This window comes from Acartia tonsa, chromosome 10 (assembly GCF_053477335.1).
Source record: "Acartia tonsa isolate MP-2025a chromosome 10, ASM5347733v1, whole genome shotgun sequence".
NCBI classification, from domain to species: Eukaryota; Metazoa; Arthropoda; class Copepoda; order Calanoida; family Acartiidae; genus Acartia; species Acartia tonsa.
In genome coordinates, this window is record NC_137269.1 from 33,819,846 (window position 1) to 34,108,203 (window position 288,358).

General features: G+C 31.1%; 4 protein-coding genes across 6 annotated transcripts in view; all 4 read left to right on the plus strand.

Moving 5' to 3' along the window:
- Nucleotides 1-25,907: 25,907 nt before the first annotated feature.
- On the plus strand, nt 25,908-135,557 carry LOC145330885 (lachesin-like). Its single transcript, XM_080175555.1, has 8 exons — nt 25,908-25,974; nt 26,731-26,847; nt 65,947-66,013; nt 98,212-98,259; nt 115,913-116,014; nt 124,259-124,333; nt 127,125-127,353; nt 134,260-135,557. The coding sequence occupies exons 1-8, from the start codon at nt 25,916-25,918 to the stop codon at nt 134,334-134,336; spliced, it is 774 nt and encodes a 257-aa protein (XP_080031681.1). The 5' UTR covers nt 25,908-25,915; the 3' UTR covers nt 134,337-135,557.
- Nucleotides 135,558-186,500: 50,943 nt separating this feature from the next.
- Nucleotides 186,501-191,111, plus strand: LOC145329946 (uncharacterized). 2 transcript variants are annotated; one of them, XR_013883187.1, is made up of 4 exons: nt 186,501-186,543; nt 186,707-186,829; nt 189,366-189,457; nt 190,401-191,111. XR_013883187.1 is itself a non-coding variant. In XM_080174430.1 (3 exons), exons 1-3 carry the CDS (start codon nt 189,221-189,223, stop codon nt 190,834-190,836), a joined length of 312 nt encoding a protein of 103 aa, XP_080030556.1. In that variant the 5' UTR covers nt 189,038-189,220; the 3' UTR covers nt 190,837-191,111. The 2 variants fall into 2 exon arrangements, 1 of the variants encoding a protein (XP_080030556.1); XM_080174430.1 differs by lacking the exons at nt 186,501-186,543; nt 186,707-186,829 and having other exon boundaries at nt 189,038-189,457; nt 190,401-190,465; nt 190,827-191,111.
- Nucleotides 191,112-200,257: 9,146 nt separating this feature from the next.
- Nucleotides 200,258-211,533, plus strand: LOC145329947 (cocaine esterase-like). The gene is made up of 3 exons (XM_080174431.1): nt 200,258-200,352; nt 209,352-209,488; nt 209,592-211,533. The coding sequence occupies exons 1-3, from the start codon at nt 200,299-200,301 to the stop codon at nt 211,450-211,452; spliced, it is 2,052 nt and encodes a 683-aa protein (XP_080030557.1). The 5' UTR covers nt 200,258-200,298; the 3' UTR covers nt 211,453-211,533.
- A 6,476-nt stretch (nt 211,534-218,009) lies between these two features.
- LOC145329948 (sodium-independent sulfate anion transporter-like) overlaps nt 218,010-288,358 on the plus strand; it is a 161,094-nt gene continuing 90,745 nt past the window's right edge. The window contains exons 1-5 of one of the 2 annotated variants that reach the window (XM_080174433.1): nt 218,010-218,094; nt 262,981-263,006; nt 263,333-263,450; nt 264,318-264,384; nt 268,203-268,281. In XM_080174433.1, coding sequence (XP_080030559.1) covers nt 262,991-263,006; nt 263,333-263,450; nt 264,318-264,384; nt 268,203-268,281 — 280 coding nt within the window. In that variant the 5' untranslated portion in view covers nt 218,010-218,094; nt 262,981-262,990. Of the gene's footprint in view, nt 218,095-260,118; nt 260,197-262,980; nt 263,007-263,332; nt 263,451-264,317; nt 264,385-268,202; nt 268,282-288,358 lie in introns of those variants that run through there. The other variant, XM_080174432.1, reaches the window with a different exon arrangement.

Consider the following 288,358-nt stretch of genomic DNA (forward strand, 5'->3'; position numbering starts at 1 on the left):
TTTTTTAACAACAAATTTTCAAGTGTTCTAATTATCCGTTTGATCTGATTTTTGGTATATTGATTCCTGGGACAACAACGAACAATATTATAAGCGAAGCAACTCTATAATCAAGTCCAAAAGTGTAAGTATGTCCATAAACATTATCCTGCTTCAAGCGGTTTTTTTTCAACAAATCTACTTACAACTTTGCTTCGACTCTAATACCCTTTAAATTCTGATTATTCAGTTCAGATACCATACAAGTGTTAATGTCCGTTTGTCCTACCGTTTCAGTGCTTCGCTTTTATGGATGTTGTCATCCTTGTTTTATTAAGAAGCACTAATTACTAATGGTTCTTAAAAGATTTTATGATAATAGGCTTAATCAACTTTATGATGGCCTAAATATTGCAAGATTGTCTGCGTAAAAAGCACCAAGTCCAAACCCCGCCAAATTGTTTTTAAAAGCGAAGCTTTTCTATAATTAGGGTCGGTCCGTCCGTCTGTACGTCCGTCCGTCCGTACGTCCGTCCGTACGTCCGAGATAGATAGCTTTTATTCGTTAATTTAGGCATGTTAGAATTGTCCTATCGATTTCAAACTTTGCATGATGATTCCTGTAGTAGTTGGGTACGATTTAGAAAGCGTAGCAACTCTATAATCATTACCAGAATGTCCGTACGTCCGTTTTAAACATGTTGATTTTTCTACTTTTTTAACAACAAATTTTCAAGTGTTTTAATTATCCGTTTGATCTGATTTTTGGTATATTGATTTCTGGGACAACTAAGAACAATATTATAAGCGAAGCAACTCTATAATCAAGTCCAAAAATGTAAGTATGTCCATAAACATTATCCTGTTTTTAAGCAGTTTTTCAACAAATTTACCTACAATTTTGATTCGACATTTATACATTTATGTTCCGATTTTTCAGTTCAGATACTATATAAGTGTTAATGTCCGTTTGTCCTACCGTTTCAGTGCTTCGCTTTTATGGATGTTGTCATCCTTGTTACTACTATAAGTGATGTTTTTAACTTTAAAGAGGTTTGCCCAATTTACAACTTTATCCTAAAGGCTGTTTCCCTGAAAAAAACTTCAGTTTAAGTTTACATATGGCCTAATTTACTTTTAGTTATTTTGCTTCCCCCCCCCCCCCATAATCTCACAACCTACAAACTTTAGGGGGGGGGGGGGGTTGGGGTGGCAGAAGATCATTCCAATGTGTTTTAAGAAAATATTTGAGATACATATAAAGCTTTTGGATTTGTATTGTTGTGGGACCCAAAGCACTTTTACATATATTGCTGACCTCTTCCCCTCCCCTCATAAATCAAAAACATAAAATTTTGTAAAGAGAGAATCGTTGGGTTGCAGTTGAAAGGTTACTACTATGGTGTATTACTAAGAAACAATTAGAATTGAAGCAGCAAAGCAAATATGCTTTGGTAGGTCAAAAGTAATTTTAACAAATTTTTCTGAAACCTCCTTCCAAGCCCCCTTTCCCTCCCTATTGCTTTACAATCTCTCCCCCCCCCCCCTCCCTCCAAATAAGTAATAGAAGGGAGGATAGCAATACCCTTCTGATTTACTTTGAGATTACTCAAGATGTAGAGTACTTTTGGATTTAAACTTTAGTAGGTCCATAATTACTTCTTAATTGAACAAATATTGCTGACCTTTCCCCAACCTCAACCAACCCTATCCAGAAAAATTATATTGCTGTGCAATTTCCTCCACCCCATAAAAAAATGTTAAAATATTGCTTGCCCTCCCTCTACAGCTACTACCTCACCGCCTGTGTTTTACTCAGAAACCACTATAGCAATAAGGAGCAAACATTGGAATAAAACTTTTAGATGTCAAATTGCTTTATATGTATTATCTATTCAATGTTGACAATAATTTTTTTTTAAGTCCAATATAGCAAAATAATTGTACTAGATTAGGATGGTTGTAGTTGAAATAGATATTTATAAAATTAAATATAGCCTACATAAGTTAAAAGATTAACCCTGAATATCTCCAGAGGTTTCTAAATAATGTACAATATTATTTACCTATGCTACTAGCCACTACTTCCAACAGATGGTGAGGGGGGGGGGCGATTCAGCAATATTTGTAAAAGCTTAAATCCAAAGTTTGCTTAATATAATTTAGTGATTTCAAAGTAAAACAAGAATATTTTCCATATCCACTGCCCCCCTCCTAATAATTTGTGGTCTAAGAAGGAGGGAGTGGGTTGGTTGCAGCAATATTTGCAAGAGATTTTGATGCCTACTAAAGTTTAAGTACTAAAGCTTATATATATCTTTAGTGCTATCTAAAGAACTCTTCTGCCTCTTTACCCACTTCCAATTAGATTTTATTAGGGGGGGGGGGGGTTGAGGTGTAGTCAACAATATTTCCAGAAACTTTGGGCCTAAGAATCTTACATATATAATGTTTTCTTTCAATACTTCAGGTAGGTTGAGTAAAACATAATACTATTACTTTGCCCTCCCCCCTAAAATTTATGGGTTGCAAGAAGGGGTTGAAGGGGGGGGGGGGAGGTTGAGAATTAAATATTAACTTTAGCTATATGTAAACTAGAACTGAGGTTTTCTTTACTGGTTCCAGGGTAACAGCCTCTAGCTTAAAGTTGTAAACAGAACAATGTACCTTTTTCATTAATGCTAATGTTGTATGGGTGAGTTGCACCTGGACTGAACAGTCAACTTGTCAACTCAAGGCCAGACTCTTGGTCCTTTACCTCATACCCGTGGTACAGTACATTACAGACAACCAACTCTCTGTGATGCACGACCTTTGTCTGAGAAGTCCTAACTGTGCATGGTAACGAGTTGCGCCTGTTTTGGGCCAAGGCATTCCCCCCACTCTAACTATTTACGTCGTGCATCTGACATAGTAGCAGTGGGAACCATTTTTAACGTCTTTAGTTATGATGCGGTGTCGGACCGAGATTCGAACCTAACACCTTTTTCATTAAATAATTTCTTTAAAGAAACAAAATTTTCTAAATGGGGAGGGACTGTGTAGTTTACATATGCAGAGACATATAAACTCCTCAAATGTTAAACTCACCCTTTTTATTTGATGAATTAAGGTGTTTACTTATGCAAATATCCTTGGAATTCTTGTAATTGTAGGCATTTTTACCACAAAACTTCAAATTGCAATATCTGGCAAGAAGGAGCAGCTAAGATTTAATCTCCAACGGATTCTGACCACCACTGTACCCTATTTGAAGGCCCTGTTGTCCGTTTCTTTCGAGATTTTTTTTAATCCAAGGTTTTGTTAAGGAGACCTGTGTAACCTAAAAAGTTACTTTAGGAGCCTAGAAATACATGTACAAAATTTCAGCTCTCTATCTCTACTGGCAACCTAGCGCCAGGCATGTAAAATATCAACAGATAACGGTAGCACGGCGGTTTTAACAATATCTCAGCAATGTGCAGGTTTTAAGCTCTTCTGCATATTTCAATTTAAACACATAAGGGCAAAGATATATTATCCCAAAAATCTTTTGTCAAAGTCTACTCTACAACTAGCGCCAGTCAGTTTTCTAAAATCATGCATTTTATACCTGTGAAAATAGAAATCGCCAGCGCTAGGTGTAGAGTAGACTTTGACAAAAGATTTTTGGGATATTATATCTTTGGCCTTATGTGTTTAAATTGAAATATGCAGAACACCTAAATTCATCTTCCAAGCCATTCTCTAGGCATTTTAATTTTTTTTATAAAATAACGGGATTTCAAAACTGCCCTTTGAAAAGGCCTAAAAAATATCTTTTTTTGTCACTTTTTTCACTGCTTATAGTTACAACTTATTAAGATATTATGCCCAGTTAAAAAAAATCGGCGCCTCCAGCACCAAAACCGGCAAAAACTGGCAGTTAAACTTCTGTGCCCCTACTTGCCCCCCTCTTCAGTAAACAGTAGTTATCTCAAGAAGTAAAAGAGATATCAACACAGAGAAAGAAAGCTTTTTAAATAAAACTGAACTAAGTAACCATTACACATTTAATTTTGGGACTTTCCTTCTAGGCGCTTGTGGAGCAAAAGACCCACCAAAACACAATAATATGAATTCTGAGCTTATTTTAAAGATATCAACCTGATTTTTTTAAAAATCTTTTGTTACCAAAATTGAACTCAGTAACATTTACAGATTTCATTTTGGGACTTTCCTTCTAGGGGCTTGTTTGGCAAAAGACCCCCAAAAACTAAAATTGTGAGTTCTGGACTTATTTTTAAAGATATCAACCTAATTATTTTTGAGAAAACTTTTTTTACATAACCAAACTCAGCAACCTATACAGATTTCATTTTGGGACTTTCCTTCCAGGTGCTAGTGGAGCAAAAGACCCCCCAAAACACAAAAAAATATGAGTTCTTAGCTTATTTTTAAAGATATCAACCTGATTTTATTAAAGAAAATTTTTTAAATAAAACTGAACTCAGTAATGATTACACATTTCATTTTGGGACTTTTTTTTTGAGGGGCTTAAGGAGCAAATGACCCTCTAAAACACAAAAAATATGAGTTCTGAGCTGATATTTAAAGATATAAAACTGATTTTTTTTAAAGAAAACTTTTTTAACATAACCAAACTCAGCAGGGGCGTCCAAGCTTTTTTTTTTTTTTTGGGGGGGGGGTAAAATTTGCTTGGGGGGGAGGTAATTACCCCCCCCCTGAAACCTGTTGGCCGGGGCAAATTTTGTTTACCTTCCAAAAATTTACCCCAAATTTTTAAAATAAAACTGAACTCAGTAATGATTACACATTTCATTTTGGGACTTTCCTTTGAGGGGCTTGTGGAGCAAAAGACCCCCCAAAACACAAAAAGTATGATTTCTGAGCTAATATTTAAAGATATCAATCTGAATTTTTTATAGGAAACTTTTTTAACATAACCGAACTCAGCAGGTGCGTCCAAGCATTTTTTTTTTTTTGGGGGGGGGGGGGGTTGCACCCCAAAATTCGTTGGGGGGGGGGGGTAATCCCCACTTTACCCCCCCCCTCTTGGACGTCTATGAAACTCAGTAATGTTTACAGATTTCATTTTAGGACTTTCCTTCTAGGGGCTAGTTGGGCAAAAGACCCCCAAAAACTAAAAATATGAGTTCTGGACTTATTTTTAAAGATATCAACCATTTAGGAGGGGTAAACAATTTTGAATTTTAACATAACCAAACTCAGTAACATTTACAGATTTAATTTTGGGACTTTCCTTCTAGAGGCTTGTTTGGAAAAAGACCCCCAAAAACTAAAAATATGAGTTCTGGACTTATTTTTAAAGATATCAACCATTTAGGAGGGGTAAACAATTTTGAATACCCCCCCCCAAAAAAAAAATCTCTAACAAAAAAATATCAATATTTTATAAAATTTAAATTACCACCCCCCCCAAAAAACAAATTTTACCCTGGGGGCAAATTTTGTTTACCAACAGATTTACCCCCCCCCCCTCCAAGCAAATTTTACACCCCCCTCCAAAAAAAAAGCTTGGACGCCCCTGCTGAATTTGGTTATGTTAAAAAAGTTTTCTTTAAAAAAATCAGTTTGATATCTTTAAATATCAGCTCAGAACTCATATTTTTTGTGTTTTGGGGGGTCTTTTGCTCCACAAGCCCCTCAAAGTAAAGTCCCAAAATGAAATGTGTAATCATTACTGAGTTCAGTTTTATTTAAAAAATTTTCTTTAAAAAAATCAGGTTGATATCTTTAAAAATAAGCTCAGAACTCATATTTTTTGTGTTTTTGGGGGTCTTTTGCTCCACTAGCACCTGGAAGGAAAGTCCCAAAATGAAATCTGTATAGGTTGCTGAGTTTGGTTATGTGAAAAAAGTTTTCTAAAAAAAAATAGGTTGATATCTTTAAAAATAAGTCCAGAACTCATATTTTTAGTTTTTGGGGGTCTTTTGCTAAACAAGCCCCTAGAAGGAAAGTCCCAAAATGAAATCTGTAAATGTTACTGAGTTCAATTATGGGAACAAAAGATTTTAAAAAAATCCGGTTGATATCTTTAAAAATAAGCTCAGAATTCATATTATTAGTGTTTTGGTGGGTCTTTTGCTCCACAAGCCCCTAGAAGGAAAGTCCCAAAATTAAATGTGTAATAGTTACTTAGTTCAGTTTTATTTAAAAAGCTTTCTTGCTGTGTGTTGATATCTCTTTTACTTCTTGAGATAACTACTGTTTACCGAAGAGGGGGGCAAGTAGGGGCACAGAAGTTTAACTGCCAGTTTTTGCCGGTTTTGGTGCTGGAGGCGCCGATTTTTTTTAACTGGGCATAATATCTTAATAAGTTGTAACTATAAGCAGTGAAAAAAGTGACAAAAAAAGATATTTTTTAGGCCTTTTCAAAGGGCAGTTTTGAAATCCCGTTATCTCATAAAAAAAATTAAAATGCCTAGAGAATGGCTTGGAAGATGAATTTAGGTGTTCTGCATATTTCAATTTAAACACATAAGGCCAAAGATATAATATCCCAAAAATCTTTTGTCAAAGTAACTCTACACCTAGCGCTGGCGATTTCTATTTTCACAGGTATAAAATGCATGATTTTAGAAAACTGACTGGCGCTAGTTGTAGAGTAGACTTTGACAAAAGATTTTTGGGATAATATATCTTTGCCCTTATGTGTTTAAATTGAAATATGCAGAAGAGCTTAAAACCTGCACATTGCTGAGATATTGTTAAAACCGCCGTGCTACCGTTATCTGTTGATATTTTACATGCCTGGCGCTAGGTCGCCAGTAGAGATAGAGAGCTGAAATTTTGTACATGTATTTCTAGGCTTCTAAAGTAACTTTTTAGGTTAGCAGAAGACTAAAATTCGAAAAAGTGTATTTTCATGAAAAGATCTAATACTCACTTTGTCCGTCAGTTCTTTGGTAATAATATGGGTAACTAATGATATTTCAGAGATAAATGGATTATTATTTTCGCTAATTTTTTTCTTGTGAAAATAAGGGGTATAAGCTATTTTTTACTGCTAAGTAAGAATTTTTCCAAACGCCAAAATAATATTTTATCTGCGAATTGACTGTCTTTAACATCACGGGGAAATGTGATTGATTCTACAATTGTTCTTTGCATAAAAAATAAAGTTGGCATTTAAAGATGTTTATCGTAATTTAGAAGCTCGTGTCCAATCCCTCCCTACAAGGCAGACATATTTGCATTTTAATTTTTGCTTGAGGAAAATGGAAGCATATTGAAAATAATAGAGTTAAATATGTTCTTTTACAAAGTACACGAGCATGTTTTTAAACTCCCCCTTTAGACAAACAGCCAAGTTTAAATTGTATATGTAGTTAGAAATGCTCCTGTTTATGAGCTAATTTTAAGTTTTTGTGACTTACTGCCCCTCTTTTGAAAGTTGTTTTCCTTGTTTTTATACCATCTATAATATTTTTGTTTTGCTAATGAATTTTATTGCTATAAGATAATGCACGGACGAAGAAGAGAAGACGAAGAAAGTCCCGCAATGACTTCATAAAAGCTAGGGATGAGGAGAGGAGGAGTGGGACAGAAAATCCCTAAAAAGAAATGGATAATCCCCCGCTTTTATTACGTAACATGCTGTTTTTTTTTAGGGGCTTTCATCATCTTCTATATAAACATCATTATTTTCTAACCCATATCCGTGTTCCTGTAAACATGAATGTAATGTGAATCCAGGACAAAATTTTATTTAAATTTTCACATTTCAGCAAGTAAACAGTAAATAGAACATGATACCGTATACAGGACCCTACTGAATAGGATGTGGGTTTATGTGAGTCCCCTGAGTCATTAATAGCTAGAAAGAAAGTAGACATTAAGCTGTTTATTTTATTGATCCCCAAAGTTCTATAAAAACATTTTTTAATCGTTTGCTTAACAACTTTGAGGGCTTTTATTAAATTTTGATTGGTAGGTTAGATAAGTTGAATAAGTCCCTGCGTTTTTAACCACTAAACTTAATTGTATTCTAAAAAATGGCTGATACAAAAGACCAATGATATGCCAGTATAAATTGTAATTGACCAATGGCAAAATGTAAGAATAACAATCACATAATTAATTTAATCATTGCCATAAAGCCTAATTTAAAAAGAAGCAGTTGATAGTTTAAATAAAATGTGTAAAAAGTGGACAAATGTTAAAATGTTTGGCCGAACGAGGCATTGAATTTATATTCCCTTCTAATATGACGTCACTCAGGAAAGTTAATCGATGTAACATTTGTCCACTTTTTTTGAGACAATATAAGCTGCTTCATAAATAAATATTGAAACATATCAGCAGTAATTTTTTTGTGTGAATTTGCTGTTGCGTTTCTTATTTACACAGCTGCCCTTGTATTTGTTGCTAAGCTACCTAATCATACCTTTATATTAATTACAGAGTATGCCCCTGAAATGAATTTAGAATTTCACAACATATTTATCTTTTCATAAAAATTTACAGAATCAAGTTAGATTTATGAAGAAGGTCAACTTTTTTTGCAACTGAAAAACTAAAGAAAACGAGTGTAAATAATACTTTAGATAGAATTTTTTGGAAATGCAAGCACCTCTTATTGAGTTCTAGTGGCAGAGCCTCGAGTCTAATAATCTAGTTAATTTTACTGGATATAATATTTTTTAGGGCTATGGGGGATTTGTTTACTGTTTAATGTTCAACTCTCTTTGCAACTTGATCCAAATTTTCTATTGTGTTTATTATTCATGAAGTATTTAATGTTTTATGAGGCACAATATATTTAACAGCGCAACTACTCTATGTCTCTATGTTCGTAAACCATATACCCTATGTAAACAAAGTACATTATGGAACATAGTAATAGTGTCTGACTGCTTATGACGTAACAAAAAAATTAGCCAATGAGAGGCCACTATAAATTTTACCATTGGTCAATAGCGGCCTCTCATTGGCTAATTTTCTTTTGTTACGTCATAATCAGTCAGACACTATTACTGTGTTCGTTATATTAGTTACACTTTTGGGGACTTGGGATATAATTTGTTTAGAATATTTTTACTTATTAGTGTTTAACATTGAGAAAAATAATAAAACAATAGTAAATAATTAAGAGGACCTATGAAAAAAAAAAAATGAAAAAAAAGTGAACAGGCTACTTTAGCTGGTGTGAAAAATAAATTTTTGATTTGATAATTTAATGCTTGTTTGGAATAGAATGTACTACACAACACCAATATTTATATATAGAATGGTTGTAGTATATACGTGGATATCATAACACGTTGTTGTTAATTTAGATTGCTATTTCCCCTGTCATTTCTTGGTCAATTAGTTTATCCAGAAGGAGGAAAGAGGATGGGGTAATGGGATGAAGGGAGGGGATCGTTATCTTAACCAGCTATAATGTTCACTTTATTAGAGAACATAAAAATATGGGTTGAGATCCAAGTAATGATAAATCCATTCCATCCAGACATAATTACCATATTTGTGTCTCTCTCTGTCTAAGAATCTATGAAAACTTTCCCCCCGTATTTATATGATCAAAGATTAAGGTTTAAGTAAATTGGTTATCTTTACAATTTAAGCGAGGCTTTGATGCTTATAAATGTTGTCATCCTTGTTGTTTCATCGCAGTTATTCACTAAAGTAGGTAGGTTACGTTAGAGTAGGATAAGTAACTTTAAAATTATGTTTAATGAGAAGAGTTTGTAAAGTACATTACTCCCCATGTATTTTTGCAAATTGCACTGTCCCGGGACCTTTGCTAGCTTTTCTTTGGCTCTTTGAAAATCAACTAAAAGCGTCGGAAATATTAACACAGCCTAGCCTAATATGTTAATATTAGATAATAATATTATCCTATTTCTTTCTCGCTGATATTAAGTGATATAAGAAACACCCCATCTATCAAAAGCTCTGAAAGCGTGTCCTCAAGAAGTCCATTTGGTCATCATATAAAACAACATATCCTAACTAATTATATGAAGTATTAAGGTTTTTTTGTGTCTACCTTAAAACTAAAACTTTTGAACTAATTGAGTTCCCAAATTCATAAAAGCTCAACATAAGTCCTAGGGTGGTTTTTAGATTTACGTCTTAGGGTGGTTTTAGTCTATTTTTCTGTCGATCTCTGTCCCTCCTATTACAGAGTAACTATTGAAGTGTGGATGTATGCATGTATGTCTGAAATATGTCAATGCATTCATAGTAAGCTCAGTATTGGTTTAAGGCAGGTTTTTGGCTAGGTAAGAAGGGAGGAAGGGGGAGATAATTGGGGAGTAGTGCAGAAAATTATATCTGTTGGAATTATTTTTATTGTATGAACAACAGTCTAAAGAGCGGATACCAATGGGTAAGATTATTGTTATAGTTTCAGACTATGTCAATATTTATATATTTAACAAAGACAAGCATGACCATCATGGGAGGGTAGGGTTAAATTTAAAATGGGAGGGTAAAATGGAAAAAAATTCTTTTTTTTTGGGGGGGGGGTAATTTCCACTTTACCCCCCCCCCCTCCCCTTGGACGTCATTGGTACTGACCCTAATCATAGAAAAGCTTTGTTTTTAAAAAACAAACTTAAATTACGGCTTATCAGTCAACTTTCTGAAAAGTAAGCTACTATAAATTTAAAAAATATCAAATGTTACTATAAAGTCAAAGTGTCTTAAATATCCTTAAATTCTGTTAAAGATTCCGACTTTTTTTCTTCTTGCTTTTTATTTCTCTCTCACTATCTCACTCTCTGTCTCTCTTTCCTCTTTGTCCCTTTTTTGCTCAAAGTCTCTCCTTTCTTCTCTACTCGCTACCCATTTTTACTTCTCTATTTCATATTTTATCACCAATGTTCACTTGAAGAGACTGAAAATGTAATATTCCTAAAGTCAGTCAGACACATTTATTATACAGTACACTATTAATGTTATTCTAGCTCTGATATTACTGTAATTTCCAAGATTTTTAGAACAACAGGAACCATTTTAAAGAGTGTTTGTTTATGATATGACACGCACTCCCTTAGTTGTGTTAAGAAAATAAGATAGGATAGAGTAAGGCCAAGATCCAAGCCACTTTTTTAAATACAAAAAGTGTTTTTTCGATATCCTTATGATAAAGTAACAGGATGTGTGTTTGTCTGTTTGTCTGTCTGTTTGTTTGTACCGAAGGATCTCGCTAACCGCTGAACCGATCAGGTTCTCCTTGACCGGGTAGCTTCGCATAGGTCCCGAAAAGGTTTATAACTATTATGGAGGAGGGTACCACCACCCTCCCGAGATAAATCGCCCCTAGATAAAATTACCCCTTCAAAATTAAAAAAAAAAAAAAAAATTTTTTAAATCCAAAATAATAGATTGGGCTATTAAATTCGACTCTCCCCTCCTCAAGTACCCCTAGAGGCCACTAGGGGCATAGACACTAGTATTACATACACCAATGGAAAGAATTGGTATCTTAGAATCAGTATTCCAGCGATCAGATCAATCGGATAACTACATAACATACAAAGTTGATAAAAAAGTTAAAACGTACTAGCTACTACACGAATCACCATGCAAAGTTTAAAATCGATAGGACAATTCTTACATGTCTAAAATAACGGAAAAAAGATGTTCGTTTTGGACGTACGGACAGACCGACCCTAACTATAGAAAAGCTTCGCATTTATAAAGGAGGGTTTATACACTTTTATATGAGAGCTGCAACTAAATAGTTAGGTGATGTTAGTACGTCCGTTTATATAAACATAACAAGTTACAACTAGTAAATTAGAAATATATAAGTATGCTCATTACTCTAGGTAATCTTCACAAGACAATTCAAGCCGTCTTTTTGAAGCAGAGACAATCACTTTTAAACAAAAACCTAGCTTACAGACGGACAGGTGGACATTTTAAATTTTAGAGTAGCTACGCTACTTAAAAAAGAACACCAAATGTTATGGTATCAAATATTGGTATGTGTAATTAAATATAAAGATATTTTATCCTATATAAATGTTAGTTTAGTGTATGAATGAGCAGAGATGGCTTGCATGGATCGGCAACCACATGTTTTTTTTTGTTTTTTTTTACAAATAATAAATAATATCAAAATGATATCAAATAATGATACAGGAATCCAGTGAAAATATCTCATTTAAAAGTTAAAAAGTTTGCAAATATACTCATGAATCTAGCGATATTTTTTTTGTTTAATTGACCCGTTGGTCTGCTGGAAATTATCAAATCAAATAAAGTAAAATCTAAATTCATTGACCGTAAAAGCTATTTTGACGGCTGGGACATGATTTTACCATTTTTAAACCATGTATTATCTAAGATATATTAATACCAATTAAATAATGCGGTTAACTTTCATTACCAAGTTCCTGTTAAAGTTAGTCGTCTACAGGCGCATGTGGATGCCAATCCCTAGAGGTGTGTATGAGCCATAGCAAAAATCAGAATGATTATTTCCCCCCCCCCCAATCATGCCGGTAAAAATCATTCCTTCTGTCACTTTCTATGTAACCATCGCTACGGGGGACTCTGCAGTCCAGTACAAAACATACCGTGCCGGTACTTTAATAATTTGGCCCTGCCCTCTCAATGCGGGCCAAATACGTGCCAGTGCGGCATGAATATTGGGCCCCAGGGAGGGCGGGACGGTGCAGGCGTTTCTGTTGGACAATGAGCAGCCACGGGGGGAGGTGGATTCAATGGTTTTCGTTTTCGAGGATGGTTTTAAAAAGGACTGTACTCTACTTAAGACAAACAAAATTTTGAAAAAATATCTAATATTCGAAATTAACAGCATTTGAATTCTATTACAAATATTTTAGAATAATAAAATACCCTATGCGTATATATATAAAGTAACACAAATTTTTAAGTCAGACAGTCCTTTATTTAAAGTCCGAAGAGAACATTATGGAGAGGTGGGTACGGTATGAGACTCCAAACCTTCCCATCCATCCCCGCCCAACCAATGTGTGCGTGTGTGTGTATGTGTGTGTGTGTGTGTGTGAGTTTTGTATATTCTATTATCCCTCAGCCATTTAGTTAGCCCTGGTCGTGGGTTTAAAGTGATTCTGACTAGTATTGAGTACTTTTTTTATGATTTATAAAAAAACAACATTTTTCTAGGTATACGTAAAAAGGAAACCGTTTTATTATAATAACAATCATATATGTAAAAATAAATTGTGAATAATTAATATAATACATTGTCAAAAATATGAATAATGTTGTTTTTATAATTTTTTTTTTGTATGTGTAAGTGATTGAGTATTTTTATTTGTACTGCTGTCAACAACGAATTCACCAGAGGGTGCTCCACTATTTCTGCAAAAAAGACATGTTTTTCAAAAAGATGGAAGAACACACATTTTTCCACCAATGATTTTAAAACTGTTCCCTTTTTCTTTTATTTTACATAATCTAACGTATTTGCTATAGTCGTTTTTTGGTTATGTTTTTATTGGTTTTATTATTTTCTCATTTAAAGTTATCAAACTTTTGTTGGTTTTAATCGAACACCAATGCCTTATAAAAATTATACCTTGTACATTAAGACTCATAAACTTATTATTATGCTTATACATTATCATTTCAGTCATGTTAGAACAATCCTATTGATTTCAAACTTTCAATGCAGATTATAGTAAAATTCTATACAGTATTTTAAATATTTAATATTTATTCTTTTAATTATTTTACTATGAATTTTATTTTGGAGTGGTTTTCCTAGAACAACGATGTACAATATTGTAAAATCTCAATGTTAATTATGTCTTAAAATTTGTCTTCTATATATATATAGGTAATTAATTAATTAAGTATATAGGTAAATGTTAATTTTAGGCGTTTTTATTTATGTTGTCATCCATGTTACACGAAAAAGGCATGTTTAGCTATTAGAGTAAAACACTAGCGGGGAAAGGGTTTAAATATGTCCCCATCTCTCTATTGGGTATTTGAAAATCAAACAATAGTGTCGGTAACAATAACACAGCCACAAAACAAAACCAATTTGCTTGCAGACGAAAAAGGTCTTTAGAAAAGGGGGGCAGGTAGATATCTGTATATACATCTATACTATAGATCTGCCTATCAGTTTTATAGAAAAAACATGAGATTTGTAATCCTATATATTATCTAATTGTTATATAATATCTCTGCAACGTTTATAATAGTACAGGGTCTGCAATGTCATGGACATCTTTATACAGCTAATTGTCTGGTTTTTATACATTTTTCGAGGTAATCGTTAAGCAAAGATATAAAAGAATTTTTTATTGTATTTATGCATAATTTCAACGTATTCATATAACGATCAGATACTATGTTAAAAGAAAAGTAAAGTTATTAATTGCAGTCAGACACCGCCTCATAACAAATGATGTTAAAATGGTTCCCACTGCTGCTATGTCAAATTCGCGAATTTAATAGAGTAGGGGATTGCCTTGACCCAATACATGTTTATCGCATTACTAATATGCACAACAAAGGTGGTGATATAAAATAGTTGGTTGTCTATTGGGTGTTATCTACCTAATACCCTGGGCGATTGAGCATGTTAAACTGCAATTCAAACGCATAGTATGTTCAAGGTCGCGTGGAGAGAATTTGTCCCAAAGCGTTACCGAGCCCTCAAGAGGTCATGTGTGTTCTATGCATCATGTAAATGGATAATTCTATAGCTGATTTAATATCCCCAATGATGATAAACAAAACCACTTGGTTTGTAGAATACAATCATTGCTTTAAAGGTTCAACACTGCTATTTAAATATAACAATTTAATAAATATTTCCATACGTTTTAGCCAACGAATGGAAAACTGTAGGTACCAGTATCATTTACAGTCCAATGTCCCCTTCATTCCTGTTGTTTTTGTTTCGTGTGAGAGAAGAAAGGGAAAGAGGGTTTAGAACTGAGAAAATTCAATTTATAAAACTTTGCCAAAAAGGGTGTAGATTTTGTATATATTTGCTGTTCAAATATTATTTCAATCAGGGGCGGGCTGTAGAGGGGTTAGGAAGGGTATTGTTCATATCCACCTGGGAAAGAAAAAAAAAATATTCTCCTATGTCCACATTCTTCTAGGTCCACAGCCCCCTGGTATATTTCTGTTCACGCACCTAATTTTAAATATAAAAAAAACTAAGTATTTTAATTTCCAGTAGGGCTTCGAAACCGATAAATATCCACTGGATTATAACCGGTTTTTAGCAAAACTGAAAAAATATGTATAGCATCGTATTACAGACATTTTTTACTTATAGTAGAATAGAAAAATATTTGATCAAAACCAGTTTTGTTAGCTAAAAGCTGCCATTAACACTATGTAATAATATAACTATTGTCATTTTTTTTTTTCAAAGGCAAAGCTATTCTTCATATATTTTATTAATTTTTATAAATAAGGACTTGCACAATTGTAATTTAAGGGGGAGGGAGGGGACATTTGACTGCAAGTTTTACTGGTTCCCAAAGTAAACATTTTCTGCCATTTGTTGGATTAAAGACGTTGTTACAAATATTAATTAGGTGGTACAGACTAGCAGTGTTTAGTCTTTAAAAAAAAAAAATTTTATCCGCGGAAAGAGTGATTTCGTTAATCATCGTTTCTGATATGCATCAATTTATCAACAATTGTCTTATCCAAAATTATTAAACCTTGATTGTTTTGCTGATTTCTTATCCTTGAAGATCCCTGTATTTAATGTAATATTTGAATTATATAAGATTTGCTTTACATAATTTATTTACTTACATACATGTAAACTAAATATATATATTTTATTACAAATTAGTTCGTGGTTTTAGCCTAATAATATTAATATTAATATGAACAGTATACTATTAACCTGATCTTATTCATGTTAAATATGGAAACTTAGGCCCAATTTATCGCCATTTTAATAAAGATATTATTTCTAAACTTTTAAAACAACAAAAAATAAAAAGATTTCATTTTATTTAATTTTGAATAAAAGTAATTTATCGTATTTTTGTAATATTGGTCTTTATAGAATAGTTATTTCAAATATTCTGTTAATTTCTAATCACATGGCAAAACTTGAAATTGCCATAAGATCATTATATTGGCAGTATAATTTGGATGTTCTCGTATTACAAAATAAAACAAGAAAAGAGAACAAAAGGAGGATGGAAGAATAGACATTTAAAAAAAAATATTTTCTTTTGAAAAAAGATTGTTAGATATATGTAGAAAAAAGTGAGAAGAAAACTAAAGTTTAAATCCAGACTACACGTTGGAAATTTTTGGAATAATTAATGGCTGTTAATAATCAGTGTTAGTTTGACTTTAAACAAGGATGACAACATTACAGAAGCGCATTAACGATTCAAGAATTAAAATTACTTACATTTAATCATAAAAATGACAGTTTCAAAATGTTTTGCTACATTATTTTCAAGAACATACCTTTTGTTACAGACCACATAAAAGGTTTGAAATAGACAGGATGATTCTAACATGCTTAAATTACTGTTAGAACTTAGACGAAGGACGCAAAATACAATTTGAAAAGCATTTCTTTAATTTAGATATAACTAGAAATTTAAACTTAGCTCTCTTGCTTTTTATGATGTGATGTTGGTTTATTATTAACTAGCGGCTTCGCCCCTAGCCTCAAGGGGCTTTGCCCCAAGAGGTGATAAAAAAATGACCAGGGAAATGTTCTGCAAAAAAAAATGTAGGGTGGATTTTTTTTTTGGAGGGGGGGGGGTGGGGGTGTCCCTAAAAAGCCTAAAACCACAACAGGACCAGTATGTATATTCCCTAAAGAGTAGAATCCGATCGGTTCAGTGGTTACCGAGATCATAAGCTTCAGACGGACGGACGGACAGACAGACAGACATCAAGCTACTTTGTATTATTGATTATTGACGTAAAAGCTTGCTGTTAAATAGCATTGTTCATTGTGTTTCCCCTGCTTTTTATCTGTATAGAATTTTACTATTCTCAGTCATATACATTATGTATGACTGTGTTAATATTATTGCCATGTTTCTTATGGACCTTATTGTCTTAGTAATGCCTGGAAGTAATGGTTTTTCATGGATCTTAAGGGATAACACAATGTAGGGTATTTTGATTTACATTCCCAATGATGAAAAAATCTACTTACTTTTTCTGTAGATTAAAAGTATCTATTGAAAATAGGATACTTCACTTTTGTACCCCCCAATCAAGAGTTTTTAAGCCAACAATAAGTATGTTTCTCGTATTCATTCGAATCCGATGGATAGGAACCGGTTCTCATCCATACGAAAAAAAACTATGTCTAGCATCGTATTATATCCAACTTTTTACGAATATAGAAATGTACAATCATAAGATTAAAACCGGTTTTTTTAGCCGGTGCCTTCGGCACCTCGGGGCTAAAAAAACTAGGTTTTAATCTCATATTTGTACTTTTTATATCCGCGGAAAGCCGTTTATATTACGATAAGAGAAATAACTATTATAAAACTTTGGATATTGGAATAATTTGCAGTCCAACCTTCTTCCCTGGGTAAAGGTATGTTTTTAAACGTCCTTGCAATGAATTTAAAAATATAAAGTAAAAATGCTATAATTGTCCATAATAGACTTATATTATGTTAACTATTAATCTATTTCCTATTTTTGGCAATTTTTGACAATTAATGGCTGAAAATAACATTCATGGATATTTATCCAAATAAATTCTTACCAATCTATGATGCAGATTTTAAAATATGTCAAAAAAACAAAGGAAGTGTCAGTTACTAAAAAACAAACAACCTGATAAACAGTAATAAAATAAGATTCAATATCTTATTGGTAAAATGGGTTAAATAGGAACGTCATAAAATTGTTTATTAAAAATATGTTACCTAACATTTTTGTTGTTGTTTTGTATGAATATTATTTGTGTAGGAGAAGAAAAGATTTATCATGAAGAATAGAAATAATAGTTCCTTTAGATTTCCACCCATACTGGATTCCATCCACCTAAACCATGTGTGCTTCCTTCCTAGCTCTCTTCACCTACTGGCTACCTTACCAGTTTGATAAATCTTATTGTTTCAAAGATAGCAGTGTTGGGGTGCGTTAAATGTGCCCCCCCCCCTCTACTTGAATTGTAATTTTAAAGCCCTCAAGGATAGGGTTGAAATATCTTTGACTACATAAATGTTAATTCCTACTACTGCACCAAACTTCTTAGCCCTGTGGGGTAACTAACTCCTGTAAGAATCTAGACCTGACTTAAACAAACCTTAGGCAGCCAATATTTACTTATATCCTTAACAAAATTAGCAACTACAATTATCAAACTGTAAGCATTCTATTGCTATGCAATTTTAAAGGCTTGTTAGCCCGTTTGGATGAAATTCTTTGTTGTCTGAAAATGATAAAAATGAAATATTTTCACACTTTGAACCTAACCTAAACTAAAAGACTTAATCATTATTAAGTTAAACTTTAACTTACAATTCAACTGGTTATAAATATTATGTAAAAATATTCCAATCTTGCTAGGGTGCAATTTCATGTTGACGGTGAATAATATAAATCAAACACATTTACATTATTAATAACCATTATCAGGAAACTGAAGGGAAAGGAATAAACTACATCAGGGATAGTTCAAGTGAAGATTAATAAATGTTGTCTTTAAAAAAAGCCTTAACATGCAAGGACGTCGAAGCATTTCATTTCTTATTGTTTTTTTGGGTGGTGTGGGGGGGGGGGCGTTGATGGCTTAATTAAGGTAGGGGAATGGGAGGAGAGGCTAAACTAATGTACACCAAAAATTTTTACCCACAATTCCCCCCTCTTGGACGTACCTTTTAATACGATATAGTTTTAAAGATTAATCGCAGACTAACATGTCAGGGTATATAAAGTAGATTTCCCATCCTATTTATATACAAAGTAAACAGGATTTGGTCTGTGAAGCTTCTTATAGTTCCACTAAAGGTTTATAATTATTTTGGGGAAGGGTACCTCCACCCTTACCCAAAGAATCAAATACTAGTTCTTTCTCACTATTTTTTTTAAATAAAGGAAAAATTGAGGGTCGACTTACTTCCTTCATTTAGTGCCCGTAAAGGCCTATAGGGGTATTGACGCTAGTTTTATAAAAAGGTATACTAATAGCTTTTCTGTATTTATATCCTTTATTTCTGATTTATTAATCAAATATGTATGGGTGTGTTGGTGTGTGAGTAAGTGTGTGTGTGAGTGAGTGTGTGTGTGTAAAGGTCTGTACATTATTACGTTGTCACTAATGTTATTAAACAAAGATGGGGAATCTAAACAAAGAGTTATCCTTTATATAAAGTTATAGGATGTCACTTTGTTTACTCTTCAAGATAGCTCTAACCACTGATCCGATTGAATAAGTATAGTATACATCGAATTAAAACATTTTTATTTTTTAAAAATAAAATGGGGGTTTAAAAAAACAATTAAAACCATAGAGAAAAAAATAAAAGAGAGGAATCGAAGCAATTAGAAGACGAAAATAGGCATTGGGCCTAGAGGCCTACTTAGCGCTGTTGCCGCGCTAAAATTTATTGCTATTCCACTACTTTTCAAATAGGAGGATAAAAAATTATTTAAAAAAATATTTTTTTACTTTTTACTATTTCCATATTTAGGGCAAGAATATTAGATTAGATATTTTCGATTTAATGTTTTAATTAAAAATTACATAGAATTTATTTTTATTTAAAAAAATTTGTTCATGAAAGATGAATCCTTCTATTTCTAAAAAGGGAGAAAATTTTTTCATAATGAACATTCAGCTGATTCTGACCGCCCACGGCTGTTTGCTAAATATCGCTTTTCTTTTTATTCACATTATTATTTATGATTGACTTACAAAAAGCCCTGGGCGGTTTTTGATTTTCGTCTGCTTCTAAATTTAGGGATGGGGAAGTAGTATTTTACCATGAAAAAGGGGTGAGTATTCATCCTCTTATCCTTTTTCCTTATGATTAAAACTGTGCAAATAATATTTTATTGAATAAACAAAGTGATTCACGTTTTTTAATATTTATGAGTTTATATTTCAAGAAATATATAGTTTTCATGGTAGACTGTCAGTCGATCATTGAATCGTAGCATAGAGTAACTTTGATAATTAATGTGAGTTTGACTTCAGAAAAGCATTTAATTTAAATGTAATCTTGTGATATTAGAAACTATATGGTAAAAGTTATCAATTTCTAACAGATCAGTATATTATACCTCTTAATAAATTTACATAAATTGAATTTATATTACTTACGATCATTTATTACTCAATTTAATGATACTCTTATTTAATTTCTTTATTCAAACAATTAAACAATTATATAACAAGGATGAAAACATCCTTAATACCGATACTCAATAAATCAAACGGCTATTATTTAGGTCTGATAAAAGGACGTATGAATCTTTCCCTTAAATTCCTAATTTTTTAGAGTTGGTTATAGAGATGTTTCAAATTCAGCATTTTTCTTAATCTTCATTGGAATCGATTTTTCAAAAAACAATGGAATAGGATCATTATATGACAAATTATTATCAAAAACGCTAAAACTTTTCATGTTAAAGATGGACATATGGACTTTTAGTCAGTGATTACAAACAGACAGGCTACACAGTCTTTTGGAGCGAAATTTAACAAAAAATTTCAAATAATCAAAGAAGATAAAGTATAGAATAGAATCCAGGTAGAAGATTCTGCCTGACTAGCCTGAAATAAAATTGGATTTTTTGAAAGACCAAAAAGTAGTTCTGGCTTTTAGTAAAATCGCATGATTTCAGAAATTATCCAGATTTAATATTGAAATAAATGCCTTTTTTAATCGTTAACTAAAAGCCAGGTCGACTGGCTTTCAACCACCTTTCTCCAATACATAATGGATAAAAACTTTATATTATGTGCAAAACCATAAATCAAATTATAATAACGTGAATCAAGTGTAATATTTTTCGGTATATTTTCTTTTAAAAAATATCATTTCGGTTTTGTCCCAACCGGGACAACTGTACAATTTAAGTTTCAGATAATTTTTTGATTCTTGAATTTCCAAGACATATTTAAGGTTTTCAATTCTGGTATCCCTATTATATAAAAATGTCTTGTGTAAACTAATTATAAAGTTGTAAATTGGTATGTAATTGTATAAAGGTCGCATAAAACATAGCACCATGAAAGGGCCAAGTTTAAAGTTAAACTTCAGAAAAAAAGATAAGTAAAATTATGAAGTGTATAAAGTATTTAGTATAGCAACTACTATTTTATTATGTAAAAAAGGAAGTGTTTTTGTATGTCTGTTAAGATCTCGCAAACAATACCTCCATTTAATGGAAACTGGGATGTTTTTAGGACGTTTTTTCTAAATACAAATCTTTACATGATTTTTTTTTCTGTCTCCAACCATCCCCCCCCCCTTCAAATGCAGGTTCTCGAGATCTAGGGGTGAAGCCACTAGGGTGTATCTCTGCATATCTATAATACAAAGTAGTACGATGACTGTTTGTTTGTCTGTTTGTTTGTCTGTCTGTCTGTCTGTTTGTTTGTCTGTCTGTTTGTTTGTAGCGAAGGATCTCGCTAACCGCTGAACTTATCGGGTTCTCCTTTACAGGGTAGCTTCTCATAGGTCCCGGTAAGGTTTATGACTATTTTCTAGGGGGTTAGGACACCTCTAACCCCCCCCCCCCCAAAAAAAAAAAAATGAAATATTCCCCCCTCAATTTTTTAAACCAAAATTAAAATAGTGAGTCGACTAACCCCTCGACCCCCCCAATTTTTTTTTTCTTTAAAAACTAAAACACAAAAATTTGTTTGATCATACCTCTTGGGGCAAAGCCCCTAGAGGCTAGGGGCGAAGCCGCTAGTCTTTGTTAAAGTATAATTTTGAGATCGACTACATCTTTGTTGTTTATTGCGTTATTTTAAGTATTGATAGAGAATCAAGTATAATTGCTTAGTATTTTAGGTGTATGTCATATTTAATGATTTATTAACAGTTACTGACAAAAAAAATAAGAATTAACCGTTCAAAATTTTTCATCTTTTTTACAGTTTTAAAAGAATCAATAGCTTACTAATTTTACCTATTTTTTTACTTTCTTTAGAAATAGCCTAAAACTTGATCATACATTTGCTTTAGTTATTAATTTGATAACCCAAATTATTATTTTAGATTTGAAAAGAAAAAGTAAAAAAAAACATTTGGTGGGGATGATTTTTTTGCGATTTCTCTTGGGAGGGTGGAGGTACCCTCCCCCAAAATAGTTATAAACCTTCCCGGGACCTATAAGAAGCTAACCTGTTAAGGAGAACCCGAACACACAAACAGACAGATATCCTGCTAGTATAAGAATATCTTAATTAGCAGACAGACGGTCAAATTGACAAAATTACATGTTTTGTTTTAAATGACGTATACACTTGACCTTACTTATAGAGTAGCAGTGCTACTTATACATATAAATTTAAAGCTAGATTCTTATCCTTAAATTCTAGACCTAAATTTCAATGAATTATAAAAGTTTGTAAACAAGTACAATGTTTCTACATTTCACACCAACTTTCGAAGTTATAACTTTAACGTTTGACTGTCCAGTACTACTTTAAGACTGTTATGAAAACTGTTTTGAACACATTTCTTGTTGCTGCGCTTTTTATTATGAAATAGAACTTGATTAATGTTTAAGTACATATATCCAACATAATAGACGTCCAGGGGTATTTACCCCCCTTAAACTTTGACACCCCATATTTTACCCCCTCAACACAAAAAGCTTGGACGTCTTTGACCTACATTAATTATTATTCTTTAGATATATAATTAGCTATTAAAATATTATTATGTTGCATGATAACTAAAAAGATGCCTCTCCCATTCTGTATTTTCCCCTTACACTTTAGGTTTAAAACGATAGAAGAAATTAGTTAGATAATAAGATAAAATATTAACATTAGTTAATTTGACGATTTAATGAAAATACATGTATATAGAGGATAGTTGATTTATTATATCTTTACTTTTTAGCAATAATAAACAACAATGAATTAATGTGGTTACCTTAAAATTATTCTAAATTCCGTTTCAAATCTACTGTGTCAATCTAATTTAAATATCCCCCCTGCTTTAACACACCATTTAACCCTGTAAGTAAATTTTGAAACCTGTCAAGGTCTTTTGCGGGTGTGCATCCATTTTCGTAAAAAATCATATCCGTTCGTTTTATTTCAATTTACTATTACTATAGCAAACATGTAAAATAAGGTTTTATTTATAATCATTGTGAAGTAAGGGATTTTAAGAATAAGACAATTGACGATGAATTGATGTACACCCTAATATTGAAAAATATTTTTTTCTATTATAGATTTCAATATTTGTGAAAAGTTTGGACAATTGACACTACTAGTTTGAACCAACCAATCACGATTTAATTAAAGTACCCATAGTTTTTAGCCAACGAAAAACAAATCTTGCTTATATAACAAAGTTACTAGTAAAATTTAAAGCCAAATTTCCCCTTCCTCCCTGGAGTGAAGTAATTGGGAAGGCTCTGTTTGTGCTATTATAATAATATGATTATATAAAACATGTGCGTAAATCAATGCACACCCTTTCAAGCATCAAAGTTTTACTCCAACTTTAATAAGGAACCTTGTTATTTATATACAAATTTTGTCATAGTCTCTCATTTACAGGATCAATTATATTTACTAGCAGTAGCAGAGCAATAGAAAGTTGAAAAAAAATATATAAACCAACACAAAAATACCCTATCCCCATAGAGGGGAGGTTATAGCCCAACAGGCTATAGGCGAAGCCACAAGAGTTACTAAATGCAATATTGCTTACAAAGATTATTAGATAATGGAGATAAATTGTAAAGAAAGTTTGTCAATATTGGTTTTATACATACATTCAATATACATAGAGCTTTTTTCTTTTCTAAAGCTCAGCTTTTTTATAACTAGGGTATGACGTTATTATGTTACAATACGTTATTCCAACAATTAGAATCAAATAATTTTGCCAGGGGTTGGATAAAACCTAAACAGGGGCAAATCATTTTCAACCAGACAAAGAGTTGGTTATCTGTTGGATGTTGCTTAAACTAATACCCCGTTATCAACTTTTTGAGTTCAAAATTGGGTGGAAAATAAAAGTATTGTCCATAAACCTATCTGTGAAGTTATGAATATGTATTACTCTATTCATGTAAGAAAATCAGATAGGTAGATAGCCAAAGAGTGTACAAAAATATTCCAATGTGTAAATCATACAAATTAAAGTAATAGGATGTTTGTCTGTTGTCCCCTCCACCCTAAAAAAAAGTAAAATTTTCTATTCTAAACATTACAAATAAAAATGTGTTATTCATATGCCACGTATTCGACATTGGGACATTCTTTGCAAATCCACTATTAATTGAACTTTTAGAAACAGTATTTTAGTATTTATTTGGTTTATTAATTCTGAAGCAATTGTACAATATTGGTCTAATAGATCTCTGTAATCCACTTTATGTATATATTATGATTCTTTCTTTTTAGAGAATATTATATTATGTATTAAGGTATCTAGTCAAAAGGAAAAATAGATATTTAGTGCAATCAGGTTTCTAAGGGATTTATCTGTATTAAAAAATAAAATATTTTCCAGTAAGTCTGGTTTCGATTAATATTCGGTGGATTAGAACCGGTTCTAATCTTATAATTTTTCATTTTGATGACCGCGGAAAGCTGTTTAAAGTACGATGCGATGAAGAACTATTCCAGTATTGCTTTGAAACCGATTAATATCCGGTGGAGTAGAGCCGGTTCTCAGTCATACTGAACCATTATGTAAAGCAGTGAATTACAGACAAGTAAGCACGAATATTAAAATAAAAATCATAAAATTAATACCAGTTTGTAGTATATTTTTTAGCTTTTATAACCCCTGGAAAGCTTTCTACAATACGATGCGAGGAATAACTATCAATATCTATTTATTGTATGGTAAAATATACATTTGTCTTTGGATTGGGAAACACAAAATATTTTTTTGTGTGTTTGGCATTATGAAGTTTTTTTTATGGAACACGATATGACTCCTTGGCTTATGTGAAGATACATAGCAGGGAGTGAATATTAGACTGTTTACCACACTAGTCCCCAGAGTTATATAATAACGTTTTCTCATTCTTTCATGTGGCCTAAACGTGAATATACCTACTTTTGATTTAAAATTAACTTTTTTATGTAAATATTTTCCCTTCCTGTTTATGAATAGGTTATTATATCATCAAAGCAAATTTCAAAATATGTCAAACAATATTAAAATGGACTAGGAATTTGAATAAAAAATATTTTCTTTTAAGGATCCATGATGTGAAGGACTATTATGGTGTGGGGTATAAAAATCTTGATAGGATTCATAATTCAACTTAATGGTGGTACTATTAACTTTTCAACCCCCCCAACCCCCAAAAAATCTTTAGGCAAAATATACGTTTTAATCTATAGGCAAAATATTCGTTTTTTGTGGTAATTAACGCTTCTAAAATTATTTTGTATTTTATGAATATTAGAGTTTTATGGGTTTTTTTATCCAATAACTAATCCCTGTATTCCAACTATGCATTAATTACTAAATTGAAAAAGGGTTCAGTGACATAATCTGTAAACAAACAAGGTAATTGTGACCATCAGTAGCGCAGTAATAACAAAATACAAGTAATTTATCCTGTATAAATAACAATGATAAGATTTTACAATTAGTTTGGATGGAAATTAGTTTCTGTATAATTGAATGCTGTTCTTTTATCTTATTTTTACTGCGCTACTTAAAGACAAAATTTCTTCTGTTTTTTTTATAATACATATATACTTATATAATTCAATTTTGTAAAACATTGCAGGTAAACAAAAATGTGAAATATTTTGTATTTTCAGGTTTCTATAAAAATGGCAAAAATGTTGTTAGTTTGTGGTGTGTTTCTCTTACTTCCCCTTGTGAAATCCAGGTTAGATAAATTATATAAAACTGTACAAAGTTTTTTCGAAGAACAGCTCTTTATAAATATAGTATGCGGTGTACGTTTTTCTGACCAACTGTTTAGCATTTTAAAAATTTAACAAATATATATATACAGACTTTTTAAATAACACACATACCAAAACTGACATAGGAGCCAAAAAAATCCATGTTAATCCAGATACAGTTTTAAAGCTAACTTTAACCAGAAGTTTTAGGTATATATTCCTGGTAGTTTTAATTATCTGTACACACCATTTTTTTCTATTGAACACAGTAATAGTGTCTGACTGATTATGACGTAACAAAAAAAAATTAGCCAATGAGAGGCCACTATAAATTTTACCATTGGTCAATAACGGCCTCTCATTGGCTAATTTTTTTTGTTACGTCATAATCAGTCAGACACTATTACTGTGTTCTTTTCTATTGCTTGTATACGGCGTTTGTAACATGGTGCCAACATATCTTTAGAATGTTATCAGTAGTATTTTAATTGTTTTTTCATGAACGGCTGTGAAACCGATTAATATTCGCTGGATTAGAATCGGTACTCAGCCATACTAAAAAAAACATGTATATTATAGTATTTCAGACATGATTCCTCAAATATAAAAATAAATTTTTTTAAACTAATACCAGTTTTTGTTAACATTGTAACTATTTTTAATCTTATATTTTTCATTTCAATATCCGTGGAAACCTTGCTATAATTCGATGCGATAAATAACTATTTCTAATATAGGGAAGAGCTATGCAATGACAATGTACCGAAGTTTAAGAAAAGTGTTCCTACAGTGCAGACAGTGCAGTCAGGACAAATAGCATATCTTACTTGTCATATTCACTGTGTACAAAACAGGTTAGTGTCATCACAGTCTTTTATATAGTAATACCATTTTTGTAGGGTAGTAACTCAATAACTGTCAATACATTCAACTGTCATTTAGGTAAAAATCATTAAAAAACTGATCACATATTTTCCTTTTAAAACACTAACTATTTTATGAGCTACTATTTAATGTCATATTTTGCAGCAATTTATTTACAATAACTGTCAAAAAATGTTAATGTTGTAAAGTTGATATTTAATCTAAAAAGAAATTTTGCTTGTTAACTTTAGCTTCTTTCAGTTTTTTCGTGAATTTAATGATTTTTGTGATATGTCGAAAAAATATCAAAGTAGATTCAACAATCAATATAATCCGCATATGGATATCGAAAACAAAATCAGATGAACATATTGTCAATTTGGTCATTATATTAAAGTATCAGCAGGAATCGTTTAAAGTAGCAAAATACTAAAATTTACTTGAAAATAAGGGCAATTAAAAATAGTTAATACTACGATTACACTAATAAAACGTGTAATGAACAGTTTGTAAAGTAGAGTCGGTGCTAAAAACAATTATTAATGAAAATCCTTTCCAATAAATAATAAAGTAGACTAGAATAATGAAAACCAATACTAAAGTAATTCATAGTTTCGCCCCAGCTTCGACTTATACAGAAGTAAAATGTTTTTATAACCCTGCTAAGATTTGCAACTTTTGTTAAAAAATAATTTTTACAATTTTTCTATTTTTGTATTTAAAGGAAATGTTTATGTACATTCTTACGGTAATAAATAGAGCATTTCAAAATTAAATTAATTCTCTAGTATTGCTCTAAAACTGATTTAATTTCCGCTGGCTGAATAAATACCGAAAATGGATCATACCTAAATTAATCCATGCAGATAAAATTCAAAACTTACTTTACAAAAATTGGTTCTTTCCCTCGGAATGTTTAGCGAGCGCAGAATCCCCCCCCCCCCTACAAGTACACACGCACACTCTTTTCTTATTTTAATCAAAAGTTATGGAGAGGTTTTTTTTCTTTATGCATAACTCCTGTGCTCGACGAAAATGTTGTTTATTTAAGCAATGTTAAAAATGAATGTGGGAGAACCTTTGTCATGTCAAATCTAATTTATTGCTCGCTTTTTTTGTGTTTTCAAAATAATAGCCTGAAAAATTAGATTTAGTCCAAGTAAATTAACTGAAGTATGTATGCCTGTAAGATTTGCAGTTATTAATATTTTTTTTATTAGATCACTATTTAATATTAAGATTAACTTAACCTCTCTATGGAAATTAAGGTACAGTATAATAGTCAAAAAATATAGTTAAAGATCTATTGGCCTGATAAAACCTAGCTTTATAGTAGCTGTGCTACTTGGATTATTAATTGACAAACTTGATTGGCAACCTTGGTTGAAATATTAGCCTGATGGATGGCATAAGTAATTATGAGTAATTTGTACCCAGCGGGTCTTTGACAGTTAGCGAAGCATTTCTATAATTAGAGTTGGTTAGTCTGTCCTTCCGTGACGGTTAGCTCTCTTCGTTAATTTAGACATGTTAGAAATGTCCTATTGATTTTAAACTTTGCATGGTGATTCCTATAACAGTTAGTTACAATCTAGAAATCGTAGCAACACTAAACGTTGCCAGGATGTCCGTACCTCCATTTAAATCATGTTGATTTCAACTTTTTTATGTGATATAATTATCCTATCCATCTATTTTTTTAATACTGATACCTATTATACCAAGGTACAATGTTATAAGCGAAGAATCTCTATAATCAAGTCCTAATAATAAAAGTAAGGCCTTAAAAAATATCCTCTATTTAAGCTGTTTTTCCAACAAATTTACTTACAATTTTATTTCGATTTATACATTTTTATTCTGATTATTCAGTTAGACACTTTACAAGTAAACATGTTCGTTTGTCATGCCATTTATGGATGTTGTCATACTTGTCTTTAATATCAAGCGTAGGGTATAGATAGCAAATACCAATATGACACACGTCGATCCTAATTAATAGGATATTATTTTTTTTTTGACATTTATTCTGAAAAAGAAATACATTTAATTTTTATATTTATTTTAATATTATATTTATGAAATTCTAACGACAATGCATGTTTTGAATAGTCCTATGTAATCATAATTCTTTCTATTTACAATTTCCTAATACTTTTAAGGTACAAATATGGGTTCTATTTTCTTGGATGTTAAAACGATTATTCTAAAAGAACAGCCTTTTTTTTTCGTGTTTTGGTATCTGCTAGCTTTAAAAACTTTTATCTGCGGCTGGAAGTTATTATATATTATGCGGCTCATATTAGCTGTGGCTGTCAATCCCTACTAATTATAGATATCCATGTCAAATGTGTTTTAATCAATTATAATTATTTCAAAATGAGAATGGAAAACTATGTTTTTTTCCATTATTTATCAGGGATAGAGGGACAGTACAATGAAATTTTAATTGGTCTCCCCCCCCCCCCCCCCCTACCCTCAACACAAATAAATTTTAAACTCGATTTAAAAGAAAGAACAAATTAAATGATCTATAAATTATGTTTCAACGGAGGGCCCACAGAAAACATATACAATTAAATGGACTGACATATGGACATTTTAGAGTAGCTGCGTTACTTGAAATTCAAGCATTTAGCAAAGAAATTAAATTTAAGTGCATAAACGACACTAAAGCCTTTATTAGGAATATTTCTAGAATAAATATTAACATAAGCCGGGCAAATAAAATTATGTACAGTAAAAAATAATATATTGTTCTTGAGAGAGGGGAATAGATAGATAAATTATGTAAAAATGTAAATTATTTCACAAGAAAAAGAACGATTATCTAATATCTATAATACAAAGTAGAACGATGTCTGTCTGTTCGTCTGTATGTTTGTCTGTGTGTCTGTTTGTTTGTAGCGAAGGATCTCGCTAACCGCTGAACTGCTCGGGTTCTCCTTTACAGGGTAGCTTTTCATAGGTCCCGAGAAGGTTTATAACTATTTTCTTGGGGGGTGGGACACCCCGAACCCCCCAAAAAAATTAAAAATACCCCCCCCCCTTAAAATTTTTTTGTTCTTTTCAAAACTAAAATTAAAATAGTGGGGTCGACTACCCCCCCCCAAAAAAAAAAATTCTCCCCCCCCCCAAACATTTTTTAAAATTTTTTTCTTTAAATATAAAATATGAAAAATTGGTTTGATTAAACCTTTTGGGGCAAAGCCCCTAGAGGCTAGGGGCGAAGCCGCTAGTTATTTACAAAGAAAAAGAGGCAGCTCTTTGGAGTGGGAGTATATTGATACCCAGTGTCGTGCACAGGGTTTTACCAGGAGTTGGCCTACGGAATTTAGTGAGGTATAATAATTTTATTGTCAAGGGGTAGATAAACTCCTATAGATACACAACCAACATTATCAATTATCAAACTAGGATTATTTTACTAGTGAAATGACATTGGCATAAAGCTAAATTGCTTTCACACACCCCTTAAGGTTACCGGGGACTTTTTTACCTTGACACCCTCCCCCCCTTGGTTATTTCATGTGTTTGTTTCATGGGGGGGGGGGGGTGGGAGGTGTAGACTTTTTACTTTTTCCAGGAGGGTTGATACACTACCATTGTGCATGCCTATGGTTTTACCTTATCATGATAGTACATTTTTAAATGAAGAAAGAACAGTAAACTATAATCCAGTGGTAATGTAGAAAATTTTATGAAATAGTAAACTTCAGATTATAGAGAGACAGAACATATAGAAACTGTAGAGTTATATATATAAATCTTTATTTTTACAATACTTCACAAAAATACAGTTTTTTATCTATATCTATATTCCTGAACTTTTTGCAATTAAGAAATGAGTCTTATTTCTACAGGGAGGGAGATATCAATGCTGGTTAAAATAACGTCACTGTATCCTCCGAATAGTAGCTGGTATAGAAAATTTTTAGTTAATTCATATGCTGATTTTCCTATTTATACTGAGAGGCTGTGAAAGTTTGATTGTCAAATTCAAGAATTGGAGTAAGATTACCTTATTATCCATTTTCATATCCCTTTATTCCTGGCCTTTCTATGATTGTGCATTAGATCCTTTAATATATTTTACTATAATTGAAGAGAAAGGGATAGCAAGAGAAATTAATCTACCCTCAAAATTAAAATAATTATATAAGTGATATTTTGCTTATAGTATTTTGTAAATTCCCTCTCATTGCATTGGTTGGCTTAAATTTATATCTTGATTGATTGGTACAAACTAGGAGTGTTCAAACTTTTCCACCAAAACTTGTAAATAAAGAAGGATTGTTTTGTTTATCGTAATTGTCTTTTCCATTAAGATAGCATCACACACTGTAGAATATTTTTTTGTTGTAGTAGTTCAGCTTCTTTTCATTGTTTTAATAATCATACTATAATAATTTTGGTAGTTAATACTAACCCTAATTTCATATATTGCAATTATTATTAATTGTTTAAATTTTACATGCTATTTAAACCTTCTAACAATGCTAGATGCAATGAACTTTCGCATAAAGGCGAAAAATCTCCCAATGTTTTAATAAAAAATCTGTTTAAAAGATTTTTTTATTTATGAATGAGTTACAGAATAGATTTTGGATTCCTTTTATGAAAAATTTTTAAAATAGTTTAGTTACTTTTCTGTAAAATATCAATAAAATGCCTTTTTTTCATCTTTAAATTTACTTTCATAAACCCATATGTATATTTTTAAAAGTTAAGTTCGGTTAGGTTAAGTCAAAAATAAGCAAGGTGGGAGGGTCCAGTTGTGATATAAGGGATATTTTCTAGAATTATTACCCTTGGCAGATATTAATTATGACTAAACCAAAATTCATTTTGTTGTTGTCATATTTCTAGTAAATAAAATAGTACAAAATGTAAAGTCTAAAAAAAATTTGTTTATTAATATTATAACAAAATAAAATATCATAAAGGAAAGGAAAGAAGAGTTATTTTAGTGCAAATTGTATTTATTATGTTTAAGCGATAATGACACATAATTAAACTTATCGAATGTCTTTCCTTAAAAAAACACACTTTTTTGTCCATAAGTAGCGTAGTAAAAAAACTCAAAGCAATTTAAAAATAAAACTAATAAACAAGGTATAGATAAAAAGAAAAAACAAGGATAACAATATTGAGAAATCTTCAAATTTAAATAAAGACAGGTTAAATGAAATGAACAGTAAATTTTAACAAAAAAGACAAGAAAGAAAAGGATATTTTGTATGAATCATACACATTAATGTGCAAGTATATGTTACTAGTTAAACTATGTTTAACTAGTTAAAAAATTCGATAAAAGAGATAAAACTGAACTTCTGTTAGTTACGGAAAGGTAGCATTTTTACTTATGCTGAATATAGAGTAGCTGTGCAGCTAAAAATGCATGTTTGTGCCTCTGCTGATCACTTAAGTACTACTCCTAATTTGTATTCAAACTAAAATGGGTTTTCTATCTCCATTATTCCCAAGAATACAGGGTTCAGTCAATGAATAAAACTTTTTCAAACCCAAAAATTAAGCACAGTGCGTTTGAAGGTGCTTTGACTTTTGTGTCAGAACCTAAATTGGGACATTTCATTACCCTAGGTTAGGTAACTTCATATAATTTTTAAAAAAAATCTAAAATGCAGCCGTTTTTGAGAAAATTAGATTTGAAAATTTCAAGTTCAATTTTCATCCACTAGGAATTACCGCATAATCATGACAAGAAAAGCAAATATTATTTATTTAAAATTTTGAACAAGTTTGCTTTTATAAAGTTCTTCATAAAACCCCTCCTTAATTGAATTGATTCATGGCCATTTTTATCAGTTGCTTTGATAAGGTCACGGAAATTCAGCCTTAAATGAATCATATATTGAGAGGTTTTATGACAGACTTTATAAAAGCAAAGTTGTTCAAAATTTTAAATAAATAATATTTGCTTTTCTTGTCATTAGCTGCCACCCTTCCAAGAGAAATCGCCCCTAGAATAAATCTTAATTAAAAATTAAGTTAGCAAATTCATCTCCCTTCTCCTAAGGTGCCTCTAGAATCCTATAGAAGCGTAGCCACTAGTGTAAAATAAAGTACTAAGCTTTTTTGTCTGTAACGAAGAATCTTGCTAACCGCTGAAATTATTAGGCTCTCCATTGTAGAAAATGTTCCTGGGATGGTTTTAGGCTATTTTGTTTTCTCTTAACTACTAGTTCAAATACTAAGCCTTTAGAGTATTGGGTTGCAGCTGCTAGTATTTTACTATAGCAAAGCAACTCTATAAACTACAATTTCTATTTTTGTATTAAAAGATTTATGAATATCTCAGTTTTAAGTTAATATCTCACTTTGACCGCCTGATTGTTAATTATTTTTTTTCTGGCTATTTATTGATGTTGTCATCCTTGTTTACTTTCTATTTTACTTGAACACAAGAGTAATTACATAAACAGCTTAATCCTTAATAGTTGGGCCCATTTCGGAGGAAGAAGGTGGGGTGCTTCAATTTTAATGTATTATGTATACATGTAAGTTAATTCAAAGGTTGATGGAGACCTGGAGGGTCGGGTTCTGAAAATATTTGATAAATTGTCATTGTTCTAATATATATATACTAGATCTTATTATTATCTGTGTGGAGAGACAGATGGGCGAATTGATATGTATAGAATCTTTGCATAGTCAAAACATTTTTAGATGAAAATATACAAAAAAGATGTAACATTTCTATCTAAAAGAAGAAAATGTAATTGCATACAAAGTATCCAAAGCAACAATGTCTAAAATTGTAATACTGAGAGTAACAATTTCTTTGAATCATTTGGCCTTGTGAGGCCTCTTTTTGTTTACTTGTATATTCCCACAAGCTTTACACAATAGATGTAATAAACTAGACATTATAATTAGGGTAATATCAAGAATGAATTTTTAATACTATAGTTCATTGCAGAACATAAATTCAGATAATAAAAAAGCAAGCAAATTAAAAAAAAGAGACCAAAATGAATAAACTAACAAAATACCTTTATGTTGATTAGGTCGTTTAAATAATATATTATTACATTGGATTAAAAGAAAATCTATTACTTCGTTTTAGATTCTTTGTCACTATAAATATAAGAAGTTAAATAAGATTATTATGTAAGGTAAGTTGATATAGGGTCATTAAGATTTTGGTAATTGCAATGTAACTCTTTTCTATATTTTCTTAACAAAATTGTTGGGGAGGAAAAAGGTTTTGTTAGAAAAATGGGTGGACAGGCAGGCACTAAAAAAGATGTGCCATTACTTTCACACATTTTTCATTATTCACAATTTATTTTTCCACTAAAAATCATTGACTAGCTGCAAAATACTATTATAATCCTAAAAGTTAAGCTATTGCATTTTGATAATCAAAGTAACAATAAAAAAATAAAAGAAAGTGTCAAATGCAAAATGTCATTAAAGGTTTAATCAAACTCTTGGTAACTTAAATTTTACATTTCACATCGGATATTGTCTCTAACATTTAATTCTTGACCATTTGAGCTTTGTAGATGTAAAGAAATATGCAGAAATGATGGTACAGCACAAAAGTTTGGTATTGGAATGGCTGACATAATGGATTGATATAGAGTGAAAAGTGATATAGGTATGGAGCTCCTGCCCACTGCATTAAACAAACAAATAAAAACATTCTTTATTTGTTAAGGAATTTCTTAATATTGTCTTCTCAAATGTTAACTTTTTGTCTTTTGTCCCAAATATTGGTCAAAAAATACTTGTTTAGCTTATTTGAAAATTGCTTCGATAAAAAAAATTGACCAAAATCTTTATTAGAAATTAGCATAGAAATATAGAAACTAATATTTTCCAGCATGGCTTTAAAACCAACTAATATCCGCTGGATTAAAATTGGTTCTCAACCACTGAAAAGTCATGTATGGCACTGTATTGAAGACAATTTTCCTTAAATATTAAAAGATATCATAAAATTAATTCCAGTTTTGTTAGGCAGAGCCTTCGGCCCCTGGGGGCTTACAAAACTTGTTTTAATATTATAATTTTTCATTTCAACTCCCGCAGAAAGCTGTCTTTAACATACTGCAATATCAAACACTAAAAAAATCAACCATGATGCTAGTTTTAATTCTTCCTAAGTTCCAATCTAAAGTATGTTGATAAGACTGCAGATCATTTAAAAAGAATTTAGTTTAAGGACATCAGTTGACACACTAAATAACATTGTCTTTATTTTGTTTGCTTAGAGAATTCAGCCAAAAACCTCTGCCAATTTTAGTTTTAAAAGAAAAATTAAGTTTGGGGGCGTGGATCATTTATTTCTAGGGTTCTCCAACTTGGGAGGGTGGTGGTAACCTCCAAAAAATAGTTTTAAATTTTCCTGGGACCTATAAGAAACTACATTGTTCATACTGTTTTAGCAGTGGTAAAGACAAACATAAATAGAGACATCCTGTTACTTTAAAATACATGTACATATTGGATAGATAACATTAACTTTTATATGGTGAGATTTAGTTGTAAAGGAAGTAATATATTCCAGTTATATGGCATATTCTATGTATTATCCGTTTTCGCTATTTTAACTCTTGGCATTTGACTTCATGGGCTCTGTCTGCATGAAACAGGGCACTAATGACCTAAAGAAAAGGGGAAGTAATAAAAAAGAAGAAATAGTGAAGACATGAGGAGAGAGATTCAGGGACTTGGGAACATGACCCTATTACAATAAAAACTCAAGAGAAAAATGAAAATTGGATTGGAGCAATGGACATGATCTTGTTTATAATTACTGAGATAGGTGGTATTATAATTGATAGACCATTGTTTTAAACTTTTAAAGCTTGGTTTGCCTCAAATAAACTATATATATATTATATCCCTTTATCCCTGGTAGAAACCAGATATTGAGTATAGATAAAGTAATCATTCTTTCTTGCTGGAGTATAATGTGATACATAGCAGGGATTTACAAACAAAAGTACCATAGATTAAGGGTAGAATATCAATGTAATGACAGTTTATATTACATTTTGCTCAGTTTTGCTCTATAAAAACAAAAAATTAAGCCATATACATTACAGTTGTAGTATAGATACTCTGCATTCTGTCTTGACTCAGAAAATTTGGTTCATATATTGCATTATTAAATATGTAAGTTTTGAACAACAATATTCTTGTTATCAAGCTTTCTGTTAAGGAATAATGTAATTATACAAAAAGATTTACTTCTAGAATGAGTACAGAATAAATACAATAAGGTACCTAACACAGTGTACATTGAATGTGTTATATGTGTTGTATTATATTATATCAATATAGAACATAATATAAATCTAGAACTATAGCTGTATACAAATGTAATGTTGAGGCATATAACTAGATCTAATAATGAAGGATTTTGTCTTAATTGTAATTGTAATTTTGTAATTATAAATTAACCTTTCAAACTAATTTATTATGGAAATTGTATGGTTAAGGCACTTAAATTTCATTGTTGCTGAGTGCCTGAATTGAATGTGCTCTTTTGGTTAAACACAAAAGGGGGTAATATAAATAATACAGCAAGACAAGGAAAGCTTTAAGAACACCCAGATCCCCTTAGAAGGCTTAAGCCTTACATATGCCTAACCACTGCTTGGAACTAACTTAACCTAACCTAACTAATATTTTTTTATTTTGAAATAAATGTAATTTAATGTACACCAAAATTGTGACTGACAATTTCTCCATATATTTTTTTGTTATTGGGACACAGCATACATGTATGTGTAGTGTATACAAATCATGGTGGAGATTTACAGACACCATTTCTTTCAATTTACTCAATGTGGGTTTTGGCTTATGCTAGATATATACACTAGATGGATTCAAGATGGTTAATTTAGGCTTGCCATGCATACAACTTAGGATAGCCAAGGGAAGCATTATATAAGTATTTCTTGATACAAATTCATGGCTTATAAGGTAAAGTAACAATAACTTAACAACCAACTCTTTGATTGTAAATGTTTGTCCTAAAGTTTTTACTGTTTTAGAGAAAAAGCCTTCCCCCTTATCTAAGTTGGAAATGGGATGCCTTTCAATTTATAAACTTATATAAAAAAGGTTATTTTCATGTTTTTATACAAATTATTCTTTTAAAATAAGGTTTTATATTTTTAGTAACAGCCAACAATTAAATTGACAGAATTTTAAAAAGTCCATGATTTTTAAACACTCTAATGTTTAACACTATACAACTATATACGAAGATATTTATACAACATCATTCATTGTGGTAGGGCTGGCAAAATATGTATTTTCGTGGATTTTATTTGCACATCTAATCTTTGAATTAATACTTTGTATGCCTTTTAACGTGCTCAAAAACGAAGAATTCATTTATTTCAAATACTGTATTGATTAAAGTGGGACCGAAATTATATTTTAAAATAAGGTATTTTTGCAACTTTCAAATTTGCTTAGTATAGATTTTTAAAAAAACTGGTACAAAAGGTCAGATACAAATTTCGTACTGCCTAGACTTAATCATGCATAAGTAGTGCAAAATTCAAGTTTAAAATCATTAGTCAAAACGTGTTTTCTCAAGCTCTGGGTCACCTGTACTTTGTTTGTTCTTGGCTATGCTAGATTGTTAATATTCAAGGTTTTGCAGTTAAAGTGACATGCAAACCTACTTAGGTAAATGGATATATTAAAACTTGGATGTTATACCAGATTTTTATGTTATAAAGTGAAGCTCACAGCGGGCTAAAATAACGATATCCCCCTTTCCTCCCACTGGATGAACGAACTGAACAATAAATTAGTTCCATGCTAACAACCTAAATTGACGACAGTATTTCCCCTGACATAATATCCACGTATAATTCATATCTGTTCCTAGGTAGCAAAGTTCTGAAAAAAATTTCGATGAAGGTACCTTGTCCCTAAACTCTTTCTTTACCTGGATCTTAGCAGCCATAATGTTAGATATGAGATATCTCAATATGTATGTACACTCTTATCTTAAGTTATATCCTTTTTCTTTAAAATATTTTTTGCTTGTAAGTCAATAATATTCCTAATAACTATTGATGTAGTGTTTTAGAAAACAATTTTCTATGAATATACATGATTTTGTTTTTTTATACATGTTTAAAAAATGTCCCCCAAAAATTAAAGTTTATTGGAATTATGTAGCATAATATTTAATTGGATGAAAAAGGCATCTTCCAACCTTTAATACATAATTGTTTCAATTATACTATTAGAAACAAACTATTTACAAAGAATATTATGACGTTGAGATATTTACTTCAATAGAAATCTAATAATTTGATTATATTCTTAGAAAACATTTCTTTTTTTTGCTAAGATAACAAACATAAAAAGAATTTGTCACAACTAGGTAACTTCATAGCACGGAAATTAGAATTTATTTATTGGTTGGAAAATAAAAAGATCATGGATAAATTAATTGCTTAAAGGCGTTAAGAACTAATGTTTATTCAACTAATTTTGAGAACTCAAATTTTCAAATTTGAAAAAAAATTCTAATAGGATAATACCGAAAACACCACTTAGGAACCTAATCTAAAACCTAAAGTTTAAAATTCATGGATAGATTTTAACTTACATAATACAAAGTAGAATGATGTCTTTCCGTCCGTCCATCTGTCCGCCCGTCCGTGTGTCCGTCCGTATGTTTGAAGCTTAAGATCTCGGTAACCACTGAACCAATTAGATTATACTCTCCAGGGTATATTTTTTTCTTTTTAAATTTCTTTTTAAAAACATTAAAAAAGATAAAAAATTTAAAGGTTTTAACAAATATAAAAAGTTATAAAATGTTATAAAATACGGAAAAGATCTAAAAAAAATAGAAAATTTTTTAAAAAAATTTTCCCCTAAACCTTTAGGGAAAAAAGCCCCTAGAGGCTAGGGGCGAAGCTGCAAGTGTTGTTTAAATGAACAGACATGCATACTCTACGAGTCTACATATTGAGTAGCTTTGTTGCTAAAAAAAACCTCATTATTACTTATTGACATTGTTGATTAGAATATATATTGTGAGCCAAGGTGAGCAGAATATATTGAATTGACTTCTCTAATGGAAATGTCACTACCATTAGTCTAGTACTGTATCCAACTAGCATAGTGTGGCTACATAATAACTAATGTTTATTAGTCTAGTACTGTATCCAACTAGCATAGTGTGGCTACATAATAACCAATGTTTATTAGTCTAGTACTGTATCCAACTAGCATAGTGTGGCTACATAATAACTAATGTTTATTAGTCTAGTACTGTATCCAACTAGCATAGTGTGGCTACATAATAACCAATGTTTATTAGTCTAGTACTGTATCCAACTAGCATAGTGTGGCTACATAATAACCAATGTTTATTAGTCTAGTACTGTATCCATTTAGCATAGTGTGTCTACATAATAATCAATGTTTATTAGTCTAGTACTGTATCTATTTAGCATAGTGTGGCCACATAATAACCTATGTTTATTAGTTTAGTACTGTATCCAACTAGCATAGTGTGGCTACATAATAACCAATGTTTATTAGTCTAGTACTTTATCCAACTAGCATAGTGTGGCTACATAATAACCAATGTTCATTAGTCTGGTACTGTATCCAACTAGAATAGTGTGGCTACATAATAACCATTGTTTATTAGTCTAGTACTATATCCAACTAGCATAGTATGGCTACATAATAACCAATGTTTATTAGTCTAGTACTTTATCCAACTAGCATAGTGTGGCTACATAATAACCAATGTTTATTAGTCTAGTACTGTATCCAACTAGCATAGTGTGGCTACATAATAACCAATGTTTATTAGTCAAGTACTGTATCCAACTAGCATAATGTGGCTACATAATAACCAATGTTTATTAGTCTAGCACTGTATCCAACTAGCATAGTGTGGCTACATAATAACCAATGTTTATTAGTCTAGTACTACTGTATCCAACTAGCATAGTGTGGCTACATAATAACTAATGTTTATTAGTCTAGTACTGTATCCAACTAGCATAATGTGGCTACATAATAACCAATGTTTATTAGTCTAGCACTGTATCCAACTAGCGTAGTGTGGCTACATAATAACCAATGTTTATTAGTCTAGTACTACTGTATCCAACTAGCATAGTGTGGCTACATAATAACTAATGTTTATTAGTCTAGTACTGTATCCAACTAGCATAGTGTGGCTACATAATAACCTATGTTTATTAGTCAAGTACTGTATCCAACTAGCATAATGTGGCTACATAATAACCAATGTTTATTAGTCTAGCACTGTATCCAACTAGCATAGTGTGGCTACATATTAACCAATGCTTATTAGTCTACTACTGTTTAACTAGAGTATTGTGGCTTTATTTAAACCATTAATTGTGATATTTTGTAGTAAAGTATTGACATAGTTCGTTAAATGTACATTAACAGCTAAATTTTCTATTCACTATATTTGACAATTTCTTTACTAATCACATGTTATATATTCAAAAGAATTAAGGACTACTGTGTACCTAAGCAGCCAATGTATAAGTTTATAATAATAAAATAACAGGATTTTTTTGGGTGTGTGTCTGTTTGTACCAAAGTTTCTCGCTAAACCTTTATGATTCTCCTTTATAGGGAAGCTTCTCATAGGTCCTTGAAGATTTAAAACTGTTCTGGGAAGGGTACCATCACCAATCCAAAAGAACTCGCCCCTCGAAAAAAAATATTTTACTTTTTATCTTTAAAACTAAACTAAAAAATTGGGTTATCAATTTCAACTTGCCACTCCTCAGGTGTCCCTTGAGGCCTCTAGGGTAACTGCTAGTAGCTTATCAAACTAGGATCAATTGATATTTTTTTTAATGATTCATTACTGAAATATTCAGTAAATGCTATTTTATTGTCTAAGATTACCTAGTTATTTATCCTCAAAATTTACCTTGGTTTAGTGTCCATTGTCTCATCCTTTATTGCCTGAAGGATTAAGTCTTTAGTTTCGATAATGAAAAGAATATTGGTAATAGATGAATCAAAGTGGAAAACTGTCATAATATTTTACAGATTTGGGGGAGAATTATGAAAACAAGAACATTTATGTCCAAAAGCATACAGTAAGTTGGCAAAATTGTTAGGAAACTGTTATACTATTAAATAAAAAAAAGAATAATAGATTGTAATTACTAATAAATGCAAATTTTGATTTTGGCAGAGTAAATACCTGCCTTAAACTTACGTATTCATTTGTTTATGTACCAGTCTTGGTGCTGACTTATCACTTTAAATTGTTTTTTTTTTTATCTAAACCCTGTTATATATACTGGATTTATAGAGTGGCTGCACAACCAAAAAGTAAAAATAATCATATTTAAACTTTCTTTTTCTTGTTGAAATATTGTTGGTATGTCCTACTTAGAGTTTTTGTTTTCTTTCAAAGCAAACATAGTTGGGGAGTCAAGTGTCCAAGGCTCGGCAGTCACAACAGAATAGTCTAGACGCCGTTTTGTAACCAGCCGCTACCGGAGCAAACTGCTTATTCTTATTTGCTATAGCCAGTAAATGAGTAAAATGCAGCTGAAAAAAAGGCTGCCTGATATAGACTGAAAGCAGCATTTGCAACTCAGACTTTACAATAATTGTATTCGAGTTGGCTAGTTGCCGAGCCTTACAAGTGACCAATATTCCTAAGTGTTTTCAACCATTGCGCAAGATACATGCATGGTACATACCGGTACAGATATATATACATATATAAAAGTAGCAGGATGTGTGTCTGTAACGAAGGAACTCGAAAATCATAAGTGGGTTTCCTTTACAGTGAAGATTATTATAGTTTCAGATAAAGGTTAAAATTAGCTCCACCTTCCCAAGAGATATCACCACTTTATAAAAAGTCTCTGTATAAAACTTGAGAGACAAATCAATTACTGACTAATATGTAATATATCTGTAACTTTTTTTCTATAATAATGTTTGTTATCTAATTTTTCTCTTTAATTTTTTAAAGCAAAGCTTTTCTATAATTATTGTCGGTCCGTTCGTCCAAACTTCCCCTTGTAACGGATGTAACTTTTTTCGAAGTTTAGACATGATGATTCCTATAGCAGTTAGGTACAATTTACAAAGTACCAACTCTATACTTATTCCCAGAAAGTCCGTAAATCCATGTTGTCATCCTTGTTTTATATAGCAATATTATTATTATATAAAAGTACTCAAGTGCAATGCCTAGTGAAAAAGATATTGATCTAAATTTAGATGATTTTACGTAAATTGAAATAAATAGTTTATTTATAGGCTTCTAGTATATCCTCGTGTGTGCAAAAGGAGACCATTCATGAAATACGTTGATAGTATTAAACTTTAAGTAATAAATTGATTTTTCTTTTTCTTACAAAGAAAGTTATTTTCTTAAAGCAAATTATAGCCTTCCTTAATAATGTAACAAGGATGACAACATCCATAAAAACCAAAGCTGTGAAACGGTATGTCAGACGAACATTAACTCTTGTAAATTGTCAGAGCGTTCTGGAACTGAATATACAAAATATAAATATATATAAGTTTTGACAAAATTATATGTAAATTTGTTGCAAAACTTATTAAATACAAGATACTGTTTAAGGACATACTGACATTTTTAGGACTTGATTATAGAGATGCTTCGCTCAAAATATTGTACCTTATTGTAATAGGAATCAGTAATAAAGAAATCAGACCAATCGGATGATTTTATCGCATAAAAACTTTTTGTTAAAAAAGTTAAAAATCAATATGTTTAAAATGGGCGTACGGACTTTCTGGTGACGCTTATAGAGTTGCTACGCTTTCTAAATCGTACCTAACTACTACAGGAATCACCATGCAAAGTTTGAAATTAATAGGACAATTCTAACATGCCTAAATTAACGAATAAGAATATTTATCATAAAACAACTCCAATGTCCCATTCCTCCCTGAGATGTAGGAGTTTTATCATGATGTACAGTAAGATCTTGATAGCAGCTGAATTGATTTGTTAAAAATCTCTCAGAATGGTGTTGAAAATTTTTCCTTTTGGTTATCTTAGGAGGGATCAATTAGTCTCTTCCGAGGATAAGGTTCATAAGATTGTCTTATAACGAAACAATTCTCTATGAATTGTTCACTTTATATTGAATTATTCATACCCTTTACTAGATCAATAATTCTTAAAGCAGATTTCAATATCGAATAGCATCTGCATCCTGTAGTAAGATCCACGAATAAAAACTATTTAATGAGATGAATAGAAAATGCTTGAATATAAATGCCTTAATTGGAACGTAATATTGGTTTTAAAGGGTACACAGATTGGTACAAAAGGCCAGTTATTTTTTCATTTAAGTTATCTGATAGAATTATTAATTGTTAATAGTTGAATTTTTTTAGGATAAAGCCTGCCTTAAGAAATAATATATTCCAAAAATTTTAAAATATGTGACTAAACATGAACAAAAATCTTCGTATGTTAGAAATTTCTTTTTAATTTTTACAAATTATTGTAAATGACTGACCATTTGGATTGATGAATTAATCTAATAATGGTTCTTAGTCAAAATATCATTTCTTTAAATAAAACAACAAAAAAAGCTTCATTACTAAACAATACAACGTTTTTGTACCTAACTGTTCTATTAGTAGAGAGGAATTTCCACAACTTCTCACAAATAAATTCATATTTAAAGGGATCTAAAAGTCTTTGTAATACAGGATCTTTGTTTGGCAAGCGTAATTGAATTCATTTTATCTTTTAGTTTGATATTTAATATAATATATTCGATTTAGAGATATCTCGATTTTACTTTATCTGGAAAATAGAAGATATATCAAAGTAGAACAATGTGTATTTTAATGATATAGATAAATATTGCGTTGTTTAAATAAAAAAAAGGACAAATATGACTGTTAATTTTGCAGCAAAAAGTTAAATTAAGCCTAAAAGTAAAAAAAACGAATGTAATGTTCTGATTTATTTATATACTAGATTGCAATTTCATTTTAACCAACAAAATTTTTGAGAATGCAAATTTAACGCCAATTGTCATATCTCTGTATAGATACATGAATTTACACAATTCAATTTAAATAGCTTGGCGGTCAGAAGGACTGAATTTTGATTAAATAGAAACCGTGTACTTTTTGTAAAAGAACAGGACCTAAAAAACACAAATATGTGCAAATATGCAGGGATCGCAAGGGATAAGCCTACAAGAGTTGTAAACAAAATAAACCGTCCTGTAATTGTTTGTCGAAAAGTTTTTACACTACTAGATTAACCAACATTAAGATTAAATAAAATTACCCAAAGTAGAAACAATTGAATAACTCGTTTTTAAGACTTAAGAAACCAATACGATTCACAATTTTCTTTTCATATCAGACATTTATTTATGATGATATAAAGCATACTACAGATAAAGAGTGCCTATATGTGTAAATATATACCAGAATATCCTCATACAAGAATATATTTGGGTCCTAAGGATTTGTCCAGGTTTCAATATGAAAGATTTGGGTCTCTAATTCAATATATGTTTTGAGTTTAAAAAGAAAATAATTAACTTAAAAGTTTTTTTAAAACTGCTATTTTACACTAAAAATATTAGAATATTCAATAGTGCTTAAGAACTTGAAGTTGTACTATTTTTTTTTTAAATTTCATTGTTTTTGCACATATTCTTATCCATTTAGTAATATTTTTGCTTGAGGTCTAATCCTTTACAGAGTTTTTTTTTATGGAATTCTTCAAAGTATGCTTTCTGGTTTTTGTACACCAACATTTCAAAATCCTCATCATGCTATATACATACACAAACAGAAAAAGTATATTATTGCTTTCTTGAGAGGGACAGGATGAGAAATGTTTTTATTATACTTGCTATTTTTAGCAGCATAGCTAGTCCATAATTTAGACTGTCTGTCTGTAAAAGTATTAAATAAACATCTGAAATTTCTTTGTATATCTATGTTATGAGGAGCATTCAATTATGGAAGGGATTTCTTAGGTTTTATTTTTATCAAAGATAGATTTTTTACCAGATTTCTTGAACTGAGAAGGATCTATCTGTTAACCAACTTTGTCCATTTACCGTATGCCTGTTTGAAATAAATGTAATACTTATCTCCAACATTTTGTTTATTTGGTTTTTCTATGCTTATTTTGGTTGTATTCATCCTTGTTTCTCACTCTTATCTGATGGGAAAATATTTCTGTCTTTCCTCAGAATTTCTTAGCTCATTATCAATTTGGAGATATATAGTGACATCCTTTTATTTAGATACCTTTAATAAAAAGATTTTAGATTTAAACAAGAACAAGTCCATAAGTAGTGCAGCATTTCAAGGTTATCTATAATACAAAGTAGCTTGATGTCTGTCCATCTGTCCGTCTGTCTGTCTGTCTGTCTGTCTGTCCGTCCGTCCGTCCGTCCCTTAAGATCTTGGTAACCACTGAACCGATTGGGCTCTACTCTTCAGGTAACATATACCTACTGGTCCTGTGATGGTTTTAATCTATTTTCTGGGGGGTGGGACACCCCCAACCCCCCAAAAAACTAAAAAAATTAAATACTTTTTTTTATAAATTTTAATTTTTGTGTATGTGAACAACCAAGGTTTAATTTTACCACAGAGTATTTAAACTAAGAATAACTTTTTAAAATATTTCTATAATAATAAGAAAAAAATATTCACTTATGCTACAAAAGTATTTTTTAACTTGAATAATATAAGAAGAAGAATAAAAGAGAGTGTTGTATAATGTATTTATACAGGAATAGGTACAATCAATAATTAAAAATAAATATTTATTAATATTTATGATTTTAGATATTTTTGGGGGTTTTGACAACATTTTTATCTGACCCCCTAAATATTTATTTCTTTATGAATTCCCAATTTTAATCCCAAGACACAACAATTTTTATTCATATTTAGCTTTGATGTTAAATGTAAAAGAAGTAAAATTAATTCCTCTCTTTTTCAAATAGAATAGTAAATAAGAAATAATGCAGTAATTTTTTTGTGATACAAGATCTCTTGAACTTCTTTATCTTGAGTTTCCAGAAAAGCCTGACTTATAGTAGTCCATAGATATGTTGTCAATCTATCTCTATCAAAAAAGGCATCTATCGATTTTTTTTCAGTGAAGCTTCCAATATATTTATTTATGATACATCAATACCTAAAAAATGTCTTTTCATTGGAAAAATATAATAAGGAACCTTTACATCTTACTTGGTGGAAAAAATCTATTTTTTATGTGAGTCTGTGATTTGATTATATATATATAAAAAAAGCTAATTCATACCTTCTTATAATACTTTTCTTGTTATTTTGTAATTTATTTCTTATTTACATAGTAAAATATATATAATCATACCAATTGGCTGTACCAATAATTTATTCTTTTCAACAGTAATATCTTATATATACCGTAGGACAAGGTATAATCAATCTCAAGAAAAAATGTATGAACCAAGAATAGTTATTTAATGCATGGTATTATAACAGCTTTCCGTAGATCCTAAAATGAAAAGATTAAAACCAGTTTAGTCCGGGGCTTATTAATTTTATGATTTTTTTTGTATTCGTGGAAACTGTAATGCCATACTTTACATGATTTTCCGAGAACCGGTTCTACTCCAACGGATGTTAACCGGTTTCAGAGCCGTACTGGAAAAATTTAAAATCTTTATTATTACAAAAGTAGTGAAATTTTTATTTTTTTTAATTTGATATAGGTAAAATTTACTTTGTAAAGTTTTAAATTTGGGGTAAGATTGTCCCTATATTCTGTATGAAGCTATATATACTCAGGGAGGGAGGTAACATTGGGCTGTTTATTACACTAGTCCTCATTGTTTTCAAATGTTTTCTTATTCGTTGACTAAACAACTTTAGTGACTTTTATTGAATTTCGATTGGTTGATTTATCAAGTTTAGTGTCCAAACGTTTCAACAACTATTTGTAATCTATAGAAAGGGTATTTTTTTGTATCATCATTTGGAGTGTACATAAATTTATCGGCCGTTGTCTTATTCTTTTAGATCCCTGATATATACTGCAGCTATGGATTAGGTATGCAAATCTGTAGGATATTTTACAGTCTAGATAGAGAAAAATATATATATTTTTTTGTTAATTATATTAGTTCTTTACATACAAAATATAAAAAAATAAGAGGATTTTAGTTAATTTTGCTAAATTTAAAAAAAAGGAAAATGTCCAAATAGGGGATTAAACAGCCAAGCAGGGTTTAGGCTCAAGATACATTTTTTAAAATAGACTTATTTAAATAAATGTAATACCAATGATAGACATAAAAGATAAGTTTAATTTCACTAATACATGGCAAACTTAAGTTAAGTAATATCTGCGTTACTAATAAAATAATCTAATTCGTGGCTTGATTTACATAAATTTTAAGATTATTCCAAAGGAAAAAATGTTGCATTTTTGGTAGGGGGGAGGAAGCTTTTTCTCGATGTGATTTAGGGTCTAAAGTCCCGGGTTCAAAAAGTGATATTAATTTTACGATTTTTATTTTATTATTCGTGGAAAATTGTCTGTAAAAAGATGCTAGGCATGATTTTTTAGTATGGCTGAGAACTGGTTTTAAACAAGCAGATATCAATTGGTTTCAAATCAAAACTGAAAAAAAATAGTTTTTTTCTATTTTTCAGTACTAGTTATATCATTTGTTAAAGAATGATATACTAAAGATAGCCTAAGTACCTTAGACTAACTTGTCATAAATTACTACATTTTTTACTCAAGTTTTTACCTTAGGGTGGTCATTCACGTCCGCAAATATTCTACATTTTCCAAAAATAACAGTGCCTTAACAAAACTGCCTCCTTCTATTTCTCTTGGATGGGGGGGGGGGGGTGGTACACTCCCACAAAATAGGTATTAACCTTTCCAAGACCTATTATTAGACTATACTCTGTAAGCGAGATCCTTAGGTAGACAGACAGACATTTTGAAACTTTTATATAAGGATGGTGTCATTGTATTTGCGAATGTGATACATTAGGCATACATGTATGAATTGCATGCACACCTGTTCCTTCATTCTTACACCTACTTTGTCAGCCTGTACTTCTAGTTTTCTCAGGCATATACTTTTATCTTCAAATTGTTAGAAGTGCAGATAATATCAGGGATATTTTAAAAGCGAAGCTTTTCTATAATTAGGGTCGGTCCGTCCGTACGTCCGTACGTCCGTCACAGAGAGTTAGCTCTTTTCATTAATTTAGGCATGTTAGAATTTTCCTATCGATTTCAAACTCTGCATGGTGATTCCTGTAGTAGTTAGGTACGATATAGAAAGCGTAGCAACTCTATAATCAAGTCCTAAAAATGTAAGTATGTCCATAAACATTATCCTGTATGAAGCAGTTTTTCAACAAATTTACTTATAATTTTGCTTCGACTCTTATACATTTATATTCTGCTTATTCAGTTCTGACAAAATACAAGTGATAATGTCCGTTTGTCTTACCGTTTCAGTGCTTCGCTTTTATGGATGTTGTCATCCTTGTTTCCTTTACATTTTATTGCATCATGTTTTTTTACCTTTTGTAGTAATAAGATTTGTAAAAAATATTGCCTTTTTAATAATTTTTGCATTTAGCCTCGATAGGATCTTATTTTTTTTAGGGGTGATATCCATTTTGAAATCCTCTTATCAGCCTAAAACCTAAATAGGACCAATACTTGGACATTCAGAAGATCTTTTAAGACATTCAAATACTTATGCACTTTATATACTCTATTGCTTTAGGTTTTAGTTATTTCTTTTCATTTTTCTGTCTGTATTTAATTTATTTTGATGTTTATATAATGTGTATATGTGTGTGTCTGTGTATTTGTCCTTATAAAAATATTGCTAAATGATAATATTTTTCTAGCGGGCTTAGATGGTTTTTATATATTTTCAAAATATGTTCAAAACAAACTTTCTTGTTTCCTAAGCTTTTTCTATATTTTTTTTCATATTCAAATCGTAGTGATATAAAACATGGCCTACGAATTTACAGAACAACTTTGCTGTTTAGTTCCAATAAAGTAATACTTTGATATAGTTCCTCAAAGTTCATCAGTTATCAGAAAGTTTATACGTCCATTTCATTTTTTAGATAAATCAAAACACGTGTCTAAACAATATAGTTTTAAGGATTTTTGTTTCATACGATTGGACCTTATTGTCCCTGATTAATTCAAATTAAATTGAAATTTAAAAATGATATTTAAATTTTGTACTATGATCAATATAATATAACAAGGATGACAACATCCATAAAAGCGAAGCTCTGAAACGGTAGAACAAACGGACATTAACACTTGTATAATGTCAGAACTGAATAATCAGAATGCGAATGTATAAGAGTCAAAGCAAAATTGTAAGTAAATTTGTTGAAAAACTGCTTGATACAGGATAATGATTATGGACATACTTACATTTTTAAGTACTTGATTATAGAGTTGCTTCGCTTATATATTGTACTTTGTTGTCCCATGAATCAGTATACCAAAAATCAGACCAATCGGATAATTAGGTCACATACAAATTTGTTGTTAAAAATGTTAAAAAAATCAACATGTTTAAAATGGACGTACGGACATACTGGTAATGATTATAGAGTTGCTACGCTTTCTAGACCGTACTTAACTATTACAGAAATCACCATGCAAAATTTGAAATCGATAGGACAATTCTAACATGCCTAAATTAACGAAAAAAGCTGTTTAAAAAAGTAACAAAATCAACATGTTTAAAATGGACGTACGGACATTCTGGTAATGATTATAGAGTTGCTATGCTTTCTAAATCGTACCCAACTACTAAAGGAATCACCATGCAAAATTTGAAATCGATAGGACAATTCTAACATGTCTAAATTAACGAAAAAAGCTATCCGTGACGGACGGACGGACGGACCGACCCTAATTATAGAAAAGCTTCGCTTTTAATAAGGACGATAAAATGCTTAGAAGTGTAGATAAAGATTTTAACAATAAATCGCTAAGCTTGTAAAATATAGAATTATCTTGGAACAATTTATAATTCATTTAGAATTGCAACTAGAAATATATGAATAATATAGATGTATGCAAAGTTTTACATTGGAAGGACAGCTCTTACATGTCTAAATATTGATCAACAGTCCTTATTGCACTGACGTCATGACTCACAGAATAAAAGAAAATATTCTTGACATTTAAATGTTACGTTCATAAGAAATTATATTCAATTAGAATCATATTAAATTCAATACAAATGTCAATTTTATGTTTGGAAAAATAACATAAAAGATAATGTTAAATAAAACATGACTAGGATCATGGTAAGAAAACGAAGTAGCGGGTTACGTCATATTTCACAGTACCATTTTTCCTATTTCTACCCCCAACGAAGGGCTCTAACCTAAAACAAAATCAAAAGCTACTGTAAAAATACGTTGAAACCCACTACTTCGCTTTCTTTCCTTGATCCCATGAATTTTTAAAAAGTTTTTGAATACTTTTTTTATTCTGCCCCCCCCCCCCTCCCCGCCAAAAAAAGATGATTTAAACTATCTGTAAAAACTTCCCTTTAAGTCATATCATATGGTACAATGTCAAAAGCAAAAAAATCCCATAAAGTAAAAACTGGCTTCAATTAATTTTCCAGACTATGAAATGATGTTTTTAAACTATTCACCTGCGGATTGAGAACTTTTAATCTTGACAAACTAACCCTTTAATCTTGAATAATATGCGTCAGTCAAACTTGAACAAGACTGCAATCAAAATGCAGTTGGTTTAAAACATCAAAAGCCAAAAAATATAATTAAGCATATACCACTTATATAAACTCAAATAATATTGTAGTATTGTTGTTTTGAGCATATAAATATGATTTATATGGAAAGGAAATTAATGAGGTTTATCATTAATCACCTAACTAAAAGATTAGGAAATAATATTTCTGCTGGTTAGAACTTATCATCATATTACCCCCCCCCCCCATCTCCCACACAAAGAGAGGTTTTTGATTTTATATCAGCCAACTGTTTTCTAAGAAATACTGTTTCTGTTAAGATTATATTAACACTAATAATATACTCTTCTTTTTTCATTAAAAATATTATGATCAAAATTTTGTTAATTATGTTCATATATGTTTTTTTTGTTTTTGATAATTAAGTATGTACAAGAACTGAAACAAATAATTACTTACTAAGCAGAGGAAGTGGGGGGGGGGGGGGGATAAAAACAGTATCTATGTCAAAAATGATGGATAGTGCTAAATGATCTTTTTCTACAGCCCAACCTTTCAATTAGTGAAAATAAAAACATCATTAGCGGACAGGTATTGTTAGGCTAAAGTGTGACTTTCCCCGCATTTTATGATAATTTAGAAACAATGGAAGTTATGTCAATAAATATGAATACAATGGGAGGTTGTTTTTGTATAAATCTTGTAATCAAGGTTAATGGAAAATAAAAGCTTGCATGAAAAATGTGTTATTGGATTAAAATCGTTTTCTTAGCGCAGTCGCAAGTGATAGGTACTTTTTTTTATTTCCATGTCTTTGATGTGTCTTAAAATTATAAATTTTCGCTTTGTGTGCTATTTCTGAATTTTTTTTTATACTTTACAAGCTCTCTAAAATGTACTCCTCTTCCCTTTATTATAAAAAGGAAAACATTATCATATTTAATTGTAAATACTGTCTTTTAAAAAATATATTTCTTATTATTTATATTTTAGTATACCTACAGTTTATTTATTATAAATAAGAGCATTGGCACCCAAAAAATAATTATTTTTTTCTCTTATATTGTAACACATATATCTCCTTGACAAGCAGCAAAGATAAATATATTTTTGTAATACTCAACCTTTCTTTTATTGGTTTGCAATAAATGTACATTTAATCTTATTTATTGATAGGTGGATAGATAGATATGGATATTGACATAATTGTTATCATCTATAGATTTAAAAATGAATGAATATTACAATATTTTACATAATAAAAGTCTTTGGACCATGTTTCGGAACGCAATGCCTAGCCGTTCTCAAAATCTTATCTCGAAGCCCTCCGAATGACCAACATAGTGAAGTTTACGAATGTGTATTTATTACCATGAAAACAGTAAGTCTAAAACAAAAATATAAGAATTAATTACATAAAATTAATGGTTATTATTTTTGTAACATCGAGGTTGCGTGATTTCAATTTAATAAAAAATATGAATTTTCTAAAAAACTTTAAATTGGCACGAATCATATTAAATCGCATCAGAAATTGATAATTTTAGAATAAAATGATCAATAATATAAAAGTAAATATTTGTATATCAAAACTTAGCAGTTAAATGGTCTATTTGTTGAAAAATTAATGATTTAAATTTCTTCATAAAATTATACCATTCTACGCTTATTTTCAAGAATTAAAGATAAATTCTTACCACATATGATGTCAAACTAAGCAGGAAGGCTTATTTGAGATATTCCACACATCAGAGCGCATGTATATTCAAGCAATACATTATTTTCATTCACGTAGCTCCTCACGTGGGACTTATCAAAGGAAAAGTGCGCGTCTCTTTTGTTCGTTTACAAGCCACGCGCTGCGTGGAGATAGTTAGGAATGCCGCGTAACACACTCATTCTCTGGGGAATTCTGGTGTAAGGAAAAAGGGATTAATGGGTTCGAACTTGCCAGGGAATACAAGAAATACATACCGAAACACACCCGTCTATTCACTGGGAATCGAACACAATACCTCATCTTTGCAATATGCGTGCAGACAGTGTCCACGAAATCACAATCTCACAACACATAAACCACAAGAGTTTAAAATGTCATGGCCATAAGGCCTAAAATTGGTTATGGTAACTTACGAATACCACAATAACTCAAACCGCCTCAGCTACCACATAAGGACAGGAATAAGGAATGGGAAAAGCATTCAACATTCATGAATTGCACATTTACCACTCACACATCTCATTATATCATGGCCTCATAATCTCAATAAAATTAGAATTACAGACCATGTAATTGCGAATACATGAATTAATAATCAATAGTACCTAAACTTCAATTAGGTACCTACATAATAAAATAGGTAAATGATTTTTATACTAAAAATCGCATCGATAATTAAATAATCAACTCAAACTTTTTTCATCAAAAGAAAGAAAGATTAAATAATAACATTTTTTCTACTAAATCTTTTTGCTAGAAAAGAAAAGTAAAATTGCATAAAAACTTCTCAATAATTAGAATTTTTCTTCGACAGAAAAATAATTGTGCTTACATCTAAACATTTTTCAGATAAGATAAGTAAGATCCTTAAATCTAAACATGTTTTAATAAAATAGATACTTAAATCTAAATAAAATATGACTGTAAAAAAAATCATCAAACTTCGGAAAATTAAAATCTCATAATTTTAAATCTTCGTGAATCAAAATTGCGTAAAATTAAAATTGCAATTGAAATATGCAAATTAAATTTACCAAAATAAAACAAAAGCTCAATATAAGAAAAGAACTTCTCTAAAATGCTGAATCTGCAATTTCTCTCTGTTTTAAGAAGAAAGCAACATATACATATTCATACAGTCATAATTAAAGGCAATTTTGGCCTCAGTTAGAATGAATCCCTCAAGATACAAACTAACAATATCCCTCAAATATTAATAATTGCCATGTTCCAGCTATCCTGTTGGACGTTATGACTTTCCATCACAACTTTTGATACTGCATAATTTCTAACAGGATTTCTGGCGCAGGGCTGCATCAACTGAAACAAACATAATTAGTGATGTTTAATTCAAATCAAAAATAAAAAGAATCATGAAATAATTCAAAGAAACTTTAAAATCATCAATCAAAGCAAATCGAAATTAAATAAATTATCTTATGCTTTAGTTTTGCCGTTTTGCGTCATGCCTGGCCGAGGAAACAGAGCTTAGGTACGGCGTAAAGCGGTCTTATTAAGCTTAATTCTACGAATATCAAAGAATCTACTTAATTCATCGTGAAAAAAATCTGCATTTTTTCTTTAGATACATCAGTTCAAAGGTAAATAGTAATAATTTTAATATGCATGTAATATTAAATTATTTATGTGATTGTAATAAATCATAAAGAAATATTTAAATGATGTAAAAATCTCATTTTGTTAATTTCTTATCATATCAAATTTCAATCCAACAAGGATAAAAATGTTTATATCTGTACAGGTACCTAGGAAATTTTCCACGAAAAAAATCCCAGGTCTCGGAAAGACTTAAATCATTGAAAGAACTTGCGAAAACGTATAAAAACTTAAGTTTGCATTTCAAATGAAAAAAATCTTGCATCGATTTGAAAGTTTAAACGAAATTGTATCAAAAATTGCGTTACTTATAAATCTTAAGAAATGGGTAATTTCTTTTTTAAAAATACTGCTTCAATTTTAATATCTGCGATAAAAATGAAGGTAAAGTTAATTTAAAATATGCATAGTTTATCTTAAATTAATTCTGTGATATTCATATAAAATAATAAATATTTTAATAATACCATACATCGTGTTCATTATTATAAATGTTTAAACATGAACGAAAAATATATGTACCTAGGAAAATAATTGCTAAAAGTATTTTCTCAAGGTTTAAAATTGTCCGAAATCGCTAGGTACGTATATTACTACGAATCTCTGCTCTCGGAATGAAAAAAAATCTTTATGCGTGGATTAATAGGAATCCCAGCCAGCTTCCGGAGTGAAAGAAAAACTTTTGTACATGAATTGTTAAAAATCTCTGCCTCCGGAATGAAAGAAAATCTTTGATTTGCTTACAAATTTAAACAAATATCTTGATTTTTTGCAATAATCTTTTAAAATAATAACGAGGAATATTTTAAACATTATCATAATAATATTACATGTTGTGTTCTTTACTTTAATGCATTATTTCATATGAGAATCTGAGAAATAACATTTTTTAAGTAAACGTGAACCATAAAAAAATACTTTTTCGAGGTATTTTTATTCTGCAAAAATCATTTGGTAGTTAACACACGAACTTTTGCTTTTCAAAATCATACTTAAAGAAACAAAATCTTTTAAAATCTGCTTTAAAGTCTAAACAGTTTTGTAGAATTTTTGTGCTTAGGTATGAACAATAAAATTAGTTGAATAATGAATACTTATTCTTTACAGAACCGATTTAGGTTCCTTTCACAAGCTCAACATATAACTTGTAATATTTTTTCTTTAAAGATCATTTTCATACATAAATAGTTTATGTTGTGGATTAGACATGTGTGGTTTGAAAAATTTCAATGACTTTCTGGCGGCAACACCCGCCATATTTCCACCCGCCATTTGCAGGCCTCTTACCCTGTGTCGGGCTGCAAGCTTGGCAGCAGCCAAGTGTGGCTGTCATAAAACTTAGAATCATCTACCGGCTTTTGTCCGGCCGGAACCGAAACTCCTGTCGGCTCTTGTCCGGCCGGGACCGAATTTCTTATCGGCTCTTGCCCAGCTGGAACCGAAACTCCCGTCGGCTCTTGTCCAGCTGGAACCAAAACTCTGATCGGCTCTTGTCCAGCCGGAACCGAAACTCCCATCGGCTCTTGTCCGGCTGGAACCGAATCATTCAGCGGCTCAACACCCGCCGTAACTATGTTATCAACGGCTACAGTATCGTCACCAATATCATCAGGATTAACTGCAGCACAACTAACATCATTATCAGTAATAGCCACGGCAACACCCGCCGTAGCCATGTTGTCAACGGCTGCAGCACTAGCAGAACCAAAAGGTTCATCAGCAGCGTTACAAGCAGAACCAACAAGTTCAATAATAGCATCACAAGCAGCACCAACAGTCGGCTGCGGCTGAACATCTGAGCTTTCTGGTTTTAAAAACCCTATAGCTTCACTTTCCAACTCGAAATCTGAGCAGACAACATACCTACTCTTTGCTAATCCATTAGCACTAACAGCAAAATATCCAGATCCAAACAGGCTGGAGTAAAGCATGGTTTCTCCTACTGAGCGTTCAGAAGGGAAACATCGACGGGCAGAGGTGCCCAATGAGCAAATCCACCTGCCCATTAACCAAAGTAAAATCTTCGGGTTTCATATCAAATATAACAGCTGCCTCCACAGGATTCATGGAGCAGATCGCCTCTCTAGGACCAATGAGAGGCACTACCACAGGTTCTAACATGTGATAATTCTTGTGTCGATCAACTAAACATAGCTTGACCGTCGGGAGACATTTAACTTCACCATCAGCTAGAGAAATTCTTGCTGAACGTCCAGTAAAAGGTAACTGAAGTTTATTAACAAGTGACTGGGTTACCATTGTGATAGTTGAACCAGTGTCCCACATGGCGTTCACTGGGACCTTCTGGCGATTAATATTAACGACGTCTAATTGTTGTAACATTAACATTAGGTTCGCCTCAGGGGAAGTATGTACTTCATAGACGGCGGCAGCCATATCAACACTCTCATGTATAAGGTTGTTATGGGTTTGACCACAATTGTCCACTTTGCATCCGCCTATTACATCTGCCTTCGGGCAATCCACAGATTTATGCCCTTTCTGCAAACAAAGCCAACAGCATCCAGCACTCTCCACAATACTCTTCCTGTCTGGCACTGACAGGTCATGAAATTTTGGGCACTTGTAAAGTAAGTGCATATCATTACAGCCATTAACAACACATGACTGCTTCATCTTAGATTTACCAGGTTTACCTACGGCGGCAGCTGCTGTCGCAGGATTACCCTTCTTCTTAGAGGGGGTGTCCATATCAGTCGAACACCGCATTAAAATAGCGCCCCTCTGTTCCTCTATAATCTGCATCAACTTTGGCAAATTTGGGACGTCCATTGAGCCCAATGCCAAATTGAGCTTATCTTGAAAATCTCGGGGTAACTTCTTGGATAATATCTCCAGAAGTATCACGGTCAACCACTGGCTGGTGGTAACCTCATCATCTTCATCATCTTTAGTCATCTGCTCCAGCTGGCTAACTGCACCACCGAACTCTGCTAACACAGTCACAATCTGGTTGGAGTCCGACGGCTTAGACTTCTTCTCCCATTGGTTGAAAAGGCAGAGCATTTGACGTGTTTTAGACTTGAAACGCGCGTCAAGGTAAGCCCACTGAGATTCATGCGATTGAATCTGAATTAACTGGAGTCTCAGCTCTTTATTTTTACAGACCTTCTCACTGCTCAACAATAACTGTAAATATGACGGGTCCTGTCCTACAGTAAGCTTTTTAAAATTGTCTTTGAAACTTACGTAGGCTGCTTCCTGGCCGTCAAAGGAGGGAAGTAAACGTTCGTCGACACGATTCATATATCCTGGCGTGAACATAGAACCGGCGCCGAACTGTGGTGTGCCAAACGGTGACACAAATGGCGATGCTGTCGAGGCACCCGCCGTCGTCGTGGGTGGCTTCATAGGTTCAAGCTTAACCTCAGCCAATCGTTTCATCAAAGCAGACAAAGTGTTTATAATTGAATCAGGCAAGGGAAAATATGGCCCTTTAATAACTTTCACGATCTTCAAGCATCGATCATATAGTTCAGCCTGATGGTTAGGCAAATTATCACCAACTACATCAACAACACTTTGAATGTCACTAAGCTCTTCTATAGCATCAAGAGCATCCTTCAAAGCACTATAGTCTTTTTGCACAGTAACTATATCAGAATAAATGTCACTAAACTCATCAAGCTCTTGGATTCTCAAACCAAGCTTGCTAAAACCACCCATGATGCTGTCGAACGTTTCGAACTTGTCGTGGACAAGGATTGACTCCTTAGTGAGATGTCTAACATCAAGTTCTGAAGTATCACTGACCAACTTCATCACTCTACTTAGCTCACTGGTTAGGGCATCAACGGCTGGACGCAGCCGCTTACTCAATTGATCACCTTTATTCTTTTTAGGACCCATGATTGTCACTAAAGTTAACTGTACTGATTACGACTATAATAATGTGTGTTAAGGTATCACAACCAACACATTCACAAAACTTCACAGATTCTTCTTAGCTGCATCTGTTCTGTCTTGTTTTCATTGTTTCGGAACGCAATGCCTAGCCGTTCTCGAAATCTTATCTCGAAGCCCTCCGAATGACCAACATAGTGAAGTTTACGAATGTGTATTTATTACCATGAAAACAGTAAGTCTAAAACAAAAATATAAGAATTAATTACATAAAATTAATGGTTATTATTTTTGTAACATCGAGGTTGCGTGATTTCAATTTAATAAAAAATATGAATTTTCTAAAAAACTTTAAATTGGCACGAATCATATTAAATCGCATCAGAAATTGATAATTTTAGAATAAAATGGGACTTATCAAAGGAAAAGTGCGCGTCTCTTTTGTTCGTTTACAAGCCACGCGCCGCGCGGAGATAGTTAGGAATGCCGCGTAACACACTCATTCTCTGGGGAATTCTGGTGTAAGGAAAAAGGGATTAATGGGTTCGAACTTGCCAGGGAATACAAGAAATACATACCGAAACAGACCATCTTATCCTCTAATTAATAAATTAAAGTTTATTTCAAACCAATAAGAATCACTTATGGACAAATTATTAAAAATGTAAACTGATGTCTTTTTAAATGAAAAAAAGGATTACTGTCCCCAAATGAAGATACTTATAAAAGAATTAAAAATTATTTTGTAAAACTTTTTAATTGTTTATTAAAACAATAACTAATTATATGATTGTGCTTAGCAACCTGTGGATATATTTGTCCTTGTTTAAGTTGTTAGCATTCTGTGATCATCATCTCTTTAGCCTGTTGAATCAAGTTTGAAGATTACAACCAGGTTCCAGAGTCTTGTATTATGCCTAATCAGTTATAGATCCCTCTATATGTCCTACATGTCAAGGCTTTAGAGTAAGCTGTGATAATGTGTTGTTAATTGTCCTAGGAATCCTGATACTTTGAAATTTGTAAAGTGGTTGCATTACAAAGTATTTATGTACTAGGTGTGCAGTGCATTTAGACACTTTGGTAAACAAATACAGGGTGGTTCTCAAATTTTGTACCAGGTCTTTAAACCTTTATCATACAAATATGGGAAAAAAACATTCCTTTGGTAATAGAATAAAACAAATGCAGGGTTTTTGTGTGCCTTTTTTGCCCAATCAAAAAGCACAATAATAAACACTAGGTTTACAATGGGAGTTTTTAAAAATTCTGGAAAGTAAAATGATAAATTATGTTCCTGAGATCTTTTTCTGATAAAGCAAAAAATAATTTAAATTACAATGTATTATTTGTAAAATTTTTGGTCAGATTTCAATTTATTTTTAATACATTTATTTGCTACCATTCGTCTGTTCTATTCTAAATGTTAAATTGTGATAATTGAAAAAGTTTGGTAATGTATACATAAATAGACTCTTATGAAAAAAAAAACAGTTTATTAGACATTTATTATAATTTATTATGTATACTGACAGGAATTAACTTTGCTATATTTCTAAAAATCCACAAATAAACAAAACAAGGTGAAACTTTATATAGTAGTAGCATTACTTAAAAAGGAGGAAAATTAAAAATATTCTTCCAGCCTTTCTCAATATTTTATGCACAAAATTTATATTTTTCTGGATGCAAAATCTTTCCTTTGCACAAGAATGTTCTCACCCATGCACAGTAAGGCAAAGTTTATGAAAATGGATAATTTCTGATTGTCAGGTATTTATAGTGTTAAATATAGCATATTTAGATATCTAGAAACCTATATGGATTTTCCTATAAGACTTTAAATTATATTGTCATATGGAAACCATTTTTCACATAATATTTGACAAATCCACTGACAGAAATTAAAAAAAAATTCCCTGTGATATAATTGTATTAGAAAAAAGTGCCTAAATACGTGTGCATAAAGCGTCGCTGTGTGTGACGGTAAATGTTGAATAAAGTATATGTAACTTGTGTTATAAATACTTTACCAACATATTTTCTTTTACATAACAGTGAACAATGTTGAGCAATGAGTACAGATAAAGTTGGGCAAAAAATGATAACATTACTCTAATAATACTTTATTTGTGTGGTTTAATCACTCAATTAAACAAATCTAAGTAATGGGGGGCTGTTAAATAATTTTATTGGAGCTAGTATCCTATAAAAAAAAGTCACCATCACTAGGTTATGTATATTTGCATTTAGTATTGCCGTCAGTTTGGGACTACGTTTAATTTAAACTTTAATCCCTTATCACCTAATAATCAAAAATAATAAAAAAATAGAGGAATTTGACGATCATTTCATGTAACATGTTATGTAAAATAGAGGAAGCATAATATAACATAACTATTTTTATCAAAAGACCAAAAAAAAAATTATGACAAAAAATTTTAAGGTCAATATTTTTAGAATCTTCTATTTAATAATATTATTTGTAGGCATAACTGTATAGATTAATTAATTCAAAATGAGAAGAAGCTGCGCTAGAGAAAACTGTAAAATAAGTAAAAATAAAATGAAATAAGCTATTTTATGATGCAGAATTTTATAGTTTCAAGAGGTGTTTCTTTGCAGTAAAATTTTTTTTAAATATTCCTAGAAAATTTAAAGTTATACAAAATTTTTGTAGATAAGATAAAACAAGGATGACAACATCCATAAAAGCGAAGCTCTGAAATGGAAGGACAAACGGACATTAAGACTTGTATAATGTCAGAACTGAATAATCAGAATGCGAATGTATAAGAGTCAAAGCAAAATTGTAAGTAAATTTGTTGAAAAACTGCTTGATACAGGATAATGATTATGGACATACTTACATTTTTAGGACTTGATTATAGAGTTGCTTCGCTTTTAGTATTGTACTTTGTTGTCCTAGGAATCAGTATACCAAAAATCAGACCAATCAGATAATTAGGTCACATACAAATTTGTTGTTAAAAATGTAAAAAAAATCAACATGTTTAAAATGGACGTACGGACATTCTGGTAATGATTATAGAGTTGCTACGCTTTCTAACTCGTACCTCTAACTATTACAGGAATCACCATGCAAAATTTAAAATCGATAGGACAATTATAACATGCCTAAATTAACGAAAAAAGCTATTTAAAAAAGTAAAAAAATCAACATGTTTAAAATGGACGTACGGACATTTTGGTATTGATTATAGAGTTGCTACGCTTTCTAAATCGTACCTAACTATTACAGGAATCACCATGCAAAATTTGAAATCGATAGGACAATTTTAACATGCCTAAATTAACGAAAAAAGCTATTTCAAAAAGTAAAAAAATCAACATGTTTAAAATGGACGTACGGACATTTTGGTAATGATTATAGAGTTGCTACGCTTTCTAAATCGTACCTAACTACTAAAGGAATCACCATGCAAAATTTGAAATCGATAGGACAATTCTAACATGTCTAAATTAACGAAAAAAGCTATCCGTTACGGACGTACGGACGGACGGACGGACGGACGGACGGACGTACGGACGTACGGACGGACGGACGGACCGACCCTAATTATAGAAAAGCTTCGCTTTTAAAAAGCTCATTATAAGGTTAAAGCATGTGGAACGATTTTATCAAGACTTTATTAAATATCAAATTGTAATAGTATTGTATAAACAGAAGGAAACGGGCATTTTGATCAAAGTCACTTTTAGGGGGCAGAGGGGGGATAGTTGCAAAGCAATTTTAGTGGGAAATGGGAAAGGAAAAAGGTTTTTATCAAACTTTTCATTTTCCAATAAACAGAAATTGAAATTCTTTTTATTTTGGTGCTGGCTTTGGTTTCTGGTCAAGAAGTGTCAGAGAAATAGGGATTTTCAGATTAGCAATTTAATCATCAACAGAATAGGATTAGGAAATATTTTGACTTACCTTGTTTCCTAATTTTTCATTTATTTTTTGAAGCAAATAAATTAATTTGAACTACACATGATCTCCTCAAAAATGTCATATTTAGTAATTTATTTGTAATAACCTCTAAAACAATTAACAATTAAAATACATAAATTGCTTTTAGAACTTTACTTTTTTAAAAGTGTAAGCATTTTATTTTTTTTATTTTTTATACATATTTTTGTCTTGATTCCTGCTAAGATTTGGCGAGAATTGGAAGTATCGACTATTCACACCCAACCAAACACCATGTGACATAAATTCTGCATAAATATCAATAGCGATAATTTATATATCTTAGCCCAAAAATTATCATAAGAATCGACCCATTCTCAATAACAAATTAGCATTATAAAAATCAAAAACACAATCAAATAAAAATGAAAATTGGATATTTGAAGTTTTTTATGTTAGTGACCTTATATTTAGACAACTGAATTTTCATCCTTTGACTTTACTCTAATATTTACCCCCCTAGAGTCTTTAACTCTTTCGTGGAGAGAGGTCTAGTACCCAAAGCGACACCTAGCCCCCTAGAGTCTTTACTCTAATATTCAATTATTAGTGACAGAATTTAGAATTTAGGGCTCTATAAGTGGGGAGGAAAGAGATTAATAGCCTAAAAACATCCAAAAAATTTAAATAAGCTTCCTTGAAAGTAGTTTGCTGGATCCTAACTGACAAACAAAAACAAATAAACTTTATATATAAGGAATTTAAACATAATATTCTTCCGATTTTTGCGGTTCTATTTAATATGTTTTAGAGGAAATAATTGCACCACCTTACACGATCAACAAAAAATATTTTTTTCTCAACAATTTTGAGAAATTACAAAATCAAATTATTGAATATTGAATAAATAAATAATTCCTTTTTATACAAAAAAAATAGAATGAATAGAAAATCTTTAGTACCATTATCTATTCATAGAACAGCCAGACAAACTAAAAATACTTCTCGTATTCATTCGAATCCGGTGGATAGGAACCGGTTCTTATCCATACGAAGAAAAAACTATGTCTAGCATCATATTATATCCAGATTTCTACGAATATAAAAATGTACAATCATAAGATTAAAATCAGTTTTTTTTTAGCCCGTGCCTTCGGCACCTCGGTAAACCGCTTAACCGATATGGTTCTCCTTTACAATGTAGCTTCCCTTAGGTCCCGAAAAGTTTTATAACTATTTTGTAGAGGGCATGTCCATCATCCCAAGAAAAATCGCTCCTATAAAAAAGTACCTGCCTCCCACTTTAAAAAAAAAAAATTTCTCTTTAGAACTAAAATTTAAAACTACCCCTCCCCCCTTTAAAAATATTATTTTTCATGTTATGTCATCCAAATTTCAAAATAATAAATATTCTTCTACATATTTTGTATTAAATTTTGTGTGTATGAGTTGGTTGGAGAAAATATTGGCGGTTTTTTATTATTTGTTTTGCCACATTTGGTTCTAATAATTTTGGAAATATCCTCTACATTATAATTAGGGTATTTTCAACCCCCCCCCCCCTCTCCACTCCTGTCCTATTTGCCATTTACTTCAAACAACTATTAAAATCAGGAGGATTATGTAACCTAAAGGCTATTTATGGACCTTTTAATTTTTTTTTAACAATTCTTTAATAACTGCCAAACATTTTGTCAAACAATACCAGCCTTAGCCCCAAGGATGGGTTTGTTTAGTGGTCCACTGATAAAATCAGGGTTTTTGCTCATAATTCTTTCATATGAAATAGTATTTTATATTTGATACATTGGCAGGCTTGATGTTATTTTCTTGATAAAAACAAAACAATTTGTACGCTAATAGCGCAGTAACAACAAGCTATAATTTTTCAGTTGAACTATTTATTAATATCGGATACGCCCTTAGAGACCTCTAGGGGCACGTAAAATGTTTTTTTTTTATCAATTTATGCTAAGATCAGCTGTTTGCCAAAAGATATTTTTTTGCCGCTTGATTGGGTTAGTTATGTTTTTGTTACGAATTCTATTGGAAGGGTGTTGTTACCCCTACCCAAAATAGTTACAAACATTCCCAGGACCTATGGGAAGCTGCCCTGAAAAAGAGAACCATATAGATTCAGCTGTTAACAAGATTCTTTGGTATAGACAGACAGACATCATGTTACTTTATTAAAAGGATTATAAGTATTGCGGCTACAGTTTCAAAGATTAAGCAAACTGTAATACAAAAATTCTATTATTAGTTTCTGTGAACAAATATATTCTAGATACTTGTATGAATATCATGTTTTTCTTCTAAACAAGAAAGGAGATTAGATTTTGATATTTTATATATTATCTTTCCAAAACTATAAAATATTTATCAATAATCTATCGAGACACCCCTGTCCCCTTGAAGTAAGGCATCAACAGATAAATCTAAAGGCTTACTGTCTATTTCTCTCACATTCACTAGTAATTCAAGGGAGGTAAGGAATATTGGGTTGTTAATTACATATGTACAAGTCCCCAAAATTTTACAATATTGTTTTCTAATTTGTTAGCTGAACAACTTTTATTAAATTTTGATTAGTTGGTTCATTAAGTTAAGTGTCCAAGCGTTTTAATCACCAATTGTAATCTACAGAAGGAGTAATTTTGAGTATCACCATTAGGGAATTACATCTATTTATTGGCCATTGTGTTATCCCTTTAGATTACTGAGTAATTCTTTATCATACTGTGAGAATGTTTATAGACCCATGTTTATATTTTGTAATATAAGAGGCTGAAAAGTAAATTCTACCTACTACACAGATATTTAGTTTTTGACAATAATTTTTAATATCTAATTAATACTAATTTTCTTTACTAGTTGTAAACTCTTTTATATTTGGCTTATTTAGATCTGACTTTCTAAATACTTAATTGAACGGTGGAATACACTATTCAGCTCCTCAACTGTATAATATAATGCAATGTAGTTACCAATTTTGCTAACTTTTAATAGCATTGTCTCATTACTACTTTATCTTTGTTTCTTGTTGATACTTTGGAAAACAATTTTTAGATCGTTTACTTTTTATGTCCACTATCGGATGTGCCTCTTGCAGCAAGGGGTACTTTTTATAATGGCTGGGAGATATAATCTTAAGAATTCTTAAATAAAAAATATGATATAAACTTAAACCTGCCCAAGACCTAGGTAAATACAAACAAGAAAGATAAATTGTAGCAGAGCCTCTTTATAACTAAGATATAATTATCCATTTATATATGTATGTCCGTAAAATCGAATTTGATAAATGTAATTTGAAAACAGGTTTGGAAGTAGGACTATGAAGTGACTATGAATTGGGATCACTACTTAAAATTATGTGAAAAAGTACATAAAGATATGATTGCAGATTGTGAGTAAAAATAAATATGTATCCAAATGATCATTAGTTTTGTTCAATGATGGTATATCTTTTATTATTCTTTCATATTCTTTTGTTAGCCTACATTCCGCTAGTTCAATAAAGGTAGTGGATAGAGGGTTGTTTTGTATCAGTGTCATGTCATAATAATATGTTGAATGAATCAAATAAGTAATATAACAATGGCCTTATTGTGAAATGTGGTTGTAAGGCGATGTTTTGCTCGCAGATGCCGCGTCGAGACTGACTAGTACGCAACTTAATTTTACTTAACTTGATTTAACTTAACCAATCAATCAATATAGTATTTGTGTTAGTAATAAAAATCTATTCTTACATATATGTAGCACAAGTACATTGTGGTCAGATTGTAAGTCATTATTTACAATACGCATAATGAAAGTATGTATACATGGAGATTTTTTATAATATTGCAAATATTACACATTCATGGTTGTCCGTCAGTCTGTTATTCTGTATGCCCTTTCATCAATACACAACATTGACAATGCATATGATGAGGTCCCACTACAGTATTATGTTATTTTTTAAAATAAGGATTATTTTAATTTTTTTGCGGATTTCAAGGCAGATTTTTAATTTTTCGTTTTTTGGTCATTTTATTTCCTTTTTATTTTAGGATACCAAAATTAATATGACTCTTCTTAATTATATGTTGAATTTTGGTCCATTTTTGATGCCTATTTATGAATATAATTATCCTTGTTAATGTATTATTAATGTCTTTATTATGTTAAGGTCTGTGTCCTGGGTAAGACAGAGGGATGGTCACATTATCTCGGTAGATCAAGAAATATTTATACAGGTATAACAATATCTTTACAATTTATTTTATATTATTTATACTCAACTATAATAATGAATTTGAAACAAAAATGTAAATAGATATCACCTGACACTTGAAACACAATGTAGAACTATTTCAGAACGTCTTTTCTTGATTTATTTCTTTAGAGAACTTACATCAATTACGAAAATTTATTAAATCATTATCAGGAGGTGGGGTCTTTTTGAAAATATATTAATGTGATTGGTCCACTATTTCTTGGAAGATCTTGATTTCAAAATTTTTAGCTGACATTAATTCATATCTGACCTACAGATAGCTCTATATTAGATTAACATTATATTAAATTAAGGAAACTCTAATATATCAAGAAATACGTCAACAAAATCTTCAAATTATATTAGAAAAAAAGATAATAACATTTTTTTTGTTAATTAGAGAAAATAAAACATTTCTACAATTATTCTTTAGAATTTCTATTATTTTATAATACTTTGTATTATGCATATATTTTTTTGTTAAACTTTTGCAAAATTTAATGAATAATTAAATAATTTGTACGGATTTAATAAAATCTGTTGACAATAGAATCAGCTAATTAGTTAGTGTTCTTAACAATTACAATTTTTTTCATTTCATTATCATAATAAATATTTTTTAGTAGTAGAATAAATTTGGTGTTACAAATAGTAAATTTAACAGTTAACTTGCGTTGAGTTAGTCCTTTTGATATAGTACTTTTAAAAATTTAGCAGGCTAAGATCGTCCATTATTGTACAGATTATTTTAGTATTTGATTATTCATATACAATATAATTGTTGTATTAATTGATGGAAGTCGCAATTAATTTTTTTTATTATGTTAAAGACCTAACATTTATAAAAATTTATAAAGTTGCAATTAATGCATTTTAGACTATAGAAAAGCATTTGATCATCGCAACATATTAATCTGTTTCTTAATATTGAATGCATTCAAGATAAGTCTATCTCACAAATATTATGGAACGAAATTGTTGTAGATTTATTTAATAACAAATTTTTTTTTCCAATAATATAAAGTTCAAAATTTCTGAAAGGTTTTTACAAAATTACCGCGGGCTATGTTGCAAGCTGTACGGCTGGTAAAGTTTTATAATGGAATGACTTGAATATTTGGCCTTAATCCCCTTTCTGTATATGTTGCAATTCGGTCTTGAGGCTTCATCAGGGTGGAAAGGGATGGTGTGCTGAAAATTTACGAGTACCCTTTGTTTTTATATGCATTATCTCATTTGTTAGCTTTAAATCTTTGGGTACTTTTAAACTTTGACAGTTTGGTTCAAACAAGCAGTTTTCAGACTGTTTAACAAAGATTTATAGTTAACACTTTTTAAAATTATGTTTATCATAATTGGGGTGTGTTAATTTATCATCCATTGTCTTATCCCTTAAAATCACTAGACATATTAGATTACCTATAGTGTATTGTAAAGATTTATACATTTTATAATGGTCTGGTCAAACTTTTAGAATAAAGAATTGACAGATTTAAAAAATTAAATAAGGCATTTTGGTTAATTTTTGACATAATTAATCCAGCTATGACTGTCAGACAGGCGGAAGCACATATTTCCTCTATTTATATTGGAACTATTCAACTAAAAAGAAATTTTAATCTGTACAAAACGTTCACAATGTTGGTGCTATAAATGTATTGTTTAAGTCTAGAGCCTGGTTTTAGATTCAAGTCTCATCTAACTAATGTTCTTACATAAATGTAGAATAATTAAATCAGCAATATTTCCATTCAAAGATAATTTTGAGTTAAAAAATAGTTATCTATGATTGTTGATTACTATGACAATTAAACATAATTTTCGCTAAAAAGTCACAGAGAAATCGACGGTTTATAGCTTTAAAAATTATCTAAATGTCTATTCATATTTGGGCAATTTGTCTATTAAGTTCCTCGATGTTAAGTTTTAATTTATCCTTTTGCGCGCCGCTACGGCTTTCAAGTCCTGCTAAATTGTATTTATCTTGTCATGGGCCCAGTCATGTACATAGAGTAACTGCTCTACAAATATTTAGTACCTTTGTGACCACGCTGATGGAATGAATACACTGATCAATTATTCATCCGATTATGCTCAGGGAGTAGACAATAGACACTAATTCAATCTTCCATATAAAAATAAAGTTCTCATTTTTTACCTGAGTGTCTTGTGACAATGGGTAAAAAAATATTTGTAGACAAATTGTTCTGCAATTGCCTCCTCACTCCCTGGATTGTTCTAAATTTATTTAAATATCTATCTATACAAATATATATCACTAGCGGCTACGCTTCCTAGAAGCCTCTAGGGGCACTATCCCTCCCATTTTATTTTTAGTTTTACAAAGAAAAAGTATAAAATTTTTTTTTAGGGGTTTCCCTTTTTATTGGGTGGGTGGAGATACTTCCCCAAAAAGTTAAAAGCCTTCCCTGGACTTAAAAGAAGCTTTACAATAAAGGAGAACCAAATTGGTCCAGCGGTTAGCGAGATTCTTCGTTACAGTGAAAAAAAGCTTAATACTTTATCTAATAGGATAAATGTAAGAAAGTCGTTCGAAACTAGGGGCAAAGAAAAATTATTACATACAGTCTATATGTCCATCTGTCAGCGTTTTATTGAAGTTTCTTGATTGTTGTATGAAACATTGGTATGTTGAAATGAACTTGCACAATGCTGTTCTGAATATGATAACAATGAGGGAAGGGCCATTGGACTGAAAATTACAAATTTTTAACACCGCGTCCTCTTATTTGTTGGCCCAAAACTTTTGCTACTATTTTGCATATAAATCATTTATTTCTAAACTAGCGTCTGCGCCCCTAGCATCTAGGGGCTCTATATTCGAAGGGATATAGAAGGGAAGAAAAAATAGCTTAAAACCATACCCAGGCTTATTTATAAAAATAAAATAGCCTAAAACCATCTCAGGGCCTATAAGAAGCTTCCCTCTAAAGGAGAATCATATCAGTTTAGTGGTGAGCGAGATCCTTCGCTACTTAGTACTTTATATTATAGGATTAGTAGTGATTAAAATGTTAAACCAATAGACAAATGAATTCCTTATTCATTGTCTAGAAAATACTTTTTGTATACAGGATACTTCAAACACGATTAAGACTCGCTAAGACCAAAATGAACTAACTAGCAGCTACTCCCCTAGATGCCTTGTTGTAGAAAACGGGGAAGTCGACCTTCCTCCCACTTTCAATTATAGTTTTTTAAATAAAAAAGTTTCGGCATCTTTGTATGAAGGGAAGTTCAATAAGTCAATTAAATATTTTTTGGTATTTTCGACTATTTTTCATGTAAGGGATTGGAACACTTTTAGGAAATAGTTAAAACCTTCCCAGAACCTACGAGAAGCTACATTGCAAAGAAGATCCACATCGTTACAGCGGTTAGCGAGTTAATGGATATATTCTGTTATTTTTAAATATGGATAAAAAATGAGAGCTAACCGTTAAACATATAGACAGTATACATACATAGATCTAGAGCAGCTTCGCTTCTAAAAACACATTATTAGGTTCCATATAATTTATATCAATTAACAACACAATGTAAGTAATAACATGCATTATATTAAATCAGAACAACACTGGTATGGAGTGATAGTGGGAACGATAACGTCTAAAATCTTTTTTTTTTAAATCTATCAATGCAGTGATACATTAATCAAGGGACAAGACAATAGATGATTAATTGACATACATTGTCAAAGATGATAATAGTTATTTCTCGCATCATATTATAAACAGCTTTATAAAATGTACAATTATGAGATTGTTTTTTTTTTTTGTATGGATGAGAACCAGTGACTATCCACCGGATTCGAATGAATACGAGAAACATAATTACCTATTCTGTAAATCAATATATTTAGTCAACAAATTTTGAACATTGCTAGTTTCAAGCAAGCAATCAAGAGTTGACAAGAGTACCCAAAGTTTTTAAGCCACCAAATTAGAGAGGAAGATAGAATAATTTGGGTATTAATGATATTTAATATTTGCTAATCTATCTCTATTTCAAAATTAAAATTTTAAATTGTTCATTAAAATTTGAAATAAACAATTTATTATAACTTTTTCAATAGACAGAATCTAAACATCTTTTTAGAATGTAAAAAGTGCTGAGGAAATAATATCTACTAAGTACTAAACTACATATTATTTCACAGTAATTATTGTGTGTGTACTGTGTATTTGTACTAATTTGTGGTTAATTAGTTTGTCATTTGCTTATTTTTTTTAGCAGCATAACTTATATATAAAACGTTCTTCCGTCTAGCATTTGTACATTTGAGGGAATGACCAACTATGTAAAGTGGATTGGGTTTAAAATAATGCTACGGTCGTAGCGGTCATGCGTCTTTCGTCATATTGGAAGGGTGACGCAAATTTCAGATCTCAGTTATCGCTACTTGATTTACTATTTTTCTCTATAAGATAAAAGCGATGCTTGCTAGATTATCTTATTCGCTATAGTATAAAGATAAATTTTTCTCAAATCGCCAAATCTGTGGTCGTATCCTTTCCAACCTGACGCAAGACGCATAACCGCTACGATAGTGACATTGTTTTGTCCACTATCGTAAAGTGATACTTTTTGGAGAAGGGGGGGGGGGGGAGATGGGCTGGGAATAATTTTTAATCGTGTATTTTTTATGGACCTTGGAAGGCAAATATCCAGAACCTATAATGTTTCGTTGTAAAGGAGGGTCATATCGGTCCTGCATAGATGGTCAGACAAGTAAAGGAAGTATTACATTTTACTGTTTTTTCGTTTCACAGACTTCCAATGGTGGGGATACAGGGGTGTTTATCCCTTATCCCCTCAAACTTTGAAACTCCTAATTTTACCACCCCTCTAATAATTTTAAAATAAAATTAGATTACCTTCATCAAACCTTTGAAACCCCACATTCTACCCACTTCAAAATAAAAAGCTTTGACGTCTCTGCTTCGTTTGATATATTTTTTTTTGTTATCGCAGCGCGTTTAAATGATATAATTGAACTTGTTACATTCTAGCTAATAACATGAATAAACCAAACAAATGAATACATCTCAGCGTGAAGATTCTATTTGTAGAATTTTTAGTGCAGCGTGTTGTTTTACATGGACAATTAAAAAATTGGGTTAATTTTGGTGTTAATTCTTTTACCCTAAAATATAAGATTCTACTTATCTTACATTTTCAAGTTGGAGTTTTTTTTTTATATATGTATGCACGTAACTTATGCAATCGTCAAAATCAACGATTTTTAAGGAATCTTTTTATAGTTCTTTCTTGGTCAGGTTTTACTCTAATTTTTGAGGATTAGTTAAACCCCCTATTAATAAGATAATGTAAAACATCTTTCATTTTTATTCATATAAATATTTGAATTAAAACTACTTTATAAAAAAAGTTATTGGCAGTTTTGAAAAAATATTTTGTATTTAAAAAGACAAAAAGCCATGTAATAAAGTTTAAAGGATTATTTGTTATTTTGAGTAAACACTAACTACTAATTGGTAGATAAATCTCAATTTGATTTTGTGAACAAACATGTTAGAGGTGAATACTAAATACCAGGGCTTGGCAGCTGCTCTTTTAATAATAGCGGCATTTGCATATACAAATTAGTATCTATTTAATATATATAGAGGCTGCGCCATAGCAATTAAGGATAGAAGCATGAAAAATGCCTAGAACTATTTTTGAAAATAAAATAGCCTGAAACAATCATGGGACCTATGTTAAACTTTTCTGTAATGTAACTCAATCGGAGATCTCAATTGACAAACAAAACAAAACATTACGACTTTGAATAATAAGATATTAAATGTAGTAGATAAAACACTTAATTACCATATTGAAACAGTTCAGTATATTTAATACATAAAACAGCCGTGCACTAGCAGGTTTACGATTTTAAATGATTTTGCAGGCTGGAGTGGCTGCTGCATTATTTTTTTTCTCACAAAATCCGACTGCAACTACAACTACCAAGCCCTAGTAAATACAAAATCTTTTTCCTTTTTCACAAATTAAGTTTTACCAACAAAAAGTTGAAAATACGTGTTATGTTGCTTTTCTTTATTTAATTTATACTTTATAAATAACAAGCTTACTTTTTGTGTTTCTAAATAGAAATATATTTTATTGATATAAAATAAGATAACCAATAGAAAAATTTATGTTTTAAGTCATGTCTAATTCAATAAATTTTGTTCTGCATAAATTAAGCACTAGTAAACAGTTAGCAAATAACTTTCTTTTTAGAAGCGTCTAATTACAATATTTCCGTACGCTTTTAAGTCTGTCTACGTCAGATGTTAATGCAGAATCTACGCAGTTTTGAGTTGGTTTCTAATATTACCCTAATAATACGCACTTGTTAAACCGTTCAGAATAATGAACATTTTATAGACTTTTAATTATTACCATATTATTTGTTGCATTACATGATTGAAACTTGTTTGTGAAGCTCTTTATAGTGCCTATAAAAAAATGACGCCATACAATACAAATGACCAATAATAGGACAATATACAGACTAAATTACAAATGGCTGGCCAGTATACATTTTAATTAAACAATGGTAGCCTAGTATAACGTCATTTTAATAGACACCATAAAAGCTTCTTTGTTTGCCTGTTTTGCTGCGCTAATTATTGATAAAATTATTCTTGCCATCTAGAATACAAAGTAGAACGATGTCTGTCTGTCTGTTTGTTTGTACCGAAGGATCTCGCTAACCGCTTAACCAATCGGGTTCTCCTTTACAGGGTAGCTTCTCATAGGTTCTGGGAAGGTTTTTAGATATTTTCTTTGGGGGTGGGACAACCCCCCCCCCCCCCCACCAAAATGAAAAATACCTTCCCACTCAAAAAAATTTCTTTTAAAACTAAAATTTAAATAACGGGGTAAACTAACCCACCCCCCCCCCCCCAAACAAAAAAAAATAGTTTTCTTTTTAATCTAAAATACGAAAAATTAGGTTGATCAAATCTCTTGGGGCGAAGCCCCTAGAGGCTAGGGGCGAAACTGCTAGTTATGTTAATATGGTATGATATATTCATATTATCTGTGCTAATATTTTCGTTAGTAATGAATATTAATACCAGACCTCTTTTTTTCCCAATACAGATTAAAGAACTAGAGAGTCAATATATTATCACCATTAGTGGAAAAGCTACTCTTTAAATAGGGTATGACATCATGTTAATAACTCTTAATGTTTATTTGCCTGCAAATGTAAATGACTTATCTTGTGGTTCTTTATTATTCCAAACATGAGCCAATAATATGAATCATTATCAAAATGATAACCTATTATTAGACGTCCCCTAGTAATCTCAAAACGTGTAAGTAAGCAATTAACATTTTTTTTGGCTTACTTAAATGTGCCATTGTGCCATTTTTGTGGTAAATTACTGATAAGCCATAAAGAATACTAATTGCTTACTTATATCAGCATTCTACAACAATTTGGTCTTACTTGTGAGATAAAAGAGGGTGGAGTAAATAAATACTCAGTCATTTACAGTAAAAGTGGCTTATATAAGTTGAAGTGAAGAAAAAGAAGGAGGAGTAATAATTAATCCCTTCCTTCCTGTAAGCAGTTTATGAAAAAAAGAGAAGATTTGGCTGATATAAGCCAAATAAGCAACAAATGTGATTGATTGCTTATAAGTAATTTATCAAAAACTTGCATGATTTGGTATATAAGCCAAATAAGCCAAAACTTTCATTGATTACTTATAAGTAATTTATCAAAAAATAGCATCATTTGGTATATAAGCCAAGTAAGCCAAAACTTTCATTGATTACTTATAAGTAATTTATCAAAAAATAGCATGATTTGGTATATAAGCCAAATAAGCATTTAATGTGATTGATTGCTTATAAGTAATTTATCAAAAACTTGCATGATTTGGTATGTAAGCCAAATAAGCCAAAACTTTCATTGATTGCTTATAAGTAATTTATCAAAAAATAGCATGATTTGGTATATAAGCCAAATAAGCATTTATTGTGATTGATTGCTTATAAGTAATTTATCAAAAAATTGCATAATTTGGTATATAAGCCAAATAAGCCAAAACTTTCATTGATTACTTATAAGTAATTTATCAAAAAATAGCATGATTTGGTATATAAGCCAAATAAGCATTTATTGTGATTGATTGCTTATAAGTAATTTATCAAAAATTGCAAAATTTGGTATATAAGCCAAATAAGCCAAAACTTTCATTGATTACTTATAAGTAATTTATCAAACAATAGCATGATTTGGTATATAAGCCAAATAAGCATTTATTGTGAATGATTGCCTATAAGTAATTTACCAAAAAATTGCATGATTTGGCATATAAGCCAAATAAGCTAAAACTTTCATTGATTGCTTATAAATAATTTATCAAAAAATAGCATGATTTGGTATATAAGCCAAATAAGCATTTATTGTGATTGATTGCTTATAAGTAATTTATCAAAAACTTGCATGATTTGGTATATAAGCCAAATAAGCCAAAACTTTCATTGATTACTTATAAGTAATTTATCAAAAAATAGCATCATTTGGTATATAAGCCAAATAAGCCAAAACTTTCATTGATTACTTATAAGTAATTTATCAAAAAATAGCATGATTTGGTATATAAGCCAAATAAGCATTTAATGTGATTGATTGCTTATAAGTAATTTATCAAAAACTTGCATGATTTGGTATATAAGCCAAATAAGCCAAAACTTTCATTGATTACTTATAAGTAATTTATCAAAAAATAGCATCATTTGGTATATAAGCCAAATAAGCCAAAACTTTCATTGATTGCTTATAAGTAATTTATCAAAAAATAGCATGATTTGGTATATAAGCCAAATAAGCATTTAATGTGATTGATTGCTTATAAGTAATTTATCAAAAACTTGCATGATTTGGTATGTAAGCCAAATAAGCCAAAACTTTCATTGATTGCTTATAAGTAATTTATCAAAAAATAGCATGATTTGGTATATAAGCCAAATAACCATTTATTGTGATTGATTGCTTATAAGTAATTTATCAAAAAATTGCATAATTTGGTATATAAGCCAAAAAAGCCAAAACTTTCATTGATTACTTATAAGTAATTTATCAAAAAATAGCATGATTTGGTATATAAGCCAAATAAGCATTTATTGTGATTGATTGCTTATAAGTAATTTATCAAAAATTGCATAATTTGGTATATAAGCCAAATAAGCCAAAACTTTCATTGATTACTTATAAGTAATTTATCAAAAAATAGCATGATTTGGTATATAAGCCAAATAAGCATTTATTGTGATTGATTGCCTATAAGTAATTTACCAAAAAATTGCATGATTTGGCATATAAGCCAAATAAGCCAAAACTTTCATTGATTGCTTATAAATAATTTATCAAAAAATAGCATGATTTGGTATATAAGCCAAATAAGCATTTATTGTGATTGATTGCTTATAAGTAATTTATCAAAAACTTGCATGATTTGGTATATAAGCCAAATAAGCCAAAACTTTCATTGATTACTTATAAGTAATTTATCAAAAATTAGTATCATTTGGTATATAAGCCAAATAAGCCAAAACTTTCATTGATTACTTATAAGTAATTTATCAAAAAATAGCATGATTTAGTATATAAGCCAAATAAGCATTCCATTGCAAAAAACGCGATCTTTGGTTTGTTTAAATGTCCATTTTTTTGTTAGAAGATTTTTTTTCTAAAATATTTTTTAAAAATTAACTTTTTACAATAAAAAAATCTTTGAACTTAAATTGACCAATAATTCAAAGATTTTTTCTCTTTGATTTGGATGATTTTTATGATTTTTATTTTTAATGTCAAATAAAAACACAAAAAAACGTTTATGATTTTATTCAAGAAATTATTTGCTAACATCACCTTTTTGTTGCAATAGAATGTTATTTAAGCAAACAAAATTTAGCATAAATGGATATTTAAATCCCAAGGTATTAAATGATCGAGCGTTAGCTTATAAGTAATTTATCAAAAACTTGCATGATTTGGTATGTAAGCCAAATAAGCCAAAACTTTCATTGATTGCTTATAAGTAATTTATCAAAAAATAGCATGATTTGGTATATAAGCCAAATAAGCATTTATTGTGATTGATTGCTTATAAGTAATTTATCAAACAATTGCATAATTTGGTATATATGCCAAATAAGCCAAAACTTTCATTGATTACTTATAAGTAATTTATCAAAAAATAGCATGATTTGGTATATAAGCCAAATAAGCATTTATTGTGATTGATTGCTTATAAGTAATTTATCAAAAACTTGCATGATTTGGTATATAAGCCAAATAAGCCAAAACTTTCATTGATTACTTATAAGTAATTTATCAAAAAATAGCATCATTTGGTATATAAGCCAAATAAGCCAAAACTTTCATTGATTACTTATAAGTAATTTATCAAAAACTTGCATGATTTGGTATATAAGCCAAATAAGCATTTAATGTGATTGATTGCTTATAAGTAATTTATCAAAAACTTGCATGATTTGGTATATAAGCCAAATAAGCCAAAACTTTCATTGATTACTTATAAGTAATTTATCAAAAAATAGCATCATTTGGTATATAAGCCAAATAAGCCAAAACTTTCATTGATTACTTATAAGTAATTTATCAAAAAATAGCATGATTTGGTATATAAGCCAAATAAGCATTTAATGTGATTGATTGCTTATAAGTAATTTATCAAAAACTTGCATGATTTGGTATGTAAGCCAAATAAGCCAAAACTTTCATTAATTGCTTATAAGTAATTTATCAAAAAATAGCATGATTTGGTATATAAGCCAAATAACCATTTATTGTGATTGATTGCTTATAAGTAATTTATCAAAAAATTGCATAATTTGGTATATAAGCCAAAAAAGCCAAAACTTTCATTGATTACTTATAAGTAATTTATCAAAAAATAGCATGATTTGGTATATAAGCCAAATAAGCATTTATTGTGATTGATTGCTTATAAGTAATTTATCAAAAATTGCATAATTTGGTATATAAGCCAAATAAGCCAAAACTTTCATTGATTACTTATAAGTAATTTATCAAAAAATAGCATGATTTGGTATATAAGCCAAATAAGCATTTATTGTGATTGATTGCCTATAAGTAAATTAAATGATCGAGCGTTAGCTTATAAGTAATTTATCAAAAACTTGCATGATTTGGTATGTAAGCCAAATAAGCCAAAACTTTCATTGATTGCTTATAAGTAATTTATCAAAAAATAGCATGATTTGGTATATAAGCCAAATAAGCATTTATTGTGATTGATTGCTTATAAGTAATTTATCAAACAATTGCATAATTTGGTATATATGCCAAATAAGCCAAAACTTTCATTGATTACTTATAAGTAATTTATCAAAAAATAGCATGATTTGGTATATAAGCCAAATAAGCATTTATTGTGATTGATTGCTTATAAGTAATTTATCAAAAACTTGCATGATTTAGTATATAAGCCAAATAAGCCAAAACTTTCATTGATTGCTTATAAGTAATTTATCAAAAAATAGCATGATTTGGTATTTCAGCCAAATAAGCAAAATCTTTCATTGATTCCTTATATTTTATCTGTTGCATATCCCCTTTTCTGTCTAATTCCAATATGAACCTGCCCTATTATACATAATATATTTATGTTTTTTTTATTTAGATTTAAAAATTATATTGATTTTTTTTTTTTTTTAAATTATCAAATGATTTCATTTTTAACTGCTCTAAGAAGAAAATCTCCTTTAAAGGAAGCCTGCAAGAAATAACACGCTTTAACTGCTGAAAGACTGCCACAAGAAGACCCAATACCCCAAATTTAAAGCCTTAAGCTTCAATAACAAAAAAGTTCTAGGCATTTCAAAATAGCATTTTATGTACAATGGAATTTTTGAAAGATTTCCAATGCTCATAAAAGAAAAAACAATATTAAATTACGTCACCTAGACACAAAATTATAACCTTATCTTTGTCAGAAACTTAGATTGCCTGTAACCGATTACATTTTTACAATAAAAACACCACATTTCATAATCAAAATCTATGAAAAAAATTCGATTTAAATTGCATTTTTAAACGAAAATCATAGCAGAAACAAAGGGGTAAACTAATACAAGCTTAGCTGTGATTGGTTGTTAAGCTAATTCAGCCTTCTGATTGGCTACAGTACATTCGGTACAACACAAGTAAAACTTAATTTTTTTTAATGATTTTGACTATAAAAATGGGTATTTTTATTGTAAAAATATAATTAGTTACTGGAAACCTAAATTTATGACAAAAATAAGCTTATAATTTTGTTTCTAGGCCACGTAGTTTAATTTCAAAGTTTTCAACATGAGCATTGCAATTCTTTCAAAATTTTCATTGTACATAAAATGTCATTTTAAAATGCCTAGAACTTTTTTGTTATTGAAGCTGAAGGCTTCAAATTTGGGGTATTTGGTCTACTTGTGGCAGTCTTTCAGCAGTTAAAGCGTGGTATTTCTATGATCTATGATATGGATAATATGGATCAACCACGAAAAAAAAAGGTGCATTAATAACTTTTTTGTTGTTATAGTTAAGTTGCTGATTTTTTTTGTGAAATCTAATGTTTATTGACAAGTACATCTATTTGTGAATTCGTTTTATTCAAATTATTATTTTTTATATCATTTTTTTACGCCCTATTTGGACCCGGTTCGGCATGGCCATAAATACCCGGCAGTTTTAAAACCCGGCTCGGTTTTGGTTTTATTACCTGGTTTTAACTTTTCAACCATTAAATATTTTTTTATGATTTATTATTCTTGAGCCACCCTAATCAGTATACCCTAGTAATCTCTATATGTGTCCTCCAATAGTTTTATGCTCTTTTTCTGCTATGTATCATCCAATTTTTATATGTTCTTTTTTTGTGTATGCCAGGTTTTAAAACTTTGACAAACGGTTACGGCGGCTGAAACTGGCGGATCAGTAATATTTGACATAATATCATTTGACATAAATTCATTTCACATAAAACATTTGACATAAAATCACTTCACATAAAAACATTTGCCATAAAGGTACACTTCACATAAAAACGTTTCACATAAAGGTACATATGATATAAAGTTACATTTGACATAAAGGTACATTTGACATAAAGGTATGTTTGACATAAAGGTACACTTGACATAAAGGTACATTTGACATAAAGGTACACTTAGCATAAAACGTTTCACATAAAGATACATAAAGACACATAAAAATATTTTCATATAAATATGACTGTATAGACATGGGGACTTCAGTCGTGCGAGGCTTGTGGTGCAGAACTGAGATTCTGTTCACCGGTTGCCATGCAATGTACCTTTATGTCAAATGTACCTTTATGTCAAGTGTTCATTTATTTCAAGTGTACCTTTATGTGAAATGTACCTTTATGTGAAATGTACCTTTATGTGAAATGTACCTTTATGTCAAGTATACCTTTATGCCAAATGTACCTTTATGTCAAATGAGTTTATGTGAAACGTTTTTATGTCAAATGTACCTTTATGTCAAATGAGTTTATGTCAAATGATACTTTATGTGAAATATTTTATGTGAAATGAATTTATGTGAAGTGATTTTATGTCAAATATTACTGATCCAAACCGGCCGAAACACTTAATTTGAAATAAATCGCTTCTTATATTACTTGTAGCCCTATATATTAAATGAGGTTGTGTAGTTTTCAATTACGGATCGTATCAAAATTCAAAAAAGTGTTCATCTCACTTTGGGCGTTCAAAAATTACATTTTTCATTTTTTTGATGAAATAACCGGGTATTTAGGAAAAAGCGGCTTATAATGCAGGCAGAAAACCACCCAAAACGGGTTTAAATTAGGGTTGGGCCGGATATCCAGTGTGGCCGGATATCCGGCCATTTTCAATAACCGGCCGGATATTGAAACTATCCGGCCGGATATCCGGCAATATAATCTTTTAACAAAAATCTCTGTTATTTTAATCTTAAATGGCTGTAATTTTCTTATTATTGAAGCTAGAAGAACAATTTTTTCTGAATATGTTTATCTTTATATAAATTTTATATTAGAAATTTCAAAACATAAATTTTGGCGGTGGCAGCAGTACTTGGCAGCTGCTAGCCGCAAACCGACGGTTGGCATGTAACCGGCAACGGATTTTATGAAATTGTAATATGTCATGAAGATATATAAAAAAAGCCTAAGTTTTTAAAATTTGAAATCTTAAAGTAAAGATTTGCGGTCACAGGAACTGTTTAAAGATTTCTAGGGACCTAAAGGTTCAGAACTTGCAGAATTAAAGCTATAACCTGAAATCGACTTTACCACCTATATTACATATGAGGATGTTCGACTATAGGATATTTTAATATTAGATAACATGAAATGCTTTGTTTAAGTAAAACAATATTTTACTTTTTACCTGAATGACCTTACCAGATTTGCTGGCATCCTGTGCCCGCCAGGAAGGAGGTATTAAAAAAATTTCAACTCTCAGTTATGTGTCATACCCATATTTCAAAAGTTACTCAGTTATAGCCCTCTACCTTTTATACACAGAAAAAAAACAGAGGGGGGGGGGGGAAGGCATTCAACGCCACCTCACCGCCCATCCTCCAACCATTAGGGGTTAATATTACAGATTGAGGGAAGTAATAGTTAATTAGATTTATTTGCTAAGAAGAAAGATCATTTAATAGTTACTTCATTTTTAAGTTTTAACCCTAATTTTATCCTATTTTATAAAGTACTAAGCTTTTTTATGTCTGTAGCGAAGGATCTCGCTAACCGCTGAACCGATATGGTTCTCCTGTAGAGTGAAGCTTCTCATAGGTTCCAGGGTGGTTTTAGGCTGTTTAATTTTTATAAAAAAGTCGTTCTAAGGTTTTAAGTTATTTTTCTGCACTTTCATGTCCCTTCTAATATTCCTAGATACTAGGGACGCAGCCGCTAGTATAATACAAAACACCAGTTAAGGGTATATTCCCTTTCGTGGCTACGCCCCTTAAGGAGCAATTATTCGTACTTTCACAGTAGCTTTCCTCTTATTTCTAGCCCCTTGCGGGGGACTCTAACCTTGCAGGGCCAATTGCCTAACCCTGCGGGGCAATCACCTAACCAAATATAACCTAACCTAACCTAAAATAACATATTAAAAGCAATTTTTAAAAAACAACGAATTGCCCCTTAAGGTGCGTTGCCACAAAAGGTACTATATCCTTTTTTAATACTTTAATATGTAGTAATTTGGCCGGATATCCAGTAATTTGGCCGGATAACCGGATATTTGCCGGATATCCCGCTGTTCTCTTATTAATTTTGTTTTATTATCATAAGTGAAAAATTCAAAAAAAAAAACAAATGTGAAAATTAAAAAAATATCCCGAAAACTACTAAACATACAAATGGAGGGACTGACAAACACACAGACAGACATACCAAAGACAGACAGAGAGACGGAAAAATAGAAAGAAAGATGGACAGACAGAAAGACAGTTGGACAGACAGATGGACAGAGAGATGGACAGACAGACGACAGACAGACGACAGACAGACGGACAGACAGACGGACAGATAGACGGACAGACAGACAACAGATAGATGACAGACAGATGACAGACTGACAGGTAGACGGATGGACGGCCAGACAGAAAGACGTACAGAAGGGCTGAAGGATAGATGGACAGACGGACAAATATGAAGAGAGACAGACAGACGGAAAGACAGTTGGACAGACAGACAGACGGACAGACAGACAGACGGACAGACAGGCAGACGGACAGACAGACAGACATACGGACAGACAGACGGACAGACAGACAGACAGACGGACAGACAGACAGATGGATAGACAGACCGACAGACAGACGGACAGATGTACAGACAGACGGACAGAAAGGCGGACAGACAGACAAACGGACAAAAAACAAGACAGATAGATGGACGAACAGACAGGTGGACAATCAGATGGACAGACGGACATTCACAATTATACAGTAGCTCTGCTACTAAAAAGTATAAAAAATCGCTTTAAATTTAAATTCATCTAGACAAAAAAAAGTTATAGATATAGAAAATTTTACTTTACATTAAATTTATAAAATAAAATAAAACAATATTTTCCCGCTCTAGATGCTCTAGATCAAAACCACGGAAATTGCAAAAATCGTCAAAATCCCGCATTCGGAAGTAAATCATGGCAAAATTATACATAAAGGCAACTGATACATAATTAAGACAAGATACGCCTTTAACATTTGATTGGTAAATTAAAAAATTGTAGTGCCCAAAGCTTCAACCAATAATTTTTAATGTACAACAGGGGTAACTTAAGTTTCATTGTATATTTTAACGTTCATTGTCTTATCCCCTTAGATTCCTAAATTAAAATATGTACAAAGATTCTTAATCTTAACTACTTTACATTATTTGTTGACATAAAAGCTTTCAGTACGCTAATTGAAATTTTAACGACCAGGGATCATTAAAGGGATAAGGCAATAGTTAATAAATTGTCGTACATCCCCAATGACAATATACAAAAATGCCCTTTCTGTAGTTTGTCATTGGTAGTTGAAACGTTTGGACAATATACTTCAATTAATTAACCATTCAAAATTCAATAAAAGTCCCCAAAGTTGGTTAACCATCGATTAAGAATTCATAAGTATAAAACTTTGGGGACTAATGTAATAAACAGCCTAACTTCCAGATCTACCTAAAAACCATGCTCGCTCATTGGTCAGCTTAAAAGTTTGGGTACTTATGTTGAATTTTGATTGCTTTGTTCAAGAATATCAGTGTCCAAACTTTGTGACCCATAGTAAATAAACAAAATTAAAAGGTGGCAGGAGTTATCAGTGCTCAACAAGTACTTTGTGTGAAAGTATCAAACACAAATAATCATTAGCTACAAAATACAGAATTTGGTTCCTAAAAATTTTACATCGAATTATTTTGTCAATTGTCTTTTCCCTTCACATACCCAACCTAATTTTATATCCAAATTATAAAAAACGAAATCTGTGTATGATTGTGTTTGTGTGTGTGTGCGCGCGTGATCGCGCGTGTGTGCGTGTGTGTCGTGCCAGCGCAGCACACCTATTGGGTCAACACAGAAGCTACTCCGTCGCGTCAGTACTACTACTCAGTAAGCCAAAGTAATTCTTGGGTGAAAGATGTGTTTGTTACAAATCTGTGAAATTTAATTTCTACAGTGATTTGATAATTCATAAAACCTTCTCTGGTGAATTCTATATCTTTTTTAGCACTGCGTATTTTCAACAATTAAATATTCTAAATATTTCTTTTATGAATATTTCAATTGTAGTAAATCGTATTGTTAAATAAAACTACGCAGCAAAATGAACCAATCTATGTTTAAAAGAAACTATTATGAAGGTTAGAATATTTTTTCATATGAATCAGTATGGCTGTGAACCGGTTCTAATCCTGCGGATATGAATCTGTTTTGAAGCCTTCTTGAGATTGGTGTATACATTTTTACAGGCTAAGCTTTTCTATATTAGGAGTCGGTCCGTTCATTCGTAAGTCCATATCGGTTAGCTTTTTTCATTAATTTAGACATGATGGAATTTTCCTTTTGATTTCAAACTTTGAACTATAACAGTTATGACACACTTCAATAGTTAATGTTCTGTAGAGAGCTTCGATTTTATGAATGTTTCATCTTTATTTCTCTGATATTTATCAGGGATCTAAAGGAATACGACAATGGCCGATAAATTGATGTACATCTCAATTGATAATGCACATAACTACTACTTCTGTATAATTTCAATTAGTGGTTGAAACCTTCGGACACTCAACTTAATAAACTAACCAATTAAAATTCAATCAAAATCCCCAAAGTTATTAAGCCAACGAATAATAAAACTTTATCTAAAACTTTGGGGATCAGTGTAATATACAGCCCAATGACCGCTCCTTTCCTGGATATTTCAACTGTCCTTTTCTTATCTGTCCCATTTTATTATTGGCAGAATTTTGTTCATAATATTTTTCGTCAATTGTTCCATCCCTGTTTGTTTACATATACCAAGGGAGGGAGGGACATTGTAAAATAGAATTATAGGAAAAGAACGAGGACACAGGTACCCAAAGTTTTATAACTATGCACGTTTTATTAAAAAATAATTGGGGGATTTTGATTTGTTGATTTTGAACTTGTTGTGCCCAAACTTTATTAAATCCAATAAATAAATTTAATTCATCATCATTGTCTAATCTCTTAAGATCCCTGTATTATACCCTACCTCGTAAGGGCGAGATTACCCCTGAAGTATATACAATATTTAATAACATCAATAAAGGGATAAGACAATGGCCGATAAATTAATATACATCCACAATGATGGTAAATATAATTACCCTTTCTGAAGATTACAATAAGGGTTGGAAACGTTTGAACACTTAAGATAATATTGATTTTGATTAGTTAAGTCCTCAAAGTTGTTTGTAAATAGGGAATTTTCATCAATTTATCGTCCATTGTCTTATTCCTAGTAAAAACGAAAATTTAGCTTGAAGTAAAAACATGAAAAATAAATCCATAAATGCAATGCTCTAAAGTAAATTGGCACTTTCACTCGAAGTACCTTGATGAGCACTGATACCTACAATTTTGGGTCAGGTTAGGATAGGTTGTTTAAGGAGAAGGGGGTGGCATTTTACTTAAAACGTTTTTTTTATTTGAGGCACATCTTTGAACAAATAAAATTAAGTTTTTTGCGCATTATTTTTAAAATATTTTTACTCTTACAAATGTATATTTTAAAATACACGGAAAGCTGTTTAGGGTTTATTATACGGTGCTATAAATAACTACAAATCTAAGCTTTCCCTCTTGATTATATAGGTTATGAGTCATACTGAAAAAAATGTATTATATTGAAGACAAGGATGACAACATCCATAAGTAGCGAAGCACAAAAAAATCGTAGATGGGAATACGTACAGGTAGATTTAAAAGGTTTTTACTAAAATCAAGAATTGATTTATTGGATAAAATAAATATGAAACCTTGTTTTATTTTGTATGATGACGATGGTCAAAGTAAATTATATTAAAGATGCTCATAACAATGGGAAAAATTATTTTGATACTGATATCCCATAAAAGTTTAAAAATTGGATCAAAATAAACAAAGGAAATATGTAAAACATATAAAAATAGCCAAAAACCTGATAAAAGGCAGTCTGGCCGCCATGGTTGTTTTCTTAAAACAACAAAAAATTTAATTTTTAAATCCTTAAAAACTTTAAAAATTTGGAAAATCGGACCATATACACTGAAGATATGGAAAAAAGTGTTAAATATATTTATAAATAGCCTAAAACCTGCCAAAATGGCAGTCTGGCCGTCATGGTTACTTCCTTTAAATACGGGAAATTTAATTTTGATATCTACAACTGAAAAAATTTTGAAAATCGGACTATAAACACTGAAGATTTGGAGAAAAATGTTAAAAATATAAAAAAAAACAGCCTAAAACCTGCTGAAAAGGCAGTCTGGCCTTCATGATTGTTTCTTTAAACGACAGGAAATTTAATTTTGATATCTGTAACTAAAAAAATTTTGAAAATCGGACCATAAACACTGAAGATATGGAGAAAAATGTGAAAAATAGCCTAAAACCTGCTAAAAAGGCAGACTGGCCTTCATGATTGTTTCTTTAAACGACAGGAAATTTAATTTTGATATCTGTAACTAAAAAAAAATTGAAAATCGGACCATAAACACTGAAGATATGGAGAAAAATGTGAAAAATATAAAAATAGCATAAAACCTGCTAAAACTCGGTCCGACCGCAAATGATGTTTTATAGTCAATTGTGCTCCTTAATAATGGGAATGTTGTCAAAAAATTTCAGCATTCTATCTTTTATAGGAGCTGAGTAAATCCCATTTCCCCCATAGCGTTACGGACTGACGGACTGACGGACTGACGGACTGACTGACTGACGGACGGACAAAGTGAATTATAGAGTAGCTTCGCTACTAAAAAACATTGCCTGTGCGATAACTGTTTACAATATGCACAATTACAATTATAAAACGGGACCCCTTTTGTAGATTAAAATAATCGGTGGAAAAGTTTGGTCACTGACTTTTGCAGACACACCATACCCAGGGATGTAGGGATCATTGAGCAGTAAATTACATTTATATCCAAGGAGGGAGGGTACATTGGACTGTATTTACACAGGTACCCAAAGTTTTATTACCATTATCGCTTATATTTAGCTTAAAAACTTTAGGTACTTCTATTTTATTTTGATTGGTTCCAGGCCCAATCAATAATTTTAATCTACAACAGGGGTAATTTTATATTCAGTATGGCTTTGAAACCGATTAATATCCGCGAGATTAGAACCGGTTCAAAGCCATACTGGAAAAATGTGTAGTATTATGATCTAGACAATTTTATATAAATATTAAAATGAAAAAAAAAACATAATATCAATGCCAGATTTGTAAGCCCAGGACTTCGGCCCCTCAGGATTAACAAAACCGGAATTAATCTTTTAATTTATAAATTTACTACACGCAGAATACTGTCTATAATACGATGCAATGAATAACTATTATCATAATTGGGGATGTATTGCAATTAAACATTCATTTTCTTATAGCAATAAAAATTGGGTACTTTGTTGAGCAATGAAACCCTGAAACCTTTGAAAATCAAAGGACAACTTTAACATGCCTAAATTAACGAAAAGGTATTGACAGACATACAGACATGAACAGATGGTCAGAATTTTTCTATCAATTTCAAAATTTGTATGGTGATTCTTGTGGTAGATAGGTAGACTTTAGAAATCGTAAGAACTCTATAATTGTTACCTGAATGTCCGTACGTCCATTCTAAACAGCAAATTTTTGTGTTTTATAATTATTTGATTGATCTGATTTTTGGAATACTGATTCCTAGGACAACAAAGTACAATTTTGTAAGAGTAGCATCTATAAAAATGCAAGTATGTCCTTAAACATTATTCTGTATTTAAGCAGTTTTTCAACAAATTTACTAAAATTTTGTTTCAACTTTTAAATATTTATATTCTGATTATTTAGTTCTGACACTTTAAAAGTGTTAATGTTCATTTATCACACCTTTTCAGAGCTTCGCTTTTATGGATGTTGTCATCCTTGTTTACCTATTTTGACCCCACCCTTTTTAATTTTTTTTTTATGAGCAAATCATTTTGTTATTTAAATTTACTTGTTTTTAATTAGTAAATGGGTTAATGTTTGGCTTTATTTCTTAAAACGTTTTTATGATGCATTTGTTTGAGCAAACAAGGAGGGAGGTGCCATTGAACCGTAAATTACACTTGTACCCAAAGTTTTATAACCAGTTCAACTTGGTGAATTGATACAGGGTAGGGCTTTACATTATATTATTCAATATTAATATTAATTTAGTTGGAAAGCTGTTGATAATAAGATGCAATAAATAACTATTCCAGTATGGCATCGTATACTTTTAATTTCTGCAGGTTCTGAGCCATACTTATAAAATAATGTGTAGTGTCGTTTTATAGACAACTTTCAATATATATCCTATAATATAAAGTAATAAGCTTTTTTGTTGGTAGCGAAGGATCTCGCTAACCACCAAACCGATATGGTTCTCTTTTAGAGCGAAGCTTTGTACAGGCCCTGAGATGGTTTTAGGCTATTTTATTTTTTATAAATAAGGCTGGGTATAGTTTTAAGCTATTTTTCTGCCCTTATTTAGCCCTTCGAATATAGAGCCCCTAGATGCTAGGGGCGCAGCCGCTAGTTTAATTATAAAGTAAAAACAATTTACTTGTTTTGATAGCCTGGGCCTTCGGACCTTAAAGCCAACTATACTGGAATTAATCTCATAATAATTTTTTTTATTTTTATATCCCTAAAAAGTTGGTATTAACACGATCTGTTTTATTTTAACTGGATTAAAAGGATCATTTAGATATATACCCAGGAAGGGAGGGAACATTGGACTGTAAATTATATAAAAGGAGAGAGAAGACCATGCACGTTTTATAAAAATAACTTTAAATAATTTTAGAGATTTTGAATTTCGATTTTTTGGTTTCTAACTAGTTGTGCCCAAACTTCAATTAATTAAATTAAAAGTTTAAATCCACAATAGGGGTAACTTTATTTATCACCATTATCCTATCCCTTAGTTGTGCCTGATTATAGGTAAAAGCATTCCCCATACTCAAACTTTTTTTTGTCGCGCCTCTGACCTAACCCAACTTAACCTAGCTAACGTAACCTAATAAAACAAAAATCTAATATAACAAGGATGACAATATTCATAAAAGCAAAGCACTAAAATGGTAGGAAAAAACTGACATTAACACTTGTATAGGGTCAAAATTGTACTTTATTTTACTATTGTTCCAGGAATCAATATACAAAAATCAGATCAATCGGATAATTAGATCACATAAAAATTTGTTGTTAAAAAAGTAAAAAAAATCAACATGTTTAAAATGGCCTTTCGGACGTTCTGGTAATGATTATAGAGTTGCTGCGATAGAACAATTCTAACATGCCCAAATTAACAAAAAAGCTATCCGTACATACGGACCCTAAATATAGAGAGCTTCGCTTTGAAAATTCGACGAAACGCCACTTGCCACGAATGGGACCATACCCAAATTTTATTATCGCAGAAATCTAAAGGGATAAGACAATGGGAGATTGATTGATGTACATCCTCAATGATGGTAAACAAAATTACCCCTTCTATAGATTACAATTAGGGGTGCACGTTTGGACACTATCCATACAACGTAGAACGATGTTTGTTTGTTTATAACGAAGGATCTCGCTATCCGCTGAACTGATCGGGTTCTCCTTAACAGGGTAGCTTCTCATAGGTCCCGGGAAGGTTTATAACTATGTTCTTGAGGGGTGGGACACCTAAAGGCTAGGGGCGAAGCCCTCCTTGTAATATAATTAAATTATCAGGAACTAGCAGAGAATGAGGGGGGACAATGGGCTGTTTATTACACTAGTCTGCAAAGTTTTAAGATAACGTTTTCTTATTCGCTGACTAAACAACTTTGGGGACCTTTATTGGATTTTGAATGGTTCGGTTATTAAGTATAGCAGTTGTTAAACCAAAATTGAAAATTCATTAAAATTCCCCAAAGTTGTTAAGCCAACGAATAAGAAAACGTTATTATAGAACTTTGGGAACTAGCAGAGAGGGGGACAATGGGCTGTTTATTACACTATTCCCCAAAATTTTTATGATAATGTTTTCTTTTTCGCTGGCTTAAAAACTATGGGGACTTTTATTGGATTTTGAATGGTTAGGTTATAGCAGTGGTTAAACTAACCAATCAAAATTGAAAATCCCCAAAGTTGTTAAGCCAACGAATAAGAAAACGTTATTATAAGACTTTAGAAACTAGCATAGAGAGAGAGAGAGGACAGTTTGCTGTTTATTACACTAGTCCCCTCAAATTAAAATAGCGTTTTCTTGTGCGATGGCTTAACAACTTTGGGGACTACAGAAGGGGTAACTTTGTGTGTCATCATTGGAAATGTACATCAATTTATCAGTCATTGTCTATATATCCCTATATTTTGATATAACTTCGGTAGTTTGATTGATTGGTTCCAAACTAGCAATTCTTAACTTTTTGGCCAATAATTTAATTTCTCATATTGATTCGAATCCGGTTCTCATCCATACGAAAAAAAACTATGTCTAGCATCGTATTATATCCAGCTTTCTACGAATTTAAAAATGTACAATCATAAGATTAATACCAGTTTTTTTAGCAAGAAATAACTATTAATTTTTTGTATTGTAATATATTCATCTATTTATATTACATTTTCTAATTCCTTAAGATTCATGGTAAAAATGTAATTTAGTTTGAAGTGAAAACAAGAATCATGTAGAATCCATGAAAGCGATGCTATAAAAAATACTGGTGTTTTTCTCAGAGTACATTGTTGATCTCTGAAACATAATTTATGTAATAGTTATTTATCCAATCATATTATAGACAGATTTCCGAGTATAGAGAAATGTAACATTAAAATTATTGTTTCAAAGTACCCAAAGTTTTAAACCATCAAACACAACATTGTGGACCAGTGTAATTTACAGTCAAAGGTCCCCTCCCCTGATATTATTCAATTTTTCTTTCTGTGTTACAATTTATTAAAGCTTTGTATAAACAAAGGAGGGAGGGGACATTGGACTGGAAATTATACTTGTCCCAAAAACAAATCTGCTGTTTGTTGGCTTAAAAACTTGTATGTTTTTTTGAGTTGTACAAACCAACAGTGTCTAAACCTTTCTACTAAAAAAGTGTTACCTACAAAAAAGATTTATTGTAATTGTGGTGCTTACGTAAATTTATCGTCCATTGTCTTATCTCCTTAGATTCCTCGTAAGATCAAATATTTAGTCTATAATGAATGAAAAGAAGGATAGTTTAAGGGAGGGAGGGAACCATGGGCTGTTTTATACACTAGTCCCCATAGTTTTATAATTAGTTTTTCCTATTCGTTGGCCTAACAACTTTGGGGATTGGTTGATTGGTTGAGTGTCCAAAAGTTTCAACCACTAATTGTAATGGAAGATTTTTGTTTTATCATTGGGGATGTACATTAATTTATCGGCCTTTATCTTATCTCTGTAGATCCCTGCATTAAAGCAATAATAAATAAGAAACAATTTAGTTATTTTAATTTTGTCTAGTGTCACATCTCTTCACGATCCATACAATGCAATGCTTTACTCTGGTGGGCCTTCACGTCTGCATATTGTCATATTTAAAACAATTTTTTTTGCAAATTAGTAGAAGACCATACATATTTGAATAGAATTTTATTTGATGAAGGTAAATATAAATGGAAAGATTAAGTAATAAACTATGGTTCTGAATATTCTATCATTTTGACGAAGGTGATGTTGCACTATCCTATCATATAAAGTAGTAGCGTTTTTGTCTATCCCGAAGGATCTCGCTAACCACTGAACAGATATTAGTCTCCTTTACAGTGAAGCTTCTTATAGGTCCTGGGAAGGTTTTAAACTATTTTTGGGGAGGGTATCTTCACGCACCCCCAAACAAAAAATATTTTTTTACTCTTTTTAAACTCAAATTCAAATTCTATTCTGAGGTCGACTTTTCCACCTCCTACCCCTAGATGCTTCTAGGGGCGTAGCCGCTAGTTAATTATCATAAAGAAAGACAAAATAACCTTTGTTATATATTTCAAATACTAACATTTAAAAAATATGCAAACAAGAATAGTCCCCTAGTAATCTCTCCTCGTGGAGTAAGCATGAAAAAAAGTAAATTGCTTACTTAATTGTGCCATTTTTGTGGTAAATTACTGATTTTAACATTTCATAAGTGCATTTATATCCACAAGTTTGTCAGCAACATTATGATAATCTAAATTTAACCCTTACAGATCGTGCCCCAATTTTCACCTTAATAGATTGGGGGGGGGGGGGGTTCATATTGACCCCCCCCTCTATCTCGGCTCCTGTTACAGTTAGAGACATACAAATTTTTTCTGGTGGTTCATGTGTATTATTAGAGAAAATTACTTTTTCTAGTCATAGTGGTCAGACCACCCCTTAGCCGCTTTTTAGCGGCCAGCACCTAAATATTAAAACAGCTGTAGAAAGGCCAATTTTGCAGCTAGGATGACCAAATTTTAGGACGAACTTTTAATATTTCATAACAAAAAAAATACTTTTTTCTGATCATTGCCGAACAACGGCAAATAACGGAAACCGCCATTTTCGGCGGTTACGGCGGTAAAACGGTGGTTGGTGACGCCAATTAATATTTCTATCTGTTTATTGTTGCTCAAGGATTTACCAAAAAAATTTATAGGTAATATAGCTGTAATATAAGCCACGATATTCATGATATATGTCTGTAGTAAAAGCTGGACAAAAAACGGTAATAAAGTCGGTCAGGGAGCGGTCAAACGGTCATAACACCACTTTTCTCAGAAGGTCATTGATATCTAAGTATTCACCAAAAAAAATTTAGGTTTTCCTTATACACAAAAGTCATAATGTAGAAATTAAGATTTATTTAAAATTTTTTCTAAATTTGGTGCCACCTAACCAACTTTGACCGGACGCCACGACCGACACAGACCAGATATCCTTATAAGATCAACTCTTGCCGACGTATAATTACAAAACTTAAATGGTCATGAAGTCACAACTCTCTATCTTACCTACAAAAAAAATGACATTGAAATAACTAGAGGGGGGGGGTATATATGATTCACCCCCCCCCCCCCCCCCAATCTTTAAGGGTTAACAAGGACATTAGTAACGCAACATTATTCCTTCTAATGTTAACAAGGACAGTTATATACATATGTAAAACAACAACATTATACTATACTAATTTAAAACAAGGATAAGTATATCCATATGTAGGGCAGCAACATTAAACTATTTAACAAAGTATCCTCATTCCTCTCCCCCTCTGTTTAAAAACTTTCTGAATATAATTGGTTCTTACACAAATAATTTTTTTTTTATTACTCCCTTATCATTTCTATGGCATTGGGGTACCCAAAAATATAGGTACCCTAAAGTTTTTCTGTGTGTGTGTTTTTGTTATGCAGCAAATGCTACAATAATATTTATAATTCAGTACCAAATTTTGCCCTGGATTGTTGGGCTTGTTTTTATAGCTTGTAAGCTCATTTATTTGATTGGATCCACCTGTAAAACTGTAAAAATTGAATTTTGGGACTTTTCTTCTAGGGGCTAGTGGAACAAAAGATCCCCCAAAACACTAAAAATGTAAGTTCTGAGCTTATTTTTAAAGATATCAATCTGATTTTTTTAAAGAAAACTTTTTTAACATAACTTAACTAATTAACCATTACAGATTTCATTTTGGGACTTCCTTTCTAGTGGCACGTGGAGCAAAAGACCCCCTCTAAAACTATAAATATGAGTTCTGAGCTTATTTTTAGTAGCAAAGCTATTCTATAATTAGTAGTGAAGCTACTCTATTATTTGAAATGTCTATCTGTCTCTCCGTCCATCTGTCCATCTGTCAGAGACAGAAAGGGTGAAACATGATTTTTTCAACTCCTATAAAAGATACAGAGCTGAAATTTTTAGGGATAATTATGGTAATAATCTTCATATTTTCACCAAGTTTCATTAAGTTTTACCAATTGTTTGGGGTGCTAGATCGATTCTTACATTTTTATGGACTTTCAAGGACTTCCAAGATTTTTTTTGAAAGGAATGGTAATTTCCATTTCAGGTTGTAAATCTTTTTTATTCCCAAAACTTTTAACCTTGGAACTAAAATTTGTGGGTATAAATAATCCCCATAATAGAAAAATGCTTTTAACTTTAAAAACTTAATTTTTTCATCACAATGTGTATAATAAAGGATGAATTCCGACATTTATTTGGCCCCCTTTTTGACATATCTCTTTAGATCTCTGGTAAATTATGCTTTTGAAAATGAAAACTCATTTTGATGAAATTTTATTTTGTTGATATCTTTTTTGTTAAAAAAGTTAGGATCATGAAAATATCATTAACCTTACAAGACTCAAAAAAATGCTTTCAACTTAAAACTTATTTTAACTTTTTACTTAAAACTTATGTAAGTTACTTTTTCTTAAGTTACTTTTTCAAAATTTAGGCTCTTTCTAAATTTTTTTTCTTGTGTGGAAATGTTAAGAGATCAAGAACATATGCTACTTTTTTTGATACACTAAGTAATATGGTCTGTAAACCCTATAAAATACTTTTTGTGTGTCATGCTGTATTACATAGAAGCTCCACAATGATGTCTTAGTTCCTAAATGCCAAATTTCATTGGGGGTGGGAGTTATCATACCTGTACATCCCTCCCCCCTTAGACATCAGTGCACTTCATTGCTTGTTTTTATATATAATAGCTTTAAATTTTTTTTTGAATAAAAGTCTAATCCCAAATGACAAATACTATATTAGATATTTTACTATTATTTATTTATTCTAAATGTTAATAATAATTCATGAATATTTATTGTAAATATTAAAGAAACATATGTTAGAAAGAGTAGTTTTGTGTATTTCATATCAATATTAAATATATTTTATTTTTAGTAATTTTTTCTCAGGAGTTTACTTCATTGGAGAACAGAGTTGATAAATCAATCAAAATATCATTAGAGTACATTAGAATCACTTCAAAGGCAGATTGTCTCAGTCTGTGGTTAGAGTGGTTTTGCTGGAACTTTATAACACAACTTTAAATCAGAAACAGAAGATTGATTTATGCAGAAAACTAGTGAATTTGATTTAAACTGATTTGTATAAATTTAAAACAAACTTTCATCAGTCATTTTTTAAACATGAAAAGAATATAAAATTTTTGAATGTATTGTAATACTGTATAATATCATGTAGTTTAATATAATTTGACTTATAAAGTTTTTTTTTACATTAATTATAGGTTCAATTTTGCCAATTTTCATCATGAAAGTAGGAAATAAATCACAAAAAATGGCTTGTTTAAGTAAGGATTTTGTAGCAAAAATGGAAGATTTAAGTAAAAATTAATCTCAAAAATGGCTTGTTTAAGTAAGAATTTTGTAACAAAAATGGAATATATAAGTGGGAGATTAATCACAAAAATGGCTTGTTTGAGTAAGAATTTTGTAGCCAAAATGGAAGATATAAGTAGGAATTTAATCACAAAAATGGCTTGTTTAAGTAAGGATTTTGTAACAAAAATGGAAGATATAAGTAGGAAGTTAATCACAAAAATGGCTTATTTAAGTAAGGATTTTGCAACCAAAATGGATGATTTAAGTAAGTAATCAACCCCAAAAATGGCTTATTTAAGTAAGGGTTTTGCAACAAAAATGGATGATTTAAGTAAGCAATCAACCCCAAAAATGTCTTAATTAAGTAAGGATTTTGCAACAAAAATGGATGATTTAAGTAAGTACTCAATCCTAAAAATGGCTTATTTAAGTAAGGGTTTTGTAGCAAAAATGGATGATTTAAGTAAGCAATCAACCCCAAAAATGGCTTATTTTAGTAAGGATTTTGCAACAAAAATGGATGATTTAAGTAAGTAATCAACCCCAAAAATGGCTTAATTAAGTAAGCGTTTTGCAACAAAAATGGATGATTTAAGTAAGTAATCAACCCCAAAAATGGCTTATTTAAGTAAGGATTTTGTAGCAAAAATGGATGATTTAAGTAAGCAATCAACCCCAAAAATGGCTTATTTAAGTAAGGTTTTTGCAACAAAAATGGATGATTTAAGTAAGCAATGAACTCCAAAAATGGCTTATTTAAGTAAGGATTTTCCAACAAAAATGGATGATTTAAGTCAGTAATCAACCCCAAAAATGGCTTATTTAAGTAAGGATTTTGTAGCAAAAATGGAAGATATAAGTAGGACATTAATCACAAAAATGGCTTGTTTAAGTAAGGATTTTGTAGCAATAATGGAAGATATAAATAAGCAATCAACTACAAATATAGCCTAAATGGCTGAGAAGGGATTAAATTTTGAGGAAAAATAATCCGGATTAAAATCTTAATCTGTAAGACATTTACCTCAAAAGCGTCCGATTTTGCTGATTCTTATCAGCCACCCTTATTTTTGGGGTTTTTTAGGGGTTTATAGGGCAATAATAGTTCTTCAAGTAAGCAATTAACCTACGAAAATGGCTCGTTAGTCCGACATGTCCGATTTAAGTAAGCCACTTTTGTTGTAAAGTGCGGACTTTCCCGATGTGAGCACGTCCTACTTAAATCTGACAAAAATGCTTATATAAGCACAAAAAAAGGTAAATTGCTGAGACAGAGATTACTAGGGGTCTTTTGACAGGGAGATACATGATTGGTTAATTCTTTTAATTCCCCTATCCTGAAAATGTATGATAATCTATGCATTTTCTTATCTGTATTATATGATCAAGCTTATTTTTATTTATGAGGACTCCTCAATTTAGCCCAGTTGCCAAATCTGGATAACATTAACAGGGATTATCTACAAAAAAATAAAAAAATAAATATATACTATGTTCAATTCAGCTGTCACATGAATACATAACTTTATATTTTAAATTCAGATATCAATGAAAGAACATTTTAAATTCTTACGTCGATTGTCAATAAAGATTGTATTATCGACGTAGTAAAGACTATTGACTATTATAGAGCAGTATTGCAATGTTACCAAGGATAAAGTCACTGTCTAAAGTACTAGTACTTTATTAATTCACATGTAAATGCATGCACATAAATAACTATCAAATGATATAGTAAAGTTGTAAACTTTGCGTACTAAATATAGTGGATAATATAACAACTACAGGGTCCGCACCTAGGGACTAAAACCTGCAGCTACAAGGTGAACTCCGCAATATCAAGTTCTAAATTCAACTGACTCCCAACACATATTTTGCAAGGTTTTTTTGCAATAACAGCTTTTACTGGCTATCTCTCAGAGCAAGCCATGCACATCCTTTTTGCTTTGTTAGCTGTCTGTTTTGCTTAGTAAGAGTAAAGTCCCTCATAAACCCATACTACAAGATGTTTTTATAATCTGTATATATTTTTGGCTGAAACTATCAATTAACCCTTTATTATAACAATTCTGTTAGATCTATCTAGATCAAAAATTAAGTTCCAGCTGTGTAATTGATAACCTTTAGTATACACACCTTTTGATAGTAAAAAAAACATTTATCCAAGATTGATGTCAGATTATACATATTAGATAATGACAAAATGGAAATCTAATTAGATAGAATTGTCCTATCTATTTAACAATTTGACTGTTTACTTTGTTAATGTTTTGTATTTGAGAAACAAGTAATATTTCAAAGTCTAACTACTCTTTGCTTTTGCTGTGGATTGTGTTCTTTTCTCATGTCATATACTTGAAGGGCTAACGTTATTCATTTATGTTTTGTTTTATCTAGATTATATACATAACATTATTTTTTTACATTTAACGGAATAAAGTATAACATTAAAGACAAACAAAATAGTAGAGAAAAATAAATTATTTCTGTTCAATTCTTGTAAAGTGTAACTTTTTTTATAAATTAGTGTGTCTGTCTGTGTGTCTGTACCGAAGGATCTCGCTAACCGCTGAACCGATCGGGTTCTCCTTAACAGGGTAGCTTCTCATAAGTCCCGGGAAGGTTTATAACTATTTTGGGGGAGGGTACCACCACCCTCCCAAGAGAAATGACAAAAAAATCAAAAAAATTTCAAATTTAGAGGAGACTTCAACGTCAAATAAGGTGGTATCGTACATAAAAAATTAACTTTAACAAACAACAACATTTAAAGTGCCATTATAGGCCTCTAGGGGCGTAGCCGCTAGTAACGGAATAAAGTATAACATTAAAGACAAACAAAATAGTAGAGAAAAATAAATTATTTCTGTTCAATTCTTGTAAAGTGTAACTTTTTTTATAAATTAGGGTTGATTAATAAAAAAATTAACTATGTGTGCTTCTGTATCACTACATTATAATTTTATTAATATTTGGACAATAAAAACATTTTTTAAAAATCCCTTTAACTAATGAAGAAAAAAGGAAAACAATCAGACAAATTCTAACAATATATCCTTTATTAAACACGAAAATGAAATAAAAATTTTCTTCATACTTTTTTTTGTTGGTTCGGTAATGTATTATAACTATACTACGTACATTATTATCAAAACAATTAATTATAAGTAGATAAATTCGTTTTTTTTAAATATTTGGTTTGCAGTGGTCGTATTATCGTACATATTGCTCTTTTGCAAAAGAGTCTCTTCACCCGAACCTCAACTCCTCATATTTGTTTTCTTTTAATTACAAACAATTGTGCACTATCAAAGCAATGGAAATGAAAAGAAAAATCTTTAAAAAGATAAATTTTATAGGTTGTTCCACCTACCAGGCAAATAGCTTAAAACCATCCCATAACAAGTAGGTTTAATCTTTGAGGTACACAGCCTAATCGATATAGCGGTTTGTAATTTTGAAACTGGTTACCATTATGATATAAAAATCTATGTCCATTTTTATAGTATCAAATAAATTAATATTTTTAGGATCAACGCTTCAACTCTTTAACATCTGATAACCAGTGGACCTTAATGGTAAGTATTTTTGTAATTGAAAGCCAATGGCTTAAATGTTCGTCTATCTGGCAGTGTGTCGGTCTGTCACTACACGTTAGAATTGCTTTCTTTGTTCCTTGGAAGTTTTTTAAATATATCATAACCATAATGTATTTAAAAATGGTTACATATTTTATTAAAAGTATTCATGGTTAATTATTGTTGCACTACTTATGCTTAGAATTACAAATATTTATTTTTTATAAATAATATATCTGGAAAGGAAAATGTAACAAAAATATATTAAAGTTTCAATTTTAAACGTTTCCAATATGTTGTCGGTACAGAGAAATATTGGATGCGTTTTTCAAAAACAAATTTTTCAACAATTCAGAAAAAAAGTTTTTGGAAATATTCTATTGTCAGAAAGCAATTACAATTGTTAATAAGATGCTGCCAAATCGCAAATAAATAATATCCATTTCTATAGTGTAATTTTATAACTTATTTGAAAATATTAAGATTCTACCTGCTGCTACTTTGTTAGACGCTTAAAGATCCTATAATGACATAAATTTTGCGGATTTTTTAGATAATTGTTGCGAAATTAAATGTCTGCACATTGTACCTTCAGAAAAGTTGCCCAAAAATTCATATTTTTACCAATTTAAAAAAAATTCTGTATATACAACTAAAAATTTTTCCTTTTACTAAAATCATTAATTTAATGGGCTATTAACTGATTGCTATTGCTCTAAGTTGACTGTTTTATGAGAATAATAGGTGGATATTGAATTGATAAAATATGTGAGTAAATTTTACATAAAGAGGTGAACAACTCAACATATGTGTACAATAACCACGGATAGTCATGGATTTTATCTACAATATCTACGATTAAACTTTTACTTGTCGCACTAAAATAATGCAGGGCTCGGCAGCCGCGTGTTAGCTACCTTTAGGTCTCAGTAAAAATAACCTTTTGCAATTTTAAAAGTCTGAACCTGACCCACATATGGCAATACTAACTTAGACTAAATCAAACATCTTAAAGATAATGCATATCTTATATATCCCTGGAGGGGTGTGGGGGGGTGTATGTTACAGAATCGGAATTTCAGTAAAATAGTAAACGGTGTAGATCCAAAACAACCTTATCTGAAATGTTTTTTTTCTATTTTGCCCGATCTGATACTAGTATAGTGTTTGATTAATAGGCTAAAAACTATCATTAAACTGCACGACTTTTGTCAAAAATTGCTAATATTTTGTAAAATTTAGTTGCACCGTGACATGAGCAAAGATCTTTTCACCAAAAATAATAGGAAATCTATGTTATAATCTTTTGTTATTGGACAAAATAAGCAAAGATTCGAACTCACGACCCTAGAGTAAAGCAGCAGATAGCAAATCTTTTCATACATTGTATGAAGAACTATGAGAGATGTCTGGTACACGGATTAGTTTTATTTATGACATTGATACATTAGAGTTATCTTATACATTACAGTGTAAATAATTGCTAAGGCTAGTAATTAAACCAGATATTTCTTATAGACAGCAAAACCATCGTCAACAAACTTTATTGTTTAGTCCATAATTTTATATGGATTTTGGAATATATATTTTTCCTTTTTTAACTTTTTGGTTACATTTATACCTTTTAAAATATCTTCAGTAATTCCTATATGGTTAAGTAAATTTCTTAGCTATAGCTTATCACAAGATTATTACTTAATAATGACCATTAATGAAATACTAACCTAAATTTGCAAGCATTGTCAAATAATAGAGTATCCATACTTTCAGAATAAAAACAAATTCTTCCATAAGACTCGGTCTAATATTGTTGGTAGGCAGATTTTATCCTTTTCTGTTTTGTTCTCCCCAATAAATTGTTTAGTAATTGATATTGGCTTATGCTAATTTATAATACAAAGCTGTAGATAAAGTTACATGAATTTCACGGATACTAAGGAACAATGGACAATTAGTTAATGTTTCTACCCCTATATAAAACTATATATTGGTGGAAAATTTATAACCCCATTAAATATAAATCTCATCCCTTAACCCTTAAAGCTAATAAGGGACAGACTAAGTTATAAATTTTTTGAGGAAGTATCTTGTACATTCAACCCACCCCTCTTAATAAACAAATCTGAATTACAATTGAATAAATAAAACCATTATTTCAAAATCAACTTAATTTCAGTTAATAGGCAAATTTTATGAAGTGAAATGTGTAAATTTAAGTTTACAAAACATATTTACCTTTCTCGTTGACTTGTACTTTTTCAAGTAAATGAAAGTTTACAAGAAAAAGTAAAAACTTTAAAGACCCTATAAGTTAGTGGCAATGTTCATACATTGTTTAAGCTTTAAAAGTTAAAAATAAACATTTTCCTTTTAAATATGTGGTTTGCTTAAATTTTGTTGTATTGATCTTAAATTAGATTTTTTTTATTTAAAAAATATATTTTGAAATGTTGACGAAAATATTTTTTTTTTGATTGGTTGAAAGGAACATCTACCCATAAGTTTTATGTAGCTGTCCATGTTTAAGTTGCACTTTCTACAATTTTTAACGCTAAGTTAGTGCAACGGAGGAAACCTCTAAATAAAGCAAAGTTTTTTTTTACTTCCTTGGAATATAACTTTTTTTATGAAACTAGGGGCTTTGCTCTCTAATGGCTTTGATCCAATATATTAATAGTATGAACTATTGCCATCTTAGTTTGAAGAAGGGTTAAGTGTTGCTTAACAATAAGTGTTGCTTAACGATAACTGTCAAGGTCTACATAAAAATAAACCTGAAACTAACCTCAAGGCTATTTAAACAATAAGATTTTAATTCGTATCAGGTATATTTATTAAGTTATTAATAGTTTAATTTGGAGAAGTTTTTTTTTTATTTTAACTTAGTTCAACCTTGACAACAAATTATGCTTAAGATTCATAAGGTTATAAAATTTTAACAAAAATTTAGCTTTTCAATACCTGATCATGGCAATCATATTGGATAATTAATCTAATTTAAAATCTCTATTGGATTTGCAACAACGATCATTTAGGAATTTTTGTTTTACACCAGTTTTGATGGATCATTCAGCCTTTAATATTTGCAATACACTTTTCTTAGCAGCTTAGCTACATTACAAGTAGAAATTTTATAACTGTTTAATTAAATTATTTACGTTCTTTTTTGATTTTTAACAATTTAAAAACATATGTACATTTAAGAATGAAGTATAAGATGTACTTTTAAAACCTTTCCTCAATCTGACATAAGACCTTTTCTGGGTAGAGGAGGGGGGGGAGAGTATAAACTGTTGTTGAAATTATTGACAAAATTGTCCTTGTTATTATTTTGCTAAAGTTATGAAAGAAATTTAGTATTTTCATTTTTATGAAATTGTATAACCAATTGCTTTTTTAGAGATTAAATTAAGACAAATAATATAATACATAGGAATTGGTTCTACTGTGCATGCTAAGGGTTAAAACCCTATGAACTTACATTCAAAATAGGTAAAATATAATTTGGCTTATTTCTTATTTCTATTTAGAATTCTTACTTTACAAAAATACAAAAATTTTAGCAGATTATTCAGTTTGCAAAATTACCCTAGAATAAACATTTGGCTGAGGCAAAAGGTGGCTAAGCAAGCAGAAAATGTTGTATACTTTATTCAGGAATACGGGTATAGGTCAATAGTTAAATTAATTTCAATTATGTATTAAATAAGCCTTAGACTTCTTGTGTTTTTAAGAAATATAGGTTATTCATTCACTTTTAAAGAAAAGACTATTTACTCTGTTGGATTATTCCTCTGTTTGATTTGACAAGCTTAGTTTATATAGACGTTGTCATCCTTGTTTACATCATGAAATTTAAAAAAAAGAGTATCTATCCATTCATTCAGTAAAGATCACCTTACTTTATAATTTTATTGAATGCAAGAGAAATGCAACGCAAGGTCATTCTGACCATTTCAAAAATAAAACATCCATTAGGCCAGGTTCCTTTTATAGTTCCATATTAGGCCAGGTTCCTTTTATGGTTCCATAAAAGGACAGGTTCCTTTTATGGTTCCTTATGAGAACAGGTTCCTTTTGTAGTTCTATGTTAGTAATAGTTACATATTAAAACAGGTTCATTTTACAGTTCCATTTTTGGTCAAGTTCCTTCTATTGTTCCACATTAGGACAGGTTCATTTTATAGTTCCATAGTAGGATTCGTTAATTTTTTAGTTCCAAATAAGCCCAATATAATTATTTTAGCGGCTATATACTTAAAGCAACTAAAAAGTGTGTGTGTGTGGTGGGGGGAGGGGGGGTTGAGTCTATTCCGTCACTTCAATTTAGGTTTTTAAATTTTTTTTGGGGGGAGGGAGGCTGGACCTATTATAAGCTTTGCTGTAAAGAATAACCATATCAGTCCAGAGGCTAGCCGTACAAAAAGACGCACAGACAGATAGACTTTCTGTTACTTCAGGGCCACAAAATCATGGATACAAAATTGCCATGGAGAAGATGCATTAATAAAATAAATGTAAATTCACCTTAAGGCTATATGGAATGCACTTAAGTATCCATGGCATGCACCCGAAAAGGTTATTCTGAGTGCTTGCCTTTATAATGTTGCTGATTTATAACTAAAAGATCCATTTATCGATGTCTACTCTTTTGCGGCTGCATTACCCACGAATTGTAGGGATAGAGCCATGTGCATGCCATTGGGTAAAAGTATTAAACACGTAGCATTAAAGTGATACCATGTCTGACAGTAAATATAATTTTTATGCACATCATTTACATCGAATACAATATGAAAATATTTATTAAAAAAACATGAAATAAGTAAAATATTGAACAAGTTCTAAAAGACTTAAACCCCCCCCCCCCCCAAAAAAAAATATATATTATCAGTATACCTAGCAAATGTTTATTCTCTTATCTTTGGTAAATTATTATACAGAAAATATTGTTTTGCTTTAACAGTGTTTAGTCAATGAATATACTTAAGTTCTAGATAAAATTTTTTTCTTTTCCAGTATCCCTTTCCTGCATGACATTGCATTAAGATGAAAAATAGATAGAAGGAGAAAATGTGAGAGAAACTAGGCATTAGGATAACAAGAATATTATATCTATAATAGCAGAGCTACATATTCAAAAGTTAAATAAAGAAGTATATAACCAAAGGTATTAACTTCCAGAGAGAGGGGACATTGGGCTTTTTATTACACCAGTCCCCCCCCCCCCCAAAAAAAAAAGTTTTTTTATTCGTTGGCTAAATAACCTTGGGGATTCTTATTGAATTTTGATTGGTTAGTTTATTTAGTTAAGTGTCCAAACATTTCTACCAATAATTATAATCTACAGAAGGGATAAAATTGTGTATCATCATTAGGGATGTACATCAGGTTATGGGCCATTGTCTTATCCCTTTAGATACCTGATTAATTTCTCTTTTTCTAAATTTCCCGCTTATATGATTTAATCACGTATAGTCAAAATATCATCTTAACATTTGATGCATTTTAATAAATAGAGACATGATTGGTTCATTCTACCAGCAAATTGTAAATTCGAAGATTTAAAGTTGTATCTGTACTGAATGTGTGGAAAGAGATAAGAATTAAATGTGAGTTAATACAGCTCAAACATTTCTTATTATATCCATTTATTTTCCTGACGTGATGAATGATAGACAGATATACCTTATTCATAGAGCAGCTAAGTCACATTTGTAATAACGGACGAATGGACATAAAAAATAGTAGCTTCGCTACTGAAAAATGAGAAAAATGGTTGAAGGAAAAACTGGAAACGAGAAAGAAAGATGTGAATTGAGTATTTGAATAGGAAAACAAGGATGACAACATGAATTAGAGCCGAAACTGATGACTCACTCTAGACACCGTAAAGTTGCTCCAAAAAAATGTCATATGATAAAATAACCAGTGAGAGACCAGTATAAATTTTACCATTAATCAATTACAGTGTATATGGTCTCATTGGTCAAGTTTATTGTATGACGTCATTATTTTGTTGCCACTTTACGCTGTCTTGACTCACCCCTTTATTACGTAGTTATGCTTAACATTAATCTTTTTGTCGACGTAAATGCCAAATAAATACCATATTTAATATGTAATTTTTGGTCACTTTTATTGCATGTTAATACTTGTTTGGCATTTTGACCATTTTATTGACTTTTAAATATATTCTTGGACGGACTGATGAACACATGGACATATAGAGTAGATTTGCAACCGAAAAGTATGCACTGTGTAAGAATTACTTAATTTCCTTTATCCATACAGGTTAATAGTTCTGTGTCAGAACAAGGACAAGTGTCTACAAAAGTAACATGAGGCAACACATTTTAAATAAAAATCAAGGATAATTATGTATATAAGAATCGCAGCATTTGAAGGAAAAAATTATTAATAGAGTGATTAAATAATAGTAAACTAAAACAATCACAAAACCTTGTAAAATGCTAATTAATTTTATATTGTAACATATTGACGGAGGAACGTAAATGTCATAATTATAGAGAAGTCGCGCTACTATCAAGGACATTTAAGTCCATAAATTCGCAGCTACACATTTTAGATGAACCAAAATAATTGTAAAAGCTGATGCATCAAGGTTTTCATAGTTTGTTCATCATAATACCCTTTGAAGGGAAAATAAATTTATAAAATTCATGGGTTTGATTTAAAAAAAAAGGACAGGTTAGATTTTGATATTTGAAGAGGGTTAAACTATTTTACTGCGACTCTTTTTATCTTAACTTCTATTCTGAGTGAAATTGAAAGACTGACAGTTCAGCTTAAACAAGAGAGTTAACAAACTACAGTTCTTAACCATTCATTATTTGATGGCGGGAAATTTTCTTTTACATGGAAACTTTTTTTTGGTTTGTATGTTATGTTTGTTATTTCAAATAATTGGTGGAGATTTTCTTTAGAAATGTACATCTATTCTATATATTGTTTAAAAAAACATAAACCTTAGTTTTATAAGGTTTCTTAATTTTTTATATTCTATCTATCTTTTTATTCTTTGTAGTTTCAATATTTGCTCTATGTATTTTAACCTTTTGTTCATACCATGATTTTTGAATACTTATTTATCTAATATTGTTTTAGTATTTTATATCTTTTATCATGGTTAAGGTGTTAGTATGTCAGTGAATAAAAATATTATATGTAACTTAATATCCATAGAAACACTACCAACATGAAAAAATTAGCATTAGGTTTTCTTCTGGTTGTACTTTAAATAGCTTCCCTTGTAATATTTAAGTTTTTTTTGTCTGATTTAATTTCAATATTTGATGCTCAACTCTGATGCTCTAGATGTATAACAAATTTAGGATTAGTCTATACCCACACGGTCATTGAGTTTAACCCACAAATTTATTCACAAAAATGTAAATGCTCTTAGAATTCAACTTGAAATAGAAAATTATTTTCCCCACTAGTTCTATTTTAGAACAAATGTATTCTACTTTTTATTTAAATTTAATCAAAGGGTTTTAATTTTTTCTAAAATTTTTATATCAAAAATGTAATTTACATGTAACTCTAAGTAACTTGATTTAGATTGTCTTAAAAATATAATTAAAATTTTTATAAGATACTAAAATTATATTTTGGTTTGTTTAATAATAAGCCAGGGGATTGTATCAGGGCTGGGCAGCCGCCTGTAATCTTCAGGGGAATAAACCTTAACCTGTTTAAAAGTAAGTTGGAAGTATAATCCCTCCTATAAAAAAAATCAAAGCATAGCGACGAGTTTAAATTTAAGGCTTTGTTGCAGCTGACCAGCCCTGGATTTTATATCTAAAAAAGGGTTTTTTAAAAACTTTATACCTTTGCAAGGCTGTTGCCAGTTATGACTGGTCTTGGAATAGAAAGCAACAGCGTTTAATCGATCAATACTTCCAAATTTGAGACTAAATTTTCAAGTTAGGTTAGAGTGGCTGCCAACTTTAAATTTATCAGGCAGAGCATTATCAATTTTATTCTACACATTTCTATTCAACTAAAGATTTGAATGGATAATACACTTCAAATATTTGACTTCCTTATACATTTAAACAGCCATTAACCAATCTATTCCAAAGTATTTATGTAGTGCTCAAATATCACAAGAGCTTAGACTTTCAGTGGATTTTTAAATGTAAGGATACCTTAGTAAATGTATTTCTGTAAGAGCTTTTTTGAGTTTTAATAGTTGCATATATGTATATATTTTTTTTTGTAAAGAAGTATGTTTAATGATATTTGTATCAAAATCCTATTTTAGCATTTGGCTTACAAAACATCACTTGTATTATTGAATCTCTTGGAATAAACAACCACAGAATCTTGATTGCTAAAAGATGTCAAGCTCAAGAGCCATCCCTCGTCGTACTAATAACGTTAAAATTGGTGTCATCAGCTACAATTTCAAAACTACAAGGAAAAGGAGGGGCATTTTTATTGTTTATTAAACTGTGCAACTCATTACCATGCTCTGTTAGAACTTCCTAACAAAGGTGGAGCAATCAAAGAGATTTTATTTGAGTTAAATTTAAATCAGAGGCATTATATGAAAGAGTTTTAAGTAACCTACAATTAATGACCTAATTAATGTAGGTTTGAATTTAGCAAAACCTTTGATAATTTTATTTTACTGAATCTTTTCCTTTATTCATAAACTAGCGGCTACGCCCCTAGAGGCCTTTAGGGGCACTTGAGGAGGAGAGAGTCGAAATTAATAATTCAATTTCTTTTTTAGATTTAAAAAAAAATTAAAATAAAAATTTTTTTTTGGGGGGTGCCCCCCCCCTCATTTTTAATTCTAGTTAAAAAAATTAATTTTTTTTTTTTTTCTGGGGGGGATTTTTCATTTTTTTGGGGGTTGGGGGTGTCCCACCCCCCAAGAAAATAGTTATAAACCTTCCCGGGACCTATGAGAAGCTACCCTGTTAAGGAGAACCCGATCGGTTCAGTGGTTAGCGAGATCCTTCGCTACAAACAAATAGACAAACAGACAAACAAACAGACAGACAGACAGACATCGTTCTACTTTGTATTATAGATAGGAGTTTTTATTATAATAGAAGTATTTATTTTGTCGATGAAACAACTTTAGTTAATGCAAATTCGTTAACTTTAATATTGTAAATGTTTGCTTAAAGGTTTGAACACCGCCATAAACCATTACTCTCAATGCTATCATGAAATAAAATCTTTTAAATGGTTTAACATTCAATAAAATAATAGATTTAACCTTAAAAGAAAAGTAAACAAACATTTAAGGTAAAATATAATTATTAATTTTCCACTTATTAAACCATATTAAAATATATTTAACTCTTTTTATTGTATTGAATAACCACCTATACTAAAGACAAATTGTATTTTGAAAGATAAAAACTGACGTCATATGACGATGGACAACCCTACTTATTGTCAAAAGCTATAGAGTTGTTTCACAAGAAAGTAATCGAAAAAAAGAGGAGACGGTAATTAAATATAAGAAAAAGAATTATTTAAGAAAAGGAACAAACCTTATATAGAAATAACATGATGCTTATCTGCCTGTCTGTGATTTTGCACCGCTAACGACTGGAATCATATGACTACTTCTTAACAGAAAAGGTTCGTTAGGTTCCGATAAAGTTTTCAGCTATTATGCAATAAATACTACAACTCTCCTATAGAAATCACTGAGCTCTTAACCCTAAGATGACAAAATTAAGATTAATTTTATTTATACCTATGTTCTATCCCTGTATCCCTGTATAAGTATGAGGGGCTAGGAAGATAAGGTAATGAGGTGTTACTTTAAAAATCAAACTTAAAAGAGTGTATAACTAAAATCTTTGACAAATTTTAAACTCATCAATTTTATATTTTTAGATAAGCTTAAATTTCTGATGTTTTAACTAATCTTAGAAATCGAATATGATTTTCAATAACTTAAAAAATTATTGAACAATTTTGATTTTAAAAAGCCTGAAACAAATTGTGTGGAGCGTAGATATGAAGGATGGATAATATAATGATGTACAACCCAAATTAGAAAATAACCCTTGTTTTAATTAAATTTATTGATGGGAGAGTTTGTACCAACCAATTTTTTGGGGGGAATGGGATTTTTTTCTAGGGACGATTTATCTTGGGAGGTAGGGCTTACGTTCCCCAATAACAGTTATAAACATTTTCTAGACTTATCAAACCTGTAAGAAGAGTCTTATAGGTTCAGCAGAATGCAAGTCCCTTTGCTACAGATGGACACCCTGTTACTTTAATATAAAGATTGTTTGCTGTTTTGTGTGAGTGCGGATAGAAAGTGGTTTCCCCCATCTCCTGGGGAATCTGGTTAACAAACTTTAACCATTATTTCTACTTTCAAACATGACTTTAATTTTAAATAGGAACAAGTAATAAACCCTAGCAGCGTAATTATTCTATACTTTAGTGTGTGCTGTTTGTTTTTCTATAACCAAACCAAGCAGATACATAAGCATAATAATTTTAATTTCTACTCTCAAACATGATGTCAATAGTTCTTTTTATAAGTAAATGTAGCCTCAATATTTTTATTCTTACTATATAACACTTTATTTTTATACTAGCGGTAATATCCTGTAGGCCTCTAGGGGCACTTGAGGTGGGGGGGAAATATACCCTCTTTCTTATTTCTAATTTTAGTTTCAAAAGAAAAAATAAGAGAGTTAATTTTTTCTAAGATGGATTTCTCTTGGATGGATGGTAGTCCTTCCCCAAAATATTTTAAAATCTTTCAAGGACCTATGAGAAGCTAAATTATGAAGGAGATCAATTAAACAGTTATCGAGATCCTTCGATACACACAGACAAATAGACATCCTGTTACTTTTACACATGGCTGATACACTCGTACAAACAATGAATAATATTGTTCTTGTTAAATATTTCCCAACCGTATTCCCCCTGTTGAATGATTATTCTATGGTTTAAAATTGACAATTACGTTCATTAGTAAACTTTATGGAAAAATAACATTTAAAATTAAACAGGAATTATTTCAAATAAAAAACATCTTTGGTCAATTTATCAAATGAAATATTTACTCTTGGCAGTTTTAAAATTTAATCTTTTCTAGCTTTTAAAATGTATTACATAATTAGCATTTTGTCAGTTAACACACTTTTTCCTTTAGACACATATTTTTGTCATCTTTTTAAAGAAAGCTTCAAGACAGGTATCTTTTGCTTATCATATTATTTTGGACCATATCGTCCTTGTTTCATTTTCTCTTTTCCTTACTATCTTAAATATCTTATTGATTTTAAAATTTGTATTTGCCGAGGTCATCTGTTTCAAAGTTTAGTAGGTAAACTTTAGAGACTTGGTGTCCCTTCATTTACGTAATTATTACATTGGCAGAGTACTTATTTTTTGCTGTTTCATAATGTTTAAGATTATGCGTTTATATATAAGAGACTAAGGGCTACCAGTGGCACTTGAGAATGGAGGGAATTCGGTCCATCCCACTTTTGAAAGTAAAAAACATTTTTTTTGGAGGGGTCTATTTTTCTAGGTATGATTTGGGAGGGTGGTGCTACACTCCTACAAAATAGTTATAAACCTTCCAAGGACCTAAGAGACGCTACACTGTAAAGAAGAACCATATCAGTTCAGCAGATAGCGAGATCCTTTGGCACATATACACAGAGAGACAGACACAGATCCTGTAACTTTATGAAAGGACTAGCGGCTACGCCCGTAGAAGCCTCTAGTGGCACTTTAAATGTTTTTTTTGTTGCGTTCAAGTTTCTATGATATGTTGCGTAAGAGTCTCATTATACGATACCTCGCAATGTTACGTAGGAATCTCTATACTTAAAAAACAAATTTCGATTTATTATTATTTCTCTTGGGAGGAAGGTGGAACCTTCCCCAAAAATAGTTATAAACCTTCCCGGGACCTATGAGAAGCTAGCCTGTTAAGGAGAACCCGATCGGTTCAGCGTTTAGCGAGATCCTTTGGTACAAACAAACAAAGACACACAAACATCCTGTTACTTTAGTATAAGGATAAGCAAAGTAGAATTGGAAGTTTTTGTTCTTTTAACATGAAAAACATTTTTGTTTATATATTGATACATTTGCGATAAAGAATACACACCACAGACTACTATAGATTTTATAGATATTTTGTATTAAAGTGTTACAGTAGGAATTAAGTCTAATGTAACTTTATTTAGTAATGTAATATTTACCTACTTTATGGTCAAAGAACCCCTTTATTAAGACTAGACTCAAATTGGGAGTGCACTGAAATTATTTATAAATTGAATCTTTTCTATTATTAGAGTCGGTATGTCAGTACATCCATGCGCAGTGAATAGTTCTTATTGTTAATTTAGGCATATTAGAAATATACTATATATTTCTAGTAGTAGTTGGGTATAGAAAATGCTCAGGCCATAAAGAGGAAAGTTTTTAAGTTGATTTTTTTAGTTAAAAATCTAAATTTGATATACTATGTAATTGCCAAATAAAGAAAATCTTCACTTTAAAAAAGTGACGTATGGACATATGGACTTTTTTAAAAAGATTTTTCTAACTTAAACTATTAACAAATCTACAAAACATTTGTCTTTTAATGTCCCCTTTCTAAAATAAACCCAGCAACAACTAGGCCCCTTAAAAGTTGTGTTAAATACTTTGATTATGTGTTCCAATAGATTTAGAAACTAGTGGGCGAACATAACAACAAAATACATTTAGTTAAATGTGTTACATGGAATTTCATTGTTGCGTGTCATTCTCAAATAAATTATTTTGATCTAACTTTAAATTGTTGTACCCTCGTTTGTTGACTTATAAACTTTGGGAGATTTTATTGATTGGTTAATACAAAATATCAGTGTCCGAACTTTTACACCACCAATTTTAATTTACTTAGTGACGATTTTGTTTATCATAGTTTGGGTTATACATCAACGTATAGTCTATGGTCTCATTGTCAAGTGCTGACCTGCCTACGGTTAGCACTTCAAAGCACTTTAAAGTAACTTATTTAATACCTATATTTGCGACAACTTTTATTTAATGAAATCTTCCAATTTTTAACATGTACAAAATGCCTGGCCCTCTCGGACGGGGTTCGAACTCGCGACATGCGAATAAGGAAAGAAGACTTCTATATTCAAGCTAATCTTCAATCCAATTTTCAATACTTAAAATAAACAAGATAGCAAAAAATATATTACTCACGAAACCTCCCTATTCTTTTTTATCCTTGAAAATTGTATCACGAAACCTCCGTGTTTTTCTTACCAAACCAAATATTTTTCTCACGAAACCTCCCAACTTTTGAATTTCGAGGTTTCGGTCGAAAAGTACATGGACAAAATTTCCCATATAAAAGATTTAAAATTTAGCAATGTTTCGTATAAATTAAGCTCAAACTGACCTAATATTAATTAAAACTATTTAAAACATTATATCTAATGTACATACACATATAATAATCCTAAAAACGATATTCTTTTAACAATTTACATCAAAATTAAGTTTTTGTAAAAAAAACTATACTATTATTATAAATCCATCCCACTTCATATGTTCTTCCTTCCCTATTTCCTCCTTATGTCTCCCCCCACCTCCCAAAATGAAATTCACGAAACCTCCGTGATTTTTTTTTATCTATCTATCTATCTCTCATCGCTAAACTACAAAGGCCATATGATGCTGGTTCAGTAAACCCCTCCTCCCCCCCCCCAAAAAAAAAAAACTATTGTAATTAATTCACACATTTATACTGGCATTCTTGGTATTGTGGTTATCGTACTTGCTTATTAACGGAACCATTGCGTGTTCAAATCTCTGTGATTGATCTATAAATTTTTAACTAAGACTAATTTAAATATTTTTTGTTTAACTTCGATTCAAGTCGGAAGGTTGTCAGTTCAAAACTACCCAAACACTAAATATCATTTTCACTCTCTGATATAATAAGTAATATTTGGTAAAAGTTTACTTATTTACATTGTATTAACAGTCACTTAAAATATCAAAAAGCTATTATTTAAGATTTGTTTTTCGTAAGTCTTGAACTCGCATCCAAGGTAGACAAGGAAACGAACTGAAAAAAAAACATATCAAATCCGGAAATTGAACGCTCGATCATGATAACCAGTCACCCCAACTTTCCCACTGAGCTATGGAAAATACTGAAATTTGGATCAAAATTAGACAATGTATAAAAAAATTTATGTCTTAATTTTTAAAAATTTGACGCGGCAAGAAATTACACATGATGGGGTGTTGATTCAACAATCAACATGTTTAAAAATTATACCTATTTAATGTCGTCTTTGTAAAAATTATTAGATTAATTTAAATTAAAACAAAAGAGTATTTAAATGTCGGCGGAACGTTTTTTAGCTCTTATAACAATATTTTTAACAAAAATTTGGTGTAATTTAATATCGGCGTAATAGTTTTAGCTATTATAATAATTTCAATTTCTATCCCCTTAATATTCAGAGATTAATAGTCGGGGATTGGAAAATGGAAGAAAAAGATTAATAGTAGGGTAAAAGACAATGGAAGAAAAATATTAATATTCAAGGAAAGTTCAAGGAAAGAACAATGGAAGAAAAAGAAGGGTTGATTAATCCCCATTATTAATTTTGTTTTGGGTTGTAAAAAGATGACCAATTTTTGTTTGATATTATTGCGGCTTTTGTGGCATAGGGGTACGTTGTAAGGCTAAGGTCGAGGTTATCCAAGATCGACTCCAGGCGGGGACATTAATTTAAAAATTTTTTTTGTTTAACATAACAGACTGAAAAATATATTTAACATCTTATTATATCCAGTTTTCTATGAATATAAAAATGCACAATCATTTCAGATTAAAGCCAGTGTTATATAATAATAGTTAATAATACGATGCTTTAAATAACTATTATATTACTCTCCCTACCCTCCAAACATACAAACACACAGACAAATATCCTGTTACTTTATAAATTTTTGATTTTTATATCCGTTTAAACGGTCGCTGATGATTGAAAATTACGCAACCTACGAATTTCTTTCTCTCTCTCTCTCTCTCTCTCTCTCTCTCTCTCTCTCTCTCTCTCTCTCTCTCTCTCTCTCTCTCTCTCTCTCTTTCCTCCTATAATATTAAGTATCCCTCAAAGCTTATAGGTCGCCGGTTCAAAACCCCCCAAGTAACTTATCAAGAATTCCAGTTCTATTGCCCGCATGTATAATAAACTATTAAAGCTATCATCCATATAATAAAGTAACAGAATGTTTATTTGTCTGTCTGTTTGTTTGTGACAAAGGATCTCGCTAACCCCTGAACCCATATGGTTCTCCTTTACAGGGTAGCTTATCATAGGTTCTGGGAAGGTTTCTAACTATTTTGGAAGAGGGTAACACCACCCACCCAAGAGAAATCGTTTTGGAAAAAAATTAACCCCCCCCCCCCCTCCACACAACAATATCTTTCTTTCTCTTTCTCTCTCTGTACAGATAAAAATATTTTTTAAATACCCGAATACAATTACTATAAAGTATTCTTTAAAATATTTAGGGCCATGGAAGTCGGTTCGAGGCTTGGCGATAATTTTTTTTTTAATTACCTTTTTAAATATATTAAGGGACTTCAAAAATTAGTTTTATTTTATTAATTACTGATATTGTTTACAATGTCATAAAAAGAAATATTCTTTAGAATATTTAGGGCCAAGGAAGTCGGTTCGAGGCTTGGCAACATTTTTTTTTAAATTGCTTTTTTAAAGATTTTAAGTGACTTTTCAAAATAAGTTTTAGTTTTATTTTATTTATTTAATAAAAAATTAAATTTTTTTTAAAGGAAATAAAATATGTTTATTCTAACAACAATAATTGAACCACTGATCTTCGTATCCCATTCTGTCATATCATACCACTACGCTATGAAAGAATAGCTATAAGATGCAATACCAATAATGTATTATAAGAGAAGGAAACAATAATTTTCACTAATTTATCTAAACCTGGATGGTACATCCAGGCATTTCTAGTTAATCCATATCAGACAACATACAGACTATCAAACATCCAACAACTTTAACATTATTAGTTTTATAGGGCAAATATTTTGTCACTTTGCTGCGGCACTAATTTTGGCTAGGTGTGTGTTTTAAGGTTGCACTTATTTGTAAACACTCTAGACTTATCAAATCGTAAAGTTGAAGTTAGAGCCAATTCTTAAGACAGCTTATAGAATATCATTGTAGCTGATACCAAAGTGATTTTTTAAACCCTACCTTCAACTTAATTCAACTTTCTACAAAAGCGTTTTTTTAAACCCTACTTTTAACTTAATTCAACTTTCTACCAAAGTGTTTTTTAAACCCTACCTTTAACTTATTTGGTTATTAGACCAGTGTGTGTGTGGAGTGCAACCTAACTAAGAAACTATTCCTAAGTAAATTAACAAGAGATATATGGAAATATAATTTTACCACTTGGAATAATTTGCACCAAGATTTAGTTTTGGGGTTAAGGGGTGCAACTACTCAATTATTTTGTCATTAGAATTGTTTCTCCACTTTTAATAATTGGTTGTTCTCATACCTAGAAATAGGAACATTTTTGGATTTGTAAGGTTGGGAAGAGGGGGAGTCAAAATTCGAGGTGCAAAAAAGTTTCAGAAATTTCATGAAAGAAACAATATAGAAAAGGTGGGTGAGATAATAGTTATTTCTCGCATCGTATTATAAACGGCTTTCCGCGGATATGGAATGTACAATCTTATGATTGTACATTTTTATATTTGTAGAAAGCTGGATATAATACGATGTTAGACATAGTTTTTTTGTATGGATAAGAACCGGTTCCTATCCACCGGATTCGAATGAATACGAGAAAACAAATTCATTAATATGTAGCTTTAACTTCTCAAAATAAAAGAGGTAGTGATGCTTTCCATTGAAGATTCTTTCGAGCACTAAGTCCAAGTCCTTATGTTTATATAAATTTTGAATAAAGCAATTGGAGTACATATAATAGCGTAAGGTTCTAACCTTAACCCTGCGGGGTTACCAAGTATCCAATATCACCTAACCAATTTTACAAATAAAAATTTACAATTACATACTTTAAATTACGGGGGAGGGGGGAGAGGGGTAGAAATCAACTAAGCGATTTAAGGGAACCGTCAAGATAGCTTGCTTATTTCTTTTAAAAGTTTGTATCACAAAGTTTTATTGAGAATAATGATAAATTACAATTTTCAATCATAATTACTCAAAACTTTTAAATTTTAAACAAAACTCAAATTACTTGAAAATTTTATAGATATTATCATATTTATTCTATAAACTCAGAAAATTTTGTCCATAAATAACGTAGAAACCTTTAACAAATAATATTGTATTTTATTTTTAAAAAAAGATAAATGTAAAGTATATTAGATTTTCCTTTTGTCGAAATATCCTTTTTTCCTAGAAGTTCTAAATTTACATTGATAATTTTCCTGTATTGTCGCGAGCCTGAAAAAGCAGCATTAGGTACAATCCTAACGACTACAATATAATATGCCATGATGTGGTCCAGTAAAAACTGGACACCTCCCAGATGTCAAGCCAACACGCTACAAATCACAATAAACACTTTTTTATTTCAGATAAAATCTGTACGGGCAGAGGATGCTGGTAACTACGAATGTCAAGTTTCAACGGAGAAGAAATTATCTAGAAGTATCGAACTTATTGTAGTAGTTCCTAAGGTAATAATAATCAGAGATATATCAATAGCAGAGTAATAATAATGGAACTTATTGTAGTAGTTCCTGAGGTAATAATAAACAGAGATAGATCAATAGCAGAGTATTAATAATAGAACTTATTGTAGTAGTTCCTAAGGTAATAATAACCAGATATAGATCAATAGCAGAGTAATAATAATGGAAATTATTGTAGTAGTTCCTAAGGTAATAATAAACATGGATAGATCTATAGCAGAGTAATAATAATGGAACTTATTGTAGTAGTTCTTAAGGTAATAATAACAAGAGATATAGATCAATAGCAGAGTAATAATAATGGCACTTATTGTTGTAGTTCCTAAGATAATACTAATCAGAGATAGATCAATAGCAGAGTGATAATAATGGACCTTATTGTAGTAGTTCCTAAGGTAATAATAAACAGGGATAGATCATTAGCAGAGTAATAATAGAACTTATTGCAGTAGTTCCTGAGGTAATAATAACCAGAGATAGATCAATAGCAGAGTAATAATAATGGAATGTAGTAGTTTCTAAGGTAATAATAAACAGGGATAGATCATTAGCAGAGTAATAACAATGGAACTTATTGTTAGTAATTCCTAAGGTAATAATAAATAGAGATAGAACAATAGCAAAGTAATAATAATGAAACTTATTGTAGTAGTTCCTAAGGTAATAATAACTAGAGATAGATTAATAGCAAAGTAATAATAATGGAACTTATTGTAGTAATTCCTAAGGTAATAATAACCAGAGATAGATCAAAAGCAGAGAAATAATAATGGAACTTATTGTAGTAGTTCCTGAGGTAATAATAACCAGAGATATATCAATAGCAGATCAAGTAATAGTACTCTTTGTAGGAGGAGGTAGGACTCTGTAAAACAGCCTAAAAATTTTCTTTAGGCTTAAGTTTTAAAAATGAAACAGTTTAAATCACCCTGGAACGTTGTTAAACTTTCTAAAAAAAAGGATAATATTTTAAAATAATCTTATTTTTATTTTACATCTGAAAATCTTCTCTATTCATACAAACAAATAACAAAACAAGAATAAAAACGTCGATAAGTAGGACAGCAACGTACAACCAATGTAAACGTAATCGCAGTAGAATAAGAACTATTGATAGACATGAAGTAAATGAAATAATATAAATAAATGAATGAATGATAATTATTTATGATGTTAAATTTCGTATTATTTATCTTTTTCATCGCGTATTTTTCCAGACCTTTATACAACAAGACGTACATACGATGTTCCGTAGCTATAGATAAGCTTTGCTCCTAAAATATATTTCTCTTGTTTTTCTCTTTCAAGTGAAAATAGTTTTCTTTTGTGGCGCAAACAATCCAGAAAAATCCATGAAAACTTTATTGAAGATCCCCCCAAACCTCAACCCCTAGACAATTTATTTGTGTATGGTTATAAATCTCTACTCAAAGCGCTAGTAACAAACAATGTAGGAAAGCTACTTTTTAATTATTAGTGTAAAAATTTGGACAATGAATGTTTGTACAAATTTTGTAATAAAAAATTCAAATAGTTTTAAAACCAACTATTGAAAGAAAGTGAATATAAAACTTTGTGTACCAGTATGATATACAGTTCAATGTCCCCTCTTCCCTCCCTGGAATCACCCCACATTTCATAAATATCCCCAACAATTCTAATACAATATCAAAATTGTGTGCATTTACATCCGCATTTACATACTGTTTTTATCATGGAAAAATAATAGAAAATAAATCAAAATGTTTGTTGAATGATAAGAATAAAGCAACTAGGATGGAATTATTTGTGCTTAGTAATAGTTTGCGGTTTTTATACCATAGTCAAATTATGTAATTCATATGCGAAAGTGTATGCGCACTGCACAAAATTGCCTTTCTTATTCTTGAGAATTTTATGGTGTGGGCAATTTGTAATATGTTGTTTTTTTTGGTAGCGTAGCTATTCTATAATTAGGATTTTTAAATAACCACGTTATTTATAATTTACAAATTGTATAAGTTTTTTTTTGATTTTGTACATGGATACAAAATGTCAAAAAAGGTCTATCATTTATTAAATGACTTTTATTTATCATTAATACGATAGGTTAATTACGACAGATAAATATGATATTTAAACAAATTCAAATATCAGTTTTAAAATATCTAGAAGAACAAATCCATAATGTATTGACGTAGCTACAAGCTCACACAAAGCTCTAGAGTAGCTCCGCTACTAACAACAAGTTATCGAAAATGATGACGGGTAAATTAATTCTGAAATAGAACTGACACAAGTGAGTACAAATTATATACGCATATTTTGGTCAATTTTGGTGTTTTTTTATACCCCTTACAGTCGGGCTCCTTGCCGCACCTTAACCCTTTACAGTCGGGCCCCTAAACGCACCTTAATCGGTCGGGTCTAATAGGTCTAAGTCAATTTTCGCTTCCTTCACCCTTTTATTTAACAACCTTTGTTTTTAGGTCTTTTTTTACTTAAAAATTTCAAACGGCTGTATTTTTCTTATTTTTGAAGCTAGAAGAAATTTTTTTTCCAGAAAATGTTTATCTTTATGTAAATTTTACATTAGAAATATCAAAATATAAATTTCAGCAGCCGCAGCTGTACTTGGCAGCTGTCAGCCGCCGCAGTCGGCGGTAGGCGGGAAAACGGCGGCGGATCTTCATGAAATTTTAATACGATATGTAGACATGTCAGAAAAGCTTAAGTTTAAAATTTGAAGTCTCTAGATCAAAAATTGCGGCCACAGGAGCCTTTTAAAGATTTCTGGAGACCTGGAGGATCAGGACCTGCAGGATCATACCTGGAACCTGAAAGTGACTTGAACACCTGTATTTCATACAAGGATGTACTACTAGAGGATTTTTTAGTAATTTGGTACGATAAAATGCTTTGTTTTAGTCAAAAAAATATTTTTGCTCTTTACCTGGATGACCCTGCCAGGTTTGCTGGCATCCTGTGCCCGCCAGGATGGAGATATTCAAAAAATTCCAACTCTCAGTTATGTGTCATACCCATACTTAAAAAGTCAAGCAGTTTGGGCTCTTTATCTTTCACACACAGAAAATGAGATAGAAAAAACCGGATGGGGGGGCGTTCAAGGACCCCCCCCCCCCGACCGTTAAGGGTTAATCGGTGGGGGGGGGGGGCGTTCAACGCCCCCTCTTATTATCTCAGTTCCTATTAGAGCTAGAGGGCTAAATTTTTGTGCAAGTCCATGGTTTGATAATGAATTTCCGACCTTTTATAAGTCTAATTCAATTTTAGCTTCCTTCACCTTGCTGTACTTGGCAGCTGCCAGCCGCCGCAGTTGGCGGTCGGCGGGAAAACGGCTGCGGATCTTCATGAAAATTTAATACGTTATGTAGACATGTAAGAAAAGCTTAAGTTTAAAATTTGAAGTCTCTAAGTCAAAAATTGCGGCCACAGGAGCCTTTTAAAGATTTCTGGAGACCTGGAGGATCAGGACCTGGAGGATCATACCTGGAACCTGAAAGTGACTTGAACACCTGTATTTTATAAAAGGATGTACTACTAGAGGATTTTTTAGTAATTTGGTATGATAAAATGCTTTGTTTTAGTCAAAAAAAAAAATTTGCTCTTTACCTGGATGACCCTGCCAGGTTTGCTGGCATCCTGTGCCCGCCAGGATGGAGATATTCAAAAAATTCCAACTCTCAGTTATGTGTCATACTTAAAAAGTCAAGCAGTTTGGGCTCTTTATCTTTCACACACAGAAAATGAGATAGAAAAAACCCAACTGTTAAGGGTTAAAAATGCAAAATATAATGATAACTATTAAAACAATTTTCAAGTATGACTTTTATCTTATTAGGATAACAATTAAATAAGAAAAATATTTTTACTATATGCAATTTGTGTTCAAACACCTAATTGAAAAATAATGCAAGATATAGCTTTTATTTTAAGTAAGACTAGGGGCAACGCCCCCTAGAAGCCTTTAGGTATTATTAAAGTGGGAGGGGGATAAGTCAACCGCCTTTCTACTTTTTAATTTGAGTTTTAATAAAAAATATTATAAAAAAATTTTGGGTAGGGGATTTGAAATTGGCGCATTTGTATAAACACCAGTTAATGTACAATACACCGACTCAGAATTTCCACTTTTTTTGAAATTCAATGGGCGCGCTATTTCAACCCATTCCTTTTATGATATAAAGACCAATGATACCAAAAAAAGTGTTCTGGTAGCTTTTTTTCAGCAATATGTCAAATTCGATTTTCATAAAAAAGGGAAAGGTTCTCCCCTGGGGGTGAAATTTTTTATTCTTTCAAACCATGGCTTTATACACCTTCCTGAATTCGTCTTGAAGAGTACATTAAGGATCAAAAAACGATTTTAAAATATTTTGATCATAGCAAGAGCTATTCTCAAAAAACTAACAATTTTGGCCATTTTAGCAAAATCAGGTGATTTTGACGGTTATTTGAGGATAACTTTTTCTGGGATCAATATTTTTAAAAAACGTTTTTTGATTCTTAATGTACTCTTCAAGACGAATTTAGGAAGGTGTATAAAGCCATGGTTTGAAAGAAAAAAAAATTTCACCCCCAGGGGGGAACCTTCCCCTTTTTTATGAAATTCGAATTTGACATATTGCTGAAAAAATAGTCTGAGAACACTTTTAAAGGTATCAATAGTCTTATATTTATGAATAGAATGGGTTAAAATAGCGCGCCAAAAAATTTTGCATCTTGAGTCGGCCTAATGTACAAAAATAAGGGGGGGGAACAAAACAAGTTTTTAAAAATCCGAGAACTCGAACTTCTGTCATCATGGAAAATGTTCTCAACTATTTTATATGGAATGAGAATCTTGTTTATGGTGGAGAATGCAGGGATCTAAAGGGATAAGACAATGAACGATAAATTGATGTACACCCCCTACCCCTCTATCATAATACACAAAATCGCCCCTTAACTTCTGAAAATTACAATTAGTGGTTGAAAAGTTTAGACACTCAAATAAATTAACCAACAAATCAAAATTCAATAAAAGTCTCCAAGGTTGTTAAGCAAACGAATTACAAAAAGGTGTTATAAGACTTTGTGGACTTGTTTACTAAACAGCCCAATGTCCCCTCCATTCCTGTAGAGAATGTGTCAACAGCAGGGAAACAAGAATAAGACAATGGATAATTAATTAATATATTTCCTAACAATAACACAAAGACTCTTTATGTAGATTAAATTTAATGTTGGAAAGGTTTCAGCACGCTTTCTTTCAGTTGTTGCAAAACAAGGATGACAACATCCATAAAAGCGAAGCACTGAAACGGTAGGACAAACGGACATTAACACTTTTATAGTGTCTGAACTGAATAATCAGAATATAAAAGTATAATAGTCAAAGCAAAATTGTAAGTAAATATGTTGAAAAACTGCTTGATACAGGATAATGTTTATGGACATACTTACATTCTTAGGACTTGATTATAGAGTTGCTTCGCTTATAATATTATTCTTTGTTGTCCAAGGAATCAATATACCAAAAATCAGATAAAACGGATATTTAGGTCACATAAAAATTTGTTGTTAAAAAAGTAAAAAATCAACATGTTTAAAATGGACGTACGGACATTCTGGTAATGATTATAGAGTTGCTACGCTTTCTAAATCGTACATAACTACTACAGGAATCATCATGCAAAGTTTGAAATAACCCATAAAAGCTATCTATCTAAGACGGACGGACGGACGTACGGACCTACCCTATTATAGAAAAGCTTCGCTTTTAAAAAGAAATGCAGTAACAACAAATTTCGAACAAATTTCCTAAATTCTAAGTATCATTATTTATCATGTATAGACGAACGTATAGTTTTTTGTATTAAATGTAGAAAAATGGCCCAGTTATATTTTAAGGGTAATATTATTGACCTATTTTAGATATCAGAAAATTCAGTTTAATTTGGCTTATTTTAAAATTTAAAAAAAAATGAAGTAAAATAACTGCAAATACCTTTAAGAATTATTTAGATAAAACTTGCAATATCTTAGAAAATAAAATTAAAACTTTCTTACTTTAATACATTACTGCTCTTTTTAGATCTCCAATATTTAAGGATACGCGGTATTAGCCTGTAGGGGCTCTATTTAAGGAGAGGGGCTAGAATAATAACTTAAAATCATCTTAAGACTTAATTTGAATGACCTATCCACTAAAAGAGCCAAGTAAAGTTTGCCTAAAAAAGAGAACACAATGGTTTTAGTAGTTGTTGAGATTTTAAGCCACATACAAAAAAAAGCACTTTTTAAATTTGTTTTAGATTGAAAATAAATATTCTGCTTATTAAGTTTTGACAAGTGTTTGGGTGGGTTAGTCATAATTTCTAATTTTAGAGCTTTAATGGATGTTGTCATCTTTGTTCCTCATAACTTTTTAAGGGGTAAGAAAGAGGGGTCCAAATGCAGTAACAGGGAACTTCCCTATAAATCTGGACCATCTTGTTGCACCATTGTGTGTTTTGTCTTGTTGATATTGTTCACAAACAACAACCACAAAATATATTACCCTATTTATTGAAAGCAAAGATATTCCACATTTAGAGGGTGCCATTGTTTCAGTCAATAAAAAATAACGGATTGCTCTGACATTAAAATTTAAAGAATAAAGCTTAAAAAGTAAAAAGCAAAATATATATATTTTCACCCTAGTGAACAACGATATTTGTAAAATAAATTAAAGTTATTAGTCATTTGAAAATAATTATCAATTTCAATCTAAAAGTACATTATGTTCTCTATTTAGTGAATTATAATCAAATTTCTCCCCTTTCTGCACTCAACTGCCATTTTCTAATAAAAATTTTGATGAAAAAATTGCAAAGGTTCTAAATTGATTGATAAATGGGTAAATTCAATTGACTTTTTATTCCCAAAAGGCATTTTTACCCAGAAATTATAATTCGGTTGCAAACTTTTAAAAAAAAAACATATGCTTTTCTACAATAAGAGTTTTCAGTCCTACGTTAATGAATAGATCTTTTTTTTATTAATTTAGGCATGATTGAATAGACCGATCTAGTAAACACTTTTACAAGAATTCATGTAAATATAACGTAGAAAGGATAGAAACTTATCAATTTCTGCTAGAAGTTTACTCTTTCGTTCTTTTTGCCTTCACTGTGTCATCCTTGATCTATATAAAGAAATTTATTTTAAGTACAATACCTACATATAAAATCAGGGAGGGAGGAAATTTCGGTTGTAAATTAAACCAAAACTTGCCTTAACTTTGAGTACTTTCTTAAAATCATGATTGGTTTGTAAAAACTAACAGTGTTCAAACGTTTCAACTAATAATTTATATTTTATTATCATTATCTATGTACATTAATTTATCATATTGACACTTAATAAAATTATTTGCTTGGTTATTTAAAGATAGTTTGACTATAGAAAAGCGTTTGATATTTTAATTTCTCATAGCACAAAATACCCAGGAAGGAATGGAACATTATTTAATTGTACTGGTTTGTACTGGTACTCAAAGTTTCATAGATTCAACAAATTGAGTAGTTTGTTGGTTCAAAACTTTTCAACCAATAATTTTTATCTACATAAGGGGAAATTTCGTTTATCATCATCGGCCTTTGTCTCATCCCTATTTTTAATTTTTAAAAGCGAAGCTTTTCTATAATTAGGGTCGGTCCGTCCGTCCGTACGTCCGTACGTCTGTAACGGATAGCTTTTTTCGTTAATTTAGGCATGTTAGAATTGTCCTATCTATTTCAAATTTTGCATGGTGATTCCTGTAGTAGTTAGGTACGATTTAAAAGGCGTAGCAACTCTATAATCATTACCAAAATGTCCGTACGTCCATTTTAAACATGTTGATTTTTTTACTTTTTTAACAACAAATTTTTATGTGATATAATCATCCGATTGATCTGATTTTTGGTATATTGATTCCTGGGACAACAAAGTATAATGTTGTAAACGAAGCAACTCTATAATCAAGTCCTAAATATGTAAGTATGTCCATGAACAATATCCTGTATAAAGCAGTTTTCAACAGATTTACTTACAGTTTTGCTTCGACTCTTATACATTTATATTTTGATTATTCAGTTCTGACACTATATAAGTGTTCATGTCCGTTTGTCCTACCGTTTCAGTGCTTCGCCCTTATGGATGTTGTCATCCTTGTTAAATTTAGAGCTAATTTGACAATGATATGAAGATATGTGTACTGTTTAGGTTCGAATCCTGGGAATGCCGGCCATTTACGTGGAGGAGGGATCCAGTGTTCAGCTGGAGTGTGTAGTTAGTCAGGTAACAACTTTTACAGCCGTCCGCGGATAAGAAAATAAAACAAAAACGATGAATGCTTACTTTAATTTATCAGTAAAAGCTAGCTAATAAAAATGACATCATACAATACAAATGACCAATAATAGGCCAGTATATATTTTACCCTTGGTCAATGCTTGCCTATCATTTGTCATTTACAATGGTTGACGTCATTCTTTATTAGGCACCATAAGCTGCTTCAAAGAAAGCAAATAACTTTATTTAACTTGATGTTGGACAAACGGACGGACATGACCTAATTAATGTATTGCGGCACCAATAACATAATTATACACAAAATTAGAACTAATAATGTCGCATAAATTTTCCCCATGTTGGTTTTTCTCATCCTTGGTTAATCCTTGAGACAAATTTAACAAATTTCATAGGATAGAATAGTTAGAGCCGCTATAGCTTTACTGTAAACTGATAATAATTGCTTTATAATACTTTATTTTAAGAGGGTAGGGGATATTCCGATGCTGTGAGTATTGGTGCAAAAAATGGGGACATGATTCCAGTGACGTCATATTTTTCTTTCCCGAAAAAGGGTAGGGAGGAAGAAAAAAAGAGATGGGAGAAAAGGGGGTTTCCCCATCTCTTTTGAAGAGATTTTCTTCCCCCCTTCCCTTTTTCGGGAAAGAAAAATATGACGTCACTGGAATCATGTCTCCATTTTTTGCACCAATACTCACAGCATCGGATATTCCTCATATTTGTATTATAGGTAGTTTTATTAAAAAGAGGTTATTCTTTCTTTAGGTTATGTCACACCACATTCTCTGGATAACATATTTAACTAATATTGTATTTATCTGAAAAGTTTGGAACATTCGTAAATTTTGAATTGTGAAATAAATGTTTATATTTATACAGGGTGATTCAGAATAAACTGCTTTTTCCGATTTTCTGATACAACCTGAAGGAAAGCAGAAAAATGATTATAAAATATGATATATAATTGTTTTTTTTTTCTGTATTCCTTCTGGTTGTGTCAGAAAAATGGAAGACGCACTTTTATTTAAATCACTGTGTATATTTGGTAAGATGCTTTCCAGGGTAATTTTTTTGCCGATATACTTTTTTATAATTGAAACTTTTTGCAAGTTCATGGTAGGATTTTGTTCCTCCACGGATTTTCTAAATTCAAATATTTTTTACGTAAACACCAATGTGTTTGGGGCTCTCACTGTAGATGTTTAATTATCTGTTAAGGAAAAGTAGGTGAAATTGCTTAAGATATAGAAAATCTTAAATTTAGTTCAAGATATTATAAAATACTTATTCTATTATATAAAACTGCTACGTAAAAAGAGGGGATGGAGGAGGTGCCTATCTACTTTTAATTTAAAATTTTAAAAAGTAAAATTTGGAGGGAAGGCGTTTTTTGAGGGGGGGATGGGAGATTGGGGGTACTCTTGTCAGAAATAGTTATAAACCTTTCTTTTACCTATATGAAGCCTTACAATAAAGGAGTACCATTGGATAAAGAGACCCTTTGCTAAAAAGGCTGAACTAATATGGTCTTGAAAACTAATGGATCTTTTATACAACACTTTTCTTTGTTGTTTCAAAATAGTTTTTGATAAAAACTTACGTTTTCCCTCAAAAATTGCCTAACCTTTGTCTTTGAACTAAATTCTTCGAAAACAAGGATGAAAGAAGCAAAGAAGAATGGATGTTAAATACGTGGATTTTGTGACAGTGAAATTTTGTCGCTTTATTTAGGTTGATGTAGGGATGAAAAATGTCATAAGGGGGATGGGATGAATTAGCTATCCCAATATTTTATCAAACTATGCGAGAATCTCTCACAATATCCCCTTATAATAAATCAAGTCACAGAAGAAAGTTGGTTAGGAGAAATATCTGAAAACTATCTTTTATGGCAGCTAAGAATGTTAGTTATCCTTGAAAATACTATAATAGGATAAGGATTCTTTAGTGTCATAATGAGGTCGGACAAATATATTCAAAATACTCGAGGAAATTTTAAAAGAATAGCTGTCCAATCAGATATATGCTTTAACAGGCATTTATATTCAAGATTAGATTCGCTACTAAAAAAATACTGTAAAAATTTCAAGTATTTTTTACAATGCATTTAAAGGTTTGCACGTCCCAACATCAAGTATAATTTCTACACTGTAAAAAAATACATAGTTGTACAATGAATTTTGAATTATGTGAAACTATGACAACTGATTTTTTTTACACTTACTAATCCACTTTTTGAAAAAATTGTGTTTAATGGTTATACAATGCTTCCAAGTTTAGCCTGGCTATGTGTATGGTTCTTTGATTACACAACTTTTGTATGAAAGTTACATATTTGTATGTATGAAAATTATAATTTACACCTCTCTAAGAGCTTTTCTGTGAAATAGAACATATTGAAAATTATTATGGAAATTCATTACAAATATTTTTGTAATTCATAAATAATTTATAAGCTATCATGATTTCATTAAAGACGTTTAAGTTTTCCTTAAAATATTAACAGTGTATGACCCAATTTTATATCTGTCCCATAGGAATTCACTTTTTCTTTGGTACTGAATATTTTTACATTCTTTTGCATTCATATAAAATACATGCTCAAACAAATTAAAACAATTTTATGTTAATTTATGAATTTATTAAACAAATGTTTAACTTTAACAAAAATGGAGAGTTTATTCTGAAAAATAAAAAAAAGTTATGGATAAGCAGACAATTAAATAGATGAAGTATTTTTTCTTTCTACTATATTGAATTATCATTTAAATTTCAGGCTGTTTTGACACCAAAATACATTATCTGGGAGTTCAACGGATCTGGTATAGGTGGCAGCACCTACACTCAGATTGACAAATCAACGACGACATCCACTCTGAGCCTGAACTGGTTGAGCGCGCAGAATGCCGGGGTGTACAGTTGCAAGCCTGCTCAATTGGACGCGGCTATTGTGCAGCTCTTTGTGCTGGACAGTGAGGGAAATCAGGTGGCTTTGCTAAACTCAGGTAAGGAACTGTTTTGAAGTTACGACTAACTAATCAATTTCTCATTCAGAAGCTTCACATCAAGAAATAATATAAATACAATAGAAAGATAAAATATTTTGTGGGAGTTTAATTTAGTTTGTAATTAAAATTTGTTAAAGAATAAAATTTGCTTAAGAAAGCATATTGTTGAAGATGCAGATTGTTGCAAATTTAGGTCAAACTAAAATGTTTTATATCAAGTTTTTTCCTGGTTCTGTATGATCAGCACAGCACAGATATCATTCATTCTCTTGCATCATTCTCAGGGATTGGAAAAGGAATGACAAAATTATCTTTTGTGGCTGTCCAACTAAAGACTGTGAGAAGCAAAGGGTTGATAAAGTTCTACCAGACAAAATTCTAGACAAAATCTAAAATTTCCTGGGGAAAAAAAATTAAGACATACTTAAATATTCATCATTTGGTTAATTTTGTGACGAAGGAATAACATCATTTCTAGAAGAAAAAAATTAACTGAAATTTCCAGGGAACTAAGGAAAGAAACAAAGAAATGTAGCTTGTTTTCTTGACATTTTGGGGGAATGGGGTAATAACTAGAGGAATTATTGGTTAACTACCAAGTTTTAACTATTTTGGGACAAGATTACTGCAATTCCCAATAGATTACTAATCTTCATTCTTTAGAAAAAGTGACAAAGAATAAATTAAATTTGAAGTTTTTTTATATCTTGTGGTAAAGATATTTAAATGTTTTACAAATCTGTTACTTGTTTTGTAATCATCCAACAGTAAAATCTACAAGGAAATATTTGGAATAGAATGGCTAATTTATTATTGTCCTATTCCTTTATCCCTGATAATTCTAAGCCTAATCCTGAGGATTCAACTAAATTGATATGAAGAATCTGAATGGACTGATTTGATGGAAAGTTTAACTTGATATCTTCTGTTGCACAATTTCTGAGTTGCAGTGTATTTTTAGATGTTTTATTTAAATTTAAACTAAAAGTAAATCTTTTTGGGGTTATTATATCTCAAAATGTTGGAATAACCTACTTTAAATACAGTACAAAAGTTAAAACATGATAAATAAAACAAACGTGTTTTAGAGTTCATAAGGTGCAGATGGAATAACTTTTATTGGCTGATATGATAATTTAGAACTTAAGTTTTCAACCTGTCAATTCATTTCCTTATAGTTTTCCTCTTTGTAAATTTCTTTATTTTAATATATAAAATTTTACAGAATTTTAACAATGTTTGAACTAAAAATATTTCTTTTAGAAGAAATTTTTGTAAAGGTGATCATTTAATTGTTAATTATTTATGATCAGTAAAATTTTGTTATTTTTTTTTGTTTTCATGTAATTTGACTGGGAGTAAAGGTATCTATATAAGTACCGAACAAATCTGTCACCCTAAATATCTTTTATGTTCCTCAATGTCTCTTTCATTGGACATGAATGTTTGATATTCCATTAAAGTTTATATTGCCAAAGTTTTCTCAAGATGTAAAGATGTAAAAATGACATTTTCCTTTCTCCTCTTTCTTGCTAATCCCCCTCCTATCTCCTATTGAAAACTGAAAAGTTGCAATCCACAAAAAAATGTTCACATTCTTATACCAACCCCATGAATGGTATGTGTAAGAGAGGGAGGGAATGCACAAAAGCTTTAAACTGGAAATAGGATTTATAAAATAATAAAAAAGATATATCTCATTGGCAAACACTATAGTACAGGAAAACAGAAATAACATAGAAATTATAAAGTTTGAAAATTCATGATTTAAAATATTAAGATCATAAACGAGAATTAAAGTATATTTTGTCAGCTTATGATGTTTAGCTACTTTGCTCTAAGGTAATAGCAATATTTGACATATTTTGAATATCATTTCTAAGGATTTGACCAAAATGTTTAATTTTTTGTTTGTTTCTAAGACAGAGCCAAAACTAAAGCATTTCTTTTCTATTGCAAAAAAAACATTTAAAAGCCTATTACCAGTTCGGGCTAACTGTGTAGGGAGTGAATGAAAAATCTTATCTTTACTTCAAGGCTGGTAAAGATCAGGAGAATTTTGTGTGGGGTAAGAAAACAAAGTATTATTGCATCTTCCAAAGTTTGATCTAGTGTACCTGTCTGTCTATCTGTGTGTCGGGTAGGTTTGTTGGACGGATGTGGTATTCAATCATAGATTATAATAGTCTACAATCTAGGTATGAAATCTACTACAGAAAGAAAAGAGCTAAGAATCAATTAGACTTTCATTATAATTTTCTGACAATTTCATGAAACTGTTGTTTCTAAAAAGTAATACAATGCAAAATACTAATTGAAGTTTTTCATATTGCTACAGTTTGAGACATGTGACAATCAAAAAAAGGTCTTTACTAATGTTGGTGTATTAGAAAAATGTCATGCAACCAAAGTTCACTGTTTGTTCTTAAATTCAATACTACAAAAACAAATACTCATACACATATGTTGTGAAAACAAATTTTTAAAACAATTTTCAAAAATATCTAAATACTCAGTTTCAATTTTAAAAGTTGAATTAATTGCAATTCTACCATAGTCTATGGTGGGTAGTCAGGTATTTGTGAGTAAGTGTGGATTCAAGTTGGTATCTGTGTCAATCAATACCTACAATTCAATTTTACTTTCTTCACTTACATATCTTATTCTCTTTGTTCACAACTGAAGGGCTTTCACCAAGGTAGAAATTCAAAACATTGTTCTAACAATAACGATACAGTACATCCTTACAATAAAGTAACAGGATGTCTGTCGGTTTGTCTGTGTGTTTGCACGTTTGTACCGAAGGATCTCGCTAACTGCTGAATCTACCGGGTTCTACTTAACAGGGTAGCTTCTCATAGGTTCTAAGAAGGTTTATAACTTTTTTGTTGGAGGGTACGACCACCCTCCCAAGAGAAATTACAAAAAAAAATCGAAAAAAAAAATTTGCATAGAGACTTGAACGCAACATAGAAATTATTTATCAAATTAGATATTTGAAATAAAAAAGCAAATATTTAAAGTTTCCTTAGAGGCCTCCAGGGGCGTACTTACTTTTGTTTTTAATTTAAAGATTTATTAAAAGTCGCATTTTTAGATAAGTAACATGTTTAATCTTAATGATCATATAAAATTAAACACTTTTTCTAAATAGCATACCTAAGAGAATGGCATTTCAAGTTAATTCATTGCAAAATTTTCTCCTGCATTAATTTTAGATTTAATTTCATTATTCGCCATTGAAATATCTGCACAGACACACACACACAAATACACACACCCCTCCATACACACACACACACCCCTCCATACACACACACACACACCTGCTACTACTAAGTTTTAGGGTTGGGCTTTAGTATCTATATTATATACAGTTGTCTTCATATAAGAAAATAATATATATTCATAACCGATTTCTTATTCAAACTGGTGGTGTTTACCCCTTTCGAACTTTAAAATCCCTCATTTTACCCCCTAAAAAAGCTTGAATGTCATTGGTGTTAGGAACAACCACGAAAATTGTCCAAAACATCTTTTTTTTGATATTATAACATCTACAATTATAAAATTATCATTTTCCGTGAAATTTTTTGGAACAAATGTAAGTTGATTTGTTTAGTGTAGAAACATCCATTAAAACTATCCCTTACACTTAAAACTTACTCAGCAAAATAATTTTCAACATTTTACTAATCCATTACCCTTGCATCAATTGCAATTACACACACCCACACACAGACACACACACACAAACATACAGATACTGCTTCACAGCAACTCATAATCATGGAAACTTTGGTTTAGGATATCCAAGCCAATTAAAGATTTTCTCTGGGGTTCGATCAGCTGATATATCCAGCTTTGAGGAATAGGACACTGGGTGAAAAAGTAATCTTTGTCTCCAATTTTAAAATTTTATTTTTATTTTAAAAAACCAATATAGAATGGATTCGTAATATTTTTCTGATTCTAAAGGTATATATGAACCCATATTTTTTATGTCTGTTTGAGAAATAGATTTTTTCAATAATTACTCAACAGAATTTTAGAAGTAAAGTATCAAATTAAAGATCTTACTATTTTTGTTCATATTGGCAATTTTCTTCTTTAATTTTGTTGCGTTTTAGTACCTTAAAACCGACTTAATTATTTTTTTTTAAAAACTTAAATTACTTCTAAAATAAGAGGTATACTAAAAAACCGATTGCATATCTGAATTCTCTGGAAAATTTTACATCTATTAATTACTAAAAGCACCGGCTAGCTATTCTAAATAAAAAGCAAAAAAGTTAAGACGCCTTCTTTAGATAAAAATACTTCCTATTTTTTCCTAGTTAAAAATTAACATTACTGATGTTTTATAATTAAAGTTGCTTTATAAATAGTGTTTGCAATACGATTTAAGTTAATAATGTTTTAAAATTTTAAAACTTAAATTATATTACAATCAAGATATGTCTGTTAAATGGGCAAAAAAAAGATAAGGATAAGATAAGGACCAATGGATCTATAGATTTGCACAATTTATGATAAATTTATGGATCCCTCAAAATTAAGATAAACATATTTATCCCTTCTCTAGATATATACCATTGGTGGATAGTTTAAACACTAAAGTTTTACTATTCAAACAAGATTTAATGAAAGTACCCATAGTTTTTTAACCAACTAATGAGAGATTATGTTTATAAAACTTGGGTTACCAATGCAATTTATTGTCTAATGTTACCTTCCTCCCTGAAAAAGAGCAAATTTCATCATGAACATCCAACTTTAAAGAAGGAAAATAGAAATGGAACTGAATGCATACAATACCTTTCTAGGCTTTGCAACCGACCAAATAGAAAATTTTCCGTTGTAGTCTTATCATGTGGTTCAGTGAGAACTGAAAAAATGTCGGCTCATGCCAAAAATTCAATTACTGCTGAATTTTTAACAACTTACTACTTTGAGGTTAGCTTCAGTCAGAGTTGTAACCCATGGGTGCAGAACCTTAAATCTGCTGCTATTTTTATCTTTAAAAGCCATTTAATTCCTTTTTTTGCTAAGCACAGCCAAATGCACATTGCTTTCCTTTAAATGCACAGCTGCCGAGCCTTCCAATATTCTTTCAACCGTGAAGAGTTTTTTCATACATTTAAAAACTTTTACCATTACAGTACAACCTTTTTTAAAAAAAGGTTAAAAATTGTACAATGCTTTTATGACTTATACGATTAAAAAGGCCCTGTTTCCCTATTACAAAACCCCTAAAGGATAAAGGCAAAGCCACAAGCGTTTCTAAAAGTTGGAACTTTAAGTGCAAAGAAAAATATAAGCTTTAGAAGGTAAAGTTAATAACTGTATGACCAAGCCAAAACTTATTTACAACAAGGATAACAAAATCCAGAATAGCAGAGTTTTAAAAAATCAGACAGTCAAACCAAAGTGCATAGGGTGATTGGCCTACTTTTATGTTTTAAATTCTAACTAATGCTATGCTTATAGATAGGATAATTTATATTTTCAAAATTGGAAATAAAAAAAGATTTAAGAAAACTTCTCATATTTTAGCTGTCTCAGGAATCATCATAAAATTTAAATTATCGATGATTATTCTCAACAACCAATTATAGTGTGGAAAAGCCTTGCTTTGAATAATAATAGTGTGTGTGTAAATGTGCAGCATTATCAAGTTTTATGTAAATTTTTATACTCTACTTCAATTTAAACTTTTCCAGTGCTAAAATTGGATAAAAGCATGGCATTGCAGAGTGGTGTGCACTCAATTCTGCAAAAAATATGAGGGGTTAATATACAAAGAAGATTGTGTTAGGTATTATGTATAGGATTTTAATGATCAAATTTCAATCTGTAATAACTTGCGTAAATGTCGGCCTTTGGTAACTAGTTTGTGAATGGAGATTTTTGAGACATAGTTGTAACCCCCCTATGTGATTCCAAAAGTAGCATTGTGTGTCCCTAGTGGCAACCCAAAAAGATGGAATGGTCCAGATTAGCCACCTTAAATTAAAGTTTTATTTTTTTAGGGAATGGGAAGGGCTGATATATTGTCCATTATATCATGAAAAGCCTACCTATAATCCATAATAATTTTGGAATAGGGAAAGTAAGCTTAGGCTACGGCAGCAGATTGTTTGATTGCTTACTGCGGCTGCAGCTATAGATTTGAAAAAATAATTGTTTTCAAATGTAACTGTGTCATGCTTATACTGGTTTTAGATACCAAGCACTGAATTAGTAAAAAATTTTATCATAACTTCTATCTATCTGCAATTCATTTAACACATTTTAATTATGTGATTTTTAGTTCATGATTCGCTTCTTTTTTATCATGTCACTTTTTTTGCAAGATACAGTGTGAAATGCATTTTTTTAATGAAAAAATGAAAAGCTAAATAGTTTAAATTTTTACTTTAAATAATTTTAGAATAATATTTATTTATTTTAAGAACAAGAATAAGTTTGTACCAATGTACCAAAAGTAACATGATGTCTGTCTGTAAAGGATCTTGCTAAATGATATGGTTCTCCCTTACAATGCAGCTTCTTAAATTTATGACTATTAGAAACTCATAAGAAAAAATTTAACTCTTAATTATCTTTTTCAAATTAAAGTTGAAAAGGGGTGAATGACTTACTTCGCACACAATCAATTTCCTCAAGTGCCCCTAGAACGTAGCCGCTAGTATCATATAAATCAAATGATTTTGAATAGTTATAAGATTTTATTATTAATTTTTAATAAAAATATTTTAATTTAACACAAAAATATAGGGTAGATCTATGAATTTTATACCTTTACTCTATAGCTTTGTCTAATTTTACACGTATTTTTATGTTTTTATGAACATCATTTAATGATTAATCATGATTACATATATTATTTTTTATTTTCAGGTATTTCCCAAAGTTCCCTGGCTGCAAGAGTGATCTGTATTTTCTATTCTATTCTAATAATATCAACCTATATCTAAATTTTATAATTATATACACTATAGTACATTGAGGGAGGGAGTGAACAATGACACTTAAATTAATCTACGTCCCTTTTTTCTCCTATTAATATGGAAAGATTATTTTAGTGTTCATTGGTCACTCCCTGAATCCGTGAAACAGTTATAAGCTTTCATTTCATAGTTTTGCATACAATTTAAAAATCTAAAATTTATGGTTGTAGGTAAAATATTTTAATATTTGTACTGTATAATTTTTAGTTAATTTTTTTGAAAATAAAGTAAAAGATTTAATATACTTTATTATTTTAACTTTTTGAATTAACTATTCAAATTATATCCAAAAATTATACAGTATAAATTATATCAATTACTGAAATTAAACAAAATTAATAAATAAAAGTCGTCAATTTTGTTACCAGTTTGATTATTGAATAAGGTTTTTTGTTTGTTCTTAAAAGAAGGAGAAAAAAATTCATTATATATTTTTATTACTTTTAAAAAATACTTACTTTTTCCTCTGTTCAATAAAAAAAAATAATGTAGGCAATCATTATGAACATTCATATGCAAGGTGTGACTTCTTTGCCGCATAACATTTCATCAGTAATTGTTATTGAATAGGCAAAAGATGTTGGTTTAAATATTAGGAGTGAATCAACGGGAAGGAGGCAAAATGTTCTTTTTTGATACAATACGGTTCTAATTATTTCAAACTGCTGAATCAAGGAAACACTTTTCTGCAAATGGCATTTTATTAATAATCAGAAAAGGTAATTTAAAAAATAAAAAATTACAGGGTAGATAACAACTTCATAGGATATAATGAAATATCATAGTTGGAAATATTTTTCTTTAAAAATAAAATTATTTCTATATAAAGTTTAGGTGTTTTTCTGTTTGTACCAACAGACATTGCTAACCTAAGGTAAGGGTAAATTTTTAGGAGATTTTTTTATTTCATAATTTTTTATGAAATTTCTTATCTTTCCTGTGATTTGATTAATTACCATTTTATAATTTTGTCTAAATTCTGATTTTCTTTCTATTTGTTTATTGAAATACCCCATTTTCAATAATGTCAAATAGATTTATTTGCACAAAACTGTATTTCAATTTTTTGCAAGCAATTATTTAAGCACAAAATATTTTCGATTTTTATATATATCTCAACCCCGGTGTATCTAAGGTTGTCCAAAGAAAATTGTCAATAATATTTTTGTCTCTTAACCCTTAACGGTCGTGGGGGGGGCGTTGAACGCCCCCCCCTCCGGTTTTTTCTATCTCATTTTATGTGTGTGAAAGATAAAGAGCCCAAACTGCTTAACTTTTTAAGTTTGGGTATGACATATAACTGAGAGTTGGAATTTTTTGAATATCTCCATCCTGGCGGGCACAGGATGCCAGCAAACCTGGCAGGGTCATCCAGGTAAAGATCAAAAATATTTTTTTTGACTTAAACAAAGCATTTTATCTTACCAAAATACTAAAATATCCTCTAGTAGTACATCCTCATATTAAATACAGGTGTTCAAGTCAATTTCAGGTTCCAGGTATGATCCTGCAGGTCCTGATCCTCCAGGTCTCCAGAAATCTTTAAAAGGCTCCTGTGGCCGCAATTTTTGACTTAGAGACTTCAAATTTTAAACTTAAGCTTTTCTTACATGTCTACATAATGTATTAAAATTTCATAAAGATCCGCCGCCGTTTTCCCGCCGACCGCCGACTGCGGTGGCTGGCAGCTGCCAAGTACAGCTGCGGCCGCTGAAATTTATGTTTTGATATTTCAAATATAAAATTTACATAAAAATAAACATTTTCTGCAAAAAAAATTTTCTTCTAGCTTCAAAAATAAAAAAATTACAGCCGTTTGAAATTTTTAAGTAAAAAAGGACCTAAAAACAAAGGTTGTTAAATAAAAGGGTGAAGGAAGCGAAAATTGACCTTGACTTACTTAAGGTCGAAAATTCATCATAACACAGGGGACTTGCACAAAAAAATTTAGCCCTCTAGCTCTAATAGGAACTGAGATAATAGGGGGGGGCGTTGAACGCCCCCCCCCCGACTGATTAAGGTGCGGCAAGGGGCCCGACTGTAAAGGGTTAAGTAATGTGATATAATGTCTTTTTTGTTACTAATTTTTATATATAAAAATAATATTTTATTGCATTCCTAGGGCGTCCTTTTTCATAAGATTTCACAAAGGTATCACTTTATTTTATTTTGCATGAAAACAAATTTTGAATTTAAAATATAAAATATTGTTTACAATTTATCAAGTTGTATATTAGTATATTGAATTAATGGTATTGTACAAAATATTTAGTAAAATAATTATTTTTTTTGTAAATTTTACTACGATAAAAAAGTATTATTAAAGATAATTCATCCGCAAGTAGTGATTATATTATTACAAAATTTTGTCTTTATTAAAGAGATTACTTGCAGTTCTAAAGTTTAAAATTATTTGGTCTAATCCTTGAAATTGACGACTGAGATTAAACTCTCTTATTTTAAATTTAAACTTATCTTTTTAATGTATTTCCCCTGTGTAGAGCAATATCCATTTAAGGTTCTGAAGTCTTTACTTAACCTAACCTAATATCAAATATTCATCAAAAAAGGATTTCCGTTGTGCAACTCATCATTTTCAATCATTTTCTGAAATTCATTTTTTCTAATTTTAATTTTAATAAAAAAATCTTTTTTAGAAAAAAAATAAGCTAAAGGATTTTTTAGAAGAGTGTCGCTACGAAATAATTATATATATTTGTCATATTTTTAAAAAGGCTCATATAACAGTTATTATACATATTTAAGTTGTATTTAAAAAAAGTATATTTCATCAAAATAAAAATAATTTTGAAAAATTTTCTTTTTAGACCAGGTCAGAGATAGGATAGGTTTTTTTGTCAACTTTAAAATGGTCCTATAGTCCACCAAAAAGGCTCAGATATTCATTTTATTAGTCAGTAGTCAACAATCAAAAAAGCCCATCTAACACGTTAAAAAGTCAGTCATTTTATCGTAAGAAACACCTTTTCAAGTTGCCAAAAAAATACCTGCCTTCATTTTTTTGACTTGGTCATATTTTTATTTTTTCTAAACTATTAATATAATATTGTTATATAAAATGTATATTGTAAATGATGATGTTAGATTATATTTATTAGGTGTATGTTTTATTAAACTAAATAAATTGTCATAATAAATTTTGTTTATTTTTATAATATTAATGCGGTTCTATCTTAATTCATTTAACGTCTAGTCATGCAAGTCTAGTAATAAAATGTGGAGTGCTCTTTGGTAGGCTAAACGATTTTTATCTGGTGATGGGATAATGGATGCCCAACAAATGTTTTAATAATAATTTTTGGACATTAGAGCAAAAAAACTTAAACATATACACTAAGAGATATAAGTTTTCCGGAATTTTAATGTAGGGAGTAGATTTGAAATCTGCATCAAATTTTAAGGATTTTTTATAAAATTCGTTTTTTGTAAAATTCTTTATCTAAAAGCGAAAATACATTTTAAGTTAATTAATTTTGACCAATAGGATAGGTGGATTTTAAACTACCTGCGCTCTAATTGGTTGAATGATGTACGACATCTAATCAGAGCGCAGATTTTTTAAATCCACCAATCACAGATGCCAAAATTAATTAACTTAATTTGTATTTCCGCTTTTAGATAAAGAATTATACAAAAAACGAATTTTATAAAAAATCCTTAAAATTTGATGCAGATTTCAAATCTACTCCCTACATTACAATTCCGGAAAACTTATATCTCTTAATATACACCCCTAACCATAGACGACCAAGAGGAGGGATTAAAATCATTTTCTCTTTTCATAATTTAGATGAGTACATTAAATTATCCACTCAAAGTTACGGTCGAAGAGTGATTCCAAGCTTACTAAAGTCTTTCAGGTATTACACCAAGAACCTGGAATCTGTTTTGAAATCTATTTTTTTCTTTTTTATAAAATATATGTTGTTTTGTACTATTTTAAGATATTTTCCTTTTTGCTTTTTTTAGAATCTACTTTGAAGTCTAAGAAATATTTTGGTTATCTACCTGGATGACCCAGCAGCGTATGGTGGCAATCTGAAGCCGCTAGGTGATAGGAAATAATTGAATTCGTTATTTTTGTTTACCAGCCTTCTTAACCTATGACATAATAAAATGAACCATTATAATGGTGACATATTAGTCCTATCCCAGTGACGTTTTTTATATCCGAGTAGTTTTGTAATTGAATATTTGAACTACGAAATTACTAACTAACTGCTACACCCCTAGAGGCCATTTGGGATACTTGAGGTAGGATAGGGGGAAGGACGTTGACCATCCCTTCCATTTTCAAATTATAGTTTTAAAACGAAAAAGCTAGGAAATATTTTTTTTTTGGGGGGGGGTCATTATTTTTGATTGACGATATTTCTTTACAGGATGGTTGATCCCTTCCCCAAAATCTGTACACCTTCCAGGACCTATTTTATATAGGAATATATGTAATATCTAGAGCCACTGAAGTATGAATTTCAACTTTAGAAAAAGTCGCTCCGCTGCCCAAGAACATAATTGTCCATTTTTTTATTAAGTAAATTGTAAACCTAACTGAAAAGAAAATAATGGATGTTCAAACTTTTAGCATTTGTCTTACATTTCATTGATAGGACAAAGGATGATAAATTTTTATTTCCCTGGTTTCTTAATTATGCAAATTTTTTTTATATTTTGGTAGATTTAATAAATGGTTAAAAGTGGGATTCAAAATGGTGTTCATTGTGTGATATTACCCAAGCTAAAATGATTGAAAGTGCTATAGTGTCCTACTATTTTCAAAGAGTGTATTACCCAATCTAGATCATCATATTATAGAAATGAATCTACTTTATAATTTAGATAAATGTTTGTCTGTTTGACCTACTCAGGGAAATTTGAATTATTTCTCTTTGGAGGGTGGTCGTACCCTCTTCTAAAATAGATACAACCTTCCCAGGACCTCGAGAAGCATCGCTGTAAATGAGAACCATATCGGTTCAGCGATTACCGATATACAGAGGTGTGAACAGACAGACATATTCATACACATTCTGTTACTTTTCAAGGGATAAATAAATTATAAACAATGATGTGCTCTTTATGGTCATGATTATTCTCTTGTTCTCTTGTTTAATACACTGCACATAAATATATCATACTTAGTTGACATAATATATTACTCATACCTAATAATAACTTGGACACTATATATATTGCTTACGGCTACGTCCCTAGAGGCTTCTAGGGACAATAAAGGTGTGAGGTTAAAAAGTTGACACTTTCCCCATTTTCAGTTTGAGTTTAAAAAAAAGTAAAATATTTTTTTAGGGTTGGGGTCATATTTCATTGGGAGGATGGAATTACCCTCTACAAAAATAGTTTAAAACCGAACCTTTGGCCTATAAGAACCTTCACTGTAAAGGAGAACCATATCGATTCAGTGGTACGCGAGAACCTTCGCTACATACAAAAAAACTTTCTACTATAATAAAAGGATATCAGGATCCGTAATTAGTAAATTTGACCTATAAGAACACAGTGCAGTAACAATCTGACCATATTTTGGTAAAAAATTTAACAAATTTTAGTACAAAAGGGCACTTATTTTTTTCAATTTAATCATAGGTAATAAGTCATCTATAAAACTAGCAATTCACTACTCATGTGCGCCTAAAAGCCGGTAGTGAAGGATAAAATAATTGCATGACGTCATCCTTGTGAAAGTAAATGTTTGCAGGTTATGACAATAATTAAAATTAACGAGGTTAGTGTTGAAACAATGAACAAAATAACCAGGGATCCTAATGGATAAGACGATGGAAGATAAAATGATTGTAAAATAAACTAAATTTCTGCATGTGAAATTGAATAATTGTGGATATTGTTAGTTTGTACCAACCAATCAAATTTTACAAAGGTCTAACGTTTTTTTTACATGAGATGCCATCTTCCTTCTTCAAAAAAAAATGTTTAAAAAGTAAGCTTCATAAAAATAAGAAATGATATTATCCTATTATATAAAGTAGTAAGCTTTTTTGTCTGAAGCGAAGAATTTCTTAACCGCTGAACTGTTATGGTTCTCTTTTACATTAAAGCTTCTTGTAGGTCCCAGGATGGATTTAGGCTATTTTATTTTCAAAAATAAGTCTGAGTATGGTTGTAGGCTATTTTTCTGCCCTTCCATATCCTTTGGGATATAGAGTCCCTAGATGCTAGCGTACTAAAAAGAAAAGGAAGAAAGACAAAATTCCATATTATGAAAGAGAAAGTAAAAAGACAAAGAAAAAGAAAGGAATAGTTTTGCAGATTGTGTGCGCTAATTGGCCACTTTTTAAACCAAAACTCATTCAAAGTTTTGATAGGTGAAGTCATAGTAGAGTTCACCTAGAATAGTTATATATCGCATATTATTATAGACAGTTTTCCGCAGATATTAAAATTGAAAATTGTAAGATTCTGGAAACCCAACTAAACTTCTTTTACAGGGTTTCCAAAGATTTATGGAATACAATCTTCAAGCTTCTTCAGGATAAAGGATCAGATTTTTCAGGCAGACTATACTGAGTAAAAAGATAAAATAAAACAAAGATGACAACATCCATAAACAGGAGAATTATATCACATAAATTAACATGCCAAGTTTAAAATAAAAAGGACAACTCTAACATGCCTTAATTAACAATTAGAGCTATCCGTCACGGACGGATGTACGAACAGACTAAGCATTTATAGAGAAAACCTTCGCTATTAACAATACATTTTGCTTCAGTTATAAAATACAAACAGAAAGTAAATGCTACAAATCATACTCATAACAAGAATGACAACATCCATAAAAGCGAAGCACTGAAACGGTAGGACAAACGGGCATTAAAACTTGTATAGTGTCAGAACTGAATAATCATAATATAAATGTATAAGAGTCAAAGCAAAATTGTAAGTAAATTTGTTGAAAAACTGCTTGATACAGGATAATGTTTATGAACATACTTACATTTTAGGACTTAATCATAGAGTTGACTCGCTTATTACATTATACTTTGTTGTCCCAGGAATCAATATACTAAAATCAGATCAATCGGATAATTAGATCACATATAAATTTGTTGTTAAAAAAGTAAAAAAAATCAACATGTTTAAAATGGACGTACGGACATTTTGGTGATGATTATAGAGTTGCCACGCTTTCTAAATTGTACCTAACTATTTAAGGAATCACCATACAAAAATTTTAAATCGAAAGGACAATTCTAACATGCCTAAATTAACGAAAAAAGCTATCCGTTACGGACGGACGGACGGACGTACCGACCCTAATTATAGAAAAAGCTTCGCTTTTAAAAATGATATAATGTTCTGTCTATGCAGACGTTGTCTATACTAGAGTTATGGAATAGTCACCATGACAGTTTACAACAGAGATACCTAGAGATACACAGTTACTCTGATAGTTAGGATACAACAGAGATACCTAGAGATACACAGTTACTATGATAGTTAGGATACAACAGAGATACAGTGTTATATAATAGTCACTATGATAGTTAGGATACAACAGAGATATCTAGAGATACAGAGTTATGTAATAGTTACTATGATAGTTAGGATACAACAGAGATATCCAGAGATACAGAGTTATATAATAGTTACTATGATAGTTAGGATACAACAGAGATACATAGAGATGTAGAGTTATATGATAATTACTATGATAGTCAGGATACAACAGAGATACATAGAGATACAGAGTTATATAATAGTCACTATGATAGTTAGGATACAACAGAGATACATAGAGAAACAGAGTTATGTAATAGTCACTATGATAGTTAGGATACAACAGAGATACCTAGAGATACAGAGTTATATAATAGTTACTATGATAGTTAGGATACAACAGAGATACCTAGAGATACAGAATTATATAATAGTTACTATGATAGTTAGGATACAACAGAGATACATAGAGATATAGAGTTATTTAATAGTTACTAGGATCATTAGGATACAACAGAGATACCTAGAGATACAGAGTTATATAATAGTCACTATGATAGTTAGGATACAACAGAGATACATAGAAATACAGAGTTATATAATAGTTACTAAGATAATTACGATACAACAGAGATACCTAGACATACAGAGTTATATGATAATTATTATGATAGTTAGAATACAACAGAGATATCAAAAGATATAATTTACTAAGATAATTAGGATACAACAGAGATACCTAATGATACACATGCATTTGTATTGTTATTAGCTTTATTTACCTTTAAACTATCTCCCTCCTATCTATGTATATTTAAATCTTTTTTTAAAAAAAGGACTCAGAACACAATACAACAACACCAGCATTGTGCAATTCTCAGGGATATAAGGATGAAGGTATTAACTAGAATAACAAAAACTTTGTGCATACATAGGATTCCTATTTCTAAATATCTAAGTAAACAAAAGTCGTTTTTAGATATCTTATGGCATTGCAACAATTAAAATCTGAAGCATTATATCCTTCATTTATTTTGGTACTAGTGGCTGTAACAAGAGGCCTCTATGAGCACCTAAGGAAAGGGGGGGGGGGAGGGAGAAAGTTGACCATTCAATCTTAATTTTAGTTTACAAAGAAGAATTTTTAAAAAGTTCTGAGGACATGGTTTTTAGGGGCAATTTGCTTAGGTGGGTTAGTTATAATTTTCACCTGGACCTGTCAGACGCTACAAGAAGGAGAACCATATCTGGTCAACTGTCAGCGATCTTTACCTACACAAAGATAGACTTCTTGTTAATTACTAAGTATATTTGCGATAACTTTTATTTAATAGATTCTTCCAATTTTTAACATTTACAAAACGGCTTGCTTTATTGCTTCAAGATCCATGTCAGATCTATATAGGAAATAAATATCTATAAATGAGCTCAAGTTTCCAAGGAATAAATGTTTGAAACTCATAGTGCTTCAATATTCCATAATAAACTCTCATTGGCCAGAACGATAAGGCCCATTATTTTACTTTATTAAAAAAAAAATCAATTTTTTCCTTTCATGTTGCTATTTACATTATATTGAAGAATTTTATTTCTAACCATAAAAAAGAAAATTCAAATTTATAATATAGTAAATTTAAGAAAACTCTGTTCTAAAAGAATTCGATTATGGCTGCACCCTTTGTGTGTTCAAATATTTAAACTAAAATTTTAATCATAATAACCCTTTGGTGATGGTAAAGTGAAAAAAAATATAATTGAAAAAATCTTTTTAAAATTATTTAAATTATTAAATATTTACTTCTTTCTTTTAGATAGTATAATGGCGGGGGAGGAAAATTGATTTAAAGAGAAATAGATAAATAGATATGTACTCATAGAAAACTAGCGAGATATATCGAGCCAACTCTAGTTTTTATAAAATGATAATAGTTTAGCAGAATTTTAAAATATTTTATATTCGTTCAACTACATTCATTGTTAAATTTCTTACATAATTTGGCTTCTCAATTTAATTATTTTTGTAAGTAAATAGGTCATTAGATAACCATAAATCCCTGCAAAAAATGAAAACAAACATTCAACTTTTTTTTCTTTGTGGGTCCAAGGTCAGTGTCAAAGAATTGAATGAAATTATTTGTGCTAAAATCAGGTGGTAGGGATAGGTTAACAACCATTCATTTTTTTAAAAGTATAATGGTTGAATTAATTTAATCAAATATAAGGATGGTTTGGGTCTTTTTATTAGGGTAAGTTCGTTTGTTGTAAAAGCTTGGGTGGAAAACTACTCTATACAACATACATCATAAGATCCATAAACGACTAAATATGTTTACCAAATTAGTTCAGAGAAGAAGAAAAAAAATCCTGAACCTCTAAAAATATTCCTTTAAATTGATGAAAATAGATTTTATGCCTTATCACCTCTTTTGGGGCAAAGCTATAATTACAATATAAATAAACCTTTTTATTAATTCTATATCTTTTTCTAGATTTTCTGTCCCCTTTTCACTGACAAGACTAAATAGGGTAGTACTAGTAAAGAAGTATAAGGAGGATAGGTACTTTAATTGAGGTTTACATATTTGCGAGTCAAGACATATTTATTGCAGGCAGAAAATAAAGAAAAATATATAATGCTACATATATATACTACATACTAAAGTAACATGATGCAAGAATGTATGTCTAGCAAGATCATATAAGTCGGAAGACCTTTTATTGCTTAATTCTTCCATAATTAATTCATATCCTTAGGTTTTAGCCTATTTTATGATTAAAGTGTTGATTATCTTTAATGTCATTTATATTTTGAGGGTTAATCTCTCTAAAGATAGAGATAAATTAATGTAAATTGTACATCCACAATGATGATACACGAAATTACCCCTTTTGTATTTAGATTACAAATAGTGGTTTAAACGTTTGAACATTCAACCTATTGAACCAACCAATCAAAATCCAATTCCCCAAAGTTGTTAGCCGGAAATTAGAAAGCATAGTAAATTTTGCAGTCAGAGACTGCTTAGTGTTTGTACAAATATTTGTACATGGTTATATTATTTTAGAAATAGTTGAGGTTAGACAAAAAATGAACTAGTTGGGCTCTTGGACGTATAGACAGAACTGTAGTCCTACACAATGTCTAAACTCAAACAAAATTAGCTTATTTCCTCAACTGTTAACCCTAATTTTTTCCATCTCATTTTTTTTTGTAGGTAAGATTGAGAGCTGTGACTTCATGACTTTTTAAGTTCAGTAATTATACATCGGCAAGCGTTGATTTTATTAAGATATCTGTTCTGTGTCGGTCGTGGTGTCCGGTCAAAGTCGGTTGGGTAGCACCAAAATTATAAAAAAAATCTAAATAAATCTTAATTTCTACATGACTTTTGTGTATAAGGTAGAAACCTAAAATATTTTTGGTGAATACTTAGATATCAATGACCTTCTGAGAAAAGTGGTGTTATGACCGTTTGACCGCTCCCTGACCGACTTTATGACCGATTTTTGTCTGGCTTGTACTAGAGACATATATCATGAATATCGTGGCTTCTATTACAGCTAGAGACCTATAAATTTTTTTGGTAAATCCTTGAGCAATAATAAACATATATTAATATTAATTGGCACCGCCAACCGCCGTTTTACCGCCGTAACCGCCGAAAATGGCGGTTTCCGTTATTTGCAATTTTTGGCGATGATCAGAAAAAGTAATTTTTTTGTTCCAAAAATTTGGTCATCCTAGCTGCAAAATTGGCTGCTCTACAGCTGTTTTAAAATTTAGCGGCTGGCCGCTAAAAAGCGGCAAAGAAGCGGTCTGACCGCTATGACTAGAAAAAAGTAATTTTATCTAAAAATACACATGAACCACCAGAAAAAATTTTTACGTCTTTATCTGTAACAGGAGCCGAGATAGAGGTGGGGGGGGGGCTCTTAGAGCCCCCCCCCCCCCTGATCTGATAAGGTGGGAATTGGGGCCCGATCTGTAAGGGTTAAAGACAGGGATCTTATGCGATAAGCCAATGTACGATACATTGGTGTACATTCTTAATTACATAACCTTGGTGTTGTTTAAAATCATTGGTGGAAAAGTTTGGACACTTTGACCATCTTACCCAACATATCATTATTATAAGACATTTGTAACCAGAGTGTATTCTACTACAGTACAATGTGTCCTTCCTCCCTGGATGAAGATATGAAGGTAGGAGTGGGCCTGGGAAGGGGAGTTTAAATTTAAAATGAACTGGCCTGCCCACTTTAGAAACAAAATTGCAAAACAAGTTGGTTATGCTTGCTTCATGCTTATAGTGCACCAAATACCAGGAGTTGCCATAAATATTCTAAGTAATAAAGCGTAGAAGAATAAAAGTATTTTTTTTAATTTTAGAAAAATAATACGTAAGGAAATCTATGAAGAATTGCATCTCCACATTTAATTATTTTTTTGTGATTGTAGTTCTTAAAAACTTTTGTTTTTTTTTCTATTATTTTAAATAAAAATTAAACTATAGGTTAGCCAAAATAACTTTTTCAGAAAACGATTAATATATATAGTTCTCAGCCATACAGAAAAATAGTGTATAGCATCAAATTCCTGACAATTTTCACGTTTATAAAATGAAAATAACAAAATTAATACCAATTTTGTTAGCCCAGACCTTCGTCCCCTCGGGGATAACAAAACTGATTTTAATCTTATATTTTTTTTCATTTCAAAACCAATGTAAAGATTTCTTTAATACGATGCAATAAATATTCTTTATTATATTTCCTAAAGTCGATATTTATTTGAGAATAGTTTACTCTCTACCTGATAAAGCTATTATTTTGCAAGTTGCTTATTTGCTGTCTCAGCTAAATGATTGTTCTATCTAGCTATTGTTTTTTTACGTTGTTTTTAAATTAAATTTAAAACCATTAAATTTAATCTATGTGTCTCTCTACATATATTTTTATATCTACGTGAATCAGTCTAGCTATTTCTTCTTTTTATTCTCTTTACTTTTTTTATCTGTGTTTTTGTTGGTCTATCTTTTTATGTCTTTTTTGTCTACTATATTGTTCTACTATTTGCTGTATTATTATCATTTAACTTTCTTTCATTACATCCTTATGTCTTTCTGTTTGGTTATTATTCCGTTTTTTGTCATAGGTATATATGTCTGTCTATATAGTTGTCGGTCACATGTAATGCTCTATTATTTTTCCTTTTTAGCAGGATGACCCTGCCAGGTTTGCTGAAATCCTGTACCCATCAGAACCGGAATAATTTTAAATATATACTAGGAGCTTTAACTCCTGAAAATATGAGTGCATTTTCCGTCCCCCTACCTACCCCAGGGCTAAATAATAGAGGGCACACGCCCCACTAAGACATAAAACTACTAAAAATGTGTAGGCACTCCCATCGCGCCAAATAAAAGGAGGCACATACCCCTCTGCACATAAATCTCCTGAAAATATGTGTACACACACCTGAACTAAATGTTAAGGGGCACACACCCCTCTAAGACATACACCTACTGAAAAAAATTATGCACGCCCTTGGACTAGATAATAGGAACAAGCACTAAGTCCTACACCTCCTTCAAATAAGTGTGCACGACCCTCAGGCTAAATGATTAGGGAAAACACAACCCACTGAGGTAGATGATAAATAGCACACACCCAATAATTCCTACACCTTCTGAAAATATGCGCGCACGCTCCTGGGCTAAATTGTAAATTTCTAATTGCAGTTGATGCCCATTAAGAACAAAGCAAAATTCAAGGAATTTTCACAGAAGGTTGAATAAATAACAAAAATGATTATATACAACAGTTCAGATATAATGTCGAGGAACACCAAACCTTTTTTTCTTGAACAAATTTCAAAAAAATGAAGAGTTAAATAACATATCATATTTGTCAATTTTTTTATTTTTATTAGTGGGGTAAACCTCTCAAAATATAAATAATGTAATGTTTACCCAAGTTAGCTGTATAAGACTTGCGGACAAACAAACGAACATCCGTATACTGTGCACTATTAATAAATTTGATTGATTTTATTCCTTTAAGTAAATAAATCTTGTTAGAAAGTTGACAGCATCCCTATAAGCATCAATTGGACACAGATACCCCCCTTATGTATTTTTTATAAAATTAAAAATAGGGGAGGGGCGGTTGATTTGAAGTAATCTGAACCTAATATCCAAGGCTCGACGGCCGCCTGTAAGCATAAAATGATAAAATCAACCATTTACAATTTCAAATGACGTGCTTGAAGTCTAATCCTGACCCAAATATGGCAACCCCTCTTTTCAAAAAGAAATGAAAAATGTCTGCCGCGCCCTAGTAATTTAACATAGGGCAACTGGAAGGAAGGTTTATAGAAACTCAACTTGAACATGAAGAAGAAGAACCACATTTTCTTTAGGGGAGTTTTAACCACGCAGTCTATCTCAACCTCAATAAAACCTCGCATAAAGCAAGGGGTAAGGGGATGGTAATCTTGATATATTTTTGATTTTAAAAAGAATAAGTAAAAGTAAGTACACCTTTCCAGGACTTAAGGAGAACCACATCGGTTCAGCGGTTAACGAAATTCTTCATTACACAGACATAAAGACAAATAAACATCCTGTTTCTATAATCTCTGAAGGTTGTTATAGTGTTCCCTCTGTGCTTGAAGGAATATTACCGAAAAGTTTGTAGGTTTTTACCTCTCACTTTACCACAACTTATCAAATAGAAAGAGTGTATACTTTATGAAGAATAATTTGAAATAGCAAATCCAAATTATTTTAAATGCCTGGCAAAAATAGGTGCTTTTTGAGCCAAGATAACGTGTCTCTAAAACTTTAGATACCAGTAAAGTCCATTGACCCCAATCTTCCTTGGGTCTCAGAAACCTATGAGCATCTACAATATTTTGCCTAACTTTTTAAGTTCAGTTTGTATCTAATTATCTTTAGAGTAAAAAAGTTATTTTTTTTCAGGATTAAAAAGGAGAAAGTCACTAAAAAATCAGACATGTGACGTCATAAAAATGAGGGAGATGAAAGGAGAAGTGGGAAAGAAAACCCATAAAAAAGATGGATAATTACTCATTATTATGACGTCACATATCTGATTTTTGAGTGACATTCTCCATTTACCTAAGGATTCAATTCCAATGAAAATTTAATATATACGAGTTTTGGAGCTTTATCATTTATGGAAGTTTAAATACTTTATTGATTTTTTTAAACATGTACTTTTGTAGAAACAGTAGCTCAACAGAAACATGAAAGAATTAAATCAATCACTTCTTGGGCGGAAAATGAAATCAGTTCATTTCTTACTAACACAATTGGATAAAGTTTACTATCAATCTATCGTTCTATTCATCTAGTTTACTATCTATATATCTATCTAACTATCCAGGTTCACTATGTATCTATATGTCCAGGTATACTTAACCCTTAACAGTCGGGCCCCTTGCCGCACCTTAATCAGTCGGGGGGGGGGGGGGCGTTCAACGCCCCCCATGTTATCTCAGTTCCTATTAGAGCTAGAGGGCTAAAATTTTTTGTGTAAGTCCCCTGTGTTATGATGAATTTCCGAACTTAAGTAAGTCAAGGTCAATTTTCGCTTCCTTCACCTTTTTATTTAACAACCTTTGTTTTTAGGTCCTTTTTTACTTAAAAATTTCAAATGGCTGTAATTTTTTTATTTTTGAAGCTAGAATAAATTTTTTTTTGCAGAAAATGTTAATCTTTATGTAAATTTTATATTTCAAATATCAAAATATAAATTTCAGCGGCCGCAGCTGTACTTGGCAGCTGCCAGCCGCCGCAGTCGGCGGGAAACGGCGGCGGATCTTTATGAAAATTTAATACGTTATGTAGACATGTAAGAAAAGCTTAAGTTTAAAATTTGAAGTCTCTGAGTCAAAAATTGCGGCCACAGGAGCCATTTAAAGATTTCTGGAGACCTGGAGGATCAGGACCTGCAGGATCATACCTGGAACCTGAAATTGACTTGAACACCTGTATTTAATATGAGGATGTACTACTAGAGGATATTTTAGTATTTTGGTAAGATAAAAAGCTTTTTTTAAGTCAAAAAAATATTTTTGCTCTTTACCTGGATGACCCTGCCAGGTTTGCTGGCATCCTGTGCCCGCCAGGATGGAGATATTCAAAAAATTCCAACTCTCGATTATGTGTCATACCCAAACTTAAAAAGTCACGCAGTTTGGGCTCTTTATCTTTCACACACAGAAAATGAGATAGAAACCCCCCCCCCCCCGACCGTTAAGGGTTGAAATCAAATCTCTATCTTTCCAGATTTACTATTTATCTATCTCTATATCTATCCAGGTTTACTATCTATTTATCCATGTCCATTATTTATCTGTCTCTATCTATCCAGGTTTGCTATCTACCTATATTCCAATCTATCCGAGTCGTCTCTATCTCACCCCAAAGAATAAAACATATCTTAGGTATACATACTTTAAACCTTACAAACTTCACCATTCAAAGGTTCTAGAGGCTTACAAAAGTAAAAAAAAAACGTAGAATTTTTTTCTTTGATAAGCCTTTTATTTGTATTTAAATAACATCTTTAACAAATATATAAATTTCATACCATATAGTTTCAATTTAAATAAATTAAAACAAATGTTCGTATATTAGATAGAATATATACATTACGCAAAGCTACTCATGAAAAAAGGCACATTTTTTTTAACTTTGGATGATTGCTGCGCTAACTTTGGACTTACTAATACTCATCTTTGTTTATTAATTAGGTAAATGGACCTACTCAACAAGTTTTAAACTAAACTTTACAAACAAAAATAAAAAGAATGCTTTTCCTCAGATTATAAGTTGTTTTCTTTCAAATTTTCCTTTTAATTTGATTTGATACCTTTTGTACGAAAAAAGGAGATGATATTAGACTTCAAATTATGTTTCGTTGTTTGTTGACTTAAAAACTTTGGGTTAAATCTAGCAGTGTTCAAACTTTACGACCAATAAGTTTAGTTCACTAAAGGAGTAGTATCGTCTGTAATAAACGGAATGTTTATAAACTCATCAACTCATTAGTTGGCTAAAAAAAAATATTGGTTGAATCCAAACAAGGAGTGTCCAACTTTCCAACCAATAGTTTGTTCTTCAAAAGAAACAATTAGATGAATTAGTTTTTGCAAGCATACGTAGAAATTAATCAGAGAAAGAGATATTTCAATTCTTGTTAGAAAAATAATCTGAACCATTTTCCCCTGACAATATTTATCTACAACCTATAAAGATAATTCTTTGGTTCAAAGTACTTTTTCTATATCTCTGAATGTTAAGTGTATTCATTCAGTTTATTATTTAATGTTAGTTTGACTTTATTAAAGCATTTGATGTTTGGTTTCTCAAGCTAGTTAATAATGATACATTTAAAACCAAATGGACAAGGTTTTTACCATGTATAGAGCCTTTTATTATCAGGATTAAGTGTATAAAACTGAATTTTTTTATTGATATCCAAGCGTTTAAGGTAAAATAGTTTTATAATATCTTCAAAAACTTAAAGGAAAAAGTCCTAATATAGCTCGCTTCGTGTTTGACTTTATCAGAGAATATGAAAATCTAGTGTAAGATGCACGTACTAATAAATCCATTCTGGTAAGTAATAAAATGGGAAATTGTGAGACTATCCGTCTACTTTTCTAAGATGTTGTTTGTTTATACAAATTAGTTGTTTATCTTGTCGTCAAAACTATAGTAAACATATATCTAAAACACTATGTATGTATCTGTGTATGTATGTATCTTTCGGTATGCAAACGAATATTATTCATATTATTATTTCATTGGCGGCTGTGACTGCTACATGTATAGAAAGCTAACTGTAAGCAAAGCGTTATAGAAAAATGCTCTGCTTGATAAAAAGGGTAAATTTTGAAGTTTGATCCCATAATCTTCCGAGAAACATACACAAATTCATATTTATACAGTGTTTTTACAATTCAAATAGAAATTAGTAACAAAGAATTGATATTTTGGATGAAAAAGAACAGCAGAAAATACATGTATATCCCAAGAAAATTTTTCCTTATATGCAGGAGAAACTATATGTCGATACTGTACTACAATTTATCGACGGACAGTCACAAAGTACATTATGACTATTAAGTTAATATATTTTTATCTAAGTTTAGCTAAAGTGCCATAGATCATTTTAGCTGTAATGATAGGATGTAACATATATAGAAATATAAATATTTTGGTTCTGAAAGCAAATCTCGGTTAAATCCCAATTTTGACTATTGCACAACCTATAAATTGCCCCTTATTAAAAAAATAGGAATATTCCTTCTCTTGTATAGTTTGAGGTTGGGTATTTACACTATTCTATGATGCTAAGATATATAAGGTACTCAGAATTATTAATAATCTTTGAAGGAACTAACATTACTAAACATTGATTCTTTAAAAAGATAGGGGTAAGATTTGATGGGTGTTCTAATGAGAAAATAAGTGACTTTTCTAAAATCTCTGAGAAGGCGAGATAACATTAATTTATCTTACTTCAGAAATCAAGAAAATATATTGAGGTGTATTTATGAAATTATAATAATACCTCAAATTTATTGGCAGTTAGCTTTGTCTAAACAGTTATTAAAAAACTAGCGGTTTCGCCCCTTGCCTCTAGGGATATTTTCATATTTTTTTTATTTTATAATCTTTTTAAAATTTTTATAACTTGTTATAAATTTTAAGAAGAAAAAAAATAAAAAAAGATTATAAAAAAATATAAGAAATATATAAACAATTATAAAAACATAAAAAATATTTTTTTTTTTTTTGGGGGGGGGTAATTTTCAATTTTGGGTGGGTTGGGGTTGATCCCCCTCCCCCCCCTCTAAGAAAATAGCTTAACGTACCACAGGGCCAATATGTATATTCCATGAAGAATAGAATCCAATCGGTTCAGCGGTTACCAAGATCTTAAGCTTCAGACGAGACAGACAGGTGGACAGACAGACATAATTTTATTTGTAATTATAGATTAGTATATATAAGTAGCAAGTCTTTGCTTTCTTAGTCCTTGTGTAGCAGCTTATAAGCTTGTAAGTTTTTTGTTTGTAATCAGTTAAAAAGTTGTTTTATAAGAATTGATATCTAAGATGATTAGATTATTGATTAGAATAATTTTTGAAACTTAATAGATGATTTTTTTTCATATGAAATTTGTTCAAAATTCATCCCATGCAAACTGCGATTTGAATAAAATGCAACCATTTAAACTAAATGCCTTTTGTACGAAGAAAATGAGACAGCTTTCCGCAGAAACCAAAATGAAAAATTATGAGATAAAAACCCTTGGAGCTAACAAAACTAGTATTAATTTAATGATTTTTATTTTAACGTTTGTCAGTAATATGATGATATACATGATTTTTCAGTATGGCTGAGAACCGGTTCTAATAAGTGGACAATAATCGGTTTTGAAGCTATGCTGGAAACAACTTTCCAGGTTTGTGAAGTTATGCGCATGTTAAATTTCATATACATGTTTTACACCTGTAACTATAACATTGAAAACCTAAGCATCTGGAAGATTTGGATTCAGAATTAACACATTTCATATTTATATTTTCACAAGGTCATACAAGGATGTTTACATCCAAGAATAGCGAAGAACAATTAAGTAATTTATACGAGGGATTTTAAGAAATTGAACAATGAAGTGTTCTTCTAATTAAAAAAAACTTGAACAACTTAAACATAATTTATAATGAAATACCCAAACATCATAGTTTTAACAGGTTAACAGACAGACCTACTAAAGGGACAAACGTACTAGTATCCCCTTAGTACCTTTGTCTTTTAGTACCTTTGTCCATTAGTACCTTTGTCTCTTAGTACCTTTGTCCCTTAGTAACTTTGTGCTTTAGTACCTTTGTCCCTTAGTACCTTTATACCTGAGTACCTTTATCCTTGAGTACCTTTGTCTAATAGTACCTTTGTCTCCTAGTACCTTTGTCCATTAGTACCTTTATCCTTTAGTACCTTTGTCCTTTAGTACCTTTGTCCCTTTTTGCTTTAGTACCTTTGTCCATTAGTACCTTTATCCCTGAGTACCTTTGCCTCTTTGTACCTTTATTCCTTAGTATCTTTGTCCATTAGTACCTTTGTGCTTTAGTACCTTTGTCCCTTAGTACCTTTATCCCTTAGTACCTTTGTCCCTTAGTACCTTTTGTCCCTTAGTACCTTTGTCCCTTAGTACCTTTGTCCCTTAGTACCTTTGTGCTTTAGTACCTTTGTCCCTTAATACGTTTGTCTGTGTTACCCTATTATCATTGTGATTTCTTACCATGTGCCAGCTTTAATACTTGTCAAGTCTAAACCAGACTTGAATGGTGAATTGCACTGTAAATAACCTTTTCTATATTATAGAGGCGTCCTAAGTGAAACTATTATAGACATTTTTCCACATTATTATTGCTAAATTATCAAAAAAGTATACTAACTGAAATTATATACAACATTTCCTTACATCTAAACATACAAACAATATTAGTAATATATCACCTAATATAAATGGAGGAAAAGTTACAGGCATGCGAACAAACATTTTCATTATTTAAACACATAAGAAATTTTAAAATTCATTATCATAAAAATAAATATAATTAGTCAGACATAAAGTCACTCGTTAAATTAGAAGCATGAACTGAACAATATAATTTTTATAATAATGATAATTCATTTCACAATGAATACATTAATATAGACGATCAATTCTTCATTTGAAGAAATCAAAAAGGAAAGAAAACTGCTTTGACTATTAAATAAATAAAATCAAAAAGCTTCATAAAGCAAATTTTTACCTTGTTCGCTAAATTAGGACTCAACAATAAGATTCAACAAAGCTTTAGAGAGAACCATCTCCCTTGAAGAATAACAATGAATTGATCTTTAAAATGTTTAACTTTTTTGCATTCAAAATTTAGGCGGGATTTTGGACAAAGAACTGCAATAGCCACCAAACGGCTGTTTCTGAGGAAGGGGGGGGGGATGCATTTGGGGTTATGAAGGAAAAGTACAATGACTTATAATCATTTTTTTGTATACCTTCTGGTTGTTTCTAAAAATCGGAAAACTCAGTCTTTTTAGAATCATTTTGTATGTTTTTTTAATTCTGGAGGGAGATTAAAAGTTTTTCCATTGACCTATACATATATTCTTGATATATACATATATATTGTGTATTTTAAATGTCTCTCGAGAGTAGGTGAATATAAATATGTTAATTTTCATATTTTTTTCTTACCAAGTTTTTATTCATACTGGCTGTGCGTCCATATGCCATTTTGGCTGTCTTTATTACACTCAAATATATTCCAAGAAGTCATCCAAGCACAGTTGTTCAACATCCAAACAAGGACTAATATTGCATTGGCAATTTTTAATACCATGAAAAAGAAATAATTGATGGATCTTTAAAATAGGAAGTTGGCATAGCTAAGAACATCTATATCAAGAATCAATTTAACTTTAAATAAAAACACTATAAAATAATGAAGCATCGTCAGGGCATTAATTTGACGGATAGACACGAACATTTATAGATTAGCTTCTCTAATAGAATGTACGAATGTCTTAGAATGTAATTGTTTTAATTTTATTTTCCAGTTATTTACCCACAACTTCTATAGAAGGTGTTTCAGCAAATTTACATATTCTGTAAATTTTTTTTGATCACTTGGTATATTTGGAAAACCTAACATAGATTCTAGGATGATTTAAGGCTATTTTCTTCCTATTTTCACTTCTTTAAATATAAAGCCCCTAGATGCAAAAGGCGCAGGAGCTAGTATATTTTAAAGGATTTAGGTTACATGGTGGTTTTTAAAAATTTGAAATATTAATTGACTAGAATTAAATCATTTATATGATATCATACTATGCTTGCTCCTTATTATTATTATGTAGCTAAATAACTAAAATTGTTAATATTTTCTAGTCATATTGAAGTCACATCCTCATCAAAGCTAAGTATTCTTAATTTGTCTTCTTGCTGAACAACAAACTAAAATACATGTATTTAACAAATATAATTTCAGTTTTGTACAAAAGTAGCGAAGTAATAACAAAAACTATCCCGATACATATTAGAAGATGCTGTATTTAATAGGATGAAAAAAAAAACATAGGAAGCAGAGCACAAAGAAAAGATGGACAAACGAATTTATGGAGCAGATATTAAGTGGCATTGTAAATCTTGACAATTAGCAATAGACATATTATTTCGAGATGATCCATCTGACCCCATATTTCTTTAAACTTCAACAGAGATATTTATCAGACATGAAAACAATTGTTTATTCTTTGTTATAATCGAGATCTATTTAAAAAATAGCGCTTGATGTCTGTCCGTCTGTCTGTCCCTTAAGATCTCGGTAACCACTGAACCGATCGGATTCTACTCTTCAGGGTATATACCTATTGGTCCTGTGGTGGTTTTAAGCTATTTTCTTGGGGGTGGGACACCCCCAACCCCCCAAAAAACAAAAAAATCCCCCCCATTTTTATTTTTTTCTGTAAGAAATATCCTTGGTTATTTGTAGAGAATTCCCTTTGTGGAAGATTTCCATTGTAGAAGATTTTCTTTGTGGAATATTTCCTTTGTAGAAGATTTGCTTGGTCCTTACAAATTTCACCTTACACTTTTTTTACCATCTCTTGGGGCGAAGCCCCTAGAGGCTAGGGGCGAAGTCGCTAGTTTAAAAAATAGCGCGATGAATTTTTTTGACGAAATAATTTTTAGAAAGCTTTCTTTATGCTAAGAAATTCAACTATGTATAACTAACTTATTATGTGGTTTGCCACTAAATAATTTACCCAAAAAAAGCTTTAACCTATGAAATTCGACAATGTTTTAACTAATGATAGGTTTGGGATGTACCTTCACTATTCTACTGTTGGCTGATTTAGACTATATGTCTCTTGGATATTTCTATTAACATATATACATTCAAAGTAAGCTAAGAAAACATTTACTTTGTTTTTGGAGCCCTACAGACAGTCAAAAGACAAAATTAGTTATGGATTAGATGTCCATTGCTAAGCAAAATCAGCAAAACAAACACCTTTTTCCCTAAGATACCATTTATCAAATAAAAAATTTTCCCACACAAATACAATGTCCTTTCTATTATTGCTGATAGACATACGGACAAGAAAAAATATGAATAGAATGAATATTAAGATAGACAGTAAGATGAACTACATCTAGAAAAGGAATCTCATTTTTGTTTAAACTTTTTAAAATAATTAAATAATTTCAACTTTTACTACCAGGCCTGATCAAAATTAAATTAAAAATGAAAGTTACAAATTTAATTAATTCAAATCCTGATGAAAAAACTAATTTTCATGACCTTAATTGCTTGTAATTAGTTATTAACAATAACTGTTGTTTACAAATGTAGCATAGCAATAAAAAGTATCTCATTATTTGGGTGACAAAGAACAACAAACTTTAGTTATACCTTTTTACAGTAACTAATTTATATTTTCTGTTCTAACCTGGCATTGTTGCGTTATTTATAGATATGATTGTCCTTGTTGCTTTGAAGATAAATAAAACTATGAAATGCATGAGCATGTACTGGAATTCAGGGAGTTCATTATAAATATTTTTTTTATTTTTTTCATTATTACAACAATTAACAACAACTAAATCAGAAATGTTCACATAAATATTAGTGAAAGATATTTTAGTCCAATGGTCTATCCTTTCGACCCTGGGTGTAATGCAAAATCACATGTGTCATATTTATCCATATTCTCTGTATGTACATTGTACACTAATGTCCATTACACAGGGTGATTTAAATAAATTGTATGCGATAAAGCATATGGATCAACAGTATCTGTAACTGTCTGTACTGAAACATCTCAGTAACTGCTGAACTGATAGGGTTTACCTATATAGGGTAGCTTCTCAAAAGACCTGGGGATGGTAAAACCACCCTAACAAGTGAAATTACACGTACTTTTCTCTTTATAAAACTAAAACCTCAAGAGCCCCTAAAGGCCTCTATATGTGTATCCACTAATATAACTTTTTAAAATCAATGTCACATTACAGGGCGATAAACAGAAAATGTTACTTACCTACAAGGTGTTTCAGCAAATTGTGCGTACAATGTACATTTACAGAGTGTTCTATTTACATTGTTATTTTTTTTTTTTTCATACAAATATCCATATATAGGATGTTTCAATTGATATGTACTCTTTCATTAAATTAGTTAATTGTCTTCTCTTTTCAAATTAAAGAGTAAATTTTTTTTTATTATGTCATACTTCAAAATTAAAAAATCATTCAAAATAATTTATTTATCCATAAGATCATACAACCGCCTCGATCTTGGACACTCCGCCATTGAGTAATTTACTATTTATTTTACAATCATAATATCATAATATTGATTAATAATTATCGGTGGATTAATTATATTTCCCACCACATCTATTATTTTATTACATGATTAAATAAAAATACATGATTGATAAAAATACGACATATTCATATTATATGACAGGTGTCGTACACGGATGGCCAGGTGCAATCATAGCCCTCTAGGCTGGAGCGTGACCTGGTGTTGTTGGGCACTATTGTTGGCCTACCACCCGCAAATGACTTTGACTAAATCTGTTATTTACTAGTCAAAACAATATTATCTTGTAATTTTGTGACTCAGCTATACCCCTAGCTTTCCCATCAGACCTTCCCTTCCAGACTCCCATACCAGCTGTGGATGCCCCCGTGCGCAGCTTCTAAATAATACAGTTTGTACTCATGCAAATCTTAAAGATTTGCAATTATGTTATCAGACAGATTCATTTGATTAACGACAGAATCAACAATTCCTAATTCAATTTGTACGTGTTTAAGGAACTTAGTTTTCTCGTGAAGATTCTGCTCGATTAAACTAAATTCTCAAGATTAAATTAATGAAAACTAAGAACTTATAATGAGGCTAGTTAAAATCCTAGTAAATTAATAATATAATAATCTGCGATGGAGAATTAATAAAGAACTAATAAATAGAAGAAGAAATAACTTGCTAGTTTTAATTAAGTTTCTGAGAAAAAAGGAATCTATTCCGAAAATCTATTCCGAAAATTTATTCCGAAAATTTATTCTGAAAAGTAGCATCCCTGCTTACGCGTAGTTAAGTCATTCCAAAAAGTTTTAAGAATCTAATTCATTCCGGAGAAGGAATCCCTGATATTTATTTATTACATACCTATTTAAAGAATCCATTAAGATTTGAGAATCAAAGATATTAATTAATTTCAAAAGGATTTTTAAAGAAAAAAGGATTTCGAAAAAGAAATCCCTGGTAGTTATTACGTACATACATACCTAGTTACATACCTAGTTATTAAGTTATTACGTTACTCCAGAAAGGAATCCCTGCTACTTAATACGCCTATACATACCTTATTAAGTTATTTTGTTTAGTTGATAATTAAAAACTCTTCTCTTAAAGACCCTGAAATCTCATATACTCTTAATTTGTTCCGGTAATGAATTGAATACCATTGGGAACTGTACCAAGGGTGATTTAAATATGTAGGCTTTAGTGGCTATATCGACATTAAAATCGTCTCTACGTCTAGTATTATAAGTGTGAATTTGATTTCTGTATGGCCATTGGCCATTAAAAACTTCAGGTTGATTACCATGTAGGTATTTATGCATAAATAACATTATATTATAATCACGAAGTTCAGCATAAGGTAAAATTTGCAGTTGCTTAAACAATGGTGCTGAAGGTGCTGTGGCTGAACTGTGAGTAATAATCCTTACACATTTCTTTTGAATTTTTTTAATCATACCTACAATAGAATCATTAATCCCTGTGAATAAAATACAAGAATAGTCAATTAGTGAATGACAATAAGAGAAATATAAGAGTTTTAAATGTCTTTGATCTAAAATATTTTTCATTATTCTTAAACTATAAACAGCTCTTTGCAGTCTTTTTTGTAGTTCTCCAAAATAAAACTTGAATATATATTAAAAAAAAACCTTGAATCTGTTTAAGTTTAACTTTAAAATTTAACACATTACATTTTCAATGTTTGGTCGCCCTGTAATAAATACTTGATATTGAATGTTGTTACCCTTCTGTTAATTCCTACCCTTGAACTGTAATCCGTTAATGCATATTCATATGAGCAAGGTGACATAGAATAATTGTAGAATAGAATCTATCTGTAGTATTTCATAAACGATAATGGAATGAGTTTTTAATAGGGGAACCCTACAAGAGAGCTAAACTATCCTAAAAATAACAGATCTATAGTATAGATGTATATACAGACAATTACCTCCCTTCAAAGACCTCTTTCGTCTGCTTTTAAAATATTTTTTTCTACTTGGCTGTGTAATATAAGCGATACCATTGGTTGATTTTCAATGACCCAATAGAAAGGTTGCACAAGGCGGTTGCAATAGGGAGATACAGTTATTTAACTCTTTCTCCCTCTAGTGTTTTACTCTAATCTAAAAACCCCCTCTTTCGTTTAAAGGCCTTTCCTATCAAGCCCTCTTATTCTGAACGCATTTTTTGTCAAATTTTACCTTTGTTAAGTTATATACTTGTGAACTTTTCAGAAAAAATCTTCATTGATAATTCAAAGAAAAATGCAGTTGAATTTCTGTTTACCTGTCCAAAATAGCCCATTTGAACATAGTAATTGATATGTTAGTTCGTTCAGGTTAACAATCATAAATATTATTTTAGATAATGAGTGTTTGGCTTCTGTAAGTCTTAAAATTGACAATAGGGGGGTGGGAGAAGATAGAGGGGTCGAATTTTGTTTTTTTGCTGTTTGTACTAGTTAAAATGGCTGAATTCACAAGCAAAAATGAAGTTTGTACCTGTTATTAATTCTAATTGAATAATATTTGTTAGGTAGGAACTGGTACACTAGTGGACACAAACACAAGAGGAATAATAGAGCGTTACTTTAGACTATATCTAATTAGACTTCTTTTAAATTTAAAAGATTTATTTTTTGGGTTAGAGGGCGGAAGGCTATGATTCCAATAATTTAATAACTGGCGAAATTGGGGATCAACAAAACTGATAAAAAGTCAAAAATGATTAAAATTTAAAGCCCAAAAAAAGTATTAGAATTTGATAAAATGTTTCCAAACTTCAATAAAAAAAATAATAAAATAAAATTCTCACAATTCACAGAAAGTTTCGTATTTGTCCTAGATATATTATTAGCTTGCAGATATAATCCTTCACTAAGAGATAGAACACCATGGGTTTAGGTTCCCAGTCTTATTTTAAGGAACTAGAGGCAAGGAGAAAAGGCAATATTGCTTAAAATATTGATAATGTCAGGTAATAATTTGCAGAGAGGGAGGGGACATTGCTCTATTTTTTACACTAGTCCCCACAGTTTTATAATAATGTTTTTTTATTCGTTGGGTATAACATCTTTGTGGACTTAAATTGGAATTTGATTGGTTTGTTCATTAAGTTGATTGTCCAAGCGGTTTAACCATTAATTGTAATTGTATATCATCATTGGGGATGTGCTTCAATTTATCGGTTATTTTCTTACCCCTTTAGATCCCTGAATAATTTCACCAAATGCATGACAACAACAACACGGATGTAACAATTTATCATAAAATATTGAAATATTTTGGGATTGTAAATGTCAAGGTTTTGAACCAGGAATTAGGGAATTAGGGATAAAAAAGTTAAAGATATTTATGTACAATAATGATAATTTTGCGTTTTTTTTCTTGTGACATGATTATTGATAATGGATTTATTGAAATCATTTGGATTAGATAGGTTTTAATATGTTGTTGTGTTTTAAACGCTGCCTAGCCCCTGCAGGGTGCTCTATCATTACACATAAACAAAATTTAGATGAAAAAAGGTTAGAGGAAATTTTTTATAACAAAGTAACAGGAAATTTGTGTGTCAAGTATAGAGCTGATAAGCTGATAATTCAAAAGTTTTTAGGGAAGTTTATTATTGGTTCAGGGCAAGTTTTATGCTATTTTTCGAATAGGGTGCATTACGATGTGTTATTTATGAAACACTGTTTAAAAATTAAAAAGTGTAAATGACACACTAATGTCTTTTTATACCTGATTTTATCCGATATCTGATGCATAAATGCTCCCGCAATTATACAGAAAATAGGACAAAAAATATTTCTAAATATTACAGTAACAGGTATGTTTGTTTTAACCTCATACCCCCCCCCCCCCCCAAAAAAAAAATCTTTTATAGCTAAACTTTAAGGTAATAGGTCAACTTCAACCTAATCTTTCGATTTTTTAAAGTTAGTCTATAGGGTTCTAGTAATAATTAATTGAGTAGCAGTGATTTTAAAATTTTGACATTTATACAATATAGTTTAGTATTCAGAAAGGTTTGGGTTAGGTTAAAACCAACACATTGACACAGCTGTAGAGAAGAAAGATATATGCTTAATTTTAAATTGGAATTAGCTATAGTTCTCAAATAGTCGACTCGTTTGCACAACCAGGTAAAGAAAGAAGAATGAATGCCAATGGGAAGGGAATCATAGAAACAAAAGAATTTAAAAGGGAGGTGGGAGGAGTGTTAAAATCTAGCAAGGGCAATTATGTCCATTCAGTACAGAAGCTTTTGAATATAAATCGAGAAATAATATGTGACATAGATTTTTTAGTACTCTGGTTGTCTTACAAAGCATAATAAACAAAAGACAGGATAGCGTGAAGGGTTATACAGCGAATTACAAACACAGTTGTATCTTAGAGTAGATGTACTTACTAAAAGGCAAGATGGATATAAATAGATATGTTACGTTATTCATTAAGTTAACATTCCTACAAACACCCATGAATTGTAAAGTAGCTTTAAAGTAAACAGTGCAATTCATAAAGAAGTTGTATCAACTTTTTTGCTTTTTATTTAAGATAGCTAGCCGGTTCTTTCAGTAAGTAGTAGATGTAAAATTTTTCATAGAATTCAGATATGCAATCGGTTTTTTTGTAGACCTCTTATTTTTAAAGTAATTTAAGTTTTTTAAAAAAATAATTAAGTCGGTTTTAAGGTATTAAAACGCAACAAAATAAAAGAAGAAAATGGCCAGTATGAACAAAAATAGTAAGATCTTTAATTTGACACCTTACTTTTAAAATTCTGTTGAGTAATTATTGAAAAAATCTATTTTTTTAACCTCGGTTTAATGAAAACTTTAGACCTAAATATTTTCTCAAACAAACATAAAAAACATGGGTTCATTTATACCTTTAGAATCAGAAAAATATTACGAATCTATTCTAAGCAAAATTGAAAAAGTTTTATAAAACTATTACAAAAAAAATAAGTTTATTTTAAGAATCATAATTTTCGGCTTTAAAGGGTTAGCTTGAACCAAACCTGAACTAAACCTAAACAAAAGACAATGCAATGTAGCAGATATTTTTTAAACACAAGAAACAATAATGTATTTTTAACTGCATTGTTTTGAAGTTTATAAACAGACTGATGCATATTTGTTCATAATTTTTCTTTAATATCACTATATTTATTGTAGTATCTATTGTATATATTGTATGAACGTTCTCCTTTTTTTCTGGCAATTCTATAGGTTAATTTTATAGATTAAGCTTCCCGATTCGTCAATTTTTGCGATTTGTGATTGGCTAGTTTAGTAGTTACAATTCTTAAAATAAACTTTTTATTTTTTCTATTTTTTATTACAATTTTTTAAAACTTTTTCAATTTCGCTTAGAATGGATTCATATTATTTTTCTCATTCTAATGGTATATATGAACCCATATTTTTTATGTCTGTATGAGAAAATATTTAGGTTTAATGTTTTGATTAAACCGAGGTTAAAAAAATAGATTTTTTCAACAATTACTCAACAGAATTTTAAAAGTAAGGTGTCAAATTAAAGATCTTACTATTTTTGTTCATACTGGCTATTTTCTTCTTTTATTTTGTTGCGTTTTAGTACCTTAAAACCGACTTAATTATTTTTTTAAAAAACTTAAATTACCTAAAAAATAAGAGGTCTACAAAAAAAACCGATTTCATATCTGAATTCTATGAAAAATTTTACATCTACTACTTACTGAAAGAACCGGCTAGCTATCTTAAATAAAAAGCAAAAAAGTTGATACAACTTCTTTAAAATATATTTCATTCTGACTTGCAACCTACCGTCCGACAGTTGAATTATCGATATTTGATCATTACGGAAGTATCAACAAAAGTCACATAAGACAGAAAGAGAAGCTTTGCTGTCAAGAAAAAATTATGAAAGAATCGTGTTGGTTTTTTTTATAAAGTACAATAAATAAAAACATGGATAATTTTAGAATAAATCATTAATTAATAAAATTGTTGTTTTCTGATTAAGCCTTTCTATTTTTAGGGTTACAACCCCCCCCCTCCCCCTCTCCTCTTTATACAATGTAAAAAAAAGGGGGGATAACTACATTCCAATGATCATATTTCTTTGTTAGTTAATTTTGGCATTTTCGAGATCTTACTGGACACTGGATTATGCTTTGATTTGTAATTTTGAAAATTATTTCTGTTTGTCTTTAGAAATCTTGTCCCTCATTGGGGCTTCAGGTATAACTACAATGTGTGAGTGTGTGTGTGTGAGTGTTTATGTTTAGTTTTATGTGTGTGTGTGTGTGTATGTTGGTGTTGTGTTTGGTTTTATGTGTATGTGAGCGTGTGTGTGAGTGTGTTTTTAAAGGTGTAATAAAACTTTGGCTTGCATTTGCATGCGCAGTTTCTATTCTTTATGAAAATGAACCACCATTTTTTGTTTGGACATATATGGAACTGAAATGTAAAGCAGAAACATATCGGTGCCAGAGTCAGCGAGCTTCATAGCTACAGAAAGACAGAGACAGGCAGACATCATGTCAATTCTAGTCAAACTTATAAACCTTCTCTGGGCATGTACGAAGCTGCATTTTAAAGGAGAAACCTATCAGTTCAGAGATAAGAGAGATTCGTCACTACAGAAAGACAGAGACAGAGAGCCAACCTGTCACTTTAAAATAAGAAATACGAATGATAATTATTAAAAATTGGTGAAGGCTTAGTCCCTCGCATGAGGTTATTCCCTCAATAATGTATTTCCATCAAAATGAAATTAATTACAGTTAGTATTGTAGTTACCCAATGGATGGATAGGCGGACTGATGTACATACATCTTATTACGTTGTATTGTAGATAAGATAAAAAGATCATTCGAAGCAAATTTAATTTTTTGTCAATTTTTTGCTCTTGAACACAATTGGGTAAAGTAAAAGAAAAGAGGATGATTAAAAAGTAAGAATTAAGAAAACACACACAGAGAAAGTGAAAGAAATCAGAATAGTTATTTCTCGCATCGTATTATAAACGGCTTTCCGCGGATATAGAAAGTACAATTATGAGATTAAAACTAGCTTTTTTAGCCCCGAGGTGCCGAAGGCGCCGGCTAAAAAACTGGTTTTAATCTTATGATTGTACATTTCTATATTCGTAGAAAGCTGGATAGAATACGATGCTAGACATAGTTTTTTCGTATAGATGAGAACCGGTTCCTATCCACCGGATTCGAATGAATACGAGAAAATACAAAACCTTTGAGAAATTGACTGTAGAGTTTTACAAGGAAATAAAAATAGGTTTTCTACTCTCTGGTTTTCTGAATCTTTGTAAAATTTTAAATGATATCATGGCAGAGGCTTTGTACCTTTCTACTAGGGACAATTAAATATAGGGTAGCTATAACATTCTAAAAGAACAATACACTTTTATACTTTAACGAAAATCAATTAAGAAATGGAACTCTTTAAAATACAATGAGACGAATATAATTTTAAAGATTAACGAAATTGAAAGAAAAAATAATATTTAATGTGTAAGGAAATCTAATCTTTTTTCTTCAAAATTCTGGTAGTTTTTGCTCCAACCATAAAACAAAATTGATTTTAAATTTAAAGCCAAGTTCTAACCTTAGAAAAGACAAGGCCTAGAATGAAAGGTCCCAGTATATAGAGCGTCATGTTAACTATAACCGGCATATTTGGAAAATTTTCGGAAATTTTTTTTTTATATTTATGAAACCCAACCCACCCTACTCCACGATAAGTATTTTTAAGATCACCTCTTCCCTTCTAAAAATATGATCTAAGAGACTCTATAAATTAAAGGTAAACAAAAGAATGTGTTAATTATACAAAGTTTAAGTACAATGCAAATTATATATATACAAAGAATAAAAATGAGTTGCTTTATGTCTGAAACTGGTGTAATTTCAGAACTGTTTACATTCCATCGATATGTTATTTCAACGTCAATGTTTCTTTATATGAATTTTGTTGTCTAACAAAACTACAATGGTTGAAAATCTTTGCTTTTAAAAACAAATAAAAACTTAAACGTCTGAAATTAAATTGAAAGCAATAAAAAGAAATAAATTGTGTTTGAAAAACTTTCAGATATACTTGTTTGTTCATTGAACGTTGCTACTATATAATTTGCTTTTATTACACCTTTACTGTTAATTTTTTAGATGAATGACAGCAAAATAAAATTCCTAGTGTTTTATTTTTAGTATTGGGCAGTAATCACGGGGAAGAAGGGAACATTTGTACCTAATTTACTCTGGTACCCAAAGTTTTGGAGTGGATACAAAATCGCAAATGTTACAAAACCGCGAAATTACAAAACAGCGAATGTAACAAAACATCGACTGTTACAAAAGTATAACTATGTAGGAATTTTTTAAAATTTATTATTCAAACAAAGAGAAAACATATTATACATTAAATCAATGAACAATTTATGTATATAAAAACAAAAAAAACAAAAAAACAAGTGAATTTTAAAAAGTGTCATGGTTTCTAAACAGAATCTCTTTCATGTTTGCTCTCTTATAACTCTTGAGGGACACATTCAACATATCCAGCCTCTCTGTCCTCCTGCCCTTCCTCGATGGGTTAGGATTGATGGCACGACCTGCAACGACCTCTTAAAACTTGGAGCGAGCCAGGGCATCTTCTTCATTCATAAACCCACAGATCACTAAGTAGGTAGAGTGGTTAGTTATTCTTTATATATATAAAATTTTAAAGATTGGAAGATTTTCTTTTAAAATTTGGAACATTTTTTTTATTTTTTATAGTAGATTTTTTTAATAGTATATTATTTTTCGCTGTTTTGTTACATTCGCTGTTTTGTAATTTCGCGGTTTTGTAACATTCGCGGTTTTGTAACATTCGCTGTTATGTTTTTCACTGTTTTGTATCCACTCCAAAGTTTTATTACCACTAAAAGCTTTGTGTTAATTATTTTAAAAATTGATTGGTTGGATTCAAACTACTAGTGTCCAAACTTTTCAACCAAAATTTTTTTTTATAAAAATAGGGAATGGATATAATACTTAACCCTTACAGCTCGGGCCCCAATTCCCACCTTAATAGATCAGGGGGGGGGGGGGGCTCCAAGAGCCCCCCCCCTCTATCTCGGCTCCTGTTACAGATAAAGACGTAAAATTTTTTTCTGGTGGTTCATGTGTATTTTTAGAGAAAATTACTTTTTCTAGTCATAGCAGCCAGGCCGCTCCTTAGCCGCTTTTTAGCGGCCAGCCGCTAAATTTTAAAACAGCTGTAGAGCGGCCAATTTTGCAGCTAGGATGACCAAATTTTAGGACGAACTTTTATTTTTCATAACAAAAAAATTACTTTTTCTGATCATCGCCAAAAAACGGCAATAACGGAAACCGCCATTTTCGGCAGTTACGGCGGTAAAACGGCGGTTGGCGGCGCCGATTAATATTTTTATCTGTTTGATGTTGCTCAAGGATTTACCAAAAAAAATTTATAGGACTCTAGCTGTAATAGAAGCCACGATATTCATGATATATGTCTGTAGTAAAAGCCGGACAAAAATCGGTCATAAAGTCGGTCAGGGAGCGGTCAAACGGTCATAACACATTTTTTCTCAGAAGGTCATTGATATCTAAGTATTCACCAAAAAAATTTTAGGTTTCTCCTTATACACAAAAGTCATAATGTAGAAATTAAGATTTTTTTTAGAATTTTTTTCTAATTTTGGTGCTACCCAACCGACTTTGACCGGACACCACGACCGACACAGACCAGATATCCTAATAAAATCAACTCTTGCCGACGTATAATTACTAAAGTTAAAAAGTCATGAAGTCACAGCACTTCATCTTACCTACAAAAAAAATGAGATTGAAAAAACTAGAGGGGGGGGGGCTCTTAGAGCCCCCCCCCCCCCCCCGATCTGTAAGGGTTAACAATACTGAATAATTCAAGCTAATGAAATGACCAAGCGGATTCAAGATTCCAGGTATAATCCAGAATATTAACATCCCTATTATCACAGCTTATGAATGAGTTAGAGGGATAGAAATTTTCCTTTTTTGGTAATTTGCTTTATTATTCTCATTTATCCCTTTTGGGCTACTTAAGGACAACATTGTTTGTTTAAATTGTAAAGTATTTTCTAAAGTATTTTGATGAATTTAGAAAAGTTTGTGCTTATCAGGGTGGTAAGGAAAGGTGTTTAAAATAACGATTAACCATTATTTTCTTCTGTATTAATCCCATGTAGCTTAGGAATGTTATCGAACTGACAGATTTTAAGATTATTTCATAAAAATTTAAGAACCTGACCTTTAGGATCATATCTGGAAACATTTATAACTTACTTTAGGATAATTTTATATTTCACGAAATCTCTTATCCCTTATTCCCTTAAGTTCAATTGTAGGATTTATAAGAAAAGAGATAAAAAGGAAAAGTTTAAATCTTGTTAAAGGAGTTTTCAAATTTTTCTTTGTATTTCGGAGACAATGTTGATGGGTTGTAGCGGAATTTTATTTCAATGATTTTTTTGTTCATTAATAATTTTTTTCTGGTAATAAATAGTTTAGTAATGGTTTTTGAGATACAGAACTAGTAAAAAACAGTAAATATCAGTATTATATCATCAACTTTTAAACTGTTTCAAGACATGGCAACTTAAATTTGTATCAATTTGCAATATAAACAAAAAAAACTTTTTTTGACAGTCAATCACAAAAGTTTAAATATCAAATAGGAGGGTAGCTAAGAACTTTGATGACTACTGTAATAAATAGTACAATGTCCCCACCCTCCATGTATTATGTAGTTAACGTTCTAAAACTTTTATATTCGTCCTTTGCTATTTTTTCATATAAAACTAATGTTAGTTAAATATTGAGACTAAAATGTTTTATTTACTTCATATCATTTACATAAATTGTGTTACTGAAAATGTTTGCATTCTATTTATGCTAATTTAATTGAACATTTTTAAAAGCAAAGCTTTTCTTTGTTTAGGTTTAATCAGTAAATGCATTTGTAACGGAAAGCTCTGATAATTTACTTATTCATATTAGAACTGTTATATCCATTCAAAAAATGTTTTTTTTTTAACAGTAAGGTACGATTTAGAATCTTTACTAACTGTAAAAGTATAACCTAGATTAGATAGCAAGCTTTATTTTATATTCATTTCAAAAATACATAGTAATAATATACTCAACCTTTTTTGTATATGTTAATGTTAATTGTCTCTTTTATGTATGTTATCATTCTAGTTAGAAATGCAAATTTTATCATAATAAATTTATGTTAATTAAATGAAAACTGAATTATAGCGGATGTCTATGAAATAAAATGTGTTGAATATTTTAACACATATACTAAATTTGATAGTTATTCATCACGTCGTAATTTCGACAGCTTTCCGTTGGTAATAGAATGACAACTTTTAAGATTATAATGAGTTTTGTTAGACCCGAGGAGCCAAAGGACTGGCTAATGAAACTGATTTTATGATTTTAATTTAACATTTAAGGAACATTGTTTATACGGTGCTATACTAATAAGTATAGCAATAGTATAACTGGGAACTGGTTCTAATCCAGCCATTTTAGAAAACATTATTATCACTTTCTATTGTCTAATTTAAACTAAAAAGAACACAGTAATAGTGTCTGACTGATTATGACGTAACAAAAAAAAATTAGCCAATGAGAGGCCACAATAAATTTTACCATTGGTCAATAACGGCCTATCATTGGCTAATTTTTTTTGTTACGTCATAATTAGTCAGACACTATTACTGTGTTCAAATAAAACCCTAAAAAATACTGTTAAAAATACTGTTAATACTGTTAAAAAAAACCTAAAGTTATTTTGTTGATTACTCATTTGTCAAATCTGACTTGTTATTGCTAAATTTACATGTCTGATTTGTATTCAATCAATCTTGTCGCTTATCTTTTCAAAGCAGGATTTGCAATGGCCTATAAACAGGTGTTACAGTATCGGCGGAAAATTGCCGTTTGATCAATTATTTGGTTACAAAATATAGTTGTTTTTTTTGTTACGATGAAGCAGAAAGATATAATTATTAATTTCAAACAAACATAGGCAGTTAGACATTGAGTAAATATTTAGATTTTGCAGAAAGTTCGACACAACACTAGTTTTATCGGAGACAATTCTTTCACGCATCCAAGGTTTACAAGAGGTATTTGCTTCCTAAGGAAGTACAGATCAATATAGACATAGTGAGCAATGGACCAATCACAAGCGGTCAAAAAAATCTGACCAATTACAAAGAAGACAAATCAATTTCGAATAGTTGATAGAGTTTAATCTTTTAATTAACAATTATGAAATTAAAAAAAAATATTAATGATCATAAGTTTGTCTGTGTTAATACAGTGGATAAAGAATGCGTGGTTATTGAATGGGTAAAATGTGTCGTCAATTTAGGTTGCTAATGTGGACCTAATTTATTGGTCAGTTCGTTCATCCAGTTTAGTATGGGATAGGGTAATGGGTGTTGAAGGGGGGGGGGGAGGTCCTTAATTAGCCAGCTAAGATTATCATTTCTTTAGAGTATATGACAATCTATTGGCCAGTTTTAAAAACTTAATAAACTAACAAAAATAAAGGATGATTATTGACTGAAAATACATTTAATATTTAACCCCGTTCTCAGTTGAAAATAGAAAAGAGAAAATATCTCAATTATAATTCAGTATTTGAAGATTGATGAACGAGACTGAGTTTTGCAGGGAGGGAAGGTACATAGAATTGTAATTTACACTGGTACCCAAAGTTTTAGGACCACGTTATCATATTCGTTGGTTCAGAAATTTTGATTGGTTGCTTCCAAACTGGCAGTGCTCTAACTGTTTATGCAAAAATCTACTTACAGGGTAATTTTATTATCATCTTTGGGGAATTATATTAATTTATTGTACATTGGCTTATCCCTAGATCCCTGAAGTTTTGGGTTTTCCATCTTTTACCTCCTAATGATCGGTTCAACATTTGAAAACATTTTAGCAGCACAGCAACTCTATATCATAACTCAGGATCCGGCGCCCCTCTGCTTAGAAAGGCTGAGAGTGGCAGCTTAGGCATAATTTCGCTGAGAGTGGTTTATCAGGGAGAAGGGGGACGATGGGCTATTTATTATACTAATTCCCAAAGTTTTATAATAATACCGTTTTCCTATTGGTTTGCTTAACAACTTTGGTTACTTTTGATCAATTTTGATAAGTTGGTTTATTAAGTTGATCGTCCAAACTTTTCAACAACTAATTGTAATCAACAGAAGGAGAAATTTTGTTTATCAACATTGAGGATATACATCAATTTATCTTTAATTGTCTTATTCCTTTTGATCCTTGGTTGCTTAGGGTAAGAGTGGCAACGGTTGAGGGTCACTTAGGCTAAGTGTTACTGTGGCTAAGGGTGGTTGTGACTTAGTGTGGCTTGTTCTTCCTCAAATAGTTTCGCCTGGCACTGCAGATTTGTCAAAGCCCTCATATGAAAGTTTGTTGGCTTATAGCAAGGCTCTGTAAGCTGCGCAGCCGAATGCTTCTGAGGCTGCTGAGTACTGCCTTTAATGATTTTTTTTATAAAACAAATCTTTAAATCAAAAGTTTACAGCAAAGCTTCTGAATAAATTATTAAGAATCATTTTTAATTGTAATGCATTAATTATAGAGTAGTTTGTGGTCAGTCAGTCAAGCATATCTTGGTTGCAGAGTAGCTGCAATACTTGAAAAAAATATTTTCTTTCTTTCAACTGAAATAAATTTCTATTAAATTACCTTCAATTTGTTTACATTTTATTTATTGTTTTTTCTATTTACCACCGAGTGGACCTCTTACCCCTCCTCCCCGAACCCAAATGAAAAAGGGATACGACAATTTAATTTCAATATGTTGTCCTATCCTAGACCTATATCGAACCCACTAATAATAATTTGTTATTGAAACGAGAATTCTCTGGACTTGGGTGGATATTTAATTATATTTATTGAGGAAGATAAGACACATAACACAAATTTAGACTCGTACTTTTCTTATAATAAAAAAAAACATGACGATCAAATGATAAATAGCGCAGCAAATATTATCTTATTTATGAAAACGTAGTAGCAACGCTTTAATTATGAACAGAAAATCTGTTTTTAGTTTTGAAAAAAATGTGATAAATCTTTTATCAATTTATTTTTCACTACCAGCTAAGCCTCTAGAGGCACTCGAGGTGGTGGGGGTTGAACTAGACACTTCATTTATTAACATAGTTTACAAAAGAAATTAATATTATTTCTCGTATTCATTTGAATCCGGTGGATAAGAACCGGTTCTCATCCATACAAAAAAAAAACTATGTCCAGCATCGTATTATATCCAACTTTCTATGAATTTATCAAAATGTACAATCATAAGATTAAAAACAATTTTTTAGCCCGTGCCTTCGGCACCTCGGGGCTAAAAAACTGGATTAGTTCTTAAAATTGTACATTCTATATCCGCGGAAAGCTGTTTAAAATACGATGCGAGAAATAATTATTAACTGTATTTTATGTGTTTTTAGCCATAGTATTATTTTCACGATTTACTTGTTAATTATGCTCGTTAACGATTTTCTAGCTTTTGTTTAATGGATGTTGTCAACCTTGTTAAGTCATTCATCCACCCAGGGTGGGAGAGGACATTGGCTTCTAAATTTTATTGGACTTATACCCAAAGTTTTATAACCAGGATATCTTGTTCGAGATATATTTGGGTACTGTTATTGAATTGTAATTGGTTCATTCCAAACTTTAAGTGTTCACAAATATGTCATATAATTTTGATGTACAGAAGGGGTAATTTTGTTTATCGTAATTAATACATTAATTAACCGTTTTTTGTCTTATCCCTTACAATCCCTGCAACCATCGGTGAATGATTACACTATAAGTTATAAATAACCATTAATTAAGAATATATAAGATTATCATTAACTGTCTTTTATTCTTAAAATTACCTGTCTGCTTCTTGAAAAGGACAATAATCTTCATAAACAACAAAGTAACACAAATTTGAAAAATAAACATTAAATTCGTGTGTTTGATTAATACTTTTACCATTATGATTTATCAAAATCATTTAATCCTTATGTAAATGTAATAAAATGTTTGTCTGTTGAAACTCTCGCTTCCCCCTAAACCAAAATTGTTTTCCTTAACACTGAAGCTTCTCATAGGTTCACAAAAGGTTCATATCTATATTGTGGGAGGGTACGAAATTCTCACCCTACTACCAGAAATCCCCAAGAGATTACCTCACATCGCCGGAAAAAAGTAAAATCAAAGGTCGACTTACCCCATTTACCTCAAGTGACCTTAAGGCATCTAGGGGCCTAGCCGCTAGGATATAATAAAAAAAGAAGAAATTACAGACGTATCTTCTTACAATAATTATAGAATTGATGCGATTCTAAAGAAGCATTCTCATTGATTTTTGTTTGTCTGATGTATTTACGTATTTATAAACTGTAGAAATATTATAACTAGAGAACATTTACCGATATATAACTACTTGGATGTTGCACCATTTTCCATGTATTATACTAAAGTGATACTACCAGCTGACTACCCCACTTCCTCTACCTTCATCCTATCCCCTCCCTTCTTTTTCGATGAACTAACTGACGAATAAATAACTAATTACCTAAATTGACATCAAATTTTCCCCTGTCAATATATCCATTCATCTACAGCTATTATAACATTTAATTTTTCTGTCTAAGCATCTTTGACCAAATAACAAACATCTACATCAACTTCTATCAAAAAATATTAGGAGAAAAATGGGTAAATTAAATGCTGGCTGATCATTCTTTAACGTCTCTAGTATGACACATTGTGGCCTGGACTAGATCCCGACACTTCAACGGAGATATTATAATGGTGTTGAAATCTTTTACAAAAAAAAACTAAACCTATTCATATTGACTCTCTATTATTTCTAATTTTCTAATATAGAAGATGTCTATGTATCTATATAAATAAATAAATTGTATGTAATGTCTGTATTTAATTACTATGAAAGAAAGGAAGGTATCAATATGATATAAAGATTAGTTTTGGCAGCTATTGTAGTGAGGTAGTTGAATACACTTCTTTTTTCTTGTGCAGATGTTATATTTTATTTTAGGGATGGAGAGAACATTAAACTGTAAATAATACTAGTTCGAAAAGTTTTATAACCAATGTCTCTCATTTGCTAGCTTTAAATCGTTGGATAATTGTAATAAATGTTTGTTGATTGGTTTTAGTCTACAAAAAGAGTTATTTATCAAAAAGAATTGAATCTCATCATTGGGTATTTTCATCAACTTATCGTTTATTTATTGTCTTTTACCCGCGATATCTAATTAGTATGTTTAATTACAGACTTCAACTTCAAGACAAGGTTAGACGTTTTAAGTTCAGTAATATTAAATTTGTTTTTCAATATTCAAGAGGATCCCATTCCCAGGTAAATGATTAAAACCTGCATTTACCTTAAGAAAATGCACAATATATTTATAATAATATAAATAAGAAAATATATTTTACTAAAACGTAAAATTAATTTATTTTGAAGTAGCTGCACTTCCAACAATGTGATAAAAAAGCGCATCAGGGGATTGAAGTTCTATTTAAAGTCCTCACTGTTTGTCTCTTTATTTTCTCAATACTTGGACCTTTGTCATATTGTCAGGATTAAGAGAAAAATATAAACCCTCAGCGGCTAAAGCGTAAGATGAGGTCCATCTGCACGTTAAAATGGTTCCTACTGCTGTAATGTCAGGTGCGCTACATAAATAGTTAGAGTAGGGGAAATGCATTAGCTCAAAACAGACGTAACTCCTTACCATTCACAGAAGGGACTTTAAGAATTTTTAAACAAATTATGACACTTAGACAGACGGAATTATAATTTTCTTTTGATACTAGGGTACATGTAACAACCCTATGGGAATTTTGATAACATGTAATATTACAATTTAGGATGTTGTAAATAATAATTGAAGGGGGTTAAAAAATAGAAAAACAATGATGACAACATCCGTAAAAGCGAACCTCTGAAACAATTAGATATTAACACTTGTAGAGTGTCAGAATAGTTTAAAGAAAAGAGATAACATTTACGGACGGAAAGACCGACCCTTATAGTAGAGGAGGGATGAGAAGAGGGGAGGGTTAGCAAAGAGAATTTCGTTCAGGGAGGTGTTCACATATCCCTACTCCCTTCCCCCCAACCCCTCCACCGAGTTGTTAATTGTCTCTCATAGTCTGGTTGGATTCTTCCTACAACATTTGAGGGAGAAACAAATATCCCTTGTCCTCGGACAGAGATTGACTTTGGATAGACATTAGAAGATTAGGAATAATAGATTAGAGCAGTGTTTGACAGCCGCTACATAGGCACTAATGAGCCGCAGAATTTCAGCATATTGAATATTAATAGTAGCATAGTGTATGAAGATATGAGTAAAACCTATTTTGAATGTAACCCTACTGCTAATGTAAACATTCTCGTAGGGGACAGAAGAGAGACATACTGGTGTCAATACAGTGAGTTTTACAGTATTACAGTTCAGTGTTCTCATTTTATTTGAAAACAATGTTGCCTAACTGTTTATCTGCAAAAGCCAAACCTCTGGGAATAAAACTATATAATTGGTTCATTATTCATTGATAAAATGTAATAGAAGCTTCGCCTGTAGCTTCTTCAGTCCAAATAGAAAGTTTTACCATTGAATTATTTAAATTTTGTGTAGGATTCAAATCAATAAGAAGTGGTAACAATTTCCAGATCCCAATTTTTGGAGCATCAACCCTGGAGGTAGGAGATAAAGGATATATCAGTATTTTGGCAACATCATACTTTGTTTAAGTAAAAAAATAGTATTTCTTTTTACCTAGATGTTACTGGTATACTAAGTCCGTTAGGATAGAGGTATTAAAAAAATAATATAAAAGAATATAGGTTAGTGTTTCAAAGCTCCCCCCCCCCCCGACCGTTAAAGGTTAAATACTTAAAGAATTAAAAGACACCCTACCTTTTCTACAAAAAGGATTAATTTTGAGTATTCTACGAAATAAAATTTAACATTGTAATTGTACCTAATAATTTGCTAAGCTACTGCAAACAAGAAAGGCAACATCATAAATAGCAATCACAAAAGTAAAACAAATAAAATTATAATGTTAATGGTAGACAGACAGGCAAAGTGTGTTATGGAGTAAATACTCAATGGTCCATATGGAAATCTTCACAAAAAAGTTTGACACATTACAAACTTTCCCGATTTTGTATTACTTTTGAGGAGCATGATTCCAGTTACGTCATATTTTTCTTTCCCGAAAAAGGGAAGGGGGGAAGAAAAAAAAGGGAAGGGGGAAGAAAAAAGATATGGGAGAAAAGGGGGTTTTCCCCATCTCTTTTGAAGAGATTTTCTTCCCCCCTTCCCTTTTTCGGGAAAGAAAAATATGACGTAACTGGAATCATGTTCCTCAAAAGTAATACAAAATCGGGATAGTTTGTAATGTGTCAAAATTTTCAATGTTTATCTTGTATTAAAATCGAGCACAATTGCTATTTAGTATTTTAACACAAGTACAAGAAAGAAAAGCAGCAGATTTATAGATTGGATGTAATTAAATAAATCCCAATTAATATCTGGGTGTTTTTGCTCAAAGTCCCATTCGAGCATAATCTCATCCACGATCTTATTTTTCAGATAAATTGAAAACAACAGGGGGGGGGGGGGTGGTTCTGTGATCTATAAAACTCTTTGAGAAAACCGCCGATAGATTATTGCCTCTATAAAGATAAGTTCGAGGGGGGAGGTAGGTTTTTTCTATGCTCAACCATAACACCAGTGTTTTCAATTTATTTCAAAATAAAGGGGAGGGTTTTGTGCTCGACTAGGCAATTTCAGAGAAAAATATGTATATTAGTAAAATGAGGGGTTTCAAGGTTTGGAGGGTTAAACATCCCTTTACCCAGGTATTTATCTCTTCCCTAAACATAGATAGTAATGTTTTTGACGGACATTTAGCCAACAGACAGATTCTTCGCAACATAAACAAGACGAACATTTAAATTTACAGAGTAACTTCGCTTTAAAAGATCTAATTTTTGATCGTTCTGATGCTCTTGGAAATATTTTTAAAATCTGATGAAAAATTTCAAAACTTTTTAATCTCATTGTGTCATTAGGATATTTGCTAAATTTTCTACAGTGATCCTTGCAAGCAGCAAAGCTACTCTAAATCATATTGTGGACAGATAATTGGTTCGGTGGTTCATGTGGAGGAATTCTCAGACAAAGGTCGTGCAATCAAAGAGTTGGTTTTCGGATATATTATTTAACCTAATACCCCGGGTGGTTGAAAAACAAAGGAGAGATTTGGCTCCCTATAGTTAACCTGGGTTGCTGGACCTGACGTTTCAATGCCATGGACAGCAACTTCGCCCGCATGAGATAGCTTATTGTTTCTGCGCTATATTTGGCTAAAATTGTCTCTAACTCTATCCATCCATAAACATGGTATGATGTATGTCTGTACTGAAACTGGTAAAAATAATTGTTTTTAAATCCAACTGCAAGATCCCTATCCTACATATTCTCAGACTCAGGGATTAGGAGAATAGAAATGATTTGTTTTTAAGAATACTATTTCTCAAGATTCTTTGTTGATGCATGTACTGGTTCATATCATATAAGAGACGTTAAAAATGGGACCCACATCTGCTCTTTAAGTCCATAATCAACAGATGCAACTGATTACTATTTCAGACAACGATTGAGTCAAAGGGTTGGTTGACTGTTGGGTTAAATATGTATTGAGAGTGTTGTGTCAAATGGTGCAATAAAAGGTTGTTGGACGAAAAGTAAATTCTTGTTTTAAATTTTTATTTTGAAGAATCTTCGCTAGTATTTGACATAATCGCCCTTTCTGTTTCCTTAAGCAAACTATATTCATTTTGAAAGTTAAAGTTAAAGCCAATGTCAAGTCTATCTTCAATATGTTATGTACACAGCTGAAAACAGGGATAGGGCAACAGACAAGCAATAAAAATCTCCCCAAAAATCGATTGTCTATGGTTCAGATACTGTCTCAAGAAAGTTATATCTTATTAATTAAATTAAGGTGCAAGTAAAAAAAAATACTGCTCATTAACCCCAAATTTAAATTAATATATAAAATTGTTCAATGTTGTAGTCTGTTTTTTTAGCATGATAATGAAAATAAACTATACAGTGATGTGCAAACTTAATTGTGATAAACTAAATTATCACTTCTATATGTTAAAATTATTAGTGGAAAAAATTTGACATTATTAGTCTGTTAAACCGAAACAAGATTTAATATAAACCTCCAAGTTTCTAACTCAATGAATGAGAAAACTTGTCAATAAAACTTTGGGTGCCATTTAAAATATGTTCCCTATACATATCTAATATTTGAATAAAGCTGAATTTCTTATTGTTAATTAATGGTAAATGTTTATTATTTTGGTATCTTACATTTTGAAATAAGTTTAATTAATCAGCTATTATACGATTTTATTACCCTTCCATCATATTTGTATATTTATTGAATTTTGTGTATTGTTTAAATTAGTAACAATAAAGTTATCAAACCATCAACACATCTATTTCTCATTTTTTCGGCGCGATCCCTCTATTAGGTTCCTCTGCATACACCCGATCTATTTAGGACGAACGTCAGTACAGGGCCGCAGCCACGTGCCACAGTATGCCCATTCGTTGGTCTCTACATTTTGGTCTATTAAATAGACTTATGAAATAAGGTCATTGAGAAATTCTTAAACGACTTTTAAGCATTATTTACATCTATATCACAGTTGAATCAGTAGATTGTAAGGGTTGTTAATATGTTGTTATTCTAGTATATTTATTTTGTTTTAGAAGCCCTAGTTTTGTCTTTGCACAGATTGAACAGACAGGTGATTTCTTAAAGGTTACAAATTAACAAAGTACAATCATGAGAATGAAAAGCTTATCTAGACTACCAGATTTCCTCTCTCACCCCTTCATAAGGGGATCTAATAACTTCATGTTTACTTTTTAAAAGCGAAGCTTTTCTATAATTAGGGTCGGTCCGTCCGTACGTCCGTCCGTCCGTAACGGATAGATTTTTTCGTTAATTTAGGCATGTTAGAATTGTCCTATGGATTTCAAACTTGCATGTTGATTCCTGTAGTAATTAGGTACGATTTAGAAAGCGTAGCAACTCTATAATCATTACCAGAATGTCCGTAGGTTCATTTTGAACATGATGATTATTTTACGTTTTTAACAACAAATTTTTATGTGATCTAATTATCCGATTGATCTGATTTTTGGTATATTGATTCCTGGGATAACAAAGTACAATATCAAAAGCCAAGCAATTCTATAATCAAGTCCTAAAAATATTAGTATGTCCATAAACATTATTCAGTTTTTCAACAAATTTACTTACAAATTTGCTTCAACTCTTATTCATTTATATTCTGATTATTCAGTTCTTACACTATACAAGTGTTAATGTCCGTTTGTCCTACCGTTTCAGTGCTTTGCTTTTATGGATGTTGTCATCCTTGTTTTATATAGGACCTATTTGAGGATTACAATAAAGAATATAACTGTTTACGGCTAAAGTTTCAGGTACCAGTAATGATCTTGTAGATCGTCATACTCCAGGTCTTCAGAAAACTTTGAACGGCTTCAGTGGCCCCAATTTTTGAAAGATTTAAGAGTTTCATAGGCTTATTTCATAATAATTACGTAAATATCAAACAACGTTTTGTTACTATTATCCGAGGGCAATTTCCAGACGCCTATCTCTACCATCGAAAAAATATCTTACCTGATGAATTCAACCTTGATGGCTAGGTGTATTTCCAAAGTAATATAACTTGCACTTGAAACGCTGGAAAATATTGGTCTTCAAAGTTGGATCCTTAAAGACTGCAGTGGGTTAAGTAAAACATTCATAATTAAAATTACAAAAATGATTGATAAAATAATCTTAGAAATTGTAGGATATATTGATATTTCTTTATAAGAAAGCCTCATTTAGGTTCAATTTTGGATTGAAGCTATATTTTAGAAATTTTACTTTTCAATGCTTAATTTTAGCAAAAGGATACTTTTTAAAGTTTTAGCCTGAAAATTGTATTTAAGTGAAAATGTAGTTACTCCCTCTATGTTCTCATTTAACTCAAGTAGGGTTTCAATCTTTTAATACACAGGACAGCTAGGTATAGATATTTTTGAAAATAGCACTTTATCATTTTTATCATCAAGATTAAAAGCCTATAAACTAAGGTAAATAAAACAGTGAAATGTAGTACAGTGTAACAAGATATTTAAAGTAATTCAGTTTCAATAAAAAAATAACAGTAAACTGTAGGATAGCATATAAAGGAAAAATTGTAATACAGTTCTTATATGTTATAGAAAACCAAAAATACAATCTTTTTAAAAAGTAGTAAGGTTTTTTATCTGAAGCTAAAGATCTCGGAAAATGTTGGTCCAATTTAGTTGTTATGCATTTCTCGGAAGCTTTATAAATGTCTTGGGATGTTTTTTTTTACCAAGAAAAGGCAATTTGTATATAATAAAAAAGATGATATTATTAGTTAGATTGATTCGTTATTAAGTTTAAAGTATAAAAAACAGTTTCTGAAGCCACCTAGCGGCTTTGGACTCAGCCAATACATCATGCCTTTTTTCAAGAATACAGCCCCAGTCAGAATCAAATGTGGATTTTATAAATTGAATTACATTTGTATCCAACAACAAAAGATGAAAGTTTAAGATTTGTTTTCAAAATAAATTGTTCAAACTCCAATAATAGTTAATGTATAAAGATCCGAATCACCTAAGACAGATTTATCAATCAAGCAGTAGAAAGAAGTAAAAAAATTGGGGTTTACAGTTCACACTTTTTATTTTTTCTATACAAACAAGCTACTTAAATAATCTTTTTTGAAATGTTTCAGTAATCTTTTTTACTTCGTTGGTTGTACATTTGTTCAGATTTAGTAGTGTACCTAATCCATGAAAACCTGACAAAATATAATATGTCTTATTAAAACATACAGAAATGAACTTTTCTGACTTTCAAATGCACAAATTTGTATTTTTCGGGACCATTAACTCTCCACCCCCTTTGCCGCACTTTTATAGGTCCATTAAGAGTCGGCCCCTTTGCCGCACCTTTATAGGTAGGGGGCGTTTGAACGCCCCTTTCCCCTCTATTATCTCAGCTCCTATTAGAGTTATTGGGCTAAAAATTTTGTGCATGTCCCCTGTTTGATAGTAAATTTCCGACTATAATTGAGTCAATTTTCGCTTTTTTCACCCTTTTATAACAACTTTTGTTTTTAGGTACCTTTTTAATTACAAGTTTCAAAAAGCTGTCATTTTTTTATTATTGAAGCTAGAAAAACAATTTTTTTCAGAAAATGTTTATCTTTATGTAAATTTTATATTAGAAATCTCAAAACATAAATTTCGGGAAAACGGCGGCGGATCTTTATGAAATTTTAATACGTTATTTAGACATGTAAGAAAAACTTAGAGGATATTTTAGTATTAAGTCAAGCAAAATTTTTGCTCTTTACCTGGATGACAATGCCAGGTTTGCTGGCATCCTGTGCCCACCAGGATGGAGATAATCAAAAATATTTAAAAAGTCACTAAGTAATGGCCCTCTATCTTTCACAAACAGAAAATTGATGAGATTTCTATGACACACTTTTTATTGTGTTTAGTCTTTCTTTGTAGGTAAATAATTAATGAAATAATATAAATACTTTAGTTTTGATACAATGGGAGAATTTGCCAAAAAATATAATATTGTGATGTATAGTCCCTTTCTTCCTGATTTAAGAGCAATGCATGTATTTTATAGTTTAGCTTTTAGTTCTGGTATCCACGGTTTCGGAGCAAGTCATTGCTCTGCAACAGGATACGAACATAAAGTGAACAGTTGTCTTAATATTAATGTTATCATTGTATGTTAACCTTGTATTGAATTAATACACTTTATAAGAATATTTAGCTGTTTGTTCTTGCTATTACTATACGTCATTTTGGCGCAGTAGTGTAGTACGAATCTATAGCTCAGATTTTCTTTTAATTGTATTATTTCTTTTCTTTTTAGTTTGTCAGGTATTTTTTGGTTGGAGCGATGGGATTGACCATTGAAGAGTGGAGGAAGTTGTCTCAGGATGAGAAGGATTTGCATTTGGTTAATGAGATCCATGCTCTTGGGACTAGAATTGATAATGTGGCGGCGGAGCTGGGTGGGCGTATAGCGCCACTGGAGACGAAAATTCAAGAATTGACGGATAATGTTGATACTAATGTTGCTGCGGTTACTGGACTGGCTACTCGGATGGACGATTTGGAAGATCGTCTTAATAAGGTGGTGGAGCCTAGTGTTGATAATGATATCAAGACTGAGAATGTGACCGTTGTGAATGAGTTTATGACTGGTCAGCAGCGAATTCTTGAAAAGATTGCCCAGCAGAATAGTTTGAATGACCAGCAGAATGGTTCGGATACCCAGCAGAATGGGTCGAATAATCAGCAGAATACCCAGCAGAATGGGTCGAATAACCAGCAGAATGGTTTAAATAACTCTATGCCGTGGCAGAGGACGGCTGGTGGATCTGGAGGATTTGGAGGATCAGAAGAGAAGCCTAAGTTGTTTGCTGGTGGTTCTCGGCCTATTTTTGGTGGTATGCAGGGACATGAGGATAAGATCATAAAACTTTGGGAATTGTCTAGAGTTGATGCTGTGGATAATATCTATAATTGAGTTCTCATGTGGTGGCCAGCCCTTTCTGAGATTGATGCGGAGGACTTTAATACGCTCAATTTTTTTGAAGCTGGACTGAGTGATTCGCAGGTTAGTTGGTGTAAATCTCTTGTTTATGTACCAGATAGATCTCTGTATGTTTCGCAGGGGGAGGAGAATGTGCATAGGTACAATGAAACGTGTGCTAAACTTGATGATCAGTTCAGAAAAAATGCGCCTGAATTTGCAGTTGACGATGATGTGATTTTCTTTGATGATTATTTGGAGAGATTTTGGATGACTACTAGACGTTATCATATGACTAATCATCAAGTGTGTAAGGAAATTTTGTTTGATAAATGTGTGGGTGTAAGAACCGCTTGTGGTTATACACTAAAACCTGCTGATATGGAGAATAGACAATTAACATTAAAGGGGTACTTGTGTAAGATGCGGGAGACATTTTTACCACCCGACATGAAAAATGTGTGTAAAGATGCGTATTTGAGTGTTAAGCAACATGAGAATGATAAGATTGATGCATTTTTTGATAAGATACTATCTTTCTGGAAACGTGCGTATCCGAAACCAACTGATGATATGTTTATGGATTTCTATTCTCAAGTGTGTAATGTGGTTTTATCTCCACTTTTGGCTAATCAGATGCGTCAATTTGCATTGGATTTGGAACGTGACGGACAAGTGCGAATGATAACGAAGTTTCGGACAGAGTTAATAGTTAAAGCACAATTGATTGTTAAAGGACGCCTGCAAGAAATACCACGCTTAAACTGCTGAAAGACTGCCACAAGTAGATTCAATACCCCAAATTTAAAGCCTTCAGCTCCAATAACAAAAAAGTTCTAGGCATTTCAAAAAAGCATTTTATATACAATGGAAATTTTGAAAGATTTCCGATGCTCATAAAAGAAAAAACAATATTAAATTACGTCGCCTAGACACAAAATTATAACCTTATCTTTGTCAGAAATTTAGACTGCCGGTAACTGATTACATTTTTACAATAAAAACACCACATTTCATAGTCAAAATCTATGAAAAAAAATCAATTTAAATTGCATTTTTAAACAAAAATCATAGCGGAAACAAAGGGGGAAACTTCTGCAAGCTCGGCTGTGATTGGTTGCTTAGCTGATTCAGCCTTCTGATTGGCTACAGTACACTTGGTACAACGCAAGTTAAACTTAATTTTTTTTAATGATTTTGACTATAAAAATGGGTATTTTTATTGTAAATATATAATTAGTTACTGGCAATCTAAATTTATGACAAAAATAAGCTTATAATTTTGTTTCTAGGCCACGTAGTTTAATTTCAAAATTTCTAACATTAGCATTCAAATTCTTTGAAAATTTTCATTGTACCTAAAATGTCATTTTAAAATGCCTGGAACTTTTTTGTTATAGAAGCTGAAGGCTTCAAATTTTGGGTATTGGATCTACTTGTGGCAGTCTTTCAGCAGTTAAAGCGTGGCATTCCTTGCGGGCTTCCTTTAAAGGGCTACAATTTAATCAAATTTCAGGGTCAATGGCTAGAGGATGTACAACAAACCAGATGGCTTTGGCCAAGACGATGGTTGGTGGCGTTGGTTCCAAGTCAAATCCTGTAACTATTGATCAGGTTAGTGATGAAGATAATTTGTCATTTGAAATAAATCAATGTGAAATTGATTTAGCTGATGAATTTGGTGGACCAGCTGAACTTATTCCTTTAATTGGCGCAATTCAAGGTGGATTTATTTGTTATTATTGCAACAGAAAGGGTCACATGATGAGGGATTGTTTTGATATTAGAGATAAAAAGTTGCCTAATCCTAAAGGAAAATACTTTTTGCGGTGGGGAAACAAGCCTTTTGTTCCTTATAAGACGGGGCAAAAGAGTTTTAAAAAGAATGAAAATAGTTTGGATAAAAAGAAATTGGTTGGTGAAATTGAAGGAGAGGTGAAAGAAGGGGAGGATACGAAGGAAGTGGCGCATGTCGATGGTTTAGGGGCAAACGATTATGAAGAAGACCTTGTAGCGGAAGTCGAGGCATGGAATAATGCTATTATAGATGACATTTTATGGTTTTAATGTTTTGAATGTATTATAATCATAAAACCTTATTCCATTTTTACTTGTTACGCGGCATTGTTTTGATTTATGCGCATTGTAAATAAACAACAACAAAACAAAATTAATGATAAAGAGTGAACGAAGCGACTCTAATTTTGTGATAATTTATTTTGATGGTTTATTTTGAATTATGATAAGATAACATATTGTTTATAAGCCTATATGAAATTACGAGATTATGTTATAATGGAAATCAAAATAATTTAATTTAGTTTTTGATTATGTTTTGTTGAAATTAGGAAAATTCATTTTTGTTTCAGACTGTTGTGGAGTCTAACAGAGATAAGAATAATAAAAAAGTGAAAATGAAAAACGAATTAGGAATACAATTTTGTAAAATTGCTATTGAAAAATATTAAATTGAATTTTAAATTGGATTAAATTTGATAAAAATATGAAATTAGATATTTGAAAAGTATTAAATTTTGATGAAATGTGGAAAATTGTTTTTAAAGATGAGTCAGTTATTGTGATTTAAAGTATTCGATTTTAAAACAATTATATTGCGATTTAGTGATGTTGATTCAGCAAAATTTTTAATGAAGTTTAGAATTTCATGAAGCAAAATTGTTATAATGCATTAGATATAATCGTGGAGAAGTCTCTTTCTATGAAGGAAGGGAGGGGCTGTCTCTCGGAGCTGGTATGCACAAATATGGTGGAGCTGTCTCTTTTGTTGGAAGAGAAAGGGGGAGTGAACATATTTGCAACGAATATTGCACTACCTCTCAGAGTTGGTATGCGCAGATATGGGGGAGCTGTCTTTTTTGTTTGAGAGAAAGGGGGAGTGACCATATTTGCAAAGAAATTTGCACTGTCTCTCAGAGCTGGTATGCGCAATATGGGGCGGTGTATAGAGGTAGCTGAAATGAGTGGAGCGCGCCATGCGCAGAAAGTTGGGCTGCGCAGAGAAGCAAAGCTGCGCAAGAAAGTGCTCTCAGGTATTGAGATATATAGTTAGTTGAATTTCGACTTTTAAACCTTTTATACATCTCAGTTTAATCTGACAATAATAGTTTTGTTAGGTAATATTTTATTGAATTTCAAAGAATTGAACTTATGGTATTTGGAAAGATTAATCTGCTTAGTGATTGATAATGTTTGATCATGTCATATTTCTTAATACAATTTCTTTTATTGTGTTACAAGTTATTGGTTCAGTGAAACATTTATTTATGGCATCTAAAATCATTGTATTAATTTTAGATTGGCTGAGAAGAGTTTTTGTTTTGGTGATTGGGAGATACTGTCATCATTATTTATTTGATGGTGAGTTGTTATGATTTCATGTTGTTACCATTTGATTATCATTATATATTGCTATTCGAAAATAGTCTTGTAAATTTGTTATATATATATATTGATATCAATATTAATTCTTATGTACAGTGATTTTCCATCAATTGGCATCTAAAATTTTGTAATATTTTAGATTGGTCGGAGAGAAGTTTACTGATTGTGGATTAACAGTTTGGGGAGTTTCTGTTGGCCGGAGAATTTCTGTTGTTGATTGTGGATTAGGAGATATTTTCTGTTGGTGGATGAAATATTGTCGGTGAGTGAATTGTTTTATTCAGTTTTTTTGTTATTTGTTGTAGACAGATAGATAGTTATTTGATTGGATAATTGGATAGTTACAACCTCATAACTGTTGGTGTGAGTTAGATAGCTGTTTTATAAGTTTCATGAAGATTCTGAGATGGCGGCTGGAGCGGCTGAAGTCTATGTTCCAACAAAGATTGGTGGCATGGAAATCCTGACTTTAATTGATAGCGGCAATGCAAGAGGCTGCCTGATATCTCAAGTGTTGGCTAGAAAGCTTGATTGTGTGATTGAAGAAACGGAGTCGAAAGCAACAGGCGTGCAGGGTTCCAGCATCAAGATTGATGGTGTTGTTCGGAATGTTGAATTTCAGATTGGAGGTCACAGTTTTCAAGAAGATTGTTTTGTTATTTCCGGCATGACTGTACCTATGAACCTAGGCAGTTATTGGTTGAACAAAAATAACGTGAAGACGATATTTGCCAAAGACGGCAACAGGATTGAGATGCATGGAATCAGTGTGAATTTAGTAGCTAAACGGAAAATTGTAGTGAAGAATTTGGTTCATACAGTTTTGGAGAAAATGGAGAAAGCAAGAACTAAGAAACCTGAGATTAATGTAGCTGAGTTACAAGACCAAAAATGGATTTGTTCATTGAAAAATCGAATAGAAATTCCTGCATTGAGTACAGTGGTGGTAGAAGTTTCAACTAAAGGAAATATGTCTGAAGGACAGTTGTGTTATATAGCTCCTAGACAGGGTTACTGTAGCCGAAACAACTTGTTGATAAACGAAGGAATTACTGAGGTGGGAAAGAACGGTAAAATTATGACTAAAATCACGAATTTTGAAACTGTTAAGAAATCTGTTCCTGCTGGTACTTTGGTTGGAAATTTGTTTGTGGCGGAGAAGATAGCAATGCTGCAAGAGAACAGGGTTAAAGAAGATGTGTCAACAACATTAAAGAAGATTCGTTTTATTAAAGATAAATTGAAGTTGGATAAAGTTCCGTTTTTAAAGGATAATGTTTCTTTGAAAGGAAGGATAGTTGGGTTGTTCTTAAAGAATTTCAAGGCATTATCGATTGATCCTACGGATATTGGATCTTGTACTTTGGAGGAGTATGATATTCAGTTGGTTCCTGGAGCTCAACCTTTCAAGAATAGGATGATTAGGCTCAATCCTCATCATGCAGAGAAACTAAAAGAACAGATTGATTTATGGTTGGAAACAGATGTGATAGAAGAATGTAATTCACCGTTTAATTCTGGAATTTTTGCTGTTAAGAAGAAAGTTGGAAATACTAACGAGGTGAAAGTCCGTTTTGTCCTGGACTACCGCTCATTAAATGAGATAACTGAGAAGATCTGTTACCCTTTGCCTAACATTGGTGAGCTGTTTGACAAACTTGGAGGAAAGAAGATTTTTACGTCTATTGACCTAACTTCAGCATATAATTCAATGCATTTGAAGGAATCTGTCAGGAAATATACAGCATTTTGTTCTAATGGACGGCAATATTGCTTCAAGAGGCTTCCGTTTGGATTGACCAATGCTCCAAGTGCATTTGTAAAGTTGATGGATAGAGTAATGGATTTGAGTCCTGAATTAAGGGCATTTTGCCTAGTTTACCTGGATGATGTTCTTATATATAGTATGAATGTGGAGGAACATCTGGAACATTTGAATATTCTACTACGAACATTCTGTGAAGCAGGCCTCAAGATTAATCTTGGAAAATGTACATTGTTTGCAGAGGAAGTGAAATTTCTGGGCCATATTATAAATGAAGAAGGCATATTTATGGACCAAGCATATATTGAAAAGATTAAGAATTGGCCAGTACCTGAAACAGGTAAAGATATTCAAAGATTTACTGGTTTCATAAATTATTATGGTTCATATTTCAAGAATTTTTCTGATATTACAGCACCATTGAACAAATTTAGAAACAGTAGTAAAATAGAATGGGATGAAAAAAGTATGGAAGCTTTTACAAAGACTAGAGAATTGTTCTGTGAAGAAATAAGTAAATCGTTCCCGGATTGGAGAATGGAGGCTGAACCATTTGTGTTGGATACAGATTGGTCATCTACAGCTATGTCAGCGGTGTTAAGTCAAAAACAAAATGGACAAGAGAAGATGATATCGTGTTGGTCACGTGTTTGTTCAACTCATGAAGCCAATTATGCAGCACATAAAGGAGAATTATGTGCATTAGTAAATGCTGTTGAAAGATTTGAATGTTATTTGAGACACAAGAAATTTATCGTGAGAACTGATTCAGCTGCACTGAAACATCTATCTACTTGGAGGCAGAACGGATATTTTGTTGGTCTCACCATAAGGTGGATAAATTTTTTATCCACCTTCAGTTATGAGGTTGTACATAGGCAGGGCAAGATGCATACTAATGTTGATATATTGTCACGTACTGCATTAAAGGATAGTAAAGATAGGATATCTAAATTATCGACAGACGAACAAGGAGAGTTAATATTGGATACTGTATATCAATTGGAAGATCCTAAATTATGTCTTATTGCAGGAATTGGAGCAGAGACGGCCAGTCAAATATCATCCAGATTGAAGGCGAGAGAGTTTAGTCGTAGCCTGGAGAAGGATCCTGTTTTAGTTGAGGTGAGGAAATTTATTGTAAATAATGTCAAACCTACGTCCAGAGAATTGTCTCAAATGCCTTATCGTGGTAAACAAATATTAAGATTTTTTGAACATCTGAGTTATAAGGATGGTTTAATTATCCTGACTTCACCTATGCGGCTTCAGAAAGAATTTCAATTTATTGAACGGGTAGTGGTACCTATTGGAATGTACAATAAAGTTTTCTTGTTAGCTCATGCAGATGTTACAGCGGGGCATAGGGGTTATTTAGAAACTTTGAGCAGGATTAATCGTCACTTCATTTTGCCCTATGTATCTAAATATGTAGCGGCGGCAGTTGCAAATTGTGTCATTTGTTTGAATAGACGTAAAAAACCTAAACATAATCATAATATAGAATTTTCTCCTTTGGCTGGGGAAGCTATGGCAGAGTTGGCCATAGATGCTTTAGGTCCTTTGAATGAGTGTGAATATAATGGAGTCATTTGTAAGCACATTTTAATAGTAGTTGATAGTTGTACTAGATATGTGTGGTTGTTTGCTATTGAGGATGTTAAAGCTGAAACAATTATTGAATGTCTGAAATTTAATTTATTTTCTGTTTGGGGACTATGCGAGCGAATTAGGACTGACAATGCACAAAGCTTCAAATCAAAAGTTTTTAGGGAAGTTTGTTTAAGGTTGGGAATTGAACAAATTTTTATCCCTCCAAGATCAGCAAATTCGAATTACAGTGAAAGATACAACCAATCGGTGTATTCGTTTCTTAAGACTGATTTACGTTTTCAAGATGGAGATTGGGCTTATAAACTTAAAGCTACACAGTTTTGTATGAACACTTCTTTCAATCGGAGGTTAGGATGTTCCCCATATTTTAAGATGTTTCTAAGAAACCCTAAGCTTCCACTTGACTCATTTGACCCGTTAACACGCTCGAAAATTAAACATATGAATTTTTCAGAGTTATTGGAGTGCCTTGACAAGAATTGGAGGACTGGACAAGAAAGAACTGAGAAGTATTTGCAGGTAGAAAATACAGAAAGGATAGGTAGGCCGGTAGCTATAAATTCCTATTGTTACATTTTTTATGACGTCACAACGATTGGTGTAGCTCGTAAACTCTGCTCGTTATGGGTGGGTCCGTGTTTAGTGACAAAAGCAATTTCTGATAGTTTATTCGAGGTTCAACCCCTTGAAAAGTGTAGATTGAAAGATAAAGGGGTGAGAATTGTACCAAGAGATAAAATATATGTTATTGAGAGTACTTTAGACTTGACTCCAGATGAAAAGATTGACTTAGTGATTACAGATGAATGTTTCTCTGTGGATAATACCTTGAAAGTAAACTATGACTTTCCCAATACTTTGAGAAATTTAACTTGTTCAGGCGTTTCTGAAGAGGAGAATAGTTGTGGCGCTAGTCCAGAGGTGGTTGGAAGGCGGAAGGATGGACAGGTAACACCAGAATTTTTGGAGAAATCTTTTTTGGGTGTTGGGTTGTCACAGCAAAGGTCAAATGTATCTCAGAATAATGAAAATTTAGATGATTTAGTTGAGGATCTTAGTGATACTTTGGAAAGTACTCATATTTCTGATAGTGTAGATTCAAATGATATGACTGACAAAACTAAGTTAGACTCTACATATTCTACTATTAGTAAGGATAGTGTTTTTCATGGGGATTATGTCTCTGATAATAGCTTAGTAGACAACAGTTTGGGTGTAGAGGATGTTAACATGGAATCTGCTAGAGAGTTAGAGTCTCGGATGAGTATTTTAGAGGACACTTTTCCAAAATTGCAAAGTAAAATTGTAAACTTGGAACAACGAAGGGGAAGTGTTAAACGAGGTAGAGATGTTGAGGAGGATGAATTAGATAGATCGTTAGATAATGCAAAATCGCAAAAAATGTCTGAAACTATTCCTGTTAAGGGTCGTCCTAAAGGTTCTACAAATGAAGTGCAATTACAAAAATTAGAAGAGGATAGACAAAACAGAGAAAAGGACAGATTAGAACGTTATTCAGTAGCCGATGTAGTAACTAGGAACCTCGCAAAATTGATTAAAAAATAATATTTGTAATAATTTGTATAATATTTGCAGGAGAAGAGATTACCATGAGAACCGTAGAGAGCGTGATGACAAGAGAGGAAGCGGCGGTGGTGATAGACATCGTGGAGATCGTGGAGATCGTGGAGATCGTGGAGATCGTGGTATGCGCAAGAGGTCACCGGACGCTTGTAGTTCAAAGAGTGGACGTGCTGGACCAGTACCTGTGAAGAAATCCAAGGATGAAAGAGTCAGGTACTTGGATATTTTGTTATTTGTTGTTGTGATGCAGGTTTATTGTTTGATTGTTGTTGGTGGTATGTATACGTCACAGGATCCACGGTTAGCAGCTTATGATTGTTCTCAAATAAGTAATGTTGAACTTAGATCAGCTGCCTGTTTGCATGATAGGATGGAACCGGTCAGATCTGTGGAATTGTTGGGGTTAGCAGAAACCGATTTTATATTGTCAGAAGCCATTAGTTGTGAGGTTAGACTAAAATTGGAGCGCTGGTTTTGCGGTACTGCGAGTCATGTGCACGTACTAGACGTGCCACATGAAAAACAGGTAGAGTTGAGTATGGACGAATGTAGGAGGGTTTTTCATTCTGGCAAGTATCAGCATGATGGAATTAGTTTTAAAGTAAATATAGATTTGCCAACTGTTCACAGTTTCACAATTAATGGAACATTGTCACCTTTCTGGGATGTTGGTGGTGAAAATATTCAATGCAAGACACTGGGAATATACGCGCACAATATGTGGTTCAATTTAGGTTTTGCTGTTGGGACTTTGCATATTTTAGTAAAAAATACACCCGTTTTGATCAAGGGAAATGTTGTTATGGATTATGATAAAAAGACGATTGTGGCGAATTTTGAAGATAATCATTTGTGGGCAACATCAACTTCTCCATATTTTCCGTATGTAGTACGAAAACCGGCCAGTAATTTTAAGGTAGTTTTTCAAGATACATTCAATTTAACTACTTGGAATGAACAACTTTTTGTTTCTAACTTGGAAAGGAATATTTTAGTTAAAATTATGGGAACAGAGAAACTTACTTTGCAGCATTTGGATTTCAACATTTTTGTAACAGAGTTAGAGGGTATCAAGTTTTTAGAGGAACCGAAGGCGGCTGTTAGAAGTTATTTTGGGGATTTGTTAAAACAGGAGGCTAGATTTGATTTGAATGCTATGTTTTTGGCTAGTAGAGAAAGAAACGAGAGGATGATGGAACTTTTTAGTATTTCTAGATGTGCTCAAACAGAAGTTAGGTCAAATGTACAGATGCATCATGGGTTCAGAATTATATACCTGGGAGAAATTGCTAAGTATGAAAAGTGTACAGCGGTTGAAATTCCAGTAAAGTTAGGTGTGGATTATGGATGTGCAGTAGGACACTTAATGGTGGATTATAAAGGTGAAACAGTTGGAATACAAGAATATAGTAGAATGATTGTAGCAGTAGAGGATATAAAATTGTTAAATTGTTCGCAAAGTCCGGTATTTTTGAAGTTGACAGCTAATTTGTTCCTTGGGAATCAGGGGCAGGGACTCGAACTTCTGCATATTGCCAATGAAAAATCAGAACACGTTGGACAAAAGATTTTTCTGAACGATGAAAAGGTGTTTATTGCTGACTTTAATAAGACTATTAAATATCAGGGATTAGAGGATTTTGAGGATTTTAATGGACAAGCTTCTAAATTGGATTTTGTTGATCATAAGTTGTCATTTTTCGAACAGGTTACAGGTCCTTGGTTTGGTCTAGAACATTTGTTCAAGGATATATTACCATTGTTTGCCAAGTTTGTTTTGATTGTGTTAATGTTGTTGTTAGGTATAATTCCTACGTTGGCATTGTTGTATTGTTGTTGTTCATGGTGTCATAAAAAAAGATTTACTGAGGCAGAATTTAATGCTAGATCTTAAATTTAGATTTAAATTTCTTATGCTGAAAATTAATTATATTGTATTTTTGCAGTTTGGTTACGGCGGCAACAATGAATCAAAAGTTATTGAGCAATGAAGAAGATGGTCGCCACAAACAATCTGCCAATGAAGGAAATCAAGTCAAACCTGGTCTACCAGTATCTGCATTGATCAGCAACTCTGCATCCCGGCTGGTGTTGGTAATGTCGCGCGTTGAGCTGCCCACGTTGAGTGTGGGCAGGGCGACAAAGAACATATTTTTGAGCAGTGAGGACATGCCACTGGCAGATTTAGCTCGTCTTATTGATAATGAACCAAGGTTTAAGTTGAATTTGATAAACATGTTATCAGTGCAGTTGGAGATGGGGAGATGCATCCACTCCATAGACTGGCCTGTGGACAGGATCCCTATCTTTACCAGCCAGAATTCAAGATACCTCAACCTGATGGCGGCTGGTGAGCATTCTAAAGCTATAAATAAAAAGTTGTCATGGAACGAGACAACTAGTTTGAATAAGTTGAGTGCGACCATATTTCTCTCTAAGCTTGTTTGCGAAAATTTACCAAGTTTGGTATTGCTTGCTAAGATTGAATACCTGGATGGAGATGAGAGAAAAAGCTGTCAAACGTTGGGCGAATTGTTACCCATAATCAAACATATGGGGGAACTTGAGGATTGGCTTCAACTTTCAAAAATTGACGTCATACCTGCAGATGGTAAAATGAGCCTTCAGACGGTGCTGAGAACGGTGGTGGGTAATAGCGTTGATCCGAGGTTGAAGACGCAGGTTGTGTCAGCTATCCGGCTCCTGGCACATTGGAAAGATGTCGTGAATAAAGTAAGCTTTATTCTGAAGCAAATGCCATCCACAACTTTGTTAGAGTTACAGAAAGATTGGCTTGATGGAAAGTCTGAACAGGATTTGAGTGCTAAAGTGTTTATTGACTCCATTCAGGTGAATGAATACATGAACTTATCAATCTACATTCCACGTATTATAAACGTGAATTCGGTGAGTCTAATCACCAGTGGAGAGATGCCTGCTGAGATACGTTATGTTAGATTGGATGGTCAAAGAGACATAATTGATAACCTGGTGAGTGCCACATATGCAGGTAGTCTGATGAATGATAAAGTAGACTCCAGAGTTTTGACCTGGCAAATGCAGATGCGCTGCAAGCGTCTTCGTCCGACTCTAGCCAAGCAGATATTGTTATGTGATCCAAATACCACTTTAGAGAATGTAGTGAAGGAAATCAAACTGGAGTTCGATGGAAACGTTTATACAAGTTTGTTGACAACCAATATTGAGTGGAAGTTTAATCCTGAACACAAAGTAAATGAGTGGTTCGAGGGTGATTTCAAATTGGTTACTCGGTTTGGGGATCCTGTTTGTGTTCAGATGGATCAGCCCTTAAATCCGAACATTCCTGTTTGTCTGGATCTTGAATTGTCAAATCAGCAATGGCGTGTTGATGAACAAGTGAGGGAGGAAATGAGGTTGGAACACACGCCTGGAATATTGATGATGCTTGATAAATTTGGAGAAGAGGTTAGTCGTAAGCATCAAAAGATTTTGGATAATCAGGAGGAGGTTGATAACGTTGCAACCTCGATTTCGGTTGCGGTTAATAACGGATTTGAAAGATGTCTTCATATGCTTGGTGATACTGAGGCAAGGATGTCTCAAGACGGCTTGTGTGATGAGACCGCAAAACTTGGAGTGAATGATGAGGAAGCTATTATGCCCATGGATATTGAAGAATCTGGCAAGAAGAGCAGATCATCTGGAAAAAGAAAGTAATAATTATAGTTTATGTGTATTAATTCATATTTTATTTTATTTTATGTATTTAATATTTGTTGAGGCAGTAGTAGTCTCAGAAAAAGTTTAAAATTCATGTTTCATATTAATGCTCTATAATATTATGCTTAAATCTGATGGTTATATGTTAACCAATGTTATTTTTATATCATGTATTTATGATAATTATGTATTAATGCATTAGGTGTTAATCAATGCATTCTTCAATGATTATATGTTAATCAATGTTTTTTTCTTAAAAAAATATTAAAAAGAAAAAAAAAACACATAAAGAAAAAAGGAAAATATAAAAAAAAACACAAAAGAGTTCTAAGGAACCAAAATAAATAAAAAAATGTATACGAAGTGTTTAAAGATCTGGAGTAAAAATATATAAAAAAAAAAAAAAAAATAAAAAAAATGACAGGTGTCATACCAGATCCACTATTATCTATTTAATAAGCGTTCAACGCTACTTATAATATCTATGATAATTAACATGTAAAACCTATTGTTATATTTAATCTGAAATATTACAGTTTGAAATCGAGGTTCATGTTTAAGCCAGGGAGAAATGTGATGTATAGTCCCTTTCTTCCTGATTTAAGAGCAATGCATGTATTTTATAGTTTAGCTTTTAGTTCTGGTATCCACGGTTTCGGAGCAAGTCATTGCTCTGCAACAGGATACGAACATAAAGTGAACAGTTGTCTTAATATTAATGTTATCATTGTATGTTAACCTTGTATTGAATTAATACACTTTATAAGAATATTTAGCTGTTTGTTCTTGCTATTACTATACGTCAATATGTAGCACAAAAATGAATAAAAAACTGGAATATTAAACTATAACTTTACACACAAAAAATGAAGTAATGCATTTTTAACCAGGGATGAGAAAACCTGCATTGTGTGTTGAATGTTGATATCCTACCCAGGCTTATGCATATTTAATCTCTTTTAGCAACACTCAGCTAGCCATTTATAACATTAACTAGTTCTTTACAGAGTGTACAAAGGATTCTTAGTAACATCTGTAAACAACAAAAGGGGTTTTTAGTTAAATATTGATATATTATTTCTTAAATAATGCACCAGATTTTCATGCAATCTGGTAAAGTGATGCTCGCAGCTGGCTTTTACCCCCCTCCCCTTATCCACCCTATCCCCTCTACTCCAACAGGATGAAAAATCTGACCAATAAATAAGGTCCATAATAGCAAGCTTAATTGACGACAAATCATTCCATGTATATTCTATATCTATAATTAATTTATCATTTACCTTTGCAAGTAATATTAGAATCTTTTTGAATCCATTGAATTTTTAAAAGAAATTTTTTTTATAGAATGTACAATTAATTCTAAATAACTTTGGCTTATAATCAACCTGAAATGGAGATATTTAAGTCTTCATAAACTATTATTGCTTAGTATTATTGATCAATGAAGATATGTTGGTATCCTGTGGCAACTATGCAAAATATAAAAATATATTAAAACATATAACTCCAAATTGTGTGCAAATAAATACTACACTTGAATGTCTTTTTTACACACAAAAAATGAGAAAGAATCCTCTGCACCCCCCCAAAAAAATTCAACTGTTACTCTTTGCACTTTTAACAGTTACTCTTTGGTTGTTTAGTTTTCATGTATGTAAATTGCACTATTATGTTTTCAACAAATATTTTAACTTTGATTTATTTAATATAATTTGTCCAAGAAATGTGTGAATTTTTAACTTTCATTCATGTTATTTCCTACATTTATACATTTAGACAATTGTGTTCACATAAGATAACAAGGATGACAACATCCAAAAAAGCGAAGCACTGAAACGGTAGGACAAACGGACATTAACACTTGTATAGTATCTGAACTGAAAAATCGGAACATAAATGTATAAATGTCGAATCAAAATTGTAGGTAAATTTGTTGAAAACTGCTTAAAAACAGGATAATGTTTATGGACATACTTACATTTTTGGACTTGATTATAGAGTTGCTTCGCTTATAATATTGTTCTTTGTTGTCACAGGAATCAATATACCAAAAATCAGATCAAACGGATAATTAAAACACTTGAAAATTTGTTGTTAAAAAAGTAGAAAAATCAACATGTTTAAAATGGACGTACGGACATTCTGGTAATGATTATAGAGTTGCTACGCTTTCTAAATCGTACCCAACTACTACAGGAATCATCATGCAAAGTTTGAAATCGATAGGACAATTCTAACATGCCTAAATTAACGAATAAAAGCTATCTATCTCGGACGGACGTACGGACGGACGGACGGACGGACGGACCGACCCTAATGATAGAAAAACTTCGCTTTTAAAAAGGTTGAAAAGATGGAAATTTTAAAGTAAGAAAGGGGAAAATATTAAAAGGGAAGAGCCTTTAAATCAACAAGCAATCATTAACGTTTTTTGTATTTTACATTTCTTATTTTTAAAAGTGAAGCTTTTCTATAATTAGGGTCGGTCCGTCCGTACGTCCGTCCGTCCGAGATAGATAGCTTTTATTCGTTAATTTAGGCATGTTAGAATTGTCCTATCGATTTAAAACTTTGCATGGTGATTCGCTTTTATGGATGTTGTCATCCTTGTTAGTTTTGGCTTTGATAAACATATTTTTGATGTAAGGGGGGGGGGGGTGAAGGGGAATAGGGGTAAAGTCTCCTCTTCTTCCTCGTAGAGTAGTTAATAAAGGTTTAAAAGAGCACCTCAATGTTAGGAGACTAAAAAAGTTTTTTAAAAGTTGAAAGAGAGTTGAAATGGGGAGAGGTTAATTATTGTACATTTAATATTAAGTAAGACAATGGACAATAAAAAAAGTGTACTCGCAATTATGATAACAGTTATTTCTCGTATCGTATTATAAACGGCTTTCCGCGGATATAGAAAGTACAATTATGAGATTAAAACTAGTTTTTTTAAACCCGTGGTGCCGAAGGCGCCGGCTAAAAAAACTGGTTTTAATCTTATGATTGTACATTTCTATATTCGTAGAAAGCTGGATATAATACGATGCTAGACATAGTTTTTTCGTATGGATGAGAACCGGTTCCTATCCACCGGATTCGAATGAATACGAGAAATGAAATTACCCCTCTTGTAGATGAACACTGTAAAGGTGAAAAAGTTTGGACACTGTTAGTTTGTGCCAACCAATGAATCTTTTAAAAGGTTCTTTCACGTTTTTAATCCTACAAATAAGATAACGTGTTTACAATTTCCCTCTCACCAATTATTGTATTTGTATATTATAATTCAGACAACTATCTGGCCCAAGTGGGAGTTCTTTTTGGTCTTCTAGGAAATTGCTTTCTGTTCTCGATTTAGTTGTGCGTATTTTTCCGACGCTATTGGCTGATTTTCAAAGACCCAATTCAAAGTTACTAATAACTTATGCCCCTACAATTCTTTTACTTTAATCTCTCACCCAAACAAAGGTCAATTGGCTAAAGGCGAAGCCAAGTTTGTATCATTGCGAAGGAACCCTAAGCTTCATGAGAGCTAGGTGAAAAGTTGTGTGAATTCTTGGGATTTAAACATAAACTTTTTCTTAGCTTTTCCTTAAACCTTTTTTGTTGGTAATACCAGGATTCTAGGAAAGGTTAGGTACATGGAAAAACAAACTAGAACAAATATGTAAAAAGTATCACTTGAACACTAGAAAGATTAACATTTTGGATGTTTTTAGTGAAGGATTCTTAATCAATGTCAATGAAAACATTGAAGAAATATATAAAACGATGAGAAACATTGGAATGCGATTAAAAACATTAAAAAAATATACTTTAGAAATCTAATCTTCTTGTAAATCGCTAATATTTCCTAGTGCCTGTAAACATTACAATCTCAAAACACCAAAACAAAACATTGAAATCAAATTTTCTGGGAATCGCTAAGATTTTCCCTTGCTATACTGCAAGAAGCTACGATTTTTTACTCTTGGCTTTAGCATTATCAATGTTTTTTGGTCATAAGTCATAAGATTTTATACTTGTTTTTAATTTTTTAACAAAATCTATTTTGCGTCATTTAAGGTCACTCAAACTTAGTTATCACCTTCAGAGAAAGAGAAAAATATAATGAAAAAAAACGAAATATTTTAACAATTTGTCACAGAAACATTAACATATTACATCGATGGTAAACGGCTATGACGTTACAGTCTTATTACATATTTAGTAAATGTAAAGTTTTAACTATAATTAATTTTTTTTCATAAAACTTTTTATTTCTTAATTTGAACTTGATTTTTGATCAGTTTGAAAGATAAGAGAATCTATAACTGCAGCTATTCTATTAATAAGTGTTTTAAACAATCTGGGAAAAAATATTTTGTAGTAATAATAACATTCATAAGAAGCTTCTCTAAAAAGGATAACTGGTAATATTTTTGCTTCCTTGATTTTTTTTAAAGGATAATACACGAAAAAGACTGTTAGCCAAATAAAAATAAAATTGTGGTAAAAATTGCCAGCCAATCACGGAATCTAGTAATTCTTAATTCTTCTAATTCTTTTGTCTGATATAATAACAACACAAAATACGTCATTTTCTTTGATGGACACATGTCATACTCAAGTATAGAGTAGCTTCCCCACTAAAAAAAATTCAGAAACGTGGGCTTGTGTTTAAAACATATGTATATAAAATTTCTTATCTAAAGAATTAATTATAAAACAAATTTTATTTTTATTTACCTTTATAAAAAAGTATAGGGAAATAAAAAGATAAGTTGGTAAAATAAACAAAAAGGTCTAAATATTCTTTTTTTAAATAGTATGTAGATTTATTTATATTTTGTTATGGTTGAAAATAAGCAAAAATTAGAAGGCTGCAGCTTACTGACAGCCATAAGTTGTGCACAAAAAGCTTCTATTTGGCTACTGTTAGACAAAACCAAGGGAAAAGAGGCCAACTGCAGAACATTACAAAAAAAGATGCTTGCAGCTGAATCTTTAAAAATGGGCTGTGTCTGCTAATCCCTGATAAATAAGTGACGTTTATGTTTAGAAAATAAACTTAAAATATTTAGTTGGTGATAAAAATGGTAATGCGAAGCTTACTCGTTCTTTACTCTGGATTTTTTGTCTCAATATGCAGGAATTTAATTTATTTTATGCTCTAAAATTATTGAAAAAAGCAAGGAAATTATATTTTTTCATAATCACTAGGCCCAGGCATTCTTCTAAATTTTACCTTACATAGCAGCAGTAGAAAAAGTTTTAACAGCTTTATGTCTGAAGCGGCTTGGGCCGAGATTAAAATATACTTTCCTTCCAACAAGTGTAAATTAAATTTTAAAAAAGAGAATCTGTCCGTTTAGAATTTAGAATGAGATACTCCAGTAAGGCTTCGAAACCGTTCAATATAACACAGCAGTCTGTTCTTTTTGTACTTTTTAGCAAACGACAAATTTTAAACAATAAAAAATAGTTTATTTAGGCGATATAATTTAATTTCATATATTCAGTCTTTCATATTTGTGTTCTCTATTAATTGTGGACAGTATCATCCTTGTTATTTTACAAGCATTGCTTTTCTTAATTAAAGAAATTTTTGTTACTGTTTTCCACATTGAAAGTTATAGAACTGTTTAGTTGAATTAAAAGAAATACTTATCATTCTGTAGGCTTTAGAATATAAAAGATGTTTCAACCCTTTTTTAGAAAGCAGGGATAAGTAAATGATAGACATTGGTAAGATATGTATAAATAAAAGTGAACCAATTCAATAGTTTCAAAGTCCGCCCATAAGGTGGAATGGTAAGAATATAAGAAGGAACTTTCTCCCAGTATAAGACAATGGACGGTAAATTGATAAACAAAATTTCCCCTTCTGCAGATTCACATTGTTGTTGAAATGTTTGAACAGTGTTGGTTTAAACCTGCAAATCAAGATTTAAATAAAAGCACTTTAAGTTTTTTAGCCATATAATCTTTAGCTCAACTAAACATCAGATTTTGCTTCGTTTACTTTACCCTACAGCCTCTGTTGGGCTTGTTGATTATATATTTTGTTTATTGTTCCCTTGGGAGTGCTTCTTATTACAGGCCAGTATAATACAGCTACCTAGAGGGTATAACTCCTTGGGAGTACTTCTTATTACAGGCCAGTACAATACAGCTACCTAGAGGGGGATCAGTAGTATTTGACATAATATCATTTGACATAAATTCATTTCACATAAAACATTTGACATAAAATCACTTCACATAAAGGTACATTTGACATAAAAACATTTGCCATAAAGGTACATTTGCCATAAAGGTACATTTGCCATAAAGGTACACTTCACATAAAAACGTTTCATATAAAGATACATTTGACATAAAGGTACATATGATATAAAGGTACATTTGACATAAAGGTATGTTTGACATAAAGGTACACTTGGCATAAAGGTACATTTGACATAAAGGTACACTTGGCATAAAACATTTCACATAAAGATACGTTTCAAAGTGTACCTGAGGTAGTCATTTTTTTCCCCGAGCATGGCAACCGGTGAACAGAATCTCAGTTCTGCACCACAAGCCTCGCACGACTGATGTTCCCATGTCTATACAGTCATATTTATATCAAAATAATTTTAGAAGATTTTTGAGGTTTTTTTTTTGAAGATTTTCCCCAAGGTAATTTTGCTTTCTTTTAATAATAAATAAAAATTTCTAAAATCTTCAAAAAAAAACTTCAAAAATCTTCTAAAAATATTTTCATATAAATATGACTGTATAGACATGGGAACTTCAGTCGTGCAAGGCTTGTGGTGCAGAACTGAGATTCTGTTTACCGGTTGCCATGCTCGAGGAAAAAAAATAATACTAGGAAATAAATGAGATACCGGGGAAAAAAATGACTACCTCAGGGAGAAAAAAAGAATATTTACATCCACTATTTAAGTGGTTATTTATATGGGAATGTACCTTTATGTCAAGTGTACCTTTATGTGAGATGTACCTTTATGTCAAGTGTACCTTTATGTGAGATGTACCTTTATGTCAAATTTACCTTTATGTCAAGTGTACCTTTATGTACCTTTATGTCAAGTGTACCTTTATGTGAAATGTACCTTTATGTCAAGTGTACCTTTATGTGTAATGTACCTTTATGCCAAATGTACCTTTATGTGAAATGAGTTTATGTAAAACGTTTTTATGTCAAATGTACCTTTATGTCAAATGAGTTTATGTCAAATGATACTTTATGTGAAACGTTTTATGTGAAATGAATTTATGTGAAGTGATTTTATGTCAAATATTACTGATCCCCTAGATGGGTATAACTCATTAGGAGTACCTCTTATTACAGGCCAGTACAATACAGCTACTTAGAGTGGTAAAAATACTTGGGAGTACTTCTTATTACAGGCCAGTACAATACAGCTACCTAGAGGAGTATAACTACTTCACAGTACTTCTTATTACAGGCCAGTACAATTATACAGCTATCTAGAGGGGCATGTCTTCTTGGGAGTGCTTATTATTACAGGCCAGTACAATACAGCTACCTAGAGGGGTATAACTCCTTCGGAGTACCTCTTGTTACAGGCCAGTAAAATACAGCTATCTAGATATTATAACTTCTTGAGAGTATTTCTTATTACAGGCTAGTACAATTCAGCTACTTCAGTTTACTTTTTATTGCTGGCAACTGTTAATTAAGAAAGAAGATTAACGTCTCTAGTATGACATATATTGGTAAAAACTTAAACCTAACACCACACTGAAAGTAAAAGGACACACGCCAATGCCGCGGGTACATAGGTTTTTTAACCCCTTTACAATGACTCTACTGTTATTAATTATTATTCATCTAGCGTACAAACGGGCCTATCCGAAACTGTTACACAGTCAAATGGAAATAGGAACAAAATTTTAAAACTTTACCTTTTATTTATTGAAACATGGTTTGGGGTGGGCTAGATAAAACTTAGATAAATATATGCATGTTGCTTTTATAATTATGGACAAAGTTTTGCGTGCTTGGTTTTGTCTTTCAACATAATTAAATATTTTTAAAAATATTCTTATTACCCAACCTCTAAGAATTACTTTATTCTGTCCAATACTATTCATTTAAGAACGATTCAAGACTATTTTTAATAATTGTCATCTATCGCATCGTATTATAGATAACTTTCCGCAATTAATAAAATAAAATATAATGAACTATATATTTTGAGCATTGTCTGTAATATGATGCTATACATGATTTTTCAGTATGACTGAGAACTGATATTGATAGGTTTAGAAGCCATACTGGAATAGCTATTTCTTGTATCGTATTATAAACAGCTTTCCGCGGATATAAAATGTACAATTATCTAATGGTTGTACATTTTTGTATTCGTAGGAAACTGAATATAATACGATGGTAGACATATTTTTTTTTCGTATTGATTAGAACCGGTTCTAATCGACATGATATTAATTGGTTTTGAATAGATATATACAAGAAAAGACATTAGAAACCCTTTATTTTACTTTAGTGCTTTTAATACTCTCATTAAATTTTAAGTTGACATGGGTTATCCCTAACCAAAACAATAGTGCATTCCGTTGAGGATAGGGGTGTAGCCATTAGATGGAAATTTATAAATTAAAACATGCTGATTGAATATAAAGATGGAAAAAAACAAAATAAAGTTTTAAATTCTACATTAGGGCCAGTAACATATATAAGTTTTATGAAAAGAAAAAAAACTAGAAAACAACAAAGAACAGAAAACTGTAATTTAAATTTCTTGAGGGAGGGAGGATTTGCATCCTCCTTTTTAGTTTTTGCTTAAAACCACAAAATAGCCAGTAGCTTTTTTTTACTTTACAGTAGAGCCCAATCGATTCAGCGGTTACTGAGATCATTAGCAGGCCGGACAGACAGACGAACAGACGATAGGTTATTGTAATTAAAACGTTGTTATCCTCATATTGCTGCGCTTCTTATGAACACAATTATCCAGGTTATAAAAGAATTAAACATTTAAAGAAACCAAATCTAAATCTTTGATTTTGGACAACTTTATGAAAACAGTTTTCTCAGAACTTGGTAAACTTTTGTTAAATGTCTATTTCCAGTATTTTGCATTAATAAAATTCTCAAGATTGCCTTGCAGGGAACAGGGGATAAGTGAATGAAAAAGAATTTAAAGACTATTATGTACCTTAATAGCAAAGCTTTTTTACAGCCTATTGAAAAATTTAGTAAAGTTTCTCTGTTCTCAGATCTCAATAACCACTAGACCGATTGAGTTCTTCTTTAAAAGTAATCTTCACATAATTCCTAGGATGGGTTTAAGCTATTTATTTAAATAAACTTACCTCCTGTTAAGGACTAGCGCCTAAGACCCTAGCTTCTAAGGGTTCTGAAAAGGGATCTCCTTGAGGTAATAATCTTGGGAGTTAAAATTTACTGGACCTCCTTATGGTAAAAACCTTGGAAGTTAAAGTTTACTTATTCTTATATTAAAGTTTTACTCTTCTCATATATGTACCCGCTTTTTATATAAAAAGAGCCACATTACCAGATCATATAATTTGGCGTACAGTACAAAACTGCTAATTTGAAGAAAAAAATAGCCACAAAAGTTACAATTCGTAAACCTTTATGTAGCAGCTTCTATGTGCTAAAAATGAAGTGATGAATTGCTAATGAGTTTTTTTTATTAGAATAGGTTAGTCGTTTTAAAGCTTTTAGGTTCGGTCTTTAGTAATTTCCTAATAATTCAGATAGCTTTAATCCAAAAATTTTAGGATAAAAAATGCCATTAAATAAAGATAATTTTCAAAACCTCTCTTTTTTTCATACATTTTTTTCAATTATGTAAAATGCATCATTTAAAATATGTTCACTTTCAAGTCTAAATTCTGAAAAAGTATTTTAAATTGCTTTGCCTTTCAGACAAAGCCCAAATTGTGTTAAAACTTTGTAAAAAAAAATATCCATGTGACGTCATAAACATGAAGGACTATACATCACTTTTTAGGGGTTTCCTTTCTTACTTCTCCTCTCATCTACCTTATTTTATTACGACACATGGATCAGCTTTGACACAATTTTAAAACAATTTTGGCTTTGTCTGCCTTTCACTCTGACATAAATCTAAAATAAAAAAAGGAGATTTCCAACATAAATGTTGTTTTGATAGAAAACCCTTAATGTGTATTTTTTCCAGATTTATTGAGTCTTTCTTGGAAGATTTTATTGCCATTTGTCTGTCTAAATGATACAGTATATTCCCATCAACTCAGCAAAATTGGCTAAATATTCTATTTTGGAGTAGAGCTACTATATAATTCTGATTTGTCTTTATGGTAATACACAAGTCATTTATTTCCAAAGATATTCAGGCTTAGTGCAAATTACATTTGTAACTAATTTTTTTGTTTGACTTTTAATGTTGAATTAATCATAAACATAATTGTCCTTGTTAAAAAAAAAAAATATAACCAAATAGTTTAGCAATGAAAAAAAAGGAAAGAATGATGTATAGCTTTAGATTTTTCAAATCTAAGATATTTAGAATCCCTCAATACTTGAAGAGGATATTATGAATTTTAAAATGATGGCTAACTATTCCTAGTTATAGTTCTTTGGACCCCTGCTGAACCTAACCTTACCATGGAGACTAAAAAAATATCATACTTGAAAGTGCCAAGACAATTGTCAAAAAATTTATATACATCCCAAATGATGATACACAGAAATGCCACTTCTGTAAATTACAATCAGTGGTTGAAACGTTTGGACACTTGTTTAAAAAAGCAAGTAAACAACCAAAATTCAATAAAATTTCCTAAGGTTGTTGAGCCAACGAGTAAGAAACATTTATCAAAACACTTTGTGGACTAGTGTAACAAACAGCCCGTTGTCCCCTCCCTCCCGGCATAAAAGCTCTGTCATCACTTAAATACCCCCACAAACATGCCATTCCTTGGAATACAAGTTTGAAAACTGTGAAAAAAATGGATTGCAGAACCAACCATTTACCACCAAATGTCTTTTTTTCATTCGTCATAGGGGTTTTCCAGGAAGGGGTTCGCCTGTATATTTGTGAGCCAAAATGTTGACAGTATTGTTACAACACTTTTCTATCAAAATATACCAACGGAGATGATAAACAAAATCGTTTGCGAAACAATAAATTTATATTGAGGAAATGATGAAAATAGAAAATAATTTTACTTTATTTTTTTATAATTCTTATAATATATTTCCTATTTAACATATTCATGTTTTAAAGAAATTTTAATTTTTTTTCTGCTTAGCCCCTGCGAGGGGCTCTTACCTGTGGTGCCCTAATCTGATATAATCTGACTTAAAGTTAATAAAAAACAATGAAAAATTTCCCAATATTTAAAATTTATCTTCTTCTCAAAAGCATAAGGCATCTTGAGGGAAGAAGTCTAATTTTCAAATAAGAATATTTCAAATATATGTTTCTTAGAGATATTTTGCTTCTCCGACTACAACCTTCCTACGTAGTTTTATAGACATTTGAATAAAAGTAATAGAAGTATTTTTCTTGTTTCATATGTTTTAATCACGCAACCTTCATCAATTACATACATTAATAGAATTTAATATCCTTAAAAAATATGTTTATTGTACCATTTTTTTAGATCTTGATTTATATTAGAAAATTTTATAAAAGTCCCTGGCAGCTTTAATCTATTCTAAAGGATGGTTTTTAACCCTAGCGTAAAAATTGACCCCTATAAAAAAAGTCTGTCAAACCCTCTACCTCCATAATAAATAAATCTTGCCCCTCTTTAGTGTACCTCAACTAGTTTCTTATAAAATAAGTAGCGGCTTCGCCCCTAGCCTCTAGAGGCTTTGCCCCAAGAGGTTTTAAAAAAAGAACCCGATCGGTTCAGCCGTTAGCGAGATCCTTCGCTACAAACTAACAGACAGACAGACAGACAAACAAACAGACAGACATCGTTCTACTTTGTATTCTAGATTATAAAATGAGTTATGAAATGGCTTAACTCATATTCAAGTATGCATAACCCATAAACCTAATATCACATAGAAATCAGGGAAACGGGGATATGATAATGGACAGTAAATGTATTAACCCCACATACGTTTGTGTACAATTCTGTACTGTATAGCATATATAATTATGAAGAAAATAAATGTGTGTTGACTATTTCTATTTTTAATCTTTATCACCCTGTAAAGAAATAGAGTAAATGAGAAGAATATATACTCATGTATGTATAATATCTTCAAATGTAAACAGGGATATATAATAAACGAAATAATAATCTTCTATCCAGATGTTCACTATTCAATGCCATTCTAACCTGACCAATAGTTATTAACAAAAAAACAAAAACACTACCAGTACACCAACATTTAAAAAAAATATTTTGAAAAATAGGATAAGGGGAGTTTATGTGATCAACAAGGCACTTTAAGTGAAAAATTAAATTTTAATTATTCATTAAAACATCTTCATTTATTTACCTATAATGCTATAGATATTCAGATAAATGTATTTTGAAAACTTATATATAGTAACTTTTTGACAATTAAAATATAAAGTTTTTCCAATGGTTGCAATTTTAAAATCCAGGCTATTTAATAAGCATGTTTTCGTTTCTTCTTTGTTTACTGTATAAGCATGGTTTTTGTCTCTTCTTTGTTGAGATTCGCTGATATGGATATTATGATTCCTGTTCATGTCAATTTAAATCTATGTAATATGCATTAGATGTAACATTAAAGGTCGTTTATGATATCATATTCAATGTTATAAGAGTATAAAATCAGGAATAAAGTTATAGGACTAGGTTCATTTGTATCAACAAAGCAATTCTATAATTTCAAATGATCGTCTGTCATAATAGCTGTATTCTAAAAGTTTGTGGGGCTGTAATTAAAAGTAGACAGTTGATTTCTTTTGTGAAGATTTATTTTAATGTTTTTTGAACTTGTAGCGCTTTCTAGAAGTTCTTAACTGTTAGAGGAATCATCAAGCCAAGTTTGAAATTGATAGGATACTTTAACATGCCTAAATTAGCGATAAAAGCTATCCTTTATGAACGGTCTTACGGACGGACCCTATAGAATGGCAGAGAAACAAGTGTGATTAAATTAGCAACACCACAAAAGTTGACAGGGCAAATCGAGTGCGGCTATGAAAAAGCATTCACATTTATTTTGTTTTCTTTTGCAGTTGCAAAAAATAAATTTGGTATATTTTATCAATATGTTCATACAACTAGCATAAATATTTTAGTAGCAAAGCTACTTTGTAAGTCTTAGTTTTCTCAGTGCCATATCTCTGAATATTTTTGCATTTCTTTTTCCCATTTCTCAAATAACAAATACACATACTTATAGCTACTTAAATTAAGTGTAGTTAGTTCTGTTTACGAAATCTTTCAATTCAGACAGAAATTCAGACATTAAACCCCATTATCTTTAAGGATTTCAAGCTTTCTCTCCTATTTACGAATAGATGTATAACTTTATATATATTTGTTCATCTGTATAAAATATATATTAATTTTCCAACTTGATAAGCAATTTTTAGTTAAAATAAAGCAAACGTTTTTGTATAAATACAATTGATCCATGCAAGGTGTAAACCACACTTATATACAAAATTTCCAGTTAGATACATAAGTGGTTCATAGTAAATTGTATTTGAGTAATGGTAAACTTAGAGTGTAACTTAAAACATTCTGTATATGCCTATAGGTTATATTTGCAAAGTGTATTGAGAGAGCTGCGAGGAAATGTCTTGATATAAAACACATGTAACAGAAATATTACTTAGAATATTTAGGACCTTTTGACGAAGTTATTTATTCAAAGGGTCAGTTTCTATAGTTATTAGTCTGAATATAATTTTGAACAGGAAAAAGTTATGAATCTTATACTTTTGTTTCTGTTAAAATCATTACATATTTAAAAACTCCAATATATAAAACAGAAAAAAAGTATGCACTACACTTTTAAGAGAAGCCTTATATTTGACTGAAGATTAGGTGTAGGTATAACTCCTACAATCCTGCACTATACTATTGATATTATTATTATTATTAAGATTATTAACATGAGCATAAAATATATTAATTACTGAATAGTGGTGGGTTCAAGCTGCAGGAGTTCCCAGAGATAGTGGCCAATATTGGTCCAATGGGTCAACTCAAGGGTGTCATCAAGAAAGCTTGGGAGTATGATCTGGCTCCTCACAGAGGCAGAGATATCTACATGTTCAGGTATAGATTAGTTTAAACGTTCAAAGCATATTAAATAAAGGAAGGTGGGGAGGGTTAGTGTTTCAATTGGTTTTACTTAATTAGTAATTCTTTTAATATTTAGAGATATTCCGTATGCTGAAAACTCAATTGCTGGTCAAAATAGATTCAAGCTATCAGAGGTACGTACTACACCATATAGTCAGCCTGGAGGTGAACCTTTTGATGCTACCAAAACAGGACCATTGTGTCAGCAGGGAACTCTCACAAATTACACTCAAATATTTGACTCAACTCTGGAAGATTTCCTGTTATCTGCTCTACCTGGTGAAGTTGAGGGATTTGTACCACATTTGATCATATCTGCCTTGCTGCGTACTATTGAGATCCTTGTTGAGGTACCCACTGGAACACTAAGCCCTGATAAGAAGGTCAAAGATATTGCACATGATTTTCTTGACATTGATTTCAGTGTAGCTGAAGAGTGCCTTCACCTGGCTGTTTCTACTCCCATGGTACCAACTGGTGCTGCAAACCCTAAGCTACCTGTAATGTTTTACATTCATGGTGGAGGATTCTCATCAGGTTTTCAGATCAAGATGGGCCCTGAGCGTCTTATGGCATATGGTGATGTTGTCTTAGTTGCTATCAACTATAGACTTAATGCTCTTGGTTTTCTCTGCATGGACAGTGATGAAGCACCTGGTAATATGGGAATGTTAGATATGGTAACTGCTCTGAAATGGGTTCACAACAACATTCAATATTTTGGAGGAGATCCAACTCAGATAACAATCTTTGGTGAATCAGCTGGAAGTGCAACAATTGGTCATCTTATGTTGTCTGACAGCACTGATGGTCTATTTGCAAGAGGAATAGGATCATCTGGCTCACCATTAGCATCATGGGCTTTTGATCATCACCCAGAGAAAAGCAGTAAAGAGGTTGCCAGGTTGGCTGGTTGTGATCAGGAAAACCCTGATGATGCTGTAGCTTGTCTTAGAAATCTTGATGCTTCTGAAATATCACATGCTCATGGTCAATATGCTTCTAATGAAAGATTAGAAGCAAGGCTAGGTTTTGGTGCAAGCAGTCCTTGTGCTCAAACAAAAGGAACACAAAAGTTTTATGAGAAGGGTCAGACCCCACACAGTATTCTTTTTTCTGGAAACTACTCATCAGTGCCTATCTTCTTTGGAGCTAATAAGAAGGAAGGTTCATATGTATACACTGTTCTATATAATGAATACTTTACTCCTAATGGACTAGAAGAAGATGAAGATTTTCTGAAGTATGAAACAGTTGCCAAGCTGATGGATGCTATGGAAGTCACTCAATATTATGGTTTTAAGGAAACTGTTGTCAATGACTACTTTGATCCAGGACAGATAGGTGATATTTATGCAATGATTCCTGGCCTTCAAGATTTACTTAGTGTCTTCTTTTTCAAAGCTAATGCATATGAAATGGTTATCCAAAACTCAAAGCACTCCCCCTCATTCTGGTATGCATTTGACTATTCTAATACACCCAAATCTTTGTTCCATCTTCAGTATATGAATCCCAGGGACAAAGCCTTTTTGAGTCATCCAGGTACATCACATGGGGATGAATCCATGTTCCTATTTGATGTTGAAATACCTCTTGTCTGGTGCAATGTTCTTGACATAGCACTTGATGCTCTTGAATGCCTTTCTCACCTTGATGCTGTATTCTGTCTGACACTACCTGATGGTGCTTTTAGAACTAAATGGCATGACTGCCTAACTGGTGAATTGAATGTAGAAGAATCATTTGTTGCTTCCAATATTGCACAGCTCTGGACCAACTTTGCCATAACTGGGGAGCCTGGTTTAGGTCTGAAAGCTTGGGACAAAAAGGATCCTTCATATGTGAAAATTGATAACATAGTTCAATTGAAGAAAGACTACACCAGAGAATATCATATTGCTTTAGAAGAATTCAGAGATGGACAGATACCTTAGATTTTTTTATTAAAACCAAATATATATTTACAATGGTTTGTGAATTCATTGTAACCATTTATTTAATATAGTTTGTGATTATATAACACAGTTTTAAGATCACAGCTACTCTATATCTAAAGATTTCCAAATTCAAAACATATACCTTTGTCACAAGTCACTAAAAATGGGATGTAAATAATTTACTTTGATATCTATTATTGTAAACGACAGTATATTGTTGCACAGTAATATTACTTACTAGTCCCTATACCGGACCAGTAGTTTTTGTGGAACAGGACAATTTTAACCCTTAACACAAACCTTTTTTTGCTGTGAAACCTTGTTCTTACATAAGTTGTGTTTCTATTAAACAATTTGAAAAAAAGAAAATTGTTAAAAAACATTTTCTAAATTTATTGGATTGTAGAGAACATGTGTGATCAAATAGGAAAAGTAATTTTCACCATGTGTAATTTATCTTTCTACAAAACAGGAACATTTAAACATTTATCTTTATTTGAAACAAGTGAGTATTATGTTAAAATGGATGTAGAATTTAAGTGGATATTATGACAGGAGAGAAATAGCTTGCTAACATGGAACTTATTTCTTGGAAGGGTAGAGAATAGGGGAATTGTTCATACATAGGCTATGCAGAAGCTGCGCTACCATGAGCTATATGTACTATTGTAAGTTTCTTCACAATTAGATTTGAAATTTAAATGAAATATCTATTGTTTTATTAATCTTAAATTTGTTTAATATTATGTTACTTGATATATTTAAAAACAAAACTTTGTTACGCTAATATACGCCATTCTTCTAAACACTTCCTTTAATCGTAAATTTAGGCATATATAAAAGTCTTTTAATGTACAAAAATATTATGTTAATCAATAAAAAAAATAATTATCATTTAAGAAGTGAAGCTACTCTAACATCATTGTCTGGAGAACTGTACAATATTTGATATTATATTTTTTACCTATTTTATTTCTCATAATTTTCATTATTGCCAAAATTTTGGCATTATCAAGTTTCAGTTGTGTGGATGTAAATATCCTTGTTAATAGAGTAGTCATTGTTTAGATAGATAAATGGATAACTATAAATTGGTTATGATTGTGTAAATTTATCTATTTAGTCTTTGTTATATCAATTAGATAAAAATGGTAAAATCCTTAGAACTAATATGTAGCTGACACAAAACGCCCTACACCTTTTTTTTAAAACAAAACCCAGACCTGTAAAAAACTGCCATGAAATGAAAAATGCCATATATACATTCAGAAAAACAAAATAACTGCAAATTTGATCTTTTTTCTGCTTGCTATTAACAAATATACTGTCCTTAAATATATTTCAGCTTTGTTATAAGAACCCAGTAAAAGTGTCGAACTGATTATGACGGAAAAAAATAATTAGCCAATGAGAGGCCACTATTAATTTTACCATTGGTCAATAAAGGCCTCTCATTGGCTAATTTTTTTTACGTCATACGTCATAATCAGTCCGACATTATTACTGGGTTCTTGTTATAAATAATCTTCCATTTCAGTGAACATCAAGTATATAGTACTTTTTAAGTAGAGAAGATACTTTATAACTCTATTGGGCTGTATGCTTTTCTTGGCTGCTATTTGAAATATATTGCATTGTTTTTTTTTTAGTTCAGTATAATACTTACTTTGTCCTTCATTTCGTTGGTCATAAAACATATTATTTTTTATGCAGGTTTCGATATTTCATCTTCTCTGAATTGTTTGCTCTATAATTCATTTTTTGTCCCTCGCTTATCATGAATGTTGAGGTGTTTTCTTTCTTCATCAACATGTATTATAAACAAGGATGACAACATCCATAAAAGCGAAGCACTGAAATGGTAGGACCAACGGACATTAACACTTGTATAGTATCAGAACTGAATAATCAGAATATAAATGTATATGAGTCATAGCAAAATTGTAAGTAAATTTGTTGAAATACTGCTTGATACAGGATAATGTTTATGTTTACTTACATTTTTAGGACTGGATTATAGAGTTGCTTCATTTATAATATTGTATTTTGTTATCTCAGGATATCAGTTTACCTAAAATCAGATCAATCGGATAATTAGATCACATACAAATTTGTTTTTAAAAAAGTAAAAAAATCAACATATTTAAAATTGATGTACGGACACTCTGGTAATGATTATAGAGTTGCTACGCTTTCTAAATCGTACCTGACTACAACAGGAATCAAAATGCAAAGTTTAAAATCGATAGGACAATTCTAACATGCCTAAATTAACGAAAAAAGCTATCCGTCGCGGACGGACGGACGTACAGACCGACCCTAATTATAGAAAAGCTTCGCTTTTAAAAAATACCTGATATATTGTAATCTATTCATTAAACTACTTCTTTGGTATTTTCTTTTTAATTACAATATGATTAGTATTATATATTAGCAGAAGTTGGAAGAATTTCGTGTTTTTGTAAAATTGTGATTTGTATTTTTTATGAAGGATGGCAAGTTTCATAAATATCAAAGCTGAAAATCAGAGTAAGAGAAAAAAGATAGGTTGGCAGTGCTTTTTAATTTTATAATAATGAGACTATACATATTTTTAAAATTCTAAGCAAAATATATTTATAAATTTACAAGCATATTAGATCAGGAACTCTTATAAATGATTTAAAAATCTAAAAATCTAAACGTTCAAATTTTGTAAGATACTATAAGTTTTTCTCATCAAACTATTTTAATTTACCATTAATATCTCCTAAATTTCTGAATGTATTTCTGGTCTTTTTTGTTAATATAGATAAAAAACTTTTTCTATCCATGCCCTATTAGAACGACATATTTTTTAAGGTATTAAAAAAACTAAAATAAGTTCTTCAAAGAACCTAGAATTTTTTGGGACAGATAAATATGTTTAAAATGTATGCCCGGACTTTCTGTTAATGATTTAATGAGTTTCAATTGTACCTAATCACCAAAGTATGAAATGGATAGAACATCTTGTATATCGTTGAATTAACGATTAGGTTAACATGAGCACCGACCCTGAACTTAGAATAGTTATTCTTTGTTAACAAGGATGACATTATTCATAAAGGCCAACAAACAAACATAAACAATTTGGAGGTCCAAAACTTAAATTTGTATAACTTGATTATAGAGATATTTCACATATAACATTGTACTTTGTTGTCCTTTCTATATGAAGATATGATATATGAAGGATACTTATGGTAAGGATTACATATTTGCTACGCTTTCTAAATTATACCTAACTGTTGTATGAATCTTCATTAAAAGTTTGAAAGCTATATATACAATTATATTATGTCTAAATTAACGAAAAGAGCTAACCGTTACGAATGGATAGACATCTATAATACAAAGTAAAACGATGTCTGTCTGTCCGTCTGTCTGTCTGTCCCTTAAGATCTCGGTAACCACTGAACCGATCGGATTCTACTCTTCAGGGTATCTACCTATTGGTCCTGTGGTGGTTTTAAGCTATTTTCTTGGGGGGTGGGACACCCCCAACCCCCCCAAAAAAACAAAATACCCCTCCCCCCATTTTTTTTTTTTTTTTTTTTTTTTTTTTTTTTTAAGGAGATTTCCATTGTCCTTTACGATTTTCGCAAAACTTTATTTTTATCACAACCATTCCTTTCTATATTTGCTTGGTGTATGTATATGTAAAGGTATTATCTTGGAAAATTTTCAGGAGGGAGGGGACATTGGTACCTATAGTTTTATGATCATCTTTCTCCTGTTATCAAAACTTTGGGTACTTCCATTAGATTCTGATTGGTTGTTTCCAAAACTTTTCAATCAGTAATTTTGATCTTCAGAAGGAATAATTTTGATATCCATAACTGGGGATTTATATAAATTTATTGTCCATTGTCTTATCCTTTAGGATCCCTGGAAAATTTTACAAATATTTAGAGTCAGCAAAGTGATTGAAATTAGATTTAGGCGAAAGATGATGAAATTTTTCAAGGATAAAGAAATAAAAAAATACTATTTTCAAAATTGTAAAGAACAACTTTTTTTAACTTTTTCACACAGACCATGTAAGATTTTTAAAAATAAGTACGTCCAATATGAATGAAGCCAAATCACCGCAATGCATTTACAAAGATAACAGTAACAGGATGTCAGTTTGTCTTAGTGTCTGTTATGGTTCGCCTTTATAGTGAAGCTTTTTATGGGTGAAGTGAAGGTTTTGGATGAGGGTACTTTAACCCTTCTCAGAGAAATCACCCCCAAAAGAATAACCTCATTTCTTATAATATTTTGTTTACTTTTTCTTTTAGGAAATTATATAGGGTCGACTCTAACACCCTTAAAAGCGTCTAGAAGCGCAGCTAGAAAATAAAGAAATAGGAATTTGAAAATAGAATTGATTCTTAAAAAGTTTTATTGAAGGAGAAGAAAGCTTGATTGTAAATGTTTGTTTTGTAATTTAAGTTTTGCATTAATTCCTTTTTCCATGGTAAAAAGACAGAGAAGGAGATAGAAAGAGAAGGAGAGAGAGTAGAGAGAGAGAGAGAGAGAGAGAGAGAGAGAGAGAGAGAGAGTATATTCTTTTATATTTTATTGAATTTTATATTCTGTGTGTGTATTAGTCTTGTTCTACATTTTTAAAAGCATATCTACTCAATAACTAGAGTATGTCTTATTTTGTATATCCATTAGTAAGAAGCAGTTAATAGTGCCTACTAAAAATGATATCATACAATACAAATAACCAATGATAGGCCAATATACAGTGTAATTAAACATTGGTAAAATGTATATTGATCTCTTATTGGTCATTTGTATTGTATGACGTCATTTTCATTAGACACTATTTGCTGCTTCCATTTGTTAAAGTATACTTAACTAACTTATTGTAAAAATATCATAATTTCATTTTCTTGAATATGTTTTAATGTAGTAAACCAATTTTAATTCCGACAGTGCAATTTAATCATACCTCCTAGAAGTTTCATAGTAGAGAGAAAATCCCTAAAAAAAGAGATGAATTTAGATCTGTATCTTTATGACGTCACAACTGACATAAATTTTATCCTAATGTAAAAAAAGTTATTCTGTCTGTAATAGACGTCCAAGGGGGGGGGGGTTATGGGGCGATTACCCCCCTCCCCAAACGAATTTAGGTTGGCCTACCTATGCCTACATATGCCTAACTATGCCTAAATTACCCCCCTCCTTAAAAAAATTTTACCCCCCCCCAAAAAAAAAAAAGCTTGGACAATGGAGGGGCTGCTGTCTGTCTAGAAGTTTTTTTTCACAAGTATTTGTTTATTCTTTTTTAAAGGGTAGGGTAGGTAAAATCAAATTTAATTTGTTTGGGTGAAATCCCTCAATCCTAAATATTTCCTCTGTATGCAAAAGCATTTCATCTAATATAATTATAGAGTAGCTGCGCCACTTTAATGGCTTTGTAATGGTGTGCATCGGAAAAAAACGTTTTGATGCAAAATAGTACAAAACACAAGGGGAGTGATAGCGAACCAGAAAGAAACAGCAAGATATTAAAAGAAATAAAGGGAGGGGGGAGAGAAAGATATTATGCGCTTGTTTAATATTTTATCTTGAAATGATATTTAATAGCGGAGTAGTTCGGCGGAGTACAAGTTCCTTCACAGTAAAATGTTTTCAAATATTTTGGAATTTTGAAAGGCCCTTGATTTGAAATTGGTCTCCAATTTAGAAATTAAGTAACCCTTGAGCAAAATTATCCACAGAGTAGGTTTAAATTTGTCTGAATGTTCTTTTTAAAACTTTATTAATATATTACATACATTGTAATTTCTTAAAGGACGCGTCATATAGGTCTTTTATTATTATTTTTAAAAATTGGTAACAAGTTGTATGTTGTAGTTTTTTAGGGAGTTAGGGGACATTGGGCTGTTTCTTACGCTAGTCTCCAAAGTTTCAAAAAACATTTTCTTATATTTTGGCTCAACAACTTAACTTTTGGGAATTTTATTGAATTTTGATTTGTTAAAAGACCAAACGTTTCAACCACAAAATGTAATATACAGAAGGGGTAATTTTTTGTATTATCATTGGAGATGAACATCAATTTATCAGCCATTGTCTTATCCCATAAGATCTCATTTTTTTAGAGAGAAGATTCATCCTCTAACCTCCCCCAACCCTTCCCAAAAAAGGCATAAACATAACATAAAATAAAACTGCACAATTATTTCATTGTGGGAGGGGTTGGGGGGTTGGATGCACGCGCGTGTCTTTAAAAACAAAACCCAATTCTCTCTTTTTCTCCCCCCCCCCCTTTTCCTCTTTTTCAAAATGTTTCTTCCTCCTTTCTCTTTTTTTCTCCCTCTCCCGTATAATTTGAAGTAAACTTTAATATTTCTTCTTTATGGACCAAAACTTGGTCAAAAATTAAAAAAAGAGAAGGTTTTTCTGGTGGTTGGGGCGCAAAATATAATATTCTGCCACCCCAATGCAAAAAGGGCCGGTATAAACGTAGATAGATAGATTGTTATACAAACAACCATATACTACAAGAATTAAAAGTAAACCATTTTTAGTCAAATATTGGCTTTCTCTGTGAAAAGTGATCTCTATTTGATATCTGTGTGCGTGCTTGCGTCCAATTATTTAGTGATTGAAAAAGTAAGTAATTTTATTTAGTCTTAAGATTTTGTATTTATGTGAATATATTGACAGGGAGAAATTTGGTGTCAATTTAGGTTGCTAAAATGGTCCTAATGTATTGGTCAGTACATGAAAATCGGGTACAAAATGGAGGTAATAATGTATCGATTTCAATAAAAGGTTATAATTGTGAATAAGAAATATTTTTCAATGTAAATATCATATAAAATTTTTCGGCTATGATCAATATCAGAGCCAATAATAGTTATTTATAGCATCGTATTATAGACAGCTTTCTGCAGATATCACAATTAAAGATTACCCCTGGCCTTCGGCCACTCAGGGCTAAGAAAACTGGTTTTAATTTTATGATTTATATCTTAATATATTATTGGAAAATCGTCTGTAATATGATGATATTAATAATTTTTCAATATAGCTAAGAACCGGTTCTAGTCCAGCAGATATTAATCGGTTTCAAGGACATGTTGGAAAATGCTTTCCTCAAAGCAAGAGTCAAATTAGTCAAGACCTTCTGAGATAACAGATGACATAAAAATATGAGTTAAGTCATTTAAAACATCAAAACATTTAAAATGTGACAAGAGATCTTATAGGGCAAATACTAAAGCATAAAAATAATCACCCCGCCCTTTTTAAATAAGGATGTTTAAATAATAAAGGTACTAAGAAAGAGAGGGAATGTCTGATTGAGCCAATTGGAGAATCGCATCGGAATTTACATTGGATCTCATTGGTTGAAATTGTGTACACATTTTGCTACGAAGGCATGTTTTTTTTCATTTCATACATCCATAAAAGTCAGCTGTAAACAGTACATTTTCTTAGTAGAAAGCTTTGCGGAATCAGAATTATTTGCCCAAAAATTTCGTTTAAATTTGAAAGCTTAGTAACGAGGTGGATTCTTAAAAAAAAAGTTAGGCTTGCTACTCGCTGGTGATGCAAAATTATTTTTGTGAAAAATCCTTCAAAATCGAATAAAAAAATTTACAAAAATTAAATAAAATCTTAAAGGGTTATTAACATATGATTTTGATTAATTTTTGTAGATTTTTAATGTGCTTTTGGATGATTTTTCACAAAAATAATTTTGCCTCACTATCGAGTAGCGACTCTATAATTTCTTAAGAATCCACATCAGCTTGAGTCGAAAGTAAACAATACTTTTGTCTGCTAGAAATGTTCCTTCTTAGATTTGACAAAAAAAGGGTTCAGAATATGCTTCTATTCTTCTATTTCTATTGTTTAAATGGTTCCAAAAGCAGAATGTTTTTTTGTGATTTACAAATATTTGTATGTACTAACCCCCGCTGGGCGCGTAATCGTATGGCGACGCGATTGCAGGCTAATTTAGGGTCCGATTTTGTACGCTTTGTATTATGTAAATATTGTAACCTCGAGTGTATCAAAAATTATAAAACACATATTTATTTATTTAATATTATGAAATAAACAGGGGTTTAAATCTAAATATAACTTTTAGAAATAGTGTTTCACTGTTTTTTTTGTGTTCATTTTCAATCTACTGGTTTTATGTCATTTGTAAGACACAAATTAAGCAAGACACAAGGAAATATTGGCACTCTGATACAACTTCAACATTCGGGGATGTCTAAGCTTTTTTTTATATTGAAGGGATAATATAAGGATTTCAAATGTTTGAGGGGGTAATCTTTTGTATTTTCAAAAAAAAAGTAAGGCGGTAAAGGGATCTGTCTCAAAATTTGACCTCTTTACCCCCCCACTTTGGACAATAATGACATAGTTTTACAATTACATAGATATACAAAGTAAAACCAAGGGATCACAAGAGATAAGACAATTGATGTGTATATATTCCCAAGATTGGTTGATAGATTTGGACACTGCTGGTTTGTAAAACCTTATGTAGGATTGCGAGTTGATTGAGGGAGGCTACAAAATCCTGTTTTGATATAACTTTGCTGGATTCATTGTTACTTGGATCATACACCAGATTATCATTACCTTAAAGTGAACTTGTAGATGGCTATAACAACGACCCCCCCATCAACCCCCTTTATTCCATTCCCTCCTACTTACTGACCAAATTGACCAAGTGATATCAATGTTAGCAATCTAAATTGACGGTAATTTTCCCCCTGTCAAAATATCAACGTATATTCTACAATAATCAATTTTTCATATTTTTTTTACAATCTTTGAAAGAAACAAAATTAAAGAAAAGAGTGGATGTATCTGTTTAATTGCCTTCTTTCTTATTTGCTTTGCTCAACTTTCAAGCTTTGGAAAAATAACCTAAAACCTGTCGAGGATATTAAAATAAAGCACAATGAATTCTAACAAGAGGTTGGAGGCAGTGCATCCCCTTACTTCAAAAATTTTTGAAATAGAAATTTTTCCCTCTCTTTTATCCTCAAAATATATCTCTGGGGAAGGTTGATAACAATGTAGTCAAGACCTTAATACTAGGCCCCAAGAAACTTAAATCCCAACTATTACAGGCAACTAACTCTTGATTGCTTGATTATTGTCTGGAATTCATAAATATTCATGATATTGAGTTACGACTGTTTTGACCAAAGCATTCCCCTTACTCTTACTCTTATGCGCATCTGACATAACAGAAGTAGGTACAATTTTTAACGTGTAAATGGTGTAACGCATCTCATTTTAAACATGACTTTTTCAAACATTTATGAAAATGTATAAAGTAAAATGAATATAGTGCAATTCTATCTAATCGTGAGTAAGGAACAAAATACCCTCCCCCCCCCCCCTCCTTCTTTTTTTGATGTATATTGATGTATAATGTTGGTCTTAGCGTCGAAATAAGTAAAATAACTCTTATGTTAACATAGCAATGTCGAAAATATGCAACCATTGACCTCTTTTTTTCATTACATTGTCAATTTTCGTCATAAACATTGACATAATTTTTTTAAATTTTGTCTGGAATGCTATTTTTTGGGTTAAGTAAGGACAATTAATACAAAGTAAAGCCCTGCAGGCTTAATTTTTCTCATAGTTGTTGTTAAAAGAGAAAAATCATAACAGGGGGCCACGTCTAATAGTAAGGATTTACTGAATTAACTCGTCATTTACGAGTTAAAATACTTCATTTTTTTGGGCCCTACCTTAAAACGATGTGCATACTATATTGCAGAGTTTGATGGCATCTAATATTGTAAAAACACAAAAAAAACAGTTAAGAAGCAGTCTAATAGCCAATGTGATTCATGAAATAATAGTTATTTTTTTCATCGTATTATAAATAGCTTTCCGCGGATATAGAATGTACAATTATAAGATTAAAAACAGTATTTTTAGCCCCGAGGTGCCAAAGGCACGGGCTAAAGAAACTGGTTTTAATCTTATGATTGTACATTTTTATATTCGTAGAAAGTTGATTATAATACGATGGTAGACATAGTTTTTTGTATGGATGAGAACCGGTTCATATGCACCGGATTCGAATGAATACGAGAAAATGCATTTCATAAGAGCATTGACCAAAAAACAGATTTTCATTTTATCAAAATATAGACGAACATTTCGAAATTTCCCTGTTAAAGAATATCTGAAGTGTTAAATGTTTTGTTCACAAATGGCACGTTTTAATTTCAAGTATTCTTTTTGATATGTCACTTTTGTGCTATGTGAAGACAAAAAACAGGTTTATTTGCAGAATGTATCGCAGATTTATTAAAACATGCAAAATTTTGTGTTCCTACAAACCGTCATAAAAACAATATAAATATAAACAATATAACATATAAATACTATAGCAAGCATTAAATCACATATAATTTTTATAAATCTGTTTTAATAATCTTTACTAAATTACAATATGTATTCAAATTAATAGATGCACATAACACATATGGAAACACATTAGACGCATTATAATGTCTGATTTACCATCAAGGGTAATAAGTCTATTAATATTACCCTATTAAATATCTTTTAAGAATGTGCTAAATTTTAGCGGATAAAAGAAAACACTTCACATTTTTAAAAACATGAATTGTTATAATTTAAACTCCTATTTGAACATTCATAAGTTATGATATAAAACAAGAATAATTATCTGCAAAAGTTTTTAATCATTTGTGATTGTGATAAATTAAATGTGATTAGTTCGATTGGATTAAAAAAATGTAACAAAAACATCACAAAGCTTTTCTTCACGCATTGATATGCAAAAATAGGTATAACATTGCACCAGTTTTACGTGTACTATGGCTATATAACCCCTCCCCACTTACTGGATGAACGAACTGGCCAATAAATGAGGTCCATATTGGCGAGCTTAATTCACGAAAAATTTTCCCCTGTCAATATATCTCTCACGTATATCCTATATACATTAAAGCAAATAATCATAACTATAAAATAAAAAAAATTTAATGATAAAACATCTTCTCCAAAGTTGGAAAAAAGGTTTTGTGTCATGCGTAGCTTTTTTAGTTTCCTGGCAAATTAGTCAAAGATAATAGGTTTAATTAATAGGCAACTAGTTTTTTATCTCTATCATTTTTAATATTCTCTGATGTTATAGTTTTCTATAAATTTTATATAAGTTTAACACTAAATTTTTTTGTTCATGAAAACCTCAGTAATTTTATCTGATATATCTAATAAGTTTATATTGATTGTTTCATTAACATCTTTTTTCAATAAACTTTTTTTTTATAGGGAATGTCTTCATCTTATAAATAAATGAAAAGGGCGATTGGAACTAATACACACATACACTTACAAATATACAGGTTGCCAATCTATTAGGTGTCAATTTATTGGGATTCCTGTAACTATAAGGCATGATATTGTAAGCCTAATCACTTTATAACTTTAGTGAGTGTAATTTTTTGAGTATTTTTTAATAGAAGCTGCGCCCTTAGCATCTAAAGTAGGAGGAAGGGGGCAGAATAATAGCCTTCACAGGTCCAGAAAAGATTTATAACTAATTTGGGGGAGAAATCAACCAATGAAAAAATGCTGAACCAATAAATGTTGTTTTATTTTTAAATTTAAAACTACAATTAAAAGTTGATTTCCCAGCCTAGAAACCTCTAGAGGCGAAGTAGCTAGTTATTAAGTTGTCCCTTTCTCCTTGACTTTACCGCTATTAAGAAAATTCTTTGCATTCAATAATAGTTTATAAATTTACGCGGAGAGAGACAAACTTTTGGAATGATAGAGTAGATTCGTATAAAAGAACAAGTAAAAAGAACAGTAAAATATTATACAAAAAAAATTGAAATTTTGAATAAGGTTTGAACATCTAAGTAATAATACGATAAAGTTAAATTTATGTTTGAATATTTTTTGACACGTCAATAGAAAGGTCACATTCAATTTGAATAAATGGCATGTTTACACTGGTTTATGTCAACTGATTTAACGAAATACTCTTTGATTACATGACCTTTGTCTGGAATTCTCAAACTAGATTGGTAAACACACGAGATAACTGGACAAAACTTTGTTTTTCAAGATATATATCCCTAACATCTGATGCTAATATTTAAATAATTTTATCTCTCATCAAAAATTTTACATTAATATGATAAAAGATACTAGCGGCTTCACCCCTAGCCTCTAGGGGCTGTGCCCCAAGAGGTGATGTAAAAAAAAATTAAGGCGAGAAAAAAAAGAGGGAAAGAGGGGGGATTTTTTTGTTTTTGGGGGGTTGGGGGTGTCCCACCCCCCAAGAAAATAGCTTAAAACCACCACAGGACCATTAGTTATATACCCTGAAGATTAAAATATGTAAAATCAGTGGTTACCGAGATCTTAAGGGACAGACAGACAGACATACAGACAGACAGACGGACGGACAGACAGACAGACAGACGGACAGACGGACGGACGGACAGACGGACGGACGGACGGACGGACGGACGGACGGTCATACATCATTCTACTTTGTATTATATCGTTTTTTATGGTTTTAAATAATTCTTACAATGTTTTTATTTTCTTATTATTAATTACAGCCTAGAGGCGAAGGCATTAGTGAACTATCCTATTATATCAAGTAGTAAGAGTTATTTGTCTCAAGTTTAAGATCTCAATAACTACTAAAATGATTGAGTTTTCTATTTTAAGGTAAGCTTAACATAGGTGCCGTGATGGTTTTAGGCTATTTCATTTTAAGATTTAAGTCTTGGGATGGTTTCCAGCTATTTTTAGCCTCTTTCTGTCCCTTTCAATAAAGAGCCCCTAGGGGCACATCCGCTAGTAATGTAAAATGAAAAAAAAATATATTGATTTGATATATCTTGGTATGAAATATTACTTACAGTAATGGATATTTTAGTAAAATCTAATTCTATCGCACCAACCAGTGAGTCAATTTATCCCCACCCAGCCATAGACGCCCAAGGGATTGTTAACTTTGAAACCCTTATTTTACCCCCTTAAAATTAAAAAAAAAATACATTAGATTACCCCTCTCAAACCTTTGTAACCTCACTTCTTACCCCTCTCAAATTAAAAAAGCTTAGACGTTCCTTGCAGACCCTAACCCAGATTATTAGTGTCTTTGCCGGGTGATCTAACCCTGTGGGTAACTATCCCTCTAAACTCTACTTAATCTAACCAAACCTAAACTATAATGTACTACAAGTTTTGTAATGGTTCAGTTTCAGTTAAAGTGAAATTACCAAATATTTTTTGGTATAAAACAGGAATAAAGTATAAGTAAGTCAATAATAGAGAAAGATTACTTATGTGAATTAATCATAAATTTATTATATCTTTTCTTTCTTCAAAGTGCCAGAAAGTGGCATGTATGACGTCATAAAAATATGTCTTTCTCTTTTTTAAGGGTTTCATTTCCCACTTCTCCTCTCATCTCTCCTTTTTAGAAGTATTTTTATGACGTCACACTACTAAACTTTCCAGGGCTTTCATTTCTTCTAGTAACAACGTAACAACTGATGTAATCTAGTTGTAGAGTAGCTACGCTATAAGTCTATAAGAAGCGCAGCAATAACAAGCAATGAAAAATAACAAGAAACTGTAAGACTAACTTAAATTATCATATAATAAAAATCTTGCTAACCAATGAACCGTTTGAGTTTTGGGGAAGTTATATAAAGGTCTGGGGATGGTTTTCGCTATTTTTTTAGAATAGAGTTTTTGATTATTTATTTTTAGACTCAACCTCGCCTTTTTTGATAAAAAAGTTTAGATGCTATAGCCGCAACAACTAATAAACAACCATTCTAAGCGTATTTTTACTTGTTTAAAGTAAGAAAATTGATAAAGAGCATTGTGCTTTGCAAACTAAAAAAGTTATCATAGTCAAATTATGTGTAAGACAGACTGGCGGACAAACATATTGAGTAGCTTCGTCATTAATAAATATTTGAATTTAATCCAATATAACTATACATTTTTTTTAAAAGTCTATCTGTTGAAAAAAAAAACTTTCCTGATATATTATTAATCTCAATTCTCTCCTACTACATTGTTTTCATTTCATTTCATATATTCGCAAGTGGAGATACTCTAAAGGCAGGGAATGTATGTAAGTGCGTACGTCTGTAAAACTTATTTTATAAAATTGTTCGTGAATTGTATGAAACATGAAATTGATTTGATAATAAGGATACAACTTGAAAATTGATTAATTTATCATTAACAGGCTATCGAGGCGCCACTAGCATCTTAAAAGCGTAGAAAAGGCACAATGATAGCCTAATATTTTCAAAAGAATATAGCTTAAAACCATACCGAAACTTATTTTTAAATTATCTGAAATGGAGAACTCTATCATTTCAGTAGTAAAAACAACGTTAAGCTTCAGAAAAACCTTACTACTTTCAAAACAAAAGATCCTGAAAGCAAAACAGGAACCTATGTGAATCTTCCCTTAAATCAAAAAACAATTCGGTTCAGCAATTATCGATATCTTAAAATGCAGACAAAATACATTACTACTTTATAAAATTTTCAGCGGCTTTACCCACAGGGCCATTAGGAGCACTTGAAGTTGGGAGAGGGTGGAAGTCACACCCCTCCATAACCGGTTTTCAATTTTACTTTTTTTAAAAAGAGTTAATTTGTTTTATTTTTTTGGGGGGAGGGGGATTTTTCTTAGTGTGATTTTTCTTCAAAAGATGGTGGTATTGTCCCACTAAATAGTTCTAAACCTTCCCAGGACCTTTAAGAAGCTAGGCGAACAATATTTGTTAAGTCCACACACAGATAGACACCATGTTACTTTTTATTTGCATTTAGGATTACTGGATTGCTATGCTATTTTTATTTTAATATATATTAAATTTTCAAGTTCCCATATTTATAATTATTTATACTTTTATATTCAAATTTGTTATCAATTTACACAATATATGCTTCAATTTTAGAAAAGAAAAAAATAAATTTCATTTACATATTTATATTATTTTTTTTCTATTTCGAAAAAAAATGCAAGGTGTCTCTGAAAGCGGAAAAACTGTGTTTTCCAGTTTTCAAGACACCACAGTGAATATTAAGAAAAAAAATATTTTGTCCTTTTTCTATAGATAGAAATACAGTAAATTATTATGAAGTAAAATTATAAAAAGTTTTGTGAAAAAAATATTGTTGGAACTATTAGTATATGTGACTTACAATGTACTCAGACGGTTTTACATATTGATTTATCAATTAATAGATAAGAAGTTTTGCTAAATAAATTAGCTGTATGGAGAAGACATCCTTGTTTTTCTTCTTTCACTAAATGACACCAACTTTTCTAGTAGCGTGGCTACTCCTTTATGTCCGCAGAATAGACTGTCTAATGCAAATTTATCAGATAACAATAAAATGGATGCAATCAAATAGAGATGCGAACAATTATAAAAGCAAAGCTATAAAATCAGATAGGAATGATAAACGGACTATAACGTAGTATGCAGAATATAAATTTATAAGTCTAAACAGGTAAGATTATCAACTTGGTTATATTGGACGAACTGACTTTCTTGTAACCATTTAAGAACTGCTACGCTTTTGCTTTTAATCGTACCTAACTGTTACAAGAATTCATATAAAGTTTGCATTCGATAAGACAATTCTAACATGCCCAAATAAACATACATATTGAGAGACACTTACCATAAAAAAAGATACACCTTTTAAAACAAGTAGCTGTTGAAGTATAAAATTTTGTATGTTTATGGAAATACCTGGTGAAAAGTTTTAGATAGAAAGGAAGTATTAATAAGCAATACAAGGCAAATTTTGTCCATAAGTATGGCAGTAATACAAAGCTAACATTTATGAATGGTGTATTTACAAAGAACGAATAATGATACTCTTTAGTTAATGGTATTACAGTTCAAATGTAACTCAACAAAAACCAAAAAAATAAGAATTTTTTTCAGTTATTTTAGTAATTTAGATTTTTTTATTCTATCAAGAAAAAAAATAATTAATTCAAAACAGGGATAAGACAATGGCGAATAAATGGATAAATATCCCTAATGATAATACACAAAATTACCCCCTCTTTAGTTTACAAATGGTGGCTGAAACATTTGAACACTCAACTTAATGAAACCATAAAAGTCCCCAAAGTTATTAAGCCAACGAATATGGAAACGTTATTGTAAAACTTTGAGGACTAGTGTAAAAAAACAGCCCAATATATTCTCCCTCCCTGGATTCTAGAGCTTGGCGAGTACATGCCCCCCCCCCCCCTTCTCTTAGTTTTGAAACACATTGAAAATAGGAGGAGATAGCTTTGTAGGATTTATTAATTTCATATAACTTATCTAAACAAGTTAACAAACAGACGAACAGTTCATATTTATAGATTAGCTTTGCTACTAATTAGATTATAAGATCTACTCCCTTTGGGACAGAAAATACTTATATATATACAAAACTAACTTTTTCTCTCACACTTTCTTTTTAATTTTGACTTTTTTCATTCTATCGTATTTTTTCATTTTTCTCTTCCTTCTTTTATTATTTTGTTTACTAATTAAAACCGTCTTTGTAGTACTAGTTTTAAACCTTGTATAAGAATTATTGTATTAATGGTATATTTAATTTAGAATGGCTAGCAAATCTAAATGTTATAAGAAAGTCTGTTCGTTTATTTTTAAGCATTTTACACCATAGATATTGTGACACTATTGAAATTTGAATTGTACATTTTTATTTATTTTCAAATTGTGATTCCTATCACAAATTATGTTTTATTATTATGCCTTACTTGTTGAGCTTTGCTTTTGTGGATGTTGTTATCCTTGTTTTTAATTGCACTTGTGGCTATGGAATATTTTAGAATGTCATGTTACTTTTAGAATGTTTCAGGGCTTGGCCTCCGCAATATTTTGGGAACAGAGGCATTTGTTTCAATCTGCAACTGTTAGCATAATGATACTAAATCATAAGCTAACTTTTAGCTGGTAGCTATTCTGCCGTCCGGAAAGGACATTTCATTGAAAGGTGTTACTAAATAAATAAGCGGTTGCCGAGCCCTGCTGTGTATTGTTGGTTCATATATCTATTTGGGATTTCCAGAAACTTTTGTAAATCACAAAAACAACTTTTATAATATTTACTTTCAAAATATCACATCCGGCTTTATTTAAACAGTTTAAAGGTTATTTGTTTTTTTAACATTGTAGCTACTTCTTAAAACGTTTAGCCGTGGAATCATATTTCTTTAATCCAAAAATGTGTTATAAACATCATAATCACGTATAAAAATGTAAATGTTCAAAGAAATTTTTATAAATAAAAAAAACATCCGTCTAACATAATGACTAAGTACCAATCGATATAAAATTACTTGGATACTGTACCAGATTTTCGCCTACCTTAATGAAATGATTATTCCAGCTGGCTAATATTACCCCCCATCTACTTATTGTACCCCATACCTCCACTCCTACGTGATGAACACACTGACCAATAAGTTAGGATTAAATTGACGACAAATTTTCACCTATTATAATATCCACGTATTATATATCGATTGAAGTACCCCAAACATATTAATTTTTAAAGGGAGGAGAGACGAAAATGTTTTAATTGATTTTACTTTGTCTCAAGTTTTTTTTTATAGTTTTAATTTGAATTTATGACATATTTTACTAATTATATTTATAAATGATATAATTTTGTCATTTTCTTTTAGACTAACAGTGAACACTCTTTTAGTCTACTTTAGAATTTGCCATACTTTAGCATTACTATTAAACGCGATTTGAATAACTTTTTTTCATTAATATGTCAGAAATGAGCACATTTAATATATAATTTATGGTAGCGAAGTTGATTTTTTTGGTTACACATTTTATGTTTAACCCTCTCCAATCATAAATGGCCTTAAACCTGCATGGAACCAAAAGTTAGTTTTCGTAGAATACTAAAGGGAGGTAACAAAAAATGATTTATTTTAAATATATTTGGAAACTGTTGCCGAAACTTTTTGTACTAGAGTTAAAAGTCAACGAAGCTTATACTAATGGATTGCTTTATTAATGTGACAAAAAACAATTTTTAAACAAGGATTAATTTGTGAAAAATAAAAGGTAAAATGATATAACAGATATGTCCACAAGTAGCGCAGATGTAAATAGCTAACAGCATTTATTATAAAAAAGTCTGAATATCCTTAGAGCTTAAAATCTCCCTAACCACTCGACTGATTTGAATGCCCATATTTTTTGGGGGAGGGTAAATCAGTGCCTCACTCTCTCAAGAAAAATCACCCTGTAAAAAAATTCATAAACTTTCTCTTTTTAAAACTAGAAAGAAAATTTCCCCCCTTTCCCTTTAGCGCACCTAGAGACCCTAGTGTTAAAAATAAGTAATACTCAGTAAGGCTTCAAAAGATGTCGCTTAATAAAAGGAATCTACGATGATTTTATGAAATACATGTCAATGTCTTTCTTTTATAGCACAGGTATCTTTTCTCTCTAAATATTATTAATTAATTACATCTTTGTCAAAAAATTTAGGAAAATTTATTATGATAAAAGGTGTTTTTTTCTTCAACTAAATCTCTGTAAACTTAAAAATATAACCCATTTAATTATCAAATCAGACTAAAGACTATTTTTTAATTCAAATATTTTTCAAGATTTATATTTCAACGATGTTTTAAAGATATTATAATTTTTTTGTTTTAAAGATATTATAATTTTTGACCACAATATCTTTATGATGTTCTTCCCAAAATGTCTATCGAAAACTACCTCCCCCCCCCCCCCCCCCTCCCACATTATATTCAAATTAAATTTAAGATCTCGATAAGTATCCTCTGTCTGATACCTGCGGATACCCAACCTTGCGGGGCCACCTAGTACCAAATAACCCAACCTAACATGACATAAAATAATAACCATTCAAACAATAACTACCCAACCTATTCAACTTTCAAATTGTTTAATTATTTCTTTCAGAGAAACTAGCGAAATTTCTTAATGGCACAAAGGGACATTGCTAAGTTAAAAATTGCAAATTTGCGGATATTATCGAACATTTTTTCACACAGTTTAGTCACCAAGCTTGAAAATAGTAGTTGTTTCAATAATATCTAAATGCTTTGGTATCACACCAGAGTTGAAGTAATGTTCATCTTTATTTGAATCGATGTTTTTCTATAAATAATTGTTAAAACTGACTTTTGGAAATATGGAAAATTTTGATTGTCTCTTAGTAAATTAGCGTAGTTTTAGTAGCAAATCTATAATTTTAATGAAATCCATCCGTTTGAAAGTATAAGCGACAAGTACAAAAACTATTTTTCTAAAGAAGTTGTATCAACTTTTTTTTTTATAGCTAGCCGGTCCTTTTAGTAAGTAGTAGATGTAAAATTTTTCATAGAATTCAGATATGCAATCGGTTTTTTTGTAGACCTCTTATTTTTTAAGTAATTTAAGTTTTTTAAAAAAATAATTAAGTCGGTTTTAAGGTACTAAAACGCAACAAAATAAAAGAAGAAAATGGCCAGTAAGAACAAAAATAGTAAGATCTTTAATTTGACACCTTACTTTTAAAATTCTGTTGAGTAATTATTGAAAAAATCTATTTTTTTAACCTCGGTTTAATAAAAACTTTAGACCTAAATATTTTCTCAAACAGACATAAAAAACATGGGTTCATATATACCTTTAGAATCAGAAAAATATTACGAATCCATTGTAAGCAAAATTGAAAAAAAGTAAAAAAATTAAAAAATTAAAAAATGGCCAATTGTATTTTTTGTTCTGGCAACACTATTGTCTTCCCTTTTTTAAGTTTAAAAAAAAAATTAAGTCGATTTTAAGGTACTAAAATGCAACAAAAAAAGAAAGAAAATGGCCATTATGAACAAAAATAGTAAGATCTTTAATTTGACACCTTACTTTTTAAATTCTGTCAGGTAATTATTGAAAAAATCGATTTTTTTAAACCCACGAGAATAAAAACTTTGAACTCAATTTTATCATTTCACAAGTAAAAAAATATGGGTTCATATATACCTTTAGAATCAGAAAAATATTACGAATCCATTGTAAGCAAAATTGAAAAAAAAAGTTTACAATATAGTATATAAACTACAATAAAAGGAATTATATGAAAATATCATATTATATTGTACAGGCAACGTATTAACTTTTGAATTGAGTATAAAAATGGGAAGGGGGTATAGAGGGGGTAAAGAGGGGGTAAAAAAGGGAAGACAATAGTGTTTTCAGAACAAAAAATACAATTGGCCATTTTTTAATTTTTTAATTTTTTTACTTTTTTTCAATTTTGCTTACAATGAATTCGTAATATTTTTCTGATTCTAAAGGTATATATGAACCCATGTTTTTTATGTCTGTTTGAGAAAATATTTAGGTCTAAAGTTTTTATTAAACCGAGGTTAAAAAAATAGATTTTTTCAATAATTACTCAACAGAATTTTAAAAGTAAGGTGTCAAATTAAAGATCTTACTATTTTTGTTCTTACTGGCCATTTTCTTCTTTTATTTTGTTGCGTTTTAGTACCTTAAAACCGACTTAATTATTTTTTTAAAAAACTTAAATTACTTAAAAAATAAGAGGTCTACAAAAAAACCGATTGCATATCTGAATTCTATGAAAAAATTTACATTTACTACTTACTAAAAGAACCGGCTAGCTATAAAAAAAAAAGTTGACACACCTTCTTTGAAAACGATTAAATATCAGTTACTTAAACTTAAATGATATATTTAGTAATTTGTAGACAATCATCCAGCCGATGCGGAGGATTTGAACCTGTCGGGTATTTTGTTTAATATTGATGGATTGGTCCTAACTTTACCTCCAATAATTGAATCTACAGAAGGAGTAATTTTGTTTACCATAATTGAGGATACACATCGGATGCTGTACGTATTGGTGCAAAAAATGGGGACAATTTTTAAATTGATTTGACGGGGCTGTTTATTTACGTCACAAGTGAGGGTAAAGAAAAGGAAAGGAGGAAAGAAACCCCCTAGAAAAGAGATGGGGGTATGACGTCACACGCCAAAACAATTTGAAGTTTGTCCCTATTTTTTGCACCAATACGTACAGCATCTACACATCGATTTATCCGCCATGTATTCTGATTACCACCCTAGCCGCTGCAATATTTTTCTTCTTCCATAATCTGTCCCTGACCCCTGGGAGGCTTTGTTTCTCGATGGCAATTATTTATATTGTCTTTCAATTTCTCAGGGATCTAAGACAGGTCAATGGACAAAATAAACAACACACTACAATTCACTTTATGCCATTAAACAAAAACCCGTCGGTAATGTTATTGGTTAAACCCCAACCATATAAAAACTATATAAATCATTGGTACTGTTGCTATGTTAGCTGCGTGACATAAATAAAAGGAATGACTAATTAATGCGTAGTTGTAAGATTTTGATTGCTTATAATTAAAACAATATTGTCATCTCTCTCTTTCTTTCAATAACAGAATTTGTCAATAGAAATAATGAGTTGATTGGTATATCTTCTAATGTTGCCATACCCCTATAACCCTGGTTATATTGTCTTTGAATTTCTAGAATTCTACAAATTTTAGTGTTTAAACGCACCCGTAAAAATATGCTAACAGCACATTAATTATTGCGCAAGTATTACAATATCAAAGTTTTATACGAAGAAATATAATTTTAGCAAAATCCGTGAAATAATTTTAAAAAGCATAAGCACTTTCCCTCATTTTTTTACTTATTCTTTTTTAAACTTAACAAAAATGGGGTGGGGGTCGAATGTGAGTTTAGATGCATCTAGGGGCGTAGCCGGTAATGTAAATATTTTGATATGTTAAACAGATGAGATCTGACAGCCGTTTTATTGATGTTTTGATAATAGAAAGAAAATACATTTTGTGGGATTGATGAAACGTTAAAAATTTACATACTAAGGTTGTTTCTTCTGTGTAACGAAAAATATGCTGCAGAATATATGTAATTTTCTTCTTTGTTTTTGAGTTTTTAATTCATTCTAATACAATTTGTATAATGTGTCACGTGCCTGACATTATAGTAATAGGTATCCTTTAAGCGCCTTTTATTTTTTATGCTATTTTGTTTTTTAATGTTTTGTATGAAAGTTATCTTTTGTTTTCTGTTTAAACTATTACTTCTTAAATGTTAAATGTTCAAATATTTTTACCAGAAAGCAAGAACGATAGCGTCCAAGCAAAGACATGGATGATCCATATACTTATTAGAGATGAAGATTTAGAAACAGGGACTATAATCTTTGCAGACAGTGGCGTTTACTATCACTTGATGTTGCTAGAAGGGTGGATAAAATTTTGACACCCCCCTTCTACCCGCCTCTGACTACAGATATATCACGAAGCATTTCTTCCTAAGATTTCCCAATTTTGAATCTTGCCGCTAAAATGAACTTTTTTTGTTAAATACCCTGCTTAAATTTTAAATTTCAAATTGATTCATAAATTTTTAGGTAAACTTATTTAGTAAATATAATGTCCAAACGATAATTATAAAAAAAATGTTTGAATTAAAGTCAAAATAGAACAGTTTGTGTGGAAAATGATTATTTGCATGAAATATCAATAGATCATTCCAATAAACTTTTTTAATTCGGCAATATTTAAGGAAGTTACTTACTTATGATATGATTGGAAAAGTTACACTTTTCTTGTTATTAACTATGACAGATAGAGGTGTATCTCTACTCTAGTTGTATAGTAGCTGTACTACTCAAAAGCATATTGCCTATGCCTATCTCTTTATTGTCATGATCGAGAAAACATAGCACAATTCCTTTAATCAACAAGTGGACCAGACTTTCCCCCAATCCAATTCTTTTAAACTAGCTGTTGCGCCCCAAGCAATATCTAGGGGAATAAATTTGAAAGGGCCGGTTAGAAAAAAATAGCTTTAAACCAATCCAATAATTGAAGTTTAACCAGTTGTGTTGTTTTGTTGAAAAACTTCCTTTTCTCCTTTATATCTTGGATTTTAAAAGTTTTTGCTTTGCTTTACCTAGCGAAACTTAAATACATTCGCTTTTAAGTTAAATGTAAAATTTGGGCTAAACATAATTTTGATGTTACAAGTGTTATATTATTATGTTTTTAGCTACAAATGCCTACAACATATTGTAAATTTAGAATAAAAACACTATATAGTGCAGGGCATATTTCTACGAGGCTACCCAAATTCCAATAATAATCTAACCTACCTACTTAAGTAATAATCAAACAAAGGAAAAGGTATCCCCTTCTTTATTTTTCATGTATTTAACCCTTACAGATCGGGGGGGGGGGGGGCTCCAAGAGCCCCCCCCCCTCTAGTTTTTTCAATCTCATTTTTTTTGTAGGTAAGATGGAGTGCTGTGACTTCATGACTTTTTAAGTTTAGTAATTATACGTCAGCAAGAGTTGATTTTATTAGGATATCTGGTCTGTGTCGGTCGTGGTGTCCGGTCAAAGTCGGTTGGGTAGCACCAAAATTAGAAAAAAATTCTAAAAAAATCTTAATTTCTACATTATGACTTTTGTGTATAAGGAGAAACCTAAAATTTTTTTGGTGAATACTTAGATATCAATGACCTTCTGAGAAAAAATGTGTTATGACCGTTTGACCGCTCCCTGACCGACTTTATGACCGATTTTTGTCCGGCTTTTACTACAGACATACATATATCATGAATATCGTGGCTTCTATTACAGCTAGAGTCCTATAAATTTTTTTGGTAAATCCTTGAGCAACATTAAACAGATAAAAATATTAATCGGCGCCGCCAACCGCCGTTTTACCGCCGTAACCGCCGAAAATGGCGGTTTCCGTTATTTGCCGTTTTTTGGCGATGATCAGAAAAAGTAATTTTTTTGTTATGAAAAATAAAAGTTCGTCCTAAAATTTGGTCATCCTAGCTGCAAAATTGGCCGCTCTACGGCTGTTTTAAAATTTAGCGGCTGGCCGCTAAAAAGCGGCTAAGGAGCGGCCTGGCTGCTATGACTAGAAAAAGTAATTTTCTCTAAAAATACACATGAACCACCAGAAAAAAAATTTACGTCTTTATCTGTAACAGGAGCCGAGATAGAGGGGGGGCTCTTGGAGCCCCCCCCCCCCCCCCCCCCGATCTATTAAGGTGGGAATTGGGGCCCGAGCTGTAAGGGTTAAAATAAAAGGGAGGTAGGGTTCTTGTGCCAGACTGGGCACAAAAAGCACAACTTATTTTTAAATAAGAAATAAAAAGGTGGGTTCGTTATGTGCGACCATTTAAAGGATATTGACGAAAAAACATTTTTTTAAACCAACTGCATTTTTATTAAATAAAGAAATTATTTTTCTTTGTGCCATACTCTGCCGTGCATTAGAGTGTTTACAAATTAGACATTTTTAAAATTTCATTTTTTCTTTCAAAGGTTTAAAAATAACATGGTTATAATTTGATTTTATAAGAAACTGTAGAAATTCTTGCAAATTTTAAACTTGTTATTATGAACAACGGATTAAAGAAAAATCCCGTCTGTAAATAGAATTTTTACTGCTATTGAAAAAAAATGTTTCGCTTTTTATTTTATTAGGATTATGGAAGTCTTTTTTAGACTAACATTTTAAAAATCCGGAAGAAAAAAATATATTTTTTGTCATTTCTTGAAAAATACTGTTTCATCTGTATAGAAAATGGTCTAAATTTAAAAGCTACATTTTATATCATTAGAATATGTCAGTCATAACCAAAATGAAATATGCTATATAATATCAAAATATTGATATAAACTAAACATTGCATTGCGACATGCCATGAAGTTTTACAGTATAAATCCAACAATTTCAATAACCCCATTTTTTTAAATCCCCCCCCCCCTAAATAAAAAGCTTGGACGTCCTTGATTTCTATGATTAATGAATTCTGAGACCCTCTACTGCTGTGCATAGTCATGTACTTTCATTCAACTAAAAAGAGAGGATATGGCACAAGAATAAAAATATTAACATTCATTACCAATTTAGTGACTGAAGCATAAAAAGGACCTAAAGTTTTTAAACCAATAACAAGAGAAAGTATTAAAAAAACAGTATAATTTACATTCCAATGTCCTCTCCCTCCCAGGGTATTTGCCTTTATACCAATGAAGAATTATCATTGAGACAGATGTTTTATTTTATAAAAGATAATGCCTGCTACAAATGTTATCAATAAGGAAAGTTTCTCAATCAGCGAAAAGATAGAGGCATAATTTCTTTAACATGTGCCAAATTCCTATTCCTGAATACGTGTCATATAGTTAACAAGGATGACAACATCCATAAAAGCGAAGCTCTGAAACGGTAGGACAAACGGACATTAACACTTTTATAATGTCAGAACTGAATAATCAGAATGTAAATGTATAAGAGTCAAAGCAAAATTGTAAGTAAATTTGTTGAAAAACTGCTTGATACAGAATAATATTTATGGACATACTTACCTTTTTAGGACTTGATTAAAGAATTGCTTCGCTTATAATATTGTACTTTGTTGTCCCAGGAATCAGTAAACCAAAAATCAGACCAATCGGATAATTAGGACACATACAAATTTGTTGTTAAAAATGTAAAAAAAATCAACATGTTTAAAATGGACGTACGGACATTCTGGTAATGATTATAGAGTTGCTACGCTTTCTAACTCGTACCTAACTTCTATAGGAATCACTATGCAAAGTTTGAAATCGATAGGACAATTCTAACATGCCTAAATTAACGAAAAAACTATCCGTTACTGACGGACAGACGGACCGACCCTTATTATAGAAAAGCTTCGCTTTTAACAAAGAAACTATTGTCCATAAGAAACGTAGTAACAAATTAAAATTCAAAAACAATAGCAAATTTTAATAAAGAAAATCTAGATTATCACTGGATCGATTGAATTTTAAAGGGAAGCTTCACACATGTGCCTGGGTAAGTATAAACTATTTAGTGCTCCTTCCTTTCCCTTTGAATTTAGAGCTCATAGATGATTTAAGCAGTATTAAAATAGTCAAAAACCATTTAAAGGCTTCAAATCTAAAAATGAAATTATTCATAACTATCCTGGGACATATATTAGGATTCCCTATATAAAAGACATCAATCGGTTCAGTAATCTGAGGCTACAAACAAAAATACCTTAATATTTTATACATTAGGATTGTTATAATTAACTTTCTATCATTTAACGCTCTGCTAATGATGATATTTTGACTGACAGACTGACAAAATATGTAGAATATTTATGATTTTCCTAAATTATTGTTTTTTTTGTTCCTATAGTTATACTTTTTGTCATATTAATGTTAACCAAGACATGATTTAGGATTAGTACTTGCTTGTTGATTTGCGAAGATTTTCGATAACTCACTATGTCTGTCTGTCCGTCTGTACTTCCGTCTGACCAATGTACATCCCTTTTATGGTTTTTAGTGTGTCAGTATGTCAATAATGTTATAAGCTATTGTAAAACAATGGACAATAAATTGACATACACCGAAAATTTCACTTTGTAGATTAAAATTATTTGTGGCAATGTTTCGACACTGAAGATTTTCACAAATCATTGAAGATTGAGTTAAAATCTGAAAACTTAATAAATGAACGAATTAGAGATCGTATTCTTTTACATTCGAATAGCCTCTACCTTCCAAGTGTATCTATAGAATTGAAAATTCCCTTAACCAACACCAAATTTTGCCAGGGAGTTATATCTCCCTCATTGGTCCCTCATTGGTCGTATTTTTGGAAATTGGAATTATGCGAAAGGTTTCTTCTCTGCATAGTCATACAAAGTAGATTATAGGAAGAGGGTTCAGCAAATGGAAAAAGCCGGCTTTTGCTATTGTAACAGATAATTTTATTATGTAAATCATGTGCTGAAGTGAACGAACACTTTCTAAGTAATCTGATATTAAAATATTGTATACGAGGAATAAAGTAAAATTGTGTATTTGCAAATAAATACAATATTGTAATTATGGGTGGTGAAGCTACTCATATCAGTCGGTAGACTGCAAATGTTACGTGATTATCATCCGTATGAAATTTTGCTGTTCTTTCATGTGCACACATATTTTCATTTCTCATTATTATCTAGAATAGCCTCTTACATTAAATAACACTCCTTTACTATCCCATTGCTATCCGTTTGCATTCCTTTTACCATCTACCCTTCATTCCCCCTCCATTTCCTAACCCTGTACCTCTTTTTCCTCCCTTTTCCTCTCCAATGTTAAGCAATGATTTACATATCTTCAGAAAGCTAACCTGCAATGGACGTTATCGTACTTGTTTTCATTAAATAAACATTGGATTAATTAACACAAAATATTCATAAGAAAACTATTTTTTGTCAATAAAAAGAGCAGAAAAAGCTAAAATATATTATTTTTTTTATATCCTAAATTAGAGAAGTAGAATATTAACTGTATTTATATTATATAAAATAAAAATAAATATTATAGTTTCTTCATAGTATTTGTATTCATGATGAACTAATTTAAATTAAAAGTAAAAATCAGTTTGTGTATTTGTTTGTCTAAAGCTAAAGATCTCAGAAAATACTGGTCGAATTGGTTGTACTTTATCATTGTATTTGGATGGTTTTGTAATATTTCCCAGACCTTTTCTGCTCTTACATATAGAAAAGAAGCACTTAAAAAATTACTTTTTGCTTATTTCACTTTTTAAAATTTTGTTTCATTTTAAGATTTTTGTTGTTAAACTGCACTATTAACTTGTGTTTCAATGACAATTGAAAAAAAAAGTTTTTGGCGGATTTAAAAAAAAAGGGGAAATAATAAGTGTTTTTTCCTTTTTGGAGTACTGAGGTGGATTCTTAAAAAAATATGCTCCACTAATCGCTTATTGGGGCAAAATTGTTTTCGTGAAAAATCCACCAAAATTACATTAAAAATCTACAAAAATTAAACAAAATCATATGTTAATAACCCTTCTATGATTTTGTTTAATTTTTGTAGATTTTTAATGTAATTTTGGTGGATTTTTCACGAAAACAATTTTGCCCCAATAAGCGATTAGTAGGGCAATTTTTTTTAAAGAATCCACCTCAGGTGTTTGATTTAGGTAAGGTTGTAACAGTGCAGGATAGTGCAGGTTTAGGTTACCCGCAGGTATAGGACATAGAAGGAAAGTACTAATTATTTTAAAAATTTTACAAAGGCGAAACTCATCCTGAATATGAGACAAAAACTAATGGAACTGGGCCTCCGGCTCTTCGAGGCCACTAAAACAAAAATGTATCCTAAAATATTTAGTTCTACTATCCGCAGAAAACTGTAAATATTACGATACGATAAGAGTTATTTCTCGCATCGTATTATAAACAGCTTTCCGCAGATATAGAATGTACAATTATAATATTAAAACCAGTTTTGTTAAGCCCCGAGGTGCCTAGACATAGTTTTTTCGTATGGATGAGAACCGGTTCTTATCCACCGGATTCGATTGAATACGAGAAATAACTATTAGGATACATCTTAAAGGCCCCAAGAAGTCTAGAATGTAGAATCTGGTGTGCCTTCACTTTCGTAAATTTTACATCCGCATTGTTTTATATCTAAATCAAGGATGACAACATCCATAAGTACTAAGTAGTCAAGCACAAAAGGCTGGATGATGGAAAAACTTATTTGAAAAAAATTAAGAGTTCATAAATTAATTCAGGGCCGGCCTGTCAGACAAAGTGAATTATAATACACTAGCTCACTAGTAAATACATAATATAAGATAGGATTAAGTGTTTAGAGGGGCTAAGGTATTTTTTGTGCTATTTCATTTCTGAGGCTTTATTTCTGGAATACATAGCGGAATTAAAAGAACACCATAAAAACTGCATTTAATTACTGGGATTCCCATCAGGAAACAGGGAAGGGCCAATGCTAGAAAAACTTCTATGCTATTATTGTGTTGCAATTTTTATTAAAATAGAATTACTATTAGATTCTTTACTGCTAGTCAATATATCGTCATGAAAATTATTGGAAATTAGTCTTTTTAACATAATGTCGATATCAGGTAAAATATGACCACCTAATAATACATGTTCCTACATTTATGGATTCTATATTATCAAATAGATTTTATTAAATAAAGTTATTGTCATCTTAGAAATGAAAATTACATTAGATTACCCGACTTAAACCTTTCAAACCCCTCATTGTAAACCAACATTTAAAATAAAAACCTTGGACAACCCTGGATGACATCTTGAATTAATAATACAACAAAAACAACAGTAACAAGCCCTTTTCACTCCACAGGGGGGAGCATAGGCCGCTGACAATTCGTCAGTGTTTCTGTAACAATGTGGCTTATGGATATGGGATAGAGTTGTCAGCCCTAAGCCCTATGATTGCGGTGTAAAGCGTCCATTTGCCATCTGCCATCAGACAACCAACCCTTTGATTGCACGACCTTTGTCTGAGAAGTCCTAACTGTGCATGGTAGTGAGTTGCGCCTGTTTTGGGCCAAGGCATTCCCCCTACTCTAACTATTTATGTCGCGCACCTGACATAGCAGCAGTAGGAACCATTTTTAACGTCTTTAGTTATGACGCGGTGTCGGACCGAGATTCGAACCTATCACCTTCCCGACGACGAGCGGATGCGCTACGTGTTGAGCCACGGTCGCGGGTCAAATTAATAATAGTCAAAATAAAATCTTTTTTATTATATAAGATTATCTTATTTCTCAGTACCCTATCTTTAAATCCCTGAAATTCCTAATATTGTTTACATTCAAAACTAAAATCAAATTATTCAGCTATTTTTGAGATAGAAACAAAATTTTTTATAGATAACAAAGAGAATTATCATAAAAACGACTATGACTTAATAAAAAAAACAGTAGATTATAGTACATTAACAATAACTGGTATACTTTCGATCTTGTTATAGAATAGCTTTGCTAAATTTATTTTCTTTTGTGAAATTTTGAATGAGTACTTTGATGAAAAGAAAATGATTATTAAAAAGTGAAAGGTATTTATGTTTGTTTGTGTACATTCTGTACACATTTGTCTATATAATGATAGAATTTTTGTAAACATTACTGATCGCAGGGTCAGTAATGCTAATTACCTACCCTACAAGAAGATTGTGTGTAAAGTATGTACTTATTATGTCATAGTAGCCTACAACCATTAAAAAAGCCAAAATTAACTATGTGAAGCATACTTTTAAAAATAACTCAATCAGTTCAGTAGTCAATGAGATCTTAAGCTTCAGACAAAAAAACTTTACTATTTAATAAGTAACTAAGACCTATGTAAAGCTTACTTTAAGTAGAGAACCCAATTGGTTCAGTAATTATTGAGATCTTAAGCTACAGACAAAAAACCATTATTACTTTATAAAATAAGATAGGATAATGTAATACACTAAATTACTCTATTAATAGAATATGTGAGAATGTCCCACAGTCCCCTGTCCCTTTGTTACTCTATCAGAAAAAAAATATCTTTTACAAGGTTTTATGATTTTTAGAACATTTAATTGCTGTTTGTTTATTTCTACTATATTTTCAAAATTTTAACAACTTAGGTTTTTTTTAATATTAAAGTTTACTTGTATCATCCGAGCTATTGTTAGACTCATAGCTGCACAACTTATGGACATAATTGTTTTTTTTACAAATGCATTGGCATATCATAAATGTGTGTAAAACGTGCATAAATTTGAAAATATAAGCCAGGGAGAGATTGCGTATAGTCATAGCAAGCAAAGATAACCACTGAATCAATAGAATTTTTCATTTTGGGAAGCTTAACATAGGTCCTAGGATTTATATTTTAAATTTTCCAATAAAAACTATTGTATAGGCTGAAAAGTTTTCCATTAAAGGTCTTCAGTAATTCCAGAAATTATTACGATAGACGCAACACTTGGTAGCATCCTGATTGAAAATATTATACATACTCATTTGCCTTTTCTTTTGCCTGGGACCGGGCAAGCCCCACCCCTACCCCATTTTTAGAATTTGGTTGAAAATTTAGGGACCAGAAATTATAAAACATTCCCTCTCAAATTTTCTATATTGCTCAAAATTGAGGAGAGAAGGCGTGGGGGGAGTAATCAGTGTTCTAAAATTGAGTTGTAAGCACTCAATCTCACACTTACAGTCAGTGTGAGGGAATCTAATGTGTGGACAATATGCTTTGCATGCTAAAAACTTAGTTTCCCCAAACGTGTATCATACCAAATAAAATAGCCTAAAGCTATCCAATAAATTTTGGTGTTTCATCATGTTCGCAAAAACGGCTAGTACCGCAATTTATTAACATCCACTCTCATAATTGAACTAGGTATCGTAATAAGACACTAACGATAAATTTAACACCCCAAATAAAGATAAACGAAATTACCCTTCTATAGATTGCTGAAAGGTTAGAAAACTACTAGTTTGGAACCAACCATTAAAAAATTAATAAAATTACCCATATTTTTTGAGCAAAGAAAGACGATAAGATGGTTATGAAACTTTGAGTGTCATTGTAATAAACATATTAATCCTTATAAGATGTTTGACGTCCGCACGACTGTTGCCATGTATACCTGGCACCAGAAGTATCAATTACCTGGAGCTTACATCATTTCTCTCTGACCAATATTCCAGCATTACTTTGACTAAGCGGCTTTTTGCCGTCTATATGAAATTTTATTATTTTGTTTATGGTTAATCCTAATGTATTGATACTATTTTCTATAGGCAGTATTATACTTATATTGATACAATTGCAACACACAATTTTAATGTTATGTATACCTAAATTCCTGAGCATAGGTAAATTTATATATATGATAATAATATATATCAAATCACCTTTCTCTTTCCCCTCTATGACATTTCCAATTTAGAAACACATAGTGCAATGCAAAAGGGCGTACACGAGTAGTGGATAGTGTTGTGTCTAGAAATCATCTGTCCTTGTCTTAACCTTAAACCTTCAGGGCTGATCAGGTCATTAAAACCTAAAAACATGGTTCTCAGTTGCTTAGAATTTCTAAACTAAAAAAGATAGATAGTTGTTGTCATCTATATTTTACAAATAAAAAGGAAAAGGTTTAATTCCCAAGATACCGCCTGACAGACACACTTGTATTTATAAATTGGCATTGACACGCGCTGACATACAAACTCCAATTATAGAAAATCATAATTAAATTAAAATTCTACCATTTAAAAAAATTGTACCGTGCCCCTATAGATGCATATACCTACACTACTAAATGTATTTATATGTGTGTGAGTATATATGCTATAGTGTTTCAAATAATAGATATATTTCAAAAGATGTAGACTAAAACAATTCTAGTTCTTTGGTTGGTTGTAGTTAGGGCTCGGCACTAAGCTGCTATAGAAAGTCTCAGTAACTTTCCATTTGGCTGGAATTAGCCACCAGGGTTGGACACTAAGCTACTTGAAAGCCACAGCAAAAAGACATATTATTATTTTTAAAGAAAATAGAAAAAAAAATGTTAAAGAACATTGTTTGTATAAGAGGCCATATTTCTGTAAGATGATGAAGGAACACCTTGGTCCTGGAAGGTTTTAAGGAAAGTTATTAGCTTAGAAAAATATTAAACCTCCCTTAAAATCATAGAATAAGCTCTCCAGCTGTTTACGAGATCTCGCTGAATTAATACAATTATATTCTAGTATATTGAATAATTGAAACCATACACTAATATTAATCTATAATTTTCAGGTAAGTTTCATCTAGACTTTTCATAGAAAGCTTAGTTCAACAGACCATTAGAATTAAAGAATTCATTATACAAGAATTATGTGTGTCTGTCTGTGTGTCCTATAAGATCTCTATAAAATGAGGATTCACCAAAAATTTTGATTTTGATTTGTTGAAAAAATAAAAAATATTTTTTTTAAATTTTTCTTTTGTAGTAGCAAGGTTAATCTGTAATTATTTTTGTCTGTCCGTAATGCCTTACCAAAGAGGCTCCAATATTCAACTGACTTGATCCGTCAGTCTGTCGGGTATACAATAAAGGAACCTTTTATATCTATATGTAAAGGGTTCATAACTTTCTTTGTTTATCTCTTCTTTCTATGTTTTGTTATCCTCTTTTTATGAATACTGAACATCTGCTCTATACCTCACTTTGTCTGTATGACCATGATTAATTAACCCTTTACAGTCGGGCCCCTTGCCGCACCTTAATCGGTCGGGGGGGGGGGGGGGCGTTCAACGCCCCCCCTAATTATCTCAGTTAGAGGGCTAGAGGGCTGAATTTTTTTGTGCAAGTCCCCTGTTTGATAATGAATTTCCGACCTTTTATAAGTCTAAGTCAATTTTCGCTTCCTTCACCCTTTTATTTAACAACCTTTGTTTTTAGGTCTTTTTTTATTTAAAAATTTCAAACGGCTGTAATTTTCTTATTTTTGAAACTAGAAGAAAAATTTTTTCCCAGAAAATGTTTATTTTTATGTAAATTTTACATTAGAAATATAAAAATATAAATTTCAGCGGCCGCAGCTGTACTTGGCAGCTGACAGCCGCCGCAGTCGGCGGTCGGCGGGAAAACGGCGGCGGATCTTCATGAAATTTTAATACGTTATGTAGACATTTAAGAAAAGCTTAAGTTTAAAATTTGAAGTCTCTAAGTCAAAAATTGCGGCCACAGGAGCCTTTTAAAGATTTCTGGAGACCTGGAGGATCAGGACCTGCAGGATCATACCTGTAACCTGAAAGTGACTTGAACACCTGTATTTCATATAAGGATGTACTACTAGAGGATTTTTTAGTATTTTTGGTATGATAAAATGCTTTGTTTTAGTCAAAAAAATATTTTTGCTCTTTACCTGGATGACCCTGCCAGGTTTGCTGGCATCCTGTGCCCGCCAGGATGGAGATATTCAAAAAATTCCAACTCTCAGTTGTGTGTCATACCCATACTTAAAAAGTCAAGCAGTTTGGGCTCTTTATCTTTCACACACAGAAAATGAGATAGAAAAAACCGGATGGGGGGGCGTTCAACGCCCCCCCCCCCCCCGACCGTTAAGGGTTAAACACGGCCATAACTCAAATACAAAACCGGGCCGACGGACTGTCAAACGGTCGTAAACTCTAAACTTACAAAGATCTGAAGAAATCTACACTTTTTATATCTATTTTTTTGATAAAATGGATGTATTTTAAATGCAAATATCTTTGCCTTTTACACGTCAATATACTTAATATATACAATATACATGTATGTATAGAAGTCAGGGAGGGATAGCAAACTAGACGATGAAAGTGTCCACTTGCTGTCCGGTTCAAGTCTGGACCATCCCGCCAAATATTAGAAATGTTATTAATGGAAACTTCTGCTGCTCTATCAGTCACGTGACATTAATACATAGGATAAGTGTAATGTCCTTTGCAATTAATCAGGTGCTAAGTCACTACCATGCACAGTTAGGACTTCTATTCAAAGGTCATGCAATGAAAGGGTTGGTTGTCATTTGTTGAGTAATGTAGATCATTATTTGGGTGTTTGGACAGAAAAGGAGACATTGTTTCCCTTAGTTATCATTGATTTTTGGACCCAATGTTACATTTTTTTTTTTTTTGGGGGGGGGGTTGTAAGGGAGCTAAGTAACCCTTCCTAAAATGGAGAACTTAATCGGTTAAATGTTTTTTTTTAAGATCTTAAGAGACAAGTACAAAATATAATTTATACAATAGAATAAATACAATAAATGTATTGTGCGTCTTTGATAACTGATATACATTTGTAACAACGAAATAAAGCAGTCAAGAACAATCCTATTTTTCTGACTTTTTTTGTCTCAAAGTAGCTTTTGTTTATAAAAATTGCAACAATGTGTACCTCTGTATGCATGGTAATATGTACATATGTATGTATATTGAAGTACCCAGTACATAGAGGAGTAGAGTGCCTATTTAGTTTTATGTTTATGTTCATGGTTACATGCATTTTAGAGGTACACAGTGCCCAACAAATATTTTTCTGGTTGGAGAATATCTACCTAATACCTTAAAAATACATTTTGGTATTGCTTTTAAAAACAATTGTTAGAGGAAGGTGGTAATTAATGTCCCCAATGACGAAAATATGAGGGCCTTACTTACTCACCTTCCTTACCAGAAATTCCATGGGGTTTGTAACTCCAATATTATTCACCTCCAACCATCCCCTCTTTTATATTTGTAAAAAATAGTTCTGTTTGTTAATCTGTTTTGTCTGACTTATGGCATCTACCAGAATAAAAAGGCAAAATAAAATCCTATGATAAAAAGTAGTTATTTCATTTTGTTTGTCCGATCAGATTTCGTTGCCCACTGAACCGATTAATTTATTAATTTTCGAGATGCTTTAAATAGGTCTTGGGATGGTTTAAGCTATATTGTTCTAAGTCTCGAGAATAACCCCTTCTTGAAAAAAAGAACCATTGGAAGCTATTGACGCATATCTAATAATGATTTTTTTGTTTCTATAGTATGTTAAATAAGAAAAACTACTTTAAAACTTATATGCATAAAAAAAAGTTGCAGAAAAATATAAGTTTTACAAACAAAAATTTAGTTGAACACCCATTCTTTCACTATGCTTGGTAGATAGTTAGGTTGGTATATTTTATTATGTAAGTAAATTTCAAGTATTTATATGCATTATGTAACAACATTTAGTCTCAAATTATTTCAAATTATTTTAAATAGTGATATTAACTGCCTCTGTTTAACATAATTCATACTACAGAGCTGTATAGTATGAATTAGCTATATATTACAATATTTAGCAGTTTATGACATCTTAATTGTTACTTAAATTCAAAAACAAACATTTAACTACATAGGACATAGGTAAAACTGAACTTTCAAAACAAAATGTTCAACACTTTTATATTTTAGATGTACAAGATTTTAATTTCTAAACTAAATAACATGGATGAATTTATACATAAAAAGTGCAATAATAATTTGATATCTATAATACAAAGTAGAATGACGTCTGTCTGTCTGTCCGTCCGTCCGTCTGAAGCTTAAGATCTCGGTAACCACTAAACCGATTGGATTCTACTCTTCAGGGTATATACCTACTGGTCCTGTGGTGGTTTTATGCTATTTTCTTGAGGGAGGGGTTGGGTAGTGTAGTGTTATTATAATTTAAAATTAAATTATTATATAGGGGGCTTAAAAGTTAGTGTTATACAAACACTGCTCTGAGAATAATATTTTCATTGGTTTTTTTTATTCGGCCATTTTTAAATCCAACAAAATAATGGCGTGATGGAGAGATAAACAGACTTACTTTAGTTTTAAAGTAGTTACGCTATTAAAAATATAGTAAATCTATCACAAAATTTATACAAAAAGCATAATTGTCCCCGGATATGAGGGATAAGACAACAGAAGAGAAAACTTGAGGCTAATCAAATAATATTCTGTAATATAAAGTAAAAGGTTTCTCGTATTCATTCGAATCCGGTGGATAGGAACCGGTTCTCATCCATACGAAAAAACTATGTCTAGCATCGTATTATATCCAGCTTTCTACGAATATAAAAATGTACAATCATAAGATTAAAGCCAGTTTTTTAGCTGGTGCCTTCGGCACCTCGGGGCTACAAAAAATAGTTTTAATCTTATAATTGTACATTCTATATCCGCGGAAAGCCGTTTATAATACGATGCGAGAAATAACTATTTTCGTCTGTCCGAAAAGATCTCGATAGTGAATTAAATTAGTTCTTCCTTTCAGGAAAATTTAAGGTCCCGGGAAAAGTTTTAATTATTTCTTTTCTAAAAATGCCCTATGATAAATAAAGGGGGGGGGGTGTAAGTCACGTGAATATAGTAAACTCATTGATTCCAGATTTGTTTTACTCAAGTTTTATTAAAAACCACGAAAAATTTCCCGTCAGATGCAATATCCCCGAATCTCGTTTTTTTTTAAATGGGGAAAATTGGTAGGTTTTAAGGATTGGCCAAAAAAAGCATTAAACGTTTGTCTCCAAGAGCCCCCCCCCCCCCTCTAGTTTTTTCAATCTCATTTTTTTTGTAGGTAAGATGGAGTGCTGTGACTTCATGACTTTTTAAGTTTAGTAATTATACGTCGGCAAGAGTTGATTTTATTAGGATATCTGGTCTGTGTCAGTCGTGGTGTCCGGTCAAAGTCGGTTGGGTAGCACCAAAATTAGAAAAAAAATTCTAAATAAATCTTAATTTCTACATTATTACTTTTGTGTATAAGGAGAAACCTAAATTTTTTTTGGTGAATACTTAGATATCAATGACCTTTTGAGAAAAGTTGTGTTATGACCGTTTGACCGCTCCCTGACCGACTTTATGACTGATTTTTGTCCGGCTTTTACTACAGACATATATCATGAATATCGTGGCTTCTATTACAGCTAGAGACCTATAATTTTTTTTGGTAAATCCTTGAGCAACATCAAACTGATAAAAATATTAATTGGCGCCGCCAACCGCCGTTTTACCGCCGTAACCGTTGAAAATGGCGGTTTCCGTTATTTGCCGTTTTTCGGCGATGATCAGAAAAAGTATTTTTTTTGTTATGAAAAATAATAGTTCGTCCTAAAATTTGGTCAACCTAGCTGCAAAATTGGCCGCTCTACAGCTGTTTTAAAATTTAGCGGCTGGCCGCTAAAAAGCGGCTAAGGAGCGGCCTGGCCGCTATGACTAGTAAAAGTAATTTTCTCTAAAAATACACATAAACCACCAGAAAAAAAATTTACGTCTTTATCTGTAACAGGAGCCGAGATAGAGGGGGGGGCTCTTGGAGCCCCCCCCCCCCCCCCGATCTATTAAGGTGGGAATTGGGGCCCGAGCTGTAAGGGTTAAAGACATCTCATTGGTTGAAACATTTTACAGATCTTGATACGTAAGGGCATATTTCTTAAATTTTGTTCGCATTATGGGTCAGCTGTAAATTGTTGCATATCTTAGGATACAGCTTTGGCTTGGATAAATTAATTCATGTAAAAAATAACAGACAGACGTCCAGTAGAACAGACAGACACTAACACTTATTTATTAGCCTCCCAATAATATTGAATATATTGTTTTTTGTTTTGTTTTTTGTTAATAAAGTAAATATGTGTATTAAAATTTTTAAAATCTGGCAACAAACAAATATTTTATATTTTTATACTTTGTTATCAGAGGTAGAGAGAGACGTACAGACATACACTCATTACACATAATGTAGCTGCGCTACTGAAATTTGGCAACTTACTATACAAATTACATCCTAATAAAGAAAAACTGAAATTCATTTTAGCCAAATTTCTTCTAAATTTAAATTCTCAAAGAAAAGTAAAATCTAAAGTTTTGTTGTTTTTTAACAAACTTGATTAATTTTAATAAGATTAGGATTTGAATTTAGATATACATAGAATTCACACCTCCCTCTAGAATGATTTTTTTTTAAATTAAATCTATAATTGGGCCTTTCGGTGATATTGGACATGGAATGTATATTATACTGGAACCAAAAGTTTTAAAAACAACCTACCTCAAATGTTTATTATACTTTGGTTCTTTCTTCACTCTTTTATTTAGCAATATTTGTCTGTAGGTACTATTAAGTTTTATAGCAAAAATAGAAGTTGGGAGGGGGGTTACCCGACAACTCGTACCTCCGTGAGAAAGTGTCTGAAATCGTGATAACCAAAGAAAATTACTGGGAATTTTTCATATCAAATAATTGATTTAGATTAATTAGAAGAAGAGTTACTCTACCTTATTTTTGAAAATCCCCCTTCCCACATACACTCTTTTTCTCTGAAGATTTCCAACCCCTTGAGACCATACTCTTGTAGGGCTTTCTGGATTCCTATCACAAAAATATTTTAGTGTATAATCCCTCGAATCCCCCCCAATTTTATTCTATTTCTAATTTATTAAATCAAACTTCAGCAGTAATTTTAATTTTGAGGGGGTGAATCGCGCTACCAACGATTAGAGTTATTGTACCCAACAAGAAAAAACAAAGAAATTAAAGAGATAATATCATTGATGAATTACAAAACACTTCTGCCCACAAGTAGCGCAGCTATAAAAGTAGAAATTGACTGTTTTGACGAAAAAAGACTGGCATGTCTAGGATATACAGGGTACATTAAGAATTGTTTAGGTTTTTTTTGTCAATAAATCACACAATTTGTCTCTGTTGTAAATTATATTATTTTGCTGTAAGCAATTTACTAAATCTTAAAATCTTAAAACGGACGTTATTTGCAGAATAGCTGTGCTACTGGTACTGAAAAGCAGTTTTCTTTACTAAATTAAGGTCATTTATAGTAGTTTAATCTGAACAAAAAAAAATCTTGTTTTTAATTTTATTTATGTATGTAAATGTCATTTCAAATAGAGCCTTCCCCCAAAAATGCATAATTTTTTTGAGTTGCATCAAAATTAAGAATACTCCCAAGGAGGTTAGTTGTAAACTTTCGCGAATTTTCTTTATTTATTAACAAGAGGCTCTTGAGGTAATTGTGGGGGGGAGTTGAGGTGTCGATTCTCTGCTTTTCTTAAAATAGTTATAAACCTTCTATTGACTTGTAGATAGGTAATAGTTAATCGAGATTCTTACTACCCAGAGACGGCCACACAAACAGACAGTCATCCTCCTAATTTATTATAAGGATATTAAATGTTGTCACTTTAAAATAATAATAATTTTAATTTTATTGTTGTTAATGTTAGTTTGTCCGACTGTCTGGTTTGTTGAACTCACTTTTATTAAAGTTGTAATTCTTTTTTTAGCTTGATTTGATGTAAGTAAATGTCACCGATCTATACAAAGCATAAAATTCAAGTATATCAAACAAAACATTATTTTTCATCCCAGGAACTTAGGGTTAGGTCAATCAGAGATATAAAATTAGAGTAAATTTCTTCCTTTGACAGTTGACCTATTGTATATAATTGTTGTACCCCTCCCCACCCAAACCAATTTTTAGACTTAAAATTTATATTTCACTTTTATTTACTGATAATAAAGAAGGAATTTGCAGTCATTTTGCTTTAACTATGCATTTCCACATTTTAAAAGAAGATTTATATTAAACAAGGATGACAAAATTCATAAAAGCGAAGCTCTGTAATCAGAAGGCTGGACAAACAAACAATAACTCTCGTAGTGTGTCAGAACCTAATAAGCAGAACATTTAACAAAACTATACATAGCATTTTAAAAGCTTCGATTAAAAAAGTACCATACCTTTAGACAATTTTCTGTCAGTAAAATAATGAAATTGTGATTTTTTCCCTGATGATATTCTCATTCGCAATATTAATAGCGCTGTCACTTTTAGTTGTTTTTTACCTTTATGGATGTTGTTATCCTTGTTAATTTTTTGCGAAATTTTGCCTCAAGTGCAAAACCAGTCTAGCTGATAAGTGTACAAATAGGGGGTAGTCAACCCCCTCCTTTCCCATACCCCTGCACTTCCCTGGCAATGTAAATATATAAGTCCTAATATAGACAAGAATACATCTCCCCCCCCCCTCCCTCCGGATTATATATACTATATACGCCCCTGTTCAAGCTGTTGAATGATGCATAGATGGTTAAATAATTATATGCAATTTTCAAAACATTTGTAAAAAATCTTGGAGTTTTGCTAAAGGATCACTTTCTTGCTCCAGAACAAAAGTGGCTCCAGTATCTAAAAGTAAACTATCAAATAATAATTGGCCAATTAAAACATAATAAAAACCATTAAAGTGCTTAAACTATATTTTATGACCAAAAACCTTAAATTTTAAATCGCCTAAAGTTATGCTTTATCACTTTTGTGAATCTGATAAAATTTTGTTTGTCCGTCTTTAACAGGAAGGAAGGGACAACGTAAATAATACTGACCCCAAATAAAATTATAATCAAGTTCCCAAAAATTTTGAGAATTATTATCAATTCTTAATTGAGTTGTACAAACTAAAAGAGTCCAGGTTTTTGCATCAATAATTCTAAATCTAACGTGCAGATGGGTTGATTTAGTTTATCATACATGTTTTCCCGACGAACGTCGATTTCGGCGGCCGGCAGCTACCAGGGAATCCCGTCACCGATAGGTAAATAAAAATAAATATTTCCCGAGGAAAAATTGTTCATCTAACTTTTAAAAATAAGAAAACTACAGCCGATCGAAGTTCGGAACGGGGCCCGACTGTTATTAATAGGGTTAATAATAGAACAGGAGCTGTGATTCTTTATTTTGTATTGGAGGTTGGTAAAATTAAAAAATATATAGTAGAATTAAATCACGAAACCTTTTATGTTATTCTTACATGATGATAATTCACCTGATACATGATAAGGAAAAAAATATGGACATACATATCCTAGTTATAGTATCTGCGCTATTAAAATTGTTTCTGAGATCTTACTACACATACATATAAAGAACGACATCCTGCTACTTTTTTATAGAGAATTTAATTTTTAAAAGTTTTCTATTTTATTGTAACAATCTATTGCTCTGACAGTATAGATGTTTATCTAATTGTGGACAACACAGTAATAATTTAAGCCAACATGAAACACAAATCGTCTATAAACTAGAACAATTTTGCTCATTAGTAGGACAGATTTTCTTGCAAGCTTAGTAATAAATACTACATAATATTTTTTGCTGATATTACATCAACTTACATCATTTCAGTAGGCAATTTCTATGTAATTGCCCCTAAGATCAAAACCAGTTTGTAACTTTTACATTATGGAGAAATAAATTCACCAGAAATTGAGTCTAAAAATAGTATATAAAATTACAGAGTAACTAAGCTTTCTAAAAGATAGTAATCTATTTTGTTACATTGCATTGGTCTTTTTTAAAAAGGAGCTTTTTTGTTATATTCAGTCTATGTGGCGTTGGGTATTTTTCAGTCAATTTGTTCTTGTTATAGGCTTAGCTAGTATGTTTTCTACATCAATGTAATTCAAATGGACCACCCGACACATACATGCAAAGCTCTTAAATCAACAAACAAAGAAGACGAAAAAAGTCCCTCTAAAAATCAGCATGTTACGTCATAATAACGAAGGATTATATTTCCCTTTTTTAGGGGTTTTCTTTCCCATTCCTCATTTTTATGACGTCATTGAGGGAATTTCTTCGTCTTCCAAACAAACAAACATGAATACTTGTGTCAAAACATAATAAACAAAATCCTTATACTAAAGTAACAGGATGTCTGTGTGTCTGTCTGTGTGTACCGAAGGATCTCGCTAACCGCTGAACCGATTGGGTTCTCCTTAACAGGGAAGATTATCATATGTCCCTGGAAGGTTTATAACTATTTTGGGGGAGGGTATCACCACCCTCCCTAGAGAAATTAAATTTTTTTTAAATTTACCAATTTTAGAAAGAGAGTTCAACGAAAAACAAACGCCAAACGTAAATTTTTTTTAACTTTTTCTTTTAAAATCTAAAATAAGAAATTGAATTATCAAATTCGACTCTCTCCTCCTCAAGTGCCCCTAGAGGCCTCTAGGGGCGTAGCCGCTAGTATTAATATAAAGGTATAAAAAATGGTACATAAACTTATGGAAAATATAATAATTAAATTATATAAAAAAGTGTTGTATAAAAAGTTAAAAATCATGTTTTAACTGGACGTACGGACATTCTATTAACAGTTATAGAGTTGTTTTGCTTTGCAAATTGTACCTATGTATATGTTACAGAAATCCTAATCCAAAGTTTGAAATCATATAAACATTCTAACACTAAATTCTAACTAAACTACCTAAAACAGTTAACTGTGACGTACGGACATAAAAACCATAATTTTATAAAAATCTTCGCTAATTATGAGATATGTTGCTTTACTTAGCTATTTCTGAATATTTTGGTAAAATTTAAAATTATAGCATATACATTGCCAATTTAGCCGTACAAGGAATTTCGCAAGCTTTTTGCAAGATTAATCAACTTTTTAAAAAGGACAAATAAGTCCATGATAGCGAAAAGTTTAGAGAATAATCTACCAAGCTAGTATCTACTATTATTACAAAAATGCTAATTTATCAAAAAAACAAAATTGAAGGTAGTTATGAGTCTAAACTATGGCCACCCACTAATTTAATTTGTCAAGTGTCGACAATTTAATTTATGGACGTGCTACAAACATGCTAAATTGTCATGTCAACTGTCACAGCGAACACCACTTTCTAAATCCGCAATTTTTTTACAAGCCCACTAAAACGTGCAAATAGTACGCATTTCCTTAGCTTGCATAGTACATATGTATGTTTGTATAATCCAAGTAAGGATTTCTACGCAGATTTTATCAGTGGAAGATTCCGTAGTTTAAATATCTCACTGCCTAGCCCACAAAACGCAAGAAACCTGTTTATTTTTTGAGCGTATGGAATTTTTTGCAGCTCAAAAAGAGGAATAATTCAGATTATCTATAAATATGTATTCTTTGTTGAAAATAACTGTGTTATTATAATCCTTACTTATCATACAGGTTTTTTTCTATTTTTTTATTACTTAGAGTGAAGATACAATCATATTTGCATTATTTTAACTTATCCTGACACTTAAGTATAAATTTAAAACAAATACACTGATGAATCAATAATCTTGAATTACAATAAGCTCAATGTTTTCTCTCAACCAAATGTGGGAAATTTGATATTTGGTTTGAGAGTAACTTTATACCTCAGGGGAAAGACTTTCACATAATATGTAGAAGTGTAAGGGAATGTTAATTCAGGTTTCAAATATATAGACATAAAGTTTTTTTAGTACTTCAGGGTAGTTTATAATTGTGTAAGGGTATTTCTATTGTTTTCAGAACTTTTTATAGTATGTCTGAGTGTACTGATGGATATTGCAAGCTGCCATATTGTTCTCCTTTACAATGTAGCTTCTCTTAGGTTCTGGATGATTTAAAAATAATTTGGGGGGAAAGCTGCTAGTACTATTATAAATTTATGATTTTGGGAAAAAATAGATCTTGGAAAATGATGGTCTGGATAGGTTGTACTCTATAAATGTCTTAGGATGGATTTAAGATATTTTCTTTCCTCCCCTTCTTATCCCTAGATGATAGGTGGAAGTATTGATTTAAATGTTGCAATCATGTTCTTTTGTTTTATAATTTGAAATACTGCAAATTTTTTAAGTAGTTTTGGTTATGTTGTTGAGAGCTTTGCATGAGTAAAGAGTATGAACTACAAGAGTTCCACTTGTATAATACAGGATTTACACATATAAGGAAACTTATCAGTCAATGTAGATGACATGCACAAATTAGAAAGACAAATATTGGCTTCATTTAAATCAATGAACTTTGTAGGACCTAAATCAGGAGTTATATAATTGTACATACAGTACATTGGTTTGCATTTTTTATGTAACATTAAACAAACAGATTAAATTTTAAAAAAAATTCCTAATTCTATTTACAATTCTTATGTAACCTTTTTAAAAACAGTACAGAACTTATTGTATTAAAAATCAGCAATAAAAAAACTCTATTATGTAAATTTGTATTGTTTGCTATATCCCAAAGACATGATTTTTTAGGAAGGTTTCAGAAGATTGCATAAAAATTTATACATTATATTAAACTGTCTTCTTTTCTTGCCAAAAAAGTCCAATATTTATTGATATCTAAATGTAAATATTGTCATGAATTTAAAAAGGGATTACATTTTGAAAAAAAAAGTTAGAACACAGTAAAAGTGTCGGACTGATTATGACGTAACAAAAAAAATAAGCCAATGAGAGGCCATTATTGACCAATGGTAAAATTTATAGTGGCCTCTCATTGGCTAATCTTTTTTTTACGTCATAATCAGTCCGACACTTTTACTGTGTTCAAAAAGTTATGCAAAATATGACAAAGATATCTGCTATTTTGATAAGAATGTTTGAAATTATAAGAAAAAAAATGTTTACGAGCTAAGGTTACTAAAAACAAAACAAAAAATTTGTAAACAGAACTAATAGAAAAATGTGTTTTCTATGTCATAGTACAAACTTTCAGTTTTCTTAGAATTCAGCAAGTTTCATCTAAATCAAATTGAAAAGTCAGTTCATTATAACCAAGAACATAAAGAATATCCTCCAGGGGAATTGACCATTGGATAGTTGAGTCAAATATAACCCAATCTTCATCATGTTATTTAGTTGCTGGATGAAGTAACATTTTAAAGACATACGATTTATTGTCTGGTCCAACAACCTATGACAACTAAGGTGAGCAAAAGCTCTCCATTTCTGTCAAAACACCTTGGGGGTATTAGGTTAAGTAACATCTAACAGACAGTAAACTCTTTGATTCCATGACCTTTGTCCGGAAGTTTTACTGTGCAGTGTAATTAGTAGTTCCTGTTTTTGGCCGTTGCATTACTACTACTCTAACTATTAATGTTGCACATCAGACATACCAGCAGTAGAAACCATTTTAAACGGTTTTAGTAAGACTTTGTGTTGAGCATAGATTCAAACTCATCACCTCCCCGACAAGCAGATACACTATGGTTGAAGCAATGGTTTTGGGTAAGTGAAAAGTAAAGAGTTTCACCTATTTGTAGGCTTATACTTTGCCCTTACCCCCCTATTATTAAATCACTAAACTAAAATTCAGAACCACAAAAACATGAAAACAAAAACCACATTTTTGAAATGCTATTTTCTTTTTTTGTTGTTTTGTGGTGCCTCTTAGTTTTGAAGGTTTTTACTTCCCACCTCTTCTAAGAATATAATACAAGATATTTACATTTGAACATACATAAAAATATTTTATAATGGGGCGGAATTTCAGTTCATGTGTAATCCAGCTATGTTAACACTTTCAATATTATCAGATAACTCTAATTGTTCTTGTAAAAAGAATATTTGTTAATACCAGCTGTTTTTAGTATAACATAGACTTATTATTGCTGATCTCAATAATAAGCCTCAAATTTTAGCCTACAAGTGGACAAAAATCTTTCTAAGAGACAAATTGTCTGTTTAGAAACGGGTTTAGACATCCATCTGAATTTTTAAGTTATAAAATGAGGCTTACATGCGGCTTACGACCATAAAAATAAATAATTACATACTTCAAAACCGAAATATTTTCACTACTCTCGGGGGTAAGATTGTTTTATTTTTTGTCCTTAAATTTTATAATTTTAATGAAATTACTATTTTAAGATTAGGTGGCTTGTCTGCTTATGGATAAAATTGTACTTGTTTATTAGGAATAAGTTTATTATAAAAATGACGTCAAAGATTTGAAGTTCCGGAGAAACCTTTTAGATATTTTAATGATTATTTCTTTGTAAATATAACTAGCGGCTGCGCCCCTAGCATATAGAACTATATCGGGAGGGATATGCAAGGGCAGAAAAATAGCTTAAAACAATACCAAGACTTGTTCATTTAAATAAAATAGCCTAAAAGCATGTTATGACCTATACAAATTTTCACTGTAAAGAGGAAGCATATCATTATTTTGCTATCACTGTGAAAATTAAAAAGAACATATGCTAGGCTTAGATAATTTCATTGGACAAAATTATACATCTCATCCTATACAGCTATTACTATAGGGATGAAATATGCTTTTCTTTTGCGTTTTATGTTTTTCCATGAAAAGACAATGCGATGGGCAATATAAAGTATTTAGATGTATCATTAATTTTACATTCAAAATACAGAAACAGAGGTATTTTGGAAAGAAAATACTACGTGTTTTTGCAGTTTCCCTTAAAGTGCCCTATAAAAACACCTTTATTTTGAAATGAATTTAAATTATGGGAGGGGCCCGAATTTTTGTTTGTTTGTTTATTACTTTAGGCTAGGTTAGGCTATATTTTTTTAGGACATTCTTACATTTTTAGGACTTGATTATAGAGATGGTTTGGATAAAACATTATACCTTGATGTAAGCATTATTCCAAAAATCAGATGAATAGGATAATGAAGTAACTGCTATTGTTCTTTTCAAAATAAGAATTATTTAAAATTTAATTCTTTATAACCTTATTCCTGACAAACTAACAAAAAGTCATCAGGAGTGAAGAGTACATTCAATATTCACTGAAAAAAAGGAAACAAGGATGACGACATTTATCAAAGCAAAACTTATAATCAGGCAATATGACTTACAAACATTGACAAATATGGGTGACTTCACTTTAATGCTTAGGAAACATTAGTCTGATTGTTTTAAAATCTTTGTTATGTCGCAAAACTGCTTATAATCCAACATGTCACCCTTGTTCAAAATATTGTGTCTTATCGTCCTAGGACTCAACACTTCAAAAAAAATAGCATGATATTTCTACTACGTGAAATTTGACTGTCATTTATATATCTCCAATTAAAATGTTTCAAAGAAGGTTTTCCAGTAGAGTTACTACACTTCTTATAATTATTGATACAGCAATCCTTTAATAAGGTTTGAAATTGAAAGGCAATTTTAACACTCGCGTAAAAGCTTTAAAAAATAAGAAAACTTTGGGACAATTTGAATGTGTGTGTATGTCCATTTCTGCCAAAAAGGTCAGGTGCTTTCACTCAAACCTAGTTTTGTTCCATCTTCATCTGCTTAAAACCAGTTTTGTTAGCCAAGAGGATCAAAAGGTCAGGATTAACAAAACTGGAATAAATTTTAAGATTTTTATTTTAATATTCGTGTAAAATTGTCAGTAATACGATGCTACACATGATTTTTCAGTATGGCGGAGAAGCGGTTCTAATCCAGCGGATTCGAAGCCATACTTGAAAAAGATATTCCTATAACAACAAATTATTACAATGACTTGTATACTTTTTATTTTTATGAACTAATAGATCAAAGAAAAATATAAAAGAGGATTTTTTAGAGTGTTGAAGAGATAACATCAAATTCTTTTTTTTTTACTTGAAGAAAATCTTAGAAAATAAATCTAGAAGATGGTAATCTATACATTGCCATGGATAAATGATATGTATTCCTGCCAGACATACAAACTTTAAAATTACACAAACCATGTATAGAGGTCCTACCTGTGCATGGTTATAAGTTTCACCTGTTTTTAACAAAGGCATTCCACTCACTGTACTAGTTTTATATTCTTAACTAAAAGAATTAGAATGTGTGTAAGTCTTTTTGTAAGGAAAAGTAGTGAAGCTCCATGTAGGTTCCAGAAATATTTTTCTATTTTTGGTAAAAATACATCCAATCTCCCGAATCTAGAAAAAAATGGCTTGCTAACTAAATAATGCGGCTGAACAGCAGAAGAAGGTTCAGTTTTTTAACGTCTTTATTGGGCATCGATCTTGTACTTTTCCCTCCAGATAACTTACTCCTTTGATTGCGTAGTAAGGGAAAAAGGTGACAATTGACTGTAAATAATACTGCATTTTAATTTTATGACCTGCATCATAATTTTGCCATTCGTTAGCTCAACATTTTTTTCAAAATTTTCTACAAATAACAATAATATAAGTGATTTATTTTATAATTAAGAGATGCATTATTTTATTGTCCATTATCCTATCCCTTAATATCCGTGAGTGTAGAACATTGTAGACCGGTGAAACAGAAAAGTTTTTTAGTATAAGTCTGCCTTTCTCTTGGCGCGCTTGGTTAAACCTTTTTAGCGTACAGCTTAATGGGCCGTTTGAAAAAAAAATTTAAAAGGTATTTTTTTACATTCCTTAACTACGGCATGATTTTTTACGCGATTGGCAATTGTTGTCAAGAAGGTTTTGGGTTTTAATCTCGACCAAAACTGCGTCAAAGTTAAAGATGTTAAGATAATAAATAATGTTTTATTTAAAAAAAAACTTTTTTATTTTTCATATATTGAATTAAAAATTTGTTTATTAAGACCTCCAAAACTGGCCCTATCAATTATAAACCCGAAGTTACGTTTTATTATCTTCTAAACGACGGCTATTACATTTTGGGCGTTTTCCCTTAAATTGCCCTCTAGCAATCAAAGAACCCCCCCACCCCCCACCCCTCCAAATGGAAATGAAATAGTAAATAAGTGGGGAGGTTGGTGGTTTAGTTTTTGGTTTGTTTGTTTTTTACTTTAGGTTAGGTTATTTTGCACAACGCAGGTATTATGTTAAAAATCTGTATGATCATGTTATTTTTAAAGCTATATGTGAGCTACACATGGAAAAAAAATTAACTTGTTTTTATTAAGCTATAAAACTTAGGCTCTGTTATTATGAAATTTTATTTCTACGAAATCTTGATAAAAAATGTGTTTAACAGTATTAGGTAATCATTAAATACATGAAAATTTGGAACTTTCACCCAAAGTACGTGGTTTAGCACTGATTAATCCCCTTATTTTTTTATACATTAAAATTAAGAAGAGGCCTATTACCAAGGTTAGGTTTGGTTTGATTATATAAAGTATTGGAAAAACTACGCAAGGTTAGGGAACCGAAGAAGGATGATTTATCAATACTCGACAGGCATGTTTGTTGAAAGTACCAAATATTTAAACAATGGCAATAATGTGAAAAAGTAGCACAGCAATTCAGGGATAAGGGATGGGAAACCTGGCCGAAAATTAGGTCTCAGCCTCCTTTTAAAAGTGATGGGGCAACTTTTCTTTTTTGCCTATAAAATCAACTCATTTTCGCCAGTTCCTCATTGGCTGTAGGCCAATATCCAATAACCTGAAACTTGCTTTTAGCATTAACCAATTATTAATAACAAACGCGTCCCCCAGTTCATTATTGGCTAAATTAATTCAAGCAAACATAAATTTCTGCTATTAGAAAGACAACAATGGAAAGTTTCTGCTATCAGAAGGACAACAATATATATGACGTTCAATCACATCAACTTATTATTAAACCTACACATTAATAAATGTCCATATAGCAAAACATAAATTGAGAGATCGTTTTTTGAAGACTGAGTAGGATTCAACATTTTATACTTAAGAACAATGTGAAAAACTCATTGTCTATAGACAATTTAAAAGTTACATTTCATGTGGAATTGATAACCCACCTAAATGATTACAAATACAAAACTAGTTCAATATGTAAATAAAAGTGTACTGTGTTTTGTTAAAAAAAAATTTTCATTAATTTTGGTAAAAATTAATGCACACTTAATTGAACTTTTCTGTTAATATTTAACGTAAAATTATTTTTTTTTTAAATTCTTAATTTATATGTATGCTATGGAACAATTTGTTGATAGAATGTTACCCATGTACTTATTCAAATCTACTTAATTTATTTATTTAAGCTGGGGGGCTAAAGCGGTGTTCATTTCTAAATACAAATTTTGGGGTGAAGTAGATCCCTCCTTAAAATGTTTGAAAATAAATCAGATTTAACCATCTCAAAAAAAACTTTTTTTTTAAATGGGGGGGGGGGGGGGTTGGCGAAGTAATAACGGGATTCTACTTAAAGCCACTAACATATTGGTTCTTTGGAAAGTTTTTATTATATTTTATGATTGGTGAAATCAACTACCTGAATTCTATTCTATACTTTTTTTCTTTGCATTCATATAATAGCTATTTCATCATTGTTCATAGTTTTCAAATCTAACTACTGCGTCATCCCGAAACTAGTTTTTTAGGCCTAGTTGGAAAATAGGCCTGGAATAATATTTTCTTACGTTTCCCATCCCTTATCCCTGCAGCAATTGGACAGCAATGATTCCTCAAATTATGATAAACAAAATTATTTATTTAGATTCAAAATATTGGCGGAAAGGTTTATAAACTGTTATTTGTGGAGCAGTATCATTCAGAGTCCTTAGTCCCAACTCCATTTCTAATTGCAACAATCTATTAAAAAAACAGAAAAATATACATATATAAATTGCATATTTTTGGAATATTTTAAACAACTAGTATATATTCATGTTTACCTTTAAGTGTATTGTTGTAAGACAAACCAACGAATCAATACTTAATATTAGCTTCACTGTATAAATACTTTTCATGAATTATAATACCAAAATTTGGCAATAGCTACAAGTTTATTTTAATAATTAAACCCTTGAAAGTAGCGAAGCTTCTCTTTATTTGAGTTAAGTTTGCTAGGAGACAGAACAGCCCCACAGCAAGACTAGGGAGGGTTGCCCGCTAAATTTAAATTTTGATGTGATTATTCTTTCAACTTTTCATATTTCACGAGTAACCAAAGCTTTATAGCAACGAGTGCCAAAGGTTGTACAACCACGTTATCTTGTTCGTTGGCTCAAACATTTTATTGAATTTAATTGGTTCGTTCAAAACTAGCAGTGTCCATACTTTTCAGGTAATAATACTAATCTACAGAAGGGGCAATTTTGTATAATAAATCATCTTCCATTGTCTTTTCCAGTAAGATCCCTGAAAATAGCATAAACCAATATAAAAATTATATAGCAAGATATTAATGGACGGACATACAAACACCTATCATAAGATATCAATAATATATTTTTTTATTTCAGATTGAGCAGAATGAAAGAAGATAAACAGGAAAATAAGAATCTATAATATATATTCATTGATCGATTTAAAGACAGTTGTCCGCGGATAGGAAGATGAAAATTTTTAAATATTTTTTTTGTCCGCCCCTCCAAAAATAAAATATTTTTGTAGTATTGTCCAGAACTGGGGTTAATCAAAAGGATATAAACATTTTCAGACACACACTAAAAGTAATTTTTATACCTCAACATAAAAACATCACAAGATTTATGTGAAGCTTACTTAAAACACAATCGGTTCAGTGGTTACTGAGATCTTAAACTTTTTTTATATCATTTAAATATATATAGATTCTAATTTCACTAAAAAACAAGGACCCTGACACCTCAAGCAGCGGAGGAATTATCAGACGAGGTGTGTCTGCAAGTAGTCTGACTCCAGTATCTACTTGCGGCAGTATTGTAGATGGTACAAGATTCAGAAAGGAAAGGTTTAGTGTTTTTATATCTTTATCTTAGTTGCAAAGTTACATTACTTGTCGGTTTGTTAGTCTGTCTGTTACTTTTCTATGCTATTATTCTTTATAGCGCAGCTACTTCATAATAAGGGCGTGTAGTTCTTTGTCTATATGTTACAAGTTTTTGTGATTTTTTCAGCATTTTATTCAAACTATATTCATTTATATACTTAAGATTTCAAACCCTATTTCTTTATAGTTACTCCTTTATTTACTTTACAATTCACTGTGTCCGTGCGTTTGTCTGTCTGCATAGACGTCCAAGCTTTTTTTTGGGGGGGAGGGGGGTTATTTACCCCCCCAAAATTGTTTGGGGGGGGGGTAATCGCCCCATTACCCCCCCCCCCCCCTTGGACGTCTATGTCTGTCTGTACGGCTTATATTCGGCTCCTAATAAAGATGTAAATAAAATATGTGAAGATTTCTTTGACCTTTGCGCGTCCAGTCTGTACATAATTTTATCCGTCGGTTTGTCAATTAAAGCTATTATAAGATATTATTTTAAATTTCCTTAACCTGTGCACATCCAGTCTAAACATTGTTTTGCCCGTTAGTGTGTCAGTAACGCTTTGTGCTTTTAGCCGCCATTTCTCTATATAGTTTCAAATGGTACCTCATTATAGTAACTACCATGCAAATTCACCGTTCATCAATGGATTTTTAGTCTTATAACATGTAACTCAACATGTACTTAGCATTTGTGAAACTTCCCTAGCCTCATTATTATTTTTAAATTAAGATATGACACTCTACAGTCTGATTTTAAAGCTTTCATTATATGGATGTTGTCATCCTTGTTATTTTTAAAATTCTTATGTACATAATTATTTTTGTTTTCAGTGTATGTGAGGATTACATAGAAAATAAAACTGGATATTTTGTGTATGACAGTGTTACATCCACTAAGGTAAATATTAACATGGTTAGAATTGTACTATCGATTTCAAACTGCTCGGTACAATATAAAAGGCGTTGCAACTCAATAATGATTACCAGAAATTCGGTTTGCCAAAATAATAAATCTTATTTGACTAATTTGCTATATGATATAATTAATATTGTGCAGTACTATTTACCTATTTTTTTGGAATATTGATTCCTAGGATTACTTGGCATAATGTTATAAGCGAAGTAGCTTTATAAGTAAGTCTTAATCCCGTATCTTTATACTAAATTTTTGCCCAGACTTCTAAATAGAAATGGAATATTAAATGCGTTGTAACACTGTATTGATTCATATTAGTCTTTCTTACCGTCTGATATAGCTTAGATTTTATGGATTTTGACATCCTTGTTGATTCGAAATTTTTTTTGTACTTGTGTATAAAAATATTTTCCAACCAATAACGATAATAAATAAAGGGCGGGGTATCAAATTTTAAAACCCCCCTCTAAATTTTTAAAGTATCAAAGTACTCACCTCAAACCTTTTTTAACCCCATAAAAATAAATAAAAATTGAGAGCTACCACAAACTGCAAAGATGCGCCAAGACTGTATTCCCAGCGGAGGAACACAAAATCCTTGCTATAGAATAGAATAACAAGGAAATAAATCCTGTATTATTAAAAGTTAAATGAATTTGAGTGCTGGGTTTGTGTGTATCTGTATGGTCGGTCAATGGTCATGAAAGGTGCAGAAGTAGGAACTGAATATGAATAGAGCACTGTTTATCAACTTCTAAGGTGTGTGTGTGTGGGTGGGGGGGGGGGAGCAATGCATATTAAAATCAACAAATAAAGTAGCTCCAGGTCCAGGAAGTGTATAAAATAAGACAATGTACTATGATCCTTCAAATCTCTTTTTTTGTGGAATACAATAATTTTTTTAAAAGATTATAAAAAGAAATTCAGAAATAAAAAGAACACTTCCAAAAAAACATTTTTGTAAAACAAAGTTTCTCTAAAATTATTGTACTATTCTTAATTATTCGCAGATCTGTAAGGTTTCCAGATGCAAAGTAAACAAGCTTTCTAGGAGTGATTTATTGAAGATTTCTTCATAAATTTTACTTCATAATACTTAACTTTTCTTTTTTCAAATTAATCGTTGGTTGTTGTTGCTATGCTACTTATGTGTACGATTATTCTCTATTACTAGCAAAGTAACTCTACAAGTGTTCGTGTATGTATGTTCTTTAGTCTTTCCATCTCTCTGTGATGCTGGGGTGGTCCGAGCTTTGTTACTTCTCCATCAACATACATAAATATTTTTTAAAATGCTTTAGTTTGTTCCTTTATTTATTTTTCTTTCTTTTTTCTCTCTCTAATTTCATTAATAGTTGACCAAAGATTTCGTTCATAATTTTAAAAAGTTTCGCTACTATAAGACTTTATCATCCTTGTTGTTGATGATAACTTTATGTCTGGTGGAAATGTTGATGATAACTTTATGCCTGGTAGAAATATTGATGATAACTTTATGCCTGTTGGAAATGTTGATGATAACTTTATGCCTGGTGGAAATGTTGATGATAACTTTATGCCTGGTGGAAATGTTGATGATAACTTTATGCCTGGTGGAAGGGTTGATGATAACTTTATGCCAGGTGGAAATGTTGATGATAACTTTATGCCTGATGGAAATGTTGATGATAACTTTATGCCTGGCGGAAATGTTGATGATAACTTTATGCCTGTTGGAAAAGTTAGTTAATTGAAATCATTTAAACTGCATGGAGCTAAATTTCATTAAATTCACACACAAACTATTTTTAATAGAATTATTAAAGACCTTTCAATACCATGTTTAACATAAAAGAGGGAAACGAACTATTATGACATTATCACTAAATATTTACTAAATTCAGAAAGCTTGTAATTCAATTTCACATATATTTCCATAAATATGTTTTGCATTATTAGTGTTTTAAGATGCATAGAAACTATAAGGGTATTTGTCTTTCCTAATGATTATTCTAGTTTTATCTGTATATTCTTACTCTAACTGTTGTGCTATGATATCTGAATCTATCCTTTGAAAATGTGTGCTTACACAGTTATAGAGATCAGGCATTTACAAAAATAAAACCTTACATAAGTCCTTACATTTTAGGCATTAAAATAATATTTTCTAAGGGTCGCTATAGATGTCTAAGAGGAGGGTAAATGGATGTTACCCCCCCCCCCCTAAAACTTCCCCCTAAAAACTTGAGTAAGGATATTTTTAAAGGTAAATTATCTTGGAAATGTAATGTTACTAAAATAAATTGAAATAAGAAAAGGACTTAATTGAAGCTTCACTGAAATGGAAAAAGTAATAATTTCATGGTAAAATAATCATGTAAAGTTGACACTGCAGATTAGTAAACATTGCCTCTGACATGTATCGCAGTTGGTTAATTTATAATATTTTATTGATTATTATAATGGAGGGGAGGCGGTAGACGGCTGTATATTTTTATGTTTTGATAGCCGTCTTTCAAAGTCTGTTTCTAGACACAAGCTTGTACTAATTTTTATTAGTCGAAGATTAATCTTTTTATATCCATGTCTGTTCTGTGTAAAAAAAATTAGTTTAACAGAGTTGTGTAATGAGTTTAATTTAAATAGTTTAACATATTACATTTCTAACAATTTTTAGTAGTGGAGCTACTCTACATCTTGCCTATGTCTGGCCGACCGTCAACTTACTCTGAATAAGATATTTAGGTTTCTCAGGGAGAAAAGAAGCATTGTATTGTATATAATACTGATTCCAAAATTTATGAGCTCCTTATCTTATTCATTGATTTAAATATTTTTGGTACTATTATTAAAAATAGGTTAGTTGGTATAAACAAGCAGTTTCCAAACTTTTTCACCTATAATTTAGATCTGCATGAAGGTTATTTTTGTTTATCAGGAGTTCCACATGCATTTATATTTTTTGTCTTGTTTTATTTCAAAGATACTCGAGGTTCCGTGATTACTGAAACCGGATTTTAAACTGGTTCAGAGCTATATTGGAAGAAAAAAAAATACGTCTCATATTGTATTGTGGAGAGTTGTCCACGAAAAAAAAATAATACCTACAGCTACAGCACTAATCTATGTATGTTTAAATCTGTCACAAAACACTCACAAAGTATAGAAAACACCATTTCTAAATTTTTGAGAATTCATTACTATTAAATCTTTTTTACTTTTTCTTAAAGGTCTTGCAATTCAAGGGTTGGTTGTCTGTAATATGTTTGCCTGCGGTCAAGTTATGACAAAACCGCATAATAAATAAATACAAAAAAAATTAACATCCTGATACTTTATGATATGTATGAAATTTCATGTAAACTTAGTGGTAATGTCTTCTGTCATAAACAGATACAATAAATAGGTCGGTTGTAGTATGTACGATCACACAATTTTACTCAAAGGTGGGCCTAATAAATCTCTAAGATTTCAAGTCTTCTAGAGGTTTAAAGATCAAATGTTACTTTAAAGTCATACTGTCTTTAGAGACATTTGAGGGAAGGTTGGGATGGGGGTAAGTTGACCTTTTATATTTTCAATATTAGTTTTTTAAAAAAGATTATAATAGATTTTTTTGGGGGGTGTTATTTTTTTCCAGGGGCGATTTTTCTCGGGAGGAAGAAGTTATCATCTCCAAAACTAGTTACAAAATCTTTACTGGACGTATAAAAAGCCTCACTGCAAAGGAATATTATATAGGTCCAGTAAGACAGGCAGACAGGTAGACATCATGATAATATATTTTTGTGGCGACACTACTCAACAAGTCTACTATTTAGACTGGTATGACAAGCCTTGGTGATTCCCAAGACAATCTGAACACAATATCTGGCTACACAATTCACCCAAATATGCTTGGTAAGTAAACAATAGTATTTTATTTGCCAGTGGATAATCCGTACTCCGCTTATTATTAATGTTTTTTTGCGGCGTTTTTACTGAAAGGGCCCACTACTAATTTGGAAACAATGTGGGGGAGGGTTGAGTGCATCCCCGCAGGGTTAGGGTGCCGTCCGCAAGTGTAGGCCCTGAAGGGTTAGGGCAACCTGCAGGAGTTAGATACAAAAAACACATCCCTTATCTAAAACGTAGATAAAAATAAAGTGCGGTGGTTCTATGCTTGTATCAAATATAAAAATATAAATAACAAGTTTTTTAATATATTTTTGACTGTAAATTGTAATATGTAAAACATATTACTTTTGTCTGCGTTATATTTGTCTCTTATTCTAATGGATAAAGCATTTTATTTGTAAATTTTACTGATACCAAAAGTTATTAAAAAAAACATTTTCTCTTATTTGTTGATTCAAAAACTTTGGGTATTTCAATCAATTAATCTTGATTGGTTTGTTTAAACTGGAAGCAGAGTGCGCCAATATTCCCCCTTGTAAAGCAGAGTATGCCAATATTCCCCCAAGTAAAGTAGAGTATGCCAAAACAGGGTATTGGCACACTCTGTTTGACTTGATCCAACTTTTCAACTAATAATTTTAACCGAAAGAAGTGAGGTAAGGGCGGACAGAAAAATGAGAAAAAGAATAATTAATGATTTTTCATTATGCTATTCTTAAGTTTTATCACTTTAAATAGCATACTGGATAGCTACTTTTGGTCAAAGTCGTTCTTGTTTTTTAAGTTATCTTGCTGATATATCCAGTTGTATTACATCCAATACATTGTAATATTTTGTATTTAAATTCCTTTCTTGTTTTTTCAAACATTTATTCTTAACCCTTACAGATCGGGCCCCAATTCCCACCTTAATAGATCGGGGGGGGGGGGGGGGCTCTTTGAGCCCCCCCCTCTATCTCGGCTCCTGGTACAGATAAAGACGTAAAATTTTTTTCTGGTGGTTCATGTGTATTTTTAGAGAAAATTACGTTTTCTTGTCATAGCAGTCAGACCGCTCCTTAGCCGCTTTTTAGCGGCCAGCCGCTAAATTTTAAAACAGCTGTAGAGCGGCCAATTTTGCAGCTAGGATGACCAAATTTTAGGACGAACTTTTATTTTTCATAACAAAAAAATTACTTTTTCTGATCATCGCCGAAAAACGGCAAATAACGGAAACCGCCATTTTCGGCGGTTACGGCGGTAAAACGGCGGTTGGCGGCGCAAATTAATATTTTTATATGTTTATTATTGCTCAAGGATTTACCAAAAAAAATTATAGGTCTCTAGCTGTAATAGAAGCCACGATATTCATGATATATGTCTGTAGTAAAAGCCGGACAAAAATCGGTCATAAAGTCGGTCAGGGAGCGGTCAAACGGTCATAACACCACTTTTCTCAGATGGTCATTGATATCTAAGTATTCACCAACAAAATTTTAGGCTTCTACCTTATACACAGAAGTCATAATGTAGAAATTAAGATTTATTTAGAATTTTTTCTAATTTTTTTGGCTACCCAACCGACTTTGACCGGACACCACGACCGACACAGACCAGATATCCTAATAAAATCAACTCTTGCCGACGTATAATTACTAAACTTAAAAAGTCATGAAGTTACAGCTCTCCATCTTACCTACAAAAAAAATGAGATTGAAAAAACTAGAGGGGGGGGCTCTTTGAGCCCCCCCCCCGATCTGTAAGGGTTAAATAAAGAACATTTTTTTTATCAAATTTACAAAAGTTAAAATTGTTAAACAAGACTGCAAGTGATCATAATTGTCTTAACCATGACACTTTGGTTAAGTGTGACTTCCGAATTTGCAGGAAGTTCTAGAGATCTTAGTCTTACGGACAAAACCCCCAACACCAGGAACCATCAAGTTTCAACAGCAGGTTTGAGTATAGATTTATTGACACAAACTATTTCAAAGTCCTGAAATTACAAAATCAATTAATACAAAATTTCAGTTTTTATATCCACACAATATTATTTGCTTTTTTTAAAAATCTTTTTTTTCTACGGTTAAAGAATCTTTGGGTACTTTGGCTTTAAAGGAAAATTATTTGGTTTAATAGATCATTGTTAAATGCATAAATATAAGCACATAAAAATTACTAAAACATAATATTTGAATCATCATAAAGTTTCACGTGTAGCTGGCTAACGCCTTTAAACTTAATAAATCCGTCCTATACGCCATACAACTATTTATAACTGAAGAAAAATCTACCTGAAGTTCTTATGGTTAAAGCACCTGGCATACTAGGGTTATTCACGCACTATGAGACCAATGATAGGCCCGACTTAATTCTCCGAAATCTTTATCCACTCACATATCATTCAAAAGTAACGTGGAGAGACCCCAAACAAAACAACATTCAAATGCCGCGTCCACAATGATATCGAGGGTGCTTTGACTTTTGTGTCAGAACCTAAATTGGGACATTGTGCATTTCATTACCCTAGGTTAGGTAACTTCATTTCACTTTTCAATAAAATCTAAAATGCAGCGGTTTTTGAGAAAATTAGATTTGAAAATTTCAAGTTAGATTTTCATCCCCTAGGAGTTATCACATAATCATGACAGGAAAAGCAAAGATTATTTATTTAAAATTTTAAACAACTTTGCTTTTATAAAGTTCTTCATAAAACCACTCCTAAAGGGAGTTAATTAATGGCCATTTTTATCAGTTGCTTTGCTAAGGTCACGGAAATTCAGCCTTATATAAATCATATAAAGAGATGTTTTATGAAAGACTTTATAAAAGCAAAGTTGTTCAAAATTTTAAATAAATAATCTTTGCTTTTCTTGTCATGATTATGCGATAACTCCTAAGTATGAAAATTTAACTTGAAATTTACTAATCTAATTTTCTCAAAAACCGCTGCATTTTAGATTTTATTGAAAAGTGAAATGAAGTTACCTAACCTAGGGTAATGAAATGCACTATGTCTTAATTTAGGTTCTGACACTAAAGTCAAAGCACCTTTGAACTCATTGTGGCGTCTCTTTAGGAAAGGAAAGTCAAACAAAGACGACATTTTTTCTGAATTGGAATTGTAAATAAGGAAATTAATTTCGATCTTGATAAACACAAGGCTTCCTTGAAAAGAGGTTAAGACAATAATATATAAGAATGGTAATCAAAGCTATTAAAACATATTCAAATACACAATTTGTTATTTTTATGGTAAATGTTTAAGGTTTAAGGCTATTTGAATGGTTTACAGTTTGGAGACATAGAACCGGAAAAAAACGTTTCCCCCCTCCGCAAAATATTAAATAATAGTCTGGGGGCGAAGACACTAGTTTTTTTATAGAAAGTTCTTTTTAGTTTTACTGAATAATACTTTACTGTTAGCTTTTTTTTGCTGCATTATACTTTTATATAAAGTAGCAAGTTTTTTTCATCCATTTTAATTTTGCTTTATAATAGGAAATCTTCACAATTTTCTAAGGATGGATGTATCTTTCTTTTTCTTTTTATATTAAGTCTTTCGATGGTTTTGGGCTATTTTCTGTCTTATCTTTACCAATTCATATACAGGACCCTTGGATGCTTGGTTATGCAGCCTCTAGTTTCTAGATGTAAGAGATGGGAATTATTAATACTACCCAAATATAGGATTGTATAATATTGTAAATTATTAGAATGCATATGTCCAATTTGTCCCGTATGTGTCATTATGTCAGCATATAATTACATAAGGTATCAAGTTTATACACAAATAGAGAGATAGGACATTGGACTATAAACATATCTAACCCCCAAAGAATTTTAATGATGTTTTATTATTCGTTTACTTAACAACATTGGGGACTTTAGTGAATTTTGATTGATTGGCTCATTAAGTTGAAAGTCTAAACGTTTCAACCCCTAGTTGTAATCTATAGAAGGGTTATTCTTGTGTATAATCATTGGGATGTACATTAATTTATAGGCCATTGTCTCACCCCTTGAGATTCATGCAGGGGTTTGCACAACTAGAGAGATAGGCCATTAGACAATGAACATATCTATCCCCCAAACCGTATCAACTAGTTTTTGCACTTCGTAGCACGAAATTGTTTGCGGCAAAGATCTGAAAAAGACACAAAATTATATACTTCAAATTTAACAAAAATATTTTGTGTTACAAATGGAAGATTTTTTAAATACAATTATTAAATGAATACTTTATTGTCCATTACTATGTTTTTTTAGTTGTCCAGTTTACCTATATTATACGTAGTCTATATGTATTGTCTATTGTCAAGGCTTAAATTTTTTTAAATTTCAACACGTATTAGACAACCTAGAGACAAACGCATTTTGATTTAAAATCAATGATTTTAATAAAAATCCAAGTTTTTCTTTATGTATGGAAGATCCATTTATGTAATTGCAAGCTTTTTGAAGGGGGTAATTGAGTCGTTTTATAACTTAAATGTGAGCAATTTATTGTATTTTTAAAAGCGAAGCTTTTCTATAATTAGGGTCGGTCCGTCCGTACGTCTGTACGTCCGTCCGTAACGGATAGCTTTTTTCGTTAATTTAGGCATGTTAGAATTGTCCTATTGATTTCGAATTTTGCATGGTAATTCCTTTAATGGTTAGGTACGAGTTAGAAAGCGTAGCAACTCTATAATCATCATCAAAATGTCCGATTTTTTTTACTTTTTTAACAACTAATTTTTATGTGATCTAATCTCCGATCTGATTTTTGGTATATTGATTCCTGGGACAACAAAGTATAATGTAATAAGCGAAGCAACTCTATAATCAAGTCCTAAAAATGTAAGTATATCCATAAACATTATCCTGAATCAAGCAGTTTTTCAACAAATTTACTTACAATTTTGCTTTGTTCTTATACATATATATTATGATTATTCAGTTCTGACACTATACAAAAGTTAATGTCCGTTTGTCCTACCGTTTCAGTGCTTCGCTTTTATGGATGTTGTCATCCTTTGGGGGGCAAAAAAAAGGTTATCAACGTTTGAGGGTTATAAAAACACCTTTAAAGTTAAACAGTACAAATTTTCTTTTGATACCTACTAGTTTCTAAATTACTAGTTGCTTCAATCCACAGTTTTGTCCTCCTTCAATTACCATAAGCTACCAAAGGAAGAAAAGGGGAAGATAAAAAGAAAATATTTATCCATGTGTATGTGATTTCGTACACTGCGGGGCTATATCTTTAGGGGTTACTACTCCTACGGGGCTTTTCTTACCTATACTCTACCTAATCTAACGTTAAATAAGCTTGCAGCTACTTGAGGCATTTGACTTGGAAGGAGGGGGGGGGGGGGGGGGGGGTAGAAAGTCGACCATCCATTTTTAATTAATTTTTTTAAAGAAAAAGTTAAAAAATCACCCCACTCCTGCTGCTTGTACAAACTGACCAATAAACGAGTTCCATGTGAGTAAACTAAATTGACAGGTATATTCTACATCCAATACTACATCACTGTAGTGTTGCAAAGCCTATTCTCGTCCATAGTAACATATCCCTGTCACCATAGTCTCGTCCATAGTAACATATCCCTGTCTCCATGGTCTCGTCCATAGTAACATATCCCTGTCTCCATGGTCTCGTCCATAGTAACATATCCCTGTCTCCATGGTCTCGTCCATAGTAACATATCCCTGTCTCCATGGTCTCGTCCATAGTAACATATCCCTGTCTCCATGGTCTCGTCCATAGTAACATATCCCTGTCTCCATGGTCTCGTCCATAGTAACATATCACTGTCACCATGGTCTCGTCCATAGTAACATATCCCTGTCACTATGGTCTCGTCCATAGTAACATATCCCTGTCACCATGGTCTCGTCCATAGTAACATATCCCTGTCACCATGGTCTCGTCCATAGTAACATATCCCTGTCACCATGGTCTCGTCCATAGTAACATATCCCTGTCACCATGGTCGTTAAATTACTTATATACAGGACACGTAACGTGATTGATTTAATAGTTATTACACCTGTTTTAAATGCAGTCAAATAAAGAAAAACAAGGATAATTAGGGCAATTAGTGGCGCAGCTATGATAATAATAAAATGTAATGATAATGAATGTATATTTATATGTATTCATCAAGATGATTACAATTTTGTAGAAGATTAAACTTATTGTTTGAAAATTTTTGACACATCAAATTTAAATAAAGCAGCATAGACTTTTAAACAATACCAATTGTTTAAGCCAACGAATGAGATAACATATTTAAGAACATTTTGGTCAAGTATGAACTACCCTCTGCTTTTTTAATTATTATCGTAATCAACAGGTATTAATTGAAGTAATGTTCCTATGACTTTTAAAAAGCCAAGGCTGCAGTGATTGGAAAATAAACGTGAATTAATTCTACTTTCATAATTCTGCCCTAGCTAAAAGTGGTAAAAATTTTTTAATCGGTATTGTACTTCCCCATAAACATAGAAGTAAAAAAGTTATCTAACTTTATCATACTGTTATCCAAAAGTTATCACGAAAAGATATAAAATCTAGTTATTTGTAGCGTTCCTACTTTATCATTAGAACTTGTCTGTATATATGTTTCGGTATATGTATAAATGTTTTTTTGTTTATTTTTGTACATAAAAATTGAAAAAATATGTTGCTTGAGATAATCTAACTAACTTAAAATTCATATATATAAACTCATTGAAAATTTATTAACTTTTTACAGTGTAGTACTTTACTTATCTATATTGTTAGCATGTTATTGCTGGATACATTTTTTTATTCAACAAGAAAAAAATATATAAAATTAAAACAACTTAACAAGGACAAATAAGATGTGATTGTATTCTGTTTTTCCCTGATTGGGTTTTTATCAGTGGCTTGCAGAGGGTTTGCCAAAATTTTACCCCCCCCCCCCCTTGATAAAAACAAAATCTAGGGGTTCGAAGCTTTAGGAGTTGTATTACAGACAACAAGAGGGGGTGTATTTTTAGTGTATCTCTATCTTTCTTTGTCTTATCTATCATTGTCTCCGTATCTTCTTTTCTTTTTCTCTTTACTGTATTTTTTTATTACTTTATCTCTATTACTAGTGGTTGCGCCCCTAACATCTAGGGACTTTGTATTCCTAGAAGTAGAGAAGTGCAGAAAAAAAGCCTAAAACCAACAAAACTTAAATCTAAAACATAATAAAGACTAAACCCATCCTAGGATCTATGTAAAGCTTCCCTAAAATGAAGAAGTTATCAGAATCTAAAACTAAAGACATAAACCTTTACTACTTTATATTTTATGATATTGCTTTTCTTTTCTTTTTTAAATAATTATTTATACTCGAAACCAAACAAACTAATCTAAAGAGTAGCTTAAAACCAAGCGATAGTGAAATTATTGATTTGGTGTGCGTTCTATTCCGCTAACTTATATCTACGTAGTGTTCCAATTTCGCAGATAGCGAGGGGACAATGGGTTGTTTATTACACTAGTCTCCAAAGTTTTTTAATAATGTTTTTTTTAATTCGTTAGCCTAACAATTTTGGGGACTTTAATAAATTTTCATTGGCTGTTTCATTAGTTGTTTTATGCGATTCTGGTATTTTTGATACATGAGCGCAAGTATATGCACACTATTTCATTTTTTCTAAGGGTCTATAGACATTTATTACAAAAATTTAACAGTACTATATATTCTAAGTTCGACAAATTTTGTCCTGTCATAATAATTTCAATCATTATAACTTTGTGAGATTGAACCATGAAAATGCTGAAATGGTAATACATTAAGGTTTAATTTATTTAAATAGCGAATGATATTTGTTTCTTAAAAACAAAACAATAATCTGTTATACAGTAAAAATACAAAACATTTCTTTTAAAAATTATGATATGATACTTAGAATAATATACAACCCTTGAGTATAGGTTATCAAATAAATTATGTTACCAAATAAACTATAAAACAAAAATCAATGCATGTTTTGTAAAAACGTAAATGCGTTTATGACATGCATTTGAAATCCGGCCATTTTTTTTTTTTGATAAAAAGTCAGTTTTGTGAATCATGTTGTGTTACTATATGTTATTTTTTGTTTGTTTTAAATGCTGAGCTTTTCAAAGCCAGTCTATCCGTAACGGACAGCTATGATCGTTAATGTGGGCATGTTAGAACTGACACTAAATAAGTGTAAAAAGCTTCGCTTTTAAAAATGAAATAAAATTGAAATCATTAGTTGTGCATTGGTTAAGTGAAAAAAAGCACATTACCATGTAAATTGATCAAGGACATTTAATTACATGAAAAAATGTGTCCATACGCAGCGCAGCAATATCCAGTATTATTACAAAGTAATACTATGTGTATATTAACGGTAAGATCTCGTAAACGGCTGAACCGGTTTTCCCTTATTTTAAAGAATCATATTAGTGAACCTTCGCAGGTTTTAGCTAAATTTCTGAAGGGGTAGGCTCCCCTTGAGAAATAGTCCCTAACCCCCCCCCCCCCCCCTCCCCTAACTGATAATGTGATTTGATAAAATCTTGAAGCAAAGGGTGAAGCTACTATATAGGGAAATAAAAAGGTAAAATGTGAATAATTTTAAAAACAATTTAGAGTTTTGAATTGTGAAAGAAACAAAACAGAAAGTAAATTTATAAAAATTACCTTTTACATATAAATGTGAGATGGACGTACTGACTGACGGACGTACAGTTACAGAGTAGGTATTCTCCATAAAAACAGGATACATGGATATAAAGATAAATCCTTCATTATTTAAATTAATTTAAATATTTGGAAAGAGAAACTAAATAAGTAAAATTAAATGTTATAATAGATTTTCTGTTTAATATGAATTGGTTTTGATTTTAGCTTTTTTGTATTGCCCACGGAATCGTAAATACTAATCACAAAATTAATCCTGTTTTTGTTAGCATGGATCTGCCTTTTATTTTTTAATTTTCGTATTTGTGGGGGTGTAGGTGGGTGGGTTAACGCGCCTAGGGTTTTATCCCCCAACACCCCTCTACAACCACCATTACAGGGGTCTACACATCCCTGGCAAAACCATGTGCATGCACCTATTGGAATCTTTTTGTTTTAATTACCGTTTATATCATTACATTGACGTAAAATTGTTTACAGTTTATTTTATTAAAAATTGTGAATTGGTTGATAAATGGGCTGCAATTGAACAAAATTTCCTTGTTTCAGCAATATTTATAGATCGATTGATTAACTATAGTTGACGTATCCTAAATAATTTGAACCACAAAAACTTTTTAGCTAATAAAATTTCTCTTAATATGTGTTCTGCTTACAACATCAAAATTTTAGATTTAATTCTTTTCATCAATTATTTGGAAATTAAATTTTTTTTTCATTTTAAATGTATTTTTATAATTTTATGAATCTTTTTTATGCTTTATATGTATTTCCATTTTTTACCATTGCATCTTTTATATTGAAATACATATAGCTTAGTAAGCATACGAATAGTCAGGGATAACTGGGGATTTATTCTTAAATTTTTATCAAATTAATACCATAATAATTCATTCACTTAAAGATAGCTGAAATGAAGGTATATACAAATGCTTATGATACCTATTGTTAAAAATTTAATTTTTTTGAGAAAATCAATCATTATTTATCCAATGTTACACAATACAATCTGTCCCGATTTTGTATTACTTTTGCGGAACATGATTGCAGTTAAGTCATATTTTTCTTTCCCGAAAAAGGGAAGGGGGAAAGAAAAAAAAGGGAAGGGGGGAAGATAAAAGAGATGGGAGAAAAGGGGGTTTTCCCCATTTCTTTTGAAGAGATTTTCTTCCCCCTTCCCTTTTTCGGAAAAAAATATGACGTAACTGCAATCATGTTCCGCAAAAGTAATACAAAATCGGGACATATTGTATTGTGTCATCAAATGTTATATTGTAGTCACAATTACAAAAATTTAAAACCGATTTTTATATTTAAGCAATTGAGATAAATTTAGTCAGACCAGCAAAAAATGTATAACCTCTGATTTTGTATCAGTATACCCGTTTAAAAAATGTAAACGAACCTAGTAAAAGTGTCTGACTCTGATTATGACGTAAAAAAATTAGCCAATGAGAGGCCAGTATACACTGTAATTGACAAATGGTAAAATGTATAGTGACCTCTCATTGGTTAATTTTTTTGACATCATAATCAGAAATAGACACTTTTACTAGGTTCTCATTTTAAAATCTGTATCTGTTAAAAATTTCTTTTTTTGTGGTGCATTGATTATTGTGTTAGACAGCTAATCAAGGGTATTAAATATATTGTCAGAAATTTGTTTGATGCGTGTACACCAAGTGTCTGTTGCACACTGATAACCCACCACCGTAACAAAAAACGAGGAGGGCTTAGTTATTTTCTTATGCCTCTCTGTGGAGACTATACCTGCAGTGCCTTAACCTGACGAGGCTACTCAGAACTCAACCTAACTTTGCCTTAAGTAATAAACCTTTCCTCCATATTATTTTCAATTTGTTAAAAAATTAGCTTTTTTTACACCCATATAGGTGACAACTAATTTGATGTGCATAGTATAAATGTTAATTATTTATATAATGCGTGCAATTAAAACGTGCTGCTTTTTTATATAAATTACTGTGTACTTATCCCCTGCATCCGTGGGTAAAAGTAGTAAAAGTATCCAATTTTATTTTTGTTGTTAGTTCAGTCTCGTGAATTGTGTATGGTTGTCCACACAAAAATAAACTTGTCAGTCATGCGTGGCGCGTTCACTTTTACCCCTTCTATTTGTGCCAACAGCGGAGCTACTCTATGGGTATAGGTTATGATGTCCGTACGTCATCATATGAAATTAAGTTAAATCTATATATAAAATTTTGTAGCTTTTGTTACTGTTAGATATTTTAATATAGTAGCATTACGGATAAACATTGATCATAAGTGTCCTTGTTTTTTTGGCTTTCACTTTATAACTGGATTTAGGGTCATAGTAAACATTAACAAGAGATATTACAAACAAAGATTGTTAATTTAATTTTGCTAAATATTTTATTTAAATTTTAAATTAGTGATATTTCCGTCTTGACGTTGTGCATACACTCAATTAAATGTTGGCTTTAATGTTGTCCATCAGAGCTTTCTCACCAAAAATATATTTTGGGTATAATCCTTTTCGTAACATCGCACCTTGTGGGACGATTCTTCTTATTATTCACAGTAGCTTTTCTCCTATTTCTAGCCCCTGCTGGGGGCTCTAACCCTGCGGGGCCAATTACCTAATCCTGTGGGGCAATCACCTTACCCAATATAACCTAACCTAACCTAAAATAACCTATAAAAAGCCATTTTAAAAATACGACGAATCGCCCCTTATGGGGCGTTGCTACGAAAGGGACTATTCCCGATATTTTTAGTGATTATTGGATAATATTTGTTTGTAATAGCTTTTCTACATTTTGTGTCGGTCTGTCCGTACTAATGACTTACCGTTTTATACTTTGCATGATGATACCAGTTAAATAAAAGCGTAGTAGTTCTATAATTATTACCAGAAAATATGTAAGTCCATTCCAACCCTATTGATTTTTTTTTGTTTCGTTTAAATCCTTTCTATATAGTTATAAAATTATCCACTTTGATTATCAAATATTCCCTTAGACCTTGGTAATAGGACAGCAACTCTTTAAACAAGCCTAAAAATGAAAGTATGTCCATATTTTACATCCTGTATATTATTAATTTTTGGATAGATCTATATTGATTTTTTTTGATTATTAATCAATTAAAAATCTATCAGACATTCATTTGCAGTTTTAATAGAAGTACATTTAACAAGGATGATAACATAAAAGGAATGCTCATTTATAATACAAAAAAAGTTTTTTTTTTATTATTGTGACTAAAAGTTAAAGCAACATTTTTAAATCATCTAAAAGCCAATCTAAAAGGTGCATTATATTTTTGGTGGCAAATAAATATTGTTTCTTTTAATTTATAAATACTACATAAATACTGTCTCTTTTAATTTTAAAATACTAAATAAACAATGTCTCTTTTAATTTTTAAATACTGCAAAAATACTGTCCCTTTTAAATTTAAAATACTACATAAATACTGTTTCTTTCAATTTTAAAATACTTTATAAATACTGTCCCTTTTAAATTGAATATACTACATAAACACTGTCTCTTTTAATTTTAAAATCCTACATAAATACTGTCTCTTTTAATGTCATTTTGGACACTTGTGTTTATTAATGAAACATTTTAATTTCTTAAGTTATATTTTAAAGTTGGTCAATACTAGTTATTAGTGAGGAAAAAAAACAATAATTTTTTTTTATCCATTTTTGCAATTAAACTAGAACAATTATGTCAATAAGTATCAAATAAGAGATAATATAAAGAGGAAGGTTATAGTATATCTTGTAAAAAAAATCTCTTAATATTGTTAATATTTTTGTTAAATTGGTCATTAATAACACAAAAGTTCTTTAAAGTTAGATTTTCTAACCAATTTATAACTTCTGGGATATCAAGGGAATTAAAGTGATTTTCTCGTATTCATTAGATTCCGGTGGATAGGAACCGGTTCTCATCCATACGAAAAAACTATGTCTAGCATCGTATTATATCACGCTTTCTACGAATATAGAAATGTACAATCATAAGATTAAAAAATAGTTTTTTTAGCCGGTGCCTTCGGCACCTCGGTGCTAAAAAAACTAGTTTTAATCTTATATTTGTACTTTCTATATCCGCGGAAAGCCGTTTATAATACGATGCGAGAAATAACTTTTACACAATACATGATTATTTTTAACCATCCAATTAACTAAAGTAATTATTTTGTATATAGGATCTCGTAAACGATTGTAATGCACTGTAGCTGTAGGGTTGCCTTAGTATTGATTTACTTTTTATTAAAAAGTACACAAAAAAAATCAATTTGACTAATGTCCAGTAAACTAAATAAAAAAGTTCTAAAAATAAAAAAAAAACATAAAAAGAATTGTAGTTTTAAAATACATAAAAAAAAAACCAAGTATTAGTATATTTTGAGTTTCCCACAGAAAGTGCAGTTTTTGCTACAATTTTACTAGAGCAAAAACTAGGATTGCACAACAATTCAAAGTTATATAATTGTGTTTTATATCTAGAATATTCTAGACTTTTTGTAGGAAACAAGAGTATAGTTATTTACTGTGATTCAATAATTTCATCATTATTTTGTATTATGTAATTGTATATAGATACTAGAATGTTCTTAGAAACACTTTAATTATACAAGCAAAAACCAATGAATAAGTTTTTGTCATACATAAAAAGCTAATATTGCATCATGTGTAAGTTTCCAGAATCTTCTTTATTATATGACAAAAACTGATGTAGAAGTTTTATTATGACATAAACAGCTAATATTGCATCATGTGTAAGTTTCCAGAATCTTCTTTATTATATGACAAAAACTGATGTAGAAGTTTTTGTTATACTTTTTATTGCACAAAAAGCTAGGATTGCATCAGATTATGCCATTAACTAAATTCTAGAACATTCTAAGATCTCAGTATAAATAGAGCAGCAAAGTATTTGGTTCTCAATGAGCCTTGCACACTCATTCACTCGTAATCTTTTATTTAACCTCTGTATCTCTTAATGTTTAACCTATCTAATGTGTTTATCTGTATACTATCTCTTTTCTTAACCATTCTGTTAGTTTTTATAAGGATGGTGTTTATTTTTATGTGTATCAATTTTTCATTTATCTTAGTTTCTGTTTTACTCTTATTGAGATTTATAGAAATTTTACAAGTTCCCTGTTGGGACTTGTAAAAATCAAATGAAACTCAAAACTAGAGAAATAGGCTAAGTTCTGAAAAATCATATACTTATGCTGCTTTAAAAAACTATCTTTAGCAAATTTATCTAAGTTTAACTATTATATCTTTGGACTTGTAAATTTACAAAACATAATGAAGTTTGATGATTATTTTTCAAAGTATTTGGATAACAAACAATTACATGTCAAGTGTAAAGAAAATCTTAAAGAATCAAATATTATAAGTTTAAAATTTACTTTCTTATTAAGAACTTATGGTTTACACTTTGCAAATCCAAAGATATGTTTTAACTGTCATAAAACATATTTAACCTTATATAAAATAATTGAAAATAACTTAAAAAACATTATTATACTTATGTTAGAATACAATACTAAACTATGATACTCACATTTAATCAACAATAAAGTATAAACAATAAACACTTAGTACATTTTTCACTTTGGTATATATTGAATAATTTGAACTTGAAGTTGTGAGACAACAGTTCTTTATTGCACAAAAGTTAATAAATAATAGGAGATCTTCGCGTGGAAGTGTTTACAACACTTAGGTCTTTGTATTAATTTTGCCATTACTTAAGCAGTTTAAGAGTAAAAGTAAAACTAATTTAAAAACTTAACTTATAAGCATATCATAACTTACTAAAGGACCTTTGCCTCTATATTATCTTGGTAAATGTTTATTATTTAAATATTCTTTATCTAATAGACTTTTTCTTAGAAAGCAAAATAATTACTAATTTAAAGCTTGTTAGAAAGCCCTAGTACCTTTGGAAGCGGTTAGTAAAGAGCGGAGTTATTCCTGCGGAGGGAATAGCGTGATTAGTGGTTATGTATATAGTTGATATTCATTAGGTTATGATGGTCTACATGTACAACTTGTTAAAGGACCTTTGCTACTATATTGTCTAAATATAAAGTAACTTCAAAAAATACTTTGATGATTTCTTTTATTTAGAAATTCAAAGTAGTTGCTAATATCAAAGCTTGTTAGAAAGCCCTAGTACCTTTGGAAAACGTTAGTAAAGAGTGGAGTTCTTTCCTCCAACTTGATTAGGAATTATTCAAGTGCAAAAATAGAATCATTCTTAGTTGAGGGTTAGGAATCAACGTGGTTAGCAATTACATATATAGTAGATACAAATATTTTAAGTCTTGTAAAATTACTAGAGATTAAAGGACAGCTATCTGTAGGCGTTTGGAGCTTTAGGGACTGAAACGCACGACACAAATGCAATTGAGAACCTTGTGTACAAGCAATTGCAACTAGATGACACTCTAGAGGCCCTAGAGAATGCTAGTATATTTGTGGCCATTGGTCGCGGCCCTAGGGGGACACTCGCACCGGTTGACACTCCAGAGGCCCTGGAGCATACCGGAACATGGGAACCTCTATAGTTGTACCTCTCTTTAAGGATGCTTGATAAGAAATATTAAGTTGTATAATACATGCTAAATTAGATTTTGGGACACTGATTAGTACAGCTCTGTAGCTTAATAGCTTGGATTCTAGGAGTAAGGGTACGGTAGCGCATCAAGTTGTACTTGTATAAGCCGGCTATGCAGTTTACTCTGAGTTTCTATTGTTATAAGAAAAGCTAAATACATCTGGTAGCTTGCTAGAGTTTAATTAAGCATTGGATAAATCTTTATTTATTTATTCTTGGAAAATCTAGCTTTATTTAATATTCTCACAAATTACAGCTTATAAGTACTTCATAACATAATTTTAATCTAAGTTTAAAGTATTGAATTGAACTGTTTTTTTTCTTTGGCAAAGTTGAATTGTTTATCACATCTATCACTTGAATCAATTTAGCCTAACCAGCTAAATGTTGTAAATTTTGACAATATTGCGTTTAACTTATTCGGTTTGGTAGCTAAGTTTATGCTTTGTCATATGAGTTGGAGATTGGCTTCAACTTGGTTGGTATTCTCTTCTTGTTCTGAAACTTGGCACGTTTTATTAGAATTGGGAGAAAACATATCATTTGGTGCAACATCGGGTTGTTCAATATTTTTTTTTGGTGTAAAGGGGGGTGCATATTAGTTTGTTTTTTACATCAAAAAAAAAAACTAAAGCTGAACAGGTTTTACATTATACAGAGATTCAGAAGGTTATTAGTGCAAGTGCAAAGTAATATAACTAAAAAGTGAAGTGAAAATTTTTACATATATAAGTTTACAATAGTGAATAAGTTAATTTGTATGTTATTACAAATTTACAAATTAAATTAGAGTGAAGTCTCTGCATTAACTTTTATTTTTTTAGAAATTGGTAAGAATATATCTGAAAAATTATTGCTTGATTCACTTCTACAAGAGATATATTCTTTGCTTCATCATAAGTACCAGACAGGTGGTAAGATAAATAAAAAGGAGTGTAGATAGATTCTTTTTGCATTACTGTACCAAAAGAAATTTTTGGGAAGAATCTTCTAATAAGTTTTATATCAATTATAAAAATTTTATATATTTCCATTTTTAAGTCCGCAAGTTTAGAGATAGATTCTTTTTGCATTATTGTACCAAAAAAAATTTTGGGAGGAATCTTAAAATAAGTTCTGATATCAGTTAGAGTAATTTTACATTTGTATAATAAGTCTGCAGCAAGTTTTGAGTAAAGGTTTCTTTTTGCATTATTGTACCAAAGAAAAATTGGGAGGAATCCTTTAAGAAGTTTTATATCAACTAGACTAGCTTCTTTAATAAGCTTTAATAAGAAGTTTTATATCAGTTAGACTAACTTCTATAATTGTATCTCAAATTTTAAAATCTCAAGTTTAAAATTTAGTATCTCAAGTTTAATTAAAAAGAAATTTTAGCCAGCAAAATTAATTTTTATTTTTGTATCTCAAGTTTAATAATTTCATTAACATCTATATTTTTTATTAATTTATTAATTTTTGACCCTACAATTTTTAAACCAATAGTGGTTTTAGTCAGTCATATCTTAACATCTATTAAGGATCTTTTTATACTTATTCAAAATGAAATCACTAAGAAAACGTAGTAAAAGTAGGGAAAAAGATATTGACTATTTGAGAAATATGTCAAGTCTTATTAAGTCCGATGGACAAGGGGACTTAGAAAGTTTACCAATCTCTTCTCAGGATTTAGTAGAAGATGAAACTAGCCCTGAGTTTAATATTACTGAAAGAGTTATGTCTAGAAATGCAGAAGACATAGTCTTAGTCAATGATATGAATGATACTGTTGAGATACTAAAGCAAGATATTAAGTTTAATAATACTATTGATAATAACTTAGGCCGTATATTGCTTGAATTAACTGCTCAAATAAATGATTTGAATAAGAAAACAAATCTACCTAAAGGTAAATCAGTAGATGAAACTGTTAATGATTTTAATGAACATTTAAAGGACTTAGAAACTAGTATTAATGATAATGTTAGTAGGAGAGTGGGTAAGATTGAAGACCTAGTAGAACAACGTGTTAATGAGGCCTTACAGAAACATGTTAGAGAAAAAACTTTTAGTAACTATATCAATCATGCTGAAACAATTTTCCCCCCAAGTTTTGATTGCAATTCTATTTCAGTTATTTCTGATGAAAAGATAGGTCTAATCAATCACACTTTTCCTACTAGACATAAATTTAGCGGTTTTGGCACTCCTTCCGTTGTAGAATTTTTAAGAAATATGAATGCGGCACAAGCTCAATGTAAATTATCTGAGCATACATTTAAAGAAACACTCCTAAGATGCACAACAGGAGAAGTATATGATAGTGTAGCTACAATGGTTGATGGAAATATATCTCTTTCTGAAATTTATAACGCGTTATTAACTAAATATGATACAAGATTGAGGCCTGAGCATGCCCAATTAGAACTTGAGAATTTTGTTTTGCCTAAGGATCCTACATTTAATAAAGTTGTTAGTAAAATTATGGCTCTATGTCAAAGAGCTTGTTTGGAACATGGAGAGCCTGCTAGGACTCAAATTTATAATTTAACTGCTATTGGATATTTATTAAAAAATTTACCTTATGGATCAATCAATGATGGGTTAAAGATTAGAGCAGATTTAATTACAGAGTTAGGTAGATTCCCAACTTTTGCTGAAGTAGTACAAGCACTTAGAAAGTATGTAGGTGCTATTGATTTAAATTATAGAAGGGATGATAATAGGAAAAGGTATAGTAGGAGTGAGAATTTAAAAGCAAGTGATATCCCTGTTCCTAAATTTTCTGTAAGAAATAATATGCGCGCAAAAATATCAGAGATTAATCATAAGCAGAATTTTTTAGGGAGAAGGAATGATCATAATTTTAAATCTCAGTCTTATAACAATACAACCCCTACAAGTAATAGGTATAATGGCAATCAGCAAAAGTATAATAATAATAACAATAGTAACTATAGAGACCACAGAAAACAAAATCCCAATTTCATTCCCTTAAAAGATAACTCTAAAATAAACAATAGCAGAAATAATGATAATAATACTAACCGCAAAGATTATGGAATTCATACTGAAGTAAATGGTAGATTAAGATGTAATTTTTGTGGTAAAAACACTCATGCTGGCAGCAAACTTTGTTATGAAATGAGAAATGATGAAGGAATTATAAAATTTACAATTCCCACTTCCGAACCTTGTCTTGTTTGTAAAAAAGAGATTGGTAAAACTTTATATCATCCATCTTACAGGTGTTTTAATAGGCCAGTTGCAAAGCAACTTAAAATGCAAGGTAAATGGAGATATCCTAGTGCTGAAGAGAGAAGGCATCTCGATAAGCAATTGAGTGGTAATTTAGCCTAAAATAAAAATGTCTAATTTTAAAAATCAACCTTTTCAAAACCCTCCCTCTGGGGAATTGAAAAGTGTTGATATCTCTGTAAATATTGGGCGAAAAATATATATACCATGTAAATTATCATTTAAAGATTCAATATTTAAACAAGCATCAGGCATGTATGATACAGGAGCTGATACCTGTATTATGAGATTTTCATATTTTTCTAGACTTTTTTCTGAACATAATAAACAGGAACTATTGTCATTAATAAAAGAAAGTAATTATGAAGTATCTGGTATAACAAATAGGAAGATTGATGTTATTGGCTCAGTTTATATGTCCATGTTTTTACAAGGGGGGCCAGTACTTAGTATAGAATTTTTGATAGTTGATCAATTTGATCAATTTCCATCTGAATCACCTTTTATTATTGCTTCAAGAATGCAAACATTATTTGGTCTTATACTAATGCCTAGTAGTCTTGAAAATACTATTAAAGTAATTCAACGTAATAAATATGGGAATAGAGTAATAACTAGTTCTTATGCTACAGAGCTAGAGCTCAACACAGCCTATGGGGTAGTTGAAAAGATTTCAAGCATGCAAACAGTAAAAGTTGATTTTGTCATTTCAAAAGCATCTAAATATTTAGTCGAAGATAAAGTAATAGTTTCTCAAGATAAAGTTCCATATGATGAAATGGATGGGTTAAGAATAATTACAACTGTAACAAAAATACACTATAAAGAGTACCAGTATGTAGTAAATGCTCTAGTTGAAAATTTAAGTAATAAAACTTTTTCTGGGGTAATTAAAGCAACAATTGATTTATTTGATAAACAATATAGGTTGTATCCCATTAAAGATAATTCTAAACATATTAAGCGATCTATGAGAAGGCTTAAAACAGATAAAGTATCTATTATGTCTGAATGTAGATTACCAGATGATAAAGAGGTCTCAATTAAAAACATTGTCATAAAAAAGCCACTAATTTTTAATGATTCTAAAATAAAGTCAAAATGTTATAAAGTAGATATTAGTTTCCCAAATCATTCACCAGATTTATCTGATTATACAGCAGTAAACAATAATGTAAATGATCCTAATGTTAGTTTAACAGATGAGCGCTATCCTATTAAGGAAAAAGTAATACCAAATTATGATCTTAAAAACTATTATGATTCTGAACAGTCAGTACAAATGGGATTCCAACCAAACTGGAATGATATTAAAGAAAAAGATCTTCAGCCAGAAGGTATTGGAATTCCAATTTCTATTTTAGACACTCCTAAAGATATCATTAAAGAAAGTAATTATGATCCTAAAATTTGGCCTTATGTTAAAAATATATTTATAGATAAATATCCACAAATAGTTTCACGGCATTCTTTAGATAGGGGACATTTATCCAAAACTTTAGGTTATTTTAATTTAAGGTTAAAAGAAAATATTGTACTACCTAAAAA

Bases quoted from the DNA above. Each gene is read 5' to 3' on its own strand.
- LOC145330885 (XM_080175555.1), top strand. From the start codon at position 25,916: ATGGCAAAAATGTTGTTAGTTTGTGGTGTGTTTCTCTTACTTCCCCTT. The intron at 116,015-124,258 runs GTAATAATAATC...TGTACTGTTTAG, and splicing joins TTATTGTAGTAGTTCCTAAG to GTTCGAATCCTGGGAATGCC. The intron at 124,334-127,124 runs GTAACAACTTTT...TTTAAATTTCAG, and splicing joins TGGAGTGTGTAGTTAGTCAG to GCTGTTTTGACACCAAAATA.
- LOC145329946 (XM_080174430.1), top strand. From the start codon at position 189,221: ATGCATACTAATGTTGATATATTGTCACGTACTGCATTAAAGGATAGT. The intron at 189,458-190,400 runs GTGAGGAAATTT...TGAATTTTTCAG, and splicing joins AGGATCCTGTTTTAGTTGAG to AGTTATTGGAGTGCCTTGAC.
- LOC145329947 (XM_080174431.1), top strand. From the start codon at position 200,299: ATGGTAATGCGAAGCTTACTCGTTCTTTACTCTGGATTTTTTGTCTCA. The intron at 200,353-209,351 runs AGGAATTTAATT...TAATTACTGAAT, and splicing joins GATTTTTTGTCTCAATATGC to AGTGGTGGGTTCAAGCTGCA. The intron at 209,489-209,591 runs GTATAGATTAGT...TTTAATATTTAG, and splicing joins AGAGATATCTACATGTTCAG to AGATATTCCGTATGCTGAAA.